Here is a 248,036-nt window from a genome sequence, read left to right as displayed (position 1 = left end):
CCTAACCATGGAGTACAGAATTCCAAAGACTCAACCTGTTGAGTGGAGAAGTTTCTTCTCATCCCAATCTTCCCAAAAGATTGACCCCTTATCCTGAGGCTGTACCTTCACTTGCTAGATTTTCCAACTAGGGGAACAATATCATTTTTTAGACTGCAAAAGGGAGCCCCTTCTGAATCTTGTTCCATAGGCCCAACTTGCTCAGCCTAAGTAATTGGCAAAATAAGCAATGGAGATGAGATACTTTTTCACACAGGTGAGTGGTTAAGATCAGGAATGTGCTGATTGAGTTTGGTGGTGGCAGATTCAGTTGAGGCATTCAAAAGGGAATTGCATTATTTGAAAAGGAGAGATGTGTGGGGTAATGGAGGGGGAATGGCGGAAGGTGTATTACTCATTTGGAGAGCTGGCAAATGCAACAGGCTGACTGTCCTCCTTTGCTGTAACCTGAGGACAAACCTCTCATCCCAGACCAGTCTTTCTAGGAACTAGAAACTTTCACTTCCTTGGTCATGGCACCCAAAACTGTGCACAGTCCAGATATGCTTTCACTTGAGCCTTTATTCTTCAACTATTAAGCCTGATCCATTCAGAAACCATGGAGTGCTGTTTAAAGTACATGCTGTCCCAAAAGCAATTGAATAAACTGGTGGAATCAAGAGACACCCCCATGGGAGAATCTAGCATCAGGCTGGGACTTATAAATGATTTCCCTATATCATTGATGGGAACCATTATCAGCCCAAGCAGTAACAGGTAAAAGTCTCACTGGTTATTGGACTTTTTGCATACAGGAATGGGCTAGAGTTTCATAACTGGTTGACAAATGACTGCTTTCACACAAGTTATTTTTAAAACCTTACACCTTCTGCCTCTCATAAGCATAACCTGGAAGTTGATCAATTGATATCATGTCGTGTGGGTAAATGACCTAAGGTATCTTTAATGGCAATGAACACCAAGCAATAAAATGGTAAAAGTCACTTGGTTTTATTGTTGAAAAGAAAGATGTGTTGAAGGTTTTTGTCTCACTCCTATTCAAGATCATCAATCAATGTGGCTCATTTGCACTTGCTGGAAGTGATGTGAATTCATACACGGAAGATAACAGCTTCATCTGTAAAACCTCTTTCAACATCTTTTCATACATTCTCTAAAATAAAATGTTAGAGTAACAGAATAATACAAAACTACAATCCAGCAAAGTAATTTATTTTTCAGTATTATAAGGATTTAAAAAAATTATTCTGGGGATGGGGTGCTGGTAAAAGCCAAGATAGAGGGTGATAGGCAAATAAAGAGTTTCAGTGGGATAGAATGCGGACTGGATATTCTGGAGGGGTGAGGCAAGAACTGAGATGGGGTGGGGATGGTCAGGGTGGTGATCTTGGTGATGAATTAGGTTTGAAAGAAGCCCAGTATTAAACAGGACTTCAACGTGTACTGTTGAAGATGCTGATGTGTATGGAATTGAGGCTGAAGGAGTGACCTTCAGCCACTGAACAGAAATGGCTTTCGTTTTGATTATTCAAGTTGGTGAAACATAAGTTAGGAGTAGGTCACTCGGTCCTTCAAGTCTGCTCCACCTTTCAATATCATGTCTGTTCTGACTGTAACCTCAAATCCACATTTCTTCCTACCCCTGATTTTTCACCCCCTTGTTAATCAAGAATCCATCTAGCTCTACCTTAAAATATTCAAAGTCTCTGCTTCCACTGCCTTTTGAGGAAGAGAGTTCCAAAGACACTCGACCCTCAAAGTTTCTCCTCCTCCTGTCTGAAATGAGTGACCCCTTATTTTTAAACAGTGACCCCCTAGTTCTAGATTCTGTGATGAGGAAACATCCACCCTGTCAATACTCCTCAGGATCTTAAAGGTTTCAATCAAGTTGGTTCTTAATCTTAAACTCCAGTAGATACAAACCTAACCCATCCAACCTTTCAAAAGACAACCCGCCCGTTTCTTACATTAGTCTTAAGCCTTCTCCGAATTGCTAACATGTTTACATATTTCCTTAAATAAGGTGACCAATACTGTACACAGTATTCCAGATGTGATCACACCAGTGCCCCGTGCAACTGAAGCCTAATCTCCCTAATTTGTAATCAATTCCCCTCAATAAACAATGACATTCTATTAGCTTTCCTCATTTCTTGCTGTACCTGAAAACTAGTTTTTTGTGATTCATGCACTAGGACACCCAGATCCCTCAGCATCTCAGAGCACTGCAATATCTCACCATTTATGCGTTTTTAACCTTCCTGACAAAATAGACAATTTCGTATTTACCCAAAATTCTGAGGTTTCTTCTCCCTCAGGAAGCTAAGGAAATTTGGAAAGTCCGCTACAAGTCCTACCAACTTCTATAGATGCACCACAGAAAGCATTCTTTCCAGTTGTATCACAGCTTGGTATAGCTCCTGCTCTGTCCCAAGACCACAAGAAACTATAAAGGGTTGTGAACGCAGCCCAGTCCATCACGCAAACCAGTCTCCTATCCATTGACATTGTCTACACTTCCCACTGCCTCGGAAAAGCAGACAGCATAATCAAGGACCCCACACACCCTGAACATACTCCCTTATTCCGTTGGGAAAAAGATACAAAAGTCTGAGGTCACATACCAACCAACTCAATAACAGCTTCTTCCCTGCTGCCAACAGACTTTTGAATGGATCTACCTTATATTCAGTTGATCTTTCTCTACACCCTAGCTATGACTGCAACACTACATTCTGCATCCTCTCCTTTTCTTTCTCTATGAATGATATGCTCTGTCTGTATAGCGTGTAAGAAACAATACTTTTCACTGAATACTAATACATCTGACAATAAATCAAATCCAATCAAAAAAAAATCAAATCCTGCTTTCTGTCTACCTCCATTTTTGAACATTTGCTGTCTCCCAAACTTTGGAAAATTAAACCAATGCATCAACTATCTTGCTAGCCACTTCTTTCAGGATCTTAAGCATGAGGCCCACCCAGAACCAAGTGATTTGTCAGCTCGTACCTGACATTTGTGAGGAACAGGCTACATCACAAAGATCAGACCCAACAATTTGCTCAATTCAACTTCCCTGGTGATGGCAATTTTCCCGAGTTCTTCCCTTCCTTCTATTACAGCTATTTCTGGGATGTTACTCATATCCTTTATGAAGACCAATACAAAATACCTGTTTTAATTAATCTGCCATAACCCTACTTTCCATTATTAATTCGACACACTTACAAAAGGGCCAATGCTCACTTTGATATCTCTCATTTAAATGTCTACAGAAACTCTTACTATCCATATTTACAGTACAAGTTAGCTTTCTCTTGAACTCCCCTCCTTATCAATCTTTGTGTCATTCTTTGTTGTTCTTTATATTCTTTCCAAACAAAAGATCACTGGAGCTTGAGCAGATGAAAATTTCAAAACAAAGATGGATAGATTAGCTGTTAGGTAAGATAATTTCTTCACTAGAGGGTGGTGAACCTGTGGAATTCTCTACCACAGAAAACTGTGGGAGGCCAAATCACCAAATATATTTAAGAAAAAATAGATTTCTAGACACTAAAGGCATCAAGGCTTAACAGGACAATGCGGGCATTTGGCATTGAGATAGAGGATCAGCCATGATCACATTTATGGGCAGAGCAGGCTCAAAGGGCTGAATGGCCTAGTCCTGCTATTTTCTAAGGGCGGAATTTTCCCAAAATCGCACTGAGTGCTAAATCAGGTGAGAAAAGCGGAGTGAAAATCGCCAGCTTCCTATTTTTTCTCACCTGATTTAATGGTGCACTGTGCATTTTCAGAGTTTTGGCGAGGATCACACAGCCAGCTGGAGGGGCGGAGCCTAAATATGCCAGCAAAACTGGGATTCTGAGATTGGGGCACCATTTTTAGAGGGATCCCCAATCTCAAAGTTAAATTTAACCCCCCCCCCCCCGGACATCAGGACCCCACTGGTGGGTAAAGGGAACATTCCCCAACCACCATACGCAGAAGGGGACCCTACCACACTCATGTCCTCGTGCCCTGGATAAGGGGAACATAACTCCAACCCTTACATAAAAAGAGACCCCCCCCCCCCCATGGATAAGGGGAACATATCCAATCCCCCACCAGGTTGGGAGGTGGGGTGTGTGGCAAAGAAGAACCATTATAGCCGAATGTGACAGCATCAAGCCCAGTATTCAGATTGTAATTTATTGAAATGTATGGAAGTCTGGTTCATGCCAAGTAAGGATTTTGTCACCGGCAGGGGTGGGGGGGGGGGGGGGGGGGGGGGGAGAGAGAGAGAGAGAAAGAGAATGATCTCAGGCTGACTGAATCCTACAAAAGGTGTAAATAGCTCAGGAGTGCAATAGAGCTGAGACTTTGTATCATGGCACTAGGTTAGCATTGGAGAGAGATAGGATCAGTCAAGCTAGGAAAGTGTTTATTTGGAGTAAGGGCAATAGTGAATCAGTTCAAAGTTGTGAATGATAGCAATTTAACAATCGGCACGTTTAATTGCCAGCTTTGTGCTGTAAATGCTAAAACCAGGCTGGAAAGTTAGCGCAACATACATTTTTTCAAATAAAGGAAAAACACCAAGCAAAGATTTTCTTAACTTTTATTTATATAAAACAAACTATCATTGCCCATAAAACAAAGCTAAATGCATACTCCAGCATAATAATAAGAGTTAGTACACCAGTAAGTGGTTTTGACAGCAAACTTGCAACGGTAATCTCTGTAACTATGAAAAGTGGAATTCAGTTAATCAGCATTCGATTAAGAAACTTGGTCCAGAAATCTAGATCCAAATCAGGACAATTCACTCAGACAAATGAAGTGGATAAAAAGGTTATTCGAAAACTAACGTGTGGGGCTCTTCATTTTGGGAGTCAATGCCAGGTACTATATCATTTATTTGATGTCGTACAGTCAATGCCTCGTGAGAATGAATATTCCTGTTCCATTCTAAATTAAATTAATTTGCCCAAACATATCATAGATACTGGTAACTGGAGCCTTCTATCTTGAATTCAAGGTAATTTATAGGCTAGCTATATTGCAGCAGAAATGAAACATAGGCTTTTTTTGGTCAGAGATTAAAATAAAAGATATGAAGATCAATTTATTGAAAAAGGCTTGATGTAGAGAGCAGAGAAGCATGATTGTCATTCAGTCATCGTTTTTTGGCCTATATTCAGTTATTCCCCTTTACACAACCACTAGAGCAACATTAAAAAAGTAATTCCATACATTACAATGAAAGTTATCCCACTGAGAGGCACATTATAATTCAAAGAGTAGTTTTATCTTTTGACTGCTCCATGCAGTAATTGTTTGACACTAACAGTTTTAATAAGTTTATATAAAATTCATAAATTAAAGCTGGTTCCATTCTTATGATTAATAATGTAATGCTTGTTGAGCACCGAAACAAAACTAAGCTTTCACATTGGCCAATATGCTCACCACATGTTACATTATATGTGGAATGGAACAAGCACTTACAGATTAATCACATTCTGCTTTTATTTCCTCATTATAAACACACCTTTTTCTGGAAGTTTTAAAGATTGAAACTTCTACAATCTGCATATTTACTTCACGTGCAGTCCAGTAGCTAGAAAACTAATGTGGGCTCTGCATCACAGCGAGATGTACTCTGTTAGAAGAGTTGTTATGACATTTGGAGCAAGGTACAATTTATCTTCAAGATCCTATTTTCTGTTTCCAACCTTCCTCAGTTCCTTTGCTTATTTGAACTCTCCTAAAGCGCTGGTCAATGCTAGAGATACTTTCAGGAGTCCTGTTATCTCACCCGAGTAACATTTTTTTAAAAAAGTGAGAGACAAAGCTGCAAGCGTCAGCTAGATATTGGATTAAGATGGTATTTCCCCACTCCTGCTTTCACTCAACAGATTCATTGGGCAGCAATCGGGAGTGAGATTCCTTGTTGAGTTTCCCCTCTAGATCAGGAATTCAGATTCTAACAGTGGCATCTCTACTGCAGACTGCTGTTTGAGGTGGATAACTAAGTACACTGTTGGAAACAAAGGGTGCCGTTTACTGGTCCCAATATCCCCCCCACGTAACACGTTCATCCAATAAACCAAAGAAACCCAAGGCCTATGTTTCTACAAATTTACACTGGTTAATTTTGCTGGGAATTGATAAGATCACAAATTGTGCATTAAGCTGAATACGCTACTGCAAAAGTCAGTGGTTTGTGGTAATAGCTGGTTTATCTGAACTGTTACTAATTTAAAAACTAGGCGCAAAGAGCTTTAACAGTGTATATTAGATCTGACAAAGAAACATATTTAACATCGTTTGAAGGAAGTGCTTTCATTCAGTAGCTGCTAACTGCATTGGCTTAGCTGGTCCTATCACTATCATACAGATGCAGATGTGAAACCTACTTCTGTTTTGCACTGTACAGCCCTGTAGATACCAACGCTGACTGCACTGCGATATTTAGTTTACAGAGGCTTCTCATAAAGATGTACAGCACTGACATTAAATGCTGCTTGTGTAAGGTGGCCTTTAGATCCCAAATAATGCTGCACCTTTGACATCGGATGTTAACTCCAATGCTGATACAAGGTAGGTGCCTTTGAGTGCTTCTTTGGAGATCCTGTTGGGTTGTCTACAATAACTAAATAAATGATGATTAACTATCAGTATTAAGGTCTAGCACTCACTGGGAAGTATTCTATTTACTTCAAAATTGGATGCAAGTACTATGGCTGGATAAAAATAATGTCTTCAAACCCGCTTCTATTGTTTCTTTGTTTAAATATTAAGGATGGAAGACCCTACTGAATTTAAATTGAAAATATTGGCAGTTTACTCTGATCTATTTATTATTAGCTACGTCTTTGCTAGCAGTGCACTTCACAGTTATCACAAGGAATTTTGTAAGCTGCAGCTGCTGAGTAGCTTTGGGTTATATTTCATTAGATGTTAACAACTCGCTTACATTTATTGCAAAGCCATAGTAGTACAATTTGATTTTAGATTCATAACTATCAAACACAAAGTTACAAAATAATCACAGTTTGGTTTCCATTCTTTGTTCATACATTAAGGAGAGAGATACTGGAGTTATCCTTTTAGTAGTAAAATGAATAATGTGAAGATGATCTTGAGGGGACTGTTTATTTTTTTGAACAAAAAAAAAACAGCATGCATTTTCCAAAACTTTAAACGTCTCTGGCTCAGGTAATAAAATTGCAATCAATCCAGTTTTTTAGAATCAAAAGCAAACAGCAATGAGGAAAAAATCTCAATTATACCCTAAGGATTAGTGAGTAGTCTGCACTTTCTACCACAGTGACTCATTTCTTATTTACAAAAACAGCCAAATGCCCAACATGATAAGGCATAATGCTTCTCGTTAGCTGCTTCGCTTTTTAAAATTGGGGTTGAGGGTGGGGAGGAGGGAAGGAAAGATTAGCGGAATAATGTACAAAAGAAAATACTCTCATAATGGGAACTCTCTTTTCCCACAACCTCATAAACCTTCATACCTATTTCAAAACTACAGTGGAACTCTTAACATCTGCCAGATTTTCTTGGTTAGATAAAGCCTTGTGCAAGATATCTCAGCACAGTCGGTTATTACCTTTACTGGCTTTTTTGTCCAGTGCCCAGGGATATTATACCCAGAAGACCAAATTCTGGGGATTCTCGATTACCCGCCTATTTCCATGATTGACCAGGACTCGTTCCATTACGGCAGATAACAGAGGTTCCACTGTGACTCTCTGCATCCAAGGAAAAATGTAAATTTACATTATCATTCAAAAATCTTCTAACCCAGATAGTCTGTATATAGAGCACAGGTCAAACTGGGAGGGGGGGGGGGGGGCGGAAACAAAAAAAATAAAACACTTGCATCATATTTCCAACAATCTTCACTGATGTTAAAATGTAACATACACTCAATCATTTGGAATCCTAAAGGGAACTCAGCACTTAAGCACACATTAATCTCTTTTCTTTTCTACCATGCTTTTCTCTTCCACTTCTTCATCTTTGAGTTCCTTTAAATTTTCTTTAACTTCATTATCATCCTTGTGATGTCCAGCATTGTTTTCCTCCTTTTCCTCATCACTGGCTTCTGCATCTCCCTGCTCAATGGCTTCGTTCTGAAGCAGTTCTCCTTCCTCAGGTTCATATTCCCCATCAGCTGTCCAGATTCCGTAACACATGATGCTGATAACACCCAAAGGCAGTCCGAACAGAAAGCAACCCAGGAGAGGAGAGGTCTTAAAAACCGACTAGATGAAGCACAAAAAGAACACAAAAAAGGTTAAGTTTTTACTCCCCCCGCCCCCCCCGCTCACACTATGAAAAGCAAAAGGCAAAACAGTTTAAGCAATGGTACAAACACCCTTTCTGAAATCAGCACTGAATGAAACTATGGTTAAACAATGTAATCGTTTTACAATGCCAAAAACTGTCCTGGACGAAGTCATTTGGAACTCTTGGTTACTCTGATTGATGCGCGTTTGTGATGTTTTGGGCATCTTCTCATTGACCGATATTTTAGATCATTCTCACAGACGAAAATTTTCAATTTTTTTGAGAAGAATCTAACTAGCATGGATGTAGGAAATGTTTGGGTATTAGACAGAATAACAAGAAGCTTTCTGTTAAATTCTACTGGTTCCCAACTTCAAGTAGCAGTGAAATATTACATCATTAGACTTCATTTTAGACCTAAACACTTTTAAAAAAGATTGACGTGAAAAAGCAATAGCATGCACTTAATACACCACTGATCCTCCATTTCAATGGTGGGCCAACCTGTGGCCCAGGAAACCATATGCATCGCATCTGGGTTTTGAGTGCGGCCCAGGAGGCATTTTATTGACTGTGCCCAGAGTTGCTAATTTCCATCCACGTAGTTTTTTTTCCTATCAGTGCGGCTTGAAGTGATACGCACATAAAACAAGGGCAAGGATAGTGAGGTGTGTGCTGATTATACAGACTGAGAGAGCTGTGCACTCCCTCTACATCCAAAGAGTGGATATTTCTTTTGTTTTTACCACTAAGTTGACGATAGTTTTATTAATATATGATTACGCATGTTCTGTAACATATGAAATATTCAGCATGTATTGAACATATTTGATCATATTCATGGGGTCATGGTTAGTCAACAAGCCTGATTTCAATCTTGCAGCCCACTGACATGAAGGAGGGCCACTCATGTGGCCCACTCACTAGCCAAGGTTGCCGATCACTGCACCATGTCATAGCATAGTCATAGAGGTTTACAGCATGGAAACAGGCCCTTCGGCCCAACTTGTCCATGCCGCCCTTATTTTATTTTTCAAAACCCCTAAACTAATCCCAATTGCCCGCATTTGGCCCATATCCCTCTATACCCATCGTACCCATGTAACTATCTAAATGCATTTTAAAAGATAAAATTGTACCCGCTACTACCTCTGGCAGTTTGTTCCAGACACTCACCACCCTCTGTGAAAAAATTGCCCCTCTGGACACTTTTGTATCTCTCCCCTTTCACCGTAAACCTATGCCCTCTAGTTTTAGACTCCCCTACCTTTGGGAAAAGATATTGATTATCTACCTTGTCTATGCCCCTCATTATTTCATAGACCTCAATAAGGTCACCCCTCAGCCTCCTACGCTCCAGAGAAAAAAGTCCCAGTCTATTCAGCCTCTCCTTATAACTCAATCCATCAAGTCCCAGTGGCATCCTAGTAATTCTTTTCTGCACTCTTTGTAGTTTAATAATATCCTTTCTATAATAGGGTGACCAGAATTGCACACAGTATTCCAAGTGTGGCCTTACCAATGTCTTGTACAACTTCAAAAAGACGTCCCAACTCCTGTATTCAATGTTCTGACCGATGAAACCAAGCATGCCAAATACCTTCTTCATCACTCTGTCCACCTGTGACTCCACTTTCAAGGAGCTATGAACATGTGCCCCTAGATCTCTTTGTTCTGTAACTCTCTCCAACGCCCTACCATTAACTGAGTAAGTCCTGCCCTGGTTCAATCTACCAAAATGCATTACCTCGCATTTGTCTAAATTAAACTCCATCTGCCATTTATCAGCCTACTGGCCCAATTGATCAAGATCCTGCTGCAATTGGAGATAACCTTCCTCACTGTCCACCATGCCACCAATCTTGGTGTCATCTGCAAACCTACTAATCATGCCCCCTATATTCTCATCCAAATCATTAATATAAATGACAAATAACAGTGGGCCCAGCACTGATCCCTGAGGCACACCGCTGGTCACAGGCCTCCAGTTTGAAAAACAACTCTCTACAACCACCCTCTGGCTTCTGTCAAGAAGCCAATTTTGTATCCATTTAGATACCTCATCCTGGATCCCGTGAGATTTAACTTTATGCAACAACCTACCATGCGGTACCTTGTCAAAGACCTTGCTAAAGTCCATGTAGACAACATCAACTGCACTGCCCTCATCTACCTTCTTGGTTACCCCTTCAAAAAACTCAATTAAATTTGAGAGACATGATTTTCCATTCACAAAGCCATGCTGACTGTCCCTAATCAGTCCTTGCATCTCTAAATGCCTGTCGATCCGGGTCTCTCAAAATACCTTCCAACAATTTACCCATCACAGATGTGAGGCTTACTGGCCTGTAATTCCCAGGCTTTTCCCTGCAACCTTTTTTAAACAAAGGCACAACATTTGCCACTCTCCAATCTTCAGGCACCTCATCCGAGACTATCGATGATTCAAATATCTCAGCTAGGGGACCTGCAATTTCCTCCCTAGCCTCCCACAACATCCTGGGATATACCTCATCAGGTCCCGGGGATTTATCTACCTTGATGCACTTTAAGACTTCCAGCACCTCCTTCTCTGTAATATGTAAACTCCTCAAGACATCACTATTTATTTCTCCAAGTTCCCTAACATCAATGCTTTTCTCAACAGTAAATACTGATGAGAAATATTCACTTAGGATCTCACCCATCTCTTGTGGATCCGCACATAGATGACCTTGTTGATCCTTAAGAGGCCCTACTCTCTCCCTTGTTACTCTTTTTTTCCCTTTATGTATTTGTAGAAGCTCTTTGGATTCTCCTTTGCCTTATCTGCCAAACCAATTTCGTGTCCCCTTTTTGCCCTCCTGATTTCTCTCTTAACTCTACTCCTACACCCCCTATACTCTTCAAGAGATTCTCTTGATCCTAGCTGCCTATGCACGTTATGTGCCTCTTTTTTCTTCTTGACCAGGGCCTCAATATCTCGAGTCATCCAGGGTTCCTGACTTCTACCAGCCTTGCCCTTCACTCTAAGAGGAATGCGTTTACCCTGAACCCTGGTTAACACACTTTTGAAAGCCTCCCACTTACCAGACGTCCCTTTGCCTTCCCACAGACTCCCCCAATTAACTTTTGAAAGTTCGTGCCTGATACCATCAAAATTGGCCTTGCCCCAATTTAGAATATTAACTTTTGGGACAGACCTATCATTCGCCATAGCTATCTTAAAACTAATAGAATTATGGTCACTGGTCCCTCACTAATACTTCTGTCACCTGCCCTTCCTTATTTCCCAAGAGGTGGTCAAGTTTTGCCCCCTCTCTAGTCGGGCCATCCACATACTGAATGAGAAATTCCTCCTGAATACACTCAACAAATTTCTCTCCATCCAACCCTCTAATACTATGGCTGTCCCAGTCAATGTTGGGAAAATTAAAATCTCTGACTATTACCGCCCTATTTTTCTTGGAGCTATCTGTAATCTCCTTACATATTTGCTCCTCAATTTCCCGCTGACTATTCGGGGGCCTATAGTACAATCCTATCAAAGTGATTTCCCCTTTCTTATTTCTCAGTTCTACCCATATAGACTCAGTGGCTGAACCCTCGGATATATCCCCTCTCAGTACGGCCGTGATGCTTTCTCTAATCAAAAGTGCAACTCCCCCTCCTCTCTTACCTCCTGTTCTATCTTTCCTATAGCATCTGTACCCTGGAACATTAAGCTGCCAGTCCTGTCCCTCCCTGAGCCATGTTTCAGTAATTGCTATAATATCCCAGTCCCATGTACCCATCAATGCCTCGAGTTCATCTGCCTTGCCCGTCAGGCCTCTTGCATTGAAATAAATGCAGTTTAATCTGGACTTCCCTTGCTCTCTGTTCTGCTTCTGTCTGATCTGTCTGGTACTAGGATTACTGACACTGCCGTTACTACTTAATGTGCTCTCTTTAACTTCTGTGCTGTCCTCAAACTTCTCTTCTGTCTCCCTACTGTTTTGGGTTCCACCCCCCTGCCAAACTAGTTTAAACCCTCCCGAGTGGCTCTAGCAAATCTCCCCGCCAGGATGTTAGTCCCCCTCCAGGCCCAGCATAATTGGATGCCTTTGTACAGTAAAGGCATTATAGACATTCAAGCTGCAGAATCACAGTCAAGTGTAGAATTCTGGTGAAGGATAATTGGAGTAAGGTGTGGAGGTAAAATTCAATCCCCATTTTTAAGTCATAAATTTTGCTTTATCTTTAAGTAATAGTTTTGACTATATTTACAGTCACATAATAGAACTTATGATTGGCATGGAGAAATTTTTAAAAATGCATTCTTGGAATGTGGTGACATTGTCAAGCTTAACCACTGTTGCCTTGAACCGGTGGTGGGCATTCCCCTGAACCACTGCAGTCCTATACTGACTGTGTTCTCACAATGGTGGAAGGTAGGTAGAGCACTGGAATAGTTGAATCTAGAGGTGACAAAAGAACAGATGAGGGTTTCAGCAACCAATGGGCTGGTAAAGGTGGACGACGTTGCAGGGGTCAAAGTAGGTGGTCTTTATGATATAGAGTATGTGGGACCAGTAATTTAGCTCGAGGTTGAATAGAACGTAGAGGTTCTGAATAGTCTGGAAGCAGAGATCTCAAATGTCTGGTTTGGTCTCGGACAATGGTTGGGGAGGGGATGGAATTAGTGCTGAGCCTGCGGTCTTTGGATGGGGCCAATACTTAACTGGAGGAAATTACAGCTCATCCCCATGACGGGGTTTTGAGAAAGCTGTCTGAAAGAGACGGCACAAAGGGTCAAGCCAAGTGTGGAAAAGGTAGATATGGGTATTATCAGCGTATATGTGGAAAGTTGACCTCATTTTTATGGATACGTCATCAGGGAACAGCATGCAGAGGTAGGGGCCAAGGATAGATTCTTGGGGGACTCAGAGTGACACTGGGAGAGAAGCCATCGCTGGATACTGTGGCTTCAATTGGATAAGAAAGAGTGAAGCAAAGGAAAAATGATCCAATTGAGCTGGACAGCAGAAGGAAGTTGTACAATGAACGTGATGTGGTTGGTCATGTCAAAAGGCGCAAAGGGATTGACAAGGATGAGCAGAGATAACGAATCTTGTTCAAAATCACAGAGAATGCCATTTGTGATACTGGTTCAGGGGAAATTCAAAAGTGGAGTTTGATGGGTATGGATTTGAGAGGCAATAAGCAGTTAGGAAGGCCAATGAGGAATAAGGATGTTTTGCTGCAGTTATGTAGAGCCTTGAGGTGACCTCACCTGGAATACTGTACAGTTTGGTCCCCTTAAAGATATACTTGCCATAGGAGTGCAACGGAGGTTCAGAGGTCTGTATTCCCTAGAGCTTTGAAGAATGAGAGCAGACCTCACAAACTCATAGAAACAGTAGGCCATTCGGCCCACTGAATTCTTTCAGGGCGTGACTGGGTGGATATAAGTAAGATGTTTCCCCTGGCTGGTGAATTTAAAACCAGGGGACATCATCTCAGAATAAAGGGATAGACCACGTAAGACTGAGATGAGGAAGAATTTCTTCACTCAGAGGGTGGTGAATCTTTGGCATCCTCTCCCCCAGAGGCTGTGGAAGCTCAATCATTGAGCATGCTCAAGACAGAAATTGATAGATTTCTAGAGACCAATGACATCAAGGGATATGGAGATAATGTGGGAAAGTGGCATTAAGGTAGATGATCATGTTGTAGATTGGAGATATGCCAGACTCGAGATAGGGAGTTTAAAACAACAGAGCTTTAGTGACAGGGGTGTGCTTTCTTTATATGGCTGCTGCTTCTCTGCCTGTTTCCCACGCTAGTGACATCACTTCTGGTGAATACATTAAAACAGAGCTTCTGTAAGTTAATAAGGATTATTAACATTTTCTCTCTCTTCAAATTGAACGTTCCCAACAAGTTCAAAACAAATTCAACATGAACAATAATCAACAAGTCCCTCATTATCAACATGTCAGTCTGGAGGTCGTTGTTCTCGGAACAGTTGACAGCGAACCTCTGGCATTTTCGTCTTTCCGCTAATGTCACAGTGGTGTTGACGTAGGCACTAGAGTTTGTCTGGGTGAATGATCTGTAGATGAGATGTTGCTTTCCTCAACAATGTCCGCTGGTGTGGGGGTTGTAGGAAGGTTGATGTTAAGGCTTTGCACATTTCAACTTCGATTCTCTACAGGTTCCAGTTCTGGCAGATTTGTTCTCTCAGCCAATGATTGGTTGTTGTTCCCCTCCAGACGATGTCGTCTCTGGTTTGGATAGTGTAAGAAATAGGTCTAGTCCATGCAAGGATTGTGACAGGAACCTATTTCTCTCCTGTGGAGTAATTCCTAGTCAAAATCCTTGTCCTTGGGGGAAAACTCTTAAGTCTTGCTTCCCTGCTGTTCCACTTGTCCTTGTTGCTGTTGTACTATTTCTTTAGTGTTTGGAAGTTTCTGAAAGAAGTTGTCTCTTCATCATTAGTAATGCAGGAGAGGTCTTGGTTGTTTCATGTGCGGTATTCTGATACACTAGTGGGAATTTGTCAAGAGGTTTGATCAGTGGTTGCTATCAAGATATGTTTCATGAATGGTTTGGATGAAATGTTCTGCTGGTCCATTATTAGCAGGATGATATGGTGCGGACCTAATATGTTGAATACCAATTGAATTCTTGTGAGACAAATTGGAGTCTGTTATCGCTTACCAGTTGTTCAAGGAATCCAAACGGACTAAATACTTCTCCTAGATTCTAGATAGTCTTCTCTGATGAAGTAAATTTCATCACAGTGACCTCCTGCCACTTTGTGTGAGCATTGACCATTAACAAGAATATATGACCTTCAAAAGGTCCTGCAAAGTCCACGTGCACTCGTTGTCAAGCATCTTCAAGCCATTTGCATGGATACTGTGGCGCTACCGGTGGCAGGTTTCTTATCTTCGCATAGGAAGAACACGTTCTAGCTTTCTCTTCAATTTCTGCATCCAGTCCAGGCCACCAGCAATAACTTCTCACTATTTCCTTCATGCGTATGACTCCACAATGGCCCTCATGTAGCTTCTCTAACACTCGCTTTCTCAATGGTGATGGAATGATCACTCTGAGCTCTGAGCCCCCATAGCAGACATCCTGATTGTACTGGCACCTCCATCTCCTGGAGTAGTACAGCTTCACGTTAGATTTTAGTTCTGAGATCTTCCCTTGTAATACCATATCCATCACTTCTGAGAGTATCGGATCACTCGGAGTAACCTTCTTCACTTGTCTAGAAGTGACTGGTGTACTGTCCACTTGTTTAAAGTAGAAGATATTAAAGTAGAACAACCTGGCAGGCAGTGGTAATCTTGAAAGTCCATTCACATTGCTATGTAGATTTGATTGTTGATACTTAATGGTACAAGTATGTGTGAACAAAAGCAATACCCATCTTTGCATTCTACTTGCTGCAAGTAGCGAAATTGCCATGTGTGATCCAAAAATGGTAGTTAATGGACGATGGTCCTTAAACAAAATAAATTCTTTCCCATATAGGAACTAATGGAACTAATGATCCCTGATGCTTCCCTTTCAATCTGTTCATAGTTACTTTCAGCCTTGCTCAAGGTTCAAAATGCAAAAGTAATGGGCCTTTCTTTACCGCATGGCATGGTGTGGGAGATCACCGCTCCAAAACCACAAGCGGATGTGTCACAAGCTAACCGTAGGCGTTGATTAGGATCAAAATGGGTGAGAACTTCAGATTTAAGTAATGCTTCTTTGCCTGCATGAAAGCCTTATTACAATAATCCAATCACTTCCACTTCTTGTTCTGACACAAGAGGGTATCAAGCATTTGTTTCAGAATAGTTGCCAAGTTTGGCACAAATCTTTTACAAATTGATATGGATGGGTTAAGTGAATGGGGAAAAATGTAGCAGATGGAGTTTAACATGGATAAGTTAGAGGTTATCCATTGTTGAAAGGCAAAGACAAATGATCTAAATAGAGAGAAACTTTGGAGTGATTTGGTACAGAAGGATCTGGATGTCCTCATGCGTGAATCACAGAAAATTAGCACACAGGTAATAAGGAATCTTGGCATTTATTGCTAATGGAATAGAATATAAAAGTAGTGAAGTGTTGCTGCGACTGTACAAAGTATTAGTGAGACCGCACTTAGAATATTGTGTACAGTTTTGGTCCCCTTACTTGAGGAGGGATGTAGTTGCATTGGAGGTGGTTCAGAGGAGGTTCACTAGATTGATTCCAGAGATATGGGGTTTGTCTTACAAAGAAAGATTGGGCAGTTTAGCCCTACACACCATGGAGTTTAGAAGAACGAAAGGAGATCTAATTGAGGTGTTACAAGATGATAAAGGGATTGGCAAAGTAGATGTAGAGAGGATGTCTCCTCTTATGGGGCAGTCAAGAATGAGAGGTCATACTTTTGGGATAAGGGTGGCAGATTTAAAACAGAGACGAGGAGAAATTACTTCTCTCAATGACCATGAGTCTGTGGAATTCACTACCTGAGAGCCTGGTGGATGCCAGGACTTTGAGTAAATTTAAGGAAGAGGTGGACAGATTTTTAATTAGTAAGGGTTTGAAGGGCTGTGAACGGGCAGGAAAGTGGAGTTGAGGCCGAGATGAGGTCAGCCATTATCGTATTGAATGGCGGAGCAGGCTCGAGGGGCTGAACTTACCTGCTCCCAGTTCTTATGATTCTGATTGTTATAAAAAGGAGATTGAAGATGAGATCCACAAGATCAAAGGGGTCAAGCGTCAGTTTTCTGAGGGTGCAATTGCAGTGAGGCTTTGAAAGAGAGGACAGCAGTGCCTGAAAGGAAGGAACCAATTACAAGGTCAACTAGCATGGCAGCTAGAAAGAGTACTTGGTCGGTCGGAGGTTTAGTGGGAATGGGCGGCATGGTGGTTAGCACTGCTGCCTCACAGCGCCAGGGACCCAGGTTCAATTCTGGCCTCGGGTCACTGTCCGTGTGGAGTTTGCACATTCTCCCAGTGTGGGTTTCCTCCGGGTGCTCCGGATTCCTCCCACAGTCCAAAGATGTGCAGGTTAGGTCGATTGGCCATGCTAAATTGACCCAAGTGTCAGGGGGATTAGCGGGGTAAATATGTGGGGTTACGGGAATAGGGCCTGGGTGGGATTGTGGTCGGTGCAGACTCGATGGGCCGAAAAGCCTCCTCCTGCACTGTAGGGATTCTATGGTTCAAGGGAGCAGAAAGACAAGATGAGCTTGGTGAGGGTAGCAAAGAGTGACTTTAGAAAATTGTGGGATGAAGGATAAGTTAAGAAGTCTGGAGGATGTTTGGCCTGATACGCAAGGAGCAGAATAGATGGCCTCAATGTCTGTAACAAAGAAGTCTAGAAGCTGCTGGCACCAGTGGAATACAATGGTGGAAGGGGCAAAGAGGTGGGTTTAAGGAGACTGTTGAAAGTAAAGAAAAAGGCTGGGTGGTTTTAGCAGAGGATAACGAGGTCCACGATTGCTAAATATGGTCCAGTGAGGTTTGGCTAAACCAGTTGTGCTTCAGGGGTTTGATCTTTAGTACAGGAGAGTTAAGGTATTGTAAAATATACTTCCTTTTGAATTATATGCTCCAAGGTCAATAATGGGATGAGTTACTTATTTTACGTTAAATAACAAGCCTTTTATATCAATAAAAATGTGATTCCTATAAAATCACTGAAAAATTCTTACAGGTCAAAGTTCTTATTTAGTATAATTATTGTGCAAAGGTTTGAATCACAACGTTGCTTCCTTTACTCAGACATTTATCTCCAAAGCAAAAATGTGCTGGGTGGGCTGAAGATAAATACCCATTGGGGAGGAAAGAAAACCCTCTAAATTGCCAATGCGCTATGTAGCATTTCTTTACATTTAAATTAAAAATTTATTCAAAATTGTTAACTTTGGATTCTTCTTGTAAGGAAGGGATAGAAAACAGAAGAAATGTGTTAAATGATAAGTTATCCTTCTTGCAGTTGTAGAAATACAAAAAAAAACTTAAAAACGCCTCCATCATTCCATTGCACATTTTTATACAAACTGTCAACGTATTATTTCTAGGATGTAGAACGTCTAGAAAACACAGCCAATAATTATAAATTTGAGTGCAAGTGAAATGAGATTTGCGGATACTCACTAATATGGTGGATTTTCCATCATATAACAATCTTCTAACACGATAATAGAAACTGTCTCCTCCTTGTGCCTGAAAATCAGGTGCAAGAAATAACTGGATTTAGCGTCAAACATTAAAACAAAACTGCAAAAAAAACTATCCAAGGAACTAAAAAAAGAATTAAGTGCAAGACTGTGAATCAGACCTGGGTGTTAAAGAGCAAGTTGGAAACAAACTTCCTAAATTTACAGTGTAATTCAGTCCAAGTAAAATGGCAAAATTTGGTACTCTGGAAATGTCTATTAGGGAAATTATACCATCGTTCCTTTTCTGATGGAGTGGTTGTATTGATAAACACTCAATGAACTGACTTGGTCCCAGACCCAGACCCACCATGGAGAAGTATTTAAAATTGAAAACATTCCCAATTTGGGGCTGCACGGTGGCACAGTGGTTAGCACTATTGCCTCACAGCACCAGGGACCCGGGTTCAATTCTGGCCTCGGGTCACTGTCTGTGTGGAGTTTGCACGTTCGCCCCGTGCCTGTGAGGATTTCCTCCGGATGCTCCGGTTTCCTCCCACAGTCCAAAGATGTGCAGGTTAGGTTGATTGGCCAGGCTAAATTGACCAGAATGTCAGGGGGAGTAGCCGGGTAAATATGTGGGATTACGGGAAAAAGGCTTGGGTAGGATTGTGGTCAGTGAGGACTCGATGGACCAAATGGCCTCCTTCTGCACTGTAGGAATTTTATGATTCCCTTTCTGAGAAAACATTTACCATTCAAACACTCACTAGATAGGTTTCCTTCTGCTGCTTGCATAAAAGATTAATTCCATAAGCAGGCCCACACTCCCTATGTATCAAATCATAAGTTTATGCACAATACACCTAATAATCTGACTGCCACCATGGTGAGATGGTGAATGTAGGAACAGGAGAGTGGGAGAAATTTGTAGAGGTCAAACATGCCATTGTTTTTTTAAGCAAAGTTGTATTAAAATTAGTTACTATCCTTAAAACTTACTTGTGCTGATCCTGCTATGATGTCATTAATAAACTTAATCAGGTCCTCAATGCTCTCAATTGCTGTTTCTGGTATAAAGTATTGTTGGTTTGAAGTATTCAGTACAACAATGGAAGGAACGATGACTTCACTGAAAGAAAATACACAAGGGAATTTTCAAAACAAATACTAATGGTTAAAAAAGTGATCTAGTTTATACTTCTTTTCAAGATTTTCGTTAACTTTGCTAAATGGAATGGAACTGATAATGAAAAAAATGAATGAAATTGAACTTATACTGCCATCTAATGGTGGAAATTAGAACTGTGTCCTTAGCACATAGACTGACCAAATTGATGGAATTCCATACTAAAACTTTTAGTGTAGATGTGACCCTTTGCACATTTCAAAATTAGTACAATTTAAATAGGGTTCCTGTAGAATGTGGGGCTGGGTTTCATGGGGAGGTGGGGCGAGGGGAAGAGGGTGAAGAGAGAGAGAGAGAGGGGGAGAGAAGGGGCATGCACAGCTTGCCCTTTTGGAAGAAATGTCAGCCCTGAACGGTGGGGGTGGGCTAAACTAGCTCGGGGTCGGACTTCCGTCCCTCAGTGTTCAGGAGGTCCCACCCTTCAAAGCTGCTGGCCAATCAGCACTGCTGGGATTGTGAGGAGGTAGAGCAGGAGCAATGATAGCAGAGACTAGCAAGTCCTGGGGTTTTTGGCAGGGAGGGATCAGAGAGGGGGGGGGGGGGGTGTGGATGGCTGGGATTTGGAGGGAAGTGGGGTGGATCAAAGGGGCGGGTGGCATCTTGTGAGGGTGTCGCCGATGCATACAGGGCATTCCCCCAAGTGATGTGGTCACACCCCATGCTCCTTCAAAGAAGTCCTTTCAGAAATGGTTTTCGCACTCAGACTCGCCTGCCACTGTCGAGCGGTTTTATGGCAGCGGAGGCAGATTCAGGCTCTTAATTGGACCGTTCAGGGCCTCAGTAGGCTTAGGGGTGGTTGGCCTCGTGGGTGAATTACCCACCCTCCCATTTTTATGGGAATCAGGTTAGAGGTGGGCAGTAAGATGTTGGGCTAGGTACCCAACATATATGTGCCAGTGACCCAAGGCTGAAAACATGCTTGGCGGAGGACCGTAAAATCCAGCCTGTGAAATTACAAATAAAAATTACTCTTTAAAGACTCCTGAAAAACAAAGTGAAAACCTCGGTTCTCCCAATAGCTCATTCAGTGCACTGCAGCATGATACCAAACCAACTGAACTAAAAATTTGGGTTTGATCCTGGATCCGTACTGAGTGGGCCAATACCAGATAGGATGAAAGTGGGGCTGCTCTCGTTGGTGAAAAAACCTCTGCGCTACAGAGGCGAGGGTGGGGAAAAAAATCCATTCGAGTCCTTGCTCCTGATCGCTGCCCAGAGATCTCCCTGCAGAATGGATATGTTTGTAAGGAGTAGTATAAGGTCCAACTGTGATGACACTTATGGTAAAATAAACTGTCTAAATCACTTCGATGAGGCACCAGAAGACTGTCAGAACTCATCAAACTAGACCTTGGCGGCACAAATTTGGAATTTGCTGCAGGATCCTAATTATCGCAGAGCCTCTGAAAATTTAACCGGATAGTTTCTTACCCAATTGTCATCAACATTGATGGAGCGCACATATTTTCCTCTATGCGGTTCTTAGACGTGCAATTTCCCACAAAGAAATAAAGATAAAATCCTTCAAAATATTAAATGGTGTGCAACACTTCATAAAAGTTACATTACCTCTCTCAGTAATTCTGTCAAAACACATTGCCAATCCCCTCATCTCTAATTTAGCTATTTTTCCTCAGTTTCTGATTCCTTGCACTATTTCTTCAGTTTATTTAACTTTCTGCATTTCTGTCTTTATGTTCGTAGAATCTCTTTTCTCTCTCTCTCTCTGTAAAATCTTCCTTTCCTCCATTTTTGGAATGAAAAAGAAAGTGAGGCTCTCAACTGCAAACGAAACCAAGGGTTGAAAGGTAAGCCAGTTGTACTGTGATTTCTCAGATTAAATAAAAGTTTTGTAAAACTTTATTTCTCCGTGAGAATTTGATAATAAGATTGAAAGGGTACATTGTTTGGTGGGACAAGTCACACAATATGAATATTAAAATGAGTATTTCAGTAGAGTGCCCCCCTCCCCCTGACAACACAACCATCAATAATTTTAACACCCAGAAACTTCCTGTCGAAGACACTGGAGTTAGATTTCACAGTAAGAAGTTTAACAACACCAGGTTAAAGTCCAACAGGTTTATTTGGTAGCAAAAGCCACACAAGCTTTCGGAGCTACAAGCTCACAACAGACAATAATATGCTAAAGTCCTACCACAAAATTTCACAATGATTACTTTTCAAAGTAATTGGTTAAAAATGAGTAAACACTTACTCCATTATGACACTGTTGATGTAATCGGCTCCATCTATATGTCCAAACTGGAAATTCCTGTTAACAAATTGAATTCGGCATGTTTCAAATAAGGATATTTAGAGAACCCCAGTTCACCCTTTGAAACGTGTTTCCCGTTTCCACAGAGGAGGATTGTGGTGAGGACTAACAGGAGGTAAAGTTGCCATAGTCCCAGGTGACAGTGGCTGTTCTCCCCTTTGGGTTGGGGGTGGAGTTGACTGTTGGTGATTTTAATCCGAGGATCATCACACCTTAGGTGAGGGGCAAAGTTGAGAAGGCGAACCTTCATGAATAACCTCAGCTGGGAATTGAACCCACGCTGTTGACATCGCTCTGCACCACAAACCAGCTGTCCAGTAAACTGAGCTGTCTAACTCCCCATTAACATGAGTATTCCCTTAAGTACAACACTGAGTGAGCGCTGCACTGTCGAGGTTGTTGTCCGTGTTGGCTCTCGATCTGCAACTTCACCTTCTCCAATCTATCCACATCACTGAAGACCCTTATCCCATGATCTATCCTCGGAGATTGCTCGAAGATTTTATGGGCAGTATCATATTAAATATACCACTTTAAAATGCAAACACTGTATATTTGTCACCTAGATAGGTACCTGTTGGATATGTAGCTTTTCACTTATTTATTTCTCTCCCAATTTGAGTCAATAAGATTATAAATAAAACACTGAGTCAGTGCAATAATTCCCTAATTAAATTTATTGTTGGAATACGACGGTCTTTTTGCAATTCCCTATTCTGTTCTGATTAGGATATTGATTATATGCAAACTGCCAAAGGAAATGAAGTTCAATGTCAGATCTTCAATATCGAAATAAATATGTACATGCTACCACAATGAGCTTTGAACAGAGTGAATTAAGATTTCAGAAGCTTTCCTTGGCGACAGGAAGCTTTTATGAGTACAGCACATTTGGCCCATGATAAAAGATCTTTTAAAGAGTTATTCAATAAATCCCACTCCCCTGCACCTTCCCCACTGTTCTTCAGGTTTATCCCATTTAGAAATATATTTGATTCCCTTTTGAAGATTAGTATTGAATCTGCTTCTACTGCTCTTTCAGGCAGTGTACTCCAGTACAATAGGCTACATTAAAAATAATTCTCATCTCCCATTTGCTTATGCCAATTGCCTCAAATCTGTACCCTCTGCCTACTGACCCTTCTGCCAGTGTAAACAGTTTCTTCCTATGTGCCGTATCAAAACTCTTCATCAAGTTTGAGCACCTCTGTTGAATCTCCCCTTAACATTCTATGCTCTGAAGTGAGTTTCTCTAGTCGGCTGACGTAACTGAAGTCCCTCAAGCCCTTGAAATCAGTTTAGTAAATTTCCACTACACACACTCCAAGGCCTTATTGTCCTACCTCAAGTTTGGTTCCCAGAATGGAATGCAACACTCCAACAGGGGCCTAATCGGTGTTCTATTAAATTTAACATAATTTTCTTGCTTTTGTGCTTCACCCCTCTCCTTTCAAAGCCCAGATCTGATAACTGCCTAATCAGCTGCTCTTGCCACCTTCAAAGATTATGTGAACCCAGATTTCTCTGTTCCTGCACCCTCTTTAAAATTGTACCAATTTATTTCAATTGCCTTTCCTCATTTTTCCTTCCACTTTAGACTACTTTGCACTTAATTTCGTCTGCTGTGTGTTTGCACATTTTATCAGCCTTGGTCTTCCTGAAATCTGCTTTTACCCTCTTCAACTGTTTACTACATTCTCAATGCATTTGCCAACAAACCTGTGAAACTGCTCCCTGTATCCAGTAGCAACTTCATGAGTAATGGCCTTTAAGCTGGAAAAAAAAAGAATAATGCAATAGCAGTTTTACAATAGAGACCATGTGCATTGCAATTTATCCAATTTTCTATATATATATAAAACTGTGCAGGGAACTAGAAGAAGCTTTGCAAAATTAGCTAACCAGAGTGCGTAAAAAATGTCAACCAAATTATCAAAGAATTTGGCTGAAAAAATATTTTCTGAGGCATAGCAGAAGACATTTTCTTCTCACGTGTAACACACCAAAACAGGTGAGGAGCAAGACGGAGAAGAGGGGGAGGAGACAAGCAAGTGCAGGAGAAGGTGGTGCACAAGATGGTGGCGATGCACAGGAAGGAGGCACGAGGAGGTAGAGGTGCATTAGGAAGAGAGCATGTGTACGAGGAGGAGTGGAATAGAGATTTCAATTGGTGGGTTGGAGGGCACGAGAGGCTTACAGCTATGAGGAGAAATTAAGCCATGGAGGGATGCAATTGTGAGGCACATGGTCAGCACTGCTGCCTCACGGCACCAGGGACCCAGTTTTGATTCCCAGCTTGGGTCACTGTCTGTGCGGAGTCTGCACGTTCTCCCCGTGTCTGCATGGGATTAGTCCGGGTGCTTTGGTTTCCTCCCACAGTCCAAAAGATGTGCTGGTTAGGTGCATTGGCCAGGCTAAATTCTCCCTCAGTGCACCTGAAAAGGGGCCGGAGTGTGGAGAGTAGGGATTTTTCACAGTAACTTCATTGCAGTGTTAATGTAAGCCTACTTGTGACAATAATAAATAAACTTCAAATGCAAAACTTTGGGAGAGTAGGTGTCAATGCAGGTCAGTAAGGGCAGAACGGAGGGGTGGCAAGGGCAGGATACAGGCTGGAAGTTTATGCAATAAGCTGAGGTTTACAGAGGGTGGAAGATGGAAGGAGAGGAAGATGATTGTTGGAACAGTTGAGTCTAAAGGTGACAAAGACACAGATGAGGATGTCACACCAGATTTTGGGACAGAGGCAATGTTAGAATAAGTGTTTAGAAGCCCAGAGTATGCTCAAAGTGGGACATTGAAGTTGCAAGAAGTCTGGGTTAGCCTGAGTCAGTAGCAATGGAAATGGATGGAATTGATGTCTGGGTAGAAAATGGGGAAGTGGAGATGTGGTTAGGATTATGATTTAAGTGAAGAAATTTTGTTTCTCTCAAGATTAGGATATTGGACACACAATCTGGCATTAAAGAGGCAGTGTAGGGACTGAAGAAGGTGACGGGGTATTCCACTCGGGTGTCATGTGGACGTTGACCTCATGTCTGCAGATAATGTTGCCAAGGGAAGGATCCAAACGTGGAGGAAAAGAGAGGATCTGTGATCAACCCATGGACTGTGGAGGTAATGATGTATAGTGGGAAGAGATGTCTTTTCTATTGATATTCTGGCTACAATTGGATAGGTAGGAGTGGAACCAAGTGAGAACAGCCAGCTGAGCTGGGCGACTGGAGAGGAGGATGGTGTCTTCAAGCTATGTCAAAGTTTGCAAAGACAAGGAGGGATAATATATCATAGTTACTGTCAAAGGATGTCATTTGTGGCTTTGGCATTGTGGTCTAGACAGAAAACTGACTGGAGAGATTCCAACAGGAACATGCAGCAAACAGAAGCAACATGTTCATGATCATTGGAGAGGAAAAGGAGGTTGAATATGGGATGGTAGTTTGCAAGGAGAGATGAGTCACTGGTTGGGATTTCTTTTAGGACAGATGATGACAGTGATTTTGAAAGTCAAAGGGACAGAACCAGAGGTGAGTAAAGTATTTACAGTATCAGTTAGCATAAGGGCCAAGAAGGGAAGATGAGCAGTCAGCCGTTTAGTGGGAAAGGAAAGGCAAACGTTACACTTTTCAGGCAAGTTGAGTTCAGAGAGGGTGTTGATGAGAGATACAAAATGTGGTAAATCGAGACAATTCACAATTTGTTTAATAAAAGTGAACAGAATTAGTTAAACAATCATAAATCAAAAGGATATATTTCTCTTATGCATGTGTAAGAGCTGATCAGAGTACTGATACAGCTGATCCAAACCACCTGCATGATAAATTGACAAGCTAATCATTAATTCCTCAATAGTGTAGGAAGGTGGAACTGAGATAGAAGAACAAACACAACTTTACTGAATGGTAGAGCATTCTCGATGGGTTGAACAGCTTACTCCCACTCCATTTCTTATTTTGTAGGTTTTTTTAGTACATAATACATTAGAACAATGGGAGATACTGGCTGATAATGGTTTAATCTCTGGGACGTATATTGCTCCGAAAGCTTATGGTATTTGCTACCAAATAAACCTGTTGGACTTTAACCTGGTGTTGTGAGACTGCTTACTGTGCTTACCCCAGTCCAACGCCGGCATCTCCACATCACGTATACTTGTAGCCAGTTACGTCCTTTTCTATGCTTATTTGGAGCTCTTCATGTAAAATGAGGTCCATGCATACTCAACTCAACAGAACATCCTATTACACCAATAAACATGCACTCCCCAAAATCTTTACACAGGTCTTTTGCAGTAAATCTGGAGTAAATTGAACTTCTGAATATATTCTCTCACTTGAAATTGTAATACTATATTCCACGTGACTTGTGCATGATTATGTGACAATACTTGCTTACAAAGATAAAATAAAAATATAAAAGTTTGTTCTGACACATCTTGTTCTGAGCTTGCAGTTGAGATGCACCACTGAGGCAGCTACAAGAACGCACTAAATTTATATGCATGATCTAAGAGCATCTAATGATGATATTCCGTTTTGGCATATTAGTTATCACTCTTCAATGAAAGTGATGAGTTTACATCCTGGTAGAAAGCAATTTTTGCAACTAGCAGAATCAAAGGAACCTATCTCAGAGTTTATAGGGCAGGAACCCACAAAGATTTCCTTACATTGCCTATAAGATACCTGGTTATTGAGGGCTGAAATGGGCAAGAACTTTTCTGACCAATGACAAAATCATAAAAACGAAGAAATACACTGCCCCAAGACTTGATAACTATAATCTTTATTTCATCTGTTTGAAGGGCAGTAAACTCTATCTTTGGAATACTCCAAATATAGTTTCAGACAGAATTTGTTCAGGCTTACAGTGTTCAAAATAAAGCGAAGTACAGCAGGTAGTAAAACTGGGGCAAGTGTACAGATCACTCAGCATTCATGCTGACCTTATATAAAAAGGTCCTTTGTGGGACGTAGCATTTCAAAGCTGAGAGAGTACCTGCATAATATTTATATGGAATCTATTTGCAAGGGCTATGTTTCACACACGTTGGGACCAGAACATTAAGAAGTGAATACAAATTCATGAGGTTGATAAAAATCCAATAATGAAAGTTTCCTAAGTTGAATTTTTTTAAAAATACAAAAACACAGATATCCCTCTAATTTTCCTTCCTTCCATCTTGGCTTGCCTGTTATTGAGGAACACATGATGTGGAGATGCCGACGTTGGACTGGGGTGAACACAGTAAGAAGTCTCACAACACCAGGTTAAAGTCCAACAGGTTTATTTGGTAGCAAATACCATAAGCTTTCGGAGCACTGCTCCTTCGTCAGATGTTTAATGTTCCCTCCACCCACATTGTCTGTACCTTTAAGACCTGGCTGGCTGTAGGATTCGCATTCTAATCAGTATTCTGCAACTTGATTTTGTCTGTTTGCACTGTTTGAGAGCACATTTCCACTCCATCTGACGAAGGAGCAGTGCTCCGAAAGCTTATGGTATTTGCTACCAAATAAACCTGTTGGACTTTAACCTGGTGTTGTGAGACTTCTTATTGAGGAACACAAGCATGGGAAGAAAGCAATGTTAAATTGTCAATTCAAATTTGTGCTGGATTTTTTGAACAAACTATGGGACAATAACTTTAATGTGCAAATAAATATTTTATATATGAACAGTATTTTATGTACATCGCCAATATTTATGTGCGAGAAAAACACAACAATTCAGTAGAACAGCCAACTGGAAGTGGAATTATTTGGGATAATGTCAAATTTATGCAAAGAAAATTTGTCACTTAATTAGAATATTTAGGTTTTTTTCCTTAGAAATGTAGTTGACTATCCTGCATTCATGCTGAGTGTGAGGTATGTTTAGATGCACCTAGTTTATTGGGACTAATCGAAAGACCTACAAATACTATATTGAAGAACTGAAGACAGATATGTTGACTGAAGTGCATTGGTTCAATCCTTCAAAATAGCATGCCATTGCTCAATTCCTCATTATATTTGACACCAATAATCATCAATTAAGCAGATCTTTTGCTTTTAAGAATTCCCTCAACCCTATATCTTTATTTTGACTTCCACAGGATACTGGCAGCAACATTATGGAATGACAGTGCCACTGTAAGTATCATTGGAGGGTGTGGGTGGGTCAGGGATGGGGAGTGGGTGTAGAAGAGAGTGCTTCATACTATTTTCCTATAGTTCTCACAAAGGAATAGTTAATATTAAATTTGTAATAAAAAGTTTGCATTGAGGAAGCAGGGTCATTTATATTAGGGCTTAAAAAACAAGTCTCAACCCGGTCTCCAGTTTCCTGACCACTGCCATCATAGTACAGTAAAGAAGATAACAGAAGATTGGCTTGAAAAGTACACAGCGTGTGTTAAATATTTACTTTGTTCCAGCACGACAAAAAATTGGAGAAGTGTCAGGTTTTGGGAGTACAATGCCAGATACTGAGCAATATTTAGCTGAACTTGTACTGTTGAGGTACATTATGGCCGTCAACACTGGTTGAACATATTGCTTAAGGTTTCATCACATGCCTCTTGCCACCTTACCCCATAAGATGACATATTTCTCTCTCTCGCCCCCCACATCCACCACCACCCCTATCTCCAATACCTTTACAGCTAATAAATCAAAGTGGTGAAAGAAAATGAAAAACATTTCTCTCTTAAATGCCACATGACCTTTCTCCCAGGTTGCTTGTGTGTGTCCAGTAGATTAAATTGACAATTCCTGGAATTTCTCGGGCAATTCTAGAGGGCCAGCAAGTCTACTAAGAACACTGTCTCACCTAGAATGCTCTTCGGATGAATTTGTGCTGTCAATAACTGCAACCACCACCAGTTTTCCTGAAGAGGTAAAGCAGACATGAGAAGAAATGAAAGATTCCGTTAAGCATAAAAATTTGCAAAGAATGGTCTTTCTCCCAAATCAGTTCAAATTAAAGAATGCATGAACACTACTCTCTTAATGTGAGCACCAAGTGTTTTTGAACTGGTACAGTATCAGACAAAAAAGTCAGAAATAATAAATCTTTATGGCTAACATACGAACACAAGTAGTTAAGTCAGATTTCCTAGTGGCTTATTAATGGCATTGGGTGTTTCTCCCACCTCGCTTTTGCTTTCCATTTGTTTAATATGTTACACACCAACTTTTTTATTTTCTGCATTTTTACACCTACTTTTCCACCTTTCATTGAAGTTTATTTACTTGTTACAAGTAAAGCTTACATTAACACTGCAATGAAGTTACTGTGAAAATCCCCTAGTCGCCACAGTCCGGTGGTGCCTGTTTGGGTACACTGAGGGAGAATTTATCATGACCAATTCACCTAACCTGCACATCTTTGGACTGTGGGAGGAAACCAGAGCACCTGGAGGAAACCTAAGCAGACACGGGGAGAATGTGCAAACTCCACACAGACAGGGACCCAAGCTGGGAATTGAACCCGGGTCCCTGATGCTGTGAGGCAGCAGTGCTAACCACTGTGCCGTCGTGCCGCCCCGACTTTCTATTTCTTTATTTTTTTGGAAATATCTTGCTATTTAGCTGCAATTTTAAGCTAATGTGACAAGTGAATTTAAAGAACTTTAAAATATGATGCGCATTTGACATTTGTCAACCAATACAATGTCCTATAGTATCTTAATTTTTGAAGTGTTTGATATATTGAGGTAGTTTGACCAGAGAGTGCAAGATTTTCACAATTACTGTAAAATTATTTCTGACACAGCAGTAAACGTCATAAAACAGATAAAACAGCTCACATTGAGAGAGTAGTGTTCATGCATTCATAGAATCCTGCAGGTCTCTTTAAATCATAGAAAGAATCATAGAAACCCTACAGTACAGAAAGAGGCCATTCGGCCCATCGAGTCTGCACCGACCACAATCCCACCCAGGTCCTATCCCCATATCCCTACATATTTTACCCACTAATCCCTCTAACTTACGCATCTCAGGACACTAAGGGGCAATTTTAGCATGGCCAATCAACCTCACCCGCACATCTTTGGACTGTGGGAGGAAACCCACGCAGACACGAGGAGAATGTGCAAACTCCACACAGACAGTGACCCAAGCCGGGAATCGAACCTGGGACCCTGGAGCTGTGAAGCAGCAGTGCTAACCACTGTGCTACCGTGCCGCCCAAACAACACTGGTGGGCAAGACAACTCTAAATTCTGAACTAAGCATTAATTGGGAATATTACTCTGAGGGCAAGAATGCATATGAGGTAAATGGAACATGCACTGTAATGTAAACCCGGCATTGCAATTAATTCAGCACATAATTCATGACTTAGAGACACTCAAGAAAATCATCCTGCCAAATTGCAAGTATTTTTAGTTTACAATCAAATTCAGGAGCAGTTCTCAAAAATAAAATTTCATCCACATTTGAGTTTGTGGATCTTTTCCTTTAACTTTCTTCCCTTCTTCTGGAGGTGAGATAGCATGGAACAATTTCTCATTAAACCAGTGCAGCTGTTTCCCGGAGCAGAGGACCTTAAAAGCTCAATGAAGTGTCATTTCCATTTACGGTATATTGTAAATCTCCATTTTAAAATTTGATTTCTGCCACCCATTAGATTTTGTCAACAAACCTGCCATTTCTATAATGTTGAGCCCTTTAGGTCAATGTTCCATTTTCCTTCTGGTTCAGTGCCGTAGACAAGTTGCCATTTTTCTGTGAACATTCAACTCGCCTTTCACTTGCTAAATCCGCCAATAAATTTAGATAAAGCCAGGAACTTACAGCATGAGGATGTAAACCTTTGGCAAATCAAATATAAAAACTCTTCAAATTTATTTAAGAACTATTCCAAATTATAAAGAAATATGCCATTTTAAGACAAAAAGTATTCACAAAAGATGCAAAAATGAAACTGTAACGCACCTGTCTCTGCAAGTTCATATAAAGTGAAACCATCAATGTAAACATAGCCTAAAAATCTTTCTTTGGTCACCCATGAGGACAGATCACCATCTTCGTATTCTGAGGGGGGGGGAAGAAAAGTTTAAGAACAGATATAGTCAATTTTGTCAATGAACTTAAACATAAACTCAACACACCATTTTAAAAAAACTAAATTTTTCACTAAAGAAACGTTAAACATTAATTCCTCACTCTGTTAAAGATATTCAGCATTTGCACACAACTGAGGTATTATTATCGTCCCACTTGTTGGTCAACTTGTTGGGGGGTTGAGGAAGGTGGTGGCCTGTGGAAGGGTTGGATGAGTGAATAGAACATAAGAAAGCATGCAAAGAGAAAGGTCATTTGGCCCCATCACAATTGTTTCTTCCCTGGACCAAATATTATCTGCTTTGTCATCGGTTCCAACTAACTCCCATGAGATCCCAAGTAAGGCTTTCTGAGAAGTCCACATTTTCCCTATACCTGCATTTCAAATCTGTAATTCTCCAGAAACAGTGTTCCTTAAGTCCCTGATAGCTCAGTTGGTAAATGCACTGCTAAATACTTTATAGACTAAGGAGGCCTTGGTTCCATCTGCAGTCTGTACTAACCTCAGCTAGGGTAGCAACAGCAGTGCTCCATTTAGCCTCAGTTCCCCAGACTAGGGAGAAGGAAGAAATAAATCAGTGTTACAACTAACTGAATGTTAGTTAGTGAGGCATGCTGGAAATACATATTGTGGATTTAAAAATTTTTTTTTTTACTCCATCCTTAAAGTTACAAAGCCAATGCTCAGAATGGACCGGACAAACCCAAATCTATTTCTTGCTTGCTCCAAAATCCAAATTCAAATTTCAATTGAATCCAATTCATGGTCTCCACAAGAGAGACAAATAAGATCCAAGCTGACAAGATAAGGCACTGCACCTCATCTTGGGCTTGATCTGGTGCTTGATCTTAGCCAAAAGGTAGAAGAAATATATATTGTGGATGTTCAGGTGAAGAGATGATTAGATGCATCTGTGATATTTCAATATCAAATACACCAACTTGATCACAAATTAAGAAATGGCTACTTAGGCAAGGGTGAGCCTAGCCGAATTTCTGGCTAACAGTTTAAATGATCAAACTGGGTAAGCTCCATTAGTTCAATTTTCTTCTACGTGCTGCACCCCAGCAATCCTTCATACTGAGCACAATGGAAAATTCTGCCCTAATATTTTGCATAAAGGTTGGACAGCTGTAGAACTCTTATCTCGAAGCCAAACAAATGTCCAGTGGGAAAACGAACAGAAAACACATTGGAATATTGGGTAGCAAACTGTTCGTAAGTGCCAAAAACTTGGATGCAGTTTACACCAGAAACACTGACTTATCTTTCACTTGTCGAATGTTGACTGATTAGATATACATTTCCAGCACATTGCTTTGTCATTTCATGGTTAAACATTTGCAGTTTTTCGAAACAGCTACAAGGGCTCCAAGATCGGAAGCCACTAAGGAGCATGTGCATGAGATACAGCTTAACTACGTTCAGGTACTCTCAATATCCTTTCCATATCCACTCAAATGAAAATAAAATTAAAGGAAGCATAAAATGTCTGTTCTTGATAGATGTAGATGACTCTTTGCCATATAAAGCGGGCAGAAATCCTCAAGACATCCAACTGACTGTGAAACAAAACCCTGGGTGAACTGGCCAATAACTGAACAAACGAACTATCAGTTTATAAAATCAGATCCTGCTGCCACATATCAGTAGCAGGCTTCACCTCGGACTAATTTCCAGTGACTTTCCTTCCGACACAATAACAAACAGGAGCAAGTTTTGCTCCAGCTGTACGAAGCCCTGACTAGATAACATCTGGGGCATTGTGTACAGTTCTCTACATTGCACCTCTGAAAGGATACATTAGCCCTGCAAGGAACGCAGTGCAGATTTGGCAGCATGCTACCACGGCTTTAAAGATTAGATCATAAACTAGGGTTGTAATCTTTGGAATATGAAGGTTAAGGGTTCTTTTTAATGTTTTAAGAATTTTCAAAGAAATAAGACAGATAGAAAGAAACTGTCTCTGCTGGTAGGAAAGTCTTGAACAAGGGGACAAAGCTCTAAAATCAGACCCTGGCCACTGAGAAGAGAATAAGAAGTCTCACAGCACCAGGTTAAAGTCCAACAGGTTTATTTGTAATCATGAGCTTTCGGAGCACTGCTCCTTCCTCAGGTGAGTCAAGGAGCAGCACTCCGAAAGCTCGTGGCTCCAAATAAACCTGTTGGACTTTAACCTGATGTTGAGAGACTTCCAACTGTTCCCACCCAAGTCCAACGCCGGCATCTCCACATCACTGAGAAGAGATGTTAGGAAACACTTCTACATGGCAGAAGTGTGGAACTCTCCCACTAAAAACAGTAGATCGAGGCTCAAATAATATCAAATCTGAGATCAATAGTTTTTAGCTAGCCCAAGAGCATTAAGAAATACATGAAGCAAGGTGGGTGAATGGAGTTAGGATACACATCGGCCAACATCTCACTGAATGGTGCAAACAGGCTCAAGGGTTATTCTAAAGTTACTCCTGTTTCTAAAGATCAATTTGAATTTTGCTCATCTACCTGGCACATATAGGTAATATGTCATCATTTCCCAATCCAACTGTTCAATGATAGAGAGATAAGGTGTACTGATGAATTATTCAAAGACTGCATTATCTATGTTAGAGTATGCAAATTGAAATTTGCAAAGCTCACAATATTTTACATGAGCATGTACTCGAGCCAATAGAGAACGTTATGATAGCCTATTGGCAGAAGGAAGTCATTTTCTGGAGCTGCCTGTATCTACACCTCACAACAATGTGCCCATTCACTCCAGTGCTAATCGCACACGCAGTATTATTAATAAGGAAGTAGGGGTTTTACTTAACTTGCTAGAATCAAGTTAAAAATTCTCTAGATGAGTTAGCAATTCTTAAGTTAGGTACGGCAGCTCAAAATCAGCCAGCTACCAGGTAGGGAAGTAGATACTTTTTTAATATAGTTTTATACTTTAAAAAAAAACTACCAGTTGCTTGGGGGCGGGGAGGGGGGGGAGATCATGAAAATAAATAACTGGGATGTGAATTTTAATTGTTGGACGATTGGCAACCAATATAGGTCAGCAAGGACACGAGTAATGGGCGAGTTGGATAATGATGCAGGATTGGACACAGGCAAAGATCTGGACGGACTCAAGTTAACAGCACACAAGTGTTTGGCTGGCGATTCTAATGTTCTTCTGGCTAAGTTTATAAATGACAAAAGAAATGGCTGAGCATTTGCACTGCAGATGGGGAAAGACAGGTGATGCTATGAAAATAGGTTGCCTTCAGGAGAGTGAATATGATTTCAGAAGTTGAGCTTGAGGTCAAATGTAGATTGCAGACAGACTGGTTCAACATGAGATAGTAGCTGGGAAGGGGAGTGAATCAATGCCAAGGGCATGGAATTTGTAGCAATGGCTGAAGATACTGTCTTCTCAATATTTAAATAAAGATATTGGAACTCATCCAAGACTGGATATTGGTTAAATATTTTAAGGGCACAGAGGTAATGAAAGATTTGGGAAAGATAGCGATGGTTGTCATTAGCATTCAAGCAGAAATGGATAATGTTGCCATGGGGTTGTACACTGAAAAGGAGACCAAGGCTAGGTCCTTGGAGTGCAGCAGAGGGAATGTTGTCAGAAAGGAAGAGAAGTAACTTCTGGAGATGCTCTGATACAATCTGATAGGCAAGAGTGGAGTCACAAGTCAGGAGGAAGATGCATGTGGTTGACTATTTCAAAAGTTACAGGAAGGTCTAGGAAGATGAGAAGGGGAAATGCATCATGGTCATAACTATAGCAGTTATTTGTGATGATGGTGTGGTGATGATCATTGAGTGTTGCAATTAACAGTGAGGGAGAATGGAACAGAAGAGTGACATTGTAAACTAAGATAGTTCAAACAGTCTTTCTTACCTCCAAAGTTTAGGGGCAGATTAAGTTATGGATAATGCATTATTCAGACACAAAATAGTGAAAAGGGGACAAAACATTAAAGGAACATTGTTTGCTTCATCAAAACAACTAAGAAATTAATATTTTAACATTAAATATGGTTTTCCTCTTTATTTGTTAAAAACAGGATACTGATAAGTTGGCTAGAAATCTGGTTGTTGAAATACTTCTACTCAAGCTGTACCTTCATGTTTAGTTACAACACATTTTAAGTCAATTGATATTAAACATATTTTGAAAAATTAATCACCATAACTGAAAACAATTGAAATTCTTATATTTTTATGCACATCTTAACACTTTTCATCACAAATTGCTTTTGCTGAAAAAAATTAGAGACTAATAGCTTTGGCTATTATTTATGCCTTAATATACATAAACATCAGGCATTACAAACTTAAATACACCCACGATAACATGGTAGGTATTACCTTCCTTGAGTTTATGGGTTATTTTGGGAGATTTTTAAAAAAATTGTCAAATGTCTTTTTTTTTTACAAAGAAACAAAGAATACAGCACAGGAACAGGCCCTTTTGCCCTCCAAGCCTGCACCGATCACGTGTTCCTAACTAGACCATCCGTTTGTATCCCTCTATACCCAGTCTGTTCATGTGGCTATCTAGATAAGTCTTAAATGATCCTCCCGTGTCTGCCTCAACCACCTTGCTTGGTAGTGCATTCCAGGCCCCCACCACCCTCTGTGTAAAATACGTTCCCCGCATATCTGTATTGAACCTTGCCCCCCTTACCTTGAACTTGTGACCCCTTGTGTTTGTCATTTCTGACCTGGGAAAAAGCTTCCAACTGTTCACCCTATCTATGCCCTTCATAATTTTATAAACTTCTATTAGGTCGCCCCTCAACCTCCGTCTTTCCAGGGAGAACAACCCTAGTTTACTCAATCTCACCTCATAGCTAATACCCTCCATACCAGGTAACATCCTGGTAAACCTTTTCTGCACTCTCTCCAAAGCCTCCACGTCCTTCTGGTAGTGCGGCGACCTGGACGCAGTATTCCAAATGTGGCCTCACCAACATTCTATATAACTGCAACATCATATGCCAACTTTTATACTCTATGCCCCGTCCAATAAAGGCAAGCATGCCATATGCCTTCTTCACCACCTTTTCCACCTGTGCTGCCACCTTTAAGGATCTGTGGACTTGTACACCCAGATCCTTCTGTGTGTCTATACTCCTGATGGTTCTGCCATTTATTGTATAGCTCCCCCCCCCGCATTAGATCTACCAAAATGCATCATTTCGCATTTATCTGGATTAAATTCCATCTGCCATTTCTCCGCCCAATTTTCCAGCCTATCTATATCCTGCTGTATTCTCTGACAATGTTCATCACTATCCGCAACTCCAGCAATCTTTCTGTATCTCTTAATCCAATCTTGCTTTCCTTCTTTACCTTTCTTCCTGCACTTGATTAGAAATTGAATTTAGCCCTTTTACTTCACCCTTCAGGTTCATTTTCCAATATTCAAATCTCATTAGTTGAGGCAACCAACTCTGCTGGTTGTTCTATTCACTCAGGTCCCAAATGCTCTGTTCCCTCACTGCACAGTTATCAATTTGCACTTTGAGCAATTCCATAAGCAACTTTGTAGGCATTTTTTAAAATCTGAGGGGCAAATCAAATTATTGGCAATCATCATCAGGTTTGGCCCAATAGATCAACTGTAAACAGTACAGCACACTTCTACAACAATACTGCATGAAAAAAATAGTACAGCTGGTGAATTGACAAAACCTAACTTTTTAGTCAACTATGACAGCAATCTAGAAATGATCCAATTCAAAGCTACTTCTTTATGCTCAGTCACCAATTTGAATTCATCTGTAGAGCAGGTCAAGCAAAGAACTTAATTAACAAAAAATATTTCCCTTCCCACTTTTACTGACAGTTGCTCTTTTAGCCTACAGGTATCTCCATCAATTGACATCATGGCTCAACCTCTCAATGCAGACCACCTTTCTATTAAGGTTCTTGAAAACGATGCAGAAAGTTCCATGTTCGTGGTTCAGGCAACTTCCCAAAACCTCATTCTGCTCCAATACTGGTCTGAGAAACCTTTCTTTGATAATACTCAGATAAAACAGACACAAGCTATACTTTCAAATACAAATGACAGCATTCAGTTTGTTTTGAAAGTCTTGCGTCGTTCGTCTTCATTGAAAAACTGTGACTACTGGACACCCTTCGTAATAGGACTCGTGTTGGATGCACTGTCACGAGGTTATCAACTGCCTTCCAGAACAACGTGGAATGGAGACATTGAGCAATTACTGAAAGACAAGGCAATTCTATTAATGAAGTAGCAATGGTTTGTATTTGGCAAAAAGGTCATCTGTCAATCTCTATTGTACTCTGATTATATTTAAAATATATTATCAATCTCAAACTATTCAACTGTTATGTGTTTATCAGGACTGATTATCATATTGTTTTACTGGCAGCGATCTTTAGGGCAAATCACTCAATAAATCTAAAATGATCACAAATTTGAAAGAAATAGCTCCAGTCAACTTCTACCCACGCTTGCACTTTACTTTTAATCAATACAATGTTTTAAATGTTTATTTATATTTATTAATTCCTCAGATATGGGCAATTACTGCGCATTCCTAGCTGCTCCAAGATGGTGGGTCAGTCTTTTTCTCAATCCACTAGTAGTGTTTTAATATAACTGTGCGCTTGCTTGGCCATTTCAGACGACAGTCAACCATGTTAATGGAGAGATTAGGCTTCTTTCTGTCAATCTATTGATGGGGAAGATTTACCAATAATTACTGCGCTCAGAAGGGGCACATGCTCAGCTCCGCAGGATCAAGTTACTGGCAAGTAACTAATAACCTGTAGTTTGTAGGCAGAAGGTGACTGAAGAAGTCAGGGTACGTGTTCTCATTTAACCATAGAAAGTTGCAGCACAGGAGGAGGCCTTTCGGCCCATCTTGTCCATGCCAGCCCGATGGCACCCAGGTGCCCTTTCTAATCCCACCTTCCTGTACCTGGCCCATAGTCCTGTAGCACTTAAGGTGCAGATCCAGATACTTCTAGAAAACGTTTAGGGTCTTAGCCTCCACCACCAACACAGGCAGTGAATTCCAGACACCCACCACTCTTCACGTCTAAGTTATTCCTTATATCCCCCTCTACACCTACTGTCACTTATCTTGAATCTATGCCCCTGGGTTCTAGAATTCCCCATCAACGGAAACAATTTTATCATGTCCACTCTAACTCTTTCCCTCATAATTTTGTATACCTCTATCAAATCCCCCTCAGCCTTTTTCGTTCCAAGGAAAATAACCCCAATCTATCCAATCTCTTCTCATTGCTGCACTTTTCTAGCCCTGGCAACATTCTTGTAAGAGTTTTAACAACACCAGGTTAAAGTCCAACAGGTTTATTTGGTAGCAAAACCCACTAGCTTTCGGAGCGCTGCTCCTTTGTCAGATGGAGTGGAAATGTGCTCTCAAACAGTGCACAGAGACACAACATCAAGTTACAGAATACTGATTCGAATGCGAATCCAATTAAGAAAGCAGTAAATAAAGACACTGCTGTACGAATGCGAATCCCTACAGCCAGCCAGATCTTAAAGATACAGACAATGTGGGTGGAGGGAGCATTAAGCACAGGTTAAAGAGATGTGTATTGTCTTCAGATAGGACAGCCTGCAAGTCCAGGAGGCAAGCTCTTTAACCTGTGCTTAATGCTCCCTCCACCCACATTGTCTGTATCTTTAAGATCTGGCTGGCTGTAGGGATTCGCATTCGTACAGCAGTGTCTTTATTTACTGCTTTCTTAATTGGATTCTGTAGCTGTTATATGAAAAGCCTATTTACTTTAAAATTAACAGATTATCATTTTCTTCGGAAAATATAACGACTGGCCTGCTCCTAGGACACAACTATTATTATTATTCCTTGCCAGTTGCTAGCAGGCACACATTGGTCAGATGACTTTTGTTGCTCTCCACTTCTTTGATTTATTATTGTCACATGTATTAGCATACAGGGAAAAATATTGTTTCTTGCGTGCTCTACAGACAAAGCATACCATTCATAGAGAAGGAAAGGAGAGTGCAGAATGTAGTGTTACAGTCATAGCTAAGGTGCAGAGAAAGATCAACTTAATGCGAGGTAGGTCCATTCAAAAGTTTGATGGCAGCAGGGAAGAAGCTGTTCTTCAGTCAGTTGGTACGTGACCTCAGACTTTTGTATCTTTTTCCAGATGGAAGAAGGTGGAACAGAGAATGTCGTGGGGTGCGTGGGGTCCTTAATTATGCTGGCTGCTTTGCTGAGGCAGCAGGAAGTGTAGACAGAGTCAATGGATGGGAGGCTGCTTTGTGAGATGGATTGGGCTACATTCACAACCTTTTGTAGTTTCTTGTGGACTTAGGCAGAGCAGAAGCCAAGCAGGAGCCACACCAAGCTGTTGTACAGCCAGAAAGAATGCTTTCTATGGTGCATCTGTAAAAGCTGGTGACAGTCTTAGCTGACATGCCAAATTTCCTTCGTCTTCTGAGAAAGTAAAGGCTTTGGTGGCTTTCTTAACTATAATGTCAGCGTGGGGGGACCAGGACAGATTGTTGGTGATCTGGACAGCTAAAACCTTGAAGCTTTCGACCATTTCGTCCCCGTTGATGTAGACAGGGGCATGTTCTCCACAAAGCTTCCTGAAGTCGATGACAACCTCCTTCATTTTGTTGACATTGAGGGAGAGCTTATTGTCGTCGCACCAGTTCACCAGATTCTCTATCTCATTCATGCAGCTCATAGCAGAGTTCAACACCGCAGATTGGAACTTGTACCCCATTGTTTTGTGGATTAATTAGTTGGGGCTCCGATGTCATTTTTCAGGAATAATTATGTATTTATAGTTTGCCATGTTTTCTTAGTTAATAAATATCCCAGTGGTATTTTAAAATTTATATATAGAGTAATTCTTTCTTTTCACAAGCTGAACTTCCTGGTGCAGTCATATATAATTGAAATTGTTAATTCCAATATTCAATATAATGAGTTTGTTATTGAACCAACTGAATCATTCAAAATGTTCCTTCAAAAAAACTTTCATCCCTAATTTTCCCTCCATAACTGCCTCAAATATGGTTTTAAACAATTGTTTTCACTTACATACTTAATAACAATTATACTTACCCCAATAATTGTCTTGTGTCATTTAATCTTTTATTAGTTTTTACTTCAGACTTCAGCACATTTCACGCTTCGCATTTCTGAAGAAGCCAGGCTCGGAAGACCTGGCCAGAACTGCGGAGTAAAGTCAGGGTGCAGAAAAGCACGAGGAGCGTGGCAATCTGACAACGATTTGCACTTTGCAGAAGATCTAGACACCTGTTTCGTGTTAATTGGCCAATCCTCTATCCATGCTAATATATCAACTCCAACACCATAATCTTTTACTTTCAGTACTAACCTTTTATGTGGCACCTTATTGAATGCCTTTTGGAAATCCAAATACACTAGGGCCAGGATTCTCTGCGGGTGGGAAAGCTGGTGGTGGCGAGAATCCAACGGGAGTCCCCAAACGGCTTTTGCGTTGGTGGGATTTCTTGTTCAGTCTGTGTCTCTGCCCCCCCACCCCCCCTTGTTGACCCTCCCCGATTGTATGAATTTCTAAAAGTACTGCTACTACTTCTTTAATAATAGATTCTAGCAATTTCCCTATGACAGAGCTAATTGGCCTATAGTTTCCTGCGTTTTGTTTCTCTCCTTTCTTGAACATACGTGTTACATTTGCTGGGACCTTTCCAGAAACTAGGGAATTCTAGAAGATTACAACTAATGCATTCACTATTTCTGCAGCCACTTCTTTCAAAACTCTAGGATATAGGCCATCAGGTCCAGGGCTATCGGGATCCAGACTCATCAGCCATTAGTTTTCCTATTACGTTTTCTCTAGTAATAGTTTCACCCTCCCTATTGCCTCTTGATTTTCTGCTATTCTTGGGATGCTTTTTGTGTCTTCTACTGCGAAGATGGATATGAAATACTTATTCAAGGCCTCTGACATTTCCCATTATTAATTCCCCCATCTCACCATTTAAAGAAATCGGTGCTTTCAGCAGTTGAAGGGGAGTAAAGAGGAGAAACTGGATGGAAAAGGGAAAATGAAGAGAGACAAGCTTGGGCACAGATTAGGAAAGAACGGCAGACAAATCAGTCTAAAAAAAAGTCAGAAGAACACATGGTGGGCAGAAGGAAAAGATCCACAGGTTTCCTGCCACCATAACATTTCCTTCTCCTATAAAAAAAAGTTAAAAAGAAAAAGAATTGCATAAATATTGTGTCTTTCACAAGCACAAGACATCCCAAAGCACCTGGGCACCATGCTTTAGGAAGAATGTTAAGGCTTAAGAGAAAATGCGGAAAAGATTCACAAAAACAGTTCCAGGGCTGAGAACCTTCAGTTACAAGAATAGGTTCCAGAAGTTGAGGCTGCTCTCCTTTGAGAAGGCTGAGAAGGATTTGAAAGAAGTGTTGAAAATCAGGAGGACTTTGGACGGGATAGAGAGAAACTGCTCCTTTTGGCAAAGGGTTTGAGAAGTAAATGATGCAAAATTCAGCTGATTAGCAAAAGCAGCAAAGGTAATATGTGAAAACCTTTTTAAAGCACTGTCAGTGGCAGGTGTGGCAGAAGCAAGTTGAATTGTGGCTTTCAAAAGGAAATTGGACCAGCATCAGAAGGTAAAAAATATGCAGGATTATGGGGAAAGATGGGATAGTGGGATTAGCTGAATTGCTCCCATAGGACTCCAGCATGGACCCTCAGGGCTGAATGCCATCAGTCTGTGCTGCAACCATTGTATGGTTCTATAATAAAGGAGGTACTTTTGAATGGTAGCCACTGCTGTAATGCGGGAAACATGACTGCCAACCCGTGAACAACAGCTCCCACAGAGGTGTTATATACTTAAAAGGGTTGCAGATTGCTTTATGAACTGATCGCATGATTTGATGGTGATGCAATTACGTGTTGCGGAGGCTGCTGTTTATTCTGTACAAACAAGTGGTCCATAAAATCCCTACATTGCAGAAGGAGGCCATTTGGCCCATCCAGTCTGCTCCAATTCTTTAAAAGAGGATCTTACCCAGGCCTCCCCCATCCCTCGCCCTATCCCCATAACCTCACGCATTCACCATAGCTAATCCACCTAACCTGCACATCTTTAGACTGTGGGAGGAAACCGGGAAATCCAGAGGAAACCCACATAGACACTGGGAGAATGTGAAAACTCCACACAGACAGTTGCCCAAGGCAAGAATCGAACCCAAGTCCCCGGTGCTGAGGCAGCAGGGCTAACCACTGTGTTACCATGCCTAGAATAAATCTGTTGTTGTTAGTTTGAATCTATGTGAGCAAACTACATTTGTTTTTGTTAAAAGCCACAACCCCTTAACACAGTCAGAATATTACAAGGTGGCAATACGAGAATGACAAGATCATCTGTTTTTGGGGTGTAGATTCAGGAATAACTATTGGCCAAGACACTGGGGTCAACACTTCTGCTTTTCTTCAAAATGGTACCATTGGGATTTTTTTAATACCAACTAGAGAGTGCAGATGGTTTAATATCTCAGCCAAAAGATGGTATCTCTCTTAGTATTACATCGGGAGTGTCAGTCTTGACTTTTCTGTTCAAGTCCCAGATTGAGACCTGAACCCACAACCTTTTGATAAGAGGAGAGAGCACTGCCAACGGATTTACAGCTGACACCTACATTTAGAGATAGACATTTAAAATGTTTTGCAGATATTTAGCAGGGTCTGATCAAGGATGAAAACTCTGACAACATGACAAATCACCAAAGACAGTACCCATGAAAATCTATTCAAACTTATTTGCCCCCCTGAACACCCGCTGATATCACCCCCATCTTAAACAGACCTTTTGAACTCTTAAAACAAAAGCAAAATACTGTGGAAATCCAAAAAGGAGGAAATCAGTATTCTTGAAGGAGAAGTTGCTCAAATTTCGTTTTTATTTCGGGCCTTTTATATTGTTCACCATATAAAAAATGTAAATTAACTTAGGGAATTTACACGGATATAAATTACACTTGTCAGTGTATAGATTATATAAATTAAAATAAACATGGATATAAATGATATTTGTCAGGGTATAGATTGCATAAATTAAAATAAATGATTAATCAAGTCAGTAATTATACATCTCAGATGCAAATTCCTTGCGAGGTACAAATAACCCATTTTGCATTCCTGGGATAAATCTAAATAAAATCTAGATAAAGAGATGTGACAAGCAATAGCCCTGTAAATGCGCAGTATTAATTACTATTTCTAAGAAAAAAAATTGTTTAAGCATTATGAACTCTGCTCTAATATGAAAAAGAACAGTTTCAGCATTGGAATATGCTAACTTTGCACTGTTTTAATAAATATTATTAGTGGCAAGTGAAACGGGAGAGAGAAAGAAAATGAAGGAAAGAGGTAATGAATGAGAGAGAGACAGATGTCAATTATTCTCTCTTCCTTCTATCCTGGTGAAGCATACATTAAAACGATGTAAAATTGATAATCTAAAAGTGTTGGCAATGCTGCAGTCTCAAACGAAAATCCCACAGAAATTGCAGTCAGGATTTTGAAAGCTATTTTTCCGAATTAGGAAAGCATTAGAGGGGAATATTTTACACGTTGCCAGTAAATGCTTTGATGTGGTTACTTTGATTTTTTTCCCTAATAACAAAATCCCTTAGGAGGTACTATGAACTAATATTCCAGTACAGCATAAAGTATGGTATTTAAAACAAAAGGGATATGGTAATACTTTTAAAAGGACATTGAAAAAATATTCCTGATCCGACCTGGAAACTTGCAGATTTTTTCAAAAGCTAAGCAAACACAACAGGGGCAGAAAGGTACTATATTACTAAATGGAGCAACATGGGGCCCTATGCCTCCTCCCAGTTTGATGCAGACCAACTCTCAACAGAGGTCATGTGTCATGTTCAATATGCACAGTAATTAAAGTGAGCTCTTTTTAGTCTTTGCTATGATATGACCAACTCAAAATATCACAGCAAAGAATGAGGCTATTCTGGTTTGAAGGTTACTTCATATTAACAGAGAACGCAGCAATAAACACGCATTCTGATTGCAAAAAAACCTCAAAATGTGCCTTTAAATAACCACACCAACTCAAATTTCAGTAAGCAGTGTTAAACTGAGGGTTCAGACTATGGATTGGATTCCCTAATTTGGAGCGTGACATTGACAAGGCACCCATCTCCCTCGTTCTCCTCTACCTACCTTTATCCAAACACATTTTCCCTAGGTTCGGGGTCATTTCTTTTTATTAGTGTCACAAGTAGGTTGACTTTAACATCGCAATTAAGTTACTGAAAATCCCCTTGTCGTCACACTCCGGCGCCTGTTCGGGTACACTGAGGGAGAATTTAGCAAGGCCAATGCACCTAACCATCTTTCAGACTGTGGGAGGAAACCGGAGCACTCGGAGGAAACCCACACAGACACAGGGAGAACGTGCAGACTCCGCACAGACAGTGACCCAAGCTGGGAATCAAATCCAGGTCCCTGGCGCTGTGAGGCAGCAGTGCTAACCACGGTGTCACCGTGCTGCCCATTGCAATAGCATGTTGGGCTCTCAGAAAGAATCCTGCCACCAAGTGGAAGCCCACCCATTTGCAAAATCTCAACATGCAGTAGCAGGATCAAAGCCTTGACAAGTACGTTGAACCTATATGGAGGCATCATTGGGCTCTCTTGCCTCCATTTCCCATTACTACTATACACATGGTAGCCCCAAAGAATAAGGCAATTAGGGTGAACAGAAAGGGCCCTGTGACCCCCACTGTTTCCTCTCACTTACATGATGGTTCCAATTAACATGTCACTGAGCCTTTGGCACTAATTAAAGTGGATGAGATTAGCACAACACTCATTCTCTGGACTGAACAAGGATGGCTACCATTTAACGATCCAGGAGTTGCAAGAATAAGAACATTAGCTTTTAAAGGCCGCAATAGGAGTCAGAATCAGTCTAGACAGAGACTCAAGTCTTTGATAGTTATAAAAGTCAGGCACCATATTTCTCAAGGGTATTTAACCCAGCTTTCAATTTCATGACAAAACTGCTGAGTCAGGAATTAAATGATAATTCCATGAGATGAGTGGTGAGGAAACAGCTACTTTTCTCAAGACCTTACAGCATCATTATTTACCTTCTCCTTCTTTTCATGATTGAAGCTATAAAAGCCTCAAACTCTACCTTCCACCCTCAGTGTTGCCAAAATTTGTGGTTCCATCCAGGAACCTTCCCGGCAGCCAGATTTAGTCTCCTGCCTCTGCTTCCTTCCCTGAGCACCCATCTCCCTCGTACTCCACCCCCGAACTCAAATTTCTGAGAGCACCCATATCCAATCCCCTCCAAAACCCAATCCCCTCCAGATTGAACTCCAGTTGACCTGCAAGAGATGGGATGGAGTTGCAGCCAGTGACGAGCTCATTGAAAAAGGCTAGGAAATTATTCTGTTTAAAGTTAATACAGTAAAATCTGGTTTGGAATCCCGATGCAGGTTAATAATAATATTTAAAATGATCAATGTAAGTGTCTGTTGTTCGCGTGCGGCATACTGCAGGGGGAAATTTTAAACACTCTGAGCTCCCTGCAGGTTTGCTGCAACAGTTGGCATTGGAATCACTGATTCTGGTAGACTTGGGAACTCTATTGTTAGGCCATTTCAGAGAGCCATTATGAGACAACTTTGGATCTAGAAGTTCCTTGGCTTGACTTGATGGCAGGTTTCCTTCCGTAAAATGACATTAGTGAGCCAACTGAGTCTCTTTTACTTCAATCTGACACTTTTCGCGCACTTTTACGAATACCAGTTTTTCATTTCCAGATTTTAAAAACAGAACAAAGATTCTTCAGTTCATCAGGAATGAACTGAACTTGCTTTCATAGAATCATAGAAACCCTACAGTGCAGGAAGAGGCCATTCGGCCCATCGAGGCTGCACCGACCACAATCCCACCCAGGTCCTACCCCCATATCCCCACATATTTTACCCGCTAACCTACACATCTCAGGACACTAAGGGGCAATTTTAGCATGGCCAATCAACCTAACCCACACATCTTTGGACTGTGGGAGGAAACCGGAGCACCTGGAGGAAACCCACGCAGACACGAGGAGAATGTGCAAACTCCACACAGACAGTGACCCAAGCTGGGAATCGAACCCAGGTCCCCGGAGCTGTGAAGCAGCAGTGCTAACCACTGTGCTACCGTGCCGCCCCATTCTGTAATATCCATTATTCCAATCTGGTTTGAGAATTCAGTAACAAACACTACGGCTGCAATTCTCCTGAATGAAATGCAAGTGCTGCCGCCAGTGGGAAAATCAGTGTGGTCCCCGCTGGCCGCACTACTGGGGTGGGATTCAATGACTTTAAAATGGAAAAAATGCCTCCACATGAATCATACCAGGCCACAGGCGCCAAGCGCGAGGTTCCCGAATTGGCGATCAACTGGCATTCAAGAACACTTTGTGTTTTTCCCTCTTTCAGAATAACTGAAGGAAGAATGACCCAGTCTCACATTAATGCAGGAAGCATTTCATGTTAGATTTTGTTTCTGAGGCCAATCTTTTTGAGTTAGCTCTGACAGTCTCTATTGCAACAAGAACCCCCCAAAAAATTGAGGCCTGTAACTGAACTGCTCCCCAAAATTTAGTTCATCACAAGAATAGTTACATATTTAAAATGTGATATAACTGAATCAAACTTGTCATTTTCCCCATGACAGTTGCATCTCAGTGGTTCTATCTTTCACATATACCCATGATAATAGAATGAGGTGTAGTTCTGAAATTGTACCTAGTGCAGGAGCATCAGGGTGGCACAATACATTAGAGTTTTAAGCTTATATACAACAGAGCAGAGAGATAAAGATTAGCACATATAAAGTCACACGAGTTCCTGATCTCAACTAATCATCGGAAAATCATCACTCTCACATAAGGGAGAGTTACCCACACCAGCCCTTGCATACCTCCTGGTGACCAGCTGTCCACCATCTCACTCGTAAATGCTGAAAATTATGAGTAAAACAACCATAAAAAGACTTGCATTCTTATACAGCAGTTTACCATGTCCTCAATGTCCCAGAGTGCCAACGAACTACACTGAAATATTATGAACAGCTCTTAAGTGGCGAACATTGATGAGGGGAAAGCAAAATCATGTAGAAAGAGTCTGGCGCTTTAATTCGAAGTCTTCACATGTAGGATCTGGCATATTTGTTAAGTGTGGCACTGTCATAACTCGAAGGTCAATTTTAAATCCAAGGGAGCAACAACAAAAGTCAGACCCGATGAAACACCAAATAAGCCAATGATCAAATGGATAAGATTCTGCATCCTCATCTCAGATGTCAATGGCAGAATTATTTGGATGTCTTATTTAATGATTACAAATAATCCTGAGTGTCTTGTTGGATGAACTGAGGAGATTGGCTATGGATTTACAGAAAATAAAAGCAGAGGAGGCAGACATTCAGTCCATTAGATGTCTGCCAGCTAAAAGAGATGCATTTTCAGCCTTTGGCAGTAGCCCCATAGATCATGGTACTTCTAATAGATAAGCATGCGCTGCATGTTAGAAGCTTTCTGTCTCTTCCTCCCACCCCCACACTCTGGTTAACATACTTTCCCCTCAGCTCCCCTTTGATCCTTGAGCCATCACTTTTAATTCATGCCCCTGGTGATTTCTCTGCATTTAGAAAAACAAGGCCCCCTCATTATTAAACAGTAAGAGAATTAAAACAGTAATACAAAGCTCATGGCTTCCGTGAGAAGCTTTGCAGGCAAGAATAAAAAGGCCAATGAGAAAATGGTATTCAAAAGCCTCTCTGCTTTCTAGGAAGGGTCAGAGATTTTTTTAAAAATGGGGCCAACAGGTAGTGAAAAGAGGAAGCACTTCAGGCTTAATGGGACATGAACTGATTGTAGCAACAATGAACTGTTCGATCTGCCCTGGAGCTGTCAGTTAGAAAAGCTTTTAGCAGCTAATGCACCCTCATTTCCTTGTGTGAGCAAACCTCTGCTAATCTTGCCTTTAATCTGCTCTGGAGCTGTCAATCAAAGCAGTTCCAAGAGGTTTCAGAACAGCTGGGACTTATATAAAAAAAGCAAGGAGATTTTCCTAGTGAAACTAACAGCTTCTGTCACTCAAAGCATTTCAAATAGGTCTTGGAACACCTGCGGCTTCTGAAATAAATTGAGAAAGGATATACTGACACTGGAGGGGGTGCAGAGGAGATTCACTGGGTTGATTCCGGAGTTGAGTGGCTTGGCTTATGAGGAGAGACTGAGTAAACTGGGGCTAAACTCATTGGAATTCAGAAGAATCAGGGGGGATCTTATAGAAACATATAAGATTATGAAGGGAATAGATAAGATAGAAGCAGGGAAGTTGTTTCCACTGGCGGGTGAAACTAGAATTAGGGGGCATAGCCTCAAAATAAGGGGAAGCAGATTTAGGACTGAGTTGAGGAGGAACTTCTTCACACAAAGGGTTGTGAATTCCCTGCCCAGTGAATCAGTTGAGGCTCTCTCATTGAATGTTTTTAAGGCAAGGATAGATAAATTTTTGAAGAGTAAAGGAATTAAGGGTTATGGTGAGCAGGCGGGTAAGTGGAGCTGAGTCCACAAAAAGATCAGCCATGATTTTATTGAATGGCGGAGCAGGCTCGAGGGGCCAGATGGCCTACTCCTGCCCCTAGTTCTTACGTAAATCAACCAAAGGTAACCTCTACTTCAGAAGAGAGTGTTGTTGTGATTTTGAAGGCTTCCAGGTGTTCAGGGGCCATGGATTTTAATGAGACCAGGCCACTTCAAAGGTTTTACAGAACACAGACATTAACAAAGATATTTTTTACGAGAAACGTGCCTGAAATTACCATTCCAAGAGTGATTTCCACATTTTCCAGGGCAACAAGGAGAAATCCAGCCCCATTCCCCGAGCTCAAGCACCGCCCCCCCCCCCCCCCCCCCCCCCCAATGTCCAGTCTCTTGAAAATCCCCCCCATCATCAGTTGTCAACAGCAGAGGAACCCTCTTTGACCCTTGGAGCCCATGGCGCCTGGTCTTGATTGTTAGGACAAGGACGAATTGGCGCCCATGGCGCTGGGTGAATGCATCACAGGAGGCCAGGTGCACCAGGCCCAGGAAAATTGCAATGCATTCGACGACACCAGGCGGGAATGCCGTTTTGGTCCTCACACACAATTCAACAGGAATCCCGGCTGTGGCAAGTTGCTCCATTGAATCGCCCCCTATGGAACCATATTCCTGCTCTGAGTAACAATGGGAATTTCCTCACATCCACCCAGAGGCAGGTGGGATGATGAGTTAATATCTCAGCTGAAATAAATGCACCTTCGTCAACATGCTCCTTCGGTACTGCAGTGAATATAAAATGGATCATATTCTTGAATCATGGGAAGGAGATAGAATCCATAAAGACTTAGAGGCGACAGAGGCTATTAAGCCAAAGAGGGTGGGTGGGGGGGGAGAAACGGGGAGCGGTGGGGAAACGGGGAGCGGTGGGGAAACGGGGAGCGGTGGGGAAACGGGGAGCGGTGGGGAAACGGGGAGCGGTGGGGAAACGGGGAGCGGTGGGGAAACGGGGAGCGGTGGGGAAACGGGGAGCGGTGGGGAAACGGGGAAACAGAGAGAGAGAAACGGAGGGAGAGAGAAACGGGAGGGAGAGAGAAACGGGAGGGAGAGAGAAACGGGAGGGAGAGAGAAACGGGAGGGAGAGAGAAACGGGAGGGAGAGAGAAACGGGAGGGAGAGAGAAACGGGAGGGAGAGAGAAACGGGAGGGAGAGAGAAACGGGAGGGAGAGAGAAACGGGAGGGAGAGAGAAACGGGAGGGAGAGAGAAACGGGAGGGAGAGAGAAACGGGAGGGAGAGAGAAACGGGAGGGAGAGAGAAACGGGAGGGAGAGAGAAACGGGAGGGAGAGAGAAACGGGAGGGAGAGAGAAACGGGAGGGAGAGAGAAACGGGAGGGAGAGAGAAACGGGAGGGAGAGAGAAACGGGAGGGAGAGAGAAACGGGAGGGAGAGAGAAACGGGAGGGAGAGAGAAACGGGAGGGAGAGAGAAACGGGAGGGAGAGAGAAACGGGAGGGAGAGAGAAACGGGAGGGAGAGAGAAACGGGAGGGAGAGAGAAACGGGAGGGAGAGAGAAACGGGAGGGAGAGAGAAACGGGAGGGAGAGAGAAACGGGAGGGAGAGAGAAACGGGAGGGAGAGAGAAACGGGAGGGAGAGAGAAACGGGAGGGAGAGAGAAACGGGAGAGAGAGAGAAACGGGAGAGAGAGAGAAACGGGAGAGAGAGAGAAACGGGAGAGAGAGAGAAACGGGAGAGAGAGAGAAACGGGAGAGAGAGAGAAACGGGAGAGAGAGAGAAACGGGAGAGAGAGAGAAACGGGAGAGAGAGAGAAACGGGAGAGAGAGAGAAACGGGAGAGAGAGAGAAACGGGAGAGAGAGAGAAACGGGAGAGAGAGAGAAACGGGAGAGAGAGAGAAACGGGAGAGAGAGAGAAACGGGAGAGAGAGAGAAACGGGAGAGAGAGAGAAACGGGAGAGAGAGAGAAACGGGAGAGAGAGAGAAACGGGAGAGAGAGAGAAACGGGAGAGAGAGAGAAACGGGAGAGAGAGAGAAACGGGAGAGAGAGAGAAACGGGAGAGAGAGAGAAACGGGAGAGAGAGAGAAACGGGAGAGAGAGAGAAACGGGAGAGAGAGAGAAACGGGAGAGAGAGAGAAACGGGAGAGAGAGAGAAACGGGAGAGAGAAACGGGAGAGAGAAACGGGAGAAACGGGAGAGAGAAACGGGAGAGAGAAACGGGAGAGAGAAAAGAGTGAGAGAGAACAGAGAGAGAGAACAGAGAGAACAAGGAGAGAGAGAAAAGAAGAGAAAGAGCGTTTGCGCAATGTGGAGAAATAACACGTGTGACAGCTAGATTAAGTGATGCTGCTACAACCAGTCATGCGAAAAGTAGATGACTTGTTTTGCACTGAAAGATAGAAGGATGTCTCCCTGTGCACCTTGTCCCATGAAACATGCAGAGATTTATTAACCTAATTGTGTTATTTTTTTCTTTAGTCTCAGTGGTGTGTATAATAGTCTATGAACATATATACCATCACATATTGATTTCTTGAACAAAGCAGATCAGTATGTCTTCTTTATATAACCAAAAAGAAATTAATTTATCAGCAAAGATAATTTTGGAAACAAATGTCACCTCATAGGAGAGAGGAAAGAACATGCAGCATGACTGAAAAGGTGATGCAACAGACAACAATAGAGAGTGTTTGGTTGCACACATTCACATGTGCATATTGTAACCTGAAGATCATTTACAGGAATCCATAACCCAGAGATAGGAAATCTCCTTTACGGTCGATAAAAAACCAGTAGCACTCTGAAAGCAGCCGGTTATTTCAGTATATGCAAATTTTAAAGATGCAATTCTGTACTAATTTTGCTGTACTGGTGAGAAAGAGGCTAAATTAAAACCAGTGCCCGTTCACACAAGGACTTTGAATAAATGTCTGTTAGTTGCAAGAATCCTGCATGAAACATTAGACTATCTTAACTCACTTTTTAGCTATTGTGGATCCACAACGCAAAATGCCCTACAATTTGGAAAATTTTGTCAAGATTTTCCATTCCTGAATAATTATATTTGTAGACTTTCTATCATACCCACCAATCCTACTGTAGGGAAAAAAAATCCTAATAGGTCAGAGAAGATTTTAAACCATTCGACATTAAGACACTGACAGAACTATCAGCATGGAGTTAAACAACTTTAAAACAGATTTCTAAGCTAACAAGAAAGCAGTTTACACACATGAAGTGCAGTAAGAGATTTAAACAAGGGATTATGATTTAAAACACATGCTAATATTTTGAATGTATTAATGTATTTTTAAAAGTGATGTATTAACTTAGTCAAAGGCAAATTGCTATAAGGCAGTATGGTAAAGGGTAAAAGAGACAGAAACACATTTTTAGCGAACAATGAAAACCTCAGAACGTGCAAATAATTATCAGTAAAGTTTCTCATGGAAGAACACTCGATGTAACATCATGAATAGGGCTTATTCATTGTCCAGGTAAGACAGATACTATTCAGACTTGGGAAAACTGCATTTGTCTGGTTTGGAACTAGTTGGTGGGAACCTTACCTCTGACCTTTGAGGTCAGGCGTCTGGGGTTGCTAAGTGATAAAGGAAATGGGATTAGCAATGACAGGAGTTAGCTTCCGGATTCTACGGACTAATAAAATTCCATTATGCTAGAGATATGCAATTGGCTAACATATACGACAGGTGTTATCAATTACTTTTGTGAATTGAAGATGATTGATTTAAAGCAAATGAAAGGCAGGAGTAATTGGTAAGAAAAATGTATAATTGATCTGCTTTGAACTGTGTACGTCAGAACTCATCGGAGAGGTCTGGCTGCTCTATGTTTGGAGGAGACCCAACCCTTTGGTGACTTCTCCTAGTGGCCACTGGTCAAATAAAAGATATGTCTTTAAACTGAGACACTGGCTTCATGAATCGCAAAGCTTCATGAATCGCAAACTCCATTAATACCTATTAAGGACTCATTGCTGTGGAAGTGGGATTTTGTCCACTCCTCATTTGTTCCTATTCACCTTGGCTGCAAGTTTTGGTGGTTGGGGGGCTTTTAAATATGGAAGGTGGGCATTTACAGAAGGAAAAGCAGATGATGAGTCAGCTGGTTCAAAATCATTTTTATATTCTGAAGTTCTGTAAAACTAATGAGATCAATGCACCTCAACCTGGGTGGTCCATCATTTTAAGGTCCGGGGACTCCTCTACTGAGTGGTGTATGCTGATTCCTGGGTCGAAACAGGTAGCCTTGGAGCCCAGTGTTTCAATGCAAATGGCATTAAGTATGAGTGTTCCCAGCATGTTTGGCTGCTATTCTTCAGCTCCCCTCTGATCCACCATTATAACTCTTAAAATTGGCAGCAATCCTGGGTTCCCGCATCTCATTCAGGTACCATGCCCTAAGAGAACACTGGTCTCAAAGTGTCTGTGAAATGAGAAACAGTTAATGTTTCAGGTCTGTGACTTTTCATTGAAACTCTGTTTCTCTCTTCACAGTTGCTGCCAGACCTGCCGAGTGTTCCCTGCGTTTCTCTGTTTTTATTTCAGAGTTTAAACATTTATTATGGGCTGTAGAATAGAGTTGGTGTCATAAACAGGACTGAAAGGATAAGTTTAGAGTGAAAAACCCTTAAAGTAAAACTTTGCAGATGCACATCACTAACTTGCACTTAAATGTGAGCATTTCAAATCAAATTTAATGCAAGCATATCAAATCAAATTTAAAAGTATCTGGGACTCTTAGGGGTAAAGACCTATAGTTCACCACACTATATTATCCCTTGGTATACAGTGCAATATAAGCTTGATGCTGTATGTCTTTTCTGACTGCATAATTTATGATTTTCACTTTCATTTAGTGATGAAATGAAACTCTCAGCTGATGAAATTGGATTTCCCCCGATGGATTCCCCTTGGATATAAAAGGACAGGTTCAAGAAAAGCACTCACACACCTCAAATAGTGATCGCTCCTACTACACTGAAGATGTATTTAACCTTCCTGATATTTTTATGGTAAGTAATGCTTTTCATGTTTGATATCATTCCCTTGTAATTTAATTGTTGTTGATTTTTTAAAAAGAAACAATTAGAGTTTTCCTGAAATTGAAAAATTAGAAGACAATTTATTTGTTTTTTTTTCATTCTGTCAGTGTGAGAACATCTGTTACATTATTGACAAGTAAGAATCTCATACATCTATTATCTAGACATATTTCTACTTGTGAACAGAAAATGACTTATAGAGGAGGAAAGCTGTTTTTCTCATAGGCATGTCTTTTCACACCAGCCAAATAAACAAACTCAAATTAACTTGGGGACAATAATGAACAGAACAAATATACTTGAATGGCAGGCATTGTAAACTTTTCAGAAGATATACTGGGATAAAGCTACACTTAATAAACAGAAGTCATTTTCTAACAGATCGGATTTGATCGAATCTCTTTTGCATAAACAACAAATGAATTATCACACCTATTTTAAGATTCAACTTAAAAATGTTTTTCAACATGTCTGGTATGTAGCTAGATCTTCTACAATGTAACCATAGATTTCCGATTACACAGAAAAAGTGTTAGACCTGCAACTGTTGTACAGCCACTATTGGATAAAGCTAACTTTAAAATTGCTGCAGAGAAGTTTTTCAAAACTGTATATCTAATCAAATTTGAAAGCGGGTTAATTTATCCTAGTTGTTTTTAAATTATTAAATTCTGCCCCAGCTGTGGTTTAAAATTAATCGATTTACTTTGCTTTCACAGCTGGTACCACTATGAGTATCCATTCACTGCATCTATTGAGTACAATGCCATTAAGCACAGAGTGATTTTACAAGCATCTTGTCAAAAGCAAACTATAATCGACACCTTAAAAAAGATTTCATACGATCTGCCCCCTGGCATTGAACAAGATGTAACAATGGTTAGCGACAACACTGAACTTTCCGTCGACTTTATAACCACAAATAACTCATTTGACGTCATTGAAGAATACAAAAGAACAATCATCGAACAAATGCTATCAACTATGTCAAATCAAGGATACAAGCTTATTAAGTACAACTATCTTCTGAAGAGGCAACAATACTTTATGCTGCTGCCATATGTGTGTTTCAAACGGAGAGGCACTGCAGAACTATCCAGAGGTATTACATGGCAACCAGAAATTGCAGATAAAAACACTGATTCCAAAAGCAGGAGAAATAAAGGACTCAAGCTGACATCAGTGCTTAAGCAAAACTCCAGCTTGAAGTTGAAATAAAGGATTAAATCTCACCATTGAAATTCAAATAATACCAAAATGCAAATGCAAGACAAGACTGTTAATACAGAAAATGCTCTAATTAAATCTGTTGAGTTAAATAGATTGTTCAATCGATCATCAAGATCATAGAATTCCTACAGTGCAGAAAGAGGCCATTCGGCCCATCGAGCCTGCACCAACAACAATTCCACCCAGGCCCTATCCCTGTAACCCCTTGTATTTACCCTGCTAGTCCCCAATACAAAGGGGCAATTTAGCACGGCCAATCAACCTAACCAGCACATCTTTGGACTGAGGGGGGAAACCACGCAGAACGGGAAGAATGTGCAAACTCCACACAGACAGTCACCCTGTGGCCGGAATTGAACCTGGGTCCCTGGCGCTGAAAGATAGCTGTGCTAACCATTGTGCCACCGTGCCACCCACCTCTGCCTTTATCTCTGCCCTTTATGTAGACCTCTTGCCATGTGAACACTCTCAGCTAATTTTACACAGATCAAATTGCTTTTGTTTCCCAATTTGTAATCGTATTATAAGATTTGCACACCCATGTTAGAAATAATTGGGTAACTCAATATTTGATCGACTGTTATATTTGTCATAAAGTACTGTCACATTTTATTTTCAATTAAACAATTTTATTTGTGCAACTCTGACATGTCTCCCAAGCTTTCTTTTGAGATAAGATTTAGGGTTGAATTTTACCAGCGGCGTGCTGTTTCTAATAGTTGAAAGTGGGCACCAATTCCACTCTCTTGCTTTGTCCAGTTTCTGATACGATTATAATTAAAATTTAAAATACTAGCGGCATGCACGGGAGACACATAATTCTCGGCAGGGGAAGATTGTCAATGGTGAAACTCACCATCAGTTAACAATGCTATAGCTTCGAGTGAACTGTAAAAGACCCTCTGGTCAAACAGGGAGGCTCTGCATCATGGCCAAACAGAAATGTTGTACGTGAACTGAAAGTTCTCGAAGGACTTTACCAGCAACACACTGATGAACCTACATTTGGACAGTACTTACACTACCTTTAAGTCTCTCATTTTCTTCCCTTGACTGGCTCTCTCTCCTCTACTCCCACTGATTTCAGGCCACTCTCATTGCACTCCTCCATGCCCCTGACCTACACTCTGTCTTTTCTTAGATCCCACTTGCATTCCCTCATGTACCTGAACCTCAACTTTCTACTCCCCAACCCTCTCCTTTTCCAGTTCCAAGTCTCCATGCAGTCTGCCATTCTTCTGTTCCTCTCCCTTGTGCTACAGAAGTTAGCAAGGACAGCCTCTAACCTCAACATCTAACAACTGCACAAAGCTGACCAGTGCATGCTACCTTTAAACAAACATGGACCTGGTGTCCTGAGATTCTCCTATGTCGCTGAATCATAGAATATTAGTTTCAGCACAGAAGGAGGGCCTGTACTGTACCTTTGAAAGAGCTACAGAATTAGTCCCACTTCAAAGAACAAAGAACAGTACAGCACAGGAAACAGGCCCTTCGGCCCTCCAAGCCTGTTCCTTTCCCTGAAAATACTTCCATTTCAAATTTTCTTTTACTATTGAATCAGTTTCTACTGCCCCACCCCTTCAGGCAGCCTATTCCAGATCATCGTAACGCACTGCATTATAAAAAGTCCTCATCTGACTTTTACAAATTATCTTAAATGTGTTTCTTCTGCTTATCAGCCGCCCTGACAGTGGAAACCGGTTCCTGTTGTTATCAAAACTCATTATAATTCTGAGGGCCCAATATTAAATCTCCCTTTTAACCTCCTCCGCTTGAAGGAAAACAATTCTAGCTTCTCGAGTCTCTACGTTAACTGAAGTCCCTCAATAGTACCGTTCTTGAGGATGTTAGCTGATGTAAGGCTCCGTAATATTGCCTGTCCTGTTGTTCTTCATTCAAGTTATCATTTTCAATTTTATCTTGAAGGTAGGGCACAATTTAAAAATGTTTAACACTAATGAGTATTTATTGCATGCAAATATATTACAAATATGAAGCCACCATAGGGCGGCCTATGGTTCAACATTCTGTATAAAGAACAAAGAAAATTACAGCACAGGAACAGGCCCTTCGGCCCGCCAAGCCTGCACCGACCATGCTGCCCAACTGAACCAATACCCCCTATCCTTCTGGGGACCATATCCCTCTATTCCCAACTCATTCATGTACTTGCCAAGACGCCCCTTAAAAGTCGCTATTTAATCCGCTTCCCCTACCTCCTCCGGCAGCGAGTTCCACCCACCACCCTCTGTGTAAAAGACCTGCCTCGTACATCTCCTTTAAACCTTGCCCCTTAAACCTATGCCGCCTTGGAATTGACTCTTCCACCCTGGGAAAAAGCTTCTGGCTATCCATTCTGTCCATGCCTCTCATAATCTTGTAGACTTCTATCAGGTCGTCCCTCAACCTCCGTCATTCCAGTGAGAACAAACCAAGTTTCTCCAACCTCTCCTCATAGCTAATGCCATCCATACCAGGCAACATCCTGGTAAATCTTTTCTGTACCGTCTCCAAAGCCTCCACATCCTTCTGGTAGTGTGGCGACCAGAATTGAATGCTATAATCCAAGTGTGGTCTAATTAAGGTTCTATAAAGCTGCAGCATGACTTGACAATTTTTAAACTCAGTGCCCCAGCCGATGAAGGCAAGCATGCCACATGCCTTCTTCACGACCTTTTCCATCTGCGTTGCCATTTTCAGTGACCTGTGTACACCTGTACACCCAGATCCCTCTGCCTATCAATATGCTTAAGGGTCCTGCCATTTACTGCATATTTTCTATTTGTATTAGACCTTCCAAAATGCATTACCTCACATTTGTCCGGATTAAACTCCATCTGTCATCTCTCCGCCCAAGTCTCCAACCGATCTATATCCTGCTGTATCTTCTGATGGTCCTCATCACTATCCGCAACTGCACCAACCTTTGTTTCGTCCGCAAACTTACTAATCAAACCAGTTACATTTTCCTCCAAATCATTTATATATATTACAAATAGCAAAGATCCCAGCACTGATCCCTGAGGAACGCTACTTGTCACAGCCCTCCATGCAGAAATGCACCCTTCCACTGCTACCCTCTGTCTTCTGTGACCGAGCCAGTTCCGTATCCACCTTCAGCTCACCTCTGATCCCATGCGACTTCACCTTTTGCACCAGTCTGCCATGAGGGACCTTGTCAAAGGCCTTACTGAAGTCCATGGAGACAACATCCACTACCCTACTCAAAATGATGTAGCGATGTCGGCGTTGGACTGGGATGGGCATAGTAAGAAGTCTCACAACACCAGGTTAAAGTCCAACAGGTTTATTTGGAATCACGAGCTTTCGGAGCGCTGTTCCTTCATCAGGTGAGTGGAGAGGTGGGGCAGTAGACACCGATTCAATAGTAAAAGGAAAGTTGAAATGAAAGTATTTTCCAGGGAAAAGAACAGGAAGTCGGACTAATTCCGTAGTTCTGTCTATAAATTCACTCACGTTGTTCACCATGTTTCCCACCCTTGCAGGCTCCATAAAATCTTCTCTTTAGGTAATTTTATATAGCCTGACTTACAGGAATCCTCTTTTGGAAGGCACTTGTGCAAACTGAAACCGATTTGTTTTTCAATAGATGATCGCTAACACTAAAGAATTTGCTTTGTCAACTGCGTGATTAATTCAGGAAATTTAACACCAGCTGGTGGAAGCTCAGATTTAGGAACTCCCCCTGCAATTATGCAGAAAAAGATGCTAAAGAATCTACTCAAAACTGGTTGATTCACTGTTGACTCTAAAGAATTTGCTTGATTAACTGTACAATAACCCAGAGGATTTGGGCACTGACTGTACAAACTCAGATTTCAGAGCATCTCCCTCAAAATGTGCAAAAAATGCTAAAAATAACTTGCATGTAGTGCATCTCAAAGCACTTGGAGTCCTATGAGTTAGAGTGCAACAAATGCACTAATCATTCAATACATAGCAAGACTTCAGAAAAAAAACAGCAAGGTGAATGGTCACTTAACCTGCTTTTTGGTGGACCTATTTAAGGTAAATGCTGATTTGAACACTGGGAGAACTGCTGCTATATTCCAAAGAGTGCCATAATAGTTAATATTCAGCTGCAGGAATATGAATTTAATAACTCAAAGGCAGCTCTGACAGTACAGTACTCCAGCATTTGAGTGGCAGTCTGGATTGAGTGCTTGGTGGTCCTGTATCTCCCAAACTCTATAACCGTCTCCTATATCCACACACCTGCTCCCCACCCATTCACCCCAGACGGGTGGCCTGATGCATCATCACAAAATGTTGATATGCAGGTATAGCAAATGATTAGAAAGGCAAATGGAATTTAGCGTTTACTGCAAGCAAGGGAATACAGTATAAAAGTAGGAACATTATGCAATAGTTGTACAGGGTGTTAGTGAACCACATCTGAAGTACTGTGTAAAGTTTTGGTCTCCTTAGAATAGATATAATTGCATTAGTAGTTCAGATAAGTTCATTTTAATGATTCCTGGGATGAAGGGCTTATCGTATTAAGAAAGTTTGAACATATTTCCCATACACATTGAAGTTTAGAAGAATAAGAGGTGATTTTATTAAAACATATTAGGATCCTGAGAGCTTGACAGTGTGGATTCTGAGAGCAACTTTCTTTGTGGGGGAGTCTAAAACCAGGGATTCCATTTAAAAATTAGGGGTCTCCTATTTAAATCTGAAATGAGAAGAAACTTTTTTTCTCAAAGGGTCATTAGTCTGTGAAATTATTTTTCCAAGAGAGCAGTGGAGGCTATGTCATTGAATATAGTCAAGGCAGAGTTAGGTACATTTTTGATCAGCAACGGTTATGGAGGGCAGACAGGAAAGTGGAATTTTGGCCACAGTTCGAGAGGACAAATGGCATACACCTGCTCATAATTCTTGTGTTCAAGAACTCTGTTCCTCTGACTGGCCTCTTGCACATCTCATGCCCTTCACCCTAACATTGGTGGCCCTGTCTTCAGCTGCCTCGCACACCACATTGAAAAGTGCATGTTGCTCAGGAAGTGCCAAGTTTGGGTCTAAAACATGCCCAGGCATGCAACCCTATAGTGACTTTAACTTGAGTGCCAAGAAATTTCATAGAGATCTAGTCAAAAATATGTTGTTGAGCTTGTTACTGAATCCTTTAAGCAGCAGATTACATTAAGAGTTAAAACCCATTACTCTGCATACCATTGCTGTACACTAATACTGACAATAAATACATTTGGAGCAATTGGTTTGGGAGGATCTTAATAGAATTGACTCGTGGAGACAGGATGTGGGTTCACACCCCTGGCTCTCAATAACGCAACATTACCAAACTGCATTACAGAAATGCTGGGCGGAAACCTGGTGATTTGACAGAACAGTTGAATCATCCTGACAATCTAGAACAGACATTTGGCTCCTTGCTAATGCTAATGAAGGATCTAGAGCCTGTTTTCAAAGCTCTGGTGAATTTGGGCTGCTCTTGGAGGGGAATTGTTTGGCCTGCTCGGATCAAGATTTACTAGTGAGGATGAAACTTCGTGATCACCACCAAAAACGGATGTTTATTTTTAAAAAAAGTCACTGTTCAAGTTTACTGTGGATCCAGGAGCAGCAGAAACACTCAGACCAGTTCAAAGAACAAAGAAAATTACAGCACAGGAACAGGCCCTTCGGCCCTCCAAGCCTGCACCGACCATGCTGCCCGGGCTGAACTAAAACCCCCTACCCTTCCAGGGACCATATCCCTCTATTCCCATCCTATTCATGTATTTGTCCAGATGCCCCTTAAAACTCACTATCGTATCTGCTTCCACTACCTCCCCCGGCAACGAGTTGCAGGCACCCACCACCCTCCGTGTAAAAAACTTGCCTCGTACATCTCCTTTAAACCTTGCCCGTCGCACCTTAAACCTATGCCCCCTAGTAATTGACTCTTCCATCCTGGGAAAAAGCTTCTGACTATCCATTCTGTCCATGGCTCTCAATCTTGTAGACTTCTATCAGGTCGTCCCTCAGTGAGAACAAACCAAGTTTCTCCAACCTCTCCTCATAGCTAATGCCCTCCATACCAGGCAACATCCTGGTAAATCTTTTCTCTACCTTCTCCAAAGCCTCCACATCCTTCTGGTAGTGTGGCGACCAGAATTGAACACTATATTCCAAGTGCGGCTGAACTAAGGTTCTAGAAAGCTGTAACATGACTTGCCAATTTTTAAACTCAATGCCCCGGCCGATGAAGGCAAGCATGCTGTGTGCCTTCTTGACTACCTTCTCCACCTGCGCTGCCATTTTCAGTGACCTGTGTACATGTACACCCAGATCCTTCTGCCTACCAATACTCTTAAGGGTTCTACCATTTACTGTATATTTCCTATCTTTATTAGAACTTCCAAAATGCATTACCTCACATTTGTCTGGATTAAACTCCAAGGCATTCTTGTTAGTTGCAATTGCACCTCCCCAAACTTCTCTCCTAGCCCCGAATAATGACTTACTAGAGACTACTGCCGGCAAGATAAGGTGCCCAAAACACAAGGCAAGTTGCCTGTGGAGGCAATATTGGTGCTTGTGAAGATGTACCATATTTAGATGAGGCCTGATGCACAATTTCAGACCACTTTAGCAACTCTGAAAATAAAGCACCCCTAAATTTGAGTGGTAAACTAAATTAAATGTTGGTATTTAAATCCTTTTATGTCCCTACTTGTCAGACATGGAGTCTTGGAAAACAGAAATTTCATCCCAATAATATTGGGAAGACCAAAGCCAATGTCTTTGGTCCCTGCCACTCTGTTCTCGAGCCACAAACTCAACCGCCATTCCTGGCAACTATCTGAGGCTGAACCTGTCAAAACTTATTGCAAACCGTGTGTCATATTTTATTCCAACAGTGTATTAGTTCCAACTTCTACTTCCATAAGACTGCCAAACTCTCCACTGCCTCAGCTCATCTGCTGTTGAAACCCTTATCCATGCCTTTGTTACCTCTGGACTTGACTATTACAATGCTCTCCTGGTCAACCTCTCACTTTCCACTTCTGAACACATCCAAAAGTCAAATGCTCATATCCTCAATCACATAAATCCCTACTAACCCATCATTCCTGTGCTCAGTGACATACATTGGTCCCTGGTCCACCAATGGCTCGATTTTTAAAATTCCCATGCATTTTCAATCCCTCCATAAGCTTGCCACCACAACTTCTATGTTATATTACACAAAGGCAAGCTGATTTAATTAACTGAAACTGAGCCTAAGCATATGTTAACTCTATATCTATACAACAAAGTACTTTAATAGTTCTGACCTCGCGCACAAATCTTTTCCTCAGTTGCCTTTGAAAACACTGATGCAGAACATACAGGCTCAAGTAAAACATAATATCCACTTTGTTCCTCAAGATGCTTCACTGGTCCACCTGCTAGACTGTGCTATCATATCAATAGCTACTGGGCAGCAAGAGTTAATTCCTACATGCTAAAGACAAGGGATCCATTCACAGGAGGCACAACAGCACCGATCCCCAATACATTATCTACAGTAGCTAACAGCCTGGCATGTACTACATTAATCTTTGTGCTGAAAGTAGCACGGAAGGCGAGGGCCGGGGTTTTCAGGTCCCATTCATGTCGGGCAGGTTTGGAAATGGGAGCAGAAAATATCACGACACGTCACATAAAGCAGGAAGTGATCGTCACTTCACCCTGTCAGTGATGGGCTATGGTTCCCAAGAGCCTCATTGTAACAAATTAACATACAATTATGAGGCCCATATGCCGGGATCATATCCCCACATCAAAAAATCCATCCACGGCAGCACGATGTCAGAATGGCGTGAAGCATGATTGGTCTCAGAAGGCACGCATCTGGCATCCAGTACTCCCAGGTAAACTCGGAAGTGTGTGTAACGCTTGGGGGAAGAGGGTCATGCCAAGGAGTGCCAGCTTGATGCTTTGTGGGGGGGGGTCTGGATCATCAAGTTGCTGATTTAATGCTGCAGTGGACAAATCAAGGTCGCCTGCCAGGGCTGTGTCGTGGAACTTGTGACGGCAATTATTTTTCTCCAAGTTCCGGACCACATGGTGGAAAAAGCAGCCATTGTCATCAGTGGCCTCAACACCGCTTTTCCGGCCAACAGTGGCCTTTACCGATACTGGAGAAAAATGCTCCTAATGTATTTTTCCAATTTCTTTCCGAAATCCTTTCACTAAGACTAGCTATGGCGATTCAAAGATTTCTTTCTCAACAAAGTTCAAGAGCTGGTCTTTGGTTATATTTATTCCAACAAAACTTCACTGGACAGTTTATAATGAGTATGTATATGAATCTCAACATAATGACTTTTTATAAAGTTTTGGATGTATAGAATACCTACAGTGCAGAAGGAAGCCATTTGGCCTATTGAGTCCACACCGACCAGAATCCCACCCGGGCCCTATTCCCATAACCCCACATATTTATCCTGCTAATCCCCCTGACACTAGGGTCAAATTAACATGGCCAATCAACCTAACCTGCACATCTTTGGACTGTGGGAGGAAACCGGAGCACCTGGTGGAAACCCACACAGACACAGGGAGAATGTGCAAACTCCACACAGACAACCCAAGGCCGGAATTGTACCTCGGTTCCTGACGCTGTGAGGCAGTTCTAACCATAGAAATGTCACAGAAGTAATGCTTACTGTTTTACTGATCATTTCATTTATTCAGAAAACAATCTGTGAATGATCACCATGGGGGAGTTAAATCTGAAGATCAATGCTATAACTGTCTGTGCACTTTTCTTGCAGGACGTTCAAAACTGTTAACTAAAAGGAAGGTCGGGTTATTTTCAAATAGGTCACCTATTTTATTATAGATTAATAAGCAGGTACAAACATCAAGGTACCCTTTTCTGGATTCCGCCCCCCCCCCCTCAACAAAATAAAGGGACGTGCAAATTAGAACTGACAACAAACCATATTTCCTGGACTCACCATCATACGTGTAGTAGGTCCCATCTTTGAACACCAACACGGCAGGAAGCTCCTGGACAGAGACATCCTGGTGGAAAAACATCACAAACTCTTACAAACTGCCCAGAACGTTTTTCATTAGAAATTAAGATTTTTGCAGGCTAACTATGGGATCTACGCTAATATCATTTCAAAATAATCCATTCTCCCAAGTTAAGCTATATTTATACAGGGAAAATAGCTTGTGAACTTTGCTGTTGTTTTCAGCAAGAAGATCAGAAACTCTCACGCCTTCAGTAGGACCAATTGTGACACAAAGTTATGCTCATTTTTGCAGGGTAGGGAATGGTGGTGATCAAGGGAATGCAGTTATACCATAATCAGAAACAATTTCTTCCTTTAAAATAACACATTTCTACAGCTCTGTACACTTTGTCAATTTGTCAAGAGCCATGTGATATCCATAAGGTGTCAGCCTTGGCTCACTGCTAACACTCTCTCCTCAGGATGAGAAGCTGATCGGCTCCAATTCCAGAGCATAGAACCTAGGAAGACACTTTCATGCAATGCCATAGCATGCAATGCTAGAGATGCTATCTCTTTGATGAGACACTAAATGCAGACCCAGGCAGCTCAGTGTGGTGATGTAAATGGTTCAAAGAACAGGCGAGGTCTCCTGGTGTTCTGGCCATTATCCATCCCTGAACTAACACAACGAACAGTTATGGGCTTCCTCTTGAAATAACCATTTAAACTGGGCGGCATGGTGGTACAGTGGTTAGCTCTGCTGTCACACAGCGCCAGGGACCCAGGTTCGATTCCCGGCTTGGGTTACTGTCTGTGTAGAATCTGCATGTTCTCCCTATGTCTGCGTGAGTTTCCTCCAGGTGCTCCGGTTTCCTCCCACAGTCCAAAGGACGTGCTGGTTAGGTGCATTGGCCACGTTAAGTTCTCCCTCTGAACAGGTGCCAGAATGTGGCGACGAGGGATTTTCACAGTAACTTCATTGCAGTGTTAATGTAAACCTACTTGTGACACTAATAAATAAACTTTAAACCATGAGCCTGAGGATCTGCAGCCCTGAGGAACAGCAAGCAACCTGCTCACAGGTCTCTTCCAACAATCTTCTGATCAGTGGTACTGGTATTGGGCAGAGATAGAGTTTTTTTCCCGGCTTTCCACCCTATGTCCATTGTCAACGAAGATACACAAATTCCCTGTTCAATCATAATTATCAGGCTTACCCTTGAGAACTAAGGGCCCCAAATATACACATAATGGTGCAAACCAATTACTGTATACAAGCCCCTCTCTTCAAAAAAGATTCAACAGAGCTTTGTGGACTGCAAAATTCCATCATTGCACTCAAATTCTAAGTACTGAGAAAGCCATCTAGGCATCTTCCACTTGCCAGATATGGAGAACAGCAGACTTAGCTCAGGAATCTCCCAATACGAGTAAAGTCCAGGAGTTTAACCAACTAAAACCACAATGCACTGGCAAATATATTGCTGCTCTTATGGCTAATTGCAGGTAGCAGGTAGAGTCTCAGTCCCCAGTGACAGGATTACATCTCAAGTCCCAATGAACTATAGTTCAGTTGGCCAATTATCTTCAGCACCCTAGAGGACCTCCATAGTTTGGTTAAGAGATTATGCAGTCTGCCACAGACATCAATTCAAATTCAATCTTGTGTACATGTCATGTCACCTGTAGGAAAACAACTCGCCCAAGAGACACCAAACGCACAACGCTCTCACCAAAGAAGAATAAACATTAATCAAAAGCAGATAATACACCAACCACAAGGGTAATCAGAATTCTATTAATGAACATGGACACCTGAGAAGGTTGGGTGAAGGGTGTGACATGTCTTGCCACCTTTGAAATAATTAACAAAGTAAATGGGATCCTGGGCTTTAAATAGAGATGTAGAGTATCTAAATCAAAGTTCTGCTAAATTGAGATGAAGCACCAATTAAGCTGCAATATTGTGTTAAATTCTGCACACCACAATTTAGGAAGGATGTGAAAGCTTTTGAGAGATTTACTAAACTTCCAGAGAGAAGGGGTGACAGTTCCAAGGCAGAGGGAAGAAGCTGCACTCCTCTGAGCGAAGAGGGCCAAGAGGAGACTCAATACAGATGTTTAAAATCAGTATTTTCAGAGTCCAACTCCTGCAAAGGTATTCCTTTCAACATCACTGTATTTCATTACCACTAAGACAGCTAATGTAGAAGCAAATCAAATGAAATTAAAACTTGAACAAATATGGAAAGCCAATATTGAAAAGGTCTGAAAAACTGTTTCGGCAGACTATGTAAAATAAAGCTGCTTTTGTGAGCAAAATACAGAAAGATTTGCATTTATAGAGCATGTTTCACAACCACTGGACATCTAAACCTCTAACATTAACTCTATATTTCTCCTCTCAGATGCTGTCTGATCTGCTGAGTATTTCTAGCATGTTTTGTTTTAATACCAGGGATAACTCTCCTCCTATCAGAAATAGCCCCAAGCAGGTGAAGCAATGGTTTAATCTCTCATGAGAGGCAGCACCTCCGAAAGCTCAGTGTTCCCTCAGTACTTCACTGGATGTCAGCATTGATCATTTTTTGTACTTGAGCCCTGGAGTGTGATTTGAACCCAATGTTTCTTCAGAAGGAACTCTTCAAAATGCAGGTAATGAAAATATAACAAAACTTGCTCCAACTTATCAAAGTTTAATTAAAAAACTTCATTGCTCCAAACTTGGGGCCACGCCCTGGGCCACTCCAAGCTCCCCACAATTCCAAACAGGATCTTATTTATAGTGAGTCAGTTGGTCAGCTGAATATTACATCATTCTATAATTGGTTCCATGGTTTACTGGGTCAGCTGACTCTTATAGCTTGTTACCATTGGTCACATTACATCCAATACAAAGTTGTCACCGGTTACATTCTAACACCCGAAACCGTGTGTTTGAGGCGAGTGTGCTATGAACAGAGCCATGGCTGACAGTAGGGAAGGAGTTGACAATAGATTTGCTTATATGTGGGAGAAACAGCCAGTAGGATCTATTGGCATTTGCAGCAGAAAAAAAAAGAGATGCATCAATTACAATTTGAAAGGCACATGATAATTGACTGGAAAAATAATTACCTCTGGTAAAGCATCCTCTGAAGCAGAAAAGAAGTAGGTATACACAATCAGTTCTGACGCCACCTCAAAGAACTTTTCCTAGTGGAGAGTAAAATTATAAGAATGCCAAGGATTAAAACACAGTTCTCGACAATATTTTTTCCCCTATCGTGTAACTAAGAACCCATAGCAAGTTAAAAATGGCAAATATATTTTCCAGATTTAGTTAATGTTTTATGACTAATAGTTTTTAATAGATGCATTTCTGGTTTTGGGACACAAACCCTGCAGCAAATCTTGAGCATCATCCTCAAAATGTAGACACACTGACTACACTCAGTCTATTCATATATTTTTAAAATAATTTCTTTTTTACTATTTCAATCAAAAAACAATAGGTAAATATTAGAAGTCAAATAAATAGCTTTGTTCTTTTGCTATGTCAGATGTACAGCATACAAAGAAGTCAAAGTTTTGCATTGTAAGTTACAGCACAAGCAGCCATTTGGGCCAAAGTGTCAGAACCAGCAGTTAGAGCAACAAAAAAAAATGCAATGCCCTATTTATTCCTTGTTATTGTTACTTTTTCTGATTCAAATATTTATCCATTTTCCCTTAAAAGGTACAATGGTGCTTACAATCAGCCAGTTCACGTCTCAATGCATTCTATGCTGCAACCACATTCTCAAGGGCAATTAAGGATGGACAATAAATGCTGGCCTAGCCAGTGAAGCCCACATCCTTTGAATGAATAAAAATAAATAAATCAGTGTGCAGAAATTTCTTCTGATTTGTCTCCTTACCAGTTTAATGACCATATTACATTAACGATCCCTTGTATTGATCCCCAGTCATTATTTATTCATTCTACTAAAACCTTTCATAATTTAAAAAATCTATTAAATTGCCTCTTAACCTTTGCTGTTCCAGTGGAAATTATTTCAGCACATCAAGTATCTCCCCATAACTATAATTTCCCTTTCTGGGCATCATTCTGGTGAATCAATATTGTGCTTCTTTGTGACTTTTATCAATGGTATAACCAGTGTTTTGGGCAAATTTATCATTGATTCTTTACACTTGTTCTATATTTTCCTGTTTATGAAACCCAAGACAGTTTTTTTTTTAATGGCTTCAGTTATCTGCACTGGGAATTAGGATACTCTCTTCATCCATATCTGTCAGTGCCTTTCCATTTGCTGTGTCTACATGGGTCACTGCTGCCACAACATTCTGGACCTCAGCACTTGCCCCATCATACTCCACAGCAGAGTGCTGTGCATCTGTCTAGCAAAGGTCATCACACACACACATTTTATTCACACTCAACCGAATGCAACAATGCACATCATAACTGGAACTCTGCACTTAACACCCCTCCCCTGACTTCCTGTCCTCTGATGACATGCATTATGATGCAAGAGTACAAATTATATGTATATATATTTTAAAGTTCAGCTTTTTTTTTAAACAGACAGATAAGTTAGAAATTAAGTGTCGTTTCTTTTCATGTTTAAAGAATGTTCAACTGTTAAAGAGTTAAACTGTTTCCTTTGTTAGAATTATACTCAAACTGTGTTATGAATAAAGCTTATTTTGATAAAAGATTCTTAATTTGTCTGTGGAATTACTTCTGGAGTGAAGCATCCTTTCCTCACATTTATGCCGAAGTAGAAAAATCGTTGGGGTCTTGTCTGGCTTCATAATATATGTTGGGGTTGTGGTCCAGGACCCTAACAAAAATTGGGGGGGGGGGGCGCTTCAGGTATTCCAACTGTATATTTTTATATTTTTTGTGTTACTTCTATATTCTGTATAGATAAGGAAAGCTGTGATTGAAAGTCCAGGTCTAATCAAAGGGGAGGTTTTTGTAGTCAAATTCTCTGTAGAGTCTAAGGCATTAAAGAGTAAAAATGTTACGACTTTGCATTTATATTGAGGTTTTACGGTGGGTTTAAATTTACATTTGGAGTAAAGTTTCGGAATTGTGTAACTATTACATTTGAAAAGAGGCTCAAAGGTGTTGAGGAACATTTGCATCTTACAGGAGATTCATGAGTAAACAGGAGCAGACATTTTAAATTTTATTGATCCAAAAGAGGGGTAATATAGGAACATGAAATGTTTTAACATGTGGGGAACTGAAGTTTAAAAAGATTTGTGAAGACAATAGAGAACAAAGGGGAACAAAGTATTTAAGAAAACAGATTTTCAACTGGAGGGAGTTGTTGTGGGGGGTGACTCACTGAAGGCCAGCTCCTTTGTTTTGGCTGTGAAAGATTTTCAACTGAAGAAAGCAACTCAGTTTTAGGCCAGGAGGATATTTCTCCTGTGAAGCAGTTTGCTTGAACCTGCCTTTGGAAAACCAAATTGGCATGTTTTTGTTCTGGGAAGTTGTACATTGTACTGGTTTGCAGAAAAGGGCAATTTCTTGATTATGGTAATACTTCCTGGATTTTTCAGTTAAGGGTCAACAGGCTGAAAAGATGGTTTCACTGTGTACCTTTGGCAAAACACTTTTGGGGTTATTTTGTAAGATCTTTTCTGTGGATCTTTTATCTTGTGAGTTTAGGTTTTATCTTTTCTTTTAATGAACATTATTCAAATATTATAAGTAATCACTGGAGTTCTGCGCTTTTGAGTTCAGGAGCTATCCCTCCTCATTTCTCCAATACAAAAAAAAATTACCATCAGCTGAGACATCAGTTGTGGCCATAGTACCTCACAAACACATCCGTGACTCACAAGTTTATTGAAATCATTCCTGCTACACCTCACTTACCACTTCATGATGATCAGTTCAACCCACCTACTGCCTGCCTTCCATCTCAGTACCCCACATGGAACACCCTTCCTGAGCAAGATCTACCAGCAGGCATCCTTTGGGTCAAGGAATCGCAAACACAGGAAGTCAATAGCAAGTTCCTTATGACAAACTTCATCTGTTGAATGGCAGGCTTTGAAATGCCGTGGCAAGAGTGGTTTTTGCTAAATATGTTCAGGACAGGCCACCGTCTCTGTGCAGCTTACTTCCATCTCTGGGGCCTCATTACAAACCCCTTATGCACTTGTGGAAAGGCACAAACAATGCTGTGTTACCGAGGAGCATCCCCACTAAAGAAAGTGCCGGATCAATGATCTTAAACCCAGCAAATGAGGAGGCTATTAACTGGCTTTGGGGTTTTCCATCTGCTAAATAAATAAAGTGATTTTCCATTAATTGCTTCTCCCCATTTCTGGATTTTCCTCCAAAAAATGTAATACTTCTAATTTATTCACATTAAATTGCACCTGGCACTATTCACTCATTCATTCCCCTCTCGTAGCATTTGGTCAGTTTTGCAGACAGTCTTCAAATAGATTCACAGCTCCATTTTCAGGATAATGGGTTAAAGAATTCTCATATTCAAAAGCTCAGGTCTGAGGAAGCTCAGTTCACATAACTCTTTTTGCTTGCCGACTTTGATATTTACATCTGCCGCTTTCTTGGCCTCTGCTTCGTACTGGGGTTTTAGGGCAGCCCTCACTACTTGTGCACAGATTCTAGAGTACTGAATGCCGGCCAGCCTCCAGAACACCACCATCTTCACCTTGCTCCTTTCACTGCCTAAGCAAAGATCAATGTATTTTGGTTTCTTCACTGTGCGTCAAACTCCTACTCTTGCACTGTCAGCAAATTGTGAGTTTTACTGCTTGTATCCAGTCCAAATAATTTATATATCGTGACAACAAAAATAGACTCAGCACTGATCTTTGGGATGCATCACTTCCAAACCTTTTCAATCCAAGCAACAACCATTTATCTAAACTTTCTGTTTTCAGATGGCTAACCTACTTTCTAACTTGCAGTCACATTTCCTCTTACACCATACATTTGAATTTTTCTAACATAACTCTTCGTGAGATAACTTATCTTTTCTAACAAACCTCGTAAGAAACACATTCATTGTATCCATTACATTCTCTTCACTTATATAATTGGGTGCTTTTTCAAAAAAAAGCTTAAAGTTTGTTAACCATAACTTGCCTTTTTAAAAAAAAATCATTTTCTGGCTGTCCCACAGTTAAACTGACATTTCAAATAGTTAGAATCTATAATGCAATATAAAACTAAGAGTGTTTCTATAATTGGCCTTAGATAGGTCTATGGTTACCTGGCTTATATTTCTCTCACAAATGCTATTTTGGCCACTCTGCAGTCAAATGATGCAATTTGCTTACTTGAAACATCGTGGCCAGACTGTCTGCTATCTTCACCATGACCTCTTCCACCAGCCCAAAGTCAATGCTATAAGTAACTTATTTGACTTCCCACCCTCTCACCCACACATGCACCAGGATTCTTTTGCAGTGTTCCTCCTGACTGGCTGATGGAAGTTCAGTGAAAGATTAGAGTAAGTCTCGTTTCCATCTGTATTTGGGATATCCTCCAATCATCCAAAGTTATGGCAGCCAATCAGGGGAAATTACTTGAGATAGTTCCATGTTTAAAATGCACTTATTTTCAAACCTTCAGTGGAGATTCACCGCCAACATACACAAAGAAAACAGGATGTCTCTTTTGCCAATGGTCAAACAGCTGCTGAGTGGAAAGTGCTCTGACAAGCGGCCTATAAATAAAAACAAATAAAAGAAATATTAATGATCAATTTCACAAACACAGCATTTATTGCTGTTTCTACATGTCAACTCCCATTCTTTAGTAGTAATTATTTGACATTACAATGACATGATGACGTTTGACCTGGTGGTACCGGAAGGAAAACTTATAATGTCTTTAAAAAGATCTGTGGAATCTGTAATTGTTTTGAAAGAATTTGCATCAGATGTAAAGGGATCAATTGTAATTTTCTTGGGCAATAAGAAATACTGGTCCACGTGACCTAGCAACTCTTGACCTGGAAACACTGCTGAAGGTTGTGGCTGGCAGATACAAAGCAGAGCGGCTGACATAAAGGAGAACTACAGGCAGAAAAGTTGGAGAGGGAAGTGCCAGATGCATACACTTCTCCAAACAGAGAAGTCAAATGGAGAGAGCCATCAGTTGGCAAAGTGAAGAGAAATACCTTGGTACTCAAAACTACTTTACATATCAATAGTTCGTAAAAGAGAAAGTAGACAGAGACTTAAGAGAAACACACCAAATTCTTATGAGAAGAAGCAAAGCACTTAAGAAATCAATTTTTCTGTTTCTCAGAGATCAGAGCTCTTGGAAGAAATGCATGAAATGGCTAAAAAAGAAGCCAAAACCTGGAAAGCTGTGCAATAGATTGGAAATTCGATAGAGCTAGGTGTTTTCCCAGAAGTGGCTAAACCAGGATGTTGTTGGTTGGAAAGAACTCTGAAAAGCTACATCATTAAGACTGTCGTGACCCTAGGAAGAAAGGGTTCGTAAAAGTGTCCCTTGCTGATGATAATCGTTCCTGTGAAAGTGGTGAAAGGACTCCTGACCTACCCTGTGTGAATAACTGACGTGGAGATGCCGGCGTTGGACTGGGGTGAACACAGTAAGAGTTTTAACAACACCATGTTAAAGTCCAACTGGTTTATTTGGTAGCAAATACCATTAGCTTTCGGAGCACTGGACGAAGGAGCAGCGCTCCGAAAGCGAATGGTATTTGCTACCAAATAAACCTGTTGGACTTTAACCTGGTGTTGTTAAAACTCTTACTGAATAATTGACAGCATATTGTGGATCTGTAGTGCCATACAAGTTGAAGGGGAATGCTTGTGGTTGTGTAAGGATTATCTTTGTTGTATTGACAACTTAAAATGAATTTTATATTTTTTAAATTGAAGTGTCATTTGCCTGTTAACTCTTTCTGATTTATATCTAAGCAAAGCTATAAAAAGGAGAATCTTGTTGGTAATTTCTTCATGTGCAGGAGTTATTTGGTTATTTTTGATTTACAGTTTCAACTGGTCCGTAACAATGAACAAAACAACCTGCAGATAGATCTCTGCAATCTCTCCTAATCCAGCATTCTTCTGGTTAGCGTGTAGTTCCTCTCTTTTTATTTCCCAACTCTTATCAATAAACATGGCGACTTTATGGTGTAATGGCCTGCAAATACAATACACAGACTCAGCCAGACCGCTTACAAAACCCAATGCAAATCAAACAGGTAGATTGAAAAAAAACGGAATATAACTACTTCTATTCCCCTACTAAGTTTTATGTCTGGATGTCAATTGAATTATGGATACAAAAATGTGAATTGAAACTAAGCTAGTATGGCTCGGGGTAGAATAAAAGCTATAGCTCATGTACAAGAGTGATGCAGAGAGAAAAAAATCCTTATAATAGAAAATAATTGAATAAGAAAAATTAAAAATGTTATGTAGTGTTAACACAAGGGAAGAGAAATACCTTGGTATCCAGACCACAAGAACCACATTAAGAAGCAATAGTTAAAGAAAGAATGGATACAATACTGAACATGATTGCATCAAATCATTTACAGCTCTTTTCAAAATTAGCCAAGAGCACAGTCAAACTAAGTTGGTTCTTTTATTATCCATCTGCCAGCGCTACCTTCTACGACATTTCTTCAACAGCAAGAAGATTGGCAGTAATACAGCAGTGCTATTGGCGAGAGCTTGCCAAAACAACCAATAAGTGGACTGTGGCACTAATTTGCCAAGCTGCCAATGGTGACATATAAAAGACAGCCTTTGAACACGGAATGCAGATTAGGGAAAGATGTTTGCGCGTGTAGCTCCCTGTTGTGTTGAATCCACTTTGCAGTGTAAAATGCTGAAGGTTGACGATAACAAAAGACTGGTATAATTACTGAGCTTCTAAAGCAGTTTAGTACAGTAAACACCCACCATTTGCAGGGCTTCCATTTTGCAAAGTGTGAAATTGTAAATGGCAGATTTGCGCAAGTGCAGTGTGCACACTGAGAACAATGAGGGACAGACAAAAGTTCAACATTTTAAATCATGGATGAGTGAAGTACTGGGCCACAAACTACTTTTAAGTGTACAACTATAATCATGCAGGCGAATGAATTTGTGATACAGGGATTCGTGAACGACGGGAATGAACTGTAATGTAAGATTAGGTCCAGGAAAGTACAAGGGCAACACAGATTAAGGCTTGCAATTCTTGATGCCACTCTCTTTTCAACTTAATATTTACAGATTTTTGATGATAACATCATGCATTTTTATATCGCCCCTTTAACATAGTAAAACATCCAAGGCATTTTATAGAAACACTATCAAACAAAATTTAACACCAGGTCACAGAGATATTAGAGAAATAGCAAAAGCTTGGTCAATGGTAGGTTTTAAGGAGCATCTTAAAAGGAAGAGACAGAGAGGCAGTGAACTGCGGACCTGGAGGCCTTAGTAGCTAAAGGCACCAGACATAATATTCAAGATAAGTGGTTTGAGCAGTAATATTTCACTTCTTAAACAATTATTAAAAGCTATCATGCTAAAACCCATTTAAAATCTTCCATTAAGGCTGCCAGGGCAACATGTTGTAAATGACATCGTGGTCACTGGGACTGCAGTGCATATCTCTCCTTGGCTTTCTTCCCTCTCCAAATGTACAGCTTTCATTCTAATGGAAAATTATTCAAGACAAATTGGTGTTTCACCAGCAAAGGCTTCTCTTACCTATGTTGTACAGTCACCCTTGGTTCTCTCCTTAATCTTACGTGCATGCTGCCCTACATTTAAGTTTATTTATTAGTGTCACAAGTAGGCTTATATTAACACTGCAAGTTACTGCGAAAATCCCCTAGTCACCACACTCAGGCGCCTGTTCGGGTACACTGAGGGAGAATTTAGCATGGCCAATGCACCTAACCAGCACGTCTTTCAGACTTGTGGGAGGAAACCGGAGCATCCAGTGGAAACCCACGCAAACCTGTGCAGACTCCGCACAGACAGTGACCCAAGCCAGGAATCGAACCCAGAGCCCTGGTGCTGTAGCAGAGCTAACCACTTGACACTTATTGCACAAACAGTAAGTTTGACGAATCAAAAGTCAGGGACAAATCAAAATTTCTAACAACTGAGATCGATCAATTTTAGTTGAGTAAAGATATCAAGGAATATGGAGCAAAGCTCTGGGTCAATGACAATCTGATTAAATAGGGAAACTGCTTGGTGGGCTGGATGGTCTACTCCTGTTCCTATGCATACTTTTTTTAAGCACCAACATAAAAGTCTGTTCTCTTGCTATTGGTTCAGCGCTTCATCTGTTTAGGCTTAAACAGACCATGTCTAACCTAGAAATGAACTTCAAACCTCATATACTATCGGTTATTATGACTGCTTATTGGCACTTTTGTGGCATTGTTTGCCTTCAATCAGCCTCACACCACAGCAACTGAAAGCTCGATCAACACATCTGTTAACTCCAGTCCTAATTTGGGAAATATTTTGATCTCCATTCTGCACAAACTTTAACTTGTTCAAAACTGTGGGGCCTAAGTCTCTCTCTCTCATGTGTCTTCCCACGATTAGATGGCAGTGTCCTCAGCTGTTTAGGTCCTACACCATACTTGCAAGAATGTATATAGCCCTAGTCTAAACCCTTCCATTTTTCTACTTCTCTTTTCACATTTAACAAGCAATTAGTTACATCTTCTATCCAACTCTCACATATTGTTTCAGTATTTCTGCTTTTATTTATTTAATCTATTTTTTCCTCTAACTCTGCAAAACGCCAAGGGAAATTTTCTCTATTAATGGAAAGTTTGCCAGGTCTAACAAAGTGACAACTTACAATCAAATAGTGATAACAGTAGAGTTCCATTAAGTGAAACAGCACAAATGATTCATAATGAGCTCTTTGCTTGAAAAGCAAATTTCAGTCTTAGCAGATATATTCTCTTAGTTGGTATATTAATGCAATCAACTGCACAATTTTCTAAGCTTTGGAGAATTCTATTAATAGGAAGTTAAATGAGCTCATTTCTAATTTGTGCCAAAGTGAGAATGCAATCAATGTGCTCAATACCATTGCATCAGCAATCTCTATTGCAGGATTTTGAACATTATTGCATCAGCAGCACAAAACAACCATAACAGTAAGTTAACACGTGCATTGCTGATTACTGAATAGCATTAAGTCAGTGATTTCAGCTAAGCTGATTAAAATCATGGAATTCACAAAGTAATCCATAATGTTTGATAGGAAAATTAATTAAATACTTCACATGGGTGGGTATGGTTTGGTGTCAGACTGGGAAAGATCATATGTTGGGTCTAAACGATGTTGTATTGATTCACTACTGAATACTACTGGATGACCAGCATGTTTACACGTAGTAAGGATAAAATTACAAAAATTGAGGCTAGCTGTGAACATCTGAAGCAGGCAGAGTCAATGACAAGGGAGCACAGCTAATACTGGGCTAATAATGATTCAGAGGAACGTGAGTAAGCAATTGAGCTCAATGAGCATGTTCTGCCCATTCAACCAGATCATTGCTCACCTGTATCTCAACTCCATTTAGTTGCTTTAACTCCATATTCCTCAATACCCATGACCAACCAAAATCTACCAATCTTAGTGTCGAAAATGGGAATAACTTAAAACACTAGATTGTTTTGGCGGAAGTATTCAAGATTTTCACTACCCTTTGTGCAAAAATGCTTCCTGATTTTTCTCTCATTTTGCCTAGATCCAATTTTTTTGGTGCCACCTTATATTTGGTGGAAATAACTTCATTGATTGTAATTGTGTTAGCTAAAATCACTGGTTTAATGTTATCCAGTGTGTTAAAAACGTAGGAAAATAAGAAGTAGGAGTACGCCATACAGCCTAGTCCTATGCTCTGCCATTCAATAAGGACACGGGCTGCTCTGACCTTGGCCTCATGTTCCTGTCTGCTCCCCATCACCCTGACCTCCCCTATAGTTTAAAAATCTATCTCAGCCTTGAATGTATTCAATGACTCAGTCTCCACAGCTCTCTGGGGTGAAGAGTTCATAACCATCTGAGAGAAGTTCATCCTAGCCTCAAGTGGGTGACCCCTTATTCTAAAACTATGCCTGTAGTTCTAGATTCCTCCAAAGATGGAAACACCTGTTCAGCAACTACCCTCTACAAGAGGCAGCAAGATTTCAGCGGGTGTGTTTTCAGCTGGGACAAGTAGGTTGAATGGATGGATTTTAACTTGCAACTTAAGCATGCTCAGGGTCAGGAGTCAGAGAACCATGAGGAATGAGTAGTGGAGAGTAAATGGCAGCTAACAAGTTAACTGGAGGCAGAAAGAATGCACAACAAAACATTCCAACTGACTGATGAGCTAATCAGTCAGTTATGCTGAAATTCGCTGTGTTGGCATGTGGCAGCAAGGGCATCTAAAGGAACAGGCAAACATCACAGCTATGTGACCAGCTTTCTCTTTCTCCCAGTGTCTGTGGGTCCCTGTTGCTAAAACTTTGTTTTATTTATGGATTTTATAACATCATTAAAATGCAGGCACACAAAAAGTCTCCTGCTGAATCCACTCAAAAATGAAACTAGATCCCAGGTTTCATAGACTGAGTTAGAATCGTAGAATCCCTACAGTGAAGGAGGTGGTCGTTTGGCCCGTCGAGCCTGCACCAACAACAATCCCACCCAGGCCTTATCCCCATAATTCCACAAATGTACCATACAAATCCCCCTGACACGAAGGGGCAATTTAGCATTGTTAATCAACCTAACCTGTACATCTTTGAACTGTGGCAGGGAATTGGAGCACCCAGACAAAACCCACACAGACATGGGGAGAACATGCAAACTCCACAGACACTCACGGCTGGAATTGAACCCGGGTCCCTGGCGCTGTGAGACAACAGTGTGAACCACTGTGCCACCCTAAACCTTTTTAACTCTCAAAATAGAAAAACATAAATTAAATTTAAAGCTACATCTTATTCCTAACCCATATAAACACACACATAACCTACTTAAAACTATCCCCTAGTTCCTAACAGAATGGATATAATGGGCTTTTTTCCTCAATTGTTAAGCTTTTATCTCAGTTTTAAGCCACAGACCATCACCTGAAACCTAAATCATAAAATAAAAATCATGGCAACAACCATTTCAAGAAGGTTGCTCATAACTATTTACAAACTCCATCATGTAGTTATGATTTGTGGGCCTCTTGCCTTGACCCAAACGTAAAATTGCAGGCAATTGTTAAACCTGTAGTCTTTTTAACTGGGTCTTCTGAACTGATCTTAGAAAGAATTAAAGTCAGTGGACTCATTTGGTGGGTCCCTGGTAACAAACAGGAGGAATTCCAGCCCTTTGGCTCAGTAATGGGAGTACTCATGAAAGAATGCACTGATCATTGTCTTTAGGGTCTGACAATACCGTTCAAAGTCCTTTGTGACTTGTGGGTGGTGGGTGTAGAATTTCAGCTGTGCTAAACCCAGATTACACATGATCTTTTGAAAAATACTACACATCAAATTTCTGCCTCGATTCCACTGGATCTAGGGAGGTGGCCGTTATCAGGCAGAATTTTAGGCAGTCAACCACTACTTTGATTGAATGCTTAGGGGAATGGCTTCTGAAAATAGGGTAGCCACATCCTTGATGGGAAGAAGATACTGAGAACCCCATTTTGTTTTTGGTAGGGGCTCCATACAAATCACCAACGAGCGAGAGAGCAAGTGAATGAGGGCAAACATGAGAGAGAGAGAGAGTGAGCGCGACAGAGAGAACTGCGAGGAACCCACTCAATTTTGTTTCTTGTTGCTCATCCTCTTCTGCAGTGAAAGCAGGTGCGTAAACACACACAGGGTTGTCTTGCCACATGATCTTATCCCTCCACTGCCCAGTGACCCAAATGTGGTCGTGGCTAGTATATTCCAGTTATCTTGATCAGATCACGGCTAGAAACTTCTCTTTCATGATGTGGAGATGCCGGTGTTGGACTTGGGTAAGCACAGCAAGAAGTCTCACAACACCAGGTTGAAGTCCAACAGGTTTATTTGGTAGCACAAGCCAAAAGCTTGTGGCTTCTGCTACCAAATAAACCTGTTGGACTTTAACCTGGTGTTATGAGACTTCTTACTGAACTTCTCTTTCAGCCAGAGTTACATAGTCCAAATGATCATGTCTAATGCTTTGGTCCCTACTTATGAGTATCAAGATGATTATCTGGATGCTTTGCTAATGGAATAGGAAAAGGCCCCATTCATGTCTTCCAAGGCCAATTTTCCTGGTGTGGCTTCGAGTGATGCAGCTGTCCTAGATTTCGATCCCAAGTCACTGGAATATGGCATTCATCTTTTAAAAGCAATCCAGTGCTTTCCAGTCAATAAATTCAAAAGTCATTTTTAATATAAAGCCATTTTATACCATAATTGTCTCTTTGTGGCCAATAAAGAGCTATATATCCTACCTTCCGATCCAAACTTTTTAGGTTACGACACCTAGTGCATGTCCAAGTACCATCCTCTGGATGAGAAAAGTTTTCAACTCTCCTCTAACTAAAGATTTCCCATTTTGATCAACGTCTCCTCTGTGCCCACTCTAGTATGATCACATCCTTCCTGCAACATAGTTACCTGAACTGTACACAGTACTCTCATCACAATCCAGTGTTTGATACAATTCTAGGATACCTCTGCTTTCAATAGTAAAATATCCTGCATGTGTTCTGAACAACCCCATCTACCTATTACTGCCACCTTCAGGTAGCTGTGGACATGCATGCCAAGGTTCATCTGCTCTTCTACATTTCTTGCTACTGGACAATTTACTGCATGTCCCTAAACGCATTACCTCACACTTATTTGGACTGAATTACATTTTCCACTTTTCTGCCCATCTGACCAGTCCATTAATATTTTCTGATTTTTTCATCGTCTAAAAATGTCTTAATCATAACCCCTACATACAGGAAGTCTAATTGATTGATATATACTGTGAAATGCAAGGGACCTAGTATTAACTCACTGGAAAGACTCTCCCAGTCTTTCCACCTGTGGACAATTGCCCTTTGCTTCCTGCCACTCGGAAAAATTCAGATCCAACTTGCTATTTGCCCCTCAATCCCATGGGTTTTACTTTTCTGACCATTATACCATATATGACTTGTTAAAAGTCATGTAGACTACCCATATTGACCTTCTTTGTTAGCACCTCATAAATTCCATCATTAAGTCAGATGCCATCCACCTCATGTTGATTATCCTGTATTTATCTGTGCCTAAATGAAAAGTAATACTGCCCCTCAGGTTATTTTTCCAATAATTCACCTAAGAGTTATGGTTGACAGGTCTTGGGCAAATATTATAGTAGTTCCGTAGCAGTTTAACGATTCCATGCTCCACTGAATTATCCAGATAACCCCAATTTATAATGCAATCTGATTTCAAGACAGAATTTAATACACTCCCCCCATCCTGAGGGGAGTTTGGAGGTGGGAAGGGAAGAACCATTTGATTGGGTAGAGACTCCACCTCCCCAACTTCAACAGCTCGGGGGGGGGGGGGTTTGTGATCAGGCAAACGGGGGGGGGTTTGTGATCAGGCAAACCATGACCTCCAGGAGTGTTACAGAAATCTTGTCATGAGCATGTAGAAAAGAAATGTGGAAGCCAAGTTTAAACCCAGACTCTGCAATTTGCAAACTGCAGGGCTGGAACAGACAGTATTCATGACAATTTTCATGCATGATGTGGAGATGCCGGCGTTGGACAGTAACAAGTCTCACAACACCAGGTTAAAGTCCAACAGGTTTATTTGGTAGCACAAGCCACAAGCTTTCAGAGCGCTGCTCCTTCATCAGGTGAGTGCGAGTTCTGTTCACAAACAGGACACAAAGATTTATAAGCCCCGTTTGTGAACAGAACTCGCACTCACCTGATGAAGGAGCAGCACTCTGAAAGCTTGTGGCTTGTGCTACCAAATAAACCTGTTGGACTTTAACCTGGTGTTGTGAGACTTCTTACTGAATTTTCATGCAGCCAGACCTTGGTAAATCAACTTCCCATCGAAACCAGACAGGCCTGGAACTGCCTGGCCTGCTGCTAACGACCACATTGTTTCAGAACAAATCATTGTTTACACCTCCAGTGAACCTGCTTTGTTAGAAGAATGCTATGCAGACTTTGTGGCATCCAGATCAGTAGGAGACCAGAGGCATAGGGTGAGAAGGATTGGACAGAGGAAACAGGATCTTTGAGAAAAGCGTGAAGAGAGCCCTAGCACTCTGCCCTTTTTGCACTTTCTTCAATGGCGTCTCCTGAGAACACCTTCGACAGGCAGCTGAGCAGCATAGCATCTCCAGCTCCTTCTACCCTGCGGTGAGCATCATCAGACTGACCAGACCCAGCAAGATCACTCCGGTGAGACTACCTAAAGACCAGAATCAGCTCTAGATGAGAGGGGAAGCCCAAATTGATGACTGCAGATCCTGAAACATCAGACAACGCTCAAAGACCGAGAAACAGCCTGTCCCAGCCTTGTTGAATGGTACTACCAGTCTTTTCAGACAAACAGTTCAAATATAGTGATAGGGTGTAGCGATTCCTCAGAAGTGCGTGTTGGAAGTAGATAGCTTGTGTAGATTTGAGGCTGTTTATTTAGAGATTTAAGACTGTTTTCAGGAGAGTCCTGTGACGAGATTGAATATTGTTTTTCCTTGACTAAATATTCAATAAAGTTATGTTGGACCTTCACCTGACTTTTGTCCCCTTTGTCTATCTCAGAGTGTAAGCACCCGAGTTAAAAGGGGTTACTGCAAACCGGTCAAGATTAGTCAGGGGACATTTACCCACCTTTTCACTTTACCACAAGTCACTTCTTGTCACTGCAAGAATTAAACAGCAGCAGGCGAGGAACCTGCCACAAAATTTCAACCACAAAGCATATCGTATTGTTTTACCGGTGGCCTATTGAGGGTTTCCCTTGTACACAGGGTGCCTGTGCTTAATCAACGAACCTCCTTCCTGTTACCCCTAAACCATTATTTACCATTTTTCAGGGTTCCATCACAATATCTGGTGAAGGCCAAGTATAATACCAGCAACAGCCATTGCTCCTTGTGCTGCTGCCAGTACTGGAAAGTTTTCAGCCTCTGGTTGATTGTCAGCTTTCGGTGATTGTCAGCTTTTGGGGCTGAGACATCTGCCTTGCACCAGACTTAATCCAACTGAAACCCGATGTTGCACAAGTCCCAGTGTGCATCCCAAAAATGATTGACATGCGGTTCCCATCACAAAACATCAGTGCTGTGTTCAAAACTGATGCAGTGTGACATATTCAAGGGACAGGGGTAAGCATTCCACCTTTCCAAATCACACACTAATTATGTCCAACATTGAGAATTGGAAACAGAAAATGGTGGAAATATTTAGCAGGTCCAGTAGCATCCGTGAGGGAGAAAGAGATTTAACGTTTCAAGTCAATGATCGTTTATCAGCCCTTTCATCGACCTGAAGCATTAATGCTGATTTTCTCTTAACAGATGTGCGGGCTAGGTTGATTGGCCATTCTAAATTGCCCCTTAGTGTCCCGGGATGCATAGGTTAGAGGGATTAGTGGGTAAATATGTAGGGATATGGGGATGGGTCGAATGGCCTCTTTCTGCACTGTAGAATACTATGATTCTACGAGATGCTGCCAGACCCATTGAATACTTCCCAGGATTTTCTGCGTCAACTTCAGATTTCTACAATCTGCACTAGTTTGCTTCTGTATATTTAGCATTGCATGCTCATTTGATGATTATATTCAAAACTGAGCATGATATGTTTCCCAAGAATGACGGTGCTAAAGAAATTAAGGATCTGGGGTTGGGACAGAAGAGTGGAGTTGACGTAAAAGTTCAGCCAGGATCTTATTGAATAGCACAACAGCTAGTATTTATGTAGTACCTGGAATGTGATAAACATCCTGAGATGCTTCACAGGGTAATATAAAAGCATAATCAGACATTGAGCCACCTTATAAGACCAAAGCTTGATTAGAAAGGTAGGGCTTAAGCAAAATCTTAAAAGGAGCAAACCACGGTAGAGGCGCGGAGAGTTTAGGAAGGAATTTCCAGAGTTTAGGGTCCAGCCACATGAAGGCATGGCCACTAGTGGTGGAGTGATTAAAGTTGGGGATGCTCAAGAGCAGTGATTGGCAACCTAGGCTGGTGAGCGGCCCGCACGAGTGGCCCTCCTTGAACTCACTGGGCCACAAGATTGTGAATGGGCTTGTTCACTAACCATGACCCCATGAAATACATTGAATGCATTTAATAAACGCCGAATATTTCATAATGAGCTATAGAAAATGTTTAACCGTTCATTTATTAATAGAACTATGAACTTCAAGTGGTAAAAACAAATAAATATTTACGCATCGATTGGATGCAGAGGGAGCACACAGCTTCCAGTCAATGCTGTGTGCAATCAGCATGCAACTCACTTCACTTGCTTTATTTCACTATCACTTTAGTCCTACCAGTAGGCAAAAAAAAAACTATGCAGATGGAAACCAGTGGAATGTGGCAACTCCGCACATGAGCAACGATCAACAAAATGTCCCATGGGCTGCACTTAGACTCCAGATGGGCCGCATGTGGTCCCGGGATGCAGGTTACCCACCACTGCTCAAGAGGCTGGAATCACAGGGGTGCAGCAGGAGCTGGTTTCTACAATAGAGAGGAGGGAGACCATGGAGGGATTTGAAAACAAGGGTGAGAATTTTTAAATCAGGCACCGAGGCACCGCTTAACTTATAGCCAATATAGGCCAGTGAACACAGAGGTAATAGATGAATGATACTTGGTGCATGCTAGGACACAGGCAGCAGAGCATTTTGGATGACCTCATGTTTATGGAGGGTGAAACATGTGAGGCCAACTAGGAATGCATTAGAATCATCAACTTCAGAGGTAACAAAGGCATAGATGAAGGTTTCAGCAGGAGGACACCAGAAATAAATGATCTACCGCATGACTTACTTCAACTCTTATTTTTTATTTTATGAGGAATTGTGACTATTGGTAATGGGTGAATGGGCTGGGCCTCTCCTCTCTAGAAAAGAGAAGGCTAAGCATCCAAATAGAAGTCATTAAAATTATGAAGTGGTTTGATTGAGTATTTGTAGAAAAGACCTTTTGGGGATCCAAAACTAATAGCCATTAAAGAGATTATCACGAATCAAAGAATTCAAGAAAAACTTCTTTACCCAGAGCATGGTTACAATGTGGAATTTGCTGGTACTTGGGAATAGCTGAAACAAACGACTTTGATGTTTTAAGGGGAAGTTAGATAAATACATGTGGGGAAAAGGAATGGAAAAATAGAGTTTGATGATGTAAAGTTGGAGGAAACCAGTGTAGAGCATAAACATCGGCACAAACCAGTTGCCCAAAGAGTATTTACGGCACAGATACAAGCCATGCAATTATATCTAAGGGACAGTGAGACTTATGCTTTACAAGTGCACTGTGTTACATTAATGATCTCTGCTGTACCAATAGAAAGCTTACAGCGGAGACACCAGGAAATGCCAGTCTTATCCCACTGATGGGGATGCTGTATACAAGACTGTATAGCAGGTGCTAAACATTACCCTACCTTATCAGTAAACATTTTAAAATGGCAATCTCTAACTTGTGCAGATCTGAAAATACTTTTGGGTTTATGTAAAGCCAATTGCTAATGTTGAAAAGATTTGTAATCAAAATTGCTACCTTATTACTGGAGCTGTTGGAAGTTAAATTAACCAACCTGCAGTTTTGCATCAGTGTTGACTCAGAGTGGATTCAGGAGATGCACTTCTCAACTGTGCGATGGTAAATATGGTACCATCTTACAACTTGGGCGGCACTGTGGTTCGCACTGTTGCCTCACAGCGCCAGGGACCCAGGTTCAATTCCGGCCTTGGATCACTGTCTGTGTAGGTTTCCTCAGGGTGCCCCACTTTCCTCCCACAATCCAAAGATGTGTGGGTTAGATTGATTGGCCATGCCAAATTGCCCCTTAGTGTCAGGAGGATTATACGTGGGGTTAAAGGGATAGAGCCTGGGTAGGATTGTTGTTGGTGCAGGTTCGATGGGGCAAATGGCCTCCTTGTGCACTGTAGAGATTCTATGAATGTCACAAAGGGTCAATGGTTCTGAAATTATATTATTTCTGGTCACTACCATGTTACATGCTTTACATGCAACTCTGACAAGTGCCCATCAACTAAAATGTTAACTCTTGTTTCTCTCTCCACAGATGCAGCTTGATATGCTGAGTCTTCCCAGCATTCCTTGTTCTTATTTTAGGGCAAGATTAGAGTTGGATGCAAATCAAATTTTGAGCTCACAGCAGAGCCACCTGCTTTCTGTATAAACCTTAAAGTGGGCATGATGAGATGACAATCTAATTCTGGGCATGCATGCTTCATTGATCAGACAAGTGTTCGCAACAGTATAATCCAGCAGATGGCAGGCTTGTATACCTGTAAGGGGCATTAATAAAGCAGGTGGGTTTTTACAACAATCTGGTACTTTTGTGGTCAACTGTTCCAGAATTTTAACCTAGTTTAATTAATTGGTTTAATGTTGTGTAATATTCCCTTATTTTGTAAGTCCAGGATGTCTTTAATTTTTAACATGAATGCAAGTACGTGAGGACAGTTTTGTTCTGTACATCCCGAGCCATTAGGGATTGGGTTAAGATCCAAGGATAAAATCTTAAAATAATCCCCTCATGGATTCATGAGGGGAAAGTCGTGCTTGACGAACTTGTTGGATTTTTATGAAGATGTGACTAGTGCGGTTGACGGAGGGGAACCGGTGGATGCGGTGTTTTTGGATTTCCAAAAGGCGTTTGATAAGGTGCCTCACAAAAGGTTGCTGAAGAAGATTGGGTCACACGGAGTTGGGGGTAGGGTGTTAGCGTGGATTGGGGATTGGCTATCCGACGGGAAGCAGAGAGTCGGAATAAATGGGTGCTTTTCTGGTTGGCAGATGGTAATTAGTGGCGTGCCGCAGGGATCGGTACTGGGGCCTCAACTATTTACCATTTATATAGACGATCTGGAGGAGGGCACTGAGTGTAGGGTAACAAAGTTTGCAGACGACACAAAGATAAGTGGAAAAGTGAATCGAGTGGAGGGCGTAGAAGGTCTGCAGAGAGATTTGGACAGGCTGAGTGAGTGGGCGAGGATCTGGCAGATGGAGTATAACGTTGACAAATGCGAGGTTATTCACTTTGGAGGAAATAATAGCAAATTGGATGATCTAAATGGAAAAAAATTACAACATGCTACTGTGCAAAGGGACCTGGGGGTCCTTGTGCATGAGACGCAAAAACCCAGTCTGCAGGTGCAACAGGTGATCAAGAAGGCAAATGGGATGTTGGCCTATATCGCAAGGGGGATAGAATATAAAAGCAGAGATGTCTTGCTGCATCTGGAATACTGTGTGCAGCATTGGTCCCCTTATTTGCGGAAGGATATATTGGCCTTGGAGGGAGTGCAGAGAAGGTTCACCAGGTTGATACCAGAGATGAGGGGTGTTGATTATGAAGAGAGACTGAGCAGATTGGGTTTGTATTCGTTGGAATTTAGAAGGCTGAGGGGTGATCTTATAGAGACCTATAAGATAATGAAGAGGCTGGATAGGGTAGAGGTGGAGAGATTCTTTCCACTTAGAAAGGAAGCTAGAACCAGGGGGCACAGCCTCAAAATAAAGGGGGGTCAGTTTAGGACAGAGTTGAGGAGGAACTTCTTCTCTCAGAGGGTGGTGAATCTCTGGAATTCTCTGCCCACTGAAGTGGTGGGGGCTACCTCGTTGAATATGTTTAAATCACGGATAGATGGATTCCTGATCGGTAAGGGAATTAGGGGTTATTGGGATCAGGCGGGTAAGTGGAACTGATCCACTTCAGATCAGCCATGATCTTATTGAATGGCGGGGCAGGCTTGAGGGGCTAGATGGCCTACTCCTGCTCCTATTTCTTATGTTCTAATGCAGTAAAGACTACTTGTGTTACACAAGACTCTTACAGTCAACAGGGGGAGGTTTATTTCATCAACCTGGGCAAAACAGTAAGTATCTAATTTAGTTTCTATTGTGTCGTCATATCAAGTTTATCCTACCCTTCTCACGGAGAAAGTGGATGCAAAAAGTGCCGATTCCGCACATGCGCAGTGTGCAGAGGACTACACGGTCGATGGGAAACGAGGTCCCGATCGACCTGTTGCCCGTAATTGGTGTTTTGGTTATCTCGGCTTTATGGCTTCTGAAGTATACAAACTATTGTGCAGCTCTATGCCAGGTCACCATGTGCCTGTCAACAAGGGAGCCCTCACTGCCAATGAGGCCATATGCAAATCCAATAGTGTTTGCTACAGCTTTTGGGGACATACAAGATTTCCATCCAAGTCCTGTTAAATCTCTGATCCAGCATTAAATCTCAGTGGGCTCAGGGATAACTGCCTTTAAATGGCTCATTCATGAGCCGAATAGTTAATCCGCTGCCAGTGGACAAGATTCCAGATTTGGGCCCTTCCCTTCCTTTACCAAACTAGGGCCAGTTTTCCCAATGCTGGGAATCAGAAGTGGGTACTCCTGCCCAATTCTCTTAGCTACCCCTGCCATTGTGCGCACCTCAATGGCCTCCACTAAATTCAGCTCTATATTTCAAAGTACTTGCTAGTCTCAAAAGTACTTCCAAACACTTTTGGTTATGACAAGTTCCATATAAATGCAAGTCCTTCCTTTTCCTTTATTTTGTTAAAACTCTTGTACCTATAGCATCAATTGTGATGTTTTGGTCATCTCTGCTTTATGGCTTCTGAAGTATAGAAACTATTGTGCAGGTGGTATAACATGCTGCAGAGAATACATTTCCACGCAAAAATACAAAGGCACAGGGATAAAATAACAGGAATTGTTTTGGGCCAAGTAGTTGACAAAGGAACACAGGAAAACGAAACAGTTCAAATAGAACAAAATGCCACCCTGGTCCTGGACACCTACAACCACTATAGAATGGCAGGCGCACATTTCGTCTTTCTGTACTAGCGTCTGAAATTGCTCTTCCCAAAGACCAAAGGGATCTCTGATACAAGACCGAGATCTGGATCTAGAATTCAGCCTCTTTCCCGTTCTCCTCTGTTGCACTCGCAGCATTATAGTAGAAGGAAAGCTGAAGCACCAAAGAATTGGAGCACAATTTTGTTAACTCAGGAATTCCTTTTCATTTCCTACCAGCCAATAACAGAATGCCCGTAGGCGAAGCTTAAAACAAATCCTTTGATTTAGAATTGGCACAAATCCAGTGCAAGGGGTAAAAGAGAGAGAAAAGAGAAAAAAAAAAAGAAATTTAATTACCATAGATTGTTAAGAGGTTATTGGTTTCATTGGTTAAAACATCAATCTATTGACTATACATTTTGGAACACCAGTCCTTTTTATAAATATTACTGGTCAGTCTCCCATGATAGTCTACATGCTAAAATTAAGAATATGGCATCTTATTCTCCTTCCCTTATCCATTTCTGTTGTTTTCTTTGCCTTTTATCATTTCTTTCTTCATGGCAAAAAGCAGTGATGGGAAAAGTAGTCATATTTTCCAATGAGTGTTGCAGGAGAAATATAGCCCGCAGCTCTGTGTGGACACCTTACCATGCACAATTCACCCACCCTGCTTCCACCTGACTCTCCCATCTCTTGAACTGTGTACACCCTTCATTTCCACTACATTCTACTATTACTTGCTTCCTCATTAAATCTCCCCTCAATACTGTGTTGCGGCAAGAGGCTTCCTCATCCTCCGGCCCCAACTTTCTATCTGATTCTCTCAAGAGGCTTGTTTTGCTCTCAAAATCCAACTTGCTTGATTTAAAAGAAAATTTAAATTAGTCTCATAGGTTTTCTACGCAATGGAAACAGGTAGCATAGATTAAAAATCCAATTTGTGATTCAATTTGAAAAAATTATCTGACATTCTGAGGGAAGAGACTCTCTCAGTTCAATATGCTGTCTGAAGCTTATAGGAAACAGAACAAAAATTGCAAAGAATATCTAATCAATACTGAATTAAACAGCACCACAATGCACAATAACATACAAGTTTCTTATAACTTAAAATTTCAAAGGAAATGAGATTTCACCTACCCTGACACTCTGCCAGCAAACTCAATTATATCCTCTTTGGTACGAGGCCCTCTGTAATTGTACGCAAGGTCTCCCTTTAACCTAAGTTAAAAGAAAAAATCTTGAACAACTTAAATATTGCAGTTCATCACTCATCTGTAGGACAAAATAATGGTTTAAACATGGTTAGTGAACTTCAATGGAGAACACAAATGGAACTTAAATAAACGCATAGATGCAGGGATCACCAATTGCATATATGAGAGTTCATTATTATTTTTGAACAGATATAGCCATCTGATCTGTATTACTGTTAAGATGCATGATAAATTACAACATAAATTTTCTCCATTTTCAACTTTAATAATGCAATCAGAGTGCTGTATTCGCTTGGAGGTTTTGAATGTGAAAGGCAACCTAGTTATTTGTTGTTAAAGCACATTGTTGTCACTACTGTTTGCGAGACTCTGCTCCGCAAAAATTGTCCGCTGCTTCCCCCAGATTATAATAGTGACTATGGACGGAAATTAGTTCCCATGACAGGGACCACCTGAAAGAGTGGTCCCATGATAGGAACCACCCACCCCCACCAGTTGGAAAACTGGCCTAAGTCCTGCATCACTTCTGTCTGGGAAACTCAACATGACTATTTAAAGTTAGGCAAGTAAGTGGCTGCCGTCAAGCAGCCCATTTGATCAAGGCCCCAGTAGGGTGAAAATCTCACACTTAACAGCTGCCAGTCAGAAGCCGGCAGCTCTCCACTGGCAGTTTCAGCACTCCAAGCTGACAGTGGTATTCTGAGCCCTTCACCAGGGATCATTGCTGGATCCCCAAAGACAGGTGAGTGGAGAAGAGGGTCAAATGCAAAGGCAGGGGGCAATCTTTCAACTACCCAGCTCTCTCCCCCCTTCCCCATCCAACTTTCCAGCGCCAGGTCGTACCATTGGGCACCATGTGCCCGTCAACATGGGAGCCCTCACTGCCAATGAAGCCATATGCAAATCCAATAGTGCTTGCTAAGCAGCTTTTGGGGACGTACAACATCTCCATCCAAGTCCTGTTAAATCTCTGAGCCAGCATTAAATCCCAGTGGGCTCAGGGATAACTGCCTTTAAATGGCTCATTAATGAGCCTAATTGTTAACCCACTGCCAGTGGACAAGATTCCAGATTTGGGCCCTTCCCACCCTTTATTAAACTAGGGCCAGTTTTCCCAATGCTGGGAATCATTGCCCAATTCTCTTAGCTACCCCTGCCATTGTGCGCACCTCAATGGCCTCCACAAAATTCAGCCCTATATTTCAAAGTACTTGCTAGTCTCAAAAGTACTTCCAAACACTTTTGGTTATGACAAGTTCCATATAAATGCAAGTCCTTCCTTTTCCTTTATTTTGTTAAAACTCTTGTACCTATAGCATCAATTGTGATCGATAGAATGATTTATATTCTTGTGACTGAACCAAAGTTTGTTACACACAGTCACAAAAATAGTAATTTATGTATTCCCCTAAAAGCATTGCAACATATTGGAGATAAAGGTAAAATTTCCCTCCTCATCCTTCTCGAACTGTCTGCTGCCTTTAACACGGATGACCATCCCAACACTTTTCCACCGTCATGTGGCTGGTTCCATTCTTATCTATCTAAGCTTAGCCAGGCGCAATGGCTTCTTTTCCCACTCATGAACAGCTACCTCCAGTGGCCCCAGGAATTTATCCTTGGCTCCTCCTGTATCTCATCTGCATGCTGCATTTAGTAACATCCAAAAACAGTGTGTTGGTTTTCACTAATATGCTGACAACACCTAGCTCTATCTTTCCATCACTCTCCCAACAACTTCACTGTTGCTAAATTACCAGAGTGCTAACAGTTATCCAGTACTGGGTGGGCAGAAATTTCCTCCAATTAAATACTGGGAAGACTTAAGTCTCATCTTTAATTACTACTCCAAATCATGCTCCCGAGCTACTAGCTCCATCCTTCGCCCTGGCAACAGTCTAAGACTAAACCAGTCTGCTCACAATCTTGGTGTCATATATAACCCCAAGCTGAGCTTCTGACCACAAACTCTTGCCACTGTTAAGACCTCCCAAAGACTTCCTATTTTCACCTCCATGACAACCTTCTAACTTCACCCTTGTCTCAGTTCATCTGCTGCTGAAAGCCTCATTCATGCCCTTGTTACCTCAAGACTTACTGAATGCACTTCTAGCTGGTCTCCCAAGTTCTACCCTTTGTAAACTTGAGTTCATCAAATACACACACTTGTGTGTTTTAATTCGCACCAAGTCCCCATTCATTTATTATCTTATACTCGCTGACTTACGATGGTTCCTGCTCAAGCAATTACTTGATTTTAAGATTCTCATCTTTGCATTCAAATACCTCGACAGCCTTGCAACTCTGCATCGTTAATCTCCTGTACCCACACAGCTCCCCAAAACATCTGTAATCATCTAATTCCGGACACTTCAGCATCTGCAATTTTAATCCCCCGACCATTAGTCGACATACTTTCAGCTGTCTCTGTCCTCGACTCCGGAATTCCCTCCTTACACCTCTCTGTTTTCCTCCCTTAAGAGACTTCTTAAAACATATCTCTTTGACCAAACTTTAAGTCATCTAACCTAATGGGTGGAATCTTCTGTGCTTGCCCTTGCAGAAAGGGCATTTAATAGGCGAGATGGTGGCATGCCTGATCCCCACTGCCCTCTCATCTCAGAGATGAGAGGGCAGTGGGGATCAGGCATGCCACCATCTCGCCTATTGAATTAAATGCCAAGATTGGCCTTCCTGCCCTTCAGTAATTGTGTGTGGGGGAGTGCTCAAAAGGTACTTCACGCCTGTTTTTGCGGTGATGGCTTTACATCATACATTCTGGCTAGTCACTCACCAACCAGTGGAAACAGATTTTCTCTATTAACCGTAGCTAAACTTGACACTTCTGCTTGGTCTGCTCTTAACTTGCTATATTAATGAAAAAAAAACTCCAGTTTTTCTACTCTCCCCTATTGCTAAAATGGCTGATATCCTCTTAGGTGAACGCCTGCTGTACCATCTCCGTATCTTTGATGTTCCTCCTGAAGAAAGATGAAGCAATCTTTTGATTGAAATTCTGCTAGAATTGGCAGTGGATAGATATGCCATATATATCACATCTATCCGCTGCCAATTCAGATACACTGCATTGGTTTTGTGTGCGCATACATGATATTTTGGCAGGTAAATAAAAACAATCCCACACAATAACTGTTTAAGATCCACAAGGAGCAAGTTTTAAAATGAAGTATTAAATCCAAAGTTGCATCATACAGTAGTTACAGTATTATCACTAATATAACCAATCTGAAAGACTGAAATTTGTATGGTTCATGGAGATATCTACAGAGAGAAGGAACAATATTCAAAGTTTTTGTTCATAAATTTATAATTAGATCATTAAATTTGTCTACAAAAGAATTCCTACACTTCAGAGAATTTAATTATATACAAAATCTATTCTTAGAAACGAGTGCTTGTGATTGCAAAGTGGATCTTTTCTCCCCTTCCTGTGAGACTAACTATCTTTAGAGTAAGATGCTGAAGGGGGGCACAGATTTGGAAGACACTGATGGTGATGCTACTGAAGATCCAGGAAGAGGCAGATAGACATCTTCTTGTTGGGAAATGAATACAGAAACAGACCAGTGTCCCAACCGATCTGAGCTCATATTTATCTTCCAAATGAACAGTAGTCTTGATCTTACATGACTGCCCTGCTCCGTTCTTCCCAGCTAATATTATCAACCACTTATTAAATGTCGGCACCTTCTTTGCTTCAATCGCAGACTTTTCAAAATGAATATTCTGTATGCATTTTCACAATGGAAAGAGAAGTAATCATAGAAATCATAGAAACCCTACAGTACAAAAAGAGGCCATTCAGCCCATCGAGTCTGCACCGACCACAATCCCACCCAGGCCCTACCCCCATATTCCTACATATTTAACCCGCTAATCCCTCTAATCTACACATCCCAGGACACTAAGGGGCAATTTTAGCATGGCCAATCAACCTAACCCACACATCTTTGGACTGTGGGAGGAAACCGGAGCTCCCGGAGGAAACCCACGCAGACACGAGGAGAATGTGCAAACTCCACACAGACAGTGACCCAAGCCGGGAATCGAACCCAGGTCTCTGGAGCTGTGAAGCAGCAGTGCTAACCACTGTGCGACCGTGCCGCCCAAACATGAAAACAAGTACCAACATGGAATTCATAGAATTCATAGAATCCTACAGTGCAGAAGGAGGCCATTCGGCCCATCGAGTCTGCACTGACCACAATCCCACTCAGGCCCTATCCCCATAACCCCATGCATTTACCCTAGCTAGTCCCCCTGACACTAAGGGGCAATTTAGCATGGCCAATCCACCTAACCCGCACATCTTTGGACTGTGGGAGGAAACCGGAGCACCCGGAGGAAACCCACGCAGACACAGAGAGAATGTGCAAACTCCGCACAGGCAGTGACCCAAGCTGGGAATTGAACCCGGGTCCTTGTCGCTGTGAGGCAGCAGTGCTAACCACTGTGCCATTGTGCCGATGAAATCAAAGGAACGAACTTGGTGGATGCAGTACAAGTAAAAAAATAACGGAATACAAAATTGGCAAACCTCCAACTCAGGATATCAAAAGAGATTGGTGAGGAAATTGCAGGTGCGTGCATCAAAATTTCAGAAAGCGGTCCAGGTTCAAGAAATGTGCTTATGGATTGAAAAATTACAAATATCACTCCATTGTTCACAACGGGAGGGAGGGAGGGAGGGAGAGACCAGGTAACTACAGGCCTGCCAATTTAACATCAGTTGTTGGAAATTATGAGCACTTACACAAGTACAAGTTGGTCAAAAATACTTGAAGAGTAAGTTAGATCCGACTTACTTTGTTTCATTTCTTAGTGACTATAGGAATGCAAATAGATGGAGTAGAAATTTGATAAGGTTCAAGAAAAATGTTCAAAATCGTATACATAATTAGAGGTAACTTTGTAACCTGGTAACTGGTTGCAAGACGAAAGTGTTGTGATAAAGAGCTCGTTCTCAGATTGGTGGGACATGAAAAGTGGTTTTCCCTAGAATCTATACTGAGGTTTTAGATTTTGACAATATTTGGTAAATTAAGAAATAGAGTATTGCGAATGACACCAACTTTGTGGGAACAGGAAGTTGCAGAAATATCATAGACAAATTAAGTGAGTAGACAAAATGTTGGCAGATGGAGTTCAATACAAGGAAGTGTGAGGTCATTTACTTCAGATCAGAGATGGGCCAAACAGAATATTTTCTCAACGGCCAGACCCAAGGAGGTGTGGGAGTAGCAAAATGGCTCGGGTGTCCAGGTACACAAAATAAATATAAGCTGTTACACAGATTCTAAAAGCAATCACAAAGGCCAATGGAATTTCAGCTTTTATCTCAAGAGAATATAAAAAGTGCAGAAATTATACTGCATTGTCCTCAGCTTGTCCCACCAACCACTGTGGTAGCGTTCCTCATTTATTTTCCTGTTCATCTTTCTAGGTGAAGATGACCATGTTGATTATCCGGGGTATTTGGTAGGGTTCTGGTGGGTAGGTAAGTGACTGCTAAAGCCAATGTGTGTCTGGAAGCTTCTGCTGCAAGTAGGACAGTGTACCGAAAACAATTGAGTTTTGAACAAGTTGCAGGTTCAGGATTTTCTTCCTTTGTATTTTGTAGCCTGTCTTTCAACAAGAATGCATTCAACTTAAAAGCAGACAACAAAGAGATCATTTTCAGAAAATGGCCAAACTTTATCTTCCAAGATTCTACGGAAATGTACCCAAAAAGGCCCCTGATGCTAATAATAGCAGAGGCAATTAAGCCACACAATGAAATGTGCCCAAGATTTAAAAGATTTTGTCTGACCATCAGATTGCTATGAACCAGGATTCTCCAAAGGTAAACTTGCAGGTTGAGTCCGTAATTAAGAATGCAAATGTAATGTTGTCATTTATCTCAAGAGGCTTGGAATACAAAAGCAGGGATGTACTTCTGAGGCTTTATAAAGCACTGGTTAGGCCCCATTTGGAGTACTGTGAGCAATTTTGGGCCCCACACCTCAGGAAGGACATACTGGCACTGGAGCGGGTCCAGCGGAGATTCACACGGATGATCCCAGGAATGGTAGGCCTGACATACGATGAACGTCTGAGGATCGTGGGATTATATTCATTGGAGTTTAGGAGGTTGAGGGGAGATCTGATAGAAACTTACAAGATAATGAACGGCTTAGATAGGATGGACGTAGGGAAGTTGTTTCCATTAACAGGGGAGACTAGGACGCGGGGGCACAGCCTTAGAATAAAAGGGAGTCACTTTAGAACAGAGATGAGGAGAAATTTCTTCAGCCAGAGAGTGGTGGGTCTGTGGAATTCATTGCCACAGAGGGCTGTGGAGGCCGAGACGTTGAGCGTCTTCAAGACAGAAATTGATAAATTCTTGATTTCTCGAGGAATTAAGGGCTATGGGGAGAGCGCGGGTAAATGGAGTTGAAATCAACCATGATTGAATGGTGGAGTGGACTCGATGGGCCGAATGGCCTTACTTCCGCTCCTATGTCTTATGGTCTTAACTGCTATAGAACTGTAGGCTAATGAGCTATATGGTGCCACTGTGTTGGAATGTGCTCCACATTCTATGGAAATACGAATCCCAAGAACTGTTTCATTAAAGCAAAACCTGATGGTGTGATAACCAGGATCTTCCTCATTGAAACACACCTCCGTAGGTTAATGGACTATTTGTGAACTCAGGATATAAGTTTGTTGCACTATGCAAGGTGGCACAAATTTGGGTAAGGGCTTGTAGTAAACATTGTTACACATGTGATTGTTGGTAGTTTTATGAAACATGTGTTTAGGAGCAACAGGAATAGCAGAATTGCACAGTGTGGAGCTCCTCAGCGATATAGTTTAAGGGAACTGGATGAACCAAAACTGCACAAGCAAGTTACAGAAACAGTCATAACAGAAGCAGCAACTTTTCAGAAGGATCCATTTTAAAGACCTTAAAACAGTGTTAAGTGCAACTCGGAAGTTACAGGAACAGTGTTCGAGTATTGTTCTGATTTAACTTAAAAGGGAGCTGGGTACGTTTGTAAGTTTATTGCTGTTAGAATGAAACAGATATGGGTCCATTTTTTCCATCCAGATGGTTTCAGGCTGAACCTTACAGTTAGGAATGCAAGAGGGAGATGCAGGTTTGCTCTACCTTTGATAAATTTATTTGTACCAGATGCAGCAATCCTGGGTCCCCGCCTCTCCGGACTCAAAGTCCACATCAAATGTCCTAAGTGAAGCGTCAGTATCTTTGCAGCATTTTGACCGTCCTGAGAGCACAGCCCAAACTCAAGCTCTTTAAGAGAAGGTAAAAGCAAATGGGGTGTGGAGCAGTAGGGGCTGGATAGGGGGCCAATGATAGGTGGAGGCTAGGGAGATTGACATGACAAACACCATGGACAAAAAGACTAAGGGAATGTAAATGTGTAAATGGTGATGGTCACAGCTAAGAGGGGTGCTAATAGTGGCCCATTAAGAAGTCAGAATGTATTAATGACAGAACAAGAGTAACCAGTGTGACAAAGGACAATATGGAATAAGTAACAGATGGCCCTGGTAGGGTGGGGTGAGGGGAGATGGCGCTAAAGGAATAAAGATGGAAAGCGGGATAATTAAAAGGGATCCCCCTTTTTAAAAAATGAATCAATGCCATTAAAAAAACAGAGTAAAGGTGGAGGAGAGAGCTCACAGCCTGAAGTTGTTGAAGTTAAGTCCAGAAGGCTACAATGTGCTTAATCAGAAGATGAGGAGCTGTTCCTCCAGTTTGCATTGGGTTTCACTGGAATATTGCAGCAGGCCAAGGACGGCATGGGAAATGAGAGCAGGATGGTGTGTTGAAATAGCAAGTGACAGGAAGGTCTGGGTCTTGCCTACCTGTGGACGGTCCGATGGTGTTGTGGTCACCCAGTCTCTGTTTAGTTTCTCCACTGTAGATTGGGAGCAGCAAATGCAATAGACTAGATTGAACATGGTGCATGTGAAGCAGTGCTTCACCTGAAAAGTGTGTTTAGGCTCTTGGACGGTGAGCAGGGAGGAGATAAAGGGCCAGGTGTTACACCTTCTGTGATTGCATCGGAAGGGGGTGAGGGTTTGGGGGTGATTTACATTCCATTTGTCCATGACGTCTTTGTTAATTTCTTCCTAGCCCCCACCTTTTGCTGGCCCTCAATCCAGCCCCTACTGCTCCATACACCGCCCCTCCCCACAAAAATATAAATCTCATCTTATTTCCAGTTCTCTTTAACTCTGATGAAGAGTCATCGAGACATGAAATGTTAGCAATCTCCCCGCTCCACAGATGCTGTCAGACCTGCTGAGAATTTCCAGCATTTTCTGTTTTCGTTTTCTCTCCAGAGAAGATTTGCTTTGGTGAGCGTGTTTCTGGCATTTTGGCGACATGACCAGCCCAATTCAGTTGCGACTGTCTCAATATGGCATGTTAGCTCAGGTGATCACCTCAGTGTAAGGTATTTGTCTACCATCTGATCTTTAGAATCTGCCAAAGGCAGCTCAAGTGAAAGTGGTTGAACTTCATCGCATAATGCTGGCACATCATAGAATCATAGAAACCCTACAGTGCAGAAGGAGGCCATTCGGCCCATCGAGTCTGCACCGACCACAATCCCACCCAGGCCCTACCCCCACATATTTACCCGCTAATCCCTCTAACCTACGCATCCCAGGACTCTAAGGGGCAATTTTTACCCTGGCCAATCAACCTAACCCGCACATCTTTGGACTGTGGGAGGAAACCGGAGCACCCGGAGTAAACCCACGCAGACACGAGGAGAATGTGCAAACTCCACACAGACAGTGACCCGAGCCGGGAATCGAACCCGGGACCCTGGAGCTGTGAAGCAGCAGTGCTAACCACTGTGCTACCGTGCCGCCCATGGTCCACATCTTGCTTGCGTAAAGCAGAGTGGGTAGAACCACTGCTCTGTAGACTTCCAGTTTGTTAGGCAGACTTACTCTTCTTCCGCAGACTGATGTTTAAAGCCTGCTCTTGCTTTGGCAATTCTTACATGCATCTCATCATCAATATACATAGTTTGAATGCAATACTAATCACGGAGAGTGCAAAAAGCTTGACGGCTGAATTCCCACTGTGATGAAAGTAGTACAAGTGAGATAAACATAAAACTCAGCTTTATTGTACAGATAGTCGGTATGTCCAGAAGGAATGCAACTCAGATACTGGGAGAGAAGAATAATTACTCATTTTAGCCTTGCAAGTCATTAAGTAGAGTTAATGAACTTTTGTTTACTTAAGTTCCCCTGGGATTTCTGATTAGAGTGATTAACAAGGTCATGCAATGGTATGGTGTATTTACAGAGCTGGGTCGGTAGCAGAAAGCAAAAAGCTTTTGCAGAAAGAAGTTAGTTTGAGCTGAGAATTGTTTGAAGAAAGAGGTTCCTGCTGTTCTGAAACTCATTTTCTCTCTGAAAGCTTCAAGATAATCTACACTCATTACAGTAGGTATATTTCTGGTTGAAAGTGGCATTTAAATCTGTAACAGGAAATGTTGCTTATTTGGAATTGAAACAGTGATAAGTTAGAAATTAAAGTTGTTTCATTTTTAAATATTGCACAACTGTTAAAAGTTGCTTCACTTGTTATATTTAAACTGTGTAATTAAATAAAGTTTGTTTTACTATAAAAGATCCCTAACTTGTCAGTGGAATTACACCTGGAGTGAAACATCTTATCCTTACATTTATGCCAGAAGAGAAACGTTGTTGGGGTCTAGTCTGGCGCCCGAATGTAACTTGAGATTCTGGTCCAGTACCCTAACACTATCAATAGTTAATTGTATCATGGACAGGTAGATTTGAGAAGACACGGGCAAATGACTATTCCTTCACATTGCTTCCCTCTAATTGATATTGGCACACCAGCTTCAGCATTCTCTCTATATTTCTCTGCCAACACAATTATTCTTTTCTATATATCTTCTTCTCATTCTCTTTACATGTTTTCCATTTGAACTCAATATGGAAGTAACTGGTGCCAGCTTTAATAGCTTGCTAATCTCATTTTTGACATGCACTTATGTACAGTTTTGGTTCAAATGTTAATTATCCACATTCTGCCCAACCTTCATTATAAGGGTTGTAAAAATGGGAATATTGGTATTTTCCTGGATTTGTGCTCATACTAGTCAAACACAATCTATTGCACTCAGTTATTAGTTTGATTTATAAATGGCTACATGATGCCATTTTCAAAAAGAATGACTTTTTAATGAATGAAGCTGCATTAAATTTGATGAAGTGCATTCCTTATCAGTTAGAATTATTTCTGTACATGCAGCCCTGTCAACTTTCAATTCAAAGAGGTTTCAGATGTGCTTCAAGAAAGCATGATGTTATAAGTGATTCCACTGACAGAATTCTATTATATGTAAAGCAAGTGGAGATACTATAATCCTTCACTTACAATTTGATAGTTGGATAACCTCGGACTCCAAACTCAGAGGCAACACCTATGGAAGAAAAAAACGAAAGGTTACAAAATCTCCAAAATCGCATATCTGGCTTATAAATGGCTTCTTCAAATAATGCAAAAGTATTTTTATCAGCTAATCTGAAAAGGATAATTCATTTACACTTTTGCAAAACGAATATAGTTAACCACTATATAACAGCACTTAATTACTTCCATAGCCAGATTCATAGAATCCCTCCAGTGCAGAAAGAGGCCATTTGGCCCATCAAGCCTGCACTGACAACAATCCCACTCAGGCCCTATCCCCATGACCCCACGTATTTACCTTTCTAAATCACCCTGACACTAAGGAGCAATTTATCATGGCCAATCAACCTAACCCACACATCTTTGGACTGTGGGAGGAAACCGGAGCACCCGGAGGAAACCCATTTAGACATGGGGAGAACATGCAAACTCCACACAGACAGTCACCCGAGGCCGGAATTGGAACTGGGTCCCTGGCGCTGTGAGGCAGTAGTGCTCACACTGTGTATCGCTCCTAAAACCTTGCAATCAGAAATAAATCCTGTGACGTGCTCTTGAAGAAAGAGGCACGCACAAATTTAACCTGAGTGCCATCAATCAGAAATCATGATACTGAGTGCCCGGTGCAAGTCAGTATACTAAGCTGTTACTAGATTGGAGAGTTGTTTTTGATCTGCACAAACATCCATGAAGGGCATGATCGCTATGCTTTTCAACCAGCTTGTTGTAGATGTCAGCTAATTGTGAATCAGTGCTTCCAATACGAAATGTGATATTGCTAATGAAAATGAAGGGAAAGGAACACTGTAGTGAATGAAGTCAAGCTCTTGTTTATTTTCTGTTTTCATATAGCCAAATTTCCCTATGTTCCTGGTAATGCCAAGTTGACAACTAGAAAAACATTTTATCCACAGTATGTATACATTGGCACATTTTCTCTCTAAGCTTTGTAAACTCAGATTTTGAGGTCAGCTGAGCAAACCCAACAGCCTTGATAGTCTTTTGAACTGTACAATTAAAATACCCTTCGACTTAAGACTGGTAATTTACTCAAGAAGCAAACAGGTCAGCTAACATTCAGATTATAGAGTTTAAGAACTCATTGGTAGCCATTCAAATTAAATTGATTGTAAATCCAAATCTAATTGTATTGCACTGTCAAGTGCGTTTCAGTTAGTATAGTGTAGACTCCGGTGGTTTTAATTTTCTGGTATATGCTCAATAAAGATAGGCAGATTGAGTCAGAGAGGGCATCCATCTTCTGTGTCATGTCTATTTATTAATTACAATTTCTCATTGTTCATTTTTTTGCTTTCCCCCCCCTCTTTTGGTTTCTTTTAGTAAAAGTTAGACAATGCAAAAGCAGGGCTCTCATAATGGAAAAAATATCCTGAAAGAAGCACGTGGTTTTAATCCAGCGTATGTTTGACCATTGCCATCACTGAATCAACTTTCTTTGAAGTGACAAACTTATTTCCCCATTTAGCACTGATCAATCAGGAAAATATCCAAAGGAATTGCTTATTTCATCAAAGGTGAAAATGCTTTTGCTTTTGTTTTAAGTCACACATAGAGTGAATGTTCATATCATACCTAGCCAATAAATTTCTGAGCGGTATTGAGGCATTTCCCAATATTCCCATATTTTACTTGAGGATTGAGTAATTAAATCGTATGTGTACAGAGAAAAGACAATCATTTGACCAGAGTTTAGAGCAGAATCCAACAGATGCTCATCATTGACATGCCAGAATAAAGCTGGCGCTAGGAGATTTCAGCATATCCTGTACACGACAAATATGATTTCCACTGAGATGAAAAAGTGTTGCAAATTACAAACAACAACCAAATACTGACAACTTTTAAACTCATTCTACCAAATGGCACCTAAGGAATGGGAGGGTACAGAGTAGATAAGCTCTGTAACTTAAATGCACACGTTGACTCATTATACAATTCCCTAGCTAATGTATACAGTGAAGCCTATAACTTAAGCAACAGCAAATTAAATCCCATTGAGAATACTGTCTAGCGCATCTGTGTCCAATCTTAATTGCAGCATTGAATATTTTATGGAACAGTTTAAAAAAAAACAACAATCCTCAAAAGACTAACTTGAAAAGGAAGCAGAAAATATCTATTTTTTTTTAAATGGAAGAATTTAACACAGTTAACTGCACTGTGTTAAAGTAGTTTCAATTTTTTACATTTAGAATTTGTTATAATTATAGTGAAGAGCTGACAATCTACACCCCATAATTTTGTTGCTTCATTTAAATTATCTGATGTTAAAAGCAGTAATTTCCTACTTTGTGATATTTACATTACTTACTTCAAGTTATTGGTTAATTCAAATTTGACTTTTAAGAAATCATCAGTAGCCAATATAGTCTAGGTCACCAGAGAAACAGAATTCAATTACAGTGAGATGGCTCATGACAAGGTAAAAGGAATGGAACTTAAGGTTCTACCACAAAAGGCATTTTGGCTTTACTGGTGCAATATTAACAGGACTGAAGGAAATTTCTGTAGCTGTGGCTTAGTTCTCTCTTCAACCAGAGGTCAGTGCACAGGCTGTGAAGAAAAGTTTAAGAATGAAGTAACCATAGTTTCAAAATATGAAAGTGCAGACGGAGGAGCTGCAGTGAGATTATAAACAGTTTTGAGATCACACAATCAAATAGAGTGGTGAAAATCGCTGTATTTAGAATCATAGAATCCCTGCAGTGTAGGAGGCGGCCTTCTGGCCCATTGAGCCTGCACCTACAACAATCTCACCCAGGCCCTATCCCCATATTTATCCTGCTAATTGCCCTGACACTAAGGGGCAATTTAGCATGGCAAATCAACCTAACCCGCACATCTTGGGAGGAAACCGGAACACCCGGAGGAAACCCATGCAGACACAGGGAGAATGGGCAAACCTCATACAGTCACCCAAGGCCGGATTTGAGCCCGGGGCCTTGGTGCTGTGTGGCAGCAGTGCTATCGCGCTGCCCTAATGTTGTTTCATTTGCTAAAAGACATCATTTGGATAGCGAGATCGCAACAGGCACAAAATGACATGAAAAATAAATCTCTACCTCATATGGATTGGGATTAAGCAAAAAAAAAAATCAACAGATGTACAGGAAATCAAAGCCAATAACTTACTATTGTCAAAATTAATAACTGCACTTAATGTCCAGATGATTCACGTGATAAACTATTGGTTAATTTCTGCAACGCGATTAGCAGCTTCCAAAAAATTCTGCAATTCACTGAAATATAACTTCGTTTACTCATTCAATCATATAAAGCACACACTTCTTCCAATTCCATTAACGCAAAACTGCATTCAAGTATGATCACAGATGACTCCAATTATGCACACATTGATCATTCACAGCATGGTTCACCAAGTCATAATATTTAGGTGACTAACTTGGATTCCATGGACTAATTAAGCTGCTGCCACTTGGCATATTGCTAAAGCACAACTCACACAACGTAATCTAGAAGGAGATAGTACAATGTAATGATATAGGAAACAGTACAAGCAGACAGGACTTTAAGAACAGAATGATAAAATACATTCAACCCTCCAACCGTTCCAGCAAAGCAAGTGTGATTTGAACAATAATGGACTCGCTTTGGCTATTTAGTTGCTTGGGGAGTTGAAGAAGCAAAACACAACTTCCAAAAATTTCAAATTCTCTCTCAGCACCTCTGCAGAAACTTGTCAAAAAGTTTAAACAGTATTCAACCTTGACACAATTGGTGTTCACACTGAAATATTGTGATACACAAGAAACGGTTCTCTCTCATTAAAAGAAAATCCCGTGGAGATTTGGATGTTTTCAATTCATTGTACACAATATTAAAATAGTACAATTAGCAGGTGTCACAACAGCATCCCACAGATGACATTTCCACGATTTAAACAAGAGAATTAAATTGGATGCAAGTAAATGGCTTGCTTTATCTGTTTTTAATCCAATATTTGCCAGCCTACTTTTTAAAAGAGTGAATCACAAAATCATTAGCATCTGATGGGAGTTTAATCCAAATAACCAACCTCATCCTACTCGACATTTTTGAGACACCAAATATATCACAATTTCAAGTTTAATTGCCCCCTCACCTTAATCAACCCCTTGCAGAATCTTAAAATAATTGGATTATTTCTCCACATTTTTTAATCTTCCACAAACTTAGAGCCTTAAGTGCCTTTCTCATGCTTAGAATACCCTCTGAACTTTTTTCTACATAGCACTGCCTGCTCAACATCCAGTATTGGTTGAGCAAAAATTTCCCCTAGTGATATAGGAAGACCAAAGCCATCGTTTTTGATTGTTGCTACAAATTCTGTTACTTCGCATTTGACTTCATCCCTCTCTTTGGAAACCTGGTAGTCACATCTGACCCTGAAATGATATTCTGAACACATTTGCATCATCATCACTATTTCCATTTCTGTAACATTTCTCAACCTTGCCTCTAAAGAACAAAGAACAATGAAAATTACAGCACAGGAACAGGCCCTTCGGCCCTCCAAGCCTACACCGACCATGCTGCCTGACTTAACTAAAACTCCCGACGCTTCCGGGGACCATATCCCTCTATTCCCATCTCATTCATGTACTTGTCAAGACACCCCTTAAAAGTCACTACCGTATCCGCTTCCACTACCTCCCCTGGCAACGAGTTCCAGGCACCCACTACTCTCTGTGGAAAAAATTTTGCCTCGTACATCTCTTTTAAACCTTGCCCCTCGCACCTTAAACCTATGCCCCCTAGTAATTGACTCTTCCACCCTGGGAAAAAGCTTTTGACTATCCACTCTCTCCATGCCTCTCATAATCTTGTAGATTTCTTAAAGGTCTCCCCTCAACCTCCGTCGCTCCAGTGAGAACAAACCAGGTTTCTCCAACCTCTCCTCATAGCTAATGCCCTCCATACCAGGCAACATCCTGGTAAATCTTTTCTGTACCCTCTCCGAAGCCTCCACATCCTTCTGGTAGTGTGGCGACCAGAATTGAATACTATATTCCAAGTGTGGCCCCACTAAGGTTCTATAAAGCATCAACATGACTTGCCAATTTTTAAACTCAATACCCCGGCCGATGAAGGCAAGCATGCCGTATGCCTTCTTGACTACCTTCTCCACCTGCATTGCCACTTTCAGTGACCTGTGTACCTGTACACCCAGATCCCTTTGCCTATCAATACTCCTAAGAGTTCTGCCATTTACTGTATATTTCCTATCTGTATTAGACCTTCCAAAATGCATTACCTCACATTTGTCCGGATTAAACTCCATCTGCCATCTCTGCCCAAGTCTCCAACTGATCTATATCCTGCTGTATCCCCTGATGGTCCTCATCGCTATCTGCAAATCCACCAACCTTTGTGTCATCCGCAAACTTACCAATCAATCCAGTTACATTTTCCTCCAAATCATTTATATATATTACAAACAGCAAAGGTCCCAGCACTGATCCCTGAGGAACACCACTTGTCACAGCCCTCCATTCAGAAATGCACCCTTCCACTGCTACCCTCTGTCTTCTTTGACCGAGCCAGTTTTGTATTCACCTTGCCAGCTCACCTCTGATCCCATGCGACTTCACCTTCTGCACCAGTCTGCCATGAGGGACCTTGTCAAAGGCCTTACTGAAGTCCATGTAGACAACATCCACTGCCCTACCCTCATCAATCATCTTCGTCACTTCCTCGAAAAACTCGATCAAGTTCGTGAGACATGACCTCCCCTTCACAAAACCATGTTGCCTCTCACTAATACGTCCACTTATTTCCAAGTGGGAATAAATTCTGTCTCGAAAAATCCTCTCCAATAATTTCCCTACCACTGATGTAAGGCTTACCGGCCTGTAATTACCTGGATTATTCTTGCTACCCTTCTTAAACAAAGGAACAACATTGGCTATTCTCCAATCCAGCAGTCACGGGCATTCAGCCTCTGATCTTCAGGTAAGCGTTCTCCAAGGCGGCCTTCACGAAACTGATAGCCAAGTTCCGCACACATGAGGACGGCCTAAACCGGGATGTTGGATTTGTGTCACATTATCAGTAGCCCACACAGCTTGCCTCCTGGACTTGCAGGCTGTCCTGTCTGGAGACAATACACATCTCTTTAACCTGTGCTTAATGCTCCCTCCACCCACATTGTCTGTATCTTTAAGATCTGGCTGGCTGTAGGGATTCGCATTCTAATCAGTATTCTGTAACTTGATTTTTGTGTCTCTGTGCCCTGTTTGAGACTACGTTTCCACTCCATCTGACGAAGGAGCAGCGCTCTGAAAGCTTATGGTATTTGCTACCAAATAAACCTGTTGGACTTTAACCTGGTGTTGTTAAAACTCTTACTATGACCTCCCCTGTAGCCAGTGAGGATACAAAGATTTCTCTCAAGGCCCCAGCAATTTCCTCTCTTGCCTCTCTCAGTATTCTGGGGTATATCCCATCAGGCCCTGGAGACTTGTCTACCTTGATGTTTCTCAAGAACTCCAATACCTCCTCCTTTTTGATCTCAACATGACTCAAACTATCTACACATCCTTTCCCAGACTCATCATCCACCAAGTCCTTCTCTTTGGTGAATACTGACGCAAAGTACTCATTTAATACCTCGCCCGTTTCCTCTGGCTCCACACATAGATTCCCTCCCTTGTCCTGAGTGGGCCAACCCTCTCCCTGGCTACCCTCGGGCTCTTTATATATGTAAAAAGCCTTGGGATTTTCCTTAATCCTGCTGGCCAATGTTTTTCCTGACCCCTTTTAGCTCTTCTTACTCCTTGCTTAAGTTTCCTTCTACTTTCCTTGTATTCCACACGTGCTTTGTGTGTTCCCAGCCTCCTAGCTTTGACAAATGCTTCCTTTTTCTCTTTGACTAGGCTCACAATATCTCTCATTATCCAAGGTTCCCAAAACTTGCCATACTTATCCTTCATCCTTACAGGAATGTGCCGGTCCTGAATCCCTATCAATTTACGCTTGAAAGCCTCCCGCATGCCAGATGTTGATTTGCCCTCAAACATCTGCCCCCAATCTACATTCTTCAGTTCCTGCCTAATATTGTTGTAATCAGCCTTCCCCCAATTTAGCACCTTAGCTTGAGGACTACACTTTTCTTTATCCATCAGTACCTTAAAGCTTACTGAATTGTGGTCACTGTTCCCGAACTGCTCCCCTACTGAAACATCGACCACCTGGCCGGGCTCTTTCCCCAATACCAGGTCCAGTATGGCCCCTTCCCTAGTTGGACTATCTACATACTGTTTCAGGAAGCCCTCCTGGATGCTCCTTACAAACTCCGCCCCATCCATGCCCCTAGCACTAAGTGAGGCCCAGTCAATATAGGGGAAATTAAAATCTCCCACCACAACAACCCTATTACTTTTACACCTTGCCAAAATCTGCCTACATATCTGTTCCTCAATCTCCCACTGGCAGTTGGGTGGCCTATTGTAAACCCCCAACATTGTGACTACACCTTTCCTATTCCTGAGCTCTACCCATATTGCCTCGCTGTATGAGCCCTCCGAGGTGTCCTCCCAGAGTACAGCTGTGATATTCTCCTGAATCAGTAGTGCAACTCCCCCACCCCTTTTACATCCCCCTCTATCACGCCTGAAACATCTATATCCTGGAATGTTAAGCTGCCAATCCTGTCCTTCCCTTAACCAAGTCTCTGTAATGGCAGCTACATCATAGTTTCTAGTACTAATCCAAGCTCTAAGTTCATCTGCCTTACCTGTTACACTTCTCGCATTGAAACAAATGCACTTCAGTCCATCAGCCCCACTCTGATTTGCAACCCCACCCTGCCTGCTGTTTCTCTGAGTCTTACTGGCCCTATTCTCTCGTTCCCCTTCAGCTAATTAACCTTTGCTTTGGTTCCCACCCCCCTTCTAAACTAGTTTAAATCCTCCCGTGTGACACTCGCAAACCTCCCGGCCAGAATATTTGTGCCCCTCCAGTTTAGATGCAACCCGTCCTTCTTGTACAGGTCCCACCTGCCCCGGAAGAGACCCCAATGGTCCAGATATCTGAAACCCTCCCTCCTACACCAGCTGTTTAGCCACATGTTGAGCTGCACTATCTGCCTATTCCTAGCCTCACTAGCACAGGGCACAGGGAGTAATCCTGAGATTACAATCCTAGAAGTCCTGCTTTTTAACTTTCTATCTAACTCCCTAAACTGCTGCTGCAGGACCTCATCACTCTTCCTGCCTATGTCATTAGTACCAATATGTACCACGACCTCTGGCTGTTCACCCTCTCCCTTCAGAATGCTTTCTGTCTGTTCAGAGATATCCTGGACCCTGGCACCAGGGAGGCAACATACCATCCTGGAGTCTTTTTCACGTCCACAGAAGTGCCCATCTGTACCCCTAACTAGAGAGTCCCCTATAACTATTGCTCTAGTCCTCATTGTCCCTCCCTGCTTAACAACAGAGCCAGCGTGGTATCACTGCTTTGGCTGCTGCTGCTATCCCCCGATAGCCCATCTCCCCCAACAGTATCCAAAATGGTATACTTGTTAGAGAGAGAGAGATGACCACAGGGGATTCCTGCACTGACTGCCTGTCCCTTCTGGCGGTCACCCATCTATCTGCCTGCACCTTCGGTGTGACTACGTCTCTAAAGCTTTTATCTATGACACTTTCCACCTCCTTCATGCTCCTAAGTGCATCCAACTGCTGCTCCAACCTATCCACGTGGTCTGTAAGGAGCTGCAATTGGATGCACTTCCTGCAGACATAGTCGTCCGAGACGTTGGGAGCGACACGGATCTCCCACATCTCACAAGTGCAACACTTAACCCCACTGACCGACATTTCGAGCACCAATGAAATTATTTGAAAAAAATGATAAAACTCTTACCTTCACTTTTACCTTCTCACAGTGGCCTTTTTTTTTGGTTAGAGGAGGAAGGGAGGGAAACACTAATGTAGTGTTTCGGGTTTACCACTCCTTGATACCCAGATCTTCTGCTTCCCACTTCTTGGTAAATGTTGCTGGTCTGACTTCTCCCAGAATGCACCAGTGAAGTCTACCTCAGCTCATGTGTGGCTGAAAACTCATCTATACCTTTATTACCTCTGGACTTCGCTATTCCAATGCACTCCTGGCTGGTCTCCTACATTCTAAACTCAGTAAGCTTGAGGTCATCCAAATTTATACGTGTACCAAAGTCCATTCATCCATCATCTATGTTCATGGACTTCTATTGGCTCCATGTTAAGCAGTGCTAAGAGTTTAAAATTCTGATCCTCGTTTTCAAATCCCTCCTTGATCTCTACCGCACCTCTCATTTCCAACATTTTCTGGCCTCCTGAGCATCTCCAATTTAAACTGCTCCACCACTGGCAGCTGTACCTTCAGCTGACAAGGCCTCATGATCTAGAATTCTCTCCCCAAACCTCTCTAGCTCTCTTTCCTCCATTTAAGACACACGTACAAACAATAAAATTCAGAGTAGTAAGCCATTTGGCCCCTTGAGCCTGCTCCACCATTTGACATCAGACTGATTGGACTTCTCGTTTACCCCTTATACACTGACTCCTTTGTCAGTGGAGAATCTATCTCAGCTTTAAAAATATTCAATGACCTTGCCTCCATAGCCTTCTGGGGAAGAGAATTCCACAGTCTAATGACATTGGGAGAAAAATAATTGACCTCATCTCTCTGTCTTAAATGGGAGGCTCCTCATTTTTAATCTGGATCCTCCAGTTCCAGTCTCTTGCACAATGGGAAAAATCCTTTCAATATTCACCCTGTCAAGTCCTCTCAGGATTCTAAGTTTTTAAATAAAATCATCTATAATTCTTCCAAACTCCAACAGGTACAGGCCCAACCTGTACAACCCTTCCTCATAAGATAACACCCTCATTTCCAGGAATCAATTGAATGAACCTTCACTGCACTGCTTCAAATGAAATTATACTGTTTAAGTGAGAAGACCAAAACTGTACACAGCAACGGCCTATACAGCTTTAGTAAAATCTCCCTACTTTCATTTATTATTCCTGTTGCCTTTCTAATTACTTGCTGTACTGCACCGGGATACCCACATCCTTGTGTACAGTGGAATTCTGCAATATCTTTCCATTCAAATAATATGCTGCTTTTCTATTTTTCCTGTCAAAATGGACAAGTTCAGGTTTTCTCGCATTTTATTCCATCAGCCAAATTTTTGCCACTCACTGAACCCATCTACATCCCTTTGCAGACACTTTATATTCTCTTCACAACTTACTGTCTTACCTTTGTGACATGAGCAAATCTAGCAACCGTACATTTGGTGCCTTCCTCCAAGTCATTAATATAGATTGTAAATATTGTTGAAAAAAATTACACATGTCGGAGCTTTTCACCTTTCAATCACAAAACATTTTGCAAGAATACTAGAATAATGGGAAAACAACAATCTGTACTGCATGAGAAGTGAATGCTAACTAGTCAGCAAATGGACTCTGGCTGCTGAGATGCCACCATGAAGAATGCACCAGTTGATAGTGACTGACAGACAATTGTCAAAATTTAAACCAGGCAGCTTGACTCTGATTCACCAAGGCGAATGGATGTCATCTATTTTGTTTAGTTGAAACAGGCACAGCACGTAAATAGGCTTTTTCTGTCGCAAAGAACAGGCTGTTTGAATACGGTATCTTGCCCATTGTTCACAATGACTGGGACATGCTATTTCCAAGATTCACCATTCTTTGGAATGCATGGCCTATATACTAACATCACACTGGCACTGGAATTCATATACTACATTACTCATTTGTGCGATAGGGAGAACGTCTTTTTGGCTTGATGACAGCATCTTGTTGGTGGTGGATACCACTCGTATTGCTTAAATGGACACGGTGCAGACCCTATCCAACCAGCCTGTGCTTGCAAAACTCAACACAGAGAAAGGGATTTTCCGGCCACGTTCACCCCGAAACCAGAAAATCCCGCCCAAGGTCAACTGACCTGTCCATGGTCTGCCCCTCGCCCACTACGATTCCCATGGAGGGCGGAAGAGGAAAATTCGCCCCACGTGTCCAACATTAAATGTGATTCGGCAATTGGACAACATTTTATAAATAATCCTCGGTGTGATAAGTATTACACTGACTACCAATATAAGATTGTCAGTCAGGGTGCCAGTGTGACATGCGTGTACTGAAAACTATATATATTAATACACAAGACCCTGTTCATTGCAGAGAGAAAGAAGTTGCATACATATTGCGCCTGTCTCAGCAAAACAAAGCAAGAGACCACCTGCCATTCACAGCTTCATTTCCCAGGAAGATGCCGTGGCAAATCAGGGTCAAGCTGCCTGAATTGCAAACGATCCTTGGCAGTCACCACCAACTGGTGCATTTCCCTTGATGGCACCTCTGCCAATCGGAGTCCACTTGCCAGCCAGTCAGCTTTCTCTTTTCATGTAGTATGGATTGTTGTTGCCCCTGACAATTGGTATCTTTGCACAGAGTTCTGTGAGCGCAAGACAAAAAACTTCAATGTGCCCCCTTTTTAAACAACACTCCAAGTTCTGTACTACCAAAGGAGATTGTAAATAGTTGAGGCCCCAGCACTGATCTCTGTGGTACTCCACTCATTACATCATGCTAACCTGAAAATCCTTAAAACTCCTTAAAACCTAGCTCTTTGATCAAGTATTTGGCCTGTTGCCCTATTATTGCATGGTGTAAAAAGTTGTCTGATAATGCTCCCATTGAGTGCCTTGGGTTGTTTTATATGTTGATGGTGCTACATAAATTCAAGTTGTTGTAATAATCAAAGCTCCCTCAAGATGCATTCCCTTAATTAATTACATTCATTCATAATTGCTTCAGTTAACAAGAGTAAATTGTTCTAATCAGTTACAAGTGATTAAGTACAAATAGAAATTTAAAGACCCAAAGTGTATTTATTTACTTAATAGTAGCAAATAATGTAGATTCCAAGGCTTTGCTTTTAAACATGCCATCAAAACTGAGACCTACAAATTACAAGAGAAACTATTTCACTCAAAAGAGGGTTTCTCTGGTTCCTCTACTGATAAATCTCCCTCCACAAATCATGATGGTTGTGATACAAACAGCACTTCACAATATTCTTAACACCAACATCTCAAAGATGTGTAGGCATGAGAGAAGTTAAAGAAACAATAGATATTTATGAACATACAAACTAGGAGCAGGAAAAGGCCATTCAGCCCCTTCAAGCCTACTTGCCATTCAATAAGATATACAGGGCAGAGTCATAGAGGTTTACAGCATGGAAACAGGCCCTCCGGCCCAACTTGTCCATGCTGCCCTTTTTTTAAAACCCCGAAGCTAGTTCCAATTGCCTGCATTTGGCCCATATCCCTCTATACCCACCTTACCCATGTAACTGCCTAAATGCTTTTTAAAAGACAAAATTGTATCTGCCTCTACTACTACCTCTGGATGGAAGAGGATAGCAGCAAAAGCAAAAAAAAGATCAGCAGAGCAGAGCAACCATGGCCTGGGAAACAAGTTTTCTCTTACTTTTTTGTGGCGGATGTAGGTGAGTTATTTTTGTGCCTTTCGTTTATTTCAGCAGCCCCCCACACACACACTAATTGAGTGAGGTCAAGTTGTACATGAGGGGAACTTTTGGGCTGACCTATGATTACACAGCTTAATGAAAATATTGCCTGGGAGAAGAAAAAGAGGAAATTGACAACAAGGTCATAGGCTGTGTCATCTGTAAAGTGTTCCAGAAAAGCACTCAAGTGCATATCTGCTCCCACCCCACATCCCTAAAAAACACCAGCACACCCAAAAATCTAATGTCGACCATTAAACTATTGTCAATCATCATAAAAACCCACTGGGTTCAATAATGCCATGGGATCTTATACATCAATCAAAGATGACCAATGGAGCCTGCATTTAACATCCTGGAGGTGGCCCTGCTAACAGTGCTGATATCCCTTAGTACTGCGTTGGACTGTCACTCTGCATTTTTGTGCTCAAGTTTTGAAGTAGGACTTAAACCTCTGACTCAGAGGCAAGAATGCGACCAACCGAGTCACAGTTGACAAACAGGAGTATTGCAGACTTTCAGATTGACAGAATGGGGGTTGGTTTGTTTAGTACCAAAGGGATCATTGTGTCCATGACAACCTGGTTCCTTCAATCATAGATAAGGGAGATAGTCAACATCTTTTCCCAAAGGTAGAAGTGTCTAAAACTAGAGGGCATAGGTTTAAGGTGAGAGGGGAGAGATACAAAAGGGTCCAGAGGGGCATTTTCTTCCCCACACAGAGAGTGGTGAGTGTCTGGAAAGAGCTGCCAGAGGTAATAGTAGAGGCGGGTACAATTTTGTCTTTTAAAAAGCATTCAGACAGTTACAAGGGTAAGATTGGTACACAGGGATGTGGGCCAAATGCAGGCAATTGGGACTAGCTTAATGGTAAAAACTGGGCGGCATGGACAAGTTGAGCCGAAGGATCTGTTTCCATGCTGTAAACCTCTATGACTCTATAAGTTGGCTAGATGGCTAAAGTGTGCTACAAAATGCCACCGTGACACCAACAGCATGAGTTCAATTCCTATGCTGATGTGGCAGTTCATGCAGGCCTGCCTCCTTGTCGTACCCCTTGATTGTTGTGGAGAGGTGCCTGTCAAGCTCTATAACCAATTAACTCTCTCAGTGTGAGATACCTATGGTCTTTCATGGATTATAGCTAATTATTTGTCACCTGAGGCCCAGGTCAGTGATGTGGGGGGAGGAGAATGTTAATACCTCCTGTGTTTGAATAGAAATGAGAGCAGGAGTTGAGATGATTGAGGGAACCAGGTTGTCATGGACAGAATGGTCCCTTTGACATGTTGGTGGGCAGCAAGGTGGCACAGTGGTTAGCACTGCTGCCTTGCAGCTCCAGGGACCTGGATTCAATTCTGGCCTTGGGTGACTATGTGTGGAGTTTGCACATTCTCCCTCTGCCAGTGTGGGTTTCCTCTGGGTGCTCTGGTTTCCTCCCACAGTCCAAAATGTACAGGCTGGGTGGATTGGCCATGCTAAAGTGTCCCTTAGTGTTCCAGGATGTGTTGGATAGATGGAATAGCCATGGGGAATGTGTGAGGTTATGGGGATAGGGCAGGAGAAAGGGCCTGTGTAAGATACTCTGTCAGAGAGTAGGTTCAGACCCAATGGGCCAAATGACCTCTTCTGCACTGTGGGGATTCTATGGGTTGGCAGGGGAAGAGATGAAAGATATGTTGAGAGGTGTCAGAAATGACAGTAAAGAATAGCCTGTTGAGTTTAGAAATTGGTGAAAACAAGGGGGAAACTTTCATAATTCTGAGAAACAGGAGGAGGGACAAAGACAGAATCACAGAAAATTGTTTGGGCTCACCAAGGTAAATGGGGAACAAGGAGAATATTTCAGATCTCGTGGTGGGCAGGCTATTAGAACCAATAGTGTGGAGATAGAAAAAACTGGGTGTAGGGAATGAAATCTTTACAGGAAGCAGTTTGGGAGGAAGAATAATCCTTACTAGCTCAGGGGGTCAACAGGCTTAACACAAGCGAACAGCTCATGCTCAGAAATAAAGTAGTCTAGGAAAGGGAGGAGTGTTTCAAAGTTGGACCAGATAAGGTTAAGGGATTGGTGGAAGTTTGAAGCATGACTGATGCAATTTAAGATAGGAAGAGTAGCCTATTTATTTAGCTCTTCGAGCTTGTTCCACCATTCACTGAGAATATGGGTGATCTGTGGTCTAACTCTACATACCTGTCTTTGTCCCATGTCCCTCAATATCTCTGGTTAACAAAAATCTATCTTATTATTAAATTCAACAATTGATCAAGCAACAACAACCAGTTGTTTATAGAAACGAGCTCCAAACTTCTACCATCCTTTATATGTGTAGAGATGTTTCCTAACTTCACGGTTGAAAGGTGACACTAATTTTCAGATGCTGCTTTCTAGTCTTAGACTCTCCAACTAGCAGAAATAGTTTCTCTCTATCTATTCTATTTGTTCCCCATAGTATCTTAAAAAACACTCAATGACGTCACCCCGTAATCGACTAAATTCCAAGGTCAATATATTTTTTCTGAGGTGTGCTATCCTGATCAGTGCAAGCAAAAGGCAGCTCCAACATAATATCCGCATAACGGGAAGAGAGATCAGGGAGAAACAGAAGTAGGATTGGAACAAAGAATGTCCGTCACATCCCACAATAACGAACAGCCATTGTTAAGATCCATGTGTGTTCCCTTGGAAATGACTTTTATCTTGAAGTGAGTGGTACTGAATGACCTTTCCTTCAATATGAGAATAATTCCACCTAGGCAAAGTTGGTTGGTGTTGGCCAGGATCTGGAATTATTCTGGCTACAAGTCAAGGAAGTGGAGGACCAATAGCCACTCGAGTGAGGAATCAAGTTTGAATGGACTGTACGTCTGGATGCAACATTTGTTGTGTTATGGGAGATAGGTTACATGGTTCTAAGCAATAAATAATACGGACGCGGCAGAGTCTGAATCGTTGAATGGTTTCAAGAGGGAGAGAGACATATTTCTAATGAAAAAAGGGAAAGAAAGATATGGGAACAAGTGGGGAGGTGGACTTGAGACCACAGAGGGATCAGCCATGATCTGATTGAATGGTGGAGCAGGCTCGAAGGGCTGAATTTGCCTACTTCTGCTCCTAATTCCTATGTTCCTTTGACCACAGGTTCATGGTCTATGATGAGCTAATGAGTGTCAACTCTAGGCAGCAGTTAATTGCTATAACTGGTCTTATGCTCAAAAACTGAGAGCATGGGAGAGTATCACCCAAAGTTCCTGACCTTGCTGGAAAACTGAAATATCTGGCAAGGATAACATTGGACACATATGCCTACAGTAAATAGCCTATTCAGACTTGTCACACATGCAGAATGACTTGTTGAATGACATGCCAAAAGGTTTAGGGTGTGTGTTATAAACTGAAATACATTTGTAAAAATTTTTTGAAATGAAGATCATTTGTCACAAGGAACAGAGGATGACATCAAGGCTTTCCCTACATACATGCCGTTATATCATATGGGGATAAGTGTGGCAATATTGAACTTAACAGTTATTTCTCCATCTGTGACATAAGTAATGTCCTTTAGAGCTTTAACATCAAGCTTCCTCTGATGTGAATGGCCTACAGGGAACATAATCAGCGATGCTGATTAATTTTTATCATCAAGTTCCAAAATACAAGCTTTCTGTCTTGCAAAAACAGCAAGAAAATATCTGCTTTGTGGCTGTAACACAGAATATTAGAGAATGGGTACATTTTTAGGACTATTTTAAAAATACTATTATTGTTGAAGATTATGATGATCTTGAAACATTCTTAAGATCAAGCAATGTAAAATCATTAAAATGTATTTCAATAATCTCTACCTTGTTCAGAATATTTATTTTGTCGCAGCTTGTACAGTAAAATGAACCTGGATAAAACTGGCACTTCGCCTTTTATAGAGACCATCTGCAATTGATCAGCAAAATTGAAACCCCCTTTTAAAAGGGTTTGTGCTAATTACAATCAACATTTTCTTGAAGCTGCACAATTGAGAACATATTCCACAGGGGACAAACAGATTGCACACAAGCAGTGGTTCCTTTAAAATGTGTGCATGTGTGACAGTCATAACAGGATCGTGCAGTGCTAGAAACGGGCTTCACATAGCAAAGAAAAATTACAGGCAACATTGGTTGCACTCATACAGCCACTTTTCCATCAATGAGAAATGGTTTTGACTGCATAACATGAAAGTGCATCAAATTAGGGAATTGGTCATGATGGGACATAGAGAGCACCTCGAGTAGGCAGTTTCGCACTGACTTTCAAATGGATCCAGTGGGACTTACAGCATTACAGGTGCAAAGCTATATTTTACAAATGCCAAAAAGTCCATGGGAATCAGGAATTTCCTGACCTCTCATAATGTTCCCTTACAAGGCACATTGTTCATTACTGGTCTTTCATTTAGATGATGGGAGTACTCCCCGAATCATTAAATACAAATGCTTTGGGCTCTAGAAGAGCAGTACGCAGAGCAGTAGGAGCCACATGGCTCACATAATACAGGAACAGCCCCATAAATTGCCCAACAGGCACCCTGCAGATTTGCAGGGGTAAGATTCTATACGTGGTTTAAAATGGAAACCAGTTGACTTGCTATGGAACCAGTAGTTGAACTGAATGCTTGAAACAGCAAAGCGACTGTTAGCTAGGAAACTCTCATTTAATTAAACCATAAAAATCTAAACTAAAAGCCTTGAAGCAATTAAAGCTATAAAAGCTCATTAGACCTCAGAAGAATGACGACATTTCTTTAAAAGATTTGCTGCCCACCCCATCCCAGAAAGAAAATAACAGTTATATTGCAAAATGGCTAGTACTGGTTTGAACTGCCTTACAAATCTTAAAATGGAACTTCAATTTGGACCAGTACCAGGCATTTCTCAAGTTTTTCCTTCTGGTCCCCAGCCATCCACTTTTTAGAACACCAAGTGAGGATAAACAATGTCAGATCTCCCAAAGTGTGAAAGCCTTTCAAATACAAGAACATACATACGCCCATATGAGGAGACTACTTAGCCCTACGAGCTCGCTCTGCCATTCACTGTACACAATGCTCCAGATGTGGTCTCACCAATGCCCTGTATACCTGAAGCATAATCTCCCTACTTTAGTATTCAATTCCTCTCACAATAAACAATAATTACCTTTGCTAATTATTTGCTGCACCTGCACACTAAACTTTTGTGATTCATGCACCAGAACATCCAGATCCCTCTGAATCTCAGAGCTCTGCTATCTCTCACCATTCAGATAATATGCTTTTTCTATCCATCCTGCCAAAATGCACAACTTCACATTTTTCCACAATATACTCCATTGGCCAGATCTTTGTTCACTCATCTAACCTATCTATATCCTTTTGTTGCAGTGTTAATGTAAGCCTACTTGTGACACTAATGAATAAACTTTATAGTTTCCTTATGTCCTTTTCACAACTGACTTTCCCAAGTATGTTTGGGTCATCAACAAATTTAGCAACCATGTCCATCAATCCTTTATTCAAATCATTTATATGAATTGCAAGTTAAATCCCCAGCACTGATCCCTGTGGCACACCACTCATCACATTCTGCCAACCAAAAAAATGAGCCATTTGTGCCTACTGTTTCTTATTAGCTAGGCAATCTTCTATGCATGGCAATATGTTACACTCTAATCTGAGATTTTATTTTCTGCAATAACCTTCGGTGTGGCATCTGATGAAATGCATTCTGAAAATCCAACTATGATGCATCCATTGTTTTTCCTTTATCCACAAAAAAACTCCTTCAAAGAATTCCAATTAGTTAGTTAAAGATGATTTTCCTTCTCCAAAACCATGGTGATTCTGTCTGATTGCCTTGGAATTTATTTCAAATGCCCTGCTATAATGTCTTTAATAATAGCTTCCAATATTTTACCTATGACAGATGTTAAGCTAACTAACCTACAATTTCCTGCTTTCTGTCGCCCTCCCTTTTGAATAAAGGACTTTCTGATTTAACGGGACCTTCCCCTATTCTAGTGAATTCTGGATAATTAAAACTAACCAACTCGTTCACTAGCCACTTCTTTTAAGACTCGAGGATGAAATCCATCAGCCCGCAGTACTCAGTACCACTTCCCTGGTGATTGTAACTTTCTCCAGTTCCTCCTCCTCTTCCAATTCCTGATTTACAGCTGTTTCTCAGATGTTACTTGAATTCGCTGTAATGAAAACCGATGCAAAATACCAGTTCAATTCATCTGCCATCGCCTTATTTTCCATTATTAATTCCCCAGACTCACTTTCTACAGGACAACTGCTCACTTTGTTACCTTTCTTTTTCAAATATCTATAGAAGCTCTTAATACACATCTTTATATTTCTAGCTAGCTTTCTCTTGTACTCTAATTTTTTTTTCCTTATTAAACTTTTTAGTTATTCTTTGCTTTCTTTTTATGTTCTGTCCAGCCACTCACCTTTGCACAATTATATGTTTTTTTTTGAGTTTGATGCCATTTTTAATTTTTTAGTAAAGCACGGATAGTGGGTCCTCCCCTTACAATTTTTCTCTCATTGGAATGTATTTATTCTGTGCGTTCTGAAATATCCCCTTAACCCAAATTGTCAGCTCACTTTTGCTAGCTCAAAACATTCTAGTAGGATTCATCACTTACACCACATTTTCCCATTTGATTTTTCCAGTCCACATGTAGATTAACATCGCTCATGACGATCACCGTACCTTTCCCACTATTTTTCTTTGATACCCCATCGTATCATGTGGTTGCTATTAGGGTGCCTGTACACCACTCCCATAGGTGAATTCTTGCCTTTATCATTCCTCATCCCCACTCAACCGCTTCTATATCCTGGTTTTATGAACTTAGGTCATCCCTCTTGATTGTGCTAATGGTGTTTTTAATTAACAGAGTCACCCCTCCACCTTTTCTCAACTTCCTCTCCTTCCTAAATATCATGTACCCTTCAATGTTCAGGTCCCAGTCAGTACCATCCTGCAGCCACGTATTTATAATGGATATGAGATTGTACTTATTTATCTCGAGTTGCACTATCAGTTCATTGGGTTTGAATGCTACGTGCATTCAGATACAAAAAACTTTAAGTTCTGTACTTTTATTATTTTTGTAACCTCTAGGCTTAGCTCTTAGATTTGTACTCTGCCCTTTCCTGTCATGGTCTATCATTTCCCATATTAATACTTTCTTCTATTACATTGTTTTTACTATTTAATGTGCCACATTTGATCTCTTGCCCTACTATTTAATTTAAAACCCTCCCTACTTCCTTAGTTGTGCAGTTCACAAGAACACTAGTCCCAGTATGGTTCAGGTGTAGACCACCCATTGATACAACGCCAACTTTCCTCAATACTTTTGCCAGTGCCGCATGAACTGGAATCTACTTCTCCCACACCAGTCTTTGACCCAAGTGTTAATCTCTCTAATCTTGTGTCTGTACCAATTTGCACATGGTTCACATGGCATGAGACTAACTTTTGATGTTCTGATTCTCAATTTGGTGCGAGGCTCCTCATACTACGTAGAACCTCTTTCCTTGTCCTGCCTATGTCACTCATACCTAGATGGACCATGACCACTGTATCCTCCCTCTCCCACTGCAAATTCTTCTCCAGCCCTGAGCAGATATCCCAAATATTTGCACTGGGGCATCCTGCTCGTTCTTTGCTGCAGTGTCAATCCTCTTCACTATAATGACCCCTACTACTACTACATTCCTTTTTGCTCCTCCTGCTTGAACAACTTCCTGTACCATGGAGCCATGACCACCCTGCAGATCTTGTTTTTGCCCACAATGGTTGCAAGCACCTCAAACCTGTTTGACAACTGCAAGATCCAAGTCTCCTCCCCTCCTGTCTGCTTTACCTGCCTCACTCATGGTCTCACCTTTTGCTCACTGCTGATAAAGAGAGACAATCCTATTCTAAGAGGTGTGACCGTCTCCTGGATCAAAGTGTCCATGTATTTCTCCCCTGCATTTCAGCTTCCAGATCAATAATCCTGATCTGGAATTCCTTTAGCTGCAGACATAAGGTCTGTTCTACTCAAAGGAAAGCCAAGCTTTAATGATTCAATGTCAATCAGAACTTGAACAGGTTTGATTAACAGAAGGGATGGGTAATATTGGCAATATCAGATTGGTGTCCACTACCAGGCAAAGGATCTGGTAGTGGAGGCCTGTATTGCACAATGTTAGTCCAGGGAATTCCAAAATAAATGCTAATTTATAGAAGAGCTTTGTTTCAAAATAATAATTTGGCAATCAAGTTATATACTGTGCTCAGTTGGAAAGCAATACGTTCGCCAAAACTTGAGCAACGTGATTAATGTGATACTTGGCTCCTGATTGTTTATCGATATGTACTATTGGATGATATGCATAATTATTCTCCTAATTGTATTTAATGTTGAGAGAAAACAGATGTTCATAACCTTATTCTCCTCACATTACAAACTGAAAAAAATAAGCTATGAATACGTATAAATATGCACGCACACTTTGTTACCAGTTTCTTTGCAAGATGTAATCAGGAGTTCCAGCAGCTTTATCTGCCAGCTGTAAATTGCATTTCACGGACATAGCTAAAGTATAACCACAGCCTCAGTCATAATTAAGTCGCAGCCAACTTTAACGTTTTTCTTTTGAAAATAATTGAACAGACTTTGTTCAATGTCAACGAGCCAGTTTTCAAGGAACAAAATGCAAGATACAATCAATCAATCTCAAACTCCTGTAATCCCATATAATAAAAAATGAATGACCAGATTTTAAATTACAGTACGAAATGAATCAGCAGACAAGGTTACCCCCCCGACCAAAACAAATCCACAATCCTAAGAAATAAAAGAAAGGGGCTGGGAATGTGATCAAGTAAAACATTTTTTTATACAAGACATTGTTTGAAAAAAAAAATCATGGATCAATGATTCAACACAAGACAGAACAGGACACTAGTGCACACCTCACCTGCATAAATTGTTGCATCCATCTTCCCCACTTTTATTGGGGATCCAGAGTTAAACATTTCAGCAGCTACTTCATCCCATATTGGTTCCAACTTCTTACAGTGGCCACACCAAGGTGCATAGAACTAAACATAAACATACAATAGTTAAGCAGTGGATAATTTATTCAGTCGAGGGTTTTGGGATGTAACCGTCATCAGAACTATTTTTAAAATGTTCAGAAATCAGATCAAATGCTTTTCCCTTCTCATCCCAAGGCACCAATAGAGGCAATGGTAATACAGGCAATGGTAATTCGAGGCAATAAAATGGTATTTGATGTCCAAAGGTGTGCAGGCTAGGTTGATTGGCCATTCTAAATTGCCCCTTAGTGTCCCGGGATGCATAGGTTAGAGGGGTTAGTGGGTAAATATGTAGGGATATGTGGATAGGGCCTGGGTGGGATTGTGGTTGGTGCAGACTCGATGGGCCGAATGGCCTCTTTCTGCACTGTAGGATTCTATGATTCTATGATTGAGGACTGAAGAGTCTTATAGTTATTACATTACTTTGCTCTGTGGGTTTTTAAAAACAATGATCACAACCCATACCTTCCAAACAAAGGTTATAAATGGATATCAATTTTCCAAACATTTGTTTTTTCTCTCATACTGATGCTGTACATTGCTTCTCTTTTGTCTAAATAAAGTATTACATTGAAAAACTAGATTCAATGAGGGTGTGGCTGCACACCATCACTGCAGCAATGCTAAAGTTAACATGTGTGAACTGTAGATGAAAGATTGGCTTACCTGAGTGTCTAATTCCAGCACCTTGGACTGGAAATATAAATCTCTGTCTGCACTCTAATGTCTGCAGTTTTAGGCCCAAAGAACAACAACTTCTAAACTAATCTCTGAAATCATAACTCAATTAGTTATCCCTCCTGTGAGGAAGTTCAAAACAATTTTAATGTGTTCAAATTTACATGTTTGGAACATGACCAAATAAATCCCTACCAGATCAAATTGGGTTTTGGAGGTGCCCATGATAATGAGGCCTCCAGAAACAAAGCATAGACAGGACCAATTCACTCGGAGTTCACCACCTGGTGTCATGCTCAAGAGGATCAGTGAGTCAAATTAACATGCTTTAAATACAGGATCATTTAATATATTTGCCTCATTGGTGCAGGACATAGAAACATAGAAAAACTACAGCACAAACAGGCCCTTTGGCCCACAAGTTGTGCCGAACACATCCCTACCTTCTAGATCTACCTATAACCCTCCATCCTATTAAGCTCCATGTACTCATCCAGGAGTCTCTTAAAAGACACTATTGAATTCGCCACCACCACCACTGATGGCAGCCGATTCCACTCGCCCACCACCCTCTGTGAAAAACTTACCCCTGACATCTCCCCTGTACCTACCCCCCAGCACCTTAAACCTGTGTCCTCTCATAGCAGACATTTCCACCCTGGGAAAAAGCCTCTGAGAGTCCACCCAATCTATGCCTCTCAACATCTTATACACCTCTATTAGGTCTCCTCTCATCCTTCGTCTCTCCAAGGAGAAAAGACCGAGCTCCCTCAGCCTATCCTCATAAGGCATGCCACTCAATCCAGGCAACATCCTTGTAAATCTCCTCTGCACCCTTTCAATCTTTTCCACATCCTTCCTATAGTGAGGCGACCAGAACTGAGCACAGTACTCCAAGTGGGGTCTGACGAGGGTCTTATATAGCTGCATCATTATCCCCGGACTCCTAAACTCAATCCCTCGATTGATAAAGGCCAGCACACCATACGCCTTCTTAACCACCTCCTCCACCTGTGGGGCCGATTTCAGAGTCCTATGGACCCGGACCCCAAGGTCCTTCTGATCCTCTACAGTACTAAGAGTCTTTCCCTTTATATTGTACTCCTTCATCCCATTTGACCTGCCAAAATGGACCACTACGCATTTATCTGGGTTGAAGTCCATCTGCCACTTGTCCGCCCAGTCTTGCATCCTATCTATATCCCTCTGTAACTTCTGACATCCCTAAGAGGGTGGAATTTTCCCATCGCACCCGCCACTGGAATCTAAATGGGCAGGACATGGACCATGCAAAGGTCCGTTGACCTCAGGCGGGATTTTCCGGTCTTGGAGTGAGCGCAGCCGGAAAACCCCACCCAGATTCTCTGCTCTACATCAACAAGCAGCAGCAATACTGAATGCATTATATGTGCATAAGAAGGTTTAATAGGGAAGAAAACTGATGATAATGCAACTAATGATGCACATCAATGCCTATTACTATCATTCCTTCACAAGGAAAATTATAAACATGTATTATTTATTTCAGTATGGAAATATCTCACAACATTGTTCACAGAATTATGTGGGGTGGCTTGGAAGTGAAAGGCAGGAAAGGCCTGCTGAATTAACATGCACCTCAGAAAAGAGAGTGCCATGAGGTCTGAATGCACAGTTTTAGATAAGGCAACATTACAACTGTTTCTCTGTACATAGCATCTAAACATGACTGATCTGCACAAATCAAGTGAGCAATACAAGGAGGCTAGAAAAAAAGATCTAAACTCATATGTTCTAAATATCACCAGCATACACATGAAGTAGAACAGTTGAGGCATGGGCAGTGGGGCACAATTGTAATGCTATAACTATGAATCATGACATTATTAAACATAGAAGTTTTCAAAGTTCTTGGTAATATCTAATCATAATCTTTGATGTGATTTATTGTCACATGTATTGGGGTATAGGGAAAAGTATTGTTTCTTGTGTGCTAAACAGACAAAACATACCGTTCATAGAGTACATAGGGAGAAGGGAAGGAGAGGGTGCAGAATGTAGTGTTGCAGTTACAGATAGGATGAAGAGAAAGATCCGCTTAATAGACAGTAGGACAATTCAAAAATCTGATGGCAGCAGGGAAGAAACCATTCTTGAGTCAGCTGGTACATGTTTTCAAACTTTCGTGTCTATTTTCTGATGGAAGAAGGTGGAAGAGAGTATGTCCGAGATGCATGTGGTCCTTGATTATGCAACACCTGTATTGTCACATAAAATTACTCCACATTTTACAGAAACATGTCAAAATATAATTTTTTTTACTTTCAATTTGTTTTTTGGTACAGAGACTCTCAAATAGGATTTCTTCCTCTCTGCTAGGTTGCTCTCGCAATACCACCATCAATGAACATCCCACCATACTGAAACAAGTCCATTAGAAACAACAAGGTCATGTGACTCCTATGCCAAGCACAACCTAATCACAGCAACCTATACTACTACCTGGGACGTAGAAGATTTACCAGATGATGCCATGTTTCCAATTGGTCCCACAGCTCACAGTAAGTGGGAACCTGCCTCACTACAAAATCTATTTAAAGCTTGCAATGGAAAATGTCTTGGTCCGGCCCACCTTTCATCAACAGTCTTATGAATGCTACTATCAATGATGTTCATTTTGTTGATAGCATCCTTTCTAAGGCAGCTATCTGACGGGCAACAAACTGCAAAAGGATCACTGCCAGTCAAGAAAATGGAGCAATGGGCAGACAATTGACATTTCACCATAGATATTACACTCCTTTACTTAATAATCGCATCCAAGTTACTCTGGGACAAATAAGCAACAGACAATTTGCAAAACCTGGTTGCAGAATAGATCTCCTCTACATTGGGAAGGTGGGACCTGTACAAACAGGACGGGGTGCACCTGAACCAGAGGGGCACCAATATCCTCGGAGGGAAATTTGTTACGGCTCTTCAGGGGGGTTTAAACTAATTTGTCAGGGGAGTGGGAAAGGGAGTTGTAGTCCAGAAGTCAGTGAGGGTGGTGAGGTATTGGGGAGGGTATCAGGGTCAAGGTTGGGTACTGGTAGACAGGAAGGTGGGTTGAAGTGTGTCTACTTCAATGCAAGGAGCATCCGGAACAAGGTAGATGAACTTGGGGCGTGGATTGGTACTTGGGACTACGATGTTGTGGCCATTACGGAGACGTGGGTAGAACAAGGACAGGAATGGTTGTTGGACGTTCCGGGGTATAGATGTTTCACTAAGTGTAGGGAAGCTGGTAAAAGAGGTGGAGGAGTGGCATTGTTAATCAAGGATAGTTTAACGGCTGCGGAAAGGCACTTCGTGGGGGATCTGCACACTGAGGTAATATGGGCTGAAGTTAGAAATAGGAAAGGAGCGGTCACGTTGCTAGGAGTTTACTATAGGCCCCCAAATAGTAATAGAGATGTGGAGGAAGAAATTGCTAAGCAGATTATGGATATGTGTGGGGGTCACAGGGTAGTTGTCATGGGGGACTTTAACTTTCCAAATATTGATTGGAACCTTTGTAGGTCAAATAGTTTGGATGGGGCAGTTTTTGTGCAGTGTGTGCGGGAGGGTTTCCTGACACAATATGTGGATGGGCCGACAAGAGGTGAGGCCACATTGGATTTGGTACTGGGAAATGAACCGGGCCAAGTGTTAGATTTGGTTGTGGGAGAGCAATTTGGAGATAGTGACCACAATTCGGTGTCTTTTGTTATTGCAATGGAGAGGGATAGGGCCGTACGGCAGGGCAAGGTTTACAATTGGGGGAGGGGTAATTATGATGCGATTAGGCAAGAATTAGGGGGCATAAGTTGGGAACAGAAACTGTCAGAGAAAGGAACTAATGAAAAGTGGAATTTTTTCAAGGAACAAATACTGGATGTCCTTGATAGGTATGTTCCTGTCAGGCAGGGAGGAAATGGCCGAGTGAGGGAACCATGGTTCACAAAAGAGGTGGAATGTCTTGTGAAAAGGAAGAGGGAAGCTTATGTAGGGATGAGGAAACAAGGTTCAGATGGCTTGATTGAGGGTTACAAGTTAGCAAGGAATGAGCTGAAAAAGGGGCTTAGGAGAGCTAGGAGGGGACATGAGAAATCCTTGGCGGGTCGGATCAAGGAAAACCCCAAGGCTTTTTACTCTTATGTGAGGAATAAAAGAATGACCAGGGTGAGGTTAGGGCCGGTCAAGGACAGTAGTGGGAACTTGTGTATGGAGTCAGTAGAGATAGGCGAGGTGATGAATGAATATTTTTCTTCAGTGTTCACCAAGGAGAGGGGCCATGTTTTTGAGGAAGAGAAGGTGTTACAGGCTAATAGGCTGGAGGAAATAGATGTTCGGAGGGAGGATGTCTTGGCAGTTTTGAATAAACTGAAGGTCGATAAGTCCCCTGGGCCTGATGAAATGTATCCTAGGATTCTTTGGGAGGCAAGGGATGAGATTGCAGAGCCTTTGGCGTTGATCTTTGGGTCCTCGCTGTCCACGGGGATGGTGCCAGAGGACTGGAGAATGGCGAATGTTGTTCCTCTGATTAAGAAAGGGAATAGAAATGACCCTGGTAATTATAGACCGGTTAGTCTTACTTCGGTGGTTGGTAAATTGATGGAAAGGGTCCTTAGGGATGGGATTTACGACCATTTAGAAAGATGCGGATTAATCCGAGATAGTCAGCATGGATTCGTGAAGGGCAAGTCGTGCCTCACAAATTTGATAGAATTTTTTGAGGAGGTAACTAAGTGTGTTGATGAAGGTAGGGCAGTTGATGTCATATACATGGATTTTAGTAAGGCGTTTGATAAGGTCCCCCATGGTCGGCTTATGATGAAAGTGAGGAGGTGTGGGATAGAGGGAAAGTTGGCCGATTGGATAGGTAACTGGCTGGCTGACCGAAGACAGAGGGTGGTGGTCGATGGAAAATTTTCGGATTGGAGGCAGGTTGCTAGCGGTGTGCCGCAGGGATCAGTGCTTGGTCCTCTGCTCTTTGTGATTTTTATTAATGACTTAGAGGAGGGGGCTGAAGGGTGGATCAGTAAATTTGCTGATGACACCAAGATTGGTGGAGTAGTGGATGAGGTGGAGGGCTGTTGTAGGCTGCAAAGAGACATAGATAGGATGCAAAGCTGGGCTGAAAAATGGCAAATGGAGTTTAACCCTGATAAATGTGAGGTGATTCATTTTGGTAGGACTAATTTAAATGTGGATTACAGGGTCAAAGGTAGGGTTCTGAAGACTGTGGAGGAACAGAGAGATCTTGGGGTCCATATCCACAGATCTCTAAAGGTTGCCACTCAAGTGGATAGAGCTGTGAAGAAGGCCTATAGTGTGTTAGCTTTTATTAACAGGGGGTTGGAGTTTAAGAGCCGTGGGGTTATACTGCAACTGTACAGGACCTTGGTGAGACCACATTTGGAATATTGTGTGCAGTTCTGGTCACCTCACTATAAGAAGGATGTGGAAGTGCTGGAAGGAGTGCAGAGGAGATTTACCAGGATGCTGCCTGGTTTGGAGGATAGGTCATATGAGGAAAGGTTGAGGGAGCTAGGGCTGTTCTCTCTGGAGCGGAGGAGGCTGAGGGGAGACTTAATAGAGGTGTATAAAATGATGAAGGGGATAGATAGAGTGAACGTTCAAAGACTATTTCCTCGGGTGGATGGAGCTATTACAAGGGGGCATAACTATAGGGTTCGTGGTGGGAGATACAGGACGGATATCAGAGGTAGGTTCTTTACGCAGAGAGTGGTTGGGGTGTGGAATGGACTGCCTGCAGTGATAGTGGAGTCAGACACTTTAGAAACATTTAAGCGGTTATTGGATAGGCACATGGAGCACACCAGGATGATAGGGAGTGGGATAGCTTGATCTTGGTTTCAGATAAAGCTCGGCACAACATCGTGGGCCGAAGGGCCTGTTCTGTGGTGTACTGTTCTATGTTCTATAAAAACGCTCAGCGTTTTGCAGAACACCTTCACTCAGTCTGCAAGCATGATCCTGACCTTCCAGCCGCTTGCCATTTCAATTCATCATCTTGTTCTCATGCTCACATTTCTGTCCTTGGCCTCTTACAATGTTCTAGACAAGCCTAACCCAAGCTGGAGGAACAGTCTTCCAATTAGACACTTTGCAACCTTCTGGACCCAACATTGTCTGAAGTTGTTGAACTCAATGAACTCTGTCCTCCATTTTGAATCCCCCCCCCCCACTCCCTAGTGTCCACCTGTATAATCTTCTTGCGTATTCGCTTTCAGACACTACTGACCTTTATTCTGCTTTTAAAACGTACACTGTATCAAAAATTTAGATTTTAACAATGCATTACCACTCCCTTTGTCTTGTGCTCTCTGACATCTTTGTCATTTAATCTCTCCTGCCCTCTAACCTACACCATACCTTCTGTTTTGCTCCACCTGTCCCTCACCCACCCCAATTTTCTCAACAGCATAAAAATCATGTTTCCACCTCTTTCCAGGTCCAAAGTCATATTGGACTCAAAACACTAACTCAGATTTTTCCTTCATAGATGCCACCAGATCTAAGTATTCCCTCCAGCATTTTCTGTTTTAATTTCAGATTTTCAGCATCCACAGTGTTTCGCTTTTATATGGTTGGAGAGTAGGATCCTTTCAACAAACAGCTGTACCACATTTCAGTACAGAAAGAATGCATCCTTGACCAGTTTATCTTTTACAGCATTTAACAGAAGAAAGATTATCAATCCTCTCCACCATAGTGATTTTCAAACTGAGTGGAGTAGGGATGGTTGGGGACGGATGGACGGCGGTAAAGGGATTTACAAAGAGGTAGTCAGGTGGACATGAGGATACATGGGCTTTCTTCCTCAAATCCAAAATTTGTCATTGCAGAACCAAAGCATCATTGAACAATGTACTTGGACATTTCAACATCTTCCAGCTCCCATACCACATAAATTGATCTGAGTGTGATGTTTGGCATTGTGAATAAATGAATGTCCTTTTAGCAATGCAAAGTCAGGACTGTTGAATCTGAGGAAGGATCAAGTAGAAACAGATAAAAGAAAATGAGGAACTATGATCCTCCCTAGTTGGACTTGAAACTCCCGTTTACTGATTTGACACAAATCTTCAACAGCAATGTGACGTCTGCACTGAGGGTTTTGCTCAGATTAGCAAGAAACTAAGCAAAGTAAAATTTTACTCGAGACCAAACATTCTGCCCTCAAACGAGATTTCTTTTGAATGAAAACTCATTCATCTGAAAGGACAGATGGAAATAATCAAAGAACTTGATGCTACCCTTGGGAAGAGGGTACTGTAAAGAGTTCTGGGCCAGGATTCTCTGGCCGTTCACATCCTGGCTGCTGCTGCCAGCGAGGACAGAGAATTTGGCGCTCAGTCAGAGAATCCCGCTGGCCGGAGAATCCTGCCCCTGGTCTTCACATTGCAAGAAAAGGTGAAGGGACTTGAAAAGATATGAAAACAAATTTAATACAATATCAGAACTGAGGGGTTATACCCATCAGGCAATATGGGTATATAGCTGGAGTTCTCTCCTCTAGAAAAGGAAGACAGAAGGACTTAAGACTCTGATTGATAACCTATATGCTGAGTGGACTGCTGAACCAATTTGTAGGATGTGATCAAGCTGGAGTTCTTTCCTCTAGAAAAATAAAGGCTGAGGGACAATCTGATAGATATATTTATCTAATGAAAGTGTTTGATAGGGCAGACATAGAAAATAGGTTTTGGATCATAAGATAATCACTAATAATTCCAGTAGGGAATTCAGGAGAAATGTTTTTCTCCAGAGAAGGGCTAGAATGTGGAATTTGCTATCATGAGGAGTAGTTGAGGTAACTAGCATAGATGTATGTAAAGGGAAGGTAGATAAACACATATGAGAAAGGATTAGAGGCTATGTTGACGGGGTTGGATGATGAAGGGTGACAGGAAACTTGAAAGGAACAAACATTGGCATGGTCTTGTTGGGACAAATTGCTTGTTTCTATATTGCAAATACAGTGGAATGACTCTGCACTTGAACTACTGCCTCATATCAAACTGAAAGAAATCCCAAGCAATTGGTTAAAGACTTAGAAGCATAGAATCCATACGGTGCAGAAGGAGACCATTCGGCCCATCGAGTCTGCACCAACTCTCTGACAAAGTATCTTACCCTGGCCCTCATCTCCACCCTATCCCCTTAACCGCACACATTTACCAAGGCTAATCCATCAAATCTACACATCTTGAAACACTAAGGCGCAATTTAGTATGGCCAATCCACCTAACCTACACATTCTTTGGACTGTGGGAGGAAACTGGTGCACCCGGAGGAAACCCACACACAGTCACCCAAAGCCAGAATTGAACCTGGGTCCCTGGTATTGTGAGGCAGCAGTGCTAACTACTCTTGTCACAGTGACTGAAATGGCATCAGCTGTGTATGGAAGGAAGCTTATTGGCCAGCTAACTGTCACCCTATCATTCAATACAGTTAACCACAGAATACTGATATGCCAGCAGTCAACGGAGCAGAAAATCAAAGAAATGAGGAAAAACTCTTTCCCAGGAGTCCAAATTAACAAGGATACTGACTATGCCAATGCAAAAATCTGTTTTCTTTTGGTCATCAACATATTTAGGATCAAAGTCACCTTTGTACTTTCCCATTTGCCCCAGCAAAAAGTGCAGTGTTCGATCAGTATACAATAGTTAAAACATTGAGTGGAATCAGTGTGTCGAGATTTGGATGGACAAAGAATAAGTCAAACTAGATGCAACTGTGAAATTGCTGTTGTGTATGGCAGCACAGTTGTAACAGTGATGTCAAGTTATGCTTTTTCTTAATGCTGTTATGATCTTGTAAAAAAAATCCAAAATTCCAGTTATTTACTGAAAGAATTTTAACTATACTAGAGTCAAACAAAACAAACGCTAAATACCATCTGAAGCATTCTCTGATGCAGGTACAACTTAAACATGAATTAACAGGCAAATTGCTGTCTTTTATAAACCACAAGTTACACATTAAATGGCACATACAACTATCACATCCTACAAATTGGTTCAGCAGTCTACTCAGCATATAGGTTATCAATCAGAGTCTTAAGTCCTTCTGTCTTCCTAATGAAGAATTTCAACACCTCTCTTTCTCGGAGCTAGCCAATAGCAGTGCAAACCCAGAGTTCCATGGATATAATCTTCAGCAAAAATGACACAGAACCACCTCAGTTTGGTCTGGATAGCAATAGGTCAACCAATGTTATCTTCATGAAAAGGAAACAGCGGCAGAAACGCGTATTTGCAGCTTCTGAATCTAGCCTGTCTTCTTCAGCCTGCCTGTACTACCCCTCTGAATAGTCATCATGGGAATGGAGGGCTTGGTATCCTCTTATGTTTCAATTTCCCCACAAGTTGCAGTTCCCCTTTGTGGTTCGAGTCCATTTTGAACAAATAAAAGCTTTGAAACCACAGATTCCTTCCCAGCATTATGGAGATGATGGGTTTGTTGCATGGGCAACTTCAACTTCAGACATGTTTGATGGTTGTCACTGATAAATTTTAATAAAAGAGTAAGAACTCAGGGAGGTGTATCACATGTTTGAGTGATTCTAAATCACTTCATCACACTTTTGACCAGTGCTTCCAGGTTTTACTAAGTTAGTTTCCTGACGTATCTGAATGTGACGGATTTTTCCAGCACAGGAGCTATAATGTTTTCATGATGCACTAAAATTACAGATGTTGCCAATATAATTTTTGCTATGGTCTAGCTAATTGCTTCAAGACCCAATGTTGTTCCCAACATTGACTTTCATCATTTTGGACTGTGAGGTCCGAGAAGAAGGGTGCCCAAACTTTAGTGACTTGAGATCGACATTTTCACCAGTCATCCTAACATGATTTACCAGTGTGGCCTTTTCACCCTCCCCCAAACGGGCATTCAAACATGTTGCACTATATTGGCCTAACACGATATCTATGGATAAAAAGAAGAAAAATGCACCAAGTACACCATTATGCAGAAATCTCCTCCCCTAAAGGACGTTAGTAAAGCAAGTTGGCATTTACAACAATCTGGTCCTTTGTGGGCAATATTTTCAGATTTCAACCTAGTTTAATTCATCGAATTTTAATTCTGATGGGATTTAAACTCTTTTCGTCCAGATCATTAATCCAGGTCATTATAAATTCTGTGACATAGCACATGCTTCGGTACCCTAAGTAGCAATGGTTTAATGTTCTGTGATATTCATTTGGCATTTATTCTGCAGGTCCAGGATATCTTTTATTTTTAACATGATTGCAAATAAGTGAGGACAGTTTTGTGTTGTAGACCCTTAGCCACTAGGGATTGGGTTGAGAGCTAAAGATAAAATCTTACAATAATGCGACTAGTATTGCACAAGACTTTTGCAGTCAACAGGAGTAGGTGGGAGTTATATTTCCTCAGCCTGGGCAATGTAGCAAGTTTCTAATTTAATTTCTGTTCTACCATCATATAAGATTTTCCTTGTATCATAGAAATCATAGAGACCCTACAGTACAGAAAGAGGCCATTCGGCCCATCGAGTCTGCACCGACCACAATCCCACCCAGACCCTACTCCCATATCCCTACATATTTTACTCACTAATCCCTCTAATCTACGCATCTCAGGACACTAAGGGGCAATTTTAACATGGCCAATCAACCTAACCTGCACATCTTTGGACTGTGGGAGGAAACCGGAGCACCTGGAGGAAACCCACGCAGACACAAGGAGAATGTGCAAACTCCACACAGACAGTGACCCAAGCCGGGAATCGAACCCAGTTCCCTGGAGCTGTGAAGCAGCAGTGCTAACCACTGTGCTACCATACCGTGATTCTGCAAGTCCAGCAGGTCTCACTGGTTGTCCTGTCTGGAGACAATACACATCTCTTTAACCTGTGCTTAATGCTCCCTCCACTCACATTGTCTGTATCTTTAAGACCTGGTTGGCTGTAGAGATTCGCATTCTAATCAGTATTCTGTAACTTGATTTTGTGTCTCTGTGCCCTGTTTGAGAGCAGATTTCCACTCCATCTGACGAAGGAGCAACGCTCCGAAAGCTAGTGGCGTTTGCTACCAAATAAACCTGTTGGACTTTAACCTGGTGTTGTTAGACTCCTAACCAAGTTAATGATGCAATGCTGAAACATTTATCCCAACTTCACAAGAAATTCAGCAAATATTTCTCAGGAAGCAGAAAATGAATTCCTGTATTTTGCCTTTGTTTGAAATAAGGTTTCTTTCTTCGCCAAGATTACTGGGAGTATTTGATCGAAATTGCCAATGACTGTATGTTAAGAGAATCTTAAAATCATGCATCTTGAGCAGTTCTGGCTTTCAACTTGAAGCGTGTTCCTGAATTGTCCCAAAGATTTACTTGTTCATTTTGCTTGATTGTATCTGCACAAGTGTTCTTTTTTAGTTATTTACATCATAAATAAGCACAGACGTTTCTTGAATGCAGAGAATATTGAAACTGAAACTCTCCAAAATCAAACAAGATCCTACCCATTCTGCACCAGCAATCAATTGAGATAGAGATGAGTCATGTAGTGTTCTTTTATGTTCACATTTATTCAGTGAGAGAGAGAGAGAGTAGAACGAACCTATTGGGTAGTACTATGCCATGTACAAGGAGCATAGGAATAGCAGTAGGCCATCAATCTGTTAGAATTAGCAAATAATCTAGCATCAATTGCCACTTGAAGAAGAGTTTTTCAACTTTTACCAGCCTTTGTGTACAGAAGCATTTCTAAATTACACTCCATATGTTCCCTATGCCAAGGGCACCCACCCAGCAGAAATGGTTTCTGCCGACCCTCATCAGTGTCCCCTAATATCTAGAAAGCTTCGATTAAAGCACTGCTTAACCATCTCAATTCGAAGAAATTCAAGCTTAGTTTGTTGAATCTCTCCTTGTAGCTTAACCCTTGGAATTTAGGCATCACTCCAGTAAATCTATGTTGTACTCCCTCCAAGGTCAATACATCGTTCGTAAGGTGTGGTGCCCAGAACACTCATGTACTCCAGTTGTGGTCTAATCAGTTCTTTGTATAGCTGAGGCATGATGTCTATTCCCTTGTATTCTAGTCCTGTCTATATTAAAGCCAGCCTTCCATTAGTCTTTTTGACTATTTTCTGTACCTGTTTATGACATTTTAATGATCTGTGAACATGAATCCTCAACTCTCTTTGGACCACCACTGCTTCTAGATTCTTACTATTCTATCCTATTTATGTTCAGTGTGTGACCTCATTTATTTTTTGATGGGATTTGGTTTTTGTTGGAAATTTCAGCATTTGTTGCCAATCCCTAATTGCCTTTGAATTTAGTAACTTACTAGGCCATTTTATTGGGTAGTTAAGTCGATCACACTGCCCTCAATCACAAATCAAATCGTGATCGAGTCATCGGGTGGCACAGTGGTTAGCACTGTGACCTCACAGCACCAGGGACCCGGGTTCACTTCTGGTCTTAGGTCACTGTTTGTGTGGAGTTTGCACGTTCTCGCTGTGTCTGCGTGGGTTTCCTCCGGGTGCTCCAGTGTCCTCCCATAGTCCAAAGATGTGTGAGTTAGGTTGATTGGCCATGCTAAATTGCCTCTTAGTGTCAGGGGGACTAACTAAAGGAAATACATGGGGTTACAGGGATAGGGTCTGGGTGGGATTGTGGTCGGTGCAGACTCGATGGGCCAAATGGCTTCCACTGTAGGATTCCATGGTTCTAAATATGGCCAGACCAGGTAAAAATGGCAAATTTCCTTCCCTAAAGAACATTAGCAAACCAGGTAAGTAGTTTAAATTTCATGTGCTGCCGTGGTGGGATTTGAATCCATGCCCCCAGCGCATTAAATCTAGAATATAAAACTAGACTTGGAAATGGTGACCATGACAACTGTCATCGACTGTCGTAGAAACACATCTGATTCATCCATGTTCTTTAGGGAAGGAAATCTGCCATCTCATTCAGTCTGGCTTACATGTGAATCCAGGCCCACAACAATGTGGTTGACTCTTAACTGCCCTCTGAAGTGATCTGGCAAATTACTCAGTTCAGGGCAATTCGGGATGGGCAACAAATGCTCGCATTGCCAGTGACTCTTGCATCCCATGAAAAAAAAAGATAACTTGCATCTCTGGGTTACTAGTCCATTGACATTACCACAAAGCCACCACCTTCCCCATTCTCTACAATGAAATCAATATACCACAGTTTTGTCCATGCACTTAATCTATTAATACTTCTGTAATTCTGATACCATCTACACAGTTTATAATACCATTAGCAAATCTGGATATGTGGCTTTTTATCCTTTCCACCCTATCATCTAACCAATAATGAATGCAGCGAATAGTTGAGGTTTCAACATAAATCTGTGCAGGACAGCACTGGTCACCTTCTGTTAATTAGAACACTGTCCATCACCCCTACCTTGCCTCCTTCCACTGAGCCATTTTATTAAGCAGGCCAATAATTTGCTTTCAAATCTACGAGTTTCAACTCTAGCTAACAATCTCTTATGAGGGACTTTATCACATACCTTTTTGGAGTCCATATAAATAATAACCACAGACATCCTGCCCAATACTCAGAGACCTCATCAAAAATTCATTCAGGCTCAATAGGCATGACCTATCCTTCACAAATCCACACTGGCTCTCTCTGAACAGCTTGAAAATCTTCAACTCATCAATCACAATTACAGTCTTTAATAATTTCCCAGCAACAGATATTAGGCTAACTGGTCTACAATTCCCTGGTTTCCCTCTCTCACTCTTAATAATAGCGACATGCAAAATTTTTCCAATCTAAAGAAGTGATTAAGTCGGTATGCAGGTAGAGCATTTAATAAAAGAGGCAAATGGAATGTTAGCATTTATTGTAAAAGAACTGGAGTATAAAAGTAGATAAATGTTGTTGCAATTGTATAGGGTGTCGGTGAGACCATATCTGGACTACTGTGTCCAGTTTTGGTCTCCTTATTTGAGGAAGGATGTAGTGGCATTGGAGACAGTTCAGAGGAGGTTCACCAGATTGATTCCAGGGGTGAAAGGGTTGATGGATGAGGAGAGATTAAACAAGTTGGTCTTATACTCATTGGAGTTTACAAGGATGAGAGGGGATCTGATCGAAGTATGTAAAATACTAAAAGGGATTGATACGGTAAAGTTAAACGTAAACCAAATGTTTCCCCCGTGAATCTAGAAGAGGTCACAGGTATAGGTTGAAAGGCAGTACATTTAAAACTGAGATGAGGAGGAACTACTTCTTGCAGAGGGTGATGAATTTGTGAAACTCAATGCCCCATAGTGTGGTGGAGTCTGAATCATTAAATGGTTTCAAGAATGAGATGGATGTGTTTCTGATTTTAAAAAATGGGTTAAAGGGATATGGGGAACAGATATGGCAGTTGATTTGAGGGAGAGATCAAGCATGATCTGATTGAATGGAGGAGCAGGCTTGAAGGGCTAAGTTGCCTACGTCTGCTCCTCGTTCTTATGTTTCTATCTTAAGCAATACATTAGCAGCAAAAATGAAATCCTCTTAATAATTCTTGGGAAATGGGAGCTACGAATGGAACACAGTGAAAACTTTTGGGAATCTCTATTCTACACAATTACAGACTGGGTTGACATTAAAAGACTGCTATAGTGCTTATACCAGTCAACTAAACTTATGCCAAGAATGCAAAAACTGATGCATTGGCATTGCAACATAAAATAAGTTCAGAAGAAAACACAATCTTATCTATAAAACTCTTTCCCAGACATTATCACTTACAACAACACATCTCGTATGCAAATTGTCACCATCAATTCCAGAAAGACAGAATAGATATGGAAAATCTGCAATTTGCCTGTTCACTGACAAAAACAATTCCCCCAAGTTTGTGTTCACAACTAATCATGTCATTTTGAGGGGAAGCAGTCCTTGTTACAGCTAGCCCCATTTGCACGGTTACGCAGCCTGGTAAATAAAACACAAAACTGCAGCCTACCTCTTCAATTGTGCACATCATTGCTGGTTTCAACTGACATTGCTTTATCCAACCCATGAAGCTCAAATCGTGAAGGTGTCAGAGCCACAGATTAAACCTGTACAGTAATTGCTGAAAAGTGGCCAAAATTTAATCTTAAATTGACTGTTGGAAAATAGCTGACTCCTGTATGTCATTAATTTTCACAAAGCTACACTGGAAAAAGCACTATCAAAATAACCATTGTCATTTGCCAGTACAGCTGTATCTTAAGTTGTAAATTACTTAGTAACTGCTCAAATTACTTTTCTCTACTGGGTCTGCATAACAGTCATGTTAAAATGAATAAGTGTTGTCCAGTACAGTACAATGCAGTGTTGTTCTTAATGCAAATACACACAGTTGCATACCAAAACCTATTCCTCAAGGAAGAAATGTCCCATTATCAATAGCTGTAGGAGTAACAAAATTGCCAAAGTAGATGCCGGCCCCTGCAAACAAGACGCCCGTAGAGATTATTCCGTACCATTGACAAGGGACAATTTCACATATGGCACTTGAGGCAGACTTTTTCTTTCCAGAACTGTCTTGTTCGGCGATCAAAAATGAATTCAATAAAAATCTGGAATTAAAAGTCTAACAATGACCATGAAACCATTGTCAATTGTCATTAAAAAACCCATCTGGTTCACAAACCTCCTTTACAGAAGGAAATCTGCCATCCTTACCTGGTCTGGCCTTCATGTGATTCCAGACCCACAGCAATATGGTTGACTCTAGAATACCCACAGGGATAGGTAATAAATGCTGGCCCAGCCAGTGACACACACATCCCTTGAACAAATATATATATAAAAGAGTATAAATGATCTCAACTGACCTCACCCAAGTTCTAATGCTTCATTCCCATCATTTATTGCAGATGGAAGGATGCCAATCAATCACCAAGAGTACCATTCAGCATAAATAGCTCCCTTGGGAGTAAATCAAACTGATTACTGCTTGAGAAATACAAAATGTCATATAGGATTTTTAAAAAATACATGTTTTAACTTGGGTAAGAATTTATAAACCAAAAAGGACACTTGGGTAGCATGGTGATACAGTGGTTAGCACTGCTGCCTCACAGCGCCAGGGACCCAGGTTCAATTCCCGCTTTGGGTGACTGTGCGGAATTTGCACATTCTCCCCATGTCTGTGTGAGTTTCCTCCAGGTGCTCCGGGTTTCCTCCCACACTCCAAAGATGTGCATGCAGGTTAGGTTGATTGGTCATGATAAATTGCGCCGTAGTGTCAGCGGGATTAGCAAAGTAAGTACATGGGGTTATGGGGGTAGGGCCTAGATGGGATGGTTGTCAGTGCAGGCTCGATGGGTCAAATGGCCTCTTTCTACACTGTAGGTATTATATGATTCTACGATACAAATAGCTAACTATTAACACTATACAAACGGAATGTACATTTTCAAAATTTTGTCTACATCATGGTGTTTCAAAATAAAAAATCTATGTTATGTTATGGTAACAGGTCAATAATGGGCATCAATGTTGAAATTACCTAAAGGTTGTGTACACCCATGGTCAGCAAGTTGAGACACATCAACATGCAGAACAATCAGCAGCAGTATCAGGGATGTGAATGTACTAGGGTCAATTTTGTGCACTAATAATTTAGCAAAAATGTCTGTTCATAGCATTTTGAAGCGACACTTCATAATTTGGTTACATACATTCCAACCAATCTAACCCTTTCGCTTAAATAATCAAATAAAAATGGATGATGGTAAACATTCTAGTACCAGTGGATAGATGAAGAAATGTGTCCTGTATAAACAACACAAGCGTCTAACTGAAAAACAAGCTACTCTTAATTCTCTAAAGATCATTGTTCAACTGTGGTGTTATTTTGGGTGCAGTTGGAAATACTAGCTGCACTGGAAAATTGTACACTAAAATTACATTGGCATCAAGAGTGCTGCATTTTATTTTTAAGTTATAGCAAAGGAAAAGAAAGTGCATACTTACATCTACTAACCAAATTTCTTCTTCTCTACTGTCTTTAAACCTGCAATAAAATCACCATGTTGTCAACAAACATAGAATGTTTCCAATACAGTTATTTCCGAGACACTACACTATTCATCTTTTTGGGATTAATGGATATTCCAGTTTTTGTTATTGACTAGCATATTTGATTAGTAATGGTGGTCAATCATATGAATTCACAAGAACCTCGAGCAGTGAGCAAGGTATAGAGGAAACCAAGCAGGACTATTTCTACCGCCATGCTGGCAATAGTATGACATTTGTTAGGTCCGAAGTATATTATACTGGGTGCACATACCACAATTATCTTGAATGCAGTTAAAACGGACATCACACTGCTCTAAAAGAGAAAATGCTGGAAAATCTCAGTAGGTCTGGCAGCATCTGTAAAGAGAGAAAAGAGCTGATGTTTCGCGTCCAGATGACCCGTGTCAAAGATTTGTCAAAACTTTGACAAAGGGTCATCTGAACTCGAAACATCAGCTCTTTTCTCTCCTTACAGATGCTGCCAGACCTACTGAGATTTTCCAGCATTTTCTCTTTTGGTTTTAGATTCCAGCATCCGCAGTAATTTGCTTTTATCACACTGCTCTAAGTATCTTTCACAAGTGAAAACACCTTGGACTCAATTAATCAATATTCATGGGAACTATAAGCTTTGGAAATGTTTCGCTCACATCTAAGAAGATTCTGGCACGCTAAACCAGCAGTATGTTGCCCAGCAATAACATGTGTATGTACCACTGTTATTTTGAGATTATGGGGACCACTCCATTGCAAAATATGTACTTTCCCAAATAAATTGAACCTGGTTAACAAAAAACCTGGCAATCAATTCCTGCAAACTAAACACTTGTTATAAATGTGAGGTGATTCATTTTGGTAGGACTCTAAATGTGAGGTGATTCATTTTGGTAGGACTAATTTAAATGTGGATTACAGGGTCAAAGGTAGGGTTCTGAAGACTGTGGAGGAACAGAGAGATCTTGGGGTCCATATCCACAGATCTCTAAAGGTTGCCACTCAAGTGGATAGAGCTGTGAAGAAGGCCTATAGTGTGTTAGCTTTTATTAACAGGGGGTTGGAGTTTAAGAGCCGTGGGGTTATGCTGCAACTGTACAGGACCTTGGTGAGACCACATTTGGAATATTGTGTGCAGTTCTGGTCACCTCACTATAAGAAGGATGTGGAAGCGCTGGAAAGAGTGCAGAGGAGATTTACCAGGATGCTGCCTGGTTTGGAGGGTAGGTCTTATGAGGAAAGGTTGAGGGAGCTAGGGCTGTTCTCTCTGGAGCGGAGGAGGCTGAGGGGAGACTTAATAGAGGTTTATAAAATGATGAAGGGGATAGATAGAGTGAACGTTCAAAGACTATTTCCTCGGGTGGATGGAGCTATTACAAGGGGGCATAACTATAGGGTTCGTGGTGGGAGATACAGGAAGGATATCAGAGGTAGGTTCTTTACGCAGAGAGTGGTTGGGGTGTGGAATGGACTGCCTGCAGTGATAGTGGAGTCAGACACTTTAGGAACACTTAAGCGGTTATTGGATAGGCACATGGAGCGCACCAGGATGATAGGGAGTGGGATAGCTTGATCTTGGTTTCAGATAAAGCTCGGCACAACATCGTGGGCCGAAGGGCCTGTTCTGTGCTGTACTGTTCTATGTTCTACTTAGCAAGCTTTGTAATTTTAAAAAGTAAAAGCAATTCTGGGAAACAAAGTAGTAGTTCAGGAATGTCCAACACATGCAGCTCATCTACCTGAAAATATAATGGCACAGCTTGTAAAATTACTGCTAGCAGGTTGCATGAAGCATCCATATCATGGGTACTTAATAGTGCTAGAGGCCACTAATACTGGACATGATTGCAACGCATGGGGTGGGGGAAAGGGGGCAGTGACATAATAACATTGAGATTTAGTACCATTCGAGAGATGAGGTGTGGGGGAAAGGTATAAACTGTTTTCTGGGTCTTCATTGCATTGAGACTGCTGCAGACAGGAAGAGGAGCGGGTTTTAGCCACTGCCAGTGTTTTACTGAAATGTGTGCACAAAAATACGTAGCCATCCACCATCTGATAGTTGCTAGATGGCTTAAAAATCTGTCTATACAGTGCAAAACCCAGACATCTGGCCACCCTAGACATGGGATTTATTATCTTCACTGGTAAAGGATAATGCAGCAGGCTGGTGTGGATATATAAACTCATATATGCTTCTTTTAGTAGTTATGTCAATAACATTTGGAAGCCAAATGAAAAGTTAATTTAAAACTACGAAATGTCTGTTGTATTCATGTGAAAAATTAGGTCATAATCTGTTTGGCCACATCTTGAATAAATAGCAGCTCAATCTGCAAGAATCAATTTATTTTTAAAAAAGCACAACACAAAATATTGCCTACAGACAGCATCAGGGCTGGTGAAAGAACTCAAGCACTAAAATGACAATGGGATTTTTTTTCAAATAGCAGTAAGTGCATGAAACTTCACAGGACACAGAGGCCATGCTCTTTCCTCCCTCACCACCAACAAACACTAGAGCATCTTCAGGTTATAACCCAGGGATATCATCAAAAACATGAAACCTGTGTTCCATTGTGGTGCTGCACTGTTGGAGCTGTGGTCTTTCTAATTAGGTGAAACAAGACCCGGTCAACCCCTTAGATGGGAGTAAATGAACACTACTTTGAAGAGCAGAGTTGTATCCTGGCCAATATTTATGCCTCAACCAACATCTAAAAGAAAGACCATCTGGTCATTATCAAATTGCTGTTTGTAGAACAAAGTGGCGGAAGCATTTTCTACAATACAACAGCAACTACACTTCAAAAGTACTTGATCGACTGTGAAATGATTTGGATGTCCTTAGGGTCATGAAAGTTGCCATATGAACAAATCATTCTTATTCAAAGAGAGGAATCAAAACTATCTGCATATTCAGAAGACACTTCATTGAAATCACAGGATACCAAACTTAATAGGTTAATTTTTTTTAAATATTGAGCACTGAAGACAGATACGCTAATATAGCAAATAAATTTTATTTAGACGAGAATTGTATTCGGACAGTCATGTCTAGTGTGCCCCAATCAATTGGTTTTCTGAGTCGTAGTGATTAGGAACCTCCAATTCAATCATTGTCTATGTTAACAGCTCACCTTAGCTGGGTTGATGATGTTACTAAAAATGCGCTCTGCCCTTCTGGGTTAGGGAGAGTAAAAAAGCACTATTCATCAAACCAATAGAAAATATCTGCATCATTGTCATGGGAGAGTAGGATTACGCTTAGTTATGATGCCCTCCAAAATCAAATGGCCTGCCAAAACTCACCACCAAGGCATGAACACATGAATAATGACCACTTGGGTGAGGTACCAGAGGGAATTCAGCACCTGTGGAATGAGATCAGCTATGGTTGTATTAAATGGCGGAGCAGGCTCGAGGAGCTAAATTGCCTAACCTTGCTCCTAATTCTTATGATTCTAATGTTACAAAAGGGAGTCAGTGCCTTGAGGATGGGAGGACAGAAAATAGGCATTAAAAATTCTACTTAATGTTTCCGCCCCTTCAATGACCAGCTTAAGCTTTGCTCTTGGTTTACAATGTCACCTGAACCAACAGAGTTGCAACACTTGCAGGTATCTGTTACTCTATTTTGGAATATATTAAAATAGGTTAACATGGTATTTCACCACATCAGGATCACTTTACCACAACAGATTACATGGGATGCTATTGAAGGGTATGAGAACAATGGGAAGGTTCAGGTGCTCTTTATAAATTACACGCTTCAGATGCAAAGATAATTTTAACCTAACCCGACTTCAATAGAGAATAAAATCTGAAGCAGGAGTGTAAAACACGACCCACGTTACCACCCATGCCCTGCCCTGTGGCTAGATTAGAATTTCCCCACAATCAGTTTAGAATCTCTGGCATTGCGCTCCTGCTACAGGGCTTCACCACTGACAGCAGAAAATGAGCAGACTTGCAGATTACCACATTTGGGATTGCTTTAATGATCTGGAATGTTCACTGACCAACCATGCATGGCAAGGTAAGCCTACTGAACCTCCACCCATTGTAGTAACAATACCTGGCAAGTAATTCCTACATGAATGATGCTGATTCCCCAGGGAAGTCAATACCTCATCTTAAGCAGACTTGCTGCTCCAAATATCTCCAGAGCTTGCAATTCAGCCATATTGCTTCCTGGTTCTTTGCTCTCTGGTGATGGAGCTAACTAAAGTGGAATTATTAACCCTGTGCCATGACTGACTTTTTCATTTCCTGCCCACATCATCCAGACCAGAATCTCTCTCTTTGCAGCGAGTTAAAAACACAGACCCATGTCCTCACAGCACAGCATGTGTTAGCTTTCCAAAGCGTGGCACTCGGGCAAAACAGAACGTAGAAAAGTTAATAACAATGCACTACATCTAACAATCTATTTCAGGATTTACTAGCTTGCTACTCGAGTTGAGTCAACAATAACTGATTTCTAATTGTGCTCAGTTAGCAGATCCGATGTGACATGATCTGAATCACACGGCTACCTATTGTTATGAACCTCACTACCCAGTCTCAACTGTTATCTTTTAAGCCACTAGCATTTGAGAGAGAGAAAAAAAATCACTGCTAAGAGCATATTCAGCTATTTTGACTATGACATGTGGCAAGTAACATTGCCTGACACTTGTGTGACATGAATAACCATCTCCAACAAGAGCCAATTTAACTATCACTCTTTGATATTTAATAGCATTATCAACTCCAAATCCCCCACTATCAACATCATGGGGTTACCATTGACCAGAAGTTGAATTGGACTAGCCATATAAATACTATGGGTACATGAGCAGGGCTACATGAGCAGGTCAGAGGCTAGGAATCCTCTGGTCGTAATTCACCTCCTAACTCCTCAACACTTGTCCACAACCTACAAGACACAAGTCAAGGGTGTAATGGAATACTGCTTGGATGAGTGCAGCTACAACAACACTCAAGACCTTCAACATCATCCACGACAAAGCAGCCTGTTTGATTGGCATCCCTTCCACAAACATTCATGCCCTTCACCACCAATGCACAATAGCAATAGTGTGTACCCACCAAGCTGCACTGCAGGAACTCACCAAAGCTCTTTAGACAGCACCTTCCAAAGCTACAACCATCCAGAAGGACAAGAGCAGCAGATACCTGGTAACACCACCACCTCAGTGAATAGACACAAAGTAATCAATTTGCTTCTCTGCCATTTCTCTTCCCCATTATAAATTCTCCCGACTCTGCCAGTAATGGACCCACATTTTTCTGAACCAAATGTTTCTTTCTTACATGCCGAGAGGAGCTCATAGTCTGTTTTATGTCAGTTTCCATTCATATTCTATTCTCCCTTTATCAGTTTCTTGGTCCTCCTTTGCTAAATTCTAAAATCTTCCCAATTTTCAGATTTACTATTATATCTGGCAACTTTATAGACCATTTCCTTTTATTCTTATACAATCTTTAATTTCCTTTGTTAGCCACAGTTGACTGACTTTTTGGGGGGAGGATTTTGAGCTTTGAAGGAGTGTACAGTTGTAAATAATTCTTTAAAGACCAGCCATTGCCTGCGTATCTTCATACCTTTTCATGTATTTTCCCAATCCACTTCAGCCAATTTCCCTCTCATATCTTCTTTACTTCAAATTTAACACCCTGGCTTCCGAATGAACAAACTCACTTTCAAACAATATAAAATTTTATCATATTATGGACTCTGAAATGGCCTAGCAAGCCACTCAATTATATGAAACCGCTACAAACTCTAACAGGAACCAAAGGATCATCCGACTTCGACCTTGGCACCGGAAACTGCAACAGCATACTCAACCCTGTTGATCTAGCAGAATTTTCCTTCTTAACATCTGGGGGCTTGTGCCAAAATTTGGAGAGCTGTCCACAGACTAGTCAAGCAACAGCCAGACATGGTCATACTCACAGAATCATACCTTACAGATGTCTTAGTTACCTATATCCCACACACCACCATCATCATCCTTGGGTATAACCTGCCCTACCACCAGAGGTGGTGACACGGTGGTACAGTCGGGAGGGAGTTACCTGGGTAAGATGCTCCTTCAGTGGGTCGGTGCAGTCTCGATAGGCCAAATGATCTTCTCCTACACTGTAGGGATTCTATGGTTCTATGAGATGCTGAACATCAGCAGCAGCAGAATTGTATACAACTACAACCTGTAACCTCACTGTCATTGACAGTGCTATCAACTTGCACTTACAAAAATTGGCTCACTGACACTCAGTTTGGGTTCTGCAGGGTTTGGCTCCTGACCTCATTGCAGCCTTGGTCCAAACATGGGACAAAATGGCTGAGCTCAAGATAAGACCGACGGCCCTTGGCTTCAAGGCAGCATTTGACCATGGGTGGCACGGTGGTTGGCACTGGTGCCTCACAGCACCAGGGGCCAGAGTTCAAATCCGGCCTTGGTGACTGTGTGGAGTTTGCATGTTCTCTTAGTGTCGAACCAGGTTTCATCCAGGCGCTCCAGTTTCCTCTCACATTGCAAAGATGTGTAGGTTAGGTGGATTAGCCATGGTAAATGAGTGGAGTTATGGGTATAGGGCGGAGGGGAGGCGCCTAGGTGGGATGCTCTTTCAGAGAGTAGGTACAGATTCAATGGACCAAATGGCCTCTTTCGGCACTATAGGGAATCTGTCGTTCTATGGTTCTCTAAAACTGAAACCTCTATCAATTAGAAGGGTAAGGGCAGCAGATGCATTGGAACACCTCTACCTATAAGTTTCCATTCAAGTCACACACCATTGTGACTTGAATGGGAACTATAACTTCACTGACACTGGGTCAAAATCCTGGCACTCCCTTCCTAACAGCGGGTGGGTGTTCCTACAACACAGACTGCAACAGTTCACATTACTCTTCTCCAGAGTAATTAGGGATGGGCAATAAATGCTGACCTAGCCAGCAATGCCCACATAAAATTATGAGCTACAATGGCAATTCTGCAGGGGGGCTGCACTATCAGATGTGCACCTTTGCAGATTAAATATTAAAGCGAGGCCCTATCTGTCCTGTCAGATGAATGTAAAAGATCCCATGGCATTACTTAAAGAGAAAGGGTGCTCTCCCAATACCTTGGCCGACACTTAAACTTCAACCAGCATCTCAAACATCTGACTATTAATTTAATTGCTGTTTGAGAGGTGTGCTGTGTGTCAATTGACTGCTGTCATTCCTCCATTACAATCATTACATTACATAAGTACTTTACTCATTAATTTTTCATTAAATTCACTGCAGAAAGTTAGGTCTAAGTGCTATTATAACAGTGTGATAATTGTAATCAAATATTAGGAAGACTAAAGTCATTGACATTGGACCCCATTACAAACTCTCTTTATTCTCTAGATACCAACTTCATCCCTCTCCTTGGCCACCACCTGAAGATGAATCAAATTGTTTACAACCTCGACATTCTATTTGAGCCCAAGACAAATTTCCACTCTCTCACTAAGATTACCCACTTCCATCTTTGTAACATGGCCCATCTCCACAACCGTCATAGCATGCTTGCTGCTGAAATCCTCATGTGTGCCCTTTTCTCTAGAGTTGCCTATTCCAATACGCTCCTGAATGGCCTCCCACAATGCATAAACTTGAACAGATCCAAAACCCAACTGCCCATATCCTAACTTACTCCATCCTGTTCAACTGTCACCCATGTGCTCACTGATCTACACTACTCTTGGTATGGTCCTGCCCTGATCTTAAAATTCTCATCCTCAATGTCAAATTCTTCCATGGTCTGGTCCTTCCTATCCCCATAACCTCCTCCAGCCTACAACCCTCCAAAATCTGTGCACACCCACTTTGGTCTCCTGCACATCACCGATTTTAATCGCTCCACCATTGATAACCATGTCTTTGGCTGGTTGGGCCCCTGGCTCTGGAATTCCCCTCCAAATCTCAACCAATGTTCCCTGTATATTGCACCCCAACAGCAATTCAAACATCCTCATGTAGTCTGTGCAGAAATTGTGCATGTGCACAGTTGTGCAAAAAAATTTAAAGGACCAGACACACTCCAAAAAGAGGGAACATTGCTCTCAATAACTCTAAATGTTGGTTGAATGCTAATGTCTATTTGAATTCACTGTCAAATTGTTTGTTATTTTTTCCTGTGATGCATGTTGGGATGTTCACTATGTTAAAGGTGCTATATAAACTATTGTTGATGGCCACCCATCTGCCTCAATGGCCAGGAAAGTGAACACTTAAACTGGAACCATCCCTTAAGGTAGCAAAATGTTTCATTTTTTTCTTTCATTTCCATCTTTTTTCCCTCCTCTCTTAACACAATGGTTGTTTTCCTCTCTATTTCTTTTTCTGTACCTAATTGACTTTAACTCACCTACACTATTCCAAACTCCCCAGTCTGTTTATTTCTCAATCGTTAAACTTCTTTACTCAAGGCCCAGAACTACAAGGACACCCGACAAGGCATCATGCAGTTTTCTGCCTGATGTTTATAGAAAACTATTTTGTGATCCTGGAGTTAGACCATATAGTGTCCTAAGATATAAACGTTCATATGGTTCCTGCTTTTATGATTTATTTGTGACACAACAATAATTGATGGACAATTCTTAATAGTTCTTTTCTGCTGTGACCTGTGACAATCAGAAGGGTGTGAAAAAATAAAACAAACTTATGTGCAGTCAGGAGCTTTGAACCCTGCTGGATTTCTTTTCCTCCACATCCTTTGTCAGAAACCAATTAAATGTGGAGTCTTACGGTGGCACAGTGGTCAGCACTGCTGCCTCACAGCGCCAGGTCTGATTCTGGCCTTGGGTGACTGTCTGGAGGGAGTCTGCACATTCTCCACGTATCTGCGTGGGCTTCCTCCAGGTACTCCAGTTTCCTCCCAGTCCAAAGATGTGCGGGTTAGGTGGATTGGCCATGCTACATTGCCCCTTAGTATCAAGTGGATTAGCAGGGTAAATACGTGAGGTTACAGGGATAGGGTTTGAGTGGGATTATTGTCGGTGCAGGCTCAATGGGCCGAATGGCCTTCTTCTACAATGTAGTATAGGCCAGTAATTATCTTAGTATGGACCAGTAGTTATTCTTAATAACCTGTTGGTCCCACTTGCAGCAGACGGTCTGGTGCACTCATTAAGTGAGCCATTTACAGACTTCATGATCTGCATGTGATATTCAATTTAAAAACATAGGAAGTTTGAACTGCTTGCTTTGATGGAACTTGCAGTGTTTATATGTAACCAAATTTAGTGCTTTAAAAATATTTATACTATGAACACATTCAAACAAAATTTGAAGTCATTATTAAAACACATGGGGTTAAGTATTTGTTTGCTTCCATTTCCAATGCGGAGAGGGGGAAGGTGATGTCACAATTCATGATTGGACTATACCTGGTCATATTGCGGCAGGCTACATGCAAACATTGTACTGCCTCTATTTGAAAGATTTTAGTGTTCACCAGCAGATGTCCGCATTGCTGGCTTAATGCTCAACGTCCAGTAGTGTGCATAGCCACCATGTGTTTCAGCAGGAGGTCTTGTAGCACAGTGATAGCACCCTGACCTCTGGACCAATAGCTCCATGTTCAAATCTAATTCCTGGACTCGTCAGCCACACAAGGGGTGTTCATAACATGGTTCGAAAGCTCAGGAATCCTTCAACCACCCCCACTACTCCCCAAGTGGGAAAAAAAGCATAGGTGTGAAGATACGCTGTAAAATAAATGTGTTTCAGCTAGCCTGAACTTCTTGAAGGGGAAACTGACTCATAAGAAGCAGCTGCTAATTCCCAATTCTGTATTCCTTTAAGGAAAAGGACATCAAATGGAGCAACAGCAAAGAGAAAAGGCTCAAGGCCAAAGGACGCAAAGCTAGAGGCCCGAACCGAGGTTAACAGGAAGAGAGAGGCCATCTTTCTACAGCAGGGCCACCAAACCCTTAAGGTACATGCTGAGTAGATGGCCAATGTCTGGAATCTCACCCTTGGAGCTCTGACAAAGGGTCATCCTGACTCGAAATGTTGGCTCTATTTTCTCTCCACACATGCTGTCAGACCTGCTGAGGTTTTCCAGCATTTTCTGTTTTTCTTTCAGATTCCAGCAACTGGAGTATTTTGCTTTTGGCCTGGAATCTCATCTCTGGATCTTGCCGTATTATCGCAAGAAGTCCAATGAACTCATATGAATGATCAAGGTCAATTAATGCATCTTCACATGACATCTCTTGCCCACTAAATTCTCAGGTTGCTCAACACACCACATCCATGAAGAAAGACAAATCTTAAAATTTCTCTTCCACACTTTTGTTTAAATTCTGTTTTTAAAAATGGACAAAGGCTAATTCATCAACCTCCTGGATTGTGACACCCCTTGCACTGTATGAACATTTCACCCAAGCCAACCCAAAGGACAAGGAGATGAGACATACTGCAACAGTCAGCTCAGGCCAAAGGCTGAGCTACGGTGATGCCTCATCTCCAACGTTGTGCAAATGGCTCCAGAGTTATCTGCCCAAAATACATTGGGTTTTAATGAGGGCAAGTACATAGTTATCTAAGCAGCTCGACCTGAAACTACCCTGTCACATGGCTGAGACTTGAGCTATCAGAATTACTTTATTAAATACGGATTTTGGATTCTGTCTGCAGTTGAGGTTTAACCTCAGAAGAGGAAACCAGACCCCAAGCTAGCATCCTGCCTCTGACTGCCATTTCTCTCAAAGTTGGATCACCAGAAAGAATCTTGCATTTTGCCTACAGATTGAACTAATTTCCAGAATACAAGAATACTGTGACACATTTTTAATAATATCAACCAAGTTCCTAGGATGAAAACCAGGCATTCTGCCAGACAATGCTACCTGAAAGAACCTTTATTGGACATTGACTTACTGAACTCTACTCACATGAATTAATGTCAATGCCTTTTTGATTTTTTAATTAAAAGTAGCATGCTATTTGTCACTTCTTTCCCTTTCTACCTATATGCTCATGAGTGTGAATTTGTGTTGCGATCCATCCCTCGGGTTTTGAATGTTTTAATAAATCCTAGTTTTGTTTCACCTTAAAAGAATTTGCTGTGGGGTTATTTTTAACATTGAACCTCCTAAACCAGGGTTTGGGAAACACAGCACAGCCCATTTCAACATGGGAAAGGATATTAAAGGAAACCAATTAAATTAGAAATTAAAACCACCATTGTCACAGGAAGAGGGGAACTGTAAGAATTATTCAATTTGTCTCATGTCCTTAATGTCATGCAGGCTCAGATTTCTGCCACCATGCCTGCAGATCTCAGTGCTCAAAGCAGCATGCAGCTACACACAGCAATCCATTCTCCAACAGATTACTAGACTTGCTGAGGCATTGTCCCAGGGGAGTGCCAGTGAATCTGTGCAATATGCACCTGTTGTCTTCTGTCAGGTTCTCAGCATTTATGCCCCTACTACTGCTGCTCAACCAGTGCCCTTGCTTTTGTCTCTCTCATCAAGCCAGTCTAGATCATTGCTTCCTGTGCTAAAGTGGAACAGTCCTCAGCTGCGCCATCAAGGCCCAGAATTGCTTGAAGATGTCTGGAAAGGCCATAAATAGTCTTCCCCATTTAAAAGTCATTAGCCTTCCATCAGCCATGTTGCAGCTAGTCGGGTACACTGCATAGAAGCACTAGGTCAGGAAAAAACACCAACAAGATAGGTACCAAGGCGATGAGCAAGTTATTTTGCATTATTGGGTTATATAACTGGAGAAGGCTGTTATGGAATGGCCTGTGTTGGCAGTTTTCATTGCACAATTTTGACCAAGATGATGCAGTGGTAGGATGTCACAGGTAGATGGGAAGATGGGGTAATCATGGAGCAATGGTAGGGAAGGGATGAAGCCATAAAGGAACTGGAGTCTCAGTAGACCCCTTGGACAACTCATCTGGAATGAGGTCCTAGATATCTTAACCTCCTGAATCCGCCTTGGTAGTGCCTAATGCTGTGTCCTTATAATAGTGAGGTGTTTGACAATGCAGCAGACCACCACAAACTTTGAGAAATGTTCCAGCCAGTGCTGCATGGCTCCCCCTATCCCAACCCATCCAGGCAACAGAACCATTACTTGAGAACACCTATCAGATATGCTCCACAATGGCAGCTATGAGTGGTTACCATTGGACATTGATGAGTGTTCCAAGTTTGGAGAAAGTGCTTCAAATCAGTCCAAGAGGCTGTACGATGTCACAATCTCCCCAGTGAAAGCTTCTGTTGCATGCATGGCACACCCATACTAGCACCTCTCCTGCCATGGGGTGTTGTACGAGCAGCAGCAAAAAATGTTGCATTCGCCATTTTGCTTCCATAACACTGGCTCCAGCAACACTCCAGAAGCTAACTTTGCGACCATTAGTTTTAAATGTGATGATATTGCTATCTGCTTCTACAGAATTGCAGTGAGATAAACACTGTAGTCATAGATCTGGGTGAAAATGGCCTCTCAAAATGATATGCATGGTCAGTCCCTTTCACTTCTTCTTTATCTCGAACAGAAACCTACACACCAGAGGAAGCAACTAAACTAAACAACAACATTAACACAGGAGATATTTTACAACATCGCTGCACTTAACTAATTGATTTATATGGCTTTTCAAGTTAAGCACCACCAAAGACTGTTCTAAGTGTGGAAATGAGCATATTATAAACTTTTAAGGCAAATTTACAAATAACATGAAGTTAATTCCCATGCCAAGTTATTTTTTCTAGCCAACACTTGAGATAAGGAGCATTAAAAAGTTTTACGTAGCAGGGGTTTCTCAAAGTGAACTCTTGCCAGACAGCCCACTTTGTTTCATTATTACAACTAAAGTATCTTGGTACTAAGCTGTAATGCACAGAAAATCATATCTACAATGGATCTGTTCAGGTGATTTACACATTTTTGTCCTGCTGGTCATTTAGAATGGTATCTTGGAACTGGGAAACATTTACATGACTCAAATCCTATTCTCTTATCCTGGGGTAGAATTACAGACAGTAAGAGTTTTAACAACACCAGGTTAAAGTCCAACAGGTTAATTTGGTAGCAAATGCCATTAGCTTTCGGAGCGCTGCTCCTTCGTCAGATGGAGTAGATTTCCACTCCATCTGACAAAGGAGCAGCGCTCCAAAAGCTAATGGCATTTGCTACCAAATAAACCTGTTGGACTTTAACCTGGTGTTGTTAAAACTCTTACTGTGTTTGCCCCAGTCCAACACCGGCATCTCCACATTAGAATTATAGACCCAGTGTTTTATGGATCTATGATTTTGCTGTTTAGATTCAGTAGCACAAGCACAGGGAATTAGATTACCCCACAGACCATTTGGCACGTAATGGAAATTTAAACTCTACTACAGACAGTCATGTTTGTATAAGTGTTTAGAAAAGTTTCATAGAACCTCAGAAAAATTAGCACAGGAGGGTATCTTTCAGCTCACTGAGCCAGGACAGTATCAGCCAAGCTCATCAGCACTATCCTTTCTAATCCCATTATCTTGCTCTCCCTGTCCCCATCAAAATATTTGCTTTAGCTCCCTCTTAAATACTGTGATTGATGCTGATTCAACAGCCATTCACAGTATTGCATCATATATTTTAATAACCCTATGTGCTTCTTCTAACCATCCCCCTTATGCTTTTGGTAATAATTCTAAATTTATACCCCATTGTTATCCATTCGCCAGTCAGTTGAAAAAAAGATATTTATTTTCCTTAACCCTTTAAAAAAAACTTTGAACACTTCTTGAAAACAGTTCTATATCCTTTTTCATCCCTGGTATCATATCATGTGTGTAAATCCTGATTGCATCTTTTTTCCCCCCAATACCCGTTGAAACATACAATGCTCCAACTGCATGTTGCGCAAATTCATCACTGCCTCCTTAAATCTGCAACTGTCATTTTTTTAACAAAGAGAATGTTATTTCCTTTTAAATTACTTTTTCCTAGTAAAATTTTTGCTTCAAAGTTTATTTTGGTTCTTTTCATCCTTAGCCCCGCCAAAAAAATTATTCACTTATTCATTCCATCTGCCGAGCCACCAGTGAGATTGTGTGTGACAACAGGGGTTGGATTTTGCATTTAGATTCGTCTTTATCACTTTGCTGGTATTTGACTTTACTGCACACAATTTGACAGCCATGTTTCTGCATTACAAAAGTGACTAGACTTCAAAAAGTACCCTCTTGGTTTTAAAACTTTTACAAGTGTCCTGAGGACATAAAAGGTGCTATACTAATGCATTTTTTCTCTTTTTTTATAGAAGCAGAGAGATGCCAGAGGGTAGCCTTGGGAAACGCCGCTAACTTAATCTGAAATGCACTCTTTACTATGCACATTACTTTCCATCATTTATCTATACTGCCACTTTAGTTTTAATATAATGGGCCTTGTAACAAAACTTTATCAAAGATTTTAGGAAGGCTTAAATATACAATGAGCTGGACTGTGCAGTCAGCGGTAAAGCATGCACCACTGATCTAGAAAAAAGCTGTCCACAAAGATCTAGTGATCGCTGTGGCACAGGTTTCTCCTTTCCCAATGCCAGCTTGTTTCTGGAACCTAGTCAAAGTGATCACCAGGCATCCAGCAACATTGATGACAATATGGAGCGTAAGCAACCAATTGCATTGGCAGAGACAGCAGATAGAAATAAGAACAGCTGAATTCCTATACTTTTTAAAGTTTTACAGATAGCAAACTACACTACTGGGACAAACATGGAATTAGGTTAGGGCTAAAATTTTAAACAAACTTGTTTTTTTTTAAAAAATGTGAAATTTATCATGGAAAAACCTGAAATCCAACTAATACAAAATTTCTATTTCAGGGCCAGTGAGGGTTGTGGTGCTGAGGAACTTACAGTGGTATGGCAGTGTGAAGCCATGGATGGATTTGAAAATAGGGAGAATGGGAAAAAAATCAAGAGCTTGACCTGGAGCCAGCGTAAGTCAGCCAGCACTGGGTGTTAGGGAAACATTGCGAATTATAAAGCAAGACAGCAATTATAAATTTAGCATGCCAATAAAAACCCAGTTACACCTCATTCAATAAGGCACAAGCTTTTCAAGGTTTGAGTGAGACTATGGCCAGGATTTTCTGGTCACGCTGGCCCCAAAACCAGAAGTTCCCATCCGAGGTGAACTGACCTTTCCATGGTCCGCCCCTCTTCTACTACGATTCCCATGGCAGGCAAAACGGGCAAATTTGCCCCTATGAGTGCAAGTTCTTGTCAGTTCAATGATTGCCAATTGATTGCGTTCTGGAGCGACCTGAACAGATCACCTCTGGGAAGGGTAGAATCACAGAGCAACTTCTGGATTTCCACATTTAACTGCGCATGTATGAACTCTGGAAGTTGCTGTCAGCTTAAGAGGAATAATAACATTGTACCCTAACAGTTTTGACAACCATAACACTACAAAATCCAACTCATATCTATAGCATTCTTTATATTGGGCACCACATCCACCATTAAACATTTACCATAAAAAATCCAAGATTTTAACAGAGATCACGTCACTTTGAGAAATACACACAAGATACAAACGCATTTAACAATAAAACTCTCATGCATTATGGAGCTTGAGTATACCAATTCCACAGCCTCAATTCAGATTCTGCCATAGAAACATAAATGATAAAATTCTGTACTAACAACTTATTTCTTCTGCAATTGGTTCTGAACGTAGTAATCACATCTGGCTTGGCAACAAATTAAACTGTTGTTCAACAATGTGATCTGTTGCACTGAAACGGTGACACAGTGGTTAGCACTGCTGCCTCATAGTGCCAGGGACCCGGGTTCAATTCCAGCCTCGGATGACTGTATGGAGTTTGCACATTCTCTCTGTGTCTGCGTGGGTTTCCTCTGGGTGCTCTGGTTTCCTCCCACACTCGAAAGATGTGCAGGTTAGGTGGGTTGACCATGTTAAATTGCCCCTTAGTGTCAGGGGATTAGAAGGATAAATACGTTGGGGTTATGGGAGTAGGGCCTGGGTGGGATTGTAGTCAGTGCAGACTCAATGGGCTGAATGGCTTTCTTCTGCACAGTAGGGATTCTATGAAACAGGCAGCAATCTCTTTATAGTTATTTGGCGTGACAATTTATTCTTCCCACTTATCTGTCAGTGGTTTCAAAGGCTTGGTCGGGACTGGTGATGACTTACATACAACTTCAGTTAACTGAAAGCGTCCACAGTACGCCTTCAGGAATTTGGAGCATCAACCTGCAGATGTGCAGGTAGATGTATTGGCTATGCTAAATTCTCTCTGTGTACCCAAACAGGCGCTGGCTGGAGTGTGGCAACCAGGAGATTCTTGCAGTAACTTCATTGCAGTGTTAATGTAAACCTACTTGTGACACTAATAAATACATTTTTTAAAAAAACCTTATTTGTTTGACTCCACTTCTTTCCCCCCCATCCCGCCAAAAAAAAAGCAAATCGTATTTAATATTGAACATACACAAATTGCATTTCAAACAAATGCACGTGGCTGCTGCAAACAAAATATATTTTCGATTTGACGAGGAAAGGGGGTTTGCACAAGACTTGCACACCTCGCCTACTGTACAAGGTGTGACAGAGCTGATCACTCTGCAATCATTGGTGTACTTACGAGGCATCCAGATCTATAGCAAAGGAAGACACTGCCAGGCTCCGGAAGACTGCCACTGCAAGAGAGAAAAAACACACACACATCTAATCAAAGGCACTCGAGGAAGCTGATGAATTGTTATGCTTTGGATAACCCTCCCCCTTTTTTTAAACCTGAAGGTATTTAATAATCCGGGGCTGGGTGGACGGACACGGTGCTCACCTACACACAGGAACAGCACAAGATGCGCCGCCCCACTCGCTGCCATTTTGCTTGTGAGCCGAGGCTGAGCCCGGCCGCCCCCGCGCATGCGCCGCGCTCCCGCTGTCATGGAGACGGGGCCTGGGAGCGAGGGCCGCCTCGCTGGAGGTGGTAAGTGTCCCGTATTCATTCCCCCCCCTCTCATCTTGTATATTCTGATGTGGTGATGCCGGCGTTGGACTGGGGTAAACACAGTTAAAACTCTTACTTGTATATCCTGTCAGGGTTGCCAACCCTTCAGGATTGACCCAGAAATTCAAAATCAACCTCCAAGACACTGCTTAGTGTGCAACCTTGGAGGATAAAATATCATAGAGCCCATAGAATCCCTACATTGCAAAAGAGGCCATTCGGCCCATCAAGCCTGCACCGACTCTCCAACAGAGGGTGGAAGTTTACCGGCAGGTCCGCCCAAGGTTTGTACGATTCTGCCTGAGGCCAACGGAGAATGTTAGAATGTTGTTCCCCAAGCCTCACCCACCCCTGGGATCGGGGTGGGCATGCCGGTAAAATTCCGACCAGGGTGACTTATCCAGGCCCATCCTCTGCCCTAACCCCATAACCCTGTGCATTTACCATGGCTAATCTCCTTAACCATCACATTTTTGGACAGTGAGGGTCAATTTAGCATGACCAATAAACCTAACCTGTACAACTTAGGACTGTGGGAGGAAACCGGAGCACCCAGAGGGAACCCACGCAGACAGGAGTAGGATGTGCACACTCCACACAGCCAGTTACCCAAGGCTGGAATCAAACCCGGGTCCCTGACGCTGTGAGGCAGCAGTGCTAACCACTGTGCCACTGCGCCACCCATGGGGGATATTTAATACAATTTTCATTTTCTTTGAACATTTTGCTTTTCTAGATATAAAAATATTGAAAATGAGGGGTGGGAGGGAGGTTATTTTGGGCAACTACTGCAAATTCTGGAAAATGGTCACATGGACTCGAAACATTAACTCTTGTTTCTCTCTCCACAGATGCTGCCAGACCAGCATTTTCTTTATTTATCAAGAGTTTTAAATGGTCCTATCACATATTAAGCTGACTTTTCTCTTCACCCTATTGGTAACTGCAACACTATATTCTGCACCCTATCTTTTCCTTCTGCCCTATGTTCTCTATGAATGGTATGTTTAGTCTGTAAAGCTCGTAAGAAGCAATACTTTTCACTGTATCCTAATACATGTGACAATAATAAATCAATTCAATTCAGATTTCCAGCATCCGCAGTATTTTGCTTTTATTTGGTCGCGTCCTAATCGGGTTATGAGTCTTCTTGCTTTCCAGTTGACGTACAGGAAGGCAGCATGTCACAAGGATGGATGTTGCTGACTGATGGCTGGAGTGTGAGTGGCAAGTCGTGATGAAACCTCCAAGAATACATTTAATTGTTGGCAACCATTATCGTATTTTCTTTCACCAAGGTTTTCAATTTTAGAGGTATTGACATTTGATACAGTAAATGTCCCACTGAAATTTTCGATCTGAAAATGAGTAACTAAGTTTACAGAAACAAAATACTGAGAATATTGGAAATCTGAAATATATACAGCAAAACAGCTCTTCTGCCCGCATCTGTGAAGAGGGGAACAAAATTAACATTTGAGATCTTTCATCAGAGTTGAAAACTGAGCAAAGGAAATGAAGAAACCGCTTTGTCATTTAATTTCTGCAGCCTTCCACCTTGTCACTGACCTTCCCTTTTGTTTCTTCCCACCCTCCCGCTCACTCAAAACCTATTACATTTCTAACTTTTCCAGTTCTGATGAAAGATGATGGACCTGAAATGTTAACTCTGTTTTTCTCTCCACATTTCCTGCGAGACCTGTTGAGTGTTTCCAGCATTTTCTGTTATTTTGGAATATAGAATGATTTACTATCTGGAACTCCTCCATTCCAATCCAAGTCTGACCACATTTTTGGGGATTTCAGTTTGCACAGGAACATAGACTGTTTTATTATTCTCTGAGTTTTTTGCTTTCTCTTTTTCAATTTCACTTCTACATCAACTAGTTCATGAGCAATTATTTCCTGCCATCATATAATACCTTTACAAAGAGATGAGTGTAAGTTAAAACATGGGCACAGATCACTTGGCCTAATTTGTCCATGAAAATATTTATCTTCCATGTGAACAAATACCTTTAATTCCTTCAACTTATTTTCCTCCATTCACCAATCTAATTCAAGTTTAAATGTTAATAAAATTTCTGTCTCAACCACTAATCCTGAAAGTAAATTCACATTCTTGAAAATAAGCTTTCTGTACTAAAGTTCTTTTATGCAATATTTTATCCCTGGACCTCCATTCTTGATCCCTTTAAATACCAACCTTGGAAACTGGCAAGAGCTGATCAACAACTTTTTTTAAAAAAGCTTTGTATTTTAGGAATGACTGTTGGCCAAGAATTAGAAGAATTGTTTGCTGTCCTTTGACTGAGACAGTAAAGCACCCCTTCAGTAGATCACTGAAATGTCAGCCTCAATTATGTCTTCAGGTCTGTGGTGAGACTTGAACCCACAACCTAACCCAAATATTCCGATGCGACAAACCGAGCAAACTAAATAGAGATTAGCGAAGACAAGGAATTATATTGAAAATCCAGTTGCATTTGGGCTTACACAAATTAATCTGTGTATTCAACATTGATGTATACTTAATAATGTATTGCATCATTTTTACAACAGGAAATAATCTACCGTTCAGCAGTGGTGAATTTAGATTTCATTGCATAGAATATTGGATTGCAAAATGCAAGAGATTTACAATACTAGTAATTGTTACAAAGGACTGGAATGTGTCCTCAGAACATTTTAATTGTTGATATTTTGTTTGATGTATCTGGTACTTTGGAAATTACTGTGTCTTTTAAAGTAGAAAATATTTTTTTCCTGACAGGTTACAATTCTCTTAGGTATGAAAATAAAATAGTTTTAGGAACTTCAGTTGAACTTGAACAGCGCAGTGAATCTGATCTCAGATATATCATATTAATTTGTAAACTAAAACCTTATAATGACCCTGAACAACAATGCATTGTACATTAACAAGACAAAGCTGACTCACTGTGGCATCTGTCCTGAAACCCATGGCAGCCCAGAGGCAGGTGTGGGATTCCACGTAATGAGCTTTGCTAATTTACCTATTTTAAATAAACAACTTTTATTTTTAAGTTGCTGCATGAAGGATAAGAGCCTGTCAATAATTGAAACAAAATCTTAGAATTGAGTTCTTTCTCATAATGGGTGACACCTAAGTACATGACCATCTTTTCTTTTTTAGATGCTAATCATGCTGCTACACAGTTCAAACAATTTCTGACATCTGAGTTTAGAAATGACTTGTAGAGAATAGCAGATAAATATTTAATATAGTAATGTGACATTCTGCCATCTCTAATTGTGAGGGGGGTTCATCAATTTAAAATAAATGCTTTAATGTCTTCCATTGAAATAGCAGAAGGGAGTCACTTTGAACATCTTGTAAGTAAGAATCATAGAATCTACACCACAGAAAGAGGCCATTCGGCCCATCGAGTCTGCACCGACCACAATCCCACCCAGGCCCTACCCCCATACCCCTACATATTTTACCCACTAATCCCTCTAACCTACGCAACTCAAGACACTAAGGGCAATTTTAGCATGGCCAATCAACCTAACCCACACATCTTTGGACTGTGGGAGGAAACCGGAGCATCCGGAGGAAACCCGCGCAGACACGAGAAGAATGTGCAAACTCCACACAGACAGTGACCCAAGCCGGGAATCGAACCCAGGTCCCTGGAGCTGTGAAGCAGCAGTGCTAACCACTGTGCTACCGTGCCGCCCTTAAGCATTTGTATGCTGTTATTAGCAACACTTTTTAGTTTATGTTCCTATTTTGACTCTGAAAATTAGTTATTTTCTTTTTTGGGAAATAATTTCAAAGTTATTTTGATGATAATACCGGACACAATTTGGTAAACATTGAAGTATTGTTTTGAGAAGTAGGAGGGGGCTGAATCTTGTCTGCAGGTGGACTTGACTGGTTGCTTCCAATTAATTATTAATGACATGCCTCCGTTCCCCGTGGATGTCAACCACTCTTCTTCGGCTCTTTCTATGATTTCCAAAAAGTATTCTATAAGGTTCCACAGTCCACACATGAAACCCTTAGTAATGGAATTGGAGGCATCTTAATTGATATGGGGAGGAAATTCGCAATATGGTAAGAAACAGAGAGTAGGAGCAATGATTATATACGGTAATTGGAAGGATGTGACTTGTGTCCCCCAGGAATCTAGATTGGTGGCTCAGCTTTTCAATATATTTATCAATAACTTAGATGAAGGAAAAAGAGATCCACACATTCAAGTTTGCTGACAATATTAAGTTAGGTAGCATAGTAAGTAATGTAGACAAGAGCAGAAATTCGTAAAGGGACATTGATCAATTGAGTGGGCAAAACTATGGGAGATGTAGAAGTGTGAAGTCATCCACTTTAACCCCAAGAAAGGTATTTTTCTGAATGGTGAGAAACTAGGAACTGTGGAGGGGTAGAATGATTTAGGGGCCCATGTACAACTATTAGTGGACAGGTGCAAATAATAATCGAAGCACTAATGGTACATTAGCTATTTCTCAATGGAGCTCGAATGCAAGTGGGTGGCTGTTATACGACAGCTGTATAAAGTTCTGGTTAAACTGCATCTGGAGTACTGTAGTCAGTTCTGGGCGCCACACCTCAGGAAGGATACATTGACCCTAATTGGGGAAGCATACATTTGACAGAACTATACCGGGCCCAGAAGGATTTAATTAAGAGAACGGGTTGTATAGACTAGGCTTGTATTCTCTGAAGTATATAAGATTAATGGATGGTCTAATCGAGTGTCCAGGATGATTTAAGAATTCGATAGGATAGGTAAAAAGAAACTATTTCAGAACTGAAATTGATAGATTTTTGTCTGACAATTGTATTAAATGATATGGAACCAAGGCAAGTCAAAGTGTTGAGATACAGATCAGCCATTATCTAATCAAATGGAGCATGCTTAAGGAATTGAATTGCCTACATTCCTGGTTGCTGTGTAGTAACTAAAGGACCTCCATCACTGGTGCATAAACACTTTGCTCACAAAATGCTTTCAAAGATACCTGAGGCCAAAAACTACAATTTACTTAAAATAGATTAAAGATCCATATCACAGAAGTTATTAACTGTGGTAAAATGCAAAATTTGGGAATCTCAGTGTAGCTTTTAAAATAAAACTCACCACACTTCAATATAACTATTTTATTTTCTTGGCAGTTCATACTCAAATAAAGCTAGGACGTGTATGCACAGCAGGAATAACTTCCTTATGATAAGAATGTGTCTGGAGCTATTCTTGAAGATAAGCTTTTACATTGGGCATGCTTTAAAAAGTTCCCTTGATATTTATTTTTAAAGCTGTGTTTTAACAGTTTACTTATATGTAACTTCCTTGGGAATAAGGAAAACAGTGAATAAACACCTGTAACTGGAATTTTCAGAAACCATTAGACTATCCGAAAACATTTTTCTCAAGTGCATATGCTACTAACAATAGGAAAAGGTAACATTTGATTAATTGATTCTAACAGCTTTCAGTCCCACAATCCAACCACTCTTATATTAGCAATCTCCTATTCCAATGAAGAAAAATGCTGACAAATGGTCCAGAATTTTACCACCCCGCCCGCCATGGGAATCAGAGCAGGTGAGGGGAGGATAATGGGATGGTCTGTTGACCTCGGGCGGGATTTTACAGTTTCAGGATGAGCGAGACCATAAAATCCCACCCATGGGCTAAATAATGAATGGTTTAATTCCCCAACAACCCCCAATACAATTACTTACCTCTTTGTGGTAACTTGAGACCACAATAAAGGTAGTTGAATGCTTTGTTTAAAAGAAGAAACTTCTTTATATCAATAAATAATGAAGTTTAACAATAACAATAACTCAGCAGCACAGTAATAACAATAAAAACAGGAGCATAAGTAAAATAGATCTCACTTGCAGAACACTTTCTTGCAGACTGAAAAACCTCCAAAACCTGCACATACTCAGAACCTTCAACAGATGCCAGTAAAACAGTTACACAGGAGAAAGGCTCATAAGAACACTGTACTCAAAATGACACTGTAATTCTTCTTCCCCCCCCCCCCCCCAAAATTTCAATCCCCCCATCAGGATAGAAATACAACGAAATTAATGTCTTAACTACACAGAAATCTGTCAGGAGTTTTGTGGTTGTGTTGCGACCGATTGTGGTGCATCTTGTATCAGTTGATCTGGAATCATAGGTGAAGAGATAGATTGAGAGTCCGTACATGAATGTTCCTCTTCCACTTCCCAGCAGAGTCAACTGGCAAACCTGGAAACACAGGAAGCTGGTGAACACCTTCACTGCAGAATTACCTTCTGCTATGTTATCTGTAATGGTCACTGACTCTGAATCTTTGCCTGACTCTTGGTCATACTGTAAACAAACGTGATCTTGGTGTCTGCAAACAACTCTTCCGTTTCATAAGAACATAAGAAATAGGAGCAGGAGTAGGCCATCTAGCCCCTCGAGCCTGCCCCGCCATTCAATAAGATCATGGCTGATCTGAAGTGAATCAGTTCCACTTACCCGCCTGCTCCCCATAACCCTTAATTCCCCTACCGATCAGAAATCCATCTATCCATGACTTAAACATATTCAACAAGGTAGCCTCCACCATTTCAGTGGGCAGAGAATTCCAGAGATTCACCACCTCTGAGAGAAGAAGTTCCTCCTCAACTCTGTCCTAAACTGACCCCCCTTTATTTTGAGGCTGTGCCCTTGTGGTGAACCATCGTTGGTTCCCACTGGATAGTACTGAGCCAGGGTCTGGCCAGTACTACAAGGATGTACATATGTTACTGTTGGGTTAGGGATGGGTTGTGCTACTTGTTGCTGTTGGGGTTAGGGTGGGGTTGTTACACCTTTGTATTGTAGTGTTGTGGTACATCCCAGTCAGGCTCCGCCTCCTGGGAGAGGTATAAAGGTCCCTGCTCTGGCTGGGACCCCTCAGTCTGGGATCGTGTATATAATTATTGGCTGCTTCATTACAGTAAATAAAAGCCTTTATTTCCCGAGCATCTACCTCGTGTATGACAACGCGCATCAATTTTATTTACTGTTGTTAAACTCTCGTCGAAGAAAAAAAAGAGTATGGAGCAGATACTGAAGCCGGAACGCCTTACACTAGATCCACATGCGGTGGGCGCCTCTAACACCTTCGACCACTGGCTGAAGTGTTTCGAAGACTACCTGGCAGCCTCCGCAGCGGTCACCACAGATGACAGACTCCGGGTCCTCCATGCGAGGGTAAGCGACACTGTCTACCTCGCGATCCGTGCGGCCACCGATTACACAAAGGCCCTCGAGCTTCTGAAGAAGCGTTATATCAAACCGCCCAATGAAATACACGCTCGTTACCTCTTAGCCACTCGACGACGGCAGTCTGGCGAAACGATGGAGGAATACGCGAACGAGCTCCTACAGCTAGCCAGGGGCTGTAACTGCAAAGCTGTGTCGGCTGAGCAGAGTATGAACGACCTCGCCCGAGATGCGTTTGTGGCGGGAGTCGGATCGTCGTACATTCGACTTAAACTACTGGAGAAAGGTAACCATGACCTTACCCAGGCAATCGAGCTAGCGGAGATGCTGGAGACGGCCTCCAAAAGCCTAGTATTGTATCCTGAAGACCACGTGGAGACAACGTGGCAGGAGCAGTCGCCAATCCCTCCTCGTCCCTCGGGTTCGGAATGCTGCGTAATGGCGTGCTCACACTCGGGCCAGACGACGGCAGCAGCTCTGGGCGGCCCGCGATGTTACTTCTGTGGGGGAGCGAAGCATACTCGGCAACGGTGTCCCGCTAAGGCTGTGTTGTGCTCCGCCTGTGGTAAGAAGGGGCACTATTCGAAAGTGTGCCGATCTAAATCTAGGAACAGCAGTGCGGCCTGCGATTCTTCAGAGCTCGGCTCTTCGTCGTCGAAATCATCGAGGGGTTCGTCCACGTGCGAGGCCAGGACGACGCCATTACGGTCGACGGAGTCGGAGATGTGTGACCACCAGGGGTCGCTGAGTTTGGCGCCATCACCCACGTGCGACCTATGGGAGCGGCCATGTTGGTCGGCACCGACCGCGAACGACCACCATGGGTCCTCCTCGTCGATTTCAGCTGCCTGCAGTGGCGCTCATGAACCAACGGTGGCGTCGATCATCCTGGACCAGGCCAAGCCTCATAGACTTGACAAATCTATGATGAACATCCAGGTAAATGACCACGTGATTTATTGTCTGTTTGACAGCGGGAGCACTGAGAGCTTTATCCACCCAGACATTGTGAAGCGGTGTGGACTCCGGATTCAACCTGCCAAACAGACAATTTCTATGGCATCGAGGTCCCGGTCTGTCACCGTGCTAGGGAGTTGCGTGGTAACTTTGACGGTGCAAGGCACAGTTTACGAGCGTTTCAAGCTCCTAGTGTTGCCGTACCTTTGCGCGCCAATACTTCTCGGACTAAACTTCATGGTCCACTTGAGGAGTGTAACCCTACAGTACGGTGGGCCACTCCCTTCACTGTCAGTGGGAGAACAGCAGCCTCCAAATTGCCCAACACGCCCCGCCTGTAGCCTCTCGACGCTGAAGATCACCACACCCTCCCTGTTCCAGAATCTTGTGCCAGGCTGCAAGCCCATTGCGACTAAAAGTAGGCGTTACAGCGCTGAGGATCGGATCTTCATTCGATCTGAGGTTCAGCGGCTCCTCAAAGAAAGGATCATACAACCCAGCGCTAGTCCGTGGAGGACGCAGGTCGTGGTGGTCAAGAGCGGGAACAAACCCCGGATGGTCATTGACTACAGTCAGACCATTAATCGATACACGCAGCTGGATGCGTATCCCCTCCCGCGCATATCTGATATGGTCAATCAGATTGCGCAGTACCGGGTGTTCTCCACCATAGACCTCAAGTCTGCCTACCACCAACTCCCCATTCGCCCAGAGGACCGACAATACACGGCTTTTGAGGCGGATGGTCGCTTATATCACTTTCTCAGGGTTCCCTTTGGTGTCACCAATGGGGTCTCAGTCTTCCAGCGTGCTATGGACCGAATGGTGGACCAGAACGGGCTGCGGGCTACCTTCCCGTACCTGGATAATGTCACCATCTGCGGCCATGACCAGCAGGACCACGACACGAATCTCCTGAATTTCCTACGCACTGCATCTCGCCTGAACCTGACCTACAACAGGGAGAAGTGTGTGTTTCGTACGCACCGTTTAGCCATCCTAGGATACGTGGTGGAAAACGGGGTCATTGGCCCTGATCCAGACTGTATGCATCCCCTTTCTGAACTTCCCTTGCCCGCTAGTGCAAAAGCACTGAGAAGATGCTTAGGCTTCTTCTCTTATTATGCGCAGTGGGTTCCCAATTACGCGGACAAAGCCCGTCCGCTCATTAAGTCCACGACTTTTCCCCTAACGCCAGAGGTCCGACTGGCCTTCGATAAATTAAACGCCGACATCGCGAAAGCTACGATGCACGCTGTTGACGAGTCCATCCCCTTTCAGGTGGAGAGCGATGCATCTGATTTCGCCCTGGCCGCCACACTTAACCAGGCGGGCAGGCCCGTCGCATTTTTTTCCCGCACCCTCCAAGGCCCCGAAATCCGGCATTCAGTGGTGGAAAAGGAGGCCCAGGCCATTGTGGAGGCTGTCAGGCACTGGCGCCATTACTTGGCGGGAAAACGGTTCACCCTGATCACGGACCAGCGGTCCGTGGCGTTCATGTTTAATAACACGCAGAGGGGCAAGATCAAGAATGACAAGATCTTGCGGTGGAGAATTGAACTCTCCACCTATAACTATGACATCATGTACCGTCCAGGGAAACTCAATGAGCCCTCGGATGCCCTCTCGTGTGGAACATGCGCCAGTATACAGGAGGACTGTTTGCAGGCTCTCCATAATGACCTATGCCATCCTGGGGTCACTCGGCTCTACCACTTTATAAAAGCCCGCAACCTGCCCTACTCGGTGGAGGACGTCAGGTCCGTAACAAGAAGCTGTCGGGTTTGCGTGGAATGCAAACCGCACTTTTACCGACCTGACCGGGCACATTTAGTCAAGGCCACTCGTCCCTTCGAGAGACTGAGTGTCGATTTTAAGGGCCCCCTTCCCTCAACAGATCGGAATGTGTACTTCCTCAATATCATTGACGAGTACTCTAGGTTCCCTTTTGTTGTTCCCTGCTCTGATACATCCGCTGCCACGGTTATCAAGGCATTCCGTGATCTCTTTACCCTGTTCGGGTACCCCGGCTACATTCACAGCGACAGGGGCTCGTCGTTCATGAGCGATGACTTGAGGCAATTCCTGCTCTCATATGGGATTGCCTCTAGTAGGACCACGAGCTACAACCCTAGGGGTAACGGACAGGTGGAACGTGAGAATGCTACAGTCTGGAAGGCTGTCTTACTGGCGTTGAAGTCAAAAAGTCTTCCAGTCTCCCGTTGGCAAGAGGTGCTCCCTGATGCGCTCCATTCTATTCGCTCACTCCTGTGTACGGCAACCAATGCTACTCCCCATGAGAGGATATTTTCATTCCCTCGGAAGTCTTCCTCGGGGACCTCATTACCGTCTTGGTTGACGTACTCAGGACCTGTCCTCCTGCGTCGACATGTAAGGGCCCGCAAGTCCGACCCGTTGATCGAACAGGTCCATCTCCTCCACGCCAACCCTCAGTATGCCTATGTGGCATACCCTGACGGGCGAGAGGACACGGTCTCGATCCAAGACCTGGCGCCAGCAGGGGACGTAGCAACCCCTGTCGCTCCCATACCCCCTGTTACAAACCCCTTAACTCTTGTTTCTCCCCCGGACACGGCGCGGGCAGCATTGGGACCATTGCTTAACCCTTTTACTCCCGTGTACAGCTTGCCTGAGTCCAGAGGATGGTCGCCACTTCAGGGCGTGTCAGGACTCCATGGACTACCGTCACCTCAGGGTCAACCGGCCTGTGAGTCCGTGGAAGAACAGCTGGACGCTGCCTTGGGGAGAACGCCACCGCAAGTGCCTTCTCCGGTGTCACCGCCGGTATTGAGGAGGTCACAACGACGGTGCGGTCCCCCTGACCGTCTGAACTTATAGACTGATGATATTTTATTCTGTTTTCTTGTACCCCGCCGGCCTTTGTTCTCAAAGGAGGGGTGAATGTGGTGAACCATCGTTGGTTCCCACTGGATAGTACTGAGCCAGGGTCTGGCCAGTACTACAATGATGTACATATGTTACTGTTGGGTTAGGGATGGGTTGTGCTACTTGTTGCTGTTGGGGTTAGGGTGGGGTTGTTACACCTTTGTATTGTAGTGTTGTGGTACATCCCAGTCGGGCTCCGCCTCCTGGGAGAGGTATAAAGGTCCCTGCTCTGGCTGGGACCCCTCAGTCTGGGATCGTGTATATAATTATTGGCTGCTTCATTACAGTAAATAAAAGCCTTTATTTCCTGAGCATCTAGCCTTGTGTATGATAACGCGCATCAGCCCTCTAGTTCTGGTTTCCTTTCTAAGTGGAAAGAATCTCTCCACTTCTACCCTATCCAGCCCCTTCATTATCTTATATGCCTCTATAAGATCACCCCTCAGCCTTCTAAACTCCAACGAGTACAAACCTAATCTGCTCAATCTCTCCTCATAATCTACACCCCTCATCTCCGGTATCAACCTGGTGAACCTTCTCTGCACTCCCTCCAAGGCCAATATATCCTTTCGCAAGTAAGGGGACCAAAACTGCACACAGTATTCCAGCTGCGGCCTCACCAATACCTTGTACAGATGCAGCAAGACTTCTCTGCTTTTATATTCTGTCCCCCTCGCGATAAATGCCAACATCCCATTTGCCTCCTTGATCACCTGTTGTACTTGCAGACTGAGTTTTTGCGACTCATGCACAAGGACCCCCAGGTCCCTTTGCACAGTAGCATGTTGTAATTTTTTTCCATTTAAATAATAATCCAATTTGCTATTATTTCTTCCAAAGTGAATAACCTCGCATTTGCCAATGTTATACTCCATCTGCCAGATCCTCGCCCACTCACTCAGCCTATTCAAATCTCTCTGCAGACCTTCTGCTTCCTCCACGCAATTCACGTTCCCACTTATCTTCGTGTCGTCAGCAAACTTTGTTACCCTACACTCAGTCCCCTCCTCCAGATCATCTATGTAAATAGTAAACAGTTGAGGCCCCAGTACTGATCCCTGTGGCACGCCACTAGTCACCATCTGCCAACCAGAAAAGCACCCATTTATTCCAACTCTCTGCTTACTGTCGGATAGCCAATCCCCAATCCACGCTAACACCCTACCCCCAACTCCGTGTGCCCCAATCTTCTGCAGCAACCTTTTGTGAGGCACCTTATCGAATGCCTTATTTCGCAGTCTCAAAACCCAAGATACTGGACCACTTTGGTTTAAAATTATTCCTGGTAATTAATTAAAAGATAGCATGATGGCGCAGTGGTTAGCACTACTGCCTCACAGTGCCAAGGATCTGGGTTCAATTCTTGCCTTCGGTGACTGACTGTGTGGAGTTTGCACGTTGTCCCCATGTCTGCGTGGGTTTCCTTCGGGTGCTCTGGTTTCCTCCTACAGTCCAAAGATGTGCAGGTTAGATTGACTGGTCATGCTAAATTTGCCTTTAGTATTGGTGTGGTAAATATATAGGGTTACGGCGTGAGCCTGAGTAAGAGTTGGTGCAGACTCAATGGGCCAAATGGCCTCCTTCTGCACAGTAGGGATTCTAGGAACCTCCTCTGCTTACTATCCAAGGTCCTGATGTAGATCTGATCATCTGCTTTGAACTGCCTCTCCCTGGCACGGTAGTCATGTCCCTTCTGCTTCTCTTGTCTCCTGCTCACATTTGCTCTGAGATCTGGATGAGGCAGATCCAAATGAGACTTTGGCCTTCCACTTAACAACTATTCTGGTGGAGAGAGTCCAGTTGTGGATTGTGGCATGATATGATACTGGAATAAAAGTCCTGAGAGCTTTGTACTCAAGTATCACCTGCTATTCTCTTCAATCCTTCCTTTGGAGTTCGAAAAGCTCGCTCTACCAAACCATTTGAAACCGGATGAAACGGCACAGTACACACATTCTTTTGCATGAATTCTTGAAATAACTAACTTGTAAACATAGCACCATTATCCAAAACAAGCAAATCTGTTAAACCATGAGTTGCAAAAATTCAATGTAGCTTCTCAATTGTCACAAGAGTTGTAATATTACTCATGATATGTGCGTCCAATCAAAGCACATCTATGACAACCAAAAACATGTGGTCCCGCAAAGTCCACATGCAGTCAGGATCATGGGCTATCAGGCCACTCCCAAGGATGAAGTGGTGCTGGTGGCACCATCTTCTGGTTTATCTTTTGATTTGATTGCTTATTGTCACATGTATTGGGATACAGTGAACATTGTTTCTTGCAAGCTGTACAGAAAAAACATACTGTTCATAGAGTACAAAGGAGAGAAGGAAAGGAGAGGGTGCAGAATATAGTGTTACAGTTACAGATAGGCTGAAGAGAAAGATCAGCTTAATATATGATAGGACCATTCAATAGTCTGATGGCAGCAGGGAAGAAGCTGTTCTTGAGTCGGTTGGTATGTGTTCTCAGACTTTAGTATCTTTTTCCTGACGGAAGAAGGTGGAAGAGAGTATGTCCGGGGTGCGTGGGGTCCTTGATTATGCTGGCTGCTTTTCTGAGGCAGTGGGAAGTGTAGATGGAGTCAATGGATGAGAGGTTGATTTGTGTGACGGACTGAGCTATGTTCACAACCCTCTAGTTTCCTGCAGTCTTGGTCAGAGCAGGAGCCATATCAAGCTGTGATACATCTGGAAAGGATGCTTTCTGTTCTGACATGCCGAACAGGATGTCACCTTGTTCTACAAGTCCAGATCTATATTAGGCCACCAAACATATGAACTGGCAAGACTTTTCTTTCTAGAAGCACCTGGATGAGCTCATGAATTTCAAATGACCAGGGGGTAGAACGACCGTCCTTGATTCCCACAGTATGCATCCATCCTGCATATTTAACTCACCTCTACGCTTCACATAAGGTTTCAGCTCATCGTCTTCTATGATAGTTGGCCATCCTTGCATCAGAAATCCTTTAACTTACGACAGAATAGGATCGCTGTCCATTTGTTGCTTAATCTGCTTTACACTTACTGGAGAATGTGCAAGTCTCTTGAGTAAGAAAATTGTCTTGGGAGGACACAGTACTTTGGATGGTAAATCCAGTAAAGGGAGACAACTCAATACATCTGCATTTGGGTTGTCTTTCCCTGCTCTGTACACGATCTTGTACAGCTGACAATGTAAGCGTCTAGTGCTGTGTTCTTGCTGTGGCCATGGGAGGAATACATCTTGACTCACTGAAATGACTCATCAATGGTGTTTGGTTGGTACATATGGTGAATGAATGACCATAGAGGTACTGATGGAATCTTTTCACCGCAAAAATGATAGCTAGACCTTCTTTGTCCAACTGTGAATATAAGACCATAAGACCATAAGACATAGGAGCGGAAGTAAGGCCATTCGGCCCATCGAGTCCACTCCACCATTCAATCATGGTTGATTTCAACTCCATTTACCCGCTCTCTCCCCATAGCCCTTAATTCCTCGAGAAATCAAGAATTTATCAATTTCTGTCTTGAAGACGCTCAACGTCTCGGCCTCCACAGCCCTCTGTGGCAATGAATTCCACAGACCCACCACTCTCTGGCTGAAGAAATTTCTCCTCATCTCTGTTCTAAAGTGACTCCCTTTTATTCTAAGGCTGTGCCCCCGCGTCCTAGTCTCCCCTGTTAATGGAAACAACTTCCCTACGTCCATCCTATCTAAGCCGTTCATTATCTTGTAAGTTTCTATCAGATCTCCCCTCAACCTCCTAAACTCCAATGAATATAATCCCACGATCCTCAGACGTTCATCGTATGTCAGGCCTACCATTCCTGGGATCATCCGTGTGAATCTCCGCTGGACCCGCTCCAGTGCCAGTATGTCCTTCCTGAGGTGTGGGGCCCAAAATTGCTCACACTACTCCAAATGGGGCCTAACCAGTGCTTTATAAAGCCTCAGAAGTACATCCCTGCTTTTGTATTCCAAGCCTCTTGAGATAAATGACAACATTACATTTGCTTTCTTAATTACGGACTCAACCTGCAAGTTTACCTTTAGAGAATCCTGGACTAGGACTCCCAAGTCCCTTTGCACTTTAGCATTATGAATTTTGTCACCGTTTAGAAAATAGTCCATGCCTCTATTCTTTTTTCCAAAGTGTACGACCTCGCACTTGCCCACGTTGAATTTCATCAGCCACTTCTTGGACCACTCTCCTAAACTGTCTAAATCTTTCTGCAGCCTCCCCACCTCCTCAATACTACCTGCCCCTCCACCTATCTTTGTATCATCGGCAAACTTGGCCAGAATGCTCCCAGTCCCGTCATCTAGATCGTTAATATATATCCATTTTCAGTTTTTGTAAGATTCCTAGATGCAAAACCAATGGGTTTTCGGACCCATCCTCCATTAAATGGGAAAGTACTGCCCCAAACCATAAGGCAAAACATCACACAACAGGATAAGTTTCTTGTCTGGATCAAAGTGGACTAACAGATTAACTGATTTCAGCAGCATTTTCACATCCTTGAAAGCCCTCCTCTGTGCAAATTCCCACTTCCTTTTGGTTTCTTTGTGCAGAAGTGGGTACAGTGGAGCCAATACTGTAGACAGGTCTGACAAAAACTTTCCATAATAGTTTACCAAGCCTAAAAATTACCTGAGCTCTGACACATTCCTGGGCTCTGGAGCTTCCTTAATGGCTCGGATTTTCCCTTCCACAGGAGGTGAGCCTTGTGCAGTGATTCTGTGGCCTGAATACTCTGCATTTTGTGCTGGGAAAATGCACTTGCTCCTCTTCAGACGCATTTTAAAACTTGATCCAGATTGCTGAGGTGCTCCTCCTCAGTCTTTCCTGTAATTAAGATGAGAAAGTACACTTCAACCTGAGGAATGCCTTGCAACAGGTTGTCCGTCTTTGAGAGATTGCCAGACCGAAGGGTATGCCAAAAACCAAATGATTGTACTTGAAAAACCCTTTATGTGTATTAATGGTCATGTACTGCTTCGAATCTTCCTCTAGCAAGAGTTGTTGATATGCTTGGCCCATGTCCAGTTTTGAAAACACCGCGTCTCCCGCAAGAGTTGAAAACAAATCTTCCACCCTAGACAGTGGATAAGCATCTAACTTGGAAACCTTGTTAATGGTTAGCTTGTAGTTACCACATATACACACTATACCATCATTTTTAAGGACAGGAATGATTAGAGCTGCCCAACGAGAAAACTGAATAGGCTCAATGATTCCAAGCCTTTGCAGCTGTCCCAACTCTTTCTCCACTTTCCTTCTCATGGCATAGGCCACTGTTCTGGGCTTGAAAAAGCGAGGAGTACAACTTCATTCAAACTACATAATAGTACCACACAACATACCAAGTTCATCTTTGAACACATCAGGATACTACTTAACATCTTCGGTCACCTTTGTGTTGTTGATCTCGCCCCAGTTCAATGGCATTTTCTGAATCAGTCACGCCCTAGCAAACTTGGTCCCTTCCCTTTGACCACAAGGGGGCCTGCCCTGGCTTGTATGCAATATGGACTTCCAACATGCCGAGTAAAGATATGGACTCTCATATACATCCTAAGATTAATCTCTGCCGGTGTAAGGGCTGGCTCCCAAATCAACTTGCAGGTTTCCTCACTCATTTTAGATATGGAGTGCCCCTGTGCCCACCTCCATCTTGATCTGTTTACTGATGACTACAATTGTAGCAAAAATAGGCTCTGCTCACGCCTCATTGATATTGAACATGTTGCAAGCTTGCGTGTCTGCCTGCTTTGTGCTTTCTACGTGGTGTGCAAATGATTGAGGCTTCTTTGAATTAAGATTTTCTTTCTCAGCCTTCATCTTGTTCTTCGCACCCCTGCATTTCTTCGCTAAATGCCCTTTCTTGCTGCATCGGTGACTTATCCATAACCTTTCAATGATTGGCATAGTGTGACCCTCCACATTTAATCACTGCAGTGCTTTCACTTTTCTGCTTGCAACTTCTGTCTGTACTTGGTGCAGTGCCCTTTCCTGGGCACTACCATTTGCCTGCTGAATATCTCTAGTATTACTGGCAGCCATTTCCAGGCCCTGAGAAATTTCGAGAGCCTTTGTAAAACTCAGTGTGGCTTCCCCTAACAACTGGTGCTGAATGCTGTCCTTATTAATGCTGCAGACCAGCCTATCTCTGAGCATATCCTCCAAAAACTGCTCCAAAATCACAATGTTCTGCACCAAGTTAATTACCGATTAACCTGCTTTTCGAAAATGTTCATGAAATTCAAATCTTTGAACAATCACTGAGGGCTTCAGATTATGGTAGTTCTGGACCAGAGCAACAAAATCTGCAAATGAAATCTCCCCTGGTTTCTGTGTCATGGCCAGATTCCTTATCAACTTATAAGTCTTCGCCCCACACTCACAGGAGAATCGAGAGCTGCTTTGTCTCATCTTCTATTCCATTTGCTAAAAATAAATGCTTCTCCTTCTCCACGTATTCAGCCCAGACCTTGCTTCTCTCTTCAAACTCTCTGACTGCCCAAACATAGCCACATAGCTAACTTGAAATTCCATCAAGTAAATTCAGAATTTATAATACCTCCTCACTGTATGAAACCTTGTGTTTCCACGTTGAACATCGAAAAACTTTGTATTCGCTTCACTTGTCATTTTCTCCTCATCACCAATGAGATGTGGTAACTTGAGACCACAGGAAAGGTAGTTGAATGTGTTGTTTAAAAGAAGGAACTCCTTTATGTAAATAAATAACGAAGTTTAACAATAACTAATTCAGCCGAACAGTAATAACTTTGAAAACAGGAGCACTAGTAAAACAGGTCTTGCTTGCAGAACACTCTCTTGCAGACTGAAAAATCCCCCAAATCCCGCACATGCTCTGAACCCTCAACAGATGCCAGTAAAACAGTTACATAGGAGCAAGGCTTAGAAGAACACTACTCAAAATGACGCTCTGTAACAATATCCTCTGCCCGCTTGAGCCCTACCACTCAAGTTTTGCCCTACCACTCAAGTTTTGCCCCTGGAAAATACTAACCTAGAAATCAAAGAACAGATATAAATATCACCATAGAACTGACTGGATTGCTCTACAGCAGCATGGTATGGACTCAATGGACCTTGCAGTTACTGGCTCCCAAGACTTTTCATGTAATAAATGTTCCAAGATGCTTCACTAAGGGAGGACCTGGTGGGGACAGGAGGGGAGTGGAGGGGGGGGGGGGGGAGGGGAGGAGGGTGGCTGGTGGCGGTGCAGTATTGCTATTGAAATATAAATGTTGCACTTGAATGATCTACTAACCGCTTGTAATTTTAACTCAAAATTGGGGAAACCCCACCAAATTTTGGACCTTCCAGTAACACCTGGCATGATGAATGTGTGAGATTTACTAAAACGGGATAAAAAGGGATCTTAGATACATCACCCTGGATTCAGTGCTGTTTGGTTTGCGATGAGATATCCCAGTATATTTTTCTGACCTTATAATCCTCAGTGAGTGTTAACTGCTTATTATGGGATTTTTAATGACTTTATCCTAAATGGAGAAATTCGGGAGAGGTGCAGCTACAACAGCCTTAGTAATTACCAGTAAGAAGGCCTCTTAGAAGACAATAGACAAAGTGGGCTGCTTGTGAAAGGCCATACCCTGCACACAATGTCTACTATCAAAGTACAACATTTTTGGAATTAACACTACTGGATCCTTTCAGTCTGTTACAGGGGACATCTTACAATCTGCAGTATACTACTGTGTTAAGAAGGTGCCAGATTTGTCTTGGAAGAACAGTAACTCAACTTGTCAATTACCACAACAGTCAACAGAATCAAGTCAGTTTAAGACTATTAGCAGTGGTTTGTTACCCTAACTTGTAGAGTATCATCAATTGTACGTATATTGCCATCAGGGCACAGGAACAGCAATCAGTGACATATGTAAATAGGAAAGGATACCACTCTATCAGTGTACATGTAGTGGTTTTGAGTACAGGAAAAAGGATGTTTTACTGCAGCTATACAGTCTTTGTGAGACCACACCTGGACTATTGTGTACAGTTTTAGTCTCCTTATGTAACAAAGGATATACTAGCCATTGAGGAAGTGCAGCATTGGACTGATTCCTGGGATGGCAGAATTGTTGTATGAGGAGAGATTGGGTCGACTAGGCCTGTATTCATGAGAGCTGAGAAGAATGAGAGGGGATCTCATTGAAATGTATACAATTCTGACAGGGCGAGACAGACTGGATGCATGGATGATATTTCCATGGCTGCGGGTTCTAGAACAAAGGGTTACTCTCTCAAGATGCAGGTGACAAAATTCATAATGCTAAAGTGCAAAGGGACTTGGGAGTCCTAGTCCAGGATTCTCTAAAGGTAAACTTGCAGGTTGAGTCCGTAATTAAGAAAGCAAATGTAATGTTGTCATTTATCTCAAGAGGCTTGGAATACAAAAGCAGGGATGTACTTCTGAGGCTTTATAAAGCACTGGTTAGGCCCCATTTGGAGTAGTGTGAGCAATTTTGGGCCCCACACCTCAGGAAGGACATACTGGCACTGGAGCGGGTCCAGCGGAGATTCACACGGATGATCCCAGGAATGGTAGGCCTGACATACGATGAACGTCTGAGGATCGTGGGATTATATTCATTGGAGTTTAGGAGGTTGAGGGGAGATCTGATAGAGACTTACAAGATAATGAACGGCTTAGATAGGATGGACGTAGGGAAGTTGTTTCCATTAGCAGGGGAGACTAGGATGCGGGGGCACAGCCTTAGAATAAAAGGGAGTCACTTTAGAACAGAGATGAGGAGAAATTTCTTCAGCCAGAGAGTGGTAGGTCTGTGGAATTCATTGCCACAGAGGGCTGTGGAGGCCGAGACGTTGAGCGTCTTCAAGACAGAAATTGATAAATTCTTGATTTCTCGAGGAATTAAGGGCTATGGGGAGAGAGCGGGTAAATGGAGTTGAAATCAACCATGATTGAATGGTGGAGTGGACTCGATGGGCCGAATGGCCTTACTTCCGCTCCTATGTCTTATGGTCTTATGGGCATTTAGGAATGAGTTGAGGAGAAACCTCAGAGGATGGTGAACCTATGGAATTTTCACCACATAAGACTGTGGCAGCTAAGACACTAAATATATTTAAGAAGGAAATAGATTTCGAGACTCTCAAGGTGTATGTAGCAAATGAGAAGATTGGGTATGGGGAAAGTGTGGGAGTATGGTATTGAGATCAAGGATCAGCCATGATTAAATTGAAAGGCGGAGCAGGTTTGAGGGGATAAATGACCACCTCCTGCTCCTATTTTCTATGTTTCTATGTCTGTGTAGGGTACCCAGGGAATTGCCGTAGTGCATTTCTTGCAACAGTCTGACATCACACTACTACTTGACCCTGTGAGGAACATTATAAGGTGGCTGCTGGGGCACAAGAGAATCCCCCACAGAAATAAAACAGAAAATGTTCAACATGGAGAGGTAGCATCTGTGAAGAGAGAAACAGTGTTAACATTTCCGATCCTTGAACTCTGAGTATTACCAGCATTTTCTGTTTATATAGCATATTCCTAGCATCTGCAATATTTTGCATTTGTAACCCCTCTTCAGACATGGCTATGAGCGGCACAGTGGTTAGCACTGCTGCCTCACAGCATGAGAGACTCGGGTGCAATTCCGGCCTCTGCTGGCTGTCTGAGTGGAGTTTGCACATTCTCCCCGTGTCTGTGTAGGTTTCCTCTGGTGCTCTGGTTTCCTCCCACAGTCCAAAGATGTGCGGGTTAGGTTGACTGGCAATGGTTAGTTATCTCTTGGTATCAGGGGATTAGCAGGGTAAATATGTGGGGTGACAGGAATAGGACTTGGGTGGGATTGCTGTCGGTGCAGGCTCGATGGGCCGAATGGCCTCCTTCTGCACTGTAGGGATTCTACGATTGATGTCTGCACAATCCCCCTATACTCCAGCAACGCAGGTATAAGTAAAGCCAGGGGACCACCAAAATCATTGTATAAAACACCACAAATAAGCTGAATTAGACCTTCAAGGTTCTGGTTATCACTCCTTGATATACTCTTGACTACCCCTTTAATCCTGATAAAACTGAAATACTCGACCAACTTCTATAGCAATGACACCATTGAACAGCTCAGAAGCTACTATTAAACGATACTCCTGCCAAAAGTGATAAAGGTGGCAAATTTAATAATTGCCTTTCATTCAATTCTCGGGGCAGACAAATAGTGAGGTTGGGATGGGGAAGGAGAATATGCAGAGAGAGCAATACAGAAAATAATCAGAGACTACCTCAGTTCTGATATTAATGAGGGGAGTAGAGAGACTATGTGAGTTGACAACATTGAAGGGTTGACTGTGCACATGGGGAGGAAAGTTTATGTGTCGGGAGAGATTTAGTAGAGAAAGATGGGGAGCAAATGCAGAGGAGAGAAAGCAACAAGAGTTGAGACAGTGGTTGAAATCATGGGAAGTGAAGTCATTCAGCGCAGAGGCCAAGGGAGGAAACCAGAGAAGATATCCAAGTAAAAAACCTAGGATGATATTTGGGGGGGTAATAAAGAACTAGAATTTTAAATGAGAGATTTGAAGGATAGAACAAGGTGAGATGTTCAAAGGAGAAGTCACCAGAGAAATAGGGAGACCGACCAAGATGTGATTTAGGGATTGGGGTACACCACCACTGTGGCAGTTTGAGCTGGAATTTTTCAGGTTGCAGGGATTCTTGCCCCCACACCAGAGAGTTGATAAGGAACGCATCCCTGTGGATCACGGTAGCTCCACAACCATTTAATATTCTGAAGGACGTAAATTGGCCAGAGACGAGACTTCTGCCCCTCACTTGGTTGGAAGTCCCACCTCTGAGACCGCTGTCCGATATGGTTGGCTGCAGTGGCAGGACTCTGATGACAAGCAGTCCTCAGATTCTAAATCTTGGAGTTCAGGACCAAGTTAGTGTTGGGGGTGGGTTCCCATTGCGGGGTGGGGAGTTCCCATGGCACGGTGGGGAGCTCCCACGTCAGGGTGGGAAGTTGAGAACCCCACTGACTTGGGAAAGGGGCTGGTGGGGGTCTTGATGGAGAGGCCAGGTGAGGAAGGAGCCCTGCAGACTTTGAGGGGGTGTCCAATGTGGAAAAAGGCTCTCGAGGGAGGTGCCACCACCCCCCATCCCACCCGAGACCTGAACAGGGTAACCTGCTGGCTTTCCTCCCTGCCCCTGGATTCCTCCCACTGATTTTGGAAGCAGGAATGGCCTTTAAGGGCCTAGTTCGGTGATGGTGGACAGACTGACCTAGGCCTCACAGGCCTCCAGAAAAATTGCAGACAAGCTGGATGATGGAGGGCACTTCGGAAATTTTAAGAGCCGCTGCCTGCAAACCCCTTTGGTGGACTGTAAAACTCTGCCCTTCGAATGGAGCAAGCAGTGGAAAATATAGGCAAGCGAAATTTCATCAAGGGCAAAGGGTATCATCATCCTGCAGCCCTGTCACTGTCAAGAGCACAATGCCAATGTGATCGTCCACAAGAAGCTCACAGATGGCAAGTGCTTTGTTCACAAGTTCACAAGGGATTCTACGATTGAAGTCTGCACAATCCTCCTTTACTCCAGCAACGCAGGTATAAGTAAAGCCAGGGGAAAATATATTCTGGAGGGAGATGCGGAGAGGGACAATGGTAGCTAATTCACTAGCAGAGTCCCCAGGGTTAATGTTGAAATCAGTGAGGGGAAGGAGGTTGGTGAGGTTGGCCCCTGGCACATAAGCAAGGCGGAGAGCGAATGGGATGCAGCAATTTGGATTGCTACTTGTTAGAAAGCAGCAATAAGTACTTCAGTGGATCTTCCCATGTGTCATGGAGGAGAAGCTTGCAGTAGAATCTAAGGCAGCAATTCTCCCATCTGCACCCGCCACGTTTCTGGCGGGTCCGGCCAGGAGTCGTGCGACTGCGGCCTTGAATGGGATTTGCGCATGCGCGGGGAACGCATGCGCATCTCCCAGAGCCGGCGAGCAGTTGCCCCCCAGATCATGCTGGAAACCGGCGGGAAGGCAGGTAAGTAAATCTTTTTTCATCTATTTTAAATGTTTAGATGTGTTAATTATCGGGACCTTTCAGGTCCCAATCGAATCTCCCACCTCACCTTGAGTGCTTAATTCCGGTTCAGACTAGTTTCCCACGTTGGGGAACTAGCGGGAGATCTTGCTGGAATGAAGGGGGGGACCCCCAGTGGGTCGGGTGACGGGGATGTGCCCCCTGGGCATGGGCACCCTGGCAGTGCCAGCCTGTGCCCCCTGGCACTGCCCAAGGGGCAAAGTGCCCATGCCGAGGGGGCACCTGGGCACTGCCACCGGGCATGGGGCAGTGCCAAGAGGGCAGAGCCTATTGTGGGCGGGGGCTAGGTGCGATCAGTGGGGATGGGGAGTCCTGCTGCCACTCTGCATTGGGATTGGTCTGGGATGGAGGGAGCACAGTGATTGGGGTGGGCTTGTGGTGGGGGGCTGCCTCCGGGGTGTCTGACCCTTGGGGGGTGGGGAGGTGTCTGCCGGGGGATGGGGGATCGCCACTGTTGGGAGGTGGGGCCTGGACATCAGGGTGCTCCGGGACAGGTGGGGTCAGGGCTGTCCCGGGAATTGCTGTGGGGGCCGCATTCAGGCCATTGTGGGGGGAGGGAGGGCTGGTGTTGCAGCACTGCGGGGGTCCCGGGCTGGCCAGCAACGGGCGTTTGACAGTTTGGGGCCGCTGTCAAACTCCGGTCTGAATAGGCCCTGCCCCCCCTGGGTTTTTAATGAGATTCACAACTGGGTCCACTGCATTGCAGAGAGTGCGGAGATTCCGGTGAGAAGCTGACCTGTCAGAACTGGCGCAATCCACACCAATTTGCTGCCAATTCAATACTTTTGGGATAATCGCTCCCTGAGCCTCATGGCGTTCGGTGGGTGGGGGGAGGAGGAAGGAGCAGCAGAGCCTAATTCTCTGCAGATTTCTGTTGGTAGTACAGAGGAGAGAACAGCGGGGCCTTGTATTTAATAGCAGCTGGATTTCAGTGATGATAGCCTGGCCATGAAGGGACTTGTGGGACTCCAGTGTATCTCAGTGCTACCATAATTGGAAAGGCTGGTAGGTGGGTGTTGTCACAGTCTACCATGCTGACATAGCAACTGTATCAACTGAACAAGTGTAACATACTGGTTCTCAGGGATTAAGCTATTTTTGGAACTGCAGTGGAATAGGTTTTTTTTATATTGATGCCGCCTGATTGTATTATCATTTTCTAAATGACCTGCTGCTGCTTCCTTAATATATGAATTCCAGACCCTAGTTTCCAATAAAACCATTCCTCTCTCTCGCCCTGGTACATCTCTTAGTTCTCCTCCTTTAAGTCGAAGGGACCCAGATCTGAACAGGTAAGGCAGCAAAAATTGTTTAATCATTCAGCACCAGATCTGGCTGGGCCACATAAAGTACAATTGGGTTCCGCTCACAATTCAACAATTATCCTGGAGTGCAAAAATAAATCCCTGTTTTCTTTCTGTGATTCAAATTGACTTACACCCACTTTTACTCTTTTTTTACTCATACCCCAACAAGAAGTTCAAGGAGAGCTCATTCTTTGTAAATAAAATTTGAGATGATTTGTTCAGGTGCCTCTGCTGTAGAAACAACTTCCTGATAATATGGTGGATGCAGAATCATCAGCTTTCAAATGGGAATTTGTTAAATACTTGGAGAATAAACTTGCAGAGCTAGAAGGAAAGAGCAAGGGACTGGGACTAATTGGATAGCTGTTTGAAAGAGCTAGTACAGTCCCGATTGGTCAAATGGCCTTCTTCTGTGCTGTACTTTTCTATGATCCTTCGAATTTCTGTCTGTATATAGTTGATTTGCAATGGAAATGTTAGCCATTATTTTATAAAGTCTGCAACTCTGCTATAATTGGGGACAAATGTTGACAAAACATTGACAAGCTTCTTGACATTTTCTTTTTGATCACCTAACAAGTATCCGCCCAAACAAGGAAGAGCATGGCCCATAACTTCCTGGCTCCTCAGCGTTGAATTTGGGAAGTACCTCAAAGGATGTGCTGGGGAACCCTCTTGAAAGTTCCCAGATAAGGGTTGACCTGGCAATTGTCCAGAAGCACTAACATCCTCTGGACAACTGCACTGGGAACCATGTGACAAAGTGATTTAAATCGTTAACTCAGATGGTTCTAGTTTTATATCGATAGTTACTGTGAAAGAGTTAGAAGAAATAAAACCACTTTAAACTTAGCATAACCATTTTAAACACTGAACCGAGTCCCATGCAGAAGAATCCCCCATACCCAACCCTCACCTAAGCACCCCACCTCCAATGGTATTCCACACTCCCCACCCCAAACCGGCATGGTATTCCCCACAGCTCCACTCGACCTGAGCCCCGAACTGAACATGACCCCAACTCCCCAACCCCACCAGGCTCCAACACCCTGACCCAATACCCCCCTACCTGACCCACAACCCTCAATGTCAGACTTCCCCCTCCCCCCCCTCCACTGATGTTTTACTCCACCCTCCCCGATGTCCAAAATCTCCACTACCCTCTGATGTCTGACTCCCCCACCCCTGATGTCCAATCCCCCCAATGTTCAATTTCCCCCTGCCTCTGATGTCTGACTGCTCCCTCACCTTGATGTTGAACTCCACCCCCCACCTGATATCTGAACCTCCACTCTCTACACCTCATTATCTTAGACACTTACCTTCTCCCTGGCCTGTTAATTTCAATGTAACATTTAAACTCACCTGCTTTGCGGCAGCTAGTGCCATTTTTAAAAAAGTGGCGTGCCTTCCTTCACTCTGCATCTTTTACACTTTGCCACTGGAGCTGGGGACATGCTACACTTCTTGAATCTCACCCGGCCTGAGTTAGAAAGGTCGGGCAAAACGGCTGCTTTAAAATTTAAGTGCTGGCAAGTTGATTTGAAGTGGCAATCACCGCTGATTGCCACTCTGAGGAAGTTATGGCCCAATATCTATAATAGGTAATCTATCTTTTCTTACTACGCCCCTACCTCACCACCAAATAATGAATTGAAACCTTGACCGATGCGTATCCATACATGCACATGTAATAGTTTTTGAAAGACTGCTAAATGTTTTTTATTGAAGAAAACTGTTTGCATGACCTAACAGCATTCATGAAGGACAATGTAGCCGAATCAGTCGACCAGACAGAACACGTTTACCCATTCCAGAGAGTTAAAGCATTGCAACTTCAAAAATCTCACCAAGAATCCCACTGCTATCCATTGCCCAAACTCCCTATGCTCCAGGATATGGACACAAGGAAACCTATTATTGTACTCCAGCGCAGTAAATCATTGTACCCTAAATGTAGCTCCAGGGTTTGCCAAACATAATTTCATCAAGGTGAGGGCTGAAACCGTGACATTACAGTGCAAGTGTCTTCCTCACAATATGTGTCACAGTGAGATGCAACATCACACAATATGCTTGTACGCTGAGCAAATTTGAATCAGGCGGCTGCACAACCAGTTTTAAGTGAAGGAATTGGAGCTGCTGACACTTGCTGATCTATCTGGGAGTGAATGTGATTAGAGAGAAAATCTAAATAAGTTTTATGTGTGAAACGAGCTTGAACAATAACGTCATCAACTGGGAGATTCAGTGTCAGGTTGTGCACAATGAAAGGTTTGCCTCTACATGGTTATCTTTTTTAAAGTAAAAAGTTTATTTATTAGTCACAAGTAGGCTTACGTTCACACTGCAATGAAGTTACTGTGAAAATCCCCTCGTTGCCACACTCCGGTGCTTGTTTGGGTACATTGAGGGAGAATTTAGCGTGGCCAATACACCTAACCAGCACATCTTTGGACTGTGGGAGGAAACTGGAGCACCCAGAGGAAACCCACGCAAACACGGGGAGAATGTGCAAATCCACACAGACAGTGACCCAAGCCGGGAATCGAACCTGGCGCTGTGAGGCAGCAGTGCTAACCACTGTGTTGTAATTTGTGAAGTACATTACAGACTCAGGAATACTTCTGCAAAGTAAGAAAATTGTTCTTGTTGTGATGAGTAAATCTTTCACATCATTGTCCAACGGTAGTCAAGTGCCCAGAGCCTGATTTCTGATGGTTAACCAGCCCCATTCTTGGGTTCTTCCTTGGAGTCACTGACTAACCATCTTGCTGCCAGTCTGTGAGTTTGTTGCACATGCTCTTTAACTACATACAGATATTTGACAGCACTGTAAATCTTTCAATGCATTGCTAATAGGCAAATTAAGTCAGCACAGCTTTGTGAAGGGAAGGTTACATCTAACTAGTCTAATATAATTTAGATAGGAAAAGTTCATTTCCTCAGTGGTGGGTAAAGGGGAGGGTGGTTAATAAGAGGAAGTCTGTGTGTGCATTTGTTCACGTGTGTGAGCACATGTACATGTGTTTGAAATGGGTTGGGAAAATGGGTTGGTGTGAGATTGATTGTGAGGGGGAAAGGGTTTGGGAAGAGTCTCTGTTGCAAATTGAATTACAATCAAAAAATGAGGAACGTTGTATTTAAGATGGGTAATCTATCTTTTCACAGTACTTCAGCTTCATGACCACGAATAATTAATTGAAATCCTGATGAATCTTTAATTTTACGTTATGTAATAATTTTTGAAGAGTACAAGACATTTGTTTATTGAAAAATGCTCTTTGCACGGTCTTCCACCATTGCTGAGTCGACCAGACAGAGCGCATTGAATCCCTTCTAGAGGGTCTCCGCCCCAGTACAGATTCCTTGGAACACCATTGGTCACATCCTGACAATCAGAAAAATATCTCTTTATTCAGAACAATCAGCATGTTCCTAAAATTAGAGCGAGACTGTATTGGCGTCAGGAATACTTCATCACTTCTACTCTAAAAAGTTTTTTTTTCAAGGTTAATTGAAAACTTTAAAAATTGGAGTGATAGATTTATGTGAATTAGTCTATTGTGAGTTCCGAAAGCAAGGAGGGTAGATCGAGTTAAGGTGTGGACCTGCATGATTTAAATGAACAGCGAGTGGTACAGGCTCAAGAAGATTATTAATCTTCTACTCTTCCTAGATTTATCAATGGATATGGATCAAAGACTGGATAATTTGATATAATGATCAGCCATGACTGAAATGAATGGTGAAATATGCTTGAGGGGCTGAATGGCCAACTACTGCTTTTGTAAATACATACAACTACATTACATCAACATGAGAATGCAAACAATCCGATAGCTGCTCATTGCCTGGCTCCATGTTTTCTGGTGCATGATCACGTGGGAGCCCATTATTGCATTTTAGGGCAGTAAGTCATTTTACCTTAAACAAAACTTGAGGTTTTGCCAAACCCATTTTCACCACTGTGTGGCCCCTTTACCTGAGGGGTCAAACCGTGACATCACATTGCAGGTCTCCCTCTCACAATACGTATCACAATGATATCAGACATCACAATACGTTTATAAACTGGATAAATTTGAGGCAGGAGGCTGCACAGTTTAAATGAAGAAAATGGGACAGAGGTTGATAGCACTGACTGGCTGATCCATCTAGACATGGAACTGTTGGGATAGAAAATCTGAATAAGTTTTCTTTGAGTAGGGAGTGTGAGCAGTGGTAACGTCATCAACCGATGGATTCAATGGACGTTGAAAGGTTTGTCTCAACATGGTTACCTTGTATTGAAATTGGTGAAGGACATTGAAAACTCAGTAATATTGCTGCAGGAGAGTAGGATATTGTATTTGTTTCACAAGTAAATGTTCCATGTCTGTTCTCATAGATAGTCAGCTGCCTAGTTAATTAGCCTCACTTTCAGGTCCTTCCTTGGAGTCCCTGACTGACCATCTTGCTGTGAGGTTATGGGTTTGATGTTCATACTCTGTTCTGTAACTACATTCAAATACGTAATATCCTTGTAGATCTACCAGGGCATTGCTAATAGGTAAGAAAATTAAGTCAGTGTGGCTTTGTGAAGTGTTGATCACGCTAACTATTAAAACATTTGAGGAGATCACTACCACGATGGAGAGGCAGTGTCTATAGATAGATATTGGGTGGGATTTTCTGTGCAACTGTGTGTTTTGCGGTGACGGAGGCCACCCGCCATTGGCCGGCGGCAGGATCTTCTGGTCCAGCCATTGTCAACGGAGTTTCCCGTTGAATGCACCCCTTGCTGCCGCGAAATCTGCGGCGGGGGTGCACTGTCAGCAGGTTTTGAAGATCCTGCCAGTGTGAACAGCCGGAAGATTTTGGCCTTTGTTTGAACTTCCAAATTAATTTTATAAGATTCTGCACAAGAGATCACATATATAAAAATGCGATAATGTGGCATTGAAGGTAACATGGGCTGGTAATTATTTGGGAGATAGAAGACAGTGTGCTTGCTGGGAGAAAGAGGATGTTTTTCTGATTGACAAGATGTGACAGGTGATGTTGCACGGAATTTGTGTTGGGACCTTAGCAATAATGGAGATGAGGGAATGGAGAACCAAACATCCAAGTTTGTGGATCGTACTCAGACAAGTGGTGCACTAAGTAGTGTAGGTGGGGATGTAAAGTTGCAAAGCACAGGGGCGGCAGGGTAGCACAGTGGTTAGCACTGCTGCTTCACAGCTCCAGGGACCTGGGTTCGATTCCCGGCTTGGGTCACTGTCTGTGTGGAGTTTGCACATTCTCCCTGTGTCTGCGTGGGTTTCCTCTGGCGCTTCGGTTTTCTCCCACAGTCCAAAGATGTGCGGGTTAGGTTGATTGGCTATGTTAAAAAATTGCCCTTAGTGTCCTGGGATGCGTAGGTTAGAGGGATTAGTGGGTAAATATGTAGGGATATGGGGATAGGGCCTGGGTGGGATTGTGGTTGGTGCAGACTCGATGGGCCGAATGGCCTCTTTCTGTGCTGTAGGGTTTCTAAGATTTCTAAGGATGTGGGGGTGGGGTGCAAAGCTGTGGCAGATGAGATTCAATGTGGGGAAGTGCAAATCAACCCACTTTGAATGATAGGGTTAGAAATTTGAAGTACCGATCATTCATGATCGAAGTGAATGATGAAATACGCCCAAGGGGCTGAATGGCTTATTTTTGTTGTAAATGTATGCAACTGCTTAACATCAATGTTAAACAATTGCATTGCTGCCTGTGCTCCATCTCTCTGCTTCTAGCACAGTATTGTACCCAAAGTAAAGACCAAGGGTTTGTCAAACACAATTTCACAAAAGTGAGGCCCCATTAACTAATCGGTCAAACCGTGACATCAGACTGCAAGTCTCCCCCTCACAATACGTATCACAATGATATTGGACATCACAATACATTTGTAAACTGGGTAAATATGAGGCAGGAGGCTGCACTATCCATTCAAGTGCACAAAACGGAGCAGTGACTGACAGCACTAACTGTCTATCTAGGAATGAATGTGATGGGATTTACTGTGTGAAGCGAGTGTGCATACGTCCTCAACAGTAGATTCAATGGAACATTGAAAGGTTTGTCTCAACATGGTTATCTTGCATTGTAATTTGTGAAGGACGTTACAAACTCAGAATTATTGCTGCACAGGAGGGTGGAATAGTTGTATTTATTGTCATAAATTTATCTTCCACGTCATCTCACGCATGTAGTCAGATGCCTGGTGGCTGATTTCAGATAGTTAATCAGCTCCACTCTTGCATCCTTCTTGGGAGTCCATGACTGACCATCTCACTGCTGGATTACGAGTTTGATATCCATACTCTTCTGTAAATATATCCTGTCAGGAAAACAGATTTAAGCGATCTGTATTTGTATTGTTAAATATTGAAAACAAAGTATAGTTTTAAGTGGGTTTAATTTAGTGTTGCTGTGCAAGGAAGGGGTAAGTAAACCTATAGTTAGACAAAGGTATTTGTGTGGGGTTTTGGTCAGCTCAAACTGTGCTTTCATTATGGTTTGAAAAGTAAACAAGCTGGGAGAAGTATAAAGTCATTGCTTATTAACCAGGAGAAGCTTTAGAGAGAAAACCTTTTTGGAGTGTAGTTTTGGCTGAATATATCATATTATTGTACATTATCAAACTTTCCATGTTGAATAAATTTTTTTTGTTAAAACTAATTAGTGGTCCTCTGACGCTTCCTCCACATTCTCTTTAAAAAAAAGTAAAAGTTACAATCCTTTGAGCCAGGGTTCCACTCTGGAATCTTCCTGTCTAGAAGTAACACCGACTGGAAGCATAAAATTTCAGATACTTAACATCATTGGTAGACCTTCCAGGGCATTGCTAAGAGGGAAACACATTAAATCAGCATGGCTTGGTGAAGAAAATGTCACACCTGACTGACCTAGTAAAATAAATTTGAGGAGGTTGCTAACATGGTGAAAAAGGAATGTCTATAGATGTCTAAGTGTCATAATGACAAGAATAATGGAGTGATCCACACCATCTCTCAGGCGTGCTCCACATCGCAATCCTCCCACACTCATGGTGCCACTGCTGGGCTGTCCCGTGGCCACTGCTGGGCACCACCAGTGTGCCAGTTGGGCACCGTCAGTGTGCTCGGTGGGCAGTTGGGTACTGCACAATGGGCACCATCTGGCCATGCCCCGACCACCCAGGGGCTTCAGGAACGGGCAGGGCAGCCAACGAACTGATTCTTATGGCCTCAGCATTGGAACAACTGGCAAACATAACGGCGGCAAATGCCGAGGTCTCGGCTGAGCTGGTGGCTGTCCGGACCGTGGCATTACAAAATTGGATGGCTTTAGATTATCTGTTAGCCTCGCAGGGAGGAACGTGCGCCATTGTAGGTCAGGAATGCTGTACTTATATCCCAGATGCCTCTGAAAATATCACCAACCTGGCCGACCATATTAAGAGACAGGCTGATCAAATTCAAAAGATTGGCCGTGAATTTCATGATTATGACCCACCGGGTTGGTTAGGGGATGGCTGGGTCACGGATTATTTGATTGGATCTTTAAGGCCTTCATGTTACTACTACTACTGCTACTGGGGATAGGGTTGCTTGTGCAAATGCATTTTTAATCGGGTCATGGATATACCTATTTAATTAGTTGTCATGATATGACAAAAGGAGGGAATATGAAGTTGTACGAACTAAGGAATAGCATGATGGGAAAATTGGTCAACTATTTGGTACAATATAAGAACGGCTGACCAAAGCTATTTTAAAATGCCAGACCCCTGTAAGACTTAATAAGGCTGACTCCGCATAACTTAAGACATGAATAAGACCAGAGAAGGTCAAACTATGCCTGACCTCGGGAAGGCCTGATAAGATTGACTCCTCATAAACCTAGGGCTGTATGAATAAGACAAGATAAGGTCAGGGATGAAGGAGTCACAGACCTTCTTCTGTTACATCAAAGGACAAGATAAGGGTATGAATGATGAGACAAAGAGTTCTAGGAGGTCAGAAGGTTGTGACATTAATGACATTGTTTATGATTCTATTACTGATCAAATTCCTGAATATGCTCTGGTCATGCAAACTGATAATGATTATGTATAAATACTGAACTGATTCTTTGTGTAATTGCGGACTTGAGGAGGAAATAGCAAGTTGTACCAACTGCTCTCTGAACTCAAGTTGTCAGCATGCAGTCTTTCGTAAATAAATACTAGTTGTTTTGTCGGGACGAACTTTGTTGAGTTTTTCTATCACAGTCAAGAAGCAGGAAAGTTTCCACTTCAACAACCTGGCACACCCATCACGCCAGGCCTCCACCAGTGGAGAGCAGTACTGATTCTTGCTGTTTTGAACAGGCTATACATATTTAAATACTACTTTAAATATTCTATGCAGCCTTGCACCCTTTTTCCAGTTCGCGCCATTAGGAAGGGGCTGGGAGACTCGCAAATGCTTTGGCGCCAGGTGTGAAATGGGTTTTTAGGCCCGCACACTATTCTCCCAGACCGGCGCGATCTACTAATGGTGTAATGAGGTCGGAGAATCCTCCCATTGTCTATTTGGACTTATTGGAGGCTGAATTCTCCAACCTCACCTGCAGCTGGGATTCTCCGGTGTCCTGCTGCAATAAACGGAAATTTGGCTGAGCACCAAATTCTCTGCTCTCGCCGGCAGCTGTGGCGGGGATTGGCCAGAGAATTCCGGCCATAATAAAAATATGATTGCCAGGAATTGGAGGTAACCTTGTGACATGGGCTGGTAATTGGTTAGGAGAAATAGGTCGCAGGGTGTTGGCATAAAGAGGATTTTCTCCGTTTGACAGCATGTGGCAAGTGGTGTTCCCAGGACTCTGTACTGGGGCCTTAATATTTCATTATTACCATTATTCCCACGAAACTCATCGCCAAACTCCGTGGCCTGGGCCTCGGCACCTTCCTCTGCGACCGAACCCTGAACTTCCTGACTCACAGACCACAATCAGTAAGGATAGACAACAACATCTGCTCCACGATCATCCTCAACACTGGTGCGCCAAAAGGCTATGTCCTCAGCCCTTTACTATTACTCCTTATACACCTATGACTGTGTGGCTAAATTCCCCATCAACTTGATTTTCAAGTTTGCTGATGACACCACTGTAGTGAGTCGGATCTCAAACAATAACAAGATGGAGTACAGGAAAGAGATAGAGAATCAGGTGAACTGATGCGATGACAATGATTTCTCCCTCAATGTCAACAAAACAACGGAGATAGTCATTGACTTCAGAAAGCGTAGTGGAGGACATGTCCCTGTTTATATGAATGAATGGAGATGAAGCAGAAGTGGTCGAGATCTTCAAGTTTTTAGATGTCCAGATCACCAACAACCTGTCCTGGTCCCCCCCATGCCAACGCTATAATTAAGAAAGCCCACCAACACCTCTACTTTCTCAGAACACTAAGGAAATATGACATATCCACTACGACTCTCACCAACTTTGATGGATGCATCATAGGAAGCATTCTTTCTGGTTGTATCACAACTTGGTATGGCTCCTGCTCTGTCCCAAGACCGCAAGGAACTACAAAGGGTCATGAATGAAACCCAGTCCACCTCACAAACCAACTTCCCATCCACTGACTCTGTCTACACTTCCCACTGTCTCAGAAAAGCAACGAGCATAATCAAGGATCCCACGCACCCTGGACATACTCTCTTCCACCTTCTTCCATTGAGAAAAAGATACCAAAGTCTGAGGTCACGTACCTAAGGAAATTTGACATGTTCGCTACGACTCTCACCAACTTTTACAGATAGAAAGCATTCTTTCTGGTTGTATCACAGCTTGGTATGGCTTCTGTTCTGTCCAAGACCACAAGAAACTACAAAGGGTCTTGAACGAAGCCCAGCCCATCACTCAAACCAGCCTCCCACCCATTGAGCCTGTCTACACTTCCCACTGCCTCGAAAAGCAGCCAGCATAATTAAGGACACCCCGGTCATACTCTCTTCCACCTTTCGTCAGGAAAAAGGTACAAAAGTCTGAGGACACGTACCAACCGACTCAAGAACGGCTTCTTCCCTGCTGCCATCAGACTTTTCAATGGACCTACACCATATTAAGTTGATCTTTCTCTACACCCTAGCTTTGACTGTAACACAATATTCTGCACTCTCTCCTTTCCTTCTCTATGTACGGTATGCTTTGTCTGTATAGCACGCAAGAAACAATACTTTTCACTGTATACCAATACATGTGACAAGAATAAATCAAATCAAATAAAAAATTATATTTTGTGATGTTTAAGTCTTTTAATTGGTAAAGGTTATGCTAATTCTTTTTGTTATATTCTAACTGTGTTCTAAAATAAAGTTTATTTTGATAAAAGTTTCCTAGTGGGTCACTTGAATCATCATACCTGGAGTGAAACACCTTATACTCACCCTAGTACCAAAATCAAATGTAAAAGTTATAGTCTAGGCTAACTTCATAAAATACCTTGAAGTTCCTGATCTGGTCCCTAACACTTATCATACAAAGTAGAGTGCAATCAAGGACCTCCTCTGAAAGCAAGGTGGTTAGATTGAGATTACACACCTGATCTAATTGAACATTGGAAGAGGCTCACGGAGCTGAACGGACTATTCCTGTTTCTATGTTCTAAGCTGATCAAGGGATATGGACAAACAGAATATGCTTGAGGTCCTGTGCCATCCTGATATGAGTGGTGAAATATGCCTGGTGAGTTGAATGTCCTGTTGCAGATTATATACAACTATTCAACATGCAAAGAATCCCATCACTCCCGATCACCCTGCTCTCTGGGACATGATCAGATGGAAATCTGTTATTCCACTCTGGAGCACTAAGTCATTGTATCCTAAATGAAGCCTAACAGTTTGCCAAACACAGTTTCATCAAGATGTGACCCCTTTACCTGAGGGATCAAACCATGACATTGCAGTGCAAGTCTCTCCCTCACAATGCGCATCAACAGTGATATCTGATATCACAATACTTCTGTAAACTGAGTAAATTTGAAGCAGGAGGCTGCCCTATCAGTTTAGGTGCCCTAAACTTAATTAGCTGCTGATCTAAATAGGAGTTATATGTGGTCAGCTTGGTGATCTAAATCAACTTATTTTGTGGAGCGAGCATGAAGAGTGATAAAATCATTAACCAGTGGATTCAATGGAAGGTTGTGGTTATTATTGATAGGTTTGTCTCAGCATGGTTATCTCGTATTGTAATTTGTGAAGGACATTACAAACTCACTAATTTTGCTGGATAGACGGTCGGATGGAATAGTTGGATTTGTTGACACACACAAATCTTCCATGCCATTGCTCACAGATAGTCAGAGGGAAAGTGCAAGTGCATGAAATTTGGACCGAAGAAAGATGGATTAGAATATTTTCTAAACAGTGAGAAGCTGGAACCTGATTGTCAAGTCAAAAAATAATTTTAAAAGCTCATGAAATATAGTTTTCATCACAAAGGGGCTGGAATACAGACTGTTGGTTGTTATGCCACAGTTGCACAATGCTCTGATTGAACCCACATCTGGTGTATAGACAGTTTTGGGCTCGGCATATTTTGGAAGCAGATGTAGGTTCTGGAAGGGGTAGAGCATAGATTGACAAGAATGATACAGGCGATTAAAATACGTTTTGTCCCTGTAAGGAGTGATCTTCCGATAGGGCCACATGACCCGGGACTCCAACTGGGAACCAGGGTGGGGGAGGGATCACTCTAGTTGAGTGTGGGCATTTGCTTCAATTTGATCCAGGAGACATACTGGATCAAATTGCTTTGAAGCTGTTCTACTCTGTAACTAGCATGTTGCCTAAATAAACGTTGATTGTACTTAACTGGTGGAGCCAAGTTATTATAGAGGGTTTAATTATGAGGACATGCTGTTCAGACTAATTTTGTATTGCCTTGATGCATAGAAACCTAACTGTTGTGGTTTTTCAGATTTAATCATAATATGATAATATGACATGAAATAGAGGTAGTTCAGAACAATGGGCATGCACCTAAAATTAGAGTTGAACTATTCAGGGATGATGTAGGAGGCACCTTATCACACACAATGCATTGGAAATCAGGAACTCTATCCCAGAAAGCTGATTTCTCGCTAGGTGAATTGAAACTTTTAACAATTAGAGTGATAGATTTATGTTAAATAACTATGAAATACCAAAGCAAGTCTCTGGAGTTAAGATACAGATCAGCATTATCTATTGGTCAGGAAAAGGCTCAAGGAACTGAATGGATTACTCCTCTTATGTTCCTAGGTTTATCAAAAAATATGGATCAAAATTGTTTTTTTAATTCATTCGTGGGACATGGGCGTCACTGGCTGGCCAGCATTTATTGCCCATCCCTAGTTGCCCTTGGAGGGCAGTTGAGAGTCAACCACATTGCTGTGGCTCTGGAGTCACATGTAGGCCAGACCCAGTAAGGGTGGCAGATTTCCTTCCCTAAGGGACATTTGTGAACCAGATGGGTTTTTCCGACAATCAACAATAGTTTCATGGTCATCAGTAGATTCTTCATTTCAGATTTTTTTTAGTGAATTCAAATTCCACCATCTGCCGTGGCGGGATACGCTAGTGATAATAATAATACCACTAGGTCATCGCCTCCCCTATTGGGGAAATATATTTGAGGTATTGGTCAGCCATGATCTAAGTGAATGCTGAAACATATGGATGTCCTACTCCTTATGCTGAGAATGTATGCAATTAGGTAAAATCAATGGTAGGATGTTAAGAATCTTATTGTTGCACATTGCCGGAGACCTCTGTTCTCTGGGATGTGATCACCTAGAAGCTGTCGCATTCTAGCACAGTAAGTCATTGTACACTAAATAAAGCCCATGGGTTTGTTAAACATGGACCACAAAGGGAAAGAATAAAAGGTTGAGAGGGAGTGAGTGAGCGAGTGAATAATTAGCTTCTCAAATTTTCTAGCAACACTGAGAGCTCAGGGTTGGACTTGAAGAATTAAAGGTAAGGAGTTGAAGAAATTCTTTACACGGATGGTTAGAACTGGTGGCAGAACTTTAAAATGGTTCAAAGATTGCCAGTGATCTATCTCCAGAAGCAATGGAATCTTCTGCTTTTAAGCTGGCACTAGACCCCAGAATCTGCTTTTTAATGGATTAATTGGTTTAATTTTATGTACTTGTTGCAATCCAGTATTTTCTGCGTCTAATTTTTTCTTCTGCCGCAGGTACAGAGTTGGTGTCAGGATGAATGAGATGAAAAGGAGGTTTCAATCAAACTACCCACAGACCTGCAGTGAGAAATGAAACAACAAAGGCAAATGATCTACCACAAGAGGGAGCAAATCCTGAGCAAAAACAAAGACAGTAGCGATACCGCAAAGACGAAACATAGCTACCGAAATTCTCCTCATGTCATCCCTCTGTGTCCTATCCATTTCTTGGCACCAGCTCTCTCTCCTTGAATTTATTTTTAAATTGAGGGTTAAACAAATCCCTTCCCCATAGACCTCTCTAAATGCTGCGCTACTGGGAATAGTCGAGGCAAAGACCATTCCAGCTTTAAACAAAGAGTTGGATAAATATTTGAAGCAGTGAAACTTGTTGGTCAGTAGTCTGCGGGTTATGTTCTGGACATTGAACTCAGAGGAGCAGCAACGCCAACAGCACAAGCAAGCTGATATTCACAGGCACTAGAGACAAACAGTAAAGCTAGATTGCTTGGATTTGGATTTCACCAGTATCTGATTTGAGGCTTGGATGTTAAGACGGAATTCCCAACAGGTTATTATCATTCCTCAGTTTGATAATAGCCAGGGTGGACACACTATGTGTGTCCGAAATACAACACAATGTGGGGGCACCCTCATATCTGCAGGACATTTCATTCTTCAGATAGACATTCTGGGGTAATACTTTATCAGCTGATTTAAGTCTGGTGCCTCCTTATCCTCACTTCTACTTGCTACGTTTTCAGCATTCTGAACTGAATACCTGAATGAGTTTCTGCTCCCTTGTAAAGTGACCCAATGTGGAAAAGTCACAAGGTTTGAGAGACAACACTCCCACTGCTCACCTTCTCGGCTGCTGGATTTGTTAAGCTGTGTCAGCTCATTTCAGTTCCTCGGATCCCAGAGTAGGATCTCCAGCTTAATATCAGCTTTCCCAGGTCTCCTCTCCAATACTGTGGTCGCTGAAGCCTCAGGAATCAATTCCCTGTTCAACTGTTCTATCCTCTGCCACATGTGAATTTATTCAGATTCTGCAGATGTCAGCAACGACCTGATCCTCATAAATCATCCTCCCTTTGACAGATTCATCATGTCACCCACCCTGCCATCTCTGATTAACTGGCAAATGCAGAAGCTGATGCTAATGCCATGACAGAGTTGAAGACCACTGGACAATCCACTCCTGAATCAAACGAGTTCCTGATGCTCTACCGACTGCCCTGCTGTATGTAGACCCATTATGAGTCTATTTGAGACTTCCCATCAACAAGAAGATTCCTGATGCCACATTTGGCCTAGGTTACAAATGCAACAGGACAATGACCGGCTCTTTGATCGACAACGGCCAGTGGTCCACACTGTAGTAATCCAAGGGCTTTACAATATTACAGCAGAAGATGGTTCTAGTTAATACTCTGTTGGTTCTCAGGCACACCTGGTGTTGAATGCTGCTGACCTCAGGAACACACTGGAGAATGGGAAGTCATTTGAAGAGTAAAGACAGGCTTCCTTTAATTTATGAAATCTTTATTTTCCCAAGTGACTGTTTCTCTGAGTTACAAGCGCCATTCCTTCTCGACCAATTCGATCAATAGTGTGATTTTCATTGGCACGAGATCCAAACAGCTTGGTTCAGGATCTTGGCAAGAATTGATTAATGGCCTGGATGTTAAGTTGGAATCAGTTGATCTATGTTAGTATTCTCATACAAGTGCCTCCACTTTATCTGTCCTCAGTTTTACTTGCTTAGTTTTCAGCATTCTGTACAGAATAGCTGAATGAGTTTCTGCTCCTTGTAATGTGACCCAATGTGAAATCTTGTTCATTTCACAAGTAATGCACCATTTTCCATTCACTGTTTGAGCCCATGTTAGGCTCTTGTCGGGAATGTTTGCTCTGTTTAATTCCCTGATTTTGGTTGCAGTTAGATGTCAGCAATCTTAGTTCTAGGACATACTGAAAGGTAACACTGAACAGGAGCCACTCAAGTTGTGGGAAATAGCGTTTTACCCTCAAGTTATGAAATTAAGAAATTTGAGATTTTCCTGAGACGAATTGTGTTGGTGTATTCCAATGGTAAGATCCGCATTCTGCTCCTTTCATCCTGTTTGAAGACAGAAGAGCCATGTCTCAGTGACAGGCTGCTGCTCATTGCGTTCAGTGTACTTTCAGAGCATGACAGGTGATTTCCAGTTTCTTAGAGGTCAGTCCACCTGCCTTGGACTGTATTCAACTTGACATGCAATTCTTCCCCACAAGACAGGAGGCAGTTATGCAACTTCACCTCGAATCACTGATGAGGAACAAGAGGAGCAGCAACACCAACAGCAAAAGTAGCAGCAGGAGCTAAATGAGCTGCTTTCTCAGCCACATGCTGCACCTCCAGCCAAAGTCTGGGGGAACTGACATCTAGCTATCTATGAGGAAGTGAGACCCTTAAAAGGGTCTAATAGGCAGTGTCATGTCTGTTTGTATCCATGGGGACCAGGTCCAAGCAATTAAGCTTATTCGGGAGGCTCTGGAGGGAGTTTTCTTGTCCCACCCACCATGAAAATTGTAGTGGGTGGAGGGCAAGCAATGCAAAGGTCCGTTGACCTCAGGTGGGATTTTAAACGCCCAAGTCTCCAATCGATCTATATCCTGCTGTATCCTCTGACGGTCCTCATCGCTATTCGCAATTCCACCAACCTTTGTGTCATCCGTAAACTTATTAATCAAACCAGTTACATTTTCCTCCAAATCATTTATATCTATTACAAACAGCAAAGGTCCTAGCACTGATCCCTGAGGGCGCCACTTGTCAAAGCCTTCCATTCAAAAACCCTTCCACTGTTACCCCTCTAACTTCTATGACCGAGTCAGTTCTGTATCCATCTTGCCAGCTCACCTCTGATCCCGTGCGACTTCACGTTCTGTACCAGTCTGCCACGAGGTACCTTATCAAAGGCCTTACTGAAGTCCATGTAGACAACATCCACTGTCCTACCCTCATTAATCATCTTTGTCACTTCCTCGAAAAACTCGATCAAGTTAGTCAGACACGACCTCCCCTTCACAAATCCATGTTACCCCTCGCTAATACTTCCACTTATTTCCAACTGGGAGTAAATCCTATCTCGAAGAATCCTCTCCAGTAATTTCCCTACCACTGACATAAGGCTCACCGACCTGTAATTACCTGGATTATTCTTGCTACCCTTCTTAAACAAAGGAACAACATTGGCTATTCTCCAATCCTCAGGGATCTCCCCTGTAGCCAGTGACAATACAAAGATTTCTCTCAAGGCCCCAGCAATTTCCTCCCTTGCCTCTGTCATTATCCTGGGGTATATCCCATCAGGCCCTGGGGACTTGTCTACTTTAATGTTTCTCAAGAACCCCAATACCTCCTTTTTGATCTCAACATGACCGAAACTATCTACACACCCTTTCCCAGACTCATCATCCACCAAGTCCTTCTCTTTGGTGAATACTGACGCAAAGTACTCATTTAATACCTTGCCCATTTCCTCTGGCTCTACGCTTAGATTCCCTCTCCTGTCCTTGAGTGGGCCAACCCTCTCCCTGGCTACCCTCTTGCTCTTTATATATGTATAAAAAGCTTTGGGACTTTCCTTAGTCCAGCTGGCCAATGACTTTTCGTGACCCCTCTTAGCTCTCCTGTGTCCTTGCTTAAGTTTCTTTCTACTTTCCTTGTATTCCACACTTTATGTGTTCCCAACCTCCTAGCCTTGACAAATGCTTCCTTTTTCTTTTTGATGAGGCTCACAATATCTCTCATTATCCAAAGCTCCCAAAACTTGCCGTACTTATCCTTCATCCTTACAGGAATGTGCCGGTCCTGAATTCCTATCAACCTACACTTGAAAGCCTCCCACATGCCAGATGTTGATTTTCCCTCAAACATCTGCACCCAATCTACATTCTTCAGTTCTTGTCTAATATTGTTGGAATTAGCCTTCCCCCAATTTAGCACCTTCACCTGAGCGGACTACACTTATCTTTATCTAACATTATCTTAAAGCTTACTGAATTATGGTCACTGTTCCCGAACTACTCTCCTACTGAAACGTTGACCACCTGGCCAGGCTCATTCCCCAATACCAGGCCAGTACAGCCACTTCCCTAGTTGGACTACCTACATACTGTTTCAAGAAGCCCTCCTGGATGCTCCTTACAAACTCTGCCCCATCCACGCTCGAGCACTAAGTGAGGCCCAATCAATATAGGGAAGTTGAAACCACCCACCATAACAACCCTGTTACTTTTACACCTTGCCAAAATCTGCCTACAAATCTGTTCCTCTATCTCCCACTGGCAGTTGTGTGTCCTATTGTAAACCCTCAACATTGTGACTGCACCCTTCCTATTCCTGAGCTGTACCCATATTGCCTCACTGTATGAGCCCTCCAATGTGTCCTCCCACAGTACAGCTATGATATTCTCCTTAACCAGTCGTGCAACTCCCCCACCCCTTTTACATCCCTCTCTATCTCGCCTGAAATATCTGATTCCTGGAACGTTAAACTGCCAATCCTGTCCTTCCCTTAACCAAGTCTCTGTAATGGCAACAACATTGCAGTTCCAAGTACTAATCCAAGCTCTAAGTTCATCTGCCTTACTTGTCACACTTCTCGCATTGAAACAAATGCACGTCAGTCACCAGACCCTCTTTGATTAGCAACCCCACCCTGCCTGCTGTTTCTCTGAGTCTTACTGGCCCTACTCTCTAGTTCCCCTTCAGTTAATTCATCTTTCCTTTGGTTCCCACCCCCCACCAAACTAGTTTAAATCCTCCTGTGTGACACTAGCAAACCTCCCGGCCAGAATAGTAATGTCCCTCCAGTTTATTTGTGAGTGTCCCCCTTGGGGAAAGGTCACAAGACTCGACTCCTGCTGCTCACCTTGGCCACTCCTTCAATCCCTGCTGGATTTGATAAACTGGCCTCTTCCGCTCATCCTTGGTCAATATCAATTCATTTCAGATCCCGTGGCAGCATCTCCAGAACCAACAGGGCAGCTTTCCCAAGGTGTCCTCTCCAATCCTCAAGTTGCTGAAGTTTCAGGAATCAATTTCCAGTTTAGCCATTCTAACCTCTGCCAGGCTCCAATGTTGCCCAGATGCTAAAGATTGTCAGCAATGACATGCCATGAAAGCCTGAGCCTCATGAGAAATCATTCCTTTGACAGATTCATCACACGACTTAACCATCTTCGGCTGGCAAATGCAGAAGCTAATGTTAATGCTGCGGCAGAGTTAAAGACCATGGCACAGTCAGCTCCTGAATCAAACGAGTATCTTGACCACTATCAATCTCCCTTCTAAATATAGATCTGCAATAATCAGATTCCATCCATGACTTCCTATTGATACTTGAACAGTGATATGAGATTCCAGGTGCCACATTAAGTCAGAGTGAGAAACGGAGCAGTCAGGACAATGACCAGCTCTTTGATCAACAGCAACCAGTGAATGAACAGTCCAAAGGCTTTACAATATTACAGCAGAAAGTGGTTCTAGTTAATGCTTTCCTGGTTCTCAGACACACCTGGTGTTGAATGCTGCCTCTCTGACCTCGGTCACACTGGAAAATGGGAAGTCATTTGAAGAGTAAAGACAGGCTTCCTTTAATTTAGGAAATCTTTCTCCAAGATTGTCCGACTGTTTCTCTGAGTTACAAGCGCCGCTCCTGCTAGACAAATTCCATCAATAGGGTGATTTTCACTGGCACAAGATCCAAACAGTTCTCCTGAATTGCTTGGTTCTGGATCTTGGCAGGAACTGATTGATGGCCTAGACGCTAAATTGGAATACTTCATCAGTTGATCAATATCAGCATTCTCGTACAGGTGCCTGCACTGTATCTGTCCTCAATTTGGCTGGCTTAGTTTTCAGCATTCTGCACAGAATAGCTGAATGAGTTTCTGCTCCTTGTAAAGAGGTTCAATGTGAAATCCTGTTCATTCTGCAACTTATGTCACATTTTCCAGCCATTGTTTGAGCCCAGGCCCTTGTTGGGAATGTTTGCTCTGTTTAATTCCCCGATTCTGGGTTGCAGTTAGATGTCAGCAATCTTAGTGCTGAAAGGTAACACTGAACAGGACCCACTCCAAGTTGGGGAAGACACCTGGGCTTGCTTTACAGAGTTAGGCCATTAAAAAAACAGATCTTTGAAACTGAGATGAATTGTGTTGGTGCATTCCGATGATAAGATCTACTCCTTTCACCCTGTTTGAAGACAGAAGGGCGGTGTCTCAGAGGTTACTGCCCATCGTGCCTCTTCTCAAAGTGTGCTTTCACAACATGACAGGTGATTTCCACTTTCTTGGATGTCAGTCCACTTGCCTTGGATTCTATTCACCTTAATGTGCACTTCCCTGTTGTCAGCCTCCCCAAAAGGCAGGAGGAGGTTCTGCAGCTCCACCTTGAACCTGTGATGTGGAACAAGAGGAGCAGCAACGCCAACAGGAAAAGTAGCAGCAGGAGCTAAATGAGCTGCCTTTTCCTCAGCCACCTGTGTTGGTTCCTGGTCCCTCCACGCCGACGATTTAGTTAAGAAAGCCCATCAGGCCTCTACTTTCTCAGGAGGCTAAGGAAATTTGGCATGCCCACTACGACACTTACCAAGTTTTACAGATGCACCATAGAAAACATCTTTTCTGGATGATTCACAGCTTGGTATGGCTCCTGCTCTGACCAAGATGGCAAGAAATTACAAAGGGTTGTGAATGTAGCCCAGTCCATCACGCAAACCAGCCTCCCATCCATTGACTCTGTCTACACTTCCCGCTGCCTCGGGAAAGCAGCCAGCATAATCAAGGACCCTATGCACCCTGGACATACACTCTTCCACCTTCTTCCATCGGGAAAAAGATACTAAAGTCTGAAAACACGTCCCAACTGACTTAAGAACATCTTCTCCTCTGTTGCCATGAGACTTTTGAATGGTCCTATCACATAGTAAGCTGATCTTTCTCTTCACCCTATCTGTAACTAATACTATATTCTGCACCCTCTCCTTTCCTTCTTCCCTATGTACTCTATGAACAGTATGTTTTATCTATATATCATGCAAGAAGAAGAAGAGGGCGGCACGGTGGTTAGCGCTGCTGCCTCACAGCTCCAGTGACCGGGTTTGATTTCTGGCTTAGGTCACTGTCTGTGTGGAGTTTGCACCTTCTCCCTGTGTCTGCAAGGGTTTCCTCTGGGTGCTCCGGTTTCCTCCCATGCTCCAAAGATGTGTGGATAAGGTGGATCGGCCATGATAAATTGCCCCTTAGTGTCAGGGAGATTAGCAGGGTAAATATGAAGGGTTGAGAGAATAGGGCCTGGGTGTGATTGTGATTGGTGCAGACTGGATGGGCCAAATGGCCTCCTTCTGCACTGTAGGGATTCTATAAGAAAAAAGAAGTAATATGTTTCACTGTATCCGAATACATGTGACAATAATAAATCAAATGTTGCACAAGGTAGAGCTGAGGGGCACTGGGATGTAGATGTGAGGAAGCGAGACCTTCCTTAGTGAGGGTCTCAAGGCAGAATCTGCACTGTTGGCATCCATGAGGACCAGATCCAAACAATTAAACTTAATTAGGCTTTCGTGGCAGGTCATTGCTGACATCTGGAACAAGATCTCCTTCCCAGTGGACCTGGGGGCATACATTGATAGTGGTCCTCAAGGTGCCAGTCACTGGATAGTGCTCTGTTCCCTCTGCAATCTCTTGTTCTGAATGGAGAGAGAGAATTGTGAGTGTCTCCCTTGGGGAATGATCACAAGATTTGAGAGACTAGATTCCTGCTGCTCACTTCCTCACCTCCTCCATTAATCCCTGGAGGATTTGATGAGCTGGCCTCTTCCTTGCATCCTTCATGAATATCAGCTCCTCAGGTCCCACAGCAGCATCTCCAGCTAAATATCTGAAAACCAACAGGGCAGCTTTCCCAGCTCCCCTCTCCATTTCCATGGAAATAGATTCCTGTTCAACCATTCTAGTCTCGGTCTGGTTTGAATGTTGTCCGGATGCTGCAGATGTCAACAATGACATATCATGAAAGCCTGAACCTCAGGAGAAATCATTCCCCTGACAGATTCATCACATGACCCAACCAGCCATCTCTGATTGGCTGGCAAATGCAGAAGCCAGTGCGAATGCCGTGGCCTTTTCCTTTCATCCTTGATGAATATCAGCACATTTCAGTTTCTCAGACCCTACCACAGCATCTCCAGCTACATGTCTGAGACCAATGGGGCAACCTCCCAAGGTCTCCTCTCCATTCCTGTGGTTGCTGAAGCCTCAGGAATCAATTTCTAGTTCAGCTGTTCTAACCTCTGCCAGGCTCGAATGTTGTCCAGATGCTGCAAATGTCAACAACGACATGCCATGAAACTTTGAGCCTCATGAGAAATTTTCCCTTTGACTGAAACCAGATGCTACCGCCATGGCTGAGTTAAAGACGACGACACAATCCTCTGTTGAATTAAAAGAGTTCCTGACCCACTTCCACTCTCCCCACTGTATGTAGTTCCACTCGGATTAGATTCCACCCATTGATTCCCATTGATACTTGAAGCATTATGTGATCCATGGTGGCACATTTAGTCGGATTTGCTCACAACATTTGGGAGATTCAGCTATTCTGTAATCCACCCTAACCTGTTGGTGTCCCGCACTATGGTAGTCCAGATGGTGCAGAATTGCAGCAGAAAGTGTTCCTAGTTAATGCTTTACTGCCTCCCTGGTCATGCTTCTCAGATACTCCTTGTGTTATAATCTGCCAGTTTGACCTCTGGGGCAAAATGGAAAACATCAAATCAATTGAAGAGCAAAGACAACCCTCCTTTGATTTAGAGAACCTTTATTTTCCCAAACATCCACCACCTATGGTGATGGGCTGGTCCTGCTAAGGCATAGAGATGATAGCTGTGTCATTCACAGACATTTGATCCACAAAATTCATTGGAATTGCTTGGATTTTGATCTTGCCAGTGTTTGTTTGATGGCCTGGCTGTTGAAGCATTTATATCAGAACATTATATACGCCACAGTGTGATAATGACCATCCAGACATACTACTTGTGTTCCCAAATGTGTCAAAATGGCGACACCAGATTTTCAGGAACACATGTTTTCATGGTAATGGTAGAGTTGGGAATATGCTTCATCATGAAGTTATTAATGTGGTGAAGTACAGCTCTGTTGATGCTGATGGTCGCACAGCACCTCATAGATGCCCAGCTTTGAGCTTCTGGATCTGTTGTGACTCCATTTAACATGGTGGTAGTGCCACACAACACAATGGAGGCTGTCCTGACTGTGAAGATGGGGCTTTACCTCCACAAGCACGATGTGATGTTGCTGTGACCAATACTATCATGAATCTGTGACAGATAGGTTGGTGAGGATAAGGTCAGGCAGGGTTTTCTCTCATGTTGTTTCCCTCACCAGCTGCCTTCAGACAAGTCTGGCAGCTATGTTTTTCGGGATTCAGCTAGTTCAGTCAGTAGTGATGCCACTGCTGGACAAAGAAGGTCCCTGTCTCCAGAGTATTTCATATGCCCTTGTGTACTGCTTCTTCCAAGTGGTGTTTGACATGGTGGAGTACTGATTCATCAGCGGAGGGTATTATAGAAGCAGAGCCAGAGATATTTAGGGATTTAGGCAAATGAAGACATGGCTATCTTGTTTTGATCATGTTTGAATTAATAGCATGAGACTTCATTGGGTCTGAAGTCGAATTGAAGTCTTGCAGGATCATTCCTTCCTGACTGTGTACCACTGTGGTACCCCCCCCCCCCCTTGGGATATACTCAGAGATGGCAGTGAAGAATTTCTGGAACACTGGGTAATAAGTATTATTTTGTGAGGATGACTATGTCAGGATGTTACTTGATTGGTCTGTGGAACAGCTCTCCCAGGTTTGGCATAAGTGCCGAGAGATTTGTGAGGAGGACATATTAGAGTTGACTGGACTTGAGTTTGCCTTTGTCATGTCCAATACCTAGGACAATATTAAGCAACCTGGCCCATAATATTCCTCTTGTACTTTTTTAAAGGAATTTTGATACAACTGTGTAGTTGCTAGGCCATTCAGAATGGATCCAGAGTCACGATAATAGAGTGATTGTAATAGTGGACTTACTAGATACAATACAGTACACTCTGTACAACATGGGGTCACCTGATCTGGCGTTGAAGGTTAGATAGCACATGTAATGGAAGATTGTAACAAGGTTGAGGATGCCTTGCAGTTAGTTGTGTGTTCATGTTTGAAAATGTATTTGCTATAAAGTTAGTTTACAGCAATGGTGCCAGTCATTCTGCAACATAAAAACAAGACATGGTGTCAGGAGTAAACTAAACGTAAGAATGGAGATTCTGAAATCATGAACAGAGTCAGTGTGGAGGCCAATGTCGCCAAAACTTAGAGGATGTTCTGGCAATGCCTCAGCCTGTACCTCACAGTGACAGGCTGTGATAAGAATAACCCACAGATACAGTCTTCCATCTTTCTTCAGGTAGCAGGGGAAGAAGCCCTAGAACTTTATAACACATTCACATTTTGTGTTGAGAAAGGAAATGACTTGAAAGACATAACTGGAAAAAATGAAGCTTACTGCAGCCCTAAGAAAAACACCACGCATGAAAGATACAATTTTTTCCATGCACACAAGGCAGTGACAACATTAGTCAGTATGTAACTGAGCTGAGAAAATGGGTTAAATCATGTGAATTTGGAGAACTCGAAGAATCACTCATTCGAGATAGAATAATTTGCGGAATAGCAAATTATTTTGTGAGAGAACAGCTTTTGAGGGAAGCAGATCTCACTCAGGAGAAAGCAATAAATGTCTGCAGCGTGATAGAGGCAACAAAATGCCAAATTAAAAAGATGACAGAAGCTGTTACACCGTACGCAGTGAAGCAGTTAGATGTAGTTAAACAGAAACAATGCTGGGGGAAAAGAAATAGACAGCCTGAAGGTAAAAGGAATACAACTGCTTTTAAAACATTTAAATGCATTTGATGCAGAACAGAGCACTTACAACATTGTTGTCCAGCCTATGGAGGGCAGTGTAGGAAATGTGATTGACGAAATCACTTCGCTAAGATCTGTCAATCGAAGAAAGTGCACAGGATTGCAGATGATGGTGCAGACACGGAATCTGAACTTGCAGCAACAGCAAATTGGAAAGAAGACAAATGGAAGGTGAGTTTAAAAGTTGCCAACATCTTGGTGAATTTCAAACTTAACACAGGCGCACAAGCAAATGTCACTCCCATAAGCCTGTATTGTAAGATAACTAAAGGAAAACAGCTGACAAAAACACAAGTGAAACTGTCTACTTACAGAGGTGAGGAAATTGCTGTAAAAGGCCAATGCACATTTAAAGCGAACTACAAAAAAACCAGTCTCAAGCACTTCCATTCATAATGGTGAAAAATGATGCAACTCCCACTCTTGGAATCAAAGCTTGTGAAAATCTGAAACTAATCAAGAAAATAATGACTGTCATCTCTGATGACATCCTGAATGAGTACAAGGATGTGTTCAAAGAGATTGGCTCCCTAAAGGGAGAACACACCATCAATTTAACAAAACTGTGACACCCAAAAATACACTCGCCCAGCAAAGTAGCAGTAATGCTGAGAGACCAACTGAAAGCAGAGTTGGTCAGAATGGAGAAACTTCACATCCATTAAGAAATTTGAAGAACCGACAAAGTGGGTTAGTCCAGTTGTAATTGTAGAAAAATCAGATGGGAATCTGTGAGTCTGGATCCCAGAGATCTAAACCAGGCATCATAAAGAAAGCATTATCAGTTATCCACAGTAGAAGAGATCATGTGTGAGCTAGCTGATGCTAAATATTATTCAGTCTTGGATGTGTGTTCAGGCTTCTGGGAGGTCAAGCTGAATGAACACAGCTCCTATTTCTGTACCTTCAACACACCATTACAGGTGTTACAGATTCTTATATTTACCTTTTGGTATTAATTCATTCAGCTCCTGAGGTGTTCCGCAGAACAGCGAGGCAGCTCTATGAAGGACTAGAAGGCATGGAAATCTATATTGACAATCTGCTTGTCTGAGGAGCCACACAAGGAGAATGTGACCACAGGCTGAGGTAGGTGCTGGCAAGAGCGAGAGAAAGAAACTTAAAGCTGCAGAAGGAAAAGTGCAAAATTGGTCTTCATGAAATCAAATACTTGGGACATGTGCTGAGTGAGGGACTGAAGTCAGACCAGAGTAAAATTGGAACAGTCGTGAACATACCACTCCCGGAATGTAAGAACCACTTGGAGAGGTTTTTGGACATGGTGACCTATCTTGGGAAATTCATTCTGAACATGTCAGACCTGACAGCACCTCTCAGAGAACTTCTACAAAATGATGTGGAATGGTATTGGGAACAAAGTCACTAAGAAGCTTTGACCAGTCTGAAGAGCACACTGACCCAGACATCAGTTTTAAAGTATCATAATGTCAGTCAAGATATCAGTGTTTGCTTCAGAAACCTGCCTGGGAGTTGTCTTGTTGCAAAATGAAGTACCAGTAGCATGCAGGTCAAAGGCAATGACTGAAACAAAGCAGTGTTGTACCTAAATAGAGAAATAAATGCTCACAATTGTGTTTGGCCTAAAACGCTTCCATCAGTTTGTCAATAGCAAACACCTGGAGGTAGAGTCTGATCATAAGCCTTTGGAAGCTATACATAAAAAGCCCCTGAACTGTGTACCACAAAGAATCAAAGATTACTAATGCATCTTCAGACGTACCAGGTCAGAGTTGAATACAAACCTGGCAAAGAAATGTACATTGCAGACACTTTGTACATGCATACCTACCCATCACTGAAGACAAAGAAACAGAAGTGCAGGTTCACATGCTGATAAAGAACTTACCTGTGACTGTAACCAAACTGGATGAGATCAGGGAGGCGGCCAAGAACAACTGCACTCTGAAAACTGCAAGAAATTGTACAAATGGCCCACATGTCAGAGTGCAGCTCCTTCTGCTGTACAAGAAGTACTGGAACTTTCGGGAAGAACTTCATGTAGCAGAGGGATACTTTTCAAGGGAGAAAATGAAATAATTCCTGCAGCACTGAGGAAAGAAATACAGCAATGCACACATGAAAGCCACCCCGGCATAGAAACATGCAGGAGAAGAGCTGGAGATGTAGGCTGGAATTTTCCTGTCCCGCCTGCCACAGGAATCGAACCATGCAAAGGTCTGTTGACCTTGGGTGGGATTTTCCGGCCTAGGGGTGAGTGCGGCCTGAAAACCCGCCCGCAATGTATTGGCCTGGAATGGGAGCTCAAATTGGGGAAATGGTGAATGCCCGTGCAATGTGCCACAGTTACAGCAAATCACAATAAAAAGAACCACTTCAACCAAACAGTATTCCAGAGAGGCCCAGGCAGAAAACTGGAGTGGACTTGTTCACGTTTGAATACAATAGATTATTACTCAAATTTTTTTTCAGTTTGTGCTGCTGAGAAAGGATAGTAAGAAAGTAAGAGTATCTATCACCATAATAAATCATTCAAAATTAACTTTCGCTTGAAGTGGTCATTTAAGACAACAGTCCACAATTCTCAGTTTCACAAATTCACACAGGACTGGGAGTTTTGCCACACTACATCAACTCCCAAATTCCCACAATCCAATGGAATTGAACGTACCATGCAGACCTGAAAACACCTGTTGAAGAAAGCAAAGGTAAATGGAAGAGACTCCTACCTGCCCCACTGGATTGGATTTCAGGAATATTCTAATGGAGGGCATTGGGTCATCTCCAGTACAACTCCTGATGGGGAGAAGTCTAAGAACTCAGCTTCCAACTGTGTCCCAACTGTTATTTCCACAGTCAGTGAGCCACAGTGTGCAGGCCCGGCTCAAACTGAGACAGCAGAAGAGAAACAGTACTTCCATCGAGGAGCCCGACCTCTGTACGAATTGAACGTGGGAGAGACAGTAAAAGTTCAGCAGGAAGGGATCTGTAATCCTGCTGTCACCACAGAAATCACAGGAGAACCAAGGTCTCACATTGTACAGACTCCAAACAGACAACAATACAGGAGAAACTGGAAATTCCTAGGGAAAACAAATGAAACACGACCCTGCTTGGAACCAGAAAGTGTAGTTGAAGATCAAGAACCAAAATCCACCAGTGAAGCAATAGATAACCAGACATGGCCTGAGAGTCCTGAAAACTGTCCAAGGAGTGAAAGTGATACAGAGTTAGAGCAGGCCCCTCGTCCTCCAGAATCATCTCTGTCATCATTCAGAACATTCAGAGGAAGAATTGTGAAAAACAGAGATCAGAGATGAGCAAAAGACAACTGATCAAAACGTAGTGTGAAAAAATAGTTAAAAGATGTTGCGTATCTGAGTAGGCAACGCTTCACAATCTATGTTCTAATGGAAACTAGTCTGAAGTGTTTTTTGTTTAAAGAAGGGAAATGTCATGATAATCGGGTGATTGTGGTGGTGGACTCCAGAGTTAGAAACAATACGGTACATTCTGTACACCCTGGGGGGTCAAAGACAGAGAAGATAGCACATGTAAAGGAAGATTATAAGTAACAAGGTTGATGAAGATGACTTGCAGTTGTGTGTTCATATCCTGAAAATGTGAGTAATAAAGTTAGTTTACAGCAATGGTGTTGGTCATATAGATCACATTGATTTTAAGGATGTCAAGTTTCCGAGCCTAAAGGGCATCAGTTATGCTTTTATTATAATCTGATAGTTTTGTGGTCATTATTGATGAGGTTTTACATCAATTTTTCAGAGTTTTATTGAATTGATTGAATTCAAATCAATTAAATGCCATGGTGGGATTTGAGCTCATCTCTCCCGATTGAGTCCAATGCGGTGGATTATATAAATCCAGTAATGTAACCACTATGCCACCATACCTCAGATTAATGCAATGGGATCTGATCCAAATAAATCAAAGGTTGCTAGTTAGAGCTGGCACTGTTAAAAGAGAAATATTGGTTTATTTTGTTCAAAATACAATAATACAGAAGTGGAAAATCTGGACAATGCATCAACAGCTTCCAAGTCATCGATGAATGTTCAAGAAGAGATTGCTGATACTGAGCTGGGCTGGAGAATGTTGGAATCCAGGATCAGAGACCCTGTGTTCGGATTTGTGTCTGATATTAATGGAAAATCAGTCGCCTTGAAATGCATATTAGGGCTAGAGTGATCTCCTGCACTAGTTCTCGATCGTCTATGGGAGTCATAGGAATTTCCCAGGAAAATACTTGCTGAAATTAGCCTTGGTTTTTAACCTGTTTTTTTCATCTCTGGGAAATAACACAATCTCAGTTGGGATGGAGAAGTCTATATATTTTGCTGCACAAGACATTGCTATTACTGTGGGACAGACTGGATAAGGCAGGATCTTTTCCTGCCATTATTTTCTTTGTATTTACTTATTTCCCACTTAATGCGGGAAGTTTAAGATCTGGAAATCAACATGGAGTAATATTTATTAATTTTGTGTGGTCTGAATTGTACATGGATCCTCGTGCAGAACCGATAGGGGAAGAGTTGAATTCTCTAATGGGGAATTGCATTCTGGGGATTGTCACTGGGTTCTTACACTAACCGGGTGAGATCTGAGCCACGCACCAGGCAGGGCCCAGATAAAATGCACAGTTTGCACATGGGGCTTTTCATCCTTGAGGCAAGTAGCATAAGTTGGGAAAATTCCTGGCTCAATCTGCCCACCTTGGTGGGAGCAAGTGCTGTGGATGGGATTTTCATTGCAGAGAGGGAGGTAGGGAGGGGTTGCAGTGTGGGCTACAATTGAACAAGCTAACCCAGGAAAGTGTTTTGGAGCAGCCATATAGGCTTTGCTGGGTGTTAAGGTGGGCTATTTAAAAAAGCCCACCTCAGTGCTGTAAGACTTCGTCCCAGTCATAATAAAAGTAAAAAGGCCCTCGAGCCCTCACCCTTCACAATCCCTACCCAGCCCCCCCCCCCCCCCCCCCCCCCCCACACCCACTACACTTCCCATATTCCATCCATCTCCTATGGCTCTCCTTGTCCCCATGCCAAGCTACTGGGCACCTCCAGGCTCATTCACCCACCATACAACATATAGATCCAATAAATGCTAAGGTGACAGAAGGATGTAGAAAATATATATTTTAAAAAACTGTCATTCATCGATATCTTTCCATTTTCTTCAAAAAAATCTTACCACAGCCCAATAAAAAGTCTATCACCCAAACCCTTTCCGGTATCAATTGCAGAAACCAAAAGCACTTGAAAGCTTTTATTTTTCTTGTGTAAATAAACATTATGCAACTGATGGGAGCGATCAGAGAGCCAGAGGTGTCAATCAAACAGTGTTTATCCTGGGTTTCAGGTGCTTCAATAAGCTAATGGATTTCTGGGCTCTTAGCCAAGCCTCATTATGTATTCTTAGCTGAGTGCAGGTATCAAGTAGAGCACAAAAAGTGCATGGGACCCAGAGAAAACATTGCTCCTGCTGCAGCTTTGCAAACAGGATGTCTCCATTTCAATGCTGTTGAAATGTGTAAGGTACAGTGATGCAAATGTACAGGCATCTTTGACTGTGATTTCAAGTCACTTGGAAGGTGGTTTTAGTTTTACAAAAAAAAACAGGGTTTCCAACCAATAAATTCAAAAATCATCTTTATGTAGTATGGCTTCATAACCGGCTCCTTGGAGACAAAGCTACCCCCCTGAGGACATGGCTCATTCAATCTATAAGGATCTCTAAGGATCTATAAGGAAGGGCGGCACGGTAGCACAGTGGTTAGCACTGCTGCTTCACAGCTCCAGGGTCCCGGGTTCGATTCCCGGCTTGGGTCACTGTCTGTGTGGAGTTTGCACATTCTCCTCGTGTCTGCGTGGGTTTCCTCCGGGTGCTCCGGTTTCCTCCCACAGTCCAAAGATGTGCGGGTTAGGTTGATTGGCCAGGTTAAAAATTGCCCCTTAGAGTCCTGGGATGCGTAGGTTAGAGGGATTAGCGGGTAAATATGTGGGGATAGGGCCTGGGTGGGATTGTGGTCGGTGCAGACTCGATGGGCTGAATGGCCTCCTTCTGCACTGTAGGGTTTCTATGATTTCTCTACCATTAATGCAGAGCAAGGTATAACAAGAGCCACAAGGGCAATTATTGGACAAGCCTTTGGGGTGCTGAAGATACGATTCAGGTATTTGGACACACCCGGGGCCACCCTTCACTGACTGATGTCTCCACAATGATAGTGGTCGGCTGTATCTTGTATAACATGCTGCAAAAATGAATAAAGCTGCAGGAGGAGGAAGATGCTGACCACTTGGTGTCCACCTCCTTCTCTGAGGAGAAGCCGCCAGTTGGCCCAGGATGCCTGCCGTTGCACACCTTGCTACTAGAGAAGTTGCATACAGGCATTCTTCAGCTAACCTGAGTGTGAGTGACCCTGGGGCAGTGCAATCTAATCCATGTCTAATCCATGGGGCGGCACGGTAGCACAGTGGTTAGCACTGCTGCTTCACAGCTCCAGGGACCTGGGTTCGATTCCCAGCTTGGGTCACTGTGTGGAGTTTGCACATTCTCCTCGTGTCTGCGTGGGTTTCCTCCGGGTGCTCTGGTTTCCTCCCACAGTCCAAAAATGTGCGGGTTAAGTTGATTGGCCATGCTAAAATTGCCCCTTAGTGTCCTGAGATGTGTAAATTAGAGGGATTAGCGGGTAAATATGTAGGGATATGGGGGTAGGGCCTGGGTGGGATTGTGGTCGGTGCAGACTCGATGGGCCGAATGGCCTCCTTCTGCACTGTAGGGTTTCTATGATTCTATGATGTGTCCTCCAGTCCCTGCAGCCATCGCAAATTATTCCTACAGCCATAAATTTCATTCATATCCCTTCCTCAACTTCCAACCATTCCCCGAAGATGATTCTCTATTTGGAATTCAGGATGCTATAAAGTAGATATTAGGAGTTTGAAGGGATCAAGTAACATTTTTGATCCGTTTAAATAAACATAATTCCATTCTGCTACTAAGATGCCTTCCATTTCCGAGCATTCCTATGTGCTGCAAGCCTGTGGCTTCAGCAGAGCGAGAAGCAGTCTGCTCATTCCTCCCTCCTGTTGGATGAGATGCCCAGGGCGGACACCTTTTCAGTTTTGGAGCCCAAGAGGGTCCCCCCAAAGCCTGTCCCACCTGCACCTGTGAAGAGGCAGACTGAGTCTCTGGGGTAGGAGGCAAAACGTGGGACTTAGAGGGAGGGTTGCAAGGGATGAGTACGAGGACCATCTTTAGCAAGGTCTCGACTTCCATGTGTCCTTACTCTATCTTCCCTCTCGTGGTCCACCTCCACTTGGGTGGCACGGTACCACAGTGGTTAGCACTGCTGCCTCACTGCACCAGGGACCTGTGTTCGATTCCGGCTTGGGTCACTGTCTATGTGGAGTTTGCATGTTCTCCCCGTGTCTGCGTGGGTTTCCCCCAGATGCTTCGGTTTTCTCCCACAGTCTGAAAGACATGCTGGTTAGATGCATTGACCCAAACAGGCGCCGGAGTGTGGCGACTAGGGGAATTTCACAGTAACTTCATTGCAGTATTAATGTAAGCCTTACTTGTGACTAATAAATCCACTTTTTAACTTTAGCCAACAGCAGGGGAGAACTTGGCTGCATTCCAGTAAGGTACTGAACCACCAAGATGAAGAGTTCCTCTATTCTCTATGAAGTGACAGAATGAATGTGCTGGCCATTTGGTTAGCATGCATCTGGTTGCTAGCTGCATTTGATGATTACCACATTTTCCATGGAGGTGGACATCAGCACAAATGCCTGAGACATCATCACACTCAAGGTATGGCAGATTCATATGTACATATGAATTAGGAGCAGGAGTAGGTCACTCGGCCCCTCGAGCCTGCTCTGCCATTCAGTAAAATCATGGTTGATCCAACTGTAACATCAACTCCACGTTCCTGCCTGCCCCAAAAAGTGAGTTCCAGAGACTCGCGACTTTCTGAGAGAATTTTTAACAATCTTTATTATAAGTGGGCACTCTTATTTTTAAACGGTGACTCCTAGGTCTAGATTCTCCCACAAGAGGAAACATCCTCTCCACATCCACCCTGTCATGACCTCCCTGGATCATAAAGGTTTTGATCAAGTCACCTATTACTCTTCTAAACTCCATTGAATACAAACTTAACCTCATTAGACAATGTTCTAAGAAACTATCCCAGAACATATTCTATGAACTTCTCACTATGCTAGCTTTTCCCATCTGATTTTTCCAGTCTATATGTAGATGAAATCACCAATGATTATTGCTGAACCTTTTCCGACAAGCCCCCATTATCTCTTTATATTTTGTCCTGCCATTTAGTTACAATTAGCGGGGATAGTGCACCATTCCCACAAGTGACTTCTGGCCTCTTTCATTTCTCATCACAACCCAAATGCTTCTACCATCTTGGTTTCCTGAACTTAGGTTATCCCTCTTTAATGTGCTAATATGATCATTAATTAACAGAGCTATCGCTTCACCTTCCTGTCATGTATCCTTCCATATTCAGGTCCTCATCCTGTAGCCATGTCTCTGTAATGGTAATCAGATCATACTTATTAATTTATATTTGTGCCATCAGTTCATCTGTTTTGATTTGAATGCTATCTGTGTTTAGATACAAAGCCTTTAGTTTTGTCCTTTATTATTTTTGTGGCATCTAACCTTATCTGTTGATTTACTCTTAAATTTGTACTGCCTGTGCCTCCCTGTCACAGTCTGTCTATCATTTCCCATATTAGTACCTATCTCTCTTGCCTTGACTCTACCCTTTGTTTTATCACTTCCTCCCAAATTTGATCCCATCCCCCACTCTTCCATACAATCTCTCTTAAAAATTGCACCCTGCCTCTGGAAATTCTGACAGTTACACACGCATTTCCTGCTGTTGTTTCAAAAGTGCCTTTTCACAGATGACCTCTGAGGGTCAGAGCATCTATGTCCAACTGAGCAGACTCTGGTGTGTCCTGCACCTTCTGATGGGTCTTTCCAACGCTGTCCATGTCTTCAGCACCTGCTCCTTCTCACATGTGATGTGCTCCTCTCCAGGTAATGACCTGACTTTCACTGCCAAGGAGTGTGTATCTGTGGTGGTGGAGGGTGTCCAAGTGTCATTCAATAATGCAGCATCAGAGTGCTTGGCCTCCTGCCATTGTTCCATTGTCACCCTGAAATGAAGTGTGGGAGCTGAAAGGCAATAGTTGGAACTGACAAGTGGAAAAGGCTCAAAGTCTACATTACGCAGCTCTTGCGATGAGAGCAAGTCAAAGTGAGCGACTGCTATGTGCCAAATGCCAGCATAATATTTAATTCCATCACCGGGTCGTTCCAGCCCTTACATTCAATGACTGTTCCATCCTGCCGATCTCCAAGGCATCCTCTTCTGCTGAGGTCAGGATGGTGACGGCTGCAGGACCAGCCAACCTGAGTCTCTGCCTCTTCCCTGTTAGAGTCAGAGAACCAGGGGCAGCCTTCCCACATCTCTCCATTCTCCTCGTTCCTCCAGCCTTCAGTGGTGTTGGATGCAGCCATTCTGACTCCTACTGCTGGGGTCCCTTTCAATGGAAAGCCTTCTGTTGAAAGGTTTGTCTAATTATCATGCATGCATTCTGCAATTGGTTGGGTGAACCTGGAAGTGGACAATAATGCTGGGGCTGAAACCTGCAGCCATGACACGGCCCTAGTGCCAGATAAGCGGCTGAACCAAGCTCCCCAGCAGCTGCTGCAATGCTGGAGCTCAATTTATTTTCTTGATTTGATTTATCATTGTCACATGTATTAGCATACAGTGAAAAGTATTGTTTCTTGCGCATTATACAGACAAAGCATACCGTTCATGGAGAAGGAAACGAGAGAGTGCAGAATGTAATGTTACAGTCATAGCTCGGGTGTAAGTCAAGCTCCGAGAGGTCATCGAGAAAGTACCAATAGTGGAGTTTTAGAAAATGTCTATTGGATTAAATGGTCTTGGGAGCACATCATAATGGGGGCAGATCAGAGCGGAGGTGCAAAAAAGATTTATCACGGAGGTGGAGGAGAGTAGGGAAAGGAGTTTGGAATGGTCAGCTGGCTCGACAGATAAAGAAGGAACATCATCATCACAGTCTTATGGTGGACCAGCAGGGACTGGTAGAAAAGGTGGCAGCTTGGTGGTAATTATGCATTCAAGAACCTTAGCAAGGAAAGAAGGTTAGAAAAGAGAGAGAGAGATCAAACTAGGTTATATTTTCAGCTAATGGTAGTTGGCTGGTGGAGAGCTTGGTTTGGAAGTGAATAGCATAGCAGACAGTGGATCTGGTAGGGTTGATCACTGCTGTTTCCACATTCCAAATGCTGAAGGGAAATGCACATAGAGCAGAAATAGCCAATTGCAACATCACAGTAGATCAGATGCTGCCTGCTGATGAAAATTCATTGCAATTCAAATAATGTCTCTGGATCAAAACTGGGAGAAAAACAGACTTTGAAAAAAAGTGTCTGGTTTATATTTTAGAAATTTGCAGACAGCTAAACCAATGATTTGGCTAACTGGTCCAACACCAAATTGGTGGCAAATCTAGTCAGAATATGTGTGGTGATTGTCACTTTAAGGTACGCCTTACTGAGTAAGGGCCGCGTAGTCTGAACAATGAATCAGCACCCAGCGCGGGGAATCTCTCTCAAAATGTTGCAATTTTTCCTAGTTACAAAGAGTGCATTATGGACTAGCTCGAAGCATGCAGCTAATGAAGCGACCTTGTAAATAAAGTTCATTTGTTCAACTTAAGAAGCCCCTGGGAGTACATCTTCACAGCATGTGAAAGTCCTGCCAGAATCAGAAGCATCTGTAAAATCTGACTCAGAAAAGGTGACAGTCAGACATTGTAGTTTAAAAAATGTGATCTTCTGTCACTCTTAAAAGTAAACAGCTTCATCCAGACCCCATTATATCAAACACGTATTTATTCTGTAGCATGCTTCATTACTCTGCTGTCATAGATTTTCTTTATTCAATTGGTAACTATAATAACTCCAGGAGTCAGCTGTACAGGAACCGTGCTTTTATTGCACAAAATAAAGTAAAACAAAAATCACAAGCCTGTGGTGAAAACAACTGGTTCCAACCGGAACAAAAGGAATACTGGACCCACTCAGGGTCTTGCTTTATACAGGGCCCGGTATACGAACTGCATCTGGATGGCTAATTACCAATCCCCAGGGAGCTCGTATTCATCGAGTCCTACAGGGAGGTCAATCAATGAATCCCCATGCAAGCCATGAGGGTTATCACATTAACTGATTCCTCCACCTCCTCTCGTGGTCGTAACAAGGCAAATTTGAAAATACGCAAATTTATTTTTAGCAAATCGCAGTTTGTTCCAAATTTAGCACCAAAGCAGTTCTGCTTACATGTGCAGACTGACTTGGAAACGTTTGCATCAGGCAGCTGAATATAGCAACATTTTGGACCACAACAGTCTGGCAGAATAGCTGAATATTACGTCTCACTGGCCCCTACTTGATTACACTTTTAGCAGGAATCAGGTAGAAGTTTAAAGTTTTTGTTTACTTATTAGTGTCACAAGTAGGCTTACATTAACACTGCAATGAAGTTACTGTGAAAGTCCCCTAGTCTCAACACTCCGGCGCCTGTTCGGATACACTGAGGGAGAATTTAGCATGGCCAATGCACCTAACTAGCACATCTTTGGACTGTGGGAGGAGACTGGAGGAAACCCACGCAGACACGGGGAGAATGTGCAGACTCCGCACAGACTGTCACCCAAGCCAGGAATCGAACCTGGGTCCCTGGCTCTGTGAAGGAGCAGTGCTGACCACAGTGCCATCGTGTTGAAGAGTATATCCAGAATCCTGGATTGCTATTTAGCACTTAAAATGCATGCATCTAATATGCACTTGCTGTTTGGCATACTTAGTTCCTGTGTCCCAATTTATTTTGTGGCTGTTTGTAAGAATTCAGTCTTTCCAGGGTGTAATGGCTGATAGATTCCGAAATTGAAAGTTGCCTGATGCTGTCACACCCCTAAACTCCATCCCTGAGCACAATTCACAACCATCTCTCCTGTCGCAAACTGAAAGGCATCCTTTTAAAAACGAATCAAATATTCAGTTAAGATCTTCTAAATATTGAATTGACATCACTTTAATTAATTGAATTAGGCTTCAGCCAGCGAAACAAGCAACTCAAAACAATGGAGATTTTCCAAAACTGAGCTGCTAGGTGTCTCTGACATAAATTATTAAAGCTAAATTTATTGTGTAAATAAATCAATGATATTAAATTGGGCTTTACTGGGAACAGACAGGCACAACTTACTGAGTTAAATAAATATTGGCTGAATGTGTGGTCAGGGCCTTTGAGGAAGCAGGCCGGTAAATCAATTCGGATAAATTGAATCAGATTTTGCTTTGCCCCACTGCAGCACCCCAAAGCTCACTTTAGCCTTGATCTTTTTCTCAGTTCTCCATATGTATCACAGCTTGGTATGGCTCCTACTGACACCAAGACCACAAGAAACTACAAAGGGTTGTGAATGAAGCCCAGTCCCTCACGCAAACCAGCCTCCCATCTATTGATTCTGTCTACATTTCCCGCTGCCTCGGAAAAGCAGCCAGTATAATCAAGGACCCCACATATCCCGAACATACTCTCTTCCAGCTTCTCCCATCGGGAGAAAGATACCAAACTTTGAGATCACGTAACAACTGACTCAAGAACAGCTTCTTCCCTGCTGCCATCAGACTTCTGAATGGTCCTATCATATATTAAGCTGATCTTTCTCCTACAACCTAGCTGTGACTGTAACACTACATTCTGCACTCTTTCCTTTCTTCTCCCCTATGTACTCTATGAATGGTATGTTTTCATAGAATCATAGAACCCCTACAGTGTAGAAAGAGGCCATTCGGCCCATCAAGCCTGCACCGACAACAGTCCCACCCAGGCCACATTCCCAATACCCCACATGTTTACGTGGCTAGCCCCCCCTGACACTAAGGAGCAATTTAGTATGGCCAATCAACCTAACCCGCGCATCTTTGGACTGTGGGAGGAAGCTGGAGCACCCGGAGGAAACCCACATAGACACAGGGAGAATGTGCAAACTCCACACAGATGGTGACCCAAGGCGGAAATTGAACTCTGGTCCCTGGTGCTGTGAGGCAGCAGTGCTAACCACTGTGCCACCGTGCTGCCCACCTTTATTTATTTTAATTTTCGTTTGTTTGACAATAGTGACCTATTTTGTATCATTTTATCATAGAAAAATCATTGAATTCCTATAGTGTAGGAGGAGGCCATTTGGCCCATCGAGTCTGCACCAATCACAATCCCACCCAGGCCCTATACCCATAACCCCACTTATTTACCTTGCTAACCCTCTGACACTAAGGGGCAATTTAGCATAGCCAATCCACCTAACCCACACATCTTTGGAGTGTGGGGGGAAACCCACGCAGACACGGGAAAAATGTGCAAACTCCACACAGAGAGTGACCAGAGGCCGGAATTGAACCCGCGTCTCTGGTGCTGTGAAGCAGCAGTGCTAACCACTATGCCACCGTGCTGCCCCCAAATTTTTTGATTGACATTATGGTGAGTTTATCTCAATCTGACTCTAACACCTGGAGGAAACCCACACAGACACGGGAAGGACGTTTAAACTCAGCACAGATAATCACCCAAGGCCAGAATCGTACCCGCGTCCCTGGAGCTTTGAGGCAGCAGTGCTAACCACTGTGCCACTGTGTCTCCTGTTTTGTCTGCATAGTGAGCAAGAAACAATACTTTTCATTGTTTCCTAATGCATGTGACAATAAATCAAATCAAATCAAAATCTCATGTTCTGCATTAATATTCATTTCAAACTTCAACTTTTACACTTGTTCTATATCATTGCAGACTACAGCACTGCCCCCCTCCCCACCATCCCCCAACCAGCCAACTCCAAACTATTCACTTTCCTGAACTACCCACACAACCCTGATTATCCAGCACTGTCTCTAACATGACTGCTAAAAACATGGAGGTGAGTTTGTCCTCTGATTGTCCTTTGTTGCTGCTTCTTGTTACTCGCCACCTTCTACTTCAAGAATGAGGCAAGTGTGTTGGTGAGTGCCATGCTATGTGTCTGGATGATGTGGCTGCCATGGTTAAAAGTAGCTGCCGGTGTGTGTGGGGTGCAACTTGAATGAAAAATATGCAATGCAACAGAAGTTATCGTTAGGTCGGTGTTGCGGGTGTGGTGAACTGAACAGCGCTTAGACAAGTTGTGCAGATGAAGGTGAGTTTGGAGTTCATGAGGCTTGGAGAGGTTGGGGAGTGTTAATAGTAAGTTGATTGTTTCATCAAGATGAAGGATACACAGGTGAAGAGCATCGTGATGAAGTACCTGAGCAGATATAAAACAGACTGCAGCCCCATGCTCCTGATTGTTGGTCACTCAGTGTGGATGGGGTGCAGGGATGGACTTCCTTGTAAGCCTTGGTCTGGCCAAGATGGCCATCAACAGGTCCAGGCAGTGGGCAGTTGAAGGAACCATCCAATGCAACTGTCTTCCCCTCTACCACGAGTAGGTTTGTGGCTGAGTGACCCTGGAGAGGGAGCACTTGGTGCCTGTCAACACGCTCCCTGCCGACATGCTCCAGGAGTTCCCAGTGGGCCCCGCTGGGATTGAGGTCCATTATCACCCCCTGGGAATGACATTTTTTTAGTAAGTTAAGTTTCCTTTGATGTTTTGATGTTTGTTACACTGTCCCACTCGGGGTTACCACCCCTTCTCATTTTAGTTTAGTTTGTTGATCTTTTGTTTTACTGGAAGATTTTCAAACAGACCTCGGGGACACTGGGTGTTAGTCAGAGGCAGACATAAGTAATGCTGCAAAAAAAAAACTACCAAGAAAAGAATTCATGCTTAGCTTCACTCTTCACCATGTGACTTTGGAGCAGTTTAACAGTGAGGGGTAGTGGATCAGGTGGTCATGTGGAAGTTAGGATAACATGGGTACAGAAGGGGTTATGTCTTGGGAGTGCAGGAGACCTCCCGGAGCGCCGGCAGAGACACAGCATGGAAGAGCTGCTTAGTCACTGTTAATAAACAGCGACTGTTGTTTGTTCCTTGTCGCCAGTTATTGGACCCCAGTGCTTTGACGGGGGTCTTAAATACTCACGATTAGATGGGTTGACTGGTGCCCCGAGTAGTCAAGTTGATAAACTGTTGTGTTGATGGGGGTTGATGTTGAATGTGACAATGATTTCAAGCAAGTTAGTCTCACTACCTCGTTAAACAGAAAACTTCATTTGCCTACTGTCTTTGAGATTGTTGACCTTTTGCTACATTGTGAAGGAACTGCAGTATGTCCCAGTCTGTCTATGAGGCACTGGGCTGAGATGAAATGTAAATTGCAGATGTCTCCTTTGGGTCCACCAGAGCTCAACAACATTTTTAGTTCTCCAGATCGTTTGGGGGGCCGGCGGAGGGGTGGGGGTGGTATCTGAGATGTATTGGCGAAGGATCCAGCAACATCCAAATGACAGACAATCATCAAAAAGGGGATTACCTGATGATGGGTGCCATCACCGGACCTGCATCGCTGTGCTTAGTTTATAACTTGCAACAATATTTCCTGGAATGGTGGTCAGAGTAACCTGAATGAAGCATTGTTCTCATTAAGGTATGGGTGGCATTTGACATATGTTTGAATTCTCTAATGTGCTTCCGCCTTGGATTGGTACAGCATAAGTTCACGACCTCACTCCTCGCAGCGTGTGTTCCTAATCTCTGCTGTGGGAAGCTGAATGTTTTTGTCAGAAGGGCCAGAGTGTTGGTAATCCTAGCCTGCCATTACACCTCTCTTGGTGACTGGCTATAAATTACTTCAGCAGATGCATTAGACGAGGATTTTCAACCTGTGCTTTTAGTCAGGCACTGGGGTCATGGCGAGAGTGGAAGTTAGAAAGTAATTAAGTATCATTACTTACTGTTTTTCTGCTTCTCTTTGTCTGAATCCTTTTTGCCTTGGTTCAGTGTTTTTACTTTTGCAGTAATCTTAACAATTTTTCTTTTCATTCCAATTTCCAGTCTTCTACCTACATTTACACATACAAACTAGGAGCGGGAGTCGGCCTTTTCAAATGTTCTTTATGTTATTTACTTCTCGCCACTCCATTCCAGTCAAATTCTAGGTTGCTCCTAGAATCCATGTCAATTGCTACTCTGGTCGAATTGAAAGCAACTGGAGGCTGTGACCAGTGGTGTGCCTCAGGGATCAGTGCTGGGCCCACTGTTATTTGTCATTTATATTCATGATTTGGATGAGAATATAGGGGGCATGGTTAGTAAGTTTGCGGATGACACCAAGATTGGTGGCATAGTGGACAGTGAAGAAAGTTATCTCCAATCGCAACGGGATCTTGATCAATTGGGCCAGTGGGCTGACGAATGGCAGATGGAGTTTAATTTAGACAAATGCGAGGTGATGCATTTTGGTAGATTGAACCAGGGCAGGATTTACTCAGTTAATGGTAGGGCATTGGGGAGAGTTACAGAACGGGGGCGGCACGGTAGCACAGTGGTTAGCACTGCTGCTTCACAGCTCCAGGGATCTGGGTTCGATTCCCGGCTTGGGTCACTGTCTGTGTGGAGTTTGTACGTTCTCCTCGTGTCTGCGTGGGTTTCCTTCAGGTGCTCCGGTTTCCACCCACAGTCCAAAGATGTGCGGGTTAGGTTGATTGGCCGTGCTAAAATTGCCCCTTAGTGTCCTGAGATGCGTAGATTAGAGGGATTAGCGGGTAAATATGTAGGGATATGGGGATAGGGCCTGGGTGGGATTGTGGTCGGTGCAGACTTCATAGAAATCATCATCATAGAAACCCTACAGTGCAGAAGGAGGCCATTCGGCCCATCAAGTCTGCACCGACCACAATCCCACCCAGGCCCTACCCCCACATATTTACCTGCTAATCCCTCTAACCTACACATCCCAGGACTCTAAGGGGCAATTTTTAACCTGGCCAATCAACCTAACCCGCACATCTTTGGACTGTGGGAGGAAACCGGAGCACCCGGAGGAAACCCACGCAGACACGAGGAGAATGTGCAAACTCCACACAGACAGTGACCCGAGCCGGGAATCGAACCCAGGACCCTGGAGCTGTGAAGCAGCAGTGCTAACCACTGTGCCACCGTGCCGCCCTTGATGGGCCAAATGGCCTCTTTCTGCACTGTAGGGTTTCTATGATTCTATGAACAAAGAGATCTAGGGGTACATGTTCATGGCTCCTTGAAAGTGGAGTCACAGGTGGACAGAGTGGTGAAGAAGGCATTCGGCATGCTTGGTTTCATCGGTCTGAACGTTGAATACAGGAGTTGGGACGTCTTGTACAAGACATTGGTAAGGCCACACTTGGAATACTGTGTGCAATTATGGTCACCCTATTATAGAAAGGATATTATTAAACTAGAAAGAGTGCAGAAAAGATTTACTAGGATGCTACCGGGACTTGATGGATTGAGTTATAAGGAGAGGCTGAATAGACTGGGACTTCTTTCTCTGGAGTGTAGGAGGCTGAGGGGTGACCTTATAGAGGTCTATAATATAATGAGTGGCATAGACAATGTAGATAGTCAATATCTTTTCTCAAAGGTAGGGGAGTCTAAAACTAGAGGGCATAGGTTTAAGGTGAGAGGGAAGAGATACAAAAGTGTCCAGAGGGGCAATTTTTTCACACAGTGGGTGGTGAGTGCCTGGAACAAGCTGCCAGAGGTAGTAGTAGAGGCGGGTACAATTTTATCTTTTAAAAAGCATTTAGATAGTTACATGGGTACGATGGGTATAGAGGGATATGGGCCAAATGCAGGCAATTGGGATCAGCTTAGGGGTTTTTAAAAAAAGGGCGGCATGGACAAGTTGGGCCAAAGGGCCTGTTTCCATGCTGTAAACCTCTATGACTCTATAACTTGTGCTGAAATTGTCTTACCATATGTAGGAACTAAAAAAGGGCAGTAATAGAAGCAGTAATTGGAAACAATTAGGACCTAGGAAAAGCACAGAACATTTCACATCTTCCGTGAAGTCCCTCTTCATCTTATAGATGTAATGAAATTAAATTTTGAAGCCATCAAATCATTTGTACACATTAGTCACAACATATTTCAGAAATTGCAAATGTGCGATTGCCACAACTATACATTTCCCTTTTTAATATAACGTATTCTGATACCATTAATAAATATGCATAATATAGTGCAGGTCTCAGTAAAGAGATACGAAGAACAATTGCTCAAAAAGTGTGCTATAAAACACTAGAAATAGTAACTTCATGTCCTGCTGTGCTTAACATTTTGAGCATATATCTATCCATTCCAGCATGCATTCAAGAATCTTGAGTTGTCTGTTCTTTAGCCTGGTGGTGGTGGAGCTAGGTTAATAAGCTAAGTGAGATTTCAACATACTCTGGTGCGGTGTGAATGATTCAGAAAATTCACAGGTCATGGTGTAAATTTGGATAACTCACTGATGTGGAAATTTCCTTGGACCAAAACAGTATGCGGTGGTTCCTACACTGCTGCTGCGTCAAAGAATGAGGAAATTCTGAGATGTGGTCGCAGGTGAATTATATTTAAATAAACTTTTGCTGTGAAAGTATGCGTTGTAATTGTATATTGAATATAATAATGGTGGCACAATGTTTAGCACTGCTGCCTCACAACGCCAGGGACCCCAGTTCAATTCCCGGGCAGTTCACCATCTTTGCGGAGTCTGCATGTTCTCCCCGTGTCTTCGTGGGTTCCCTCCGGGTGCTCTGGTTTCATCCCACAGCCTGAAAGACGTGCATTGGCCATGCTAAATTCTCCCTCAGTGCACCCAAACAAGTGCCGGAATGTGGTGACTGGGGGATTTTCACAGTAACTTTATTGCAGTGTGAATGTAAGACTACTTGTAACACGAATAAATAAACTTTAGAATTGATTGCATTAAGTTCAAAGGAGGAAGTTCTACTATCAGTGGCCAACAGGGGGCACTTTTACACTATGGTTGTTGAAGGCAGATGACACAGGCTAGAAAGTATATGATTCTAAGCATTGCATCTGGTATGGTATATAATATATGTTAACTGGTTAACTGGTTGTATCCATCTACTTTTAAAATTACTTTTTTTGTTTCATAATTATGTCTCAAACGCTTGAACTTGAAGGGAAAAATTCAAGATGTGTTGCTGGTGCCTGTCCTGTATTCTAGAGATGGTAAACACTGCATTTATTGAGCTATATCTGTGCAGCATATTGGTGGCTCAACCTCCTGCTGTGCTTCCCTGTCATAACATATATGTGCCCGTATACAAGCAAAATACTGCGAATGCTACAGGTCTGAAATACAAATAGGGGATGGTGGAAAAACTCAGGCAGGAGAGAGAGAGAAACAGGGTTAATGCTCCGAGTTCATTGTGACCCTTCCTCGGAACTGCTGCCAGACCAGCTGGGTTTTTCCAGTATTTGCTCTGTTTTTATTTCAGATATACAGCTCATATTTTGCAAATAATGAAGGGTGTGTTACAGTTCACTCAGCGGGTCTGGGTTACTGCGGGATAACATGCACATTGTAGTCTGGAGCTATGGCTGGTGATGGTGGAGGCAGTAAGAAGTTTAACAACACCAGGTTAAAGTCCAACAGGTTTAAAATCACATCATGGTGGAGACGCCAACTCTCTTTCCATCACACGGCTGACCAGGAATCACTCCCACTTTTACCGCCTGCCACACTCAGTGCGCTTGGCTGCGTTACCCCAATGTGCCTCTGGTTAGCAAGTCCTGGAGTGGGACTTGAACATGGAGTTTCTGGTTCAGAGGCAGGGATGCTACCCACTGCGCTGCGAGGCTGCCTCAGACTAACGAGTGCCTCGGGTGCATAGTGGCATAGTGGTTAGCACTGCTGCCTCACAGCACCAGGGACCCAGATTCAATTCTGACCATGGGTCACTGTCTGTGCAGAGTCTGCATGTTCTCCCTGTGTCTGCATGGGTTTCCTCCGGGTGCTCCAGTTCCCTCCCACACTCCAAAGATGTGCAAGTTAGGTGGATTGGCCATTCTAAACTGCCCCTTAGTGTCCCAAGATCTGTAGGTTAGGGCGTAGGCAGGATAAATACATGGGGGCAAATTTTATCGTCCCGCCTGCCACAGGAATCGGAGCAGAAGGAGTGGACCACGGAAAAGTCCGCTGACCCCAGGTGGGATTTTCCAGTTTCGGGGCAAGCGTGGTCAGACAATCCCACCCATAGGGTTTTGGGGATAGGGCCTGGGTGGGATGCCCTGTCAGAAAGTTGGTGTGGACTCAATGGGCCGAATGTCCTCCTGCTGGTGTTCTATGATTCTAATCTCAATTGTGGACAAGAAGAAAAGATATGATTTCCTACTGGGAGGGAAGAAAAAGAAACAGAGGTGTCCTGTGCGGCTCTCAATTACACGGTGATAAATGGTTATGAGTAAAAATGTGGGACCCTCTGATTAGGCCACCTACTTACCTTTGGAACCAGGGTTGGTACGTTGTGAAGAAGAAAATATGAAGAAAATAACATTTAAAGAAAAAACATTGGTGGGATTTGGAACTCACAAGATCTAATCTTCAAAACACTTTTGACCTTTTGTGATTTTAATTACATCATTTAATTTATATAACCCCAGTGTAAAATGTTTATTTAAAAATGGGCGTTGAGTCATTGCAAGGGAAATTGTATTACCAGGACCACACATCTAAATTGCTCATGGTGCAACAGTGAAGGCTGATTTTAAGAATGTGTGTGAAAGCACAAAGCTAAAACCACATCATAGCTGCATGACTCAGTGCTGAGAAATTCGGTCGTTCTGAATTTCGCTGGCTCTCCGAATTCCATTCTCCTTCTTCACTAAAGCGATTATCAAGATGTTAGTCACTCACCTTTCGAGAGAGGTGGTACGCATAATCTATTGAGACGTATTGAATTGCCCTCTATATTTGTTGGAACGAGGTAAGTGTTACATTCCCACTGCACCTCATTCCCATTTGCCCCTGCTGTTGCTGGATGATGGAGAAGAATCGGTGGAAACCTGGAGCAAGTCACTTCCCCGTCAGATGTGGTTCAGGCACAGAAGAATCTGAACAAGGAAAGCAGAGAAATAAGAGAACTTAGAGGCAGCACAGTAGTGCAGTGGTTAGCACTGCTCCCTTACAGTGCCAGGGACCCTGGTTCAATTCCGGCCTGGGTTGACTGTGTGGAGTTTGCACGCTCATAGAATCATGGAATCCCTACAGTGCAGAAGGAGACCATTCGGCCCATTGAGTTTGCACTGACCACAATTCGATCCAGGCCCTATTCCTGTAACCCCATATATACCCTGCCAATCCCCCTGACACTAGGGTCAATTTAAGATGGTCAATCAACCTAACCCGCACATCTTTGGACTGTGGAAAGAAACCAGAGCACCCGGAGGAAACCCACGCAGACATGGGGAGAATGTGCAGACTCCGCACAGTCACCCAAGGAGGGAATTGAACCCAAGTCCCTGGCGCTGTGAGGCAGCAGTGCTAACCACTGCGCCACCGTGCCACTGCCATGTTCTCTCCGTGATTGTGTGGGTTTCCTCCGGGCACTCCGGTTTCCTCCCAGACTCCAAAGTTGTGCAGGTTATGTGGATTGGCCGTGCTACCTTGCCCCTTAGTGTCTGTCCCAAGATGTGTCGGTGAGATTGGAAATGTGTGGGGTTACTGGGATAGGGCGGGGGAGAGGGCACCCTGTCAGAGAGTCGGTACAGACTCGATGGGTCAAATGGCCTCCTTCCATACTGTAGGGATTGATGATTGTGTTCTATGAACCTATATTTAATGTATTACTCTCTTCATTGTGGCACAGATGATTTATTCTTCAAGTTCCATTGTTTAAGATAATAAACTTGAAGTGAAATGTGAATTGCCATCATTCAGCTGATCTGAGATGATGAATTACTTACATGTGTGAGGCGCAGGGCTGTTTTTGGCGGCATTTTGTGCTAACTTTGCCCAAAAGAATACTGAGGAAAATATTGAGGCGGGGCTTTCTGGGGGTGGGGGGGGGGGACTATTTGTAAATGGTTGTCCCTTGAGTTTCACAAGTGTTCCCAGATTTTGGCTTTGAGCTTTAGAACATATGCTCCCAAGTGAGAACAACATGTTCTGTGAAAACAGAGAGCTCAAGTAGTGTTTTCCTATTGTGCTGATTGACAGACATTTACACCACAGAAAGAAGCCATTCAGCTCATCTTTACTAACTCAGCAATCCACAACAAACCCCAGTGCACTGTTTCTCCACATCTCCCAGGCTGAATAATTCTCTACTTCAAATATTTATCCAATTTTCCCTTTACTGGTTTTTGCAACAAACAAAATCTCTCTTCTCACTCTCTCAGTGACAATTTTAAACACTAACCAATCAGAATAACATTTCTCACCCTTTTAATCCTTCAGAGCTGCAGCATCAAAGAGCCTGAGCAACACTGAAGTCAATGGGAATCGGGGGCAAAACTCTCCAATGGCGGCACGGTGGCGCAGTGGTTAGCATTGCTGCCTCACAGCGCCAAGGACCCGAGTTCCATTCCCGGCTTGGGTCACTGTCTGCACGTTCTCCCTGTGTCTGCGTGGGTTTCCTCTGGGTGCTCCGGTTTCCTCCCGCAGTCCAAAAGACATGAGGTATGGGTGCACTGGCCATGTTAAATTCTCCCTCAGTGTACCCGAACAGGCACCGTAGTGTGGCAAATAGGGGATTTTCACAGTAACTTCACTGCAATGTTAATGTAAGCCTACTTGTGACAATAATAAATAAACAGAGAACACTGTTTGGAGTCATACCTGGCACAAGGGAAGAGGGTTGTGGTGGTCGGAGGTCAATCATCTCAGCTGCAGGACATCACTGCAGGAGTTCCTCAGGATGGTGTTCAAGGCCTAACCATCTTCAGCTGCTTCATCATAATGTCTATAGTGGGGATATTTGCAAATGTTCAGCACCATTTGCAACTCCTCAGATACTGAAGCAGACTGTGTCAATGTGCAACAAATCTGTATAGCATTCAGGCTTGGCTGATTGGCAAGTTACATTCATGCCAAACAATGGCATGAATGGCACAGTGGTTAGCGCTGCTGCCTCACAGCACCAGGGACCCGGGTTCGATTCTCAGCTTGGGTCACTGTCTGTGTGGAGTTTGCACATTCTCCCCGTGTCTGTGTGGGTTCCCTCCGGATGCTCCGGTTTCCTCCTACAGTCCAAAGATGTGCAGGTTAGGCAGATTGGCCATGCTAAATTACCCCTGTCAGGGGGACTAGCTAGGGTAAATGGATGGGGTTATGGGGATAGGGCCTGGGATTGTGGTCAGTGCAGACTTGATGGGCCGAATGGCCTCCTTCTGCACTGTAGGATTCTGTGATTCTGATGACCATCTCCAATAAGAGAGAATCCAACTATCTCCATCACTGAATCCTCCACTGTGATAACTTGAGGCAGGAACCAGATGGTTGCAAACAAATGTAAATGTTATTGGGAACACACATTGAGATGTTTACAAGCTCATTACTGTCTTACGACCCAAAGGCACAGGTCTGGCATTGCCCACTGGTTGACTGGCAGGAGAGAGTGGGTAACCATTCCCATTACCACATCCACTATCAACATCCTGGGGGTTACCATTGACCGAGAAACTGAACTGGACTAGCCATATAAATACTGTGACTTGGAATTCAGCGGCGAGTAACTCACTTCTGGACTCACCAAAGTCTGTCTACCATCTATAGGGCACAAGTCAGGAGTGTGATGAAATACTCTCCACTTTCTTGGATGAATGCAACTCCAACAACACTCAAGAAGCTCCATAGCATCCAAGACAAAGCAGTCCACTTGATTGATACCCCATTCATCACCTTCAACATTCACTCCAGCCAGCACCAATGCACACAGTGGCAGCAGTGTGTACAATCTCCAAGATGCATTGCAGCAACTCACCAAGGCTCCTTCAACAGCCCCTTCTAAACCTGTGACCTCTATCACCTAGACTGACGAGGGCAGCCGACACAAGAACACCAACACCTGTAAGCTGTCCTCCGAGCCACTCACCATCCTGACTTTAGGAAATATCTCACCGTTCCTTCATTGTCACTGAATAAAAATCCTGGAACTCTCTTCCTAACAGCACTGTGGATGTACCTACAGTATATGGACTACAGTGGTTCAAGAATATAGCTCACCACCACCTTAAGGGCAATTAAGAATGGGCAATAAATGCAGGCCTGATCAGCAACACCCATGTCCCATGAAATAACGTCATAAACTTTGATAATTAAAAAAAAATCCTCCATTTGTTAATGCATCTTTTGCAGCATTTCAAAGGGCCACCTTAAACAGATGTCCGTTTCCTTATTCATCTCAATTGGAGGATTAATGTCTATTTTAGGACCTCTCCCCAAAATGAGTTGGAAGTTAGCTAAGTGGTCTGCTACATTTCTTCAATGGCTGCAACTGAACGGGAAATGGATTTTCTTTTAAATCTATCAATAATCGTTGTAGTGGAATCGAAGGGGATCAAAGGATATGGGGGGAAGGTGGGATCAGGCTATTAAGTTGAATGATCACCCATGATCATAATGAATGGCGGTGGAGCAGGCTTGAAGGGCCGAATGACCTCCTCCTGCTCCTATTTTCTATCTTTCCTCCACATCCCTAGTTGGCTACAAATTCAATTGCTGTTTAGTTTCATCCGCCAACCTCCACCCCACCAACTCAATCTCAAACTCAGGACTTAATTTAATCAAAAGCTTGAGTTGCCTGGAGGTGTAGCAGGTCCAGGGACTAGCATAGTTGATGAAAATGAGGCCCAAGACCCAATCTTTGGTCAACCTCTTTCAGAGAGTGCACTCCCAAAAAGGTCCCAAGGGGCGGGACCTAAAGGGATGGCTGGGGCCAGGCTGGGGGCGGGGCCTAAGGGAAGGCAGATGGGGGGGTGCACTGCGCACTTGGTTATTGGGTGGGGCGGGATGGGGGTGTGATCGGTCGGGGGTGGGGGCCTCTCATAACTGTGGTTTCTATCATGGCGTACAAGACAGAAAGATTGATAAATCCTGAGGTAATATTTTCCGAGGGAGGTATCCTGACACTTTTCAAGATTTAAATCAACAGTTTAAAGTGGGTTGAACTCCAGGTGGTTCCTGCACATTAGTCTGGTCGCAGTGTATCATTAAGGCAACTTGTGTGTCTTCAAATGTCTTCCATTTGCATTTAACATTAATACAAGTTGCCAAGTGTGCTTGGAGGCAAGAATTTTTCATGAACACTGCTGAGAGTGATTTTTTTTACTGGGTGAATTATAATTTAAATAAAGTATAATGTGCAATAAAATTTGATTTGAAAGTCACATTTCCATGTCTGTTTTTATGCTTTATAGTCAGTGAACTGCAATTGATTTGACTTAAGCAGCATTAACCAGGCTGAAACTTACCGGCTGTTCCTGTCGGCGGGGTCTTCCAGTCCTGCCGAAGGCAAGGCCCCGCCACGGCTTTCCCAGCGACAGAGGTTGTGATCAACAGGAAAAACTGTTGACAGCGGCGGGACTGGAAGATCCTGCTGCTGACAAATGGCCGCCTGAACCACTGCAAAGCATGCTGCGCTAGGCAGCGGAAAATCCCGCCCCTAGAATTATTTAACCATATTGCTCCTCATCAAGTTCAGAGCACAGTGAAGAGATTGATTCTTTGGGTGGGATTTTCCATCTGTTCCCGCTGGTGGGATCTTCCAGTCCTGATGATGGTGACCCCACCCTTGTCGCGGGTACCCTGGCAGCGGAGGGTGCGAACATGGGAAAACCCATTGACTGTGGCAGGACTGGAAGATCCCATCACTGGCATATGTGGTTGTGGGGTGGGGGGATGGCGGGGGGTGGGGGGGGGGGGGTGGAGGTGGGGCAGATTCCACCCTTTGCATTTTCTTTTAGCGACATCTTTCTTTATAAATTCAGAGCAGGGTGGTGTTGTATCTAACAACTTGGCAGCTACTGATATTCTTAAATATTACTAGCCAGGAGGCACATGAGGCTAATGCTATGAACATTCATTCTACAGACCATATGTGGATCAGGATTATCAACAACAGCTTGCATTTACATAGCGTCTTTTACTTAGTAAAATGTCCAAAGCTGATTCACAGGACTGTAATCAAAGATGATTTGATTTGATTTGATTTATTATTGTCACATGTGTTAGCATACAGTGAAAAGTGTTGTTTCTTGCGTGCTTTACAGGCAAAGCATACCGTTCATAGAGAAGGAAACGAGAGAGTGCCGAATGTAGTGTTACAGTCATAGCTAGGGTGTAGAGAAAGATCAACTTAATGCAAGGTAAGTCCATTCAAAAGTCTTTCCGCAGCAGGGAAGAAGCTGTTCTTGAGTCGGTCGGTATGTGTCCTCGGACTTTTGTATCTTTATCCCGATGAAAGAAGGTGGAAAAGAGTATGTCTGGGGTGCATGGGGCGTGGGGTCCTTAATTATGCTGGCTGCCTTTCTGAGGCAGCGGGAAGTGTAGAGAGAGTCAATGGATGGTACGCTGGTTTGCTGGGGGATAGGTTGATTGGCCATGCTAAATTGCCACTTAGTATCAGGGGGATTAGCAAGGTAAATATGTGGGGTTACGGTGATAGGGCCTGGGTGGGATTGTTGTTGGTGCAGCTCGATGGGCCAAGTGCCCTTCTTCTGCGCTGTAAGGATTCTATGATTCTATGAAATCACATTTGACACCCAAACATTAAAAAGAAGGAAAAACTTATATTGGTTTTCTGACCTGAAATCACATCGTAAAGCACTTTACAAACAATGGAATACTCTTCAAAGTGTGGGAACTGCTGTAATGTAGGAAACATGACAGCTAATTTGTTCACAGAAATGTCTCATAAATAGCATGATACTGACCAGATAATCTGGTTTAAGTGGTGTTGGTTTAGGAATAGTTCTTGGTCACGTCACTGGGGATAACTCTGCTCTTCATCAAAATTGTGCCATCAGAAATTTTTTATGTCAACTTGTAAAAACAGATGGAGCTACTGTCCTAGTGTCTCATCTGAATGAACTAAAGGAGCGCTGCACTGAAGTGTCAGCTTGTGTTTCATGTTGAAGTATGTAGAGCGGGACTCAAAGTCACAATCTTCCGACTCAGAAGCAAGAGTGCTCCCCGCTGAGACACATATTAGGACAAATGAGCAAAGGCTCGGTCAAAGAGGTAGATTATAAAAAGGGCCTTAGAGATGCAGAGAAGTTTGAGGAGGGAATTCCAGAGCTGAGGGCCTTGGCAGATGAAGGCACAACCACAATGGCAGAGCACGGGCCAAAATTGGAGAAGCTCAAAGAGGGCTGGATGTGGTTACAGAGATAGGGAGAGGTAAGGCTCCAAATTACCTTTACAGATTGTTCACAATCTGCTAAAGTCTTGTTAATAGAATGTAATACAGCTGCGTATTCTAGAGATTAACATTGTTCAGAATCCCCTCGTCCCTCAATGCTCGGTGCAGACTTGGCCACTTTTGGACCTGTGTGTCTTTAACACTTGGATTGGCCTTATTGATTGCTTGTCACCGGGGTCTTCCTTGACAGTATTGAGTCCAGCTGATTGTTCGCACATTCTTGCTCTGTTATGCTGAGAGAAGGATCTCTCTGACCAATACTGACTGCTCGCAGGATTCTCTCTTATTGATTGCTCTCCCTCCCCAGGTGCCTCCAAGGCTCTGCCACCTCTCTTGGCTGCTCCAATACAGCGCTGGCTTCACTGCAGTTCTCTGTGGCCAGTCTTTAAGAATCCATGTCATTTTGCCCAGATAGGTCGCAATCGGGATTTTGCATCACTTGCTTTTGCAGATTTTCTGTTTTTTCTAATCTCCACCCCTATCATTCACCACAACTTTAACTGAATCTCCCATCAATTCGTTCATGACTACTTATTCATAGAATAGAATTCATAGAATCCTACAGTGCAGAAGGAGGCCATTCGGCCCATCGGGTTTGCACCGACCACAATCCCACCCTGACCCTTTCCCCATAACTCCATGCATTTACCCTAGCTAGTCCCCCTGACACTAAGGAGCAATTTAGCATGGCTAATCCACCTAACCCGCACATCTCTGGACTGTGGGAAGGAACCGGATCACCCGGAACAAACCCATGCAGACGCGGCGAGAATGTGCAAACTCCACACAGACAGTAACCCAAAGCTGGAATTGAACCGGGGTCCCTGGCGCTGTGAGGCAGCAGTGCTAACCACTGTGCCACCATGCCATCCTTGTGCTCAGTATGTGTGCCCATGTCCAACGAATGAATAAAAAAAAGTCACCCTGTTCCCTCCATGCCTGTTTGAAGACTGTCCACTCATTCGAGACATCCCCAGACAATCTGGCAGATTTCTATTGAATTCTAATTCCACTATCTGCTGTGGCGGGATTCAAACTTGGGTCCCCAGAGCAGTACCCTGGATCTCTGGATTGCTAGTCCAGTGACAATACCACTACTCCACTGCCTCCCCTGTGTGTGGCACATTCCCATTTACATGCAGATTAGAGAGACATGGACACCGATCTACCAAGGAGTGTAGCAGCCTGCTTTCATCATTATTTTTCTAGGTCCCACCCGACAGTCAATCAAATTGGTTGCCTGGCCGGATGTTCACAGTTAGGGATGACCTTGTCCTGCTGCATGGGTGGAGGGTGGTTTTTGATTTGATTTGATTTATTATTGTCACATGTATTAACATACAGTGAAAAGTATTGTTTCTTGCGCGCTATACTGACATAGAGAAGGAAACGAGGGAATGCAGAATGTAGTGTTACAGTCATAGCTAGAGTGTAGAGAAAGATCAGCTTAATGCAAGGTAAGTCCATTCAAAAGTCTGACAGCAGCAGGGAAGAAGCTGTTCTTGAGTCAGTTGGTACGTGACCTCAGATCTTTGTATCTTTTTCCCGATGGAGGAAGGTGGAAGAGCGAATGACCGGGGTGCGTGGGGTCCTTAATTATGCTGGCTGCTTTGCCGAGGCAGCGGGAAGTTGGGGGAAGGAATCAAATGTCTCCCTATTGCTGGCGCAGTTTTGAATGAACACAATCCACCCCAATCGAGCATTTTTGGTTCTACTGTTTTAGACCAGGTGGAATAACTTCTCATGGTCTCATTATCTATCTAGTTCCTTCAGGATCTGTAGTCAATCAGCTCCAACAATTTTAGGGGGACTTTTAACAAATTTGTTTGCATGACTTCTATCCTTACAGAGTGCTGTTTTTGTTCAGTTTACAGACGGGAGCATCTCGGGAGGTTCACTCGCAATAATACATGTAAGGAAAATTCCCTCACATGACCTATGTATTTATAAATCTGGCCAGGGCTGCTCTGAATTCAACCATGATGAAAGATTGCAGTTAAGGAAGAAAATTGCAACAACCAGAAAGCTGATTGGAATCTTTCATTAAAACTATGAAAATCGGCACATTTCAACACTGCATATAATGGCCCCAAAATCCCTAAGGTCATGATCTTGTCATTACCACTGTTACCCTGCCCGCTTGCTATGGAATGGGGGGAACTGTAAACCAAGTTTACTGAATGAGCCCCAAATGAAGAAATTACCAACAAGATTCCACTTTTTGTAACTTCTACTCTAACAAGAATTGGAATGAATGCAAATTAAACAGGAATCAATGGAACCATAGAACCTCTACAGTGCAGAAGGAGGCCATTTGGCCCATTGAGTCTGCAATGACTCTCCAACATCCCACCCACGCCCTATCCCCATAACCCAATGCATTTACCCCGCTAATCCTCCTAACCTACACATCTTGGGAAACTAAGGGGAAATTTAGCTTGGCCAAACTACCTAACCTGCACATCTTTGGAGTGTGGGAGGAAGTCGGAGAACTTGAAGGAAACCCACATGGACATGGGGAGAATGTGCAAACTCCACACGGACAGTTACTCAAGTCCGGAATTGAACCAGGGTCCCTGGCATTGTGAGGCAGCAGTGCTAACCACTGTGCCGCCGTGTCATCCCACAATGGACAAATTATACTTCAAATAACAAGGTAAATTTGACTTTAAATAGTCGAAACAAAGGTAAGCATTATACAACCACATGCAGTCATATTACTCCCCACAAACGTCCGGTACTACGTAACTACACAGTTCTACAATATGCTATTCTTTACTCATGCCGGTTAGGTCTGGAGTTCTATCTGACAACAACTATCACCTCCAAGATTCACGGGTATGATTATCATCAGCAAAAACACTTCTACAAATCCTCTCTCCCTCGGGCCATGATAGTTCCGATAATGTAGTTTTCTACAGTTCTTTTTCAACTGATGCATCAATGACACCCTGATTCACTGTTTGGCCTCTGTCTGGGAAAACACCCAGCTCTTTAGCACTTCCGAGTTTTTAACACCACTTTGCAGCTTTTAGATCTTTTTTGAAGCCAGCACGCACAGTCACTCCACAAGCTGCTGTCTTCCTTTCTGCCAAACAGACATCTTGCTGAGAATGATTTACTTCTTCCCCTCACAAGAATCATGTCCTTCTTTCTCCCTCTGTCTGATTTTTCTTTGCGTCTGCATCTGGGCACTGATCTCCTTCAACCTCCAGCTCTCCTGCAGGTAGCTTTCCATTCTGTCTGCAGCTCGCCTTTGTGTTTGTCAGCCACGTGGCTTCTTTCTAAACCTCTTTCCTGTTTGCAACTACTTCTTTGTCAAGGATTGCCAGGGTGCATGGACTGGTATTTCTTATTATCCAGGAAAATGACAACTGACATCCTGGCAGAGGTGGCACAGTGGCACATGGGTTAGCATTGCTCCCTCACAGCGCCAGGGACTGGGTTCAATTCCGGCCTCGGGTCACTGTCTGTGTGGAGTTTGCACGTTCTCCCCATGTCTGTGTGGGTTTCCTCCGGGTGCATTGGTTTCCTCCCACAGTCCAAAGATGTGTGGGTTAGGTGGATTGGCCATGCTAAATTGCCCCTTAGTGTCAGGGGGATTAGCAGGGTAAATATGTGGGGCTACAGGGATAGAGCCTGGATGGGATTGTTGTCGGTGCAGACTCGATGGGCTGAATGGCCTCCTTCTGCTCTGTAGGGATTCTATGATTCTATCCTTTGCAGTTGATGCAAGCTCTTAAAAGTCCTTTTCAAACAAACATTCTTAAAAACATTTACAGATTCTGCAGGCATTTTAAAGAAATTACAAATTTGCTTCACTGCGCTGTTTTGGTTGTCACATGCTGGTGTCCTCCACCACTGACCCGGTTAGAGTTTGTGCAATTTGTGGGAAGGCACTTTACTTATTCAGGTCAGGCAAGCATGCTCACCACATTAGATGCATTTGTCATACTCACCAATCCATGCCGACCAGAACATCTGGCACCTCCCTGGCGAAGGGTTGGACTCTCCAGACCTCTAACTCAATAATCCTGTCAGCCAGCTGAACAACGAGGCTGCTGGAAACAATAACAAAGTGTTTATGTGACTGGGCTAGTAATCCAAAGGCCCGGACTAACACTCCAGGGATATGAGTTCAAAGCCCACCAAGGCAGCCGCGGAATTTATATTCAATAAAATTAAATAAATCTGGAATAAAAAAGCTAAGTTCTGTAATGGTGACCATGAACCTATCCAATTGTCATTAAAAAAACATGCACTCATATCCTTAAGGGAAGGAAATCTGCTCTCTTTACTCAGTCTGGCCTTCATGTGACTTCAGACCACAGTAACATAGTCTGCTCTTAACCTCCCTCTGAAATGGCCTAGAAAGCCATTCAGCTGTTAAGACCACCATGAAAAAGTCAAAGAAGAATAAAACTGGCCGGATCACAACCTAGCCACCGGATGCAGCATAGACATAGCAGCCCAATCAACCCTGAAAGGCTTCCTCACTAAAACCTGTGTACAGAGCTGTGTACAGACTAGTCAAGCCCAACATCATCAGATCTTTCAGTCAATGTCTCAGATATCTCCATCACTATCTCTGGGTATGTCCTGTCTCACCAGCAGGACACAGGCCATAGCATAAAGGTATACTGGTTGAGAAGTAATGGCTCTGGAAGTCTTCAACATTAACACTGGACCTCGTGAAGTTTCATGAAATCAAGTATAGCTACAACACTGCAATCTACCCAACAGTGTGGAAAGTTGACCAGGTCTATCTCGTCCACAAAAGGCAGGACCAATCCATCACAGCCAATTATTGCCTCATCATCTCCTCTCAACAATCAGCAAAGTGATGGAAAGTATCATCGGCAATGAAATCAAGCACTGACACTCACTTTGGGTTCTGCCAGGGACATTCATCACAGTATGGCCTTGGTCCAAACATGAACATAAGAGCTGAATTTCAGGGATGAAGGGAGTGTGATTGCCCTCGACATCAAAAGGTAGCTTTTGACCAAGGTTTAAAGTTTATTTATTAGTGTCACGAGTAGGCTTAGGTTAACACTGCAACAAAGTTACTGTGAAAATCCTCTAGTCGCCACACTCCGGCGTCTGTTTTGATACACTGAGGCGAATTTAGCACAGCCAATGCACCTAACCAGTATGTCTTTTGGACTGTGGGAGGAAACCAGAACACTTGGAGGAAACCCATGCAGGTACAGAGAGAACGTTTAAACTCTGCACAGACAGTAACCCAAGCCGGGAATTGAACCCAGGCCCCTTGGCGTTTGAGGCAGCAGTGCTAACCACTGTGCCACCGTGCCACCCACCAAGGAGCCCTAGTAAAATTGAAGATAATGGGAACCGGGGATAATCTCTCCACGAGTTGGAGTCATCCCTCACACAAAGGAAGATCGGTAGTGATTGTTGGAGGCTAATTCTCTCAGCCCCAGCAGCTCCTCAGGGCAATGCTGTAGAGTCAACCACCTTCAGCTACTTCAATGATTTGGGGCTACAGTGGAATAGGCAGGAGAATAGGACTAGCATAGATAAACACTGATGGGCTGAATGACCTCCGGTGTTTTAACCATTCTATGATTATGTGTGTGTGTGTGAGATCAGGGGCACGGGACTATGTTTACATTCATTCAAACATCGGTCTTTAAGGTTTGTGCAATTGAAAAAAGCTATTCCAACGGCATGTTGATGCATCATCATGTATAGGTGTTGCAGGTTGGTCATTCTATATCTCACCAATCTCTAATTTTAAAAAATCAAGAGCATTGTTCTGAATTGGAGCAATTCATAGCATTTCCCTCTTTTAATCTTACCTCCTTCTGTACTCAGTCAATTGCCCTTTACTAACTCTCTATATAGCAGAATGGCACAGTTCACTTCACCATCAGCCACGATGACTTACTGTAGTTTCCCATAGTCCTGAAATACATTCACCAGCGTTATCAGACACTCCTGGGATTCAAATACAGATTCATACCTACGAGAAGCACTTATATAAAATGACAACTGAGGAATAAGTCATAAACTTGACAATAATACAAGTGATAATTTAAAAGTATTAACAAAGGGTAGCACGGTGTACAGTGGTTAACACTGCTGCCTCACAGCATCAGGGACCTGGGTTCAATTCCAGTCTTGGGTGATTGTCTGTGTGGAGATTGCACATTCTCCCTGTGTCTGCGTGGGTTTCCTCCGGGTGCTCGGGTTTCCTCTCACACTCCAAAAATGTGCAGGTTAGGCTGATTGGCCATGCTAAATTGCCCCTGAGTGTCGGGGGGTTGGGTTGGGGGGGTGGGGTGGGGGGAACGTGGAGCCCAGGACAGTCTGGTAACAAATCAGCAGCCGATTTTTTCGTAGTACTTGGTTTTATTTTCCACTGTCTTGAAAAATATTGGCAAGATTTTTACTTTCAATCAAAGTAAAAAGTGTCAGCGAGACTAGGCAACGAGTCTGTAAAAAGAGCTTGACATAATTGCTCTGTGAACTTCAGCAGGAAGAAATTTGGCATGGGGGGACCAGTAAACTGACAATTTACAAAACTATTTCACACTGCTGACCTAGATTACACTCCGTGGGAGTAGAAATTAGTCTATTAAGTTTATAAATGTTTTAAATATTTAAAAGGCTCTGTTGGAGAGAAATTCTTTATTGGGGAAGGATGTAAAAGCAGACTTTATCACATCTTTCACCATACCAAATATTCTCATCGGCTTCGATGGAACTGAATATTGGGTGGAGTGTCTGACTGGCAGCAGACAGGACACTGCCTGTATTGCATCCCCGATGGGGATACAATGAAAGACAGTTACAACAATTTCCATTGTATTCCTCACTGTCCGAATGCGAAAGGATTCAGGAAGCTTTGATGAGGAACAGATGTTTTTAATGCTTTAGCCTCTGGCCGCCAGCCATTTGGAACATTTGCAACGCTCAAAATAACTTTGTGCCAACAATTACAAGCTGGGATTCCTTTTGTTTCTCAAAGCTAAAATAAACAAATAAATAACTTCCCCCGAGTTGAATCCCTTTTCTTAATAAATATCCGCTTTGCCAAGATAAGCGTAATAACAGAGAGCAAGGAAGTAGAGACAGCACAGACAAGAGACTTAGATACTTGACAGAGCTAGATGCCCTTTTCGAATAGTAATGCGACTCTGAGCTGCAGCTTGGAACCACAGCAAGATAGTTGCTTGATAATGATTTTATCAGATGACAAAAAAGAGCTCAAGGGCTTTGATACATTTGTGCACACAACAAACATATTGTAGATTAAACAAAAAGATATACATTGACAAACACAATCATCATAATTATTTCCTACAGGAGAGGAAGATGCGCTGTGCAACAATAAAGGGATGCATTTGCTTGTGAATAAGATCTTATTTTTCATACACATCAGTTTTAATTCCAAAGGGCCCACACTTGGAGCTGAGGGGAACGAAGAATTGTTTCATTTCCAAGTGATAATTTACCCAGTGCCTTACTAAAGAAAAGAATAATTATTTAGATGTGTGTTTGAGGTTTTGGATTCCACCAATGGCACTGGGATCTCAATGGCAGTGGGATCACCGGCTGTGGCATATTGTCACAGAGAAAGCCAAGAAACTAGGTTGCTGAAGGTGGAGACAGGGTGCAAACCGAGCAAAATGTGTAATGCGAGATGGGACTTGCAGTGCAAGGGAAGGTTTTGTGATGCGAATCTTGTCAGTAATGTTTGTGTTGGAGGCCAAGTGTTGGGTGGCTTTGTACACTTCGGCTTGGAAGGAAAAGTGGATGGTTCAGGACCGGCAGACTGGCACAGCGGTTAGCATAGCTGCCTCACAGCGTCAGGGACCCAGGTTCAATTCTGACCTTGGTTCACTGTCTGTGTGGAGTCTGCACATTTTCCCCCATGTCTGCATGGCTTTCCTCTGGGTGCTCTGGTTTCCTCCCACACTTCAAAGATGTGTGGGTTAGGTGGACTGCCCATGCTAAATTGCCTCTTAGTGACCCAGGATGTGTAGGTTAGGGGGGGATTCATGAGGTTACAGGGTTAGTGCAGGGGTAAGATGCTCTGTCGGAGAAATGGTGCAGATTCAGTGGGCCAAATGGCCTCTTTCTGCATTGCAGAGATTCTATGATTCTATGAAACGTTAGGTCTGCAAGAACACCAGGTGTGATGATTAGGTAATGCCGGTGGATGTTCTATTGTTAAAGCAAGTGATGAAGATGCTTTAACAATAGAGTTTTGTGATATAAAGAGGTAATAATTCGCTATCTGTCCTAGCATTTGATCCAAGAAGTATATTTTTCACTTGGGGGTGTGAATCCTGGAGATCTCATGTTCTGTGTCTCTGAATCTACAAAGAGGGCTATTCTTGGTTCTTTCCAAATGAAACCATCGATGGGAATGGGGGAAAAGTTAGAGTCAAGAGTCAGAGGTTTGACACCAACTTTCAAATGTATTGCCTAGGCCTGATCTTTTCTAAGCACCACTGATTTGCTTCCTGATGCATGGTCGCCATAGTTTAGCTGTTACATTAGCAATAAAGATCAATATTCAAGTGTAAGTGCCAAATAAACTCACCAATTTACTTTGAAGACGGTGTGGGGGCGGGTGGTGGTGGTGAAAATGTTCTGATGTTGCTACAACGACAGCAGGTTTTTTATTATTCATTTGTGGGATATGGGTGTCACCAGCAGGGCCAGCATTTATTGCCCATCCCTTGTTCAGAGGGCAGTTGAGAGTCAACCACATAGCTGTGGCTCTGGAGTCACATGTAGGCCAGACCGGGTAAGGACCAGGTGGGAACATACACAAGACCACAAGAAAACATCCAACTTCAATGCAACCACAAAACAGTGAGATGGAGTAATGGGGCAAGATGGCTGGCCCCTTCAAAGAACCCGAGTTCTTAGTCACCACAGGGCGATAACATATAGCAGGGCTCCAAACTTTCTCCACATCATGTGTGGGGCTCTTGTGTAGACTAATTGAAGAGATTGCTTGCTATGATAATTAAACAACTCCATAATCGTTGAATCATGCAACTACCAGAATGTTAGAAAGGAAACTAAATGGGCCTTGGATTATTTTGTCTAGCAATTTTTATGTTCCTATGTCTAATGGTTAAGTAAACAGAGCCTCAGATAAATTGGAGTTAAATTATTGTTTAGTTTGGCAGATTGGAAAGCCAATTGTAAATTTCAGGCTCTAGACCTGAAAGCCTGGCAGTGAGTGGCCAGCTTGCCTTTGTTAAAGATTGCTTTATAACTCTAACAAAGGGTGACATTTGGAAGTGTGAAGTCTGGAAGCTGATTTTAGTTTAGTGGTCATTGGGCCGACAGTGCAGGCGCTGTGATCCCATTGCCATGTGCAAACTAATATTTCACTGGAAGAAATTTCTACTCACCTAGTACTGGATGTCAGGTAGGCAGTCGAGAGAAATGGTGGTGAGGTAGAGGTGGGTGTCATCAGTTGTCATGTGAATACTAAATGCTGTGGTTTTGGATGATGTCACTAGGTGGCAGCATGTAGATGAGAAATGGGGCGGGGTTGTGGTGGGGCCACAGTAGTAGTCAAGGATAGATCCTTGCTGGATACCAGAGAAAGCAGCTCTGGAGTAGAAAGAGAAGCCACGGTGATACTCTGGGACAGCACGGTGGCACACAGTGGTTAGCATTGCTGCCTCACAGTGCCAGGGACCCGGTTCAATTCGCGGCTTGGGTCACTGCCTGTGCAGAGTTTACACGTTCTCCCTGTGTCTGCGTGGGTTTCCTCCGGGTGCTCCTGTTTTCTCCCATAGTCTGAAAGGCTGGTTAAGTGCATTGGCCATACTAAATTCTCCCTCAGTATACCCGGTGTGGCGACTGGGGCATTTTCACAGTAACTTCATTGCAGTAACTTCATACTTGTGACTCTAATAAATAGGGGGGGACTTATTACAATCACATGGGATGTAATCTGTGACTTTGACACAAACTGTTTTGGTCCTGTGGCAGGGACAGAAATCTGATTGGTAAAATTCAAACATGGAGTTCTGGGAAAGGTGACCACAAATTTGGCGGGAAGGTTGTGGGGCGGTGGGGGGGGGGGGGGGGGGGGAGGAGGTGTGGGGATGGAAATGCCTCCGTTCAGTCCGCAAGCTTGCTGAGTATGCACTGGCTTATCATTTTAATTTTCTGAACCACTCTCATTCGGACCTCTCTGTCCTTGGCCTCCTGCACTGTTCCTATAAAGTTCGCTACAAACTTGAAGAACGTCTCACCTTTCAATCCAGTCTTCTGGACTCAACATTGTTTTCAACAATTTCAGACCTACCCCTAGATCCTCTATCTCCCCTTGTTTGGAAAGCAATTGGTAATGATTTTGCTGTTTCTAATTACACATCAGTTAGACCCATTATCTTGTTTATTTTCTTGCTCCATTACCATCTCCCTTTGCTTTGTGTTACAAATTGTTGTAATATCTGTAAAAAGCTGTCGATCTGCTCTTTACCTCAGGTAACTTCCAACATATATGCTTTACTCTTGATATTAATGGAGATAGCAAGTATTTGTTCTCACAATCTGGTTTATTTCCCCTATTCTCAAACCACAGATATACTCATTATGCTGGTAGTTTGATTTGATTAGATTTATCATTGTCACATGTATTAGTGTACATTAGTGAAAAGTATTGTTTCTTGCGCACTATACAGACAAAGCATACTGTTCATAGAGAAAGAAAGGAGAGGGTGCACAATGTAGTGTTACAGTCATAGCTAAAGTATAGAGAAAGATCAACTTAATATAACGTAGGGCCATTCAAAAGTCTGATGGCAGCAGGAAAGAAGCTGTTATTGAGTCAGTTGGTACGTGACCTCAGACTTTTGTACCTTTTTCCTGACGGAAGAAGGTGGAAGAGAGTATGTCCGGGGTGTGTGGAGTCTTTGATTATGCTGGCTGCTTTTCCGAGGCAGCAGTAAGTGTAGACAGAGTCAATGCGTGGGAGGCTGGTTTGTGTGATGAACTGGGCTGCGTTCACGACCCTTTGTAGTTTCTTACAGTTGGGAACCCCGTGTGCAAGAGTTTGTCCCCATGTGGTCAATCCACTGATGGAGTTCTCTTCATATCTTCCTGACCTCAGTTTCTGTTGTCTTCAAGCACATGCTTTTATACAGTTTGACTGTAGATCTCATCAGCTAGCACATGTAAGACGTCCTTATGTCAGCAGTGGTAACTGTATCAGCTAAATAGTTAATACTACCTGTTCCTGTTCCTCCACACAATTTTATTCTGACATATTAGGGGGCAAAATCATGTTTCAATCCAAAGAACAAATTTCTGTGATTGTTCTCCTCAACTTCATCTGTTTGAGTCAAATAAAGTTAATCATCTTCCCCTTCTTCATTCATAGGATCTATTCGAGAATAAGTTTGTCACTTCTATCGTTTGTGCCATAAGGTCGTGCAGTCAAAGGTCACCCGTTAACCTTTTGCCCAGCCAGTTCACTCTGCACCTTCACAATAATGTCCATTTTCCCATTGTGCTTAGCAGACCTCTTTGGTCTGTCATCATCCACCACTCTTTGCAAACTCGTCACATAAAATTCCGAAGTTCCCAGTTTACATCTGTAACAAGCACGTTTCCCAATTGGAAAAAAAGTCAAAACTGTGAACCGAAATTCGGCAAAAACCATTACAACCAAATAACTGAACAAAAGATTGTGTAAAATATGTTCCCCCTGACTAGAGCTAGGAACTCATTGTTATGCGCAAGTGTTCCGGGGGGCCACTTTTCACAGCCGCACTAGAGAGTCATATGATGTGTAACAGAGTCAGTTGAAACTGGCCTGTCAATGAGGCAAAGCAGCATGCACTGAAAACAAAACAAAACAAAACAAATTAAAGCTTGGACTGAGAGTTCTTTATGTTTAAGTGTGATCATCACCAACATCAACAATCCAAAAAGCAACAAGAACACTTCATCATCTCCTTTATCATTTAATCTCTCCAGCCTTCCACCCTACCACAGGCCTTTTCTCTTCTTCTGTTTCCCGCCCTCTCCCATTTCACTGCCTCCGCACTCACTTAAAACCTGCTAAGTCTTTAATTTTCAGCATTTTCTGTTTTTATTTCAGGTGAAGACTTTTGTTTGGAACATCCCGTCAAACTTGAAAAATATACATTTCTCAATCCTTTAGACTGGTTATTTTTGAGTTCTTTTTCTGAGACGAATATAAATAAATTTTCTACAGGGATCATTTGGAGTACACTACAAAATATAAATAACCAGAGGAGAAGGCTGAGAAAGACCATGCACTTGGCACACAGAATCATGGAATCTCTACAGCACAGAAGGAGGCCCATTTGGCTCATCGAGTCTGCACCGAGCCTCCGACGGAACATCTTACCCAAGCTCACCACTTGCCCTAGCCCTGTAAACCAACGCATCTACCAAGGCTAATCCACCGAACCTACCCATCTTGAGATTGTGGGAGGAAACTGGAGCATCCAGAGCAATCCGATGCAGACATGGTGAGAATGTGCAAACCCCACACAGACAGTCACCCAAGGCTGGAATTGATAAGATAAGTAAGATAAATTTATTTATTAGTCACATGTAGACTTATGTTAACACTGCGATGAAGTTACTGTGAAAATCCCCGAGTTGCCACACTCCGGCGCCTGTTTGGGTACGCTGAGGGAGAATTTAGCATGGCCAATGCACCTAACTCGCACATCTTTTGGACTGTGGAAGGAAACTGGAGCACCCGGAGGAAACCTACGCAGACACAGGCAAAACATGCAGACTCTGCACAGACAGTGACCCAAGCCGGGAATTGAACCCGGTCCCTGGTGCTGTGAGGCAACATGCTAACCACTGTGCCACCGCGCTGCCCTAACTCTTGATGTTCTTTTCTCCATGTTTGCTCAGAACAGTGCCCAGAGATTGGCCTTCCATTCCAGGTGACTCCAGGCCAATCTAGGGTTGGCAATCCTTGGATCCATGGTCAGTGATGGTCGAGGCTCCAACTTACTTGCCATCACATGCCCAGGAATCTGTCCCATTCCTTGTGCCTGACATTGGTGTGTGTGTGTTGGGAGGATTTGCAGGTTGATACTCAGGTGTGTAGGAGGATGTGGCATTGTGGCCCCTTTAAGGGGGCATTCCGTGTGGGCCACATGGTCAGGGTGGAGGCTATGGAGTGTTCAGGTGGGAATCTGAGCCAATTGAGTGCTGGGGCACATCCCCTGGGTTGGAAAGGATCGTTAATTGGAGCGAGGGAGGAGTTGTGTACAGTCACATAGTTATTCTGTTGGAGCCTATTTGTTGGACATCTCATTATTTGTTGCTTTAGCAATAAAGCCTTTATGTTCTGAAGCCTCATCAAGTTGTCCTCGATTTATTACAGAGGGGCGCAACAGCATTCAGGACAGTTTGTGTATCAGGGACGAAGAAACAAATCCTTTGTAGCAAAGAGTCCCAAGACAGAGTTAACAATCACTGGGAGATATTGCGCTCCAACTTGCAGGTGATGAATGAACAGCCAGAGGCTTGAACAGTTTAAATGGGAAAAGATAGAAATCCAGCTCATCTTAAAGAGTGTGGAGATCTGTTTCATGCCATCACTTGCAAGTGAAACCCATGCTGTACAGAAAATAAAGATATCAATGAATTCCTGTGAAAGTAATCTTCACCATGATTGCCATGTACGTGTAATGCAGTAACTCAATACAAAATCAAAATACTGTCGCTGCTGGAAAATCTGAAATAAAAACAGAAATACTCAGCAGTCAGTGGCTTCTGTGGAGAGAGAAAACAGTGTTAGCATCTCAGATCAATGACCTTTGGTTCAGAATGTGCCTGACCTGCTGAGTATTTCTGAATTTTCTGTGGTTAACGCAGTGACTTGTCAGATCCAAGAGGATTCCACTATTGGATCCTCTATTGAAGGGGAATTTCGCAGTAACTTCATTGCAGTGTTAATGTAAGCCTTACCTGTGACTAATAAATAAACTTTAACTAACTAACTCATGAAAGAAAATATCCTCACAATCACACAGTTAAATAAATTCAGAGTATCCAGTGTCTGCTGGTATCATAATATTGCTACATTTTATCTTAAGTGACATAAATGGTATGAATCAGAGGGGAATTTGGGGCGGCACAGTGGTTCGCACTCCTGCTTCACAGCGCCGGAGACCCAGGTTCGATTCTGGCCTCGGGTGACTTTCTGTGTAGAGTTTGCACATTCTCCCTGTGTCTGCGTGGGTTTCCTCCGGGTGCTCCGGTTTCCTCCCACAGTTCAAAGATGTTTAGGTTAGGCTGATTGGCCATGCTAAATTAACCGTAGGGTCAGGGGGATTAGCAGGGTAATTATGAGGAGTTATGGGAATGAGGCCTGGGTGCAATTGTGGTCAGTGCAGACCCGATGGGCCAAATGGCCTCCATCTGGACTGCAGGGATTCTATGAGTCTATGAATGAATGGAAAGAGAATTTACTATCCATTATTTTTATTCTTTTACAGGATGTGGCCATCATTTCAGGCCAACTTCTGTTGCCCATCCCTAGTTGCCTCTGAGAAGGTGGTGCTAATATGTCTTCTTAAGTAACTCCAGTCCACTCCAGTGCTGTTAGGAAGAGAGTTTTAGGATTTTGACGTAGTGAAGGACCAGCAATATAAATTCCAAATCAGGATGCTGTGTGGCTTGTAGGGTAACTTACATTTGGTGTTCCTATGCATCTGCTGCCCTTGTCCTTCAAGGTGCTTGGGTTTGCCGGTTTGGAAGGTTTTAGTTGAAGGAAGATTGTTGAGTCGCTGCAGTACATTTGAATATAGTACACACTGCTGCCACTGTGCTTTGGTGGTGGAGGGAGTAAATGTTGAAGTTGGTGCATGGGATGCTGATCAAGTGGGCTGCTTTGTCCTGGATAGAATAGAAAAGTATTCCTATTGTGCAGAAGGAGGCCATTTGGCCCATTGAGTCTGCATTGACCACAATCCCACCAATGCTTTCTCGCTGTGACCCCATGTATTTACCCTACTAGTCCCCTTGACGCTGAGGGGCAATTTAGCATGGCCAATCAACCTAACCCACACATTTTTGGAGTGTGGGAGAAAACTGGAGCACCCAGAGGAAACCCACACAGACACGGGGAGAAGGTGCAAACTCCACACAGACACTGACCCGAGGCTGGAATTGAAACTGGGTCCCTGGCACTGTGAGGCAGCAGTGCTAACCACTGCGCCACCGTGCTGCCCATGAATGGTATCAACCTTCCTCTTGGAGCTGTACTCATCCTGGCAAATGGAGAGTCACCTACTTGACTTCTTCCTTGCAGATAGTTAACAGGCTTTAGGGAGTTAGGGAGTTACGCGCTGCAGAATTCCCAGCCTCCGGCACGCTATTTTGGCTGCAATATTTATGGCTGGTTCAGTTCTGGTCGATGGCAACACTTGGAATGTTAGTAGAGGGGGATTCAGTGATGGTAATGCCATTGAGAGTTAGAGGGCAATGGTTAGATTCTCTCTGGTTAGAGGTGGTCATTTTCTGGCCCTTGTGTGGTGCAAACATTACTTGCCACTTACCAGCTCAAGCCTGGATATTGTCCAGGTCTTCCTGCATTTGGACATGGCTGCCTTCGGTATGCGAGGAGTTGCAAATGGTG

At 42.7% G+C, this 248,036-nt stretch overlaps 1 protein-coding gene, 1 long non-coding RNA gene and 1 pseudogene across 2 annotated transcripts; 1 reads left to right on the top strand and 2 right to left on the bottom strand.

Moving 5' to 3' along the window:
• Positions 1–4,587: 4,587 nt before the first annotated feature.
• tmx3b (thioredoxin related transmembrane protein 3b) lies at positions 4,588–156,024 on the bottom strand. The gene is made up of 16 exons (XM_078216712.1): positions 155,949–156,024; positions 155,748–155,802; positions 139,022–139,061; positions 121,195–121,318; positions 99,578–99,623; positions 89,039–89,119; positions 71,465–71,564; positions 66,976–67,053; positions 63,853–63,919; positions 30,805–30,903; positions 28,694–28,751; positions 23,600–23,653; positions 21,821–21,877; positions 19,416–19,545; positions 18,412–18,480; positions 4,588–8,267 (listed from the first exon to the last, which is right to left on the bottom strand). Exons 1-16 carry the CDS (start codon positions 155,992–155,994, stop codon positions 7,974–7,976), a joined length of 1,398 nt encoding a protein of 465 aa, XP_078072838.1. The 5' UTR covers positions 155,995–156,024; the 3' UTR covers positions 4,588–7,973.
• Positions 24,877–37,277, top strand: LOC144495909 (uncharacterized). The gene is made up of 3 exons (XR_013498355.1): positions 24,877–24,997; positions 27,978–28,014; positions 36,789–37,277. It is a non-coding gene; the product is annotated as an uncharacterized LOC144495909 (long non-coding RNA).
• LOC144496023 (ATP synthase subunit epsilon-like protein, mitochondrial pseudogene) lies at positions 70,344–70,538 on the bottom strand (annotated as a pseudogene).
• Positions 156,025–248,036: the final 92,012 nt, after the last annotated feature.

The sequence above is a fragment of the Mustelus asterias genome, chromosome 7 (assembly GCF_964213995.1).
Source record: "Mustelus asterias chromosome 7, sMusAst1.hap1.1, whole genome shotgun sequence".
Taxonomy (NCBI): domain Eukaryota; kingdom Metazoa; phylum Chordata; class Chondrichthyes; order Carcharhiniformes; family Triakidae; genus Mustelus; species Mustelus asterias.
Note: the sequence above shows the minus strand (reverse complement) of the source record. Positions and strands in the feature narration are given on the sequence as shown.

Bases quoted from the DNA above. Each gene is read 5' to 3' on its own strand.
- tmx3b (XM_078216712.1), bottom strand. From the start codon at position 155,994: ATGGCAGCGAGTGGGGCGGCGCATCTTGTGCTGTTCCTGTGTGTAG. The intron at 30,904-63,852 runs GTGAGTCCAGGA...CCCCCCCCTCAG, and splicing joins GACCTACTACACGTATGATG to AATACGAAGATGGTGATCTG. The intron at 18,481-19,415 runs GTAAGTTTTAAG...CCTGATTTTCAG, and splicing joins TCATAGCAGGATCAGCACAA to GCACAAGGAGGAGACAGTTT.